Genomic DNA, 238,534 nt, shown 5'->3' on the forward strand with positions numbered 1-238,534 from the left:
TTGAATTATTTGTCTTGTTTTTGTATTTACATACATCTAGAATGTGTGTATTTTCTTCTAATATTTGTAACTATTACTAATATTTATAATTGTTTTAAATTAAAATGTATTTAAAAAATAACTCATAAATTAAAATTAAATAATTAGCTGCTATTCACAGTGTTGTTGACTGATTATTGATGTGAAAGCAAACAAGAACCATCACAGGTAACCTCTCTTTGGAATCACCTCCCACAAAATTTTGGGCATGCTCCCTCTCTCCCACTCCATATTTAGAACTTGTCTTAAAAAACAAATTTTTATTCTTTCTCTTTTGACTCAGCATGAGACTTGGCATTGTATTACTGCTAAGTGGTAGTGTGTGCGTAAGTAACTTTTCATCATCAGAATAATAACCAATGTCAAAGTCAAGACCTCGATGACTCTCTTTTTCTTGCGATTAACGGGCATCATGAATTTGAACAACAAGATAACAGTGCCGTTAAAGTTAACTGCCAGTTAAATCTACTTAACCAGTGCTTAAAGATATAACTGAGTTTTGAACAACCGGGCCCAGTTTGTTAACACTATTGTAGAACCGTTGCGTCAACGACAGCCAATCATCGACGAGAATGTACTACTAAGTCACACGCAGGGAGCAGCAAAAAGCTCACACACAGCCAAATAAAGTAAAAAAAACACACAAAAAACATACGCACACACTGTGGAGAGCAAGGAATGTATGGAAATTTAGGGGTATTCGTTGGAGCACCTCATCCACACACCCACAGCACCTCATCCACACACACACACACTCAAGTTAAAGAGTGTGCGCCAGTCACACTAGGAGCAACAATGCAGCTTTAATGGAGACTCAATGCCAATTTACAAGATTCAACAACTCACTCAGTCCGCCTGATATTGTCTGTTATGTTCCTAGTCTCTTCCTTTCTCACAAATCGTAACTGCCGCTAGTACTGCCATGAATGGTCAAACGGACTTCTATTAGGACCTCTTAGCTGTCCGACACTGTGCCTGACGTATAATACACTAACTGAGCACTAAACTATTGCCTGCATACAGTCGTCAGTAAAATCGAAGTCAGTCAGAAACAGACTGATAAGCCCGTCGGTACTGACTTGGTTAGTTCATCAGTTTTATTGAGGTGACCCATCATTCGTCAGCAAAACAGGCATCCGTCAGTGACAGACTGATGGACCTTCCGTCTGACTATCATGTTTCGCATTTGATGCTTTTGGATTTGGTTGGATTTTAGTTGTCATGTTTAATGGCCATGGAGCTATGTAATCGGATTAGAATGAATCCGAACGGCCAAAATGAAAATGCTCCATATAAACACCTCAGTCGGAATGAAAAGGCTCAATCCGAATGGAATTTCATTCAGAATAACAGGGGTGGGTTATTCCTTTTGTCTATCCGAACGAGCGTCATGTAAACAGTCTAATCGAAATGGCGAGGCTGTATGCGTATGCTCTGTTTTGACATAAATGTGTCGTTTCCATTCAAATGGCGACGCCTTGACAAGAGCTCATCTGTGAGGGGAATACTTGTTTGAAGTACAGTGGTAACTCGGAGTTTGAACATAATTCGTTCCTGTGAAATGTTCAAAGGATTGTTCAACCTCCAAAAACTTTTTTTCTCATAGGAAATAATGTAAATGCAATTAATTCGTTCCCAAGATCCAAAACCAGAAAATTCCCATTTTAATTTATTTTTATGTTTTTTTTTTTACATGTACACCTGGTACAGTATTTACACAATAAAAAATACCTCACCTTTTTGTTGTAGTGTGATGGCATCAGTGGATAAAAAATACTACGTTAATGGTGTATTTGACATTGGGTATATTGCTAGTCTACTATGGGGTCCTTGCATGCGTTCTTAATGTCAGACGTGTTGTTGAACAGCTAAGGGGGGGTGTTCTCGTGCCAGCATTTACGGAAGTAGCCAGTCACGATAATCTCCTTACTAAATCCATTATGGTTCGTAGTACTGTACGTTTTTCTTTGCTGCCACTGGAACGGCTGTCTTTCTTTGGGCTCATACTCTGACTGGAAATGAGCAGTGCTTCGTCTCAATGACTGCAAGTGAGCATTCGGCATTGCTCGGTTTCACTCTGCTACCCGCTCAAGGTACATTCGGCTTTGCTTGGGAGTTCAAACTCTGAGACCGAGGTCAAACTCTGAGGCATTTTTTACTCAGGTATTTTGGTTGAAGTCTGTTTTGTACGAGTTCCGAGACGTTCAAACTCCGAGGTTCCACTGTACTTGCAACTTGTTTTTTTTTTATCAAGATGTTGCTTTAATAAAAGTGTTAAAACTATAACCACTGTGCTAAATGAGGAATTAACTCATCTTAATCAATGTCCGTAAACAGGTGACCACAGATCTTCAATCAAAATTATTTCAATCAGAATGAAAAAAAGTCTCCATGTAGCCTAAACATGGCCTTTGTCTGTCTCGTCAAGTTTTATTTTGTGTCCACCAGTCCTTGTCATGCCGGTCCATTGTGGTATCTACTCAGCTCCCTCAGCCACATGTGTCTTGTCCAGGTGTCTCGTTTCGTTAGCATTTGTATTTAGTTCCCTGCTTCCTTTCAGCCCTTGCTGATTCACTGTCTATGTCATGTCCTTGGTTTGTCTTGTCCCCCTTGTGTGTTTGCGATCTCCAATCTTGTTTTGAATTTGGTTTGTGTTGTCTTGATACCTTGTTTGCCTTTTTGTTTTTGTCTAATTAAATACATTTTTTGAGCATACCTGCTTCTTCCTGATTCCCTGCATGCGCTTGGGCCCTCAACCCTGTACTGAAACCTGACAATGACAACTGATGAAATGCCGACCTCTGGAAAGTAACAATAATACAAATAATAGAACGCACAGATGCGCGCACTCTGACTCGAACCTGTAACAAAGTCCATCTTCAAGCTATTCCTTGAGCATGATTAAGCAAGTTGTCCCCCTACATGCGCAAAACTCTTCTACCTGCCACCTCTACCTCCTCCTCCCACCTCTCTGACCTGCGTCAGGAACAACATGATTTATCACACCAATATCCCCTTCAGCACTTTCCTGATTGCTTTGATTCCTGTATTGACATTTCCTACTTCCCCACCTGCATGCATTTTTCATGTTTACCCTGGGAATCCACAGATAATAGTCATAAAAACACTCCATATTTCATTCTGTATGTTAGAAGTGTACGTTTAACAATGTTTACTTTCGAACGGAGTTTTGTCGGAGTGTTTGCGTGTGACGTGCGAAGCTCACTCGATGATGTTGCTAAGCGTGCCCTCGCACAAAATAGGCCCACCCATGGATTGGATGATGGAGCCTTAAGCATAGTGCGTGATCTGCATTTAAGGAGGGGTTGCCCTAAAATACCTGTTATCAGAATTCCAATTGTGTATACATATTTGACAACCTCGACACTGTCCCTTCTCCCTCGTCGCCCTTCCTCCTCCTCCTCCCTCTCTCTGCTGCCCTGCCACCACCCCTTGTCCTTCTTGTCGTCTCCTCCCCCCGTCCCGTCCCCCTCCCCTGTCCGCCTTCCTCCCCCTCTCCTGGAACGGGGGCTCCATCTATGGCCCGGGTCTCGGGGCTCCGGGGGCCGAGCGGGTGGGTGGGGGTGTTGTGCCTGCCACGCTCCGGTGAGCCTCCTGGCACCTCGGGCGGGCCCCAGTATCCGGGGGGCAAGCCCTATCGCCCCGCCGGGCTGGTCCCATATGTCCACCGGTGGGGGGTTGGGTGGGGGTTTGGTGGGCGGGTGCAATTCCTGCCCCCGCCCGGTTGGGAATAGGCCCAACATGTGTGCGTATGTTTTTTGTTGTTGTTTTTTTACTTTATTTGGCTGTGTGTGAGCTTTGTGCTTCTGCCTGCGTGTGACTGGCCCTCACTGCACTAGTTTTGCACAATACACTTTATTAATAGACACATAGGGCACATAACACACACTTTGAGGGGGTGGGGTAGGGCAGAGACACCGTCTTCGCCCTACAACTCCCCTCCAATTTGAATGCACCCCACAACTGGTGTGGGAGGAGGGGGGGGTGACGGGCTGGGGAGCCATCGGTTGGGGCAGACCACAGTATTAAGCAGTGCTGCGGTCCCCCACCACGCCCTCCCTATTTTTTTTTAAATGCACCACATACACTCACTGACACGTCTGGGAAGGAGGTTATCATTTCCCTCTGCTCCATCTCGCCTGCTCCCAATCTCAATGCAACACACACACACTTGTATATACACTGGGTGGGGTCACATCCACGATGAAGGGGTAGAGTTCGCCAGTCGGCGAGCTGGCAAACTCAGTGACAGGGTTAGCTTTCACTAAGTATGCTGGTGTGACAACCAGGGCCTTTCCCCGCTGGGCCTGGGGTCCAGGGGTGCCGCCCATCTCCCGGTGCTCCCATCTCCCCTTCCTCCCCCAGTGTTCCGTCCACCACGCGGCTGGTGGGGTGGGCGTGGGTGCCCTCGCCGCTCCGCTGTCCGGCCCCTCTCCGGCACAATGCCTGGGTACGGGGGGTCCCCGGGGTTTGGGGGGGTGTTGGCTGTTTTGCTGGGGGAGGGGGGTGTCTGGTGGTGGCTGGGACTGGGTTGTGGTGGGTGGCGGGAAGGGTCGGTGAGGGTTGGGGGGCGGGTGGTTGGGGTGGTTCTGTGGGCCAGTGGGGTGCCTGGCGGGCCGTGTTGGGGTGGGGGTCGCTCCTGGCTCCTGGGTTTATTCTTTGGACGGTGGCCCCTGCGGGACCCAGGGGTTGTGCCTTGGCGCTGACGTGGCCTGGGGAGCCCTGGGGGGTTGTGCTTGCTCTGTCCTGGCCGGGGTCGATGTTTCCCCTCTTTGGTGGAGGTTTTCATGCATGCCAGATCCAGCACACACCAGCATCTATCGAAATTCAAACACAATCTGCTTCTTCCTCTGGTCATTGAATCAGTGGAGGCTGATGTCTGTGAATCTCACTCTGCTTCATCTATCCTTCCTTCCTTTCCTCCGTCTTTCCTTTGGTCTCTCGAGGTCTCCCTAATTTGCTGGAATTTAGATGTTTCTGGGGTTGGTGAAACATTTTGGTTGGTAACCGGTGGGTAGTAGTTGATGTCTGGTCGGTGCTGGATTTCACTTTCCTTTCTTTTCTTTGATCCTTCCTCGGGTCTCCTGACAACCTCACGACTCTGGGTTGAGCTGTATTCTGAAGTATTCGGTTCAGGGGAACGGTATGGGTTTTTTAATAGGTTTTAGGTGAATTAATGAGTACACACTCACACGCACTCACACACGCACACACACACACACACACACACACACACTCGCACATGCACACACTCACGCACTTACAAAAAAAGAAAAAAAAGATAGAGAGCAATGATGATGACATGTCGAATCGGTAAGATTACTGAATGAACAATAAATACTGAGCTCTCTCAGCAAAAAAAAAAAGAAAAGAAAAAAAAGACTTTTGATTAATGGACAAATTAATCTCTACTGAGACTGTGACTATTGCGTGCAGTGCTTACACTGAGAAGAGTTCTATGTGAAGCTTGAGTAACAGTTGCGGGTTTGTTTGACTCGGGCAGAAGACAGCTGTTGTGCGCATGCGCCAACCTTGCAAAGCATTATGGGTTATGTAGTTAATTACATTCAATAGTGATTATTTTGGTATCAGCCTTGTAATAAAAAAATAGATTTTAATTGAAATCAAATGAAACAACATAATTATTTATTATTATATTATTTCAACAATAAGGGTTAGGTTGTATACAGTGCATGTATTTGTATAATGATACATGTGATATTAGCATTATATCGTTGTGATATTATTTGTATCTGTTTTGTTCCAGGTTTAAGACCTGTGGTCTTATTTTCAATAAACAAACAAAGACAAAACACGAGTCATAACAATGTGTGTGTCATGCTGAGCCTTTTCGGAGCGCTAAACTAAAAATATCCAAACACTTGGGCAAATGTGTCTGCTTGCACTGTTGTTCAAGCTCAACATTTTAATTGTTTTTATTTTATGATTTGGTGCCAGCATTTGCACATCATTTTATGTTTTTGTCTGTCTGATGACATTGTTTTTAAAAATGAATCAGACTTCATGTTTAAGCAATTACTCAGTATTTGAGTATTCTTTTCAGAGAATACTTTTACTTGTACTTGAGTGATTTTTTTATGACTACTTTTTATTTTTACTTGAGTAGTATTATTTTGAAGTAGCGCTACTCTTGAGTGCAATTTTTGGCTACTCTACCCACCTGTTGTCGTTATCATTACATCCTTATGAAGTAGTGGAGGTAATGATGAGCATTAATTATTTTGATGCCACTCTTAATGGACATCATAAGACTGCCTCTCTTTCTGTCATTATTAGCAAAAGCCAATTATCCTTGTAGACAAAGACAAACTTTGTAGGTGGTTTGTTCTTGAGCAGTTATGTGAAGGTTGTGGCGGGTGGTGCATAGAACTCAACACACCGTTCTTTCTTGTAGGAAAAAATCTTTAACATGCCATAATCTGCACAACTCTTCTGGGCTAGGATGGGAGGATGAAAGGAAAATCCTGATCATACATATGCATGTAGTAGTGACATTGTGAACCGAAGGTTTGCTCCAAAAAATGATGACTGAATATGTTTGCCATCTGTTATCTATAGAGAGATGTGCTGAATACATGATGGCAGTGACCGTCCTGTGCACTGTCCATCTCCTTCATTTTCCCTCCTCCACTCCTCTTTTTTCTTGCCTATTTCAATTTCTTATTCTGTCAAGGAGTCTGCACTTGCTGTCTGACTAAGCTGTTAGAGTCCTTGGAGTTGACTCAGCAGTTAAGTGCATTAATTCCCGATCCTGCTCGCTAATTTGGTATTCTGTTAACAGAAAACTAAGGTGATCTCTAGCTAGTTAAAGCTGCAGAAATCCATTTGTAAACAAAACAAACAAACAAACAAAAACAGCCTAATGCACAACCAGTTACAAAGTTGATACCTTCAAAAATCTAAATGGATTACAGTTTTCTATTGAGTGCATTTAGTGTGTTAGAAGATATACTGTACATAAACAGAGGGCAAATTTGCTGAATTGAAGCTTGGTCAATGGTCACATCAGCTCTAAAATCTTAGAGACAGATTTTATGAGTGCTTGGTGAAGCAAATTTAATTTATATACTTTATTTACATGCATTCAGAGGGTCATGTTCCTGACTCCAAAATAAAAAATGCTGTGAACCTGTCAATTTGTCTCTGGTCGTATGCTACAATGTAAAGCAATGGTGGCCTTTGACTTCTGAAATGTGGTTAAAAGTGAAGCTGAAACGGAGCCAGCGAGAAAATCAAACAGGACATGGAATTCGCAGAGCTGTGGAATTGAAGGACACTTGATATTGGAGTGCAAAAGGGGACAGAGATTGACAGTCTGTTGCACACTCTGGGCAGGGTTGGAAGCTCCTCGCTGTGAGCCTTGTCGGTTGTTTTCTGAGCACCCCTGCTGCCATTTAAGTGTGATTGAGGGGTTATTTCTGACTGCATAGCCTGTTGGGAGCTGTGGTGCTCTGACTCTTGGCGTAATGACTCCTTGCTGAGTGTAAACTGATGATAGATTGTTGGGGGAAACCACAAATTAGTCACTCCACCTACACATTCCTTGTTTTCCTCAGGGGAGAGGAGGAGAGGGAAGACGGGACAGAAAACGGTCAAATTTCATTATATCCATTCATTGGAGCTCCTAAAATATAAGTGGGAAACAACCAGTGAGTGACAATTGTTTTCAATTAGATAAAGAAGCTGCAATTGAGTCACGATGGATGGATGGATAGGAAAACTGATTCAGTTTTTGTTTCATATTCCCAACCACTGCAAACTTATTGAAATGCAGGATATCACTTGTAATACACCTTGATTGTTCATTAAATTGAAAATCGTGCAACCTTTTAATATAGTGAGCAAATATGTTTAGGCTGTTAGTTGTGGCTATAATCTAGTAGATTTCAAAGAACTAGTAGGACTTATCAAACATTTCATGCATGTTCTTTCAAAAAACATAAAAGGATCCTCACTGAGGTTGAAATATATAGATTGGCTTCCAAACAGAATTTTTGACAGGTTTCGAGGAAATTCTGGTCCACCATCCGGCGCTCCAGTGCACTATTAACACTGTGTACAGGGGTGTAGCCAGAAATTTTTCATTGCAGTGGCCAGGGTGAAACCATGACTCATATAGGGGTGGCCATAAGTTCATACCTGAAATGTCTAAATAAGTGGTTATACAGTCATACCGTTTGCATGCCGACCTTGGACTTTTTGTTATGTCACAGATGAGATTGAGTCGAGTTCCTGTGATAAATCAAGTCAAGAAACTAGCAATGCTGTCCACTAGCATCTGGTCTTCATAAAGATAGAAGACCAGCAAGGTCCAACAATGATATTCCATCCATCCATCCATCCATCCATCCATCTTCTACCGCTTATCTACAGCTTTAGGAGGGATGCCCAGACTTCCCTCTCCCCAGCCACTTCAACCAGCTCCTCCGGCGGGATCCCAAGTTGTTCCCGGGCCAGCCGAGAGACATAGTCTCTCAAGCGTGTCCTGGGTCGCCCCCGGGGCCTCCCGCCGGTTGAATATGTCCGAAACACCTCTCCAGGGAGGCATCCAGGAGGCATCCGAACCAGATGCCCGAGCCACGTCAACTGGTTCCTCTCAACGCGAAGGAGTAGCGGCTCGACCCTGAGTCCCTTCCGGATGACCGAGCTTCTCTCCCTATCTCTAAGGGAGAGGCCGGACACCCTAAGGAGAAAACTCATTTCGGCCGCTTGTATCTGGAGAGCCCGGAGATATCTTGTTCTTTCGGTCAAGACCCACAGCTCGTGACCATAGGTGAGGGTAGGAACATAGATCGATTGGTAAATCGAGAGCTACGCCTTTCGGCTACAATGATATTATTAGCCCATTTTTAGCTTTTGTCTCATCTTCTCTAGCATGCTGACACTGAGGGTTTCATCTCATCTCTTGCCCTGTGCTATAATCACTGCTCTTTATGATCGCTTTGCCCTCCATGCCCTTTCAAGATGTGCCATGTAATGAGGGCTCTGGAGGAATGTCTGAGTGGCCTATTTAGCTATTCAGAAAAGATCATTGCGCACATCCTGCAGTTTCGACTTAGATGCTGTGCCAATACCTCTTAGCTTGGCACAGTGATTATCCTGCTCACAAGGTCACACAATGGATGGAGAAAAATGGTCAAAATAGTTAGTCAATGCAGGCTGGTTGGGTTCTTTGTCCACAGTCATGCACGTCCTATTAGATGACATAAAAAATATATAGTGTTAGTAAAAAAACTCAGTTTGATTCAGTTGTACAGGTTATAGGTCACTTTAATGGTGGAAAATGTTTTCAAATGATCTTGGTCATTTTATATATTTAAAAAAAAAAAAAGTATTTGAGCAGAGGTGTGTAAACTTTGTTTTATATCCACTGCATATTTATTCTGCTGTATAGACATACCGTATATATAAAAATGTGGCTTTGTATATATGAATGCTACTGAACTCCAGGGACTAAATGCAAAAATGGATATCACGTCCTCACAGTACAAAAAAGAAAAAAAAAGAAAAGCTTAGAGTCGCACTGCCATCTTTCAGTGATAGAGCCATTGTGCTCAGATGTGATTGGGAATAGAGCCACGGTATATGGGACCCATATGACTCCAATGGGGACCCAGCAGCCTGCAGAGCAATTTCCGTGAGATTGGGTGCTAAAATTTGATTTACAATATACTCAGGTGAAAGGACTGCATTTGCAATAAATTAGAGTGATCCTTCAAGCTTTATTTGTGTTTGCTTTGTATCCGTATTGTTATTTGAGAAGGAAGGTGCAGAGTTTTCTTCAAAACAACGCTTTGTAAATCCACTTCAATATGTTTTTAAATGGAAAGAACAAGCTCAGGGGCAATATGACTCACATTAATTATTACTTTATTTGTCCCATGGTACAAAGAAGAGTAATTTTCTCTCTCTCACCATTGTTAAGTTTGCAGTCCACCCACAGGAATGCAATACCAATGTAAACGCTTCCTCCGACGGCATTAATTATTTCCCGTCTGTGGGTGGTGAGGTCATCGTGTGAAATATAGCACCTCAATAGTTTGAGTAATTTATCTGATGGATTTTCACAGACAGACAGACATATTGCTGGCTAGACAAAGAGGAAACTCACCTGCATTTATAGTATATTGTTCTCTATCTGGCATACATCTCCAAAGAGACTTGTCATTAATTTATCTATTTGAGTTGAGTTGTGTGAGTTTACAATGGACCATTATGACTTTTAGCAAATAGTTTGAATTGTGATTCACCTCACTATATTCCCTCCAGCCGGCTGTCTTCTAACCCCAACGCTTACAGTCAGCTCTAGTCACACTTGGCTCACTTCCTTGTCAGAGAGCCTCAAGTAAAATTGGTCCTGAGGGTTATAATTTTATGAAGTGAGTGAGGAGATGTGTCTCCCTTCAACTAACCTGATTATAGACTATCTATTTGCCTGTGTGAGTGCACACTGTAATCTGAAAGAACACCTGGGCTACTAGGTGATGCAAAATAGAAGGCATGCCAAAGTACTTGGCAAAACCCCCAAAATGAACTAAGGTGGACAATTCCTCTCTGTCATGACCTTGGGGAGAGGCACATGCTGCTTACTGCTCCCTAGGAAACCAAGTGAATATAGTCTTTTATTACAGCCTCACTATGAAAAATGTAGTATATGTTAATCCTTCTGGGACCAGGAAGAGGAAAGCCGGTTTCCAAAGGAGCCAAACAATGTTGTTTGGGGGAAAAAGGGAGCATGAAAGACACACACAAGTAAAGGAAATTGGTTCTGCCTGGACAGAGGAGAGCAGTTAAAGGAGAAAGAGACATAGGGAGAAAGACAGAAAGGTGACAGGCGTGTGCAGAGACAGGCAGACGGGCAGAGCCAACAGAGGAAAGAGAGAGATGGAGCCAGTACACCCAGATGGAAAGACAAGGGCACATTCACGTTGCAGCTGAAAGCCTTCAGAATTTGTCAATGTGACACAAAGAGCAGGATGACATCTATTTGTTTCTGCAACAGCGGCCCTGCTCCAGGTGCATGCTACAGACATTCAAATTAACAGTGTTGTGATGGCAGTACTGTACGTATCCAAAAGTGTGACTACAGCATTTGACCAATAAAATCATTTTGATTACAACAAAGTCACATCCACATGTCATAGCTAGCAGATGGCTGGAGATTGCTCATCGGGGGTTTGCTGAAAATGGCAATGTAGCGGATAGGCAGGCGATTGCTAATGTTCAAATAATGGGGCTAACTATCTGTGTTATGAATGAAATAAAGAGCTGACTTAGTCCTTTATTGTGTAATTCATGTAAGCCCTGGGACATTCTGTGGAAGCTGATGTACACATGAACGGACCTGGGCTACTTATCTTGAATCCATGAACAAGAAAAGTGAGCAATGCACTTTAGGAACTTACACAGAATTTTTTACTCTAAACAGAGTCAGTCTATTTGGTCCCACTCTAAACAGTAAAATTTACACTTGGAAGAGAGTTGAATATTAGTACATTTTACTCAAAGTATTTTTTTACGGTGTATGAGAGAATTGGCCTATCCAATGACAAAAACCTAGTTTTTTTTTACTCTTCAGCAAATTCTAAGGACATTTTAGAAGGAAATTTTTGGAGTACATTTTACTAGTTCATTTTTTTAAAGTTACACAAGGGTTGAGGAACAAGCTCACAACCTTCAGCTTGGCAGACTGCCACTCTACCACCTGAGCTATGCCACTGCTACTGTCTGCTCGTATCCAAAAAGAGACCAAAAATGACTTTTAGGATTCCAGCTGATGAGTGATATACTAACACACAGTAGGACTAGATTGGCCCAGGGACTAGATCGGTCTCCCAAACTGAAGTGGTGGGTTTGTTCCTCAACCTTTGAGTGACTTTAAAAAAAAATAAAAATAAAAGAAAGCTGTAAAATTTAGTTAAAATCTCTCCTTGCAAAATTTACTTAAAAATTTAACATATTTTGTCATGGGATAGGCAAATTTTCTCGTACACAGTAAAAATATTTCGAGGAAAATTTACTCTGAATATTTTACTCTCTTGTAAATGTAAATTTTACTCTGTTTAGTGGGACAGTGGGACCAAATATACTCTGTTTAGAGAAAAAAAATACTCTACAAAATGTACTGTGTACATTTGTCTTACATCCATTTTTTTATGTCACTTATGCTGTTTGGGGTAATGGAGGAACTGGAAATCATCCAAGTAAAACTGCGAGCAGACACAGAAATATACTGTTCTGGTGGCTCTACTCTTGTCTGGGCTGAGCATAGGAAAGTATAGACTCTGTGAATCAGTTTTAGAGGTTCCAGAAATTCAAGGACAGTGTTACATTACATTCTGGTGTTGATGGTTTTGCTTATTTGGTGCATGATCGAGACATTGCCCAGTGACCTTAGAACAAAAACTCCTAGGGTATTGATTAGATCGTTTTGTGTCCAACAATTGGCAACAAAGAACATCTCAAACAGATGTAACAAGTCCAGGTCCAGAAAGTAAAAACCCTTCCACAGTTTGGCCTTAGCCACAGGCGCTTCTACTCAACTGGCAGGTAAATGAACCAGATGCTTGTTTTCCTGCCGGTTGAGTAGAATACCTGTGGCTAAAGCCAAATGTGGCATGGTTTTTACTTTCTGGGCCTGGATTTTATGCCTCAACAAGGATAACAAAAAATAAACTAAAGTCTCTTAGGATGATTCCCCAAAATCTGTCAATGTATTTTAGAAGTTCGTGTTAGCGGTATGAAAAATTGATAGATTAGTGACAATGTGACACTCAAAACAGTGTCCAAACAAATCAGACCAAGATGAAGAAGGACATTCACAAGCTTATTTTATTTGCAGCAATTCACTTTTCATCTAGAGTGTATTTACGTGACACTGAGCGTGACACCGTATATTCCAACATTTATGGACAGAGCTGAGTGAGGTGTGACGCCACACACAAAAGGCGGATGAATGCAAAGCCTGTGTTCCAGTCATATCAGTCACCTCACACTGTCGCCATCTATTGAGTAGGTAGAGTGAGAGGCGTCTGGGCTGCACCGGCAGCTGTGGGACCATCTGCTTTTCACCTCAGTGCCCAGGCCATACGATCCCGGTCTGCTATCTGCATGCCTCATCCCTGCCTAAACTGATCAGCATGCACATTGATGCATTCTGTCCGCCTGCCAGGAAGAGAGTAGAAAAGTCTATAATCTATGACTGCCATGAGGACTTTAAGGAGCCCAGTTGTTACCTCCCATTTCATATAAACGCTCTCACCTCAGTCGCTTCCCCACAGTCGTAATGCTGGAGCTGTCAGTGGGCAGAGAGTTACGACCTTAGCACGGAGAGGGCATTTTGTCATAGAGATGAAAAGTGGATAAAAAGAATGTGGGCAGCGGAGGACTATAAACTTGCTTTATTGCGTTGCAGCGAGGTGCTTTCACAGAGCACATGCTTTTAATTAATCATACCATACCACAATCTGCGCTATGGATGGATGAATGGAGATAGATAGATAGATAGATAGATAGATAGATAGATAGATAGATAGATAGATAGATAGATAGATAGATAGATAGATAGATAGATCGGTAGGTAGGTAGGTAGGTGGGTTGGGTGGTTTATTGGATGGATGGATGGATACTAATACACTAGTTTTAAATGTAGTTTTACTGAATATAGCCAAACATTTTGTAAATGTTATCAAATTGATTTGATGAACTCGTATGATTCAATTATCGTTTTAAGAAACTAACAGATGATTGATTTTCTTTTTGTTAGATAGATAGATAGATAGATAGATAGATAAAACCTTTTTGGCAACATAAGATATGCTTATAAGCTTGTATTTTTCATGAAAATGTTGGTTGAATTTTACATTGTAAACCTCATGGAAATTTGACTTTGTTACAGAATATGATCACTATACAGTAATACAGCACTTAAAACCTTTCTGATCCCGGGACGGTGTTGCTTTTAATTTTTCTAAAACTTGATGCATGTCTTTTAGACACACATCTATGAGATCTTTCACCCGACACAGCAGCTCTGTACCCACTCATTTCCAGACTATTCTTCATACCTACAATACTGCTTGCTTAACTAGTTACCTATGTCCTTATTTTGTCTGTGACTAATGTTGCTCTCCTGAATAGTCTTTCCTCCACCCTTCTTCGCATATGTCTCATCACCCACTCATGCATCTTCTGCTATCCAGCCTGCTCTGCACCCATGAACCTGCCTGCATTGTGCCGCTGTTTTGCAGTCCTGCCCACTCACTCATCTGGCTGTCTGCCTTCCATCTCCTCCAGTCATCCTTCCATTTTACCATTTGTGCGAACAATGAAACTTCTTTTTTCCTGCGGCTTCAATGTGGCTATTGGATTTCGTTCCTCAAATGAAAATGTTTTGTGAACTGGAAGTAAAAAGGTGTTGATATTTGCTTTTGACAGTAAAATGAGGAAAGCATTGTGGGCACATTGTGGCTTTTCAAAGTGGATAGAAATGAGAAAGCCAATATGGAGGCCTTTTCTTACAAACAGCAACAGGAACAATTGGCAAGGCATACAAACATATTCTGTATTTTAAATGTATAGAGGAAGCGAGTCTTGAATCCTAAGTTTCGGCGCTGGAGCAGATACGATTGGGGGAATTTGTTTGGCAAAAACCGTGGGGGATTGGGGGATGATTAAGTGCTTTAAATGTTATCACTCAAAACGCAACATGCACGTTTACCATATTTTCCGGACATACATAAGTCGCACAGGAGTATAAGTCGCATTAAGTATATATAGTATATTATAGTATAAGTCTAGCGTGTACTCTTTTGACTGTCTGTGAAATTATATAGGTCTACCACCCGTATATTTTTTCATTTATAAGTTGCTCTGGAGTATAAGTCGCAGGAACAGCTAACCTATGAAAAAAAAGTGTAACTTAGGCTACAGTCCGGAAAATATTGTACATACACACACAATACAATATGAGTTTCATTATCCGGGTTTACATGGAAACTATTTAGTCGTTCAATCATTCCGAATGAAAATCTCTGGTCACTTGTTTACATGTGACGTGATCCATTCCAATCTGCCATTTATATGCTCCCCTCCTTTAATCGGATCATCCCCGCGTCGCGAGAGGCACGGACATAGATCACGTTCTTTATCAAGAGGGAGTTTATTCGTCATTTAGCACAGTAGTTGTGACAGTGTTGAAGCAACATCTTGATAAAAACAAGTTTAAAGTACTTAACAACAAATTCTCCCGTCGCAGACAAGCTCTGGGGAAACGCCGCCATTTTAGTAGGTGGAAACGATGACATCATGAAGCATTTACATCAAGACAGAGCATGCGCATGCCGGACGCAGCCTTGCTATTCCAAATAAAGTGTATACATGACGCTCGTTCGGATTGATGAAAGGAATGTGATTCCAAATTAAGTTCCATTCGGATTCAGTCTTTTCATTCCGATTGAGGTGTTTATATGGAGCATTTTCATTCCGTTTAGCCGTTCGGATTAATTCTAATCGGAATACATGGCTACATGTAAAACAGGCTAATGATAATGGTCATTCAGTCATTTAGCTAGTCAGAAGTATTGTCTGACCACCTGTAGCAATTATGAGCTAGAAAAAAATAAATGTTGTCTAACTCCTAACAACATAAACAGTGACCTACGGTTAATGTCGCAAAAATGAGGCCAGATAATGAAAATGTCTGATACTGAGTGGTTGAAGTTAAAAAATGTGCCGCATTACCTTGTTTTTGCAAAGTAGGTATGCAATCACTCCGTATGACTGGAAGACTGAGAAGTCATACTCAAATACGCAGATTGCCCCTTAATCTAGAAGATGTGGGAAGGATGGAGTGGATCAAACCATTTTTTAAACCAAAGCAAGGATATTGTTTCCAGCACTGTTTTGTATATGGTTTTAACTAGGTATTGGCGAGTACTGATAACAGGCCGATACCAGGCCTTATTTCAAGGCATTGGTACTTGCAACAGCAGCTGATACCAGGATCGGCTGACCTCTTGTGGCCATCACAACCTGGAAATTAGAAATTAGAAGAACAGAAAATTGCCATTAAATTCATGGAAAATGCTATAAAAAACACAATATTGGGATATACAGGTATTTCTTTAAAATATGTAATTTCTTTACATTTCTTTAAAATGATCTGCCATTGGGTTTTTTTTGGGGGGGATAAATGTATCAAAAGTACTAGTGGTAATTGGTACTAGGTATCGGTGACTACTCAAGAGTTGAGTATTCGTACCGGTATCGATCTGAAAAAAGTTGTAGTTTAACATTTCTATAGCTTGTTAAAAAACAACAACAACATACAGAAAAAACTTCCAGATCTCTCAAATGTTTGGGGTGCTTGGATTTACTTTAGGAGTGCTTCATCACCACCCAAAAATGGCATAGACACACCATTGAGGGGAGGGCCCTTCCACTTTCACAAGACACCTTGTAAAAAATAGATTACTGGTTTTGCAAACTGGAATGACCGTCACTCTCAGATGTGTTAGTCCTTGATGGTGGCTTATGTATAATGCATCTAACAGCACAATGGGAAGAGGAGTCCCCTGCCCATCAATGTTTTATTTATTTTTCAACATTTGATTCCCTCTGACCCTCTGATCAATTTGTGACATGCTCTTTTCGAGACACAGACCCAAAATAACAAAGATAAATGAACTTCATTTCAACGTCAGAAGCTCATGTTCGTACGAAACATAACAGCAGTGCAGCAAAAGCGTTTTAAACAAATTACAGTTAGCCGTTGATTGGGTGCATATGAGTCTCTGTCAGCATAGACAGAGGCTTTAAAACTGCCGGGGGTTTCTTTCAAGACAGCCGGGTGCCCAGGGGGTAAAATCTTTGAAATTAATCCTAAAACAGGATATTTTCTCTTTCTTGCTCCCTCACTCTCTGTCTCATGCACACACACACACACGCACGCACACACACACACACGGGCAAAAGCAAAAATGAGATACAGTCCAAGCCACAGCAAATTAAGGATCTAGGAAAGAGATGCAACTCTGGATGGCACAAGTTTCTGTAAGAATTTCATGGTTTCCAGCCATTGCATATGGGGAGGAGGTTGACATATTTGGGTCTGATGTTGCCTCATCTTTGGGACAGATTATTTACCTCTGTCATGTCCTCAGGTCAAGGCATGATGATAGTCTTCAACATCATTAAAACCAAAATTCAGGGTGACGCATCTTCTTCTTACTATGCTCAATTACTATGCTCATTTATTATGTTTTAATAAAGGTTTTAGATAATGTATCTATTACTGGGTTTGAGCTACTAAGTAATACTTTTAGTGAGACCGTAAATGGATAGATGGAGTAGTCATCTATTTAGCTCTACTGTGTTTTAATAAAGCTTTTAGCAAATTTAGAACCATAACTATGTTTCAATAATATTGTTGCCAAGAAGAAGAAAAACAATTGCCAAAGAATAATGTTGCTGTTGGCAAAGAGTTTACACTAGTGTATTCTTGCACAGTGTGAGGACTGCCTCCTTTGTTAACCTAAATTATTTTTAATAATACCTTTTATTGGGAAGCACTTTGTGTTACAAGGACTAGTGGGCCAATGAAATGGCCAGTGTTAATGTACTGGGGGGAAAACGCTGACAGCTGATTGGTCGAAATATGTTTTGGTGGCGGTCAGCTGGTACCCCTGCAGAGTCCATCACAGTTCATTCCTAACAGAATTAGCTTCACACATTATTAGTGCAGTTAACATGCATACAGAAGATTTACATTTTCCCATTTGGCATTAGCAGAATTAGAAAAAAAAATGACTGCCAGATTATTGTGCAGGATATATTCCACATGGCATCACATAGCTTGAAATAAATGTGCATTTACTTACCGCGGCTGCAGATTTTCCAGGTCCTGGCAATTTTCCATCGGAGTGTGTGCAGATAAACTGTCTTAAGGGTGGTATTAGTCACGGTAATAACATATTTTTTATTCCATCAGATGGCCACGAGAGTCAGACACTTTCACAAACCAAGGCAGGAGCACGGGCCATCTATTTTTAATAAGCTCATGTCCAGATTGGGCATGAAGAAGGGCTAAACATCTAATCTTAGTGTGTCCTTACTTCCACATGATCCACAGATGAAAATAGTATGAAGTCAACATTGAGCATGCTGGTGTGTTTTGTTCTTCCTCTTTAGATTCATTTAAGCCTTTTGCCTACACAGATCTGCACAATAATGTGCATGATGCCTTGGAAAATAGAGCTGCATCAGTTTACCTTGCATGAACCTTAAAAATTGCGAGTCAATGAGTCATAATAATAAAATAATTTCTCATCTGCATGGATCAGCACACTTGACCCATTTAATATATTCTGCACTGCAAAAATATATAATCTAAAAACAAATTTAAAAAATATATTATTATATACAGTATATTCTGCACAACAACACAACATTCACTCCCCTCAAGCAGGTAAATAAGTGATCTAGCATGAAGCACTTTAAAGCAGTAACAATAGCCAGCTGGCTTTTAAGGTTTTGTCAGCACGAGTTCACATGTACCCTTTCAAATAAAGGCTCACTTGCTTTGCCGCTGGCTACACCTGCCAGTATACTTTTTTGTCAAGGCAGCATAGAAATATACATAAATGGGGATTGACAATGAATGAAACAAAGCAAAATGACAAGTTAACCTGAAGGCATGCTGTGAAACGTCTGGAGCATATGATTTCACATTAAACAGGTTACTTAATGTGCATGGTGGCTTGGTGGACAAGTGGTTAGTACAGCTGTCTCACCTTCCAGAAAGTAAAAAACCTGCCTCAGTCTGGCTTTAGCCACAGGTGTTTTACTCAACCAGCATTTAAACAAGCTTGTGGGAATGAGGGAAACCGCTTCCATTGGCCGTAGTCGGCTGCGTTCAATCCCACAAAGGCACGAAACGGTCTATTTTATCTGCGCTAGTCAACCAAAATAACAAAAGAACGAAAACCCCACTCATGTACACAGTTAAGACTTTACGCAAGACTTACATTGGGCACAAAAATATAGCCTGATGTCTTTGGAAACTTTGACATATTGTAATACACAAATAAAACTTCCACTGGTGACAATAAAAATTATATGTCCGTGATTATAAACATAATTGTGGGAATTGTTGAACTATTTACACATAAATGTTAAAGACTCAGTGTGTAGTCCATAGTGCCATCTAGTGGTCAAAGAATAACATTAGAAGCACGCAGGAGCACACACACTACGGTGGCTCAGACAGACCACTTTTCGCAAACCTAACAACAATTCCTATTTTGCTTGAGCAAACGAGCATCTTGACGAGCGACAGCGACTTAGCAGCCATTGTGAAGACCGGCGAGCGCCGCCGAAAGACCAAGCGAGACAGAATTAGCCGGAGCAGCTAGCAAGAGTGATTCGGAGCCATAGGCTGGAGTGGCTAACGAGAGCGGCTAGCGGGAGGAGCTAATAAATAAAAAGCTAGTAAAAGCTTGCAAGAGCAAAGCAGAAAGTGACAAGCGACGGTCCTGAATCACGGGAGTTAGTGACGACCACCTGCAGGCGCCAGCTGTGGCAGGTAAGCCGCGGTCGACCCATTGGGTCCAACACTCGATGCAATACCACCCGGGCTAACTACATTCGCAAAGTTGTCCTTTGGGCATCCGTAGCAGGAAGATGGTGCCGAAACATGGCAGCTCTAGTAAGGTGATATTACAGCCATGCAATAGGCCTATAATTAGGGATTATTAGAGCTACAATTAGGCTACATAAAAAGTAAATACGTTCATACGATACAACATTTTTTTGCATACTATTGAAATAAACAGTAGTTTTTAAAAATAAATGAATTATTAGTTCAGCACTGTGCCTTTAAAGTTATTCCTTTATATTCAGCTAGAATCAACAATGTATCACAGTTTACAAACGATATTGGAAAAATTGTATGTTGAGACTAGACAATTTAATTTCAAACAATTTATTAATGGAAGCGCAGTATAGGTTTAGTTCAAGTTGTGTTACTGGCATCATTTGTCTTACTCATGTACTAAGAAAGTTCAAGATGTTGAACACCGCACATGAATGGGCTTGCATGACAAACCAAATTCTGTAAAATGTCAATGTAAAAAATAAATATCTGACATTTAGCCTTAAGTCCTTAATCGCCAAGCTTAAATGTAAAGGACACAACAAGATCGATGTTCTTCTCATGCATTACTGGTTTCAAATCATTAGGGGGGGGAAAAATCTTTGCAACCAGCAACAGATCCTTCTTGTAAATGTATTCATGTATGTTAGTTACAGAAAAACATTCCTGGCAGCCATCGATCCAGAGTCTCAGGGCCCAGGGGCAGAAATGCTTTTATTGTATTTCACCTAAACGGTCCTTTCATCTTCCAAACGCTATCGACAGCAGAGAAGCAGAGAGAAAAGGCAGTGGAGAGAAAAACACAAACACTTATTCACGTTTAACTATTTTCCTTACCACACTGAAATGTACAGACGGGCTTTATGTTTACAGATAGCCTACCACTGGCTCACAACTCATTCAGAATAGATAAATAGCACTGTAATTCAGCCTTATGAATACAAGTAGAAGAAACATTTTGATTTCGCACTGTATATCAACGCGTGTTGGTATCAGAGGTGAACTCACTTGAATAAAAGTGCTCTTTGTTCCCAAGATCTCATAAAAGGGCTGTATGGGGCAATACTTAAAGACAAATGCTCCAAAACTGATGGGATGATACAGGAAGCAGAGAGGGCCACTTTAGATTCTGGTGTTCACAAAGGGGTTTACATTTCCTTTACTAATCGAGTGAGATGACTTAAAAGTAAAGAAAGAAATCCATGTGATAAACGATAAAGAAAAAAAGTGACTAAAACTTGGGCTAAAACCTCATTGAGTATTCATTGACTAAAATTAGACTAAATCCTTTTTTTAAATTTTAGTTTTCTTTGACTAAAACTGGACTAAAACTAACACATATAGAGATGACTAAATGTGACTGACTAATAAGTACTTGTGCCCTATTTTCGTGCCCAACGCTAATCCAGCAAAGTGTGATCAGATTTTGCTCATGGGTGGAGTTGTCTTTTTTTTTTTTTTTTGTTGACATGGGAAAGGAAAAATATCCGTATGCGCTGTTGTGGGAGTGAACATAGCTGACACAATCCCAGGCGATCGAAGCAGCTTCTTGCATTTGCTTTAAATTCAACAGAGGCGAGGTGCTCGCTACATGGAAGAAACAGTCTGCCTGCGCTTAGATCAAACCAACCAATATTGCGTTACATCGATGTGCTTTTAGATCGCCTAGGGCATAGGTGTCAAACTCCGGTCCTGGAGGGCCACAGTTGTGCAGGTTTTTATTATTATTTTTTTTATTTTATTTTTTATTTTTAAATTTCTTCTTTTCCAGGAGAGCTCAGTATTGTTCATTCGATTTGACATCATCATTGCTCTCCTTTTTAAAAAAAAAAAATGTTTTTTTTTCTTTTCTTTTTTTTTTTTAAATATATATACATATATATACATATACACACACAACCTAACTAACCCTAACCCTAACCCAGTGTAGATTGAAAATGTTTATGTGGTGAGTCAGTTGTTGTTAAGTCACCTAGTAAACACAAGTTTGGAGATAAAGGTATCCTACAGTCCAAAATAGCGGAAAGTTTTTCTAAGACTTTAGTCCAGAAATACATAACCGGAGTACATAACCATAAAGCATGACCATAAGTGTCTGTAGTGTTTTGTAAACATTGGAGACAAATGTCGGAGTCTGAGAGTCCCATTTTCTTCATCATATATTGAGTAATGTATGTTCTGTGAATAATTTTATATTGGATAAGTTGTAAATTTGTGTGTTTTGTCATTTTAAATGTGTTTTCACAAACTTGAATCCAAAAGTCAGATTCCGGTGCTATAGACAAGTCTGTCTCCCATTTCGAGATGGGTAAAGACATTTTATCAGTATATGAAAGTAACATATATTTTTGAAAGTTTTTTTGTTGTTGTCGGAGAAAGCTTGTTAATGTCTTTAGCTAAAACAGCCGGTTGGAGCGTACCCCGAAGTGTTGGAATTTTTTTCTTTATCATATTTTTAACTTGTAGATAATGTAAAAAATTTCCATTTTTTTATATTGTATTTTTGGAGCAAGGATGTATATGATATAAACATTTATCTGAGAAGAGATGGTGGAGATGTGTAATTCCTTTCTGCTCCCACACACCTCAATAAAACGGTTGGTTGTTAGTAGTTCTGCAGGTTTTGGATGTTTCCGTTCTCCAACACAGCTGATATATGATCAGCTCATCAGCAAGCTCTGCATAAGCCTCCTGATTGGATTCAGCTTGTGTTGGAAGAGGGAAACCTCCAAAACCTGCATGACTGCGGCCCGTTTGGCACATATGGTCTAAGGTTTAGTCTACTTTCTGTCACTAAATTGTCGGGTGTGCTGGTTGCGCATAATAGAAAATGCCCAGCAACCCGTGCCAAATTCCCAAACACTTAAACTTGACTTGCCCTGATACAAAAATGAAGACGCACTCTTTATGTCAAATGCCTGTCTATGAAAATACATAAACGAAAACTAAAATGGCTGCCAAAAAACACACTATAGATCAAGGAATACCGTGTCAGCATCCATTCATTCACTGAATGGCTTACCCTCATCATTCACAAAAATCTCTCTTGGTAAACAAATGGTTTGATTGCCTTCTTATGGTCGCATGATCCCAAAACAGGCTATCATAGGCTGAATTTAAATGCGACAGAGGCCATTGTGAGAAAATAACGATATGCATATTTTCTCTTTATGTAACAAAAATTTAACATGGGTCCACATCAGACATTAACTTGGACCAAGGCCTGCCATTCGAGTGTAGCCGCTGTTGACAAACTACCATTCATGGTAACATGCATACTGAGACAAGGGTTATTGTAACCTTCACTCTAACCCCTGAGATTCAAAGCCAAGATTCTGAACCCAACCTTTGAACTGTGAGAAAGACACGCTAACCACTAACCACCATGCTCCCTATGCTTGATACAGTTGCAGCATCTATCATGAACTTAAAAGGCGGGCCATGCCAGTGCCAACACGGTTACAGTAAAAGATTCGGTGCGCTTCTGCAACCTGCATGAAAGTTAATTTGCATTAGTGAGTCGAACTACAGAAGTTGTGAGAATCTTTTGTAAAAACACAAAGATAACACATCCAAATATATCCTGGCAACGTGTTACCAAATATGCAGGACCTATTTATGTCAGTGAGCATCAGTGCATCCCACAGACTAACAGAGCTGCTTTGACTCCTCCACAAAGGCGGGCATGCTACACACTTCACATACATGAAGGCGGACTTAGTGGTTAGAGGCCATCATCCTCATCTTACCCGTATTATAGTATAGGGCTACATCGCTCCCTTAATAGGATGTCTACTTCCGAGGGCAAATAATCTCATTTGTAAAGACCAACTTAAATGACCCTACAAAGAAACAAGGCCCAGACATCCACTGAGTGTCTTTTGTGGTCTTTGCTTTTGTTCTACTTAGTATAGATAAATATGGCTGTCTGGGAAATTCACAGTGGAAGCAGACGCTGGGCTGTGTTTCCCGACGCTAACTGCTGCTGGCATCTTGGCGACTTGGCTTGACTCCTCCCATCCTGGCATCTCCAAAAAGGATCCAGGTGATCAAAATGGAAATTCAGGATACTTCAGAAGCAGACTCCGGCTGTTAGTTTTTCTACCGCTTACTCTGCCACTCTCTGACCTACAATGTTTCAGAGGACTTAGTGTCTGTCTTTCAGTACATTCTTCTCCTAAATTTGACTTTTTCTTCGAACTTTTTGTCAACTGTCAAGAGAAGCACTTTTAATGCTTATCAGAGTACAGTACATCAATAGTGGGGTTTTCAGCCAATTGTTTCAAATGTTTTAAGCAAATTTACTGAAAATGCGCAAAACAGATATGTGACTTATGCCCGTTTCCATCTGTTCTTTTGTGAATATTGAGAGGGGACTCCTCTGCTGTAGGTGGCGGTATACACCATAGAGATGTAATCCAGCAGTAATTAAAAAGAAGAAGAACAAGAAACGACTGCGCCGTTGATGTCGTATGAGTCTGCTTTTGTAATTCTTGATAAACCATAGCGTTTCTTTGCTGTCTAAAATTGCACTAATATTAACTTTTTTAATTAATTCAGAAAATATTTCTGTTTCGTAGTCCCCCCAAACATACTTTATCGTCCCACATTGCTTTGGCACTAAAAACGTACGTGTGACGTAATATCCGGTCAAAACCTGCGATGTGTATCTGGTCTTGTCAGCGTTTATTTGCAAAACCTGCTTCCATAGTCGCATTTTCCTTTTTTCAATACGCTTTAAAATCCACCCCGTCCAAGCGTAAAAGCTATTTTTGCGAATTTTGGGCCCTTTTTCGAATTTCTAGCGTTTCCATTCTGTTTTATTTTCGCATTTCTTGAAAATTCAAATACAAATCGGTGGACGCAAACTCAATTATTGACAACTGTAAATGATTCATAGGGATTAAATGACCAATTCAGGGACATGGGCTGCATTTGGAATAAATATTCCTCAACAGGAAATACTCAAATTTAATTGTTGTTAAATTAAATTCCATTGCATTCAATATTTTACAGATGTGTTACATTGCAGCCACATACCAACAACTTCCATTTCCAGTTTTACGGTCATCATCAAACAGTTTTCCTCTTTGCCATCACTGGTATCACAACACAGTGGTGCCATCTCTCTCTCTCTCTCTCTCTCTCTCTCTCTCTCTCTCTCTCTCTCTCTCTCTCTCTCTCTCTCTCTCTCACACACACACACACACACACACACGCACACAATACTAGTGGAGGATGGAGTGGATGTGTGGTTGTTGGGTCTGATATTACAGATCCCCTTAGTTACCGACCGTGCACCAAGGAAAAAGGGAGGCAGAAGCTGTTGCTTGTTTGGTTTATGCAACCGCGGCTGGGAGAGGAGAGGAGACGCGAGACCTTAACTCACGCTCGGCTCCGTCCGACTCTCTCTCCTCCCCCGGCCACCTCGTCGCTTTTATTACAGTTAAGTTTCAGTTTCGTTTCATACAAAACATGGTTAAGTTTCTGTTTTCATACGTCATGGAAAAATACAAAACATTTGAGAAAGTTGAGCGGCGTCTCTAAACAACAGTTGATAATATAAAAACATAAAAATATATACAGGATATTCTTTAAAATACACATAATGTTAAGACTACTGTTTTAAGCAACTTCACAGTGGTGTTAAATGCTCACTGAGTCTTCCGTCTCATAGGGCATCTTCCATGTCAGTGGTCAACTGTGAAGTGCGTATATTTCTGCAAAAGTTTGTTAGCACCCTATAGGATTGTATGACTTAAGCAATTTAAATTTGGACGTTTCATTGTATGGCAAGTCATTAATTTGCCACTTGAAATGACTCATACTTCATTATGTACACCTACTCAATCCAAAGAGCCTACACTAAAAGAATATCAATAATGCTAATGCTAAAGCTTCATGACAACTTTTGTTTGACACTTTTGTTGTTTTTAGTGGAGCACAACTATACTGCCTAATGTAGTTTTGAGACGTGTTGGATTTCATGAGATCTAATATTTATTCACACATCCACTTGCCTACCAGCTGTTTATCAATTCATGCTTTTGCAAAAGGCCAGATATGAAAATCTTTACCCCCTTTGATATATGAAGCCTAAACACTTTGGAGAGAACAAAGCAGCCATAGACCGCTTACTGCTTAGTACAATAAATTCGCCCCCTGCGTTTGAAAAGGTCATTAATGACGGACTTGGACCCCTCTGGTTGAAACGCCGATATCTTTTCATAGGTCAAACAGGCCTAAAATGGTTCCTGCAGTGCTTTTCTGTCAAACCCCAGACTCTGTCACTTTCGTAACTATGCCAAACAAAGCGAATCACGTCACCATCCATTTATTTTGATATTAAAGACCTGATGCCCGTGAACACTAAAGAGCAGGCGAAAAGGTTAAATTATATGCAAAGTGAGTTGAGAATGGGGCACACTTTGTTCTACAAAGCTGTAGCCGTTCTAATGTGAACAATATAACTCTCCCTATTAGATAAGTGGCAGGAAAAATAGATGTTTGTTTAGGTTTCACAGGATGAGGATTTTTGGGCCGATCGCCGATCAGGGGGAGTTTACAAAAACGATAAGCGATCCAATCACAAGATTGAGAAATATGTCTATTTAATAACTTGTTTATTCACTGTATATTTATATATTTTTATATGTTTTTAAAAAAGCTTTCCACCATCAGGATTTTTGGGGTCAATGAACGAGTCTGAAGAAAACAATACTCGATCACAAGATAAAGAACAATATATACTTAAACATGTATAGTTACTATATAGTCAACCCCTGTGATAGTGAAAATCCACGTATTATATAATTGACACTCATTGAAATGCACAAGAATATCTTCAAAAAAAGGCTGATAAACATTAAATATAACATTTAATGTTAACATTTAATTAGGTGGCCAGGGTTTTTGCTCAAACTAATGCTAAATACTATTGCTCTCTTGGTTCATCAGCTGTAAACAAGACCATACGCTTATTTACCATCTACGCCAACTTCCTGGCTCCACATTCTGCTCCTGCTGCCTATTCCTCTTAGGCTCGTATTGGAAGCGGGCTGTGTTACATTTTGTGTCCAATTTTCATCTGCACATGACTTATGTGTATCTACGCAAACTGTATTGAATTTCTAAGTAATTGCGTCGCGAGAATAGCTAGTTACTTTCGGTATGACCACATTTTATCCCGTATCCTCGTTTAGCAAAGGTTTATTATTGCTTCTGTATTTCCGTGATAGTTCAAACAACATGCCTGCCTGCTGGATCTGTAGTTGGCTGAATGAGCGTTGCAATTAAGTTTAACATAACTTACGCCTAGTCATGAAAGCTATTTTGAATGGAAGAGATGTTAAATTAACCCCTTCAGACCAGCATTTTTTTTCTTTTTTCTTTTTTTTTACTGATTTTGACTGCTTTCTATGGAAGCATATTGCATTCACTTTCTGACAAATTTTTTGGGGGAGCTTTGTTTTTTTAATTTTTTTTTCTGTTTTTTTTTTGAGTAATTTTTCCCTGTTTTATAAAATAATGTTTTTTCATTTTTTTTCTTTCTTTCTGTTTTTCCTGAATATTTATATAAGGGGATTTCCCTCAGAGATTAGAGAACAAACCACAATACAGTATACACATTCATTCCTTTATTGAGAGCCAGTAAGTAAACATGACCATCTTATTGCATAGGTATGCTGGAAAGTGTCCGCTTCCGCAAAAAAAAAAAAAAAAAAAAACTCCGAAAAATAGAACACCAGATCTATTTTTCGGATAAAAAAAAAAAAATCTATTTTTTGGAATAATTTTTTTCCAGTTTTTTTAAATATTTTTCCCCCCTGTTTTACTGAATAATTTTTGAAAGGAAAAAATTCAGTAATACAGAAAAAAATATTCAGAAAAACAGAAAATAAAAAAAAATACTCAAAAACACAAAGCTCCCCCCCAAAAATTAGTCAGAAAAACAGGAGTTTTTTTTTTTTCAAGTGAATGCAATATGCCTCCGTAGCTTTCCCACATAAGAACAACCTGGAAAATTTGGGGGCGGGGGGTTTATCTCATATTTTTATTTGTTATAGTGGACGCCAGGATAGTATAGCTAGTGTAAAGTGTTATAAATTTACCAAGCTTATATGTAAAATTTTTAACAAGAACATCATGCAATGCACTGCAATCATCTATCACATATATAACATTGCAGCACAGAACGAGTCCGGAATGTAGGAGGTTGTGTTTGCTGTAATGTCCAATTTTTCGATCAAGAATGTAATTGATCAGTTGCATAAGTTATGACATTACCGTCAATCACTGATTTTACATAAAGTGCCAAATATTGTCCAATTGCGATCCAGTTGATCAGATCGCTGTAACGCTTGGTTTTATTCAATAAAAGAGACTGAATTCATACAGAAAAGTTCTGATTGAATGATTCACTCAGATTTGATTCTTACAGAAATACAAACTTTAAAAAAAAGCCTAGTAATGCAAGGACAAGGGGGAGAAAACTCAACAGCAGGTGAGAACATTTTTAGGAGGGTACAAGTGTAATTATTGTTAATGACGTTTTGGCCTGCTTCATTTGCTGTAGTCATCTCTGCCCAAACACATCCTTATAACATAAAATCCTAAAGCAGTTTAAATGGTTTGATGGCTTTATTGAATTCTTAGGGTGATTTATAAGTTCATTTATATCTGCATCAGCTTTCTCATAAATGTTACAACTATTCACTATTGGTCACAGTTGTGGTTCCTGATGCTGCTAGTGATTTAAGAGATGCTGCAGTGAGGGGGGCTTTATGCATAAAGAGTTGCATTTGCATTCAGATAATGTGCTTCATAATATGCTTTTTATGTGCCAATGATGTTTATAAATATGTTAAGAACTGATTGGTGGCCGGGCAGTTTCAGGAACATCAGATCAAGAACATAAAATCAATTATTAAGAAAAAAAAGAAGAAGGTGAGAGTGATTTATGTAGGAGCAGCTTGAAGAGGTGGAGGGCCAGGAAAAGGCTAAGTATATCAAATCCAGAGAAGAATGAGACAAAGACAGCTGTAGGGGGTGAGTTCAAGGATGGGAGAAATCCGCATTTCAATTACATGAAAGCAATTGTTTTTATCTCGAGTGCAGGTTAATGAACCTAATTAGTCTTTGCAGCATGAACCCTCTGGCATGTCAGCTAATCGCTAGAAGCTTTAGATAGTGCCAGTCAATTTTAGCTTACTAGAGTGCAGGAGAAAACAAACACAGTCTTATCGGTCCAGCAAGCATCACGTTTGGGGTTTATATCAACAGTAGGACATCTTTTGACCGACCTAGCGTGGCACATTTGTATCTAACAACAAGCTTTGGCCTCCTTTGCAACATCCAACTACAAACTTCCTATTGACCATCTTACTATATATTGGTGTATACTCCATACATTAAAACAAAAATAAATTATGTTTTTAAACAATAAAAATATCTGAACTGTATTCAATCCTTTCCAATGAAACAAGCAAAACAAAAAAATAGGTAGCGCATACATTACACAATAATAATAATAATAATAATAATAATAATAATAATGCATAAGATGTATTCCTAGAACTAAGCCCTGGCTTAAAGGGGAAATCAAGTTTAAAAAAATATTCCATACAATACGTTCAATGTGACCCCACTAGTATAAACATAGCATTCTGATTAATTTTGTATTTGTTGGATAGAAAATCAGTTTTTATCCATCTCAGGGGGCGGCCATTTTGCCACTTGCTGTCGATGACAAATTACATCACAGTGCATAAAGGCTCATCTTAGCAAACCCAGAAAACAGAGCCGTGTTTGGTTGTTTTACTGTGATGTCATTTTCAGTCAACAGATAGTGGCAAGATGGCCACCCCCTGAGATAGACATGCTGCTTAATTCGTGTTTTTTGTTGTCAATGTTAAACTCAATACTTTCTATTCATCATCTTTTATACTTTTTAAATAAATATCTTTACAATTTTGTGGACTTGTGGGTTCATCGGATTTTTATCAATCAAAAATACACATGTTGCCAATTCATTTTTCTCGCAGGGTGAAAAACATTGGAGTTTGCAATCTAAATATGACAGTTGAGATTTTATTAGCAGTTGTTTACATCTAGATATATTTTAACGTGAGCTAAGGTATGTGAGCATTACCGGTTTGTCTTGTTGCTTAATATGAATATTCAAACAATAAATAGGAGGGCTTAGTGCACAGTCTAGCATTCGGTATTCCAAAAAAAATGCAGACAGTAAAATAAATAGTATCCAGTATATACCAACAATATTTAGAAACACATCAAACCTCTCTAGGCATTTGAGAGTCTAAAGAGAAAATGGAAAAAGTGCTTGTTTTAACAAGTGAAGATTTCACGGCACTTTTAAGGATTGTAGCTGCATGCCATACAGTAAACCCTGTCAATCACAGAGAGTCAAATTCACACCTAAGGGCAATTTCAAGTCTGTAAGCAAGTATATGTTTTTCAGGGCCAACTACTGGGTTGAATAATCCTTTGCAAAGCACTGCAGTGATGACACATAATAACTCATTGTGAATACACACTGAAAGACAGAAGTCATCATTGACCTTACCTGAATTGTGCATATTGACATGGCTTATTACATTAACAGAGACAAATGCGGATTCAGAATAAGAAGTGAAGCTGAACTAATAGCAGGTTTTGTCTATTAAAATAATCAATTAAATGTAAAAAATTCTAAAGGTATTGTAGTTTAAATCAAAAACTGTAGGAGTTTGTGTCTGTCCCCAACTCTGGGAGAGTCAAGACTGGGTGCTGAACCTTCATTTGTAAGTATAGGTCATTTGAAATAGCACCCCCCCCCCCCCCCACACACACCTTTTTTTACATAAAAAAAATTCTAAAAAGCTACACTGAAAATTCATGAATAAAACGTTCTCCAATCTCCATGCACCTAAACATACTTGAATGAATATGGTAACTGATATAGGCATAAAATATTGAATGCTTAATCTTAAAAGAAAGCAATACATAAATCAAACACACCTAGCGATTTGGAAGTTGCCAGAAAAGGTCACACCCTTACAAACAACGACAAAAGCCAAGGAAAAAGGTTGTATTTTGACCTCATCTGTCCACAGAACTTTTTTTTTCCAAAATGCATCAGGCTTGTCTGTATGTTCAATTGCAAATTCAAACACTCATTTTCGTGGTAAGGACGCAGATGATGTTTTTGTCTGGTGACTCTTCTAGGAAGACCGTATTGCTGCAAGTATCTCTTTATAGTGGAATAGTGTAGCACAACTCCAGTGTCTGCCAGATCTTTCCGGAGGGATTGTGCAGTCAAATGTGGATTTTGACTTGCTTGTCTCGCAATCCTGCAAGCTTTGCTGTCTGATATTTTTCTTGGACTTCCTGGTCTTGCTTTAATTTCCACTGTTCCCGATGACCCCATTTGTTAGTTACATTACGAGAAGACGATATTGGCATCTGAAAACAACTTTGCTATCTTCTTATAGCCTTGTCCTGCTTTATGAAAGTCAATTATTTTCAGTTTCAGACTTCAGTTGTTCATGTAGGCTTTTCCTGGCAAAGTCCGATGAGTCTGCGCATTTAAAACCTTTGAGATTGACATCGCCTGGTCTTTCCAGACATTGACTGTGACTAATCAATGCCATTATTAGGTCTCAGCTTTCAAAAGGGGGTGGTGCATGCAAAAAACAACAACAAAAAACAAACAAAAAAACTGCAGGGTGCCCAAACTTTTGCAGATGCCATTTTTTTTTTTTTTTTGTTATTTTAAAAGTGTAAATGGAAATAAAATGCAACTTTTTTGACGCTCTAAGAATGTCTCATCTATAATTTGATGACGTTGTTTATGCACAAGAATACAATTATTTTCTACCTCTGGTGCCCAAAATTTCGTTCCCCGCTGTAAATGTTTGTTCCTCTGTCTATGCCAGTGAAGTATAGTCTAAATAAATATTCTTCCATTAGATGGCTGAAGGTGCAATCAACCTTTGTTTAACCTGTTGCCCTTCATACAAGTCACTTCCTGTGATCATATCAGATAGTTGAGTTCCATAAAACACGGCCAGATTTGTCCATTTGAGAGTAAATTGAAAGTCATTAGTATTTCTTCTTTTTGTTGCATTTTTGTTTGGTGGTGTGGCGTAAGGTTTTCTCCAAAGTAAAATTGATGCCTTCGCTCAATAAATGAAACACTTCTATTGATTGAACATCCTTCATGGTTATAAATGGACATCAGTGTGGTCCCCTGCTTGTTAATCAATAGTTAGAACCACATAAGATTTATCCATCAGAAATCCATTAGAAGAATTACTTCTTTCAGTAATTCTTTGATATTTTATAATTTATAGCAAACATCAAGTTTTGCAGTTTTGTTCACAAATGCCTTTTATGCTCTGCACTCCGCCTTGCCTTATCCCTCCACACCACCCCCAACGAATGTGACATTTACTGTTGATGCTTTAAATTCAGTTTTGCGGTTCAGTGGCTTGTCATAAAGAGTCTTTCAAAATTTCACAAAAAGATGAGTCACTTCATCAATAAAAGACAAACATTTACAAGCCAATTTATTGTTGCCATTTTACAGTACATCACTGATGGCCTAGTGTCCCACCCGCGTGACTTCCAACAGAGATTTTACCATCTACTCAATTGCTTTGGTCAGTAAATATCCTTTATGAAAATGGTCTAACATACAGCTAGAAAAATATGAATTTTTCAAAGTTTTGTTTCATCCATAACTAACATTTCTAGCCACTAAAACTGATAAAAAAGTACAGCAAAGGAAACTGTACAGTCAAGAGGGAGAAATTTGATTCTAAAAATAGGTCAGACGTGAACTAATATGCTCCAGTATGCTGGTCTTGTGGGTGTAAGGCTGTCAATATGCTGTAGGTATAAATTCATCAACTAGTAACAGGAATGATCATTGCCCAGCAGCCAGCGTCCAGGACTGGGTTAGCCAACAGCAAACTGGGAAGAAAAAAAAGGGGGCGAAAAACAGTATGTGGTAAGACCTTAACTCCTATTGCTCATTAATAATTTAAATGATTTACTCAGTTAGAACCAACTTGCTCAGAAATGTTTGGTCCCAAAAAAACACTAAGGGAGAGGAAGTCTTTTAGAAATAAGCACTTTAACAGTGTATATTAATCATCTGATATAAAACTAAAAATGTTTACGTCCTCACTTTCCCAACGACGCAAGTGCAATAAAATCTCATATAGCCAAAATAAATGACTGGATGAAAACAGATTGTGGACATTTGCAAATAATAATGAGTGTACTATTGATGAATGTTGGCATGAATACATATTTTAAATTTTAATTCAAAAGTGTGTTTTTGTCATTTCTATTCGGCCAGACACACATACACAGCATAATATATTCTGCATCGCATTTTATCACATAGCAACAAGAAAAGCAAATCTAACTGTGACATTTGTGTGCTGCAGACATCATTAATGGCAGATGGAACACAAAACTGGCTTATTATTCTTGGACAGCACAACTGCTATGTGACAGGGGAGCGCACCATCACATACCAAAGCTAAACATCCTCATCAAACTCTTGTTTGTGTGAGCGCTTGCTATCACCAAGAGGGATTTGGGATCCTTAATTAAGTCTTCAGTGTCAGGAGGGGAACGTCCATGTTACTCCTCTGACATTTTAGTGCCAATGATAGGGGAAAGCAAAAGTGCACAAATTCCATTAAATTCCATTAAGTGAGCAGTGTGCAGGGTGAACGGAAAAGAATATGGGGCACCCCGGGGAGTCTTGAAGTAGTATTTCTTTGGCCTATAACATCCTCTTAGTGGGAAATTGAATCAGTTTCGCTACTTCATTCCCGGCTCAGTGGTGTCTCTTTTTAGCATAATATAATAAAATACAATACATGTGTAACATAATATAATATCAGTGTTGGACAAAGTGTTGTACATTAAAGGTGCCTTGTGCAGTTCAAAAAGTTTATTCTAAAGCTTTGTCTACATCATGGATGCTCCACCAATGCTTTTTTTTTTTAACTCCGACAGCGCCTATTAGCTTGTATCTTCCCTTGATTGTGGAGTGTTCGGGGCGAACATGCTACAGTTTCTTGGGGGAGGGGAAGAGTGGAGTGGTGGAGGGTGACGTCATGCTTGTCCCCGTGGACATTTAGTGGTAGCGCACGAAAAGATTGGGATGGAAACTGAAAAAAAAAGTTAAAAAAAGATGCTGGCTTCGAGCACAGCCGAAACTTCAGCATAGACTCCAAGAAAAAAGAAAGAAAGAAGAGTTTATTCAAGCGCACGTACTTGCACGCACACCATACACAAGCTTGACACAGAGCTTGCAGTTATGCTTTGGGCCAGAGAGTGGCAGTCTTGAGTAAAAAAGTGACAAACTCCGCAAGGCTCCTTTAAATGAAGAGTAATGTAGCATAAGCTAAGCAGCAAAATGACAAAAGTAACTTAAATACAGCAACGTAAACTAAATAGTAGAGCTGTCAAACAATGACATTTTTTGATCAGATTAGTCACGTTTTAGAATTTTGATTAATCACGATTAATCGCTTAATAAAAAAGGCTTTTTTATCAATGTTTTTCCCGCCAAATCTGAAGAGCACCAGGTTATGTGTTAATTATTTTGGCATTTAATGGGCGTCTTCAACATTTCTTGAACCACTGCACACGCCCATCCTCCTCTTTTTCTAATCAGTTAATTGCTTGCATAATTAAAAATGGGAAAAAAAAAAGATTAATATATATATATCTTTGTTCATGCCAATATTTTGACATGAACGCAAACATTTATTAAAAGCTTTACTTTAATGCATGTAATTATGTTTATTGCACAACCTGTGCTACCTTAAACGTAACCATCCACTGTCACGCTAAAGGATAATCTTTGGTCAAAATTAATCGTGGGATTAATCTGCATTAATTCATGATTAATGCGATTTTTGTGTTTAATTAATTAGTTAACACTTTAACCTTGACAGCACTACTAAATGGTAATTTCCTCTAACTTGAATTGTCATATCAATTATATTTCTAAGGGAATGGATGGAGCTCCATTTTACTGAACAAAAAGTGGGAGGTTACAATCAGAGTTAAGCACGGATTTAAAAATATCTTAGGGAAATATATTGTGATGCTTTTTACATTAGGATTCCCATCATTAAAATAAAAATAAAAATCACATCACTCTATTGGAAACTTCAATCTTAAGACATACCTGGTGTGGGAGATGGGACGGCCACCATCTTGGGATTCAGGAAGGAGAAGAAGTGCATTCTTAACTCTATGTATTTAGAATCTGTGGTGGTTTTTACTATCTGTTGGATTGAGGTCGCTGAGGTGGTGAGTCATAAGGAGAGCCAGATGATGGATTCCTCCATAGTCAAGTATTTTGGGCACATCCCACTGCAATGATGCTACGAGCACAACACAGCACTTTTGGCTGATCTGGGAACACCAAAGGATCCCCCAAAAGACAATGGGACACTCTGCATAGTTTGCCATTTGTTGGCCAATAAAGATGATTCAGATTCTGACAAGCGTATGAAGATGGACGTATGCATGAATGGATGAATTCGTAGTTATACAAGGAGGGTAATGTTGATACAAGTTGCTATATTAAAATGAAAAGAAATAAATTGTGTGCAATGCTCCAGCAAACATATAAAAGTGAGCATAAATCTATCTTTTCATATTGATTTGACATGGAAAAGATCAGGCTTGACTTTAAATAAAATGGGTTTGCTGCTCAGTGCCCTAAATTTTCCAGGGCCTGGACAGGTTAATACCACATTTACTGTGTGAAATATAATGCAATAAGATGTGGCTATTAAAATGGCGGCAGTTCTTTTTGATCCGAGCTCTTTGCAGTGCAGAGCTGTCATTTGAGAGGTATGAGTTTTTTATTAGCTTACTGCAGATTTTGAGTAAATGATAAATGAATCTTATAGGTGCATATACATGAGTACTGCACAAATAGATTGTTTGTACTGCATACCATCAGCACTACCTACAGTAAATAAAAAATAAAAGAACACACTGTCGCCATGATCCCTCATGTGAACATTTCAAATGTAAATGCATGCTAAAAATGCTGCGTATTATGTCATTCATGTGTCCAGTTGACAGCCAAGTCCCTGATATGCAGATCTCTGCTGTTACTGGAGATGCAACATCAAGTAGAAGAAGGATAAAGCCTGGATGGAAAGCCACTGCGTTGTCCAGCTCAGGGTCACCTCTGTTGCGCCAGCTGACAGCAGATGAATCTCTGAACTTTCTAACAAGAGGCGCTTCTGATCTCTTTCAGCCTGCTGCTGATGACAGTGACCTTTATTTCCCCTTTCACCATTGTAACCAATCGTCACGTTCCTTGAAAAGGCTTTCAAACTGTGAAAGCGCTGCTTGCTGAATAGAGCACTACTGAAACCAAATGGTGAGGAACAAGGAAAGGATACATTTTATTGAAGATTTGCAAAGTCCCAGGTTGTACATTTTGTACAATTTTATTCCTTTAACCTTTTTAAAATGAATTTTCAGTAGCACGTTGAAACACATAATATCGATTTCTGTTCATATGAGGAATGGGCAGATTAATTTAAGGCGCATGGATGTGTCTTATAGGAAAATAAATAAAAAGTGAATGATTTTTTTCTACAGATTAATTGGATAAAATACACAATTAAAATGGTGGTTTTGAGACTTTGCCTCAGCATGAAATGGACTGAGGCATTCATTTGACAGATGAACATGTCAATAAAGCACAGCAACAGTACTTTACATTTTGTAGCTAGCGTAGTAGGAAGGGGAATAAATTGATTTGGAAGTGACCTTTAATGTTGCACTACGTTATCAATAATCCCTTAATTATACAGACCACATGTTAAGTAAATATAATATTATTCCTTGAGAAGCCTTGCCTATAGGCACTGATTACTTATACAGAATAGTATTCAACAGAATAATATTCAACAGGTATGCACAGGTGAAATGCAATGTAAACAAAGTGCCATAAATTCACGTGAATTACACGCACATGCATAATATCCCGCAACAGCCATCACAGCCTTACTCAAAGTAACGTTAGGTAGGCCTACTCTGTCTTATAAGCGACAAATACATCAATGTTGGCGAGCAAGACTCATGTACATTTTGTACAAGTGAAGCTGCAAGTTTCTGAGGACGCTGGCGCACAAGAGGCAAGTGAGGAGGGGCATACTACAAACTACATTTGTGTCGGCTAAAAGAGCCACTTGAAAAAAGAAGCCACGGGAGCCACATATCGTTTGGGCATCTAAAATGAGGTTATGATTTTCCTTTCCTTTTTTCTTTTTAATTTTGCTGCATACACTGTTCAAACAGGTGGCCCGTTCGAAGCGATATGTAAGCGCATCCGCCATATTGGATGTGACAATTGTATTTGCCATTAAATGTCAGCAAATAATTAGTTAGATAGAGTTAGAATGGGATAATATAATCAAAGGTAATGTTTCTTTATTAATCCAATGAGTTGATGATCTTGATGATAAATCTCAGAGGAGAAACCTAACGAGGCATCTTTACAAATAGCTTTACTTTGCCTCATCCAATATGGATGTTGCTGTCCACTTTATGTGTATGCACTGTAAATGCTGTCTATGATAATACTGTCAGCGGGCATCATTCAATGGATGGATGTACGGCAGTGCTATGTGAATTTATCCAAATATATGGGGCAAGTTAATACTGTCTGTAGGGTAATCATAATAATTGGGCCCACCCATGCACTTCATGTACCCCTGAGCTCTGGTGACAGGTCTGTATAATAACAAAAACACATACAAAAACAAACATTATTCACAGGCTTTTCAATATATGGAAGAAAAATACAGGGTGTGCCCAAAAAATTGATTCTCATAAGAATCACGATTCTCATTTAGTACGATTCAGAATCGATTTTAAATCAATTTTATTTTTATTTCTGTGTGCCTTTATTTGGAGCGCTGTTCATGTTGTACCCGGTTTGGCCACTGAGGGGCAGTGTGGTTCCACGCGGTCTAATACACTCTTAATTTGTAGTCACATTAGAAAGTAGAAGGAAAAAGCCACGATCAAGTTATTCCAATAAAAGTTGGAGGGAGGGGGGGTCAGTGTGGAGCCGTTCTTTTGAGTGATAAAAGTGCCGCGAGTAGCGCGCTAATTAGCATTAGCGAGTCAGACTGGAGTAGATCATTACAATTCCTTGCACATCTATAGTTTGAAGCAAAATTCATTGTCAATCAAATCATTTTGAATAAAAAAATCGAACCGCTGGCCCAAAAATCAGAATCGAATCGAATCGAATCGAATCGCAGGCCCAAAAATTTAATCGTGAGACATTCAAAGATTCCCGCCCCTACTGGTACTGGTATTAAATCAAACGAGGAGTTAGTTTTGACCTCTTAGAACCATGTTATCTTGCCAAGAGATTATAGAAACATCTGTGAACAAACTATGACTTTCCTCATTGTTCTGAAGTATTATATATTATTATTATTATTATTATATTATTATATAGTAAGTCATTCAAACAAATCCTTTTTGGTAACGAAAAGCTTGTAGCAGCAGTCAAGCGCTAGGTAGAGTCAAGTTCATTCTAGATCAGGGGTCTCAAACTTGCAGGCCGAGGCATATTTGCGGCTCACAGGATGATATTTTTTAACCTCCTACTTTTTTGCCATCTGATTGCCCTGGGTGTCTTGTCTTAAGGATTTTGTTTGTTTGTTTTAGTTTGATTGTGTTTTAATCACTTATAAATTAATATAGCTCAGGCTAATCACAGCTTTTGGTGAAATGTAATTCTGAGGTAGAAGTAGAAGAAAAAATATCCCGTCACCCAAGCTCAGTCAAGAGAAAGTCTGGTGACAAGAACAGTTAATTTCAAGAAAAACCAGGAGCTGGAATGTTTTTGTTTTGTTTTTGGGGGGGTACGTGGACTATGTCTTGAATGCACAGAAAGCGTTGTGGTGCTCAAAAAATCTGACATCTTGATGACTCAACCAGATATGCTAAGGAGTACGCAAAGTAGCAAAGAGAGAGAGAACCGAATCACCGGACTTGTTCACGTTCTGAAACGTCTGAACCGTTAATGCTCTTAACAGTAAATAAACATTGAAAAGATTAGTTTAACTTTTTTTTGTACACTTGAACCTTTTTGTGAAATATTTGTACAGCCAAGATCCATCCAGACTCTATTTCAATGGCTCCAACATAAATTGAGTTTGAGACCCCTGTTCTATGGCCTTCAGCATTAATTCTTACAAGATCCAACCTGTGCATTTGTGTCGATGATGAGTGTATGTAAACTTCTGACCACATCTATATTTCACCTTGGTACTGCATATGTTTTGTTGTGATAACACAAGCAAAGGAGAACATCCCTTAGAGCAGTGGTCCCCAACCACCGGGCCGCGGACCTGTACCGGGCCGTGGGCACCTTGACACATGTCAAGATGCTAATTATCTCAGTCGCGTTTTGTTACCCTTGTTATGGTAGTGGACTTGCGTTTGTTGTCGTAGCCTTTTATTAATCAGCCGACGAAACAGCCAATCAAACCCCCCAACCCCAACCCACTGGGTTGCCGGTCCGCCAAAGTTGTGGACATGTATGAACCGGTCCGTGGTGATAAAAAGGTTGGGGACCACTGCCTTAGAGTACGGTCAACATGGATTTCTGGGATTAACATTTCTGCAACCTAAATTTAATTAATTAGAATTCCTGCAATGCACCTTTTTCCATTTTCTTCCGTTTTTTGTATCGTTTGTCTAATTCTCCGAAAACTGTAGCTACGGTCTCTCTTATAATCCTTTTAAAGCTAATGCACTCTGGTTCTGTGGCTTGCTTTGATAGATGAGTCAGGAGACGGGATTTCGCAGGAGATTGGAGCTGATTACTGCCATGTTCTCTCCATTTACACAGAGCCTAGTTAATTGACTCCTGACCAGTGATGCATTGAACACACACACATATTTGCTGTAAACCGCCGCGTGACCTCAGTCAGAGCTATAATAATGGAAGAGCAACTCTTGTTCAAACAAACAGTTTGTTTCTACCCCTGATATGTACTACAGGGAATGGAAGAAAAAGATAGGAGGAAGCACAGAGACGGCGTCTGAAGTTGATGTTTTCTTCGGGGTCTGGTTAAAATAAACATTTCAGGGAATTCTTGCTACCATTCCACTTTTTCCCAGGCATTCATGAATGCAGAGACCTACCATTTCCCCCACTAAAGTTATGCTGACAACCTAGATGAGGAAGAGATTTACAACCACAGCAGTAAAAAAATGTATGTTATGACGAGTTCAAAGATTTCCCACTTTCAACATTGCGCAGTCACCTAAAATGTTTGAAGCAGGGCATTAGATTTCACTCATAAATGTTTTAGAATCCAGCAATATTTATACTCATGTACTTTTATGGCGAATCTATATTAGAACCATTAGGCGTACATTAGTGATTGAAGTATATTTGACCTAATCCCGGTCCTCATCGAGAAGTCAATGGCCTGCATTAAGCCGGCCTAAACAAAATCTATGGCCCAGCGATATTTTTGCACAAGTCATTTGAGTACTACTTTGTGGACCCGCTCTGTCCACCTCCAGCTAATTGGCACATTTATAACTTGAACATGATCCCTCCGTGACTCTTGAAGCTCAGGGACCCAATCGATGCAGGCAGAGCGAGAAGACACACAAAAGAGTTAGAAACAGAAAACAACATTAGGATCAAATGTTATCATACAGTAAACAGACTAACTGAATACAGTACGCATCAATACGATTGTCCTAGAGAGTAGTTAAGAATTTGATTGATTGATTTATGGTCTGAGCATGCAAAAATTGGCTGTACGAATTTTGCACCTGCTAAACAGGCAAAATTACTCAAAGGTGCAAAGTACTGGTAGAAGTCAAGTAGATGCAAAATGTAAGTAAATGTAACTTATTAAATGTGACTTATTACACCCGAGATAAATTGCCAGGACTGATTTAGCATCTTTAAATACCATGTCTGACATGCAAGGATTCAAAATTTTATTTATTTATTATTTATTTTAGAGCTGTCAAATGATTACATTTTTTAATCAGTTTAATCACATCTTATAGAATTTTGATTAATCACTATTAATAGCTTAATTTAAAAGTTTTTTTTATGAATTTTTTTGCACGCCAAATTTAAAGAGCACCAGGTTATGTGTTAATTTTTTAGACATTTAATGTTATGAGGACGTCTTCAAAACATTTTTATACATTGCGCATGGTCGTCCTCCTCTTTTTCTAATCAGTTAGTGACTTGCATAATTTAAAATGGAAAAAAATTACCCCAAAATTTTGACCAGAACAAATATTCAGAATGTCATATGCAAACATTTATTAAATTATTTACTTTAATGCATGTAGTTATGTTTATTGCTCAAACACAACCTGTGCGACCTTTAACGTAACCATCCGCTGTCAGCTAAAGGATAATTTGCGGTCAAAATTAATAGTGTGATTAATCTGTGTTAATACATGATTAATGCAATTTTTTTGTGATTAATTAATTAAACTCTTTAACTTTGACAGCACTAACTTATTTAGATTTTTTAATCAGGTCCAATGTGTACTAATTTTGCTTTTTTTTTATTTTGATAGTTAAGTGGCTTGTAATAGAAAAATGCAGCATCTCTGTCATTTTCATTAACGCTAATCCTCCTGTAGCTGTTTGTAAAACTGGTTAAACAACTTGTCTTTTTAGGTTAACAGTTCCCAATGGTTTAAGGGTTTTGGTGTTGTTTGATCTCGTATTGGTGTTTGGCAATGTATTCCATTGCATGCACCGATTCACACATATCAATTACTAGAGTAAAAGTGCCATGGATGTTTTCATTGTCTTTTGTGAGCACTTTTGTTACTTTCCTGTTGAAGTAAAATTCACAGCAGCTCTGCCCCTGGTTGTCACGATAACATGAAGCAATACTAGCATTGGCAGTTGGCACAACACGCAGTGTCTCATTTACTTGAAAACATATCTAGAAAGGAGACATTTGAAAAAAAAAGGCAAACTAGTACAAAGTAAAATTAAGTATCAATATACACACAAATAAAAAAAGAGTTTTGTCTCTGATTTTACGAAAAAGAAAGCTGATCCACTCTATAGTAGCTGCTTTGATAATTTTGCTTGTTGTGTTTGCGAGATAAACTGCAACACATGGAAGACTGCCGTTCTCCACCCCCTTTGTCACCAAGTCAAGTCGTACTTTGCTCTTTAGGTGAAGTGAATGGAGACAAGAGCTCTTCCCTGCACCCTGTGGCCATTGTGTTTATCTCTCCAACAGGTAAGCAATATCTTGCATGTTCCCATCACTTCTAAGCATCGATGGAAAAGTAAGCATTGCATCATTTCATCATGGTTGTCAATTTGTATCTGTTTCCGTTTTGCAGCAATTAGCATTCTAATATAGCTAAGTTTAATCATTATTCACAAACCTGTTGAAAACACTGTCAAAAAAAGGGATTGTTGCAACATGGCCCTGGCTGATCTCTTATACTCTGCTGCCACTTGCTGGCCATTTTTGTAATAACTACCAATGCTTCAAGCGACCTCTTCATGTCAGAAGCTGTGTCAAAGCCTTCTGTATGGTCTAGCATTAAAAACATAAAAAAAACATATACATATGTTTTGGGGAGTGAAGGTCAAAGTATTAAACAGTAGTATTTTAACAGCTGACTTTTTAAACTCAATTTTGTAGCCACTGTTATATGGGACCTTGACTGAAAGCCAAACCCTCTTTTGAAACCTTTCTTTAAACCCTGACTGATTGAAAACATGAGGTCACAAATTCTGACAGCTGAATTTTTTTACTCAAATTTGTCACAATTAACAAAATCCTGACCCTGCGTGGAAGCCAAGCCCCCTTTTGAAGACAGGGTTTCAAAGTAAGGTTTCAAAGGAGGGTTTGCCGTACCCAGGTTAAGTGTTTGATTCTGCTACTGCAAATGGTTGGCCAGTGTGTGGTGGAATGTGGACAGCTTTAGGTGCTCTTTCTCTTCCTGTCGGGTCTGCCTCAATAAGTTAGCCCCTGCATGAATGTTAATGGAGCCTGGTGAAGAGCATAGCCCGGGTGCCAGTGAATAGCTTTTTGCTCGGCCCTTCGACAGCAGAGCTCCCCTAATGGGTTCGGCCTGACTAGATTCAATCATGTCCCTTGATACCTTGTGAAGAGGATGTAAATTGTCAATCAGAACCCTCTCTCCGCTTGTCATGCTTGCCCCTGTTTTTCTGCTGTTTTCATTTCATCCCTTATGATCGTTCTTGCGCAATTCAACTTGCTTATACTTTAAATTTTCTCATCTAATATACATATACATCCCCTGTTACATTACATGTATAATAATTTGGCATGTGCACACTATTCCCTGTATAGTGCACTAGTATGTCCAAATGTCTAACAGAAAAAATGTTGTGCACTCAAAATTACTTTGAAAAGTAGTGAACATCGATGGCCACTCAACCAGTTGCTTTACGCCAAAATTAATTGGGAATATGGGGGGCAGCGAGCGACAGCACATGCACGAGAATCAAAGTGATACATCATTAACTATACGCTACAGAAAAAAATAATTTGCTTCAGTTCGAAAATATGGACAAAGGAAATAAAATAGTTTAAAAACATTTTCATCCACAATAAATAGTCGGAGATTTATACGTTGGTGCGTCATGACAGGTACGTCATGCGTCATGACAGGTACGGTGGTCACGTGGTAGGCGAGGAGGAGCAAGTCAAACCGAATTGTCAAACAACATAACGGCACTATATATTAGGCAACTATATAGCGTGGGACTATATAGTGAATGAGTGGTTAGGGGATAAGGGTGGACGTTCGGACACAGCCATGGACAGAGGGTTGTGCAAATGCAAAATTTAATCCTTCGTTATATGTAGTGATTCTGTGCGAGTTTTGTCTATTAATGTTTACACATGATGCATCTTTTCACCTTTTTATCGATTAAAATAAATCATCTACACGACTTTTCCACAGTTTTTCCAAATTGATTATTTGGCAGCTCCTTGAGGGTGCATGGGAGTTCGCCCAACCAGTCCACATGTGCTTTGTGGACTTGGAGAAGGCGTTTGACCGTGTCCCTCGAGGAGTCCTGTGGGAGGTGCTTCGGGAGTACGGGGTACCGAGCCCCCTGATACGGGCTGTTTGGTCCCTGTACGACAGAGTTTGGTCCGGCAGTAAGTCGAATTTGTTTCCAGTGAGGGTTGGACTCCGCCAAGGTTGCCCTTTGTCACCGATTTTGTTCATAACTTTTATAGACAGAATTTCTAGGCGCAGCCAAGGCGTTAACGGAGTCCGGTTTGGTGGCATTCAACACTGCATCTCTGCTTTTTGCAGATGATGTGGTGCTGTTGGCTTCTTCAAGCCGTGATCTCCAACTCTCACTGGAGCGGTTCGCAGCCGAGTGTGAAGCGGTTGGGATGAAAATCAGCACCTCCAAATCCGAGACCATGGTCCTCTGTCGGAAAAGGGTGGAGTGCCCTCTCCGGGTCGGGGATGAGATCCTGCCCCAAGTGGAGGAGTTTAAGTATCTTAGGGTCTTGTTCACGAGTAAGGTTAGGTTGGAGAGGGAGATCAAAGTCTGGGCTTCCCTGCTAAAGCTGCTGTCCCCGCAAACCGACCCCGAATAAGCGGTAGATGATGGATGGATGGATATTTTTTGGCAGAAACAGCCGGGATAATATATTGTGACTGAAGGTTAATATATTTACTTGATTGCCTCATATTGCAATCATATCTCAAATACTTAATTAGAGTGTGAATGCTAAATCCACCCTGTGGGCAACAGGTGTAACCAGCTTCATTTGGGAAACACTTTATCCTGAGTGGATTTATTAGCATTTGCAATTCATGATGCAAAACACAGCAGAGAGGCATGCCTGGCTCTTCATGCAACCACAAGGTCTAAAAAACATACTAAGTGCAAAATCACTGCTTAGATTCAAGCTGCATTACCTCTGCCAAGGAGATAAGTTTAGAACAGGTTTCACTGTGGGGTGTGTTGCCTATGTCATCAGAAACACTCAACAATGTGATTAACAAACCCCCCCAATAATAATAACAATAATTAAAATAATAATAATAAAACAGAGTCAAAAGTTAGCACACAAAGGTTAAAGAACAAATACTATCATGAAAATCATATATTGGTCTGGCAATGACTCAATACTATAAATACTAAATTGGTGATTTAAATACTGCCCTGCGATTGGCTGGCAACCAGTTCAGCGTGTACCCCGCCTACTGCCCGAAGCCAGCTGGGATAGCCCCCCGCGACTCTTGTGAGGACAAGCGGTTAAGAAAATGGATGGATGGATGGATGATTTAAATACTTTGCAGATGCAATATTATGCTTATTCCCTCCAGGACATCTGAATATGTTTTAAGAACACAGACTGTACCCAAAAGCACAGACTTTGGGAAGTTGGGATAAAGGTATGACTATACCAAGTAATTTATTTAAAAAAAAAAAGTGCAGCCCTAGCAAGCAAACACTGTAATTTCTTAGTTATTTTCATTTAAATATGTATATTTCGCTGAGCCTTTGTTTTATTTGGCTAGTGTTTTAACAAAGTGTGATATATTTTTAACACGTCTTTAACAATAATGTATGTTAATTGTATTTTTCTGATGAATGGAGTGTTCCTCACCAAAGAGAAGACATTACTGGCTCAACTGATACATACAATTAGTGGCGATAAATTGCAAAGCTATTTTGATACTCCATAAATAATTTATTTTAAAGGGCAACAAGCCTTCCCCAGGTGCAAGTTCCATTGTAGGAGTGGGTGATGCATGGGGCCCCAGTGAAGAGAACACCGCCATGGGGAAAGGAAAGAGGCCACAGTAAATAACCACTACATCGTCAAGGGGAATGGAGTGAAGAGGAGAAAATCCTTGTGATTACGCCACTTCATGTTAATTTTTCATTGTTTTCTGCTATTCACCTGTGCTCTTTCTCCTCCTCTCTATGACTCTATCCTTTTTCTTTCTTGCTTTTTCAATTCAGTTTCTTTCATTCTTGCTTGCCTGGCGGGTGATCGCTGAAAGGAGAGTGGACTCGGATGCTTTCCTTGCAGTGCTTCCTTGTGAGATTTTTAAGAGATTTTGTTTTGCAGGAGTGACTTCTCCAAAAAAGTCAACTTGACGCATCCTGCCATGACCTCAGTGAAACTTCAATAAATAAATGTTCAATTTAATTAATGTTTTTTAGAGATGAGGAGACTCTTTTTCCCCCCTCAGTCGCCACATTGTTAAATTTAGGTTTGCATTCCATATGCCCTGGCGTGAGAAATTAAAGTAAAGCATGAGAAAGGACAGACAATCACGAGTTTTGACAGCTCTGGTTTTCCTTTTGTTGTAAAGTCCCTCATTTACTGCTTCATTAATTCAAGCGAGTACTTTTGTTTACTGGACATCAGGCACTTTGTTGACAGCTAAGGGTCATTCCATTTGGTGTGTCATTTTAAGTCAGGTAGGTTATTGAACAGCTAAGGGTCCTAAAAACTGTTGGCGGCGGTCGGCAGTAACTACCGTGTGCACATATACAGTAAACAGTAACATAAACAATATCAAGCTGACTGATAGCTTAAAGCTGCATTATTCCTTCTGCTGTGTCCAACCATGCTCTTTTGACTTGATTGCTCGTGTAGCTGACAAGATGAGGTTCTCCAATGTAATAATCAATAACAGGTTGAATACTAACACATCTGTTCGTCATTCATCAGTAAAATGTCGGAATGACATTTTAATGAATGACTTGTTGACGGATGCCCACTTTGAATGACAGAAACATTGACGGATGTCCATTTTGCTTAGGAATGACGAATGACAAATTATAATTACAGTGCAGTTCATCTTGACATATTGACAGATTGACGATGACGGAAGGGGTACCGTCTGTAGATGATTGACGAATAACGGATGCTCAGAAATCATTGATGTGCCCACCTCTGGCCATTTTTGTAATAACTACCAATGCTTCAAGCGACCTCTTCATGTCAGAAGCTGTGTCAAAGCCTTCTGTATGCTCTAGCATTAAAAACATAAAAAAACGTATACGTATGTTTTGGGGAGTGAAGGACAAAGTATTAAAAACGTATTTATACGTTTTGGGGTTTAAATGAGTTGAATGGATGTATTGACCCATCAAAATTCAGCTGTCCGAATAGGTGACCTAAGGTTTAAAATGTGTCAGGGTTTCAAAGTAAAATTCCAAAGGAGGGTTTGACTTCCATAGAGTGTCACTTTTTTTTAACAGTTGTTACAAAATTGAGTCGAAAAATTCCGCTGTCAGAATGTGTGACCTTGCGTTTTAAAGAAGTCAGGGTTTCAAAGTAAGTTTCAACGGAGGGTCAAAAAATGTTGACAATGGTTTGAAGTCAGTGAAACCTTACTTTGAAACCATGACTTTTTTTTAAACCAGTAGTCAAACATTTTAACAGCGGACTTTTTAAACTCACTTTTGTAGCCACTGTTAAAAATTGGGACCTTGACTGGAAGCCTACCCCTCCTTTCAAACCTTACTTTGAAATCTAGACTCATTTAAAACCTGAGGTCACACATTCTGACAGTGGAATTCTGAAACTCACTTTTGTAACAAACTGTTAAAAAAATCATGACCCTGAATAGAAGCTAAGCCCTCCTTTGAAATATTACTTTGAAATCTAGACTCATTTAAAACCTGAGGTCACACATTCTGACAGCTGAATTTTGAAACTCACTTTTGTAACAAACTGTTAAAAAAAATCATGACCCTGAATAGAAGCTAAGCCCTCCTTTGAAACCTTACCTTTAAACGACGACTTCTTTAAAACCAGTGGTCAAACATTTAAACAGCTGACTTTAAACTCAATTTGTAGCCAATGTAAAAAATTTGGACCTCGACTGGAAGCCTAAACCTCCCTTGAAAACTTACTTTGAAATCTAGACTCATTTAAAACCTGAGGTCACACATTCTGACAGCTGAATTTTGAAACTCACTTTTGTAACAAACTGTTAAAAAAAAATCATGACCCTGAATAGAAGCTAAGCCCTCCTTTGAAATATTACTTTGAAATCTAGACTCATTTAAAACCTGAGGTCACTCTGGGGTAACAGAACATAAAATTAATCTATATGCCGATGATATTTTACTTTATTTAGAAAACCCGGCGGTTTCGTTAGGGGAAGTATTTAACTTAATAACTAAATTCTCACAGTTATCAGATTATTCTATTAACTGGACAAAATCAACACTTCTACCTATTACAGAAAATTCATGGAACCCTGCAAGCCAGGACCCACACTACTCATTTTCTATAGGTAATTTAAAATATTTAGGCATAAAAATCTCACCTAAATTAACTGATTTAATTCATTTAAACTTTTCTCCACTTCTGGATAACATTCATAGTGACTTGGAACGCTGGAATAATCTTCCTATTTCTTTAATAGGACGAATAGCCACCGTTAAAATGAAGGTTTTACCTAAAATAAACTATTTTTTCTCAATGATTCCATTTAAACCTACGGCTAACTGGTTCCAGTTGTTGGACTCAGCCGTTACAAAATTTTACTGGAATAAAAAAAAAGCAAAGATTAGTCTATCTACTCTTCAGAAAAGTAAATCCAAAGGTGGTCTAGAGGCACCAAATTTTATGTACTACTATATAGCTAACCAGCTACAATATATCGTTCTATGGGCGCAACCCAACAGAGATACTAACTGTTGGCTGGAACTAGAACAAAAGGATTGTAATAACCTCAGACTTCTATATTTACTCTTTATTACAACATCAATTAAGCGACATAATTGTTTTAAAAACCCAATGATTTCTGCCACCCTGACTGCTTGGTGGAAGGCATTAGAAATTACAAAAGCCCAAGTGGAGCCCTGTGGGCTTTCTCCCCTATGGCATAACCCTGACTTTCGAATTAAAAAACAATCGTTTTATTTAGGTGTGTGGGAGCAGAAAGGAATTACACAGCTCCACCATCTCTTCTCAGATAACATGTTTATATCATATACATCCTTGCTCCAAAAATACAAAATAACAAACTGAAATTTTTTACATTATCTGCAAGTTAAAAATATGATAAAGAAACAAATTCCAACACTTCAGGGTACACTCCAACCGCCTGGTTTAACTGAAGATATTACCAAGCTTTCTCCGACAACAACAAAAAAACTTTCAAAAATATATAAGTTACTTTCATATATGGATAAAATGTCTTTACCCATCTCGAAATGGGAGACAGACTTGTCTATAGCTCCGGAATCTGACTTTTGGATTCAAGTTTGTGAAAATGCATTTAAAATGACAAAACACACAAATTTACAACTTATCCAATATAAAATTATCCATAGAACATACATTACTCAATATATGATGAAGAAAATGGGACTCTCCGACTCCGACATTTGTCCCCAGTGTCTACAAAACACTACAGACACTTATTTTCATGCTTTATGGTTATGCACTCCGGTTATGTATTTCTGGACTAAAGTCTTAGAAAAACTTTCCGCTATCTTGGACTATAGGATACCTTTATCTCCAAACTTGTGTTTGCTAGGTGACCTAACAACAACTGACTTACCACACAAACAATTTCAATCTACACTTGTAGCCCTTACTATCGCAAAAAAAACAATTCTTGTTAACTGGAAAAATAAACAAACTCTGAATATCGACCAATGGTCTAACCTCCTCATAAATCACATTTTAATGGAAAAAATATCGGCCTCAAATAAAAAACAAATATCAAAAGTCATAGAAATATGGTCTACGTACAGTATATAGAATATTTTAACCTAATTTTGGTTATTTAATTCTGCCTGTTAGCGAGAGCCACCACATCGTGATAACTTACATTGATGTCTCTGCATTTGACAGTTTGTAACTAATGGTTGTATTTTTATAGTCAGGAACCCAGTTGCTGCCAACAGGATCGAGCAGATTCACCTCCAATGGGCACTAAGGGCTAATGTTCGGATTCACTGCATGCCAGGGGACTAACTCTACAGGTGCTGTCCCCCCCTGGCTGGGCGTGGGCGGGTCTGCCCCTCTGTTGGCTGCTGGGTGGCGGCTGCGTCTTGGTCGTTCCCTGGGTCTCGTGGGGGTGCTGTGTTGCGGGGCTCTCCCTGGTGTTCGGGGCGGCGCCGCCCCGGCGCGGTCCGTCGCTCTGGGCCCGGCGACGCGGGTCGGGGCCTGTGGGCCGCCGGGGTGCCCCGTGGTTCCCTCTCCCCTCCCCCTTCCTCCCCCTTGCTTCCTCTCCCTCTTCACCTCTCCCCGCCCGTCCTCCGCCTCCCTGTCCCTTCTCCCTCGTCGCCCTTCCTCCTCCTCTCCCCCTCTCTCTGCGGCCCTGCCGCTGCCTCCTGCCCTTCCTGTCGTCTCCTTCCCCCGTCCCCTCCCCCTCCCCTAGGCCGGGGGTTCCATCCGTGGCCCGGGTCTCGGCGCTCCGGGGGCCGGGAGAGTGGGCGGGATCGGTGTTCTGCCCGCCCCGCTCCGGTGGACCTCTGGGCACTTCGGGCGGGCCCCGGTATCCGGGGGGCGAGCCCCGCCGGGGTCCCGGTTTTGTACAATACATTTTAGGGCACATAACACACTTTGGGGGGGAGTGGGGTAGGGTGGAGACACCGTCTCCGCCCTGCAGCTCCCCTCCAATTTTAATGCACCACACAACTGGGGGGGGGGCATCGGTTGGGGCGGGCCGCAGCATGGAGCAGTGCTGCGGTCACCTGGCGAACTCAGTAACAAGGTTAGTTTTTCACTTAGATCGTTGGGGTGACGACCGGGGCCTCTCCCCGCTGGGCCTGGGGTTCGGGGATGCCGCCCGTCCTCCGGTGCCCCCATCTCCCCTTCTGCCCCTGGTGTTCCGTCCCTCCGCGTGGTGGGGTGGGCGCGGGTGCCCTCTCCGCTCCGCTGCCCGGCCCCTCTTCGGCGCAGATGCCTGGGTGCGGTGTGTCCCCGGGGTCTGGGGGTCGGGGGGTGTCTGGGGATTTGGGGACCTGGGGGCGTTTGGGGCTGGGTTGGGGTGGATGGCGGGGGTGTGAGGGGGCGGGGGGGTCGTGGGGGGAGTGGGGGTTGTGGGCCGGTGGGGTGCCTGGTGGGCCTGCAGTGCCCCGTCCTGCTGCGTTGGGTTGGGGGCGCGGGCCGCATTGGGGTGGGGGGCGCTCCTGCTCCTGGGTTTGCTCTCCGGCCGGTGGCCCCTACGGGGCCCGGGGGTCGTCCTTTGGCGCTGCCGCGGCCTGGGGGGCTCTGAGGTGTTGCGCTTGGTCTGTCCTGGCGGGGGTCGACGGCTCCCCTCTTTGGTGGAAATTTTCATGCATGCCAGATCCACCATACCAGCATCTATCGAAACTCAGACACAATTTGTTTCTCCCTCAGGTCATTGATTCGGTGGAGGCGGGTGTCTGTGGATCTCACTCTGCTTCGTCTGTCCTTTCTACCTTTCCTCAGTTTCTCCTTCAGGCCCTTGAGGTCTCCCTGATTTGTTGGAATTTAGATGTCTCTGGGGTTGGTGAAGGACTCTGGTTAGTGGCCCGGTGGGTGGTGTCTGGTCGGTGCTGGGCTTCGCTTTTCTTTCTTTTCTTTGGTCCCTCTTCGGGTCTCCTGGCGGCCCCACGACTCTGGCTGGATTTTGAAGTGTTCGGTTTAGGTGAACAGTATGGAAATTCTTATTTTTTTTTGCACGCACACACACACACATACCAAAAAAATAAAAAAATAATAATAATAATAAAAAAAAGGGAGAACAATGATGATGACATGTCAAATGATCAATACTGAGCTCTCCCCAAAAAAATAAAAAAAATAAAAATAAAAAAATAAAACCTGAGGTGACACATTCTGACAGCTGAATTTTGAAACTCACTTTTGTAACAAACTGTTAAAAAAAATCATGACCCTGAATAGAAGCTAAGCCCTCCTTTGAAACCTTACCTTTAAACGACGACTTCTTTAAAACCAGTGGTCAAACATTTTAACAGCTGACTTTTTAAACCCAATTTTGTAGCCACTGTTATATGGGACCTTGACTGAAAGCCAAACCCTCTTTTGAAACCTTTCTTTGAACCCTGACTGATTGAAAACATGAGGTCACAAATTCTGACAGCTGAATTTTTCTACTCAAATTTGTCACAATTAACAAAATCCTGACCCTGGTGGAAGCCAAGCCCCCTTTTGAAGACAGGGTTTCAAAGTAAGGTTTCAAAGGAGGGTTTGCCATACCCAGGTTAAGTGTTTGATTCTGCTACAGCAAATGGTTGGCCAGTGTGTGGTGGAATGTGGACAGCTTTAGGTACTGCTATTTTGCAGGTTTTCTTCCTATTTTCTCTCTATTAAATCAGAAAAAACATTAGGGGAAATTTGTATTACAAAAAACAAGACTGTGACGATTAGAGCTCGTCTCCCCCAAAATGGGTGCGATCGGAAATATGCTTTGAGCACGCTGCTTCACTCAGTCAGTACATTCAGAAACTCAGAATGTTGTTCAAATGTGCCATTTGGTTAGTCAGAATGCCCCATAAAAAAAATAATTTAAAAAAACGGAGCTGTAAGAATAAACGTACATAAGTTATCCCATATTTACTCTTATAGTATTGCAAAGCATGAGTCATGCTCTTGCAGCTGCAGAACAGGAACTGTGCCCTTATTACAAGATAAGGACCGAAACAAATAAAAGCAGAGGGCTCGGGTGTGTACGCCTCAGAAGGGATCAAAGATTGTAACTGAGCACACTGTCCGTTCTCCTCGCGAGTACAAGAATCTAAGTCTCTATTTTTTATTAAATTAACCTGACAGGAGCCCAGTGCAGACAGTATAAGGAAAGTGAACTGCCTCCTACAGTACACAAAAAAATGTCCGCTTAATAACAGTTCTGGCTTAATTTAACCAGAATCCAGAGTTGCTTTGTAGCCAAAAGTATAATTCTGAAGTATGTTATAAATCTTTGTTGTGGAAACTGAAATCGAGTTGTCATGACTACCATTCGTATACTTCTGCTCTTCCGGAGGAAGGAGAGGGAGATAGAGAAGCAGAAGAGGAAGATGTAATGACTGATTTTGTTTCGGTGGACTTACAAGTTGAATAGAGCAAGTCATCCCTACAGCTCTGTTGGTAAATTGTATGAAAATGCAAATGAACGCTTCTTCAATGTTTTCTCTCACCTTTGCTGCATCATCACCATCATCAGAGTTAAAACTGAGAAACAAACTTCTGTGGCTTGTGTGAAAGGTAAATTTTGTTCCTTTATCTTAGTAGGATTCGCTTACACAGGTCAGTTATACAGAAAATGGTGGTCCAAATCCTTGTCCTCAACTCCTCATCCCATTCCAGCACAGCAAGGTAGACAAAGGTTTAATGCCCACCTACAGTTTGAAATCATCTCTCCAACTCGTTCTTGCTTTTTCTGCTTTTCTTTGAGTGATGGAGCGGCTTCTGGAGCCGCTGTGGAAAGCGGCAAGCAAGGTCAAAGGTGACGGAACAGAATAATCCCTTTATGAAATATTCCTCCTCTGCTGAAATAAGGCTGGCGTAAGGAAGGTCAGCATGTATTGGCTCTGTCTCTCAACAGCCTCAGCCCAAGATTGTAATGCTCTATTCTCTCACTTGCTTACCCTGAGAAGCACACAGCTGCCGTATCATACTGGACTTGCCCATATAGCTTAAATGAGAGAGAAGGCAGGATTAAAGTCTGAACATGGGTGCTTGTAAGCATGCCGGACCTGTTTCTTCTTCTCAAGACATAATCATATGGTTTCATCGCATACCTATAAATGTCAGGTGTTCCTTACTATATTCTGCAACTGTATATGGAGGAGTTCAATGTGTCTTAAGTACATTATATGTGACTCATGTGTTAGTCATCAGTCATGCTTCTCTCCTTAGCTCGGGGGTGGATCAAGCTTGTACTGCTTCAAGAACACAAAATCCAGGATTGGGCGTACCGGTGTGATGTGATCAGGATATAAAAAAATATTTAACTTTCATCTACAACTGTTGATTTGAGCCGATCGTCTGCATTCAAACTAGCCCGTCAAACAAGATTTTCCGAAGCTTAGTGGATAAGTGGACACAATTTTGCTCAAAAGGCTACCATTGCTTGTAATTGGGAAAGGTTTTTTTGTTGGCCATTCAGGCAAGTTGTCACAGTCATGAAAATAGAGCTGGTAGTCCTCTGTCAATTTTATCTATCTATGTTGTGTTGTTTGCTTTATTTTTCTTGGCAGGACTTTTGTCTTTTCTGGCCGATGTTGCTGTTATCATATATATAAATCTTGATGGACTCTTTTCTCAAGTATTCGTCCTATGAAATCAATTAGAATTTTCTCTTCATTTACTGTATGTTGTGAAACATTGACATTTGGCATTCTTGTGCCGACTGCAAGATGACAGCAACAGCCATTTTTTAATGATTTGTAAAGTGAAATATTGGTGGGTTTTTCTCACCTGGTTTTCAATGCACCTTTAATTGCTTGCATTGGGACTGTTGCTCTCAGCAAGTCCCCTGTCTCATCAGTTGAATATTAGTATATTGAGAAAATAATTTTCACAGGTGGTCTCTTTGGGAAGGGGCCCAACCCCCCTGTCCCTGTTCCAATTAGAATAAGAAGGAAAGGACATTTTCATTGGTCGCGTAGTTTTGTTGTTGCCAGCATCTCTTGGCGTAGAGTCAGTTTGTAGCAATTTGCATCTCTGTCTCAACCAGAAAAAAAACAACAACCCTGCCGAGATGAGAATTACTGACCTTCTTCAAGCACGAAAGCCAAACAAATTATGTGTAGGGTTTCCTATCAAATAATGTGTTGGAAGCGTGGGTAAACACAGCTCCAAGTCTCTCCATGTCATATTTGAAGCTTTAGCATAGATTCCTGTAAAATTTAATGGCAGGTAATCGGTATGTCCCTACTATTTATTGACAAGTAGGGGTGCACCGCTAACAATTTTCTGGCCGATCACCGATCCCTGATCTTTAAAAAGCTTGACCTGCCCATCACATTTTTGTCCATCTAAATATTTTTTCACAACGTTCCAATTTTGTTTTATTGTAAAACATTGAACAATACCAGTGAAACAATACAGACGGGCTCTTTTAACTGCAATAGTTCTCTCAAATCAAAATGAAAAGCCTACTAGTTATCTCACAGCAGAAGAGGGCACTGCTTGACTTTTTCGGACCGCTGCGGAGGGGAGATGAGATCGGTGGAAAAGATCGGTTTTGTTTTAAGAGCTCGGCGGATCAACGATCCCCCCAAAAAAGGAAATTGACACTGATCCTGATCTTGGCTGACCGATTGGTGTACTCCTGTTGAAAAAGTATTGTTTTTGCTGGTGTTTGTGTGAGAAGGCTGGACAGGAGAAGTTGCTGTCAAACACTTTGTCACTAATCTATCTATCTACCAATTCTGGACAATATTTGTGAATCAAGTGAAAAACAATGCTTTAATATTAAACACTGCTCATCAATGAAGAAAAGCTTTGTAGAGTTAGTATCAGATGCAATCATAGCCACACCTTATAAAAGAAAACAGCTCTGTCGGTTGGAAATTATTAGTATGTTGTTCCTGGGAATGAGCTCCAAAAGCCTTTTGGAGTTGGCCAATGATCGGTCATCGGTGGTTAAGCAGTGGCACAGTCTGAGGTGACAGCTGTTTGGAAATGATGGATGTCTGTGGAAGGAAACTATGAAAAGGGGCAGCGTTTCACGGGGACATCACTGAACCATAACCAAACCGATCATGCTGAACAACGCGTTACATACAGCAGTACGTTCTCCACGGGCTCTCTAGAACCTTTCATGTCTGTCACACGTGCTCAGGGTGAATCTGCTCTCATCTGTGAAAAGCACAGGGAGCCAGTGGAGGACCTGTCAATTCTGGTTGTCTGTGGCAAATGCCGGGCAGTGAGCACAGGCAGGCCACCCTCGTGTCTAGTAGTAGTTTCTGATTGTTTGGTCAGAGAAATCCACACCATTATTTTGTAGGCTTCTGGTAGTGCCCATCCTGTTCCTTATTGCACAAAGGAGCAGAAACCGGCCCTGCTGACGGGTTAAGGACCTTCTATGGCTATTTCCAACTCTCATAGAGTAACCACCTGTCTTTTGGAATCTCCTACATGCTCTTGAGACTGTGCTGGGAGATACAGCAAACCTTGCGGCAATAGCAACCCTTGATGTGCCATCCTGGAGCAGTTGGACTGCCTGTGAAACTTCTGTCGGATCCAGGTACCGTTGAGGAGAGAAAAATGTTGCGGCCTCCACCTATGAAACCATTCCTGTTTTGGAGGTTGTCTTGTTGTTGTTGCCCCTTTAGTACACCTGTTGTTGATTTCATGAACACAAAAGCATCTGCAACTAATTACCAACCCTCTCTGTTACTTAACTCACCAGATTAATATACGAGTGCTGCTATACTCAGATTAGAAAGTGTGCCTTTAATTTTTTTCAGCAGGATATTAAAGTTATATTCAAGGATCTTCTCGAAAAGTAGAAGCCAAACATCTGTTTGTCACACTTTTTTTTTTTAAATGCGCATGCGGAAGACCATCCTATCAGCTCTCCTGCTCGTCCGAGGGAAACACCTATCAAATATTGATCTTCTTTATCATCATCTTCTTTAGTGTCTGCAGCCGGCCTCACTTCATAGACGGATGCCCTCTTGCGGCCATTTTCAAAGTATGAAGTGATATCGGTGGAGCTACAACGATGAATGGCTGAGTTCAAAGCTCAGCAGCTACATGCTACGAAGACTCGAAGTGCGCATGCGCAGCTAGAAACGAGCACCCACGACATTATTAAGGCAAATTGAATGACAGGATTGAGAACCAATCGTTAAGATGATCCACCCGGAAGACGCAGCGACAAAAGATCCTTGAATACACCTTTAACTAAATTGCATTGATTTAGGTGTAACATGTAAATGCACTGCTTTAGTGAGCTTTGTGTTATTTACATTGTTCCAAGCTGAGAAACATAAATGACTCATGTTTTAAGAAGACATTATTAAGCATTGGCAAGCACAAGCAAGGCTTGAAATAACTTTTTTTTGTTTGTTTGTTTTGAGGTGCACTTTTGTTAATCAACAAATTCATTTTAGGAGCAACTGTATAATTTTGATGAACAATTTGCTACATCTTAATGTTGGAGGCCGGAAGGAAGGGTTTCATTAAACAATACAAACATGACAATATTGTATGAGGGGCGTCATACTCTGAAGTACTCACTGACCACCTTGTGTGATGTACTGTACTTGTCACCATGGCAATAAACAAGACACTGGATGTGGAATCATAGATGTTATGCTTCTGGTGGTAAATAGATCTAATAACTGTAATTTATGGTGTACAGCAGAGGTCCCCAACCGTGGTCCTCAGGGACCGGTATCCAGCCTGTTTTCCATGCCTCTCACAGCCAACACAGGTGATTCATATCATCAGCTAATCAGCAATCTCTAGAGAAGGCTGATAACGATCTCCACCTGTGTTGGCTGTGGGAGACATGGAAAACAGGCTGGATACCGGTCCCTGAGGACCAGGGTTGGGGACCTCTGGTGTACAGTATATAGGTATAAAACATCCATCCATCCATCCATTATCTGTACCTCTAGTCCTCACGAGGGTCACGGGCGTGGTTGAACCTATCCCAGCTGTCTTCGGGCAGTAGGCGGGGTACACCCAGAAGTGGTTGCAACTTGCCAGCCAATCATAGGGCACACACACAAACGAAGAATCATTCACACTCGCAATCACATCTAGGGAGAATTTCCTATTCGATCTCACAATCTGTCCGCCACCGTGCCGCCCTTTATAAAACATATTATTATTGTTATTATTATTATTATTATTGTTATTATTATTATTACGATACGATACGATACGATACGATACGATATACTTTTATTTTCCCCGTGGGGAACTTTTTCCTGGACTCCGTCCAGTTGCAGCTTACAGTAAAGAGAAACAACAGAATAGGAAGAGATAAAATAAATAAGAAGTGCAGCAATAAGTAGAAGACTTCACAGAAATATTGTTGTTGTTATTATTATTATTGTTATTATTATTCTAATTATCATCTTCATATATCATATATTATCATCATATATCATACAAAGTAGCTGGAAACATGAAGTAATTAGTTTTATTTTTCATATGATTTTTTCTCCTATGTAATCGATCATAGTGATGTGCTTTCAGGATGAAAAACATTCACAAGTGCATGTGATTGACATTCTGGAAATACATGGTATAACTTGTCTGTTATACGTACATACATTTAAATTATTATGAAAAAATATATAGAGCCTGCAGCTGAGTAAAGGCTATTAGTACTTTCATAGGTAATCAAATTATGTTTAAGTACAGCCAAACTGCATGTAAACAGCAAATGGGGAGTCGAGTCATATGACTTGGACTCGAATCAACTGAAGTCACTGATTTTATGACTTGCATCAAAAAGTTCTGAAAGGCTCGACTTGAGTTTGATTTATGCATGACAAGTCAGGCTTCATAAATTTAAATATGTATTTTTTTATTTTAAATATACTGTGCCCTTGGTTGTTTTTTGTGCGCTCAGTACACCTTGACAACCCCGACCACTAGTAGGCTATGCTATGTGACGAAACCTGAGGCTGCCTTGTTGAGCAAATTGTTGTGCTTGTTGAGGGCGCTCCAAAGATAAATACATTTGAACTCAGGGATAATCTTTTTGATGAAAAAGACAATAGCAACATGCACGGCTTGAAACTCAAAGGTAAGAGACACAATATGAGGTTTACCTACATTTGTCTGTCGCAGGTCGGCTAGCTGTGTGAACTTTGAAGCTTCAATCTTAGTTACCTAGCCAGGTTCGCTACCTAGGTTAGCTTGATTGTTTAGCTCACTAATAGCTGGTCAAATATGAACTAAATTCCTTGTCAGTTAGGCATTTAATTGAGAAGACAACACGGTAAAGTGATAGATTAGCTGCATGTTCCGCCAACTGTGCTCAGTTGAAGAATGGGTGACTTTAAACAAAATATTCTATCTTCTAGGACTAGGTTGTCAGAAGTAGATTTGTCAAATATTTTCAGTGTTCCGCAAAATAATAATAATAAGAAAAAATGGCCCGTGTTTTCAATACTTTGGGAGGAAAGTGAGACTATTGAAAAAAGTATAAAGGTAGTCATTCTGTCTCTGGTTAACAGGCAACATGTCTATATGCAGGAGAAATGCGTTGTGGGAAGGCATACATTTATACTGTACAAACAATGGTTGCTCTCACAATGTGCACCACACACATACACATTCACATAGAAAAGATGTGATGTGTGTGTGTGTTTTTTTTTTCCTTCAGCAGAAAGTCACTGAGGGATGCTCATATGCTCTTTCTGGCAGATGCAATTGGGACTGGCCGTAAAACACAAATCCACACTCATCACTGCAAAAACTGGTAGAATGAGCATAGCCAGCTGCTAATGGACCGTTTGCTGATTGCAAAGCTCTGATGAGGCACTCTGCCGCCTATTAAAAGTCCCGTGCTTGGAACATATTTCACTCTCAAGCCTCAAATGCTGGAGGGTGATGACGGGAAGGACATATTCACTCACCCTCTTTCCACACCCTCTTAGACATTTTTTTGCGCGTGGATACACTCAAACATGTTATAATGAGCTGACGGCTAAACTTGCACGTCCCCTGTCATTGCGGATGGGAGGCTCGGATGTAAAGAATGTGGGGTTAATAAAGCATGCTTCATTTGCTGATGAAGATATGATGCAGAAGTGGGCAGTCTTACTTTAAGGCATTCAATTCAACTCCCTCTCAACTCTCTCTCTCTCTCTCTCTCTCTCTCTCTCTCTCTCTGTCCCTCTCTCTCTTCCCAGCTGGGCTACATTGTAATACACACATGCTCACTCACACAAGCGCTCTGCCTTTCTGATACAGACTCTCTACTTAGTGGCTTGGAGAGAGGACTGAGGCTCACAGCTTCTCAATGAGGGGACGCAGCCAAGAGAATACAGAGCAGTCATTTCTCGGGAGCCTTCCGCTGCATGCGTGACAAGGAGTGTGAGGGTGGGGGTGGACGAAAGAAGCTCCCAGTCATCACAACATAGGAGTTCTACTTACGGAGAGGCAAGGAAACGGCTGAGGCAGAGGAGAGGAGAGGAAAAGAGATCTCCACGTGTGAAGCTGATACAGCAGTGACATGATGAGCCACTGCTTCCTCCATCCAGTGGGTGACACAGTCCTGAGGCTGCGCTGGCTTTGGTGACTCTTTTGTCTTTCTGAGGAATTCAAAGGAAGTGAGCAGTGCAGATCCAGAGGACGGACTATCCAGAAACTAAAAGAACAGCCTTTGCAAATCTGGAATTGCAGGCACAAATCCCAGCTTTCTACAACATGGATGAATTCAAAGAGGAGTGAGTCTGCTGGGGAGTCAGCCATTCCAACTGAGCCTTGGTCCTCCTGAACTTACTAGTCAGGTGAGGTCGCATTGGAGGGGCATCTCTGGTTTTGGGGATGGGAGAGTGGGGTGGAATTTAGTAGCTGGAACTTTGTGAAGCTGCTCTTGATGTGACTGCAGGAAATCAAATAGATGATTATAGAATTGGGTTTCAACCCTGATATAATATGTGTTTTAAAATGCAAAAAAGTTTACCACGCAATAGTTGAGTGGGTCACTGCTGTTGTGCGGATAACATAAATCTACCCACACATGAGTGTGCGTATGTCCATGCAGGTCCAAAATCTCACCCTGGAATGATGAAAACAAAAACTGCACTGGTCAAGGTGAGGCACTAACAGCTTAAAAAAAAAAGTCTTGAAAGAGAGGGTCGGCTCTGTTCTTTTAGAAAAAGCTTGCGTTTCTCCCTGACCATTATAAAATTAGGGATATTTTTTGGGTTTATGGTCATGGATGGCTCATTAGAGCTTCAGTTAGTCTGTGTTCCGCTGCACATGTAGAGCAGAGCGTCGTTACTGCCGTTACCCCATAGCCTTTTGGATAAAAGAAATATAAAATCAGCGATGACTTAATCAACAGAAGGGTCTTGTTTAATGTCTAATGATCAACATGACAGGTCATTCTTGAACCATGTTTTTAAATGAGACGTGAACCAGTGTTTAAGGAATAAAACAATTCAGCTGGTCATTTTTTTGGGTAAGTTATGTTAATGATCATAAACTTTATTCACCTATCAAACTGTTTCAATATTAAACCATTCATTCTCAGATACTGGTCAAAGGGGTTTAACTGTTTGTATAAACGTTGGTTCAACATTCATCAACAAATAAGGTCAGATATCCTGTTATTATATTGCACTTGGAACATTTTCTTTGATTCTGTTCATGTTAAATTCTAAAAAGCTTTGGTGATGTTCAAAATAGATCTGGAGAGTATTAATAGTTAGGTATTATTATATGGTTACGTTAAATACATTTTGGTAAAAAGTGTCATCTAATATTTGTTACCATTTGTTATTCAAGACATTAGATGAGTAGTATATCCAGAGAAATTGAATAAAAATGACTGGTTTGCTCTTTTTTTTCTTGATGGTTGTCGTAATCATGTAGTTAATAGCCTTAGTCAACCACAATCTAGTTTTAAAGAAAGTGTGCACAGACCCATTGTATTCTATTCAATGGAAACACAAACTAATAAGACTTGGAACGGACAGTATCTCTTTTAAATTAGAGGTCAGCCGTGTCTCCCTACGTCAAGGCAATGACAGAAGATATCAGCAGTGGCTTTAAAAAAAAAAAATCCTTTGGTGTTACTCAGATGACATGTATTTTATCGATGAAATCGAGTATGTGAAAAAAATCATGCTTGGTTTTATGGACAAAGTCAAAGCTTAAATAGTGGGCAAATGTGACTGTGCCCCAAAGACCTACTTGTCCGGGTTTGAAAGTTATTGCTCAACAAAATACGGAAATACATTTGTTTATTTTATTAAAACTACCTTCCTGAGTTGTATTTGGCGCCAAACACACTCAAAATGTACAGGAAATATGTGTAACAAAAATAATAATACAGAAGTCAATTCTATCTGTTTGCTTTGACTTTTCTCTGGATGGTTTGGATTTTGTCCCCGATACTACACTTCCTTCCCATGATACAAAAACACACATCTTAATTGAAGACTCTAAATTGCCCATATGCAGGATAAATGTTTGACATTGACCAGTCCAAGGTGTACCAAAAGTCAGCAAAGATCACCCACACTCCTGAACAGGATAAAATTGACAAAATAAAGAATAAAATTAATGTCTAGGATTAATACTGCATTTTAGTTATGTAATATATATATATATATATGTATGTGTGGCATTTAACAGAGATATTGCTTTCAATGATGTCCACTGTGAGTCCAATTGAGGTGAGAAATTGCTTGGATTAGCTGACAACCAGTCCACAGTGTTCCCCACCTTTGGCCCATGTAAAGTGGAATAGGCTAATTAAGGAAAATGAAAAAGAAAATTGACGGATGGATAAACAGGAAGTTGAATTTAAATAAATGTATTTCAATAAATACATAACAATTGAAACCTAAACAGTGTCGTTGTTCCTTATGACAATAGGCAATAGTGCATTCATGCCTTGTTGATGTTGTAGAAGTTTTAAAGAAGTTTGTAGTTGTCACTCTCAGTCTTCATCAGAGATTTGGGCATGAAGTTGCCTCCCCTCCCAAGTGGCATGGATTTTGAGGGCATTATAAAAGTCCTGCTGCTTCCTGCTGAAGTTGCAAATTGTCTCCTTTACCTTGCTAGAATTTTGGACATTGTTGTCATGGTAGCTGGCTTTGTCTCTCTGCAAGTCAGCTCACTGTCAAAACAAGGCCAAACATGGGGTTTAAAATCAGTTAAGTTGAAAGTGATGCTGATACACCAAACACTCATACTGTACGTAGCGAGGAAAACTGCTGCAGTTGCTACCCTGTTATGGTTTTGTGTTTTTATCGCTATTATTAACAGTGCTCCTTGAAAGTCACATTGTTTCAATCAATCAATAAATTAATCAACTTTATTCAGCAGTCTGTTAAAAAAAAAAAAAAACATACACAAGAAACAATAAAATGATTTTTGTAAAACAAAGGTCCAGTGAAGGAAGTTGGTGGCTTTGATGAAGTAGTCTTTGTTCAGTTTTATTTGTTGTTAATTATAACAAAAACTGATGTAAAACCATTATGCTTATTGGAATGACTTAAGTAACATTCATCCATACTTATGAACAACCACTTCCAGTTACTTACTATATACTGTATAGCAAAGGTCCATCCTACAATATAACCCACAATAAATATACTGTAAATCATTCAACAAACAGCCAAGAATAAACATGAGTTGTAATGTATATTATACGTGAATAAGCAACTTCACCGACGTTCGCGTCAACAAAACAGTAGTTATACTGCATGTAAGCTATTAAAAATTCATGCCTTATGAGTAAAGCACAACAGCCCTCGTACTTTTGAACATCCCTGCGCAGGGTGGTGTGGGATGGGAGCAAAACATTGATATTTTGCTTTATTACCTTGCAGTTATTTGTTGATTACACAGGATATATATATATATATATATATATATATATATATATATATATATATATATATATATAACAAATACAACAAATACATTATAGCCTCACTTATTAGCTACGCTGATGGACTTCTGTGTTAAGTGAAAGTGACACTTGCCTCCTTTAATTTTTCCATATGTGGCCCTTGGGGGAAAAAAAAAAGTTTAGACATGCCTGATTTAAATGAAGAAGCTAACCTTATTTTTAGACGAACTCATCTAAACATGTCTATGAAATTTCATTACCGTACATATTTAAAAATAAATAAATAAAAACTTTCATATGAATTTCTCACAGGGTTTTTTTTAACCGGAATTAATATCAAACATATAAATGTGATTTATATTTAGTTATTCTTTCCACGTACAAAATAACCTTGTAAATATCATGTGCAATTCAGGCCTCTTGCATTTTCATTCTGCACACGTTCAAATACTGAATAAGCATCTCCCATATCGCTTTATCATATTTATTTTATCTAATTTCGTTTCGGTGGCTTTATTTTCACAAGTCTTGGGACTTACGGGGCTAACTTAGGACCTTGTGTATCGTAATGCCATATAGGTGCAAATGTGTGATAGTATGACAATAAAATGCCTTGAATTATAAGTTATCAATTTTACACTTCCACAAGAGAGTTTTATTTTGAAAACCTAATGAAAATACATTTATGTGCACATGACTTTAAATGAGTCCATGTTACTGAGGTCATAGTGATGGGTTCACTTGCTGTTTAGATAAACAAAAGGAGAACAATTTGGCAACCCAGTTTAGATTAGCAGCAGGTACAACTTTTGTTTACCAATAGCCTGTTACTACGACAATGTTAACTGGTTATTTGCATTTGAGTTGACCGCTATTTAGATGTCACTGTTGCCAATAGACAATGATGACCACTGAAGTTGAAGAGTGATTGGCGAGACTTGAACCGTTAATGGAAACCTAAAAGTCAATTTTGACTATTTAGGTAAAAAAAAAGAAGTCATTTTACTGGTTTTGTTAATGCTATACTTGTTTTAATTAGGGTATCAAAGGAAGGAATGTCCCTCACTTTTGACCTTTCCGTGTGAAGTTTGCATGTTATTTTCTCTGACCACTATGTTTGCGTCCCATGTTATATTTATGTAAGGTTAATTGAAGACTCTTTAGTTAACTATAAGTGTTAATGTGTGTGTGAATGATTAACTATCAATACAGTACACCTCTTGTCTGGCCGCGGCGTTATCTTGGACAGTCTCACTCTCTAGTCCACCAGTGATCCTTAACAGAGTAAACGTCTGGCAATGGGTGGATAATTGAATTATATCCTGTATCTACTGCTTGAAAGACCAATGATAGCTTTATAACAAAATAGCATGAACCTTACACAAAGCGTCTCCCCATTAGCCAAGAAATCACAATTTCATCGACTTGAACAAAAATTGCGAGGTTGTGTTATGACAAAAACGGCAATTTCCACTGAAATAGCAAATTGCTTTTTTGTGAAAAAAAAAAAACTGGGGCAGTTTGGCAGAGGCTATATTCCTGGACCTAAGTAAAATTTAAAACAATAAAATAAAAAAACACAACTTTGAGCTGGTCAATCATAACTTTTGCCCAAACTACAAAATTGTGATATCTCTAAAGAGACCATATGTTATTTTACGTCATTTCTTCAGGCCCAGGTTCAGTGTGGTAGCCCCTTCAGACCTGCATTTTTTCTACTGGGCAAAATTTCTTTTTTTTGTTGTTGTTGTTTTTGCTGATTTTGACTCTTCCCACATAAGAACAACTTGGAATTCTTTTTTGGGGGTTATCTCTTGTTTTTAGTTGTTATAGTGGACGCCAGGATAATACGGCTGTAACGTGTTGTAAACATTCCAAGCTTATACGCAACAATTTTAACATGAACATCATGTAAATCAACTTGCGATTGTGATTGGTTAGTTAAGATCCAATCATAAATCAGAAATGTTGACATCATCCAAATTATGCGTTTTATTGGTTTAGACATGGATATGTCATGTCCACTGCAACTATCTATGGGTCTGAAGGGGTTAACATTGCTCAAGTTAAAGCTCCCTCTTTAAATATAAAAATGAGTAGGGCTCAATACTCGGACCTTTGCTGTTCAGTCTCTTTATAAATGACTTGCCTTCAATCTGTGCTGAAGTCTGGTGCCAGCTGTATGAGGATGATGCAGTTTTCTATGCACCCGCGCAGCAGGCTGTTGATGCTCTACGTATATCTTTGGTCAAGGTCAGGCAGTGGCTCATCAGTAATCAGTTGGTTCTTAGTCTTTCAAAAATTGTGTTAATGTGTTTCTCTTAAAAAAAAAAAAAAGACAAAGATAATTTAGAACAACATTTTCATAAACATTCACAAAATAAAAAATAAAAAGAACTCTAACGGAATGTAGATATGTTGGATTGGTACTTGACCACCAACTTAAAATCCTTACTCATAGAAAGGAAATCTCAAAATCAATACAAAGGAATCTAAACTGCTTAAAATTAATTAGACATTACCCAGCCAGGCTGCCCTACTGTACTGTGATATTTTCTTACATCTCCTACTGCATGACACTTTGGGCTCAAGCAACTTTCAGTGCCACCAAATAAATCAATTTGTTCCATGTACAGTCAAACTTTAAACGTAATTGATTAAACAACAACAACAACAAACCATTTGGCACCACCAATGCCACAAGTATAACCTCCTAAGCTTTGACAGTTTTAGAGAATTATGCTTTCTCAAATTAATCTACAAGCATATAAATAACATAGCACCTGAGCCACTCAATCAATTATTGACAGACAAAACATCAAAACCAAAAGTTCCGCAAACCAAAACGGTAAAATCCCCTTCTGAAGCACAACTTTCGGACAGTTATCCTTCTCTTACAAGAATTGTAAACTCTGAATCACACTGCCATGAAAAATAAAGTCCATCCTGGATTCTAAGACGTTTACTCCCAAAAATAAAACTTGGCTCAAGAAAAAACAAAACTGTACTCACCTGTAAATAGGATGACTTTTTTGAGGCATTACTGAATTTGATGGTATGTTTTATGTTTTTAAAAATATTTATATTTTAAAATTGATGTATGCTTTATATTGTCCAGTAACGTCACAACTTAATGTAGGTTATATGTCATATACTGTAAATGTAATATTAAGTTATTGATTATGAATTTAATGGTTATTTGGGCCTTTTTTTTTTTTAAATTGATGTCTATTTCACATTTTGTATTGTACTGTACTGCAATGTTGTGAGAGGAGAACCCAACTGGGGACTGGAGTTGAAAATAATTAGTATTAGCATTAGCTATAACCTCTGTATGCATCACATCAGCTGCAAGTTTGTAACTTTGTTTGACTGTATTGTCCCTGTCAAATAAATATTCATTATTCTTATTCTTATTTTTATTCTTATTCTTATTTTTATTCTTATTCTTATTCTTATTCTTATTCTTATTCTTATTCTTATTCTTATTCTTATTCTTATTCTTATTCTTATTCTTATTATTAAGACATCATCTTCATTATTAGTTATCATTAGCAAGTAAGTCAATGGACTCTCATTCAAAGACTGCTACAAAAGCAACTTAACTCACTGTCTTGTCTCCCAATCTGTGCTGCCCTGCAGAATGTCCTGGTTTTTGGCCATGTGGGTCAGCCTCAGCTTCTTGTTGCTGTGCCAGGCGACACTCTACCAGACCATCCAGCAGCACCATGTGGCCCGACCTGGTCGCACTGACATTCTCACCCTGGGTAAGTGTACAGCTTTGTCCGCTTTGAGCTTTACAGCACAGTGTTGGGATGTGAGGTGTGACTTCTCCACCGGGGCCACACTTCTCAGCTTTGGCTGTGTAAAAGCAGCAGCTGCAATATGTCAGGATGATTTGCCACAGTTGTATACTGTAACATGATGATTCACCATGCTTGCAGCCATACACAATACACAGAGAGGAATGGGTGACTAATTGTGCCTTTAATTTGCTTCAGATGTACTCATACTCGCGTGTTCACAGGATACACACTTTGCCGCTTCTACACTCCATCCAACATTGTGATAGTTGGCAAGAACATGATTTGGGGTGAGAAATTGGTGACAACTGCACCCCGAGTCTTATTGGCAAATGACTACAACAAGCTAGAGGCAAAAGCCGCCATTAATGTGCCGGTAGCCAAGGGAGCTTTGATCTCTGCGCTTTGGATGGAAATGACAATTATGTTTCCCTCTTTTGTAATGAAAACCTTTGGCAATTAAGCCAGACGCCTTCTGCACTGCAGGGGCAACCGAGGAGGGAAGCAGCCTAGGCAGATTTAATTCTCTGATTATGAAAAAGCTTACTAGCGGTGGTAATGGTGTAAGAGGGAGTGTTACGGGTAAGGGGAGCTTTTTTAGTCGAAAGCAAAAAGGCTTTCTTTAAGCCTCTAACAATGAGCGTTCCATCCCTTGCTGAACCGTCAGACATTAGCGGGGATTCTCTCCAGAAGCCAAGCGGCTGTTCAACAGACGCTATCTTCTACTTAGTTCTCCCGGTGCTATGCATTGCATTTGAAGCACAGGGAAAAAGAAGAAACAAAAAGCCAAATCAAATTCCTGTTTTAGAATGCTGGTGACTTTCAAGCAGCATGTCAGAAAACTGAATTACAGTAGTTCTACTACGAAACAGCTGACAAGTAAAAATCCAAACTATGATAGGAAGCTCTCCAGCTATCCTGCTGCTGTTAATTGGAACAAGAGGTTGACGGATGAGCGACAGAGAGATAGAAATGAATTTTTAAAGGATAGCTTTCCCTCCCGGCATTTTTTTCTTCATTTTTTTTTTGGACTGGTGGCAATTCGGGTTTGGTGCCAAAAATGTACAAGTAGCCTCAGTAAGTGTCTTTTGAATAATGCAGTGGGGTCCTAGAGGAAAACAGTGGGAAAAAAATAGCCTTCCTCCCTAACCTCGGTATGGATCTGGAAGAGTCATCCAGAATGGTTTCGTCTCAGAGCATTCTGGAAGTTTCCTTGTCAGACTCACTAACTGCATTCAAATGTGAAGATGTGTACTGCACACTCTTCGCACATTAATGCAGAATTTTCCTACTGACAGTCTTGTGTGGTTTGACATTTTCATGGATCACCCGAGGATATCAAAGCTTTGTTCAGGACATATTTTCATCTTTTTAAATATCAAATTTGTTGTATATGTCACTAGGCTGATTTCAGCTGTAGGAGCTAATACTAAATAATAGCACCAGAAGGCGCATTCACTCAGACACACATCAGTTTATCTTTTGTTTAAGGAAAAACTTTCTAATTAGCACTGTTTGCTGGGCAATCTATTGGTTTGATATTTCACTCTCCTAATCTGCTGGCTTCTGTGGGATGATGGTCAATCACAACTGGGCGCTTAGCCTTTGCCTTTTTTTAACTGCTGCTGGGCAGTGTGGCAACCACACACTTTACTGTATCATGTTTTTCTTCTGTAAAGGATTAATCTGACATCAATCTTACTCAGCCGTTGAGTGCCACTAACCAGAACTGCTTTCTCAAAATTGAAATGCTATGATGAATATTTGAATTAGAATTGATTTTATAATTTGAGAGTGTCTCCAGTTTCACGGAGGCCACTACCCTCAGATATAAATAGATGTGGCTTTGTGGCAAATACAAATGCCTTCTTGTAAAAGCCATTGTCCCTTATACATTGACACTTTGTCTTTTAAAATCAAATAACGTATTTCTGTTCAAACATCGGGATCATTGCCTTCTTGATATCCACTCACGAGACACTTGATCAGGTATAATTGAGTGAGATCCAACACACGAGATGTAAAATAAGCACTTTCATTTGTAATAAAAGAATACGAAGTCAAAAAAGTTCATGTAATGAGATGCCAAATAAAAAAAAATCTGAATTTTTTATTCAATTTATTATTTATTTATTTCAATCAAACTTGGTGTACTGAATGTTGTTGATACTGATGGCACAACACTAAATCTCAAATTTTAGGTCAATCAGAGCAGGGGTTTGGGAGCTATGGCCCTCCAAATGTTGACATTTTTGGCAAAAAGGGGCGTGACCTGTTTTCTTTGAACCCTTATAACTCAGGAACTACTTGGTCAATCTTCATAAAACAGATCTTGTTGGAAAGGAGATTGGTGCATATATTTGTAGTGTTTGACCTTTTGTTTTTGTGGATCATGTGACTTAACAATTTTCATGAAATGTAATCTTTCACATGTTCTCTAAAACATATGTTTCAGAGTACAGTGAGATATTAGGATTCAAAAGAATGTGGCCACACACCTTTTTGCTGAAAATGTCAAAAATTTAGATTCAGGGTTGTGCCATCACTATGACCAAGGCCACCAAGTTTCATTAAAATCAAAATCTGCTCGGTTAAACCCACCAGGTGATTTGGCATGAATGTACCCAATGACATTTATGCATCACAAACTATCCCCCACAGACAAATAAACAAACAATGATAGAAGAGTAAGGATGTGTGATTATCTGCGTCAAGGTCATGATGAGCTAGAAGTACATCTTGTCTTGTCCTGTTGAATAATGTTTGCGAAATCACCCTATGCAAAAAAAATAAAAAACACTGCTGACATTGCATACCACATAAATGATTTCAAAATCTTTTTTTTCTTGCTATCCCAAATGTTTCCATGACAAATGGGTGCACTGAGGCAGAGATTGAGTAACCAATCGCTTGACTGCTTTGTCACCTGCTCAGGAAGCAGAGCAGCGCTCTCGCTGGCGAGCCTCTAACCTCCCTCACGTCCTGCTTGCGCACCTAAAGATTGATGGCGGCCTGATTCTGTGCAGCCAATTCTGCTCGCTCAAGAAATAATCCACTTCATTGACAGATGGGCTGAATGTGACATGACACACACAAGCTGGGCTGACACTTTATACACCTGCTAGAGTAACATGTACAAGTGCTCACCGCCGAGAAACACTGGAGAAACCAGGCCATGTTAGACAGCACATAGTATAAAATTCTATTACAACCCAGTGAGTGCAGCCAAGTCACATTGCGCAACTGTCAGTGCTGCCAGGACAGATTTTTGCTGTCAAATCTTAACATCATTCACTCTGTGTCATGTACGAAGTGTGATACAACATTGTCATTATGCTGTGTAAAAATGAACTAGACTTATTGTTAAGCTAAATAATTCACTGTTCATCAATACCCAGTGGGGCAGTCTGAAGATAACAGCATTTTAGCTAGTGTTTTATTTTATTATGAAGCTGACAGAGCCGTTTACGAGAGCCTCAGATCTAATAGATGAGTGTTATTCCTGGTCCAGGTGCAGCTGTAAAACTGGCCCGTAACTCTTTTGAAGCAGCATGGTGCGGATGTTGTGTTAACCATCGTTTTGCTCACTCTAAAATTGTAGGCCCTGTTTCTACTGTTATTACACAACGTACCTGCTGTTGACGTGAAAGAAAGTGATAATGATAAAATGACATCAGTTTTGACTGGCAGCTACTGGCCTGCTAATGGCCTGCTAATGCTAAGGTGAAATATCAAAGAGGTAGGCTTATGACATAAGCTATACAAGTCTAATTATGGACAATGCATTTTTTCATTGCATTATACATGTGTGCTTGTTATTCATGGAATTTTATGGTAACTTTTTGCAACATGTCTTCAAGAAGGACAAGTCACATTAAAACCCTTGTACGAAAAACAAAACAAAACAAAAAAACTCTCGCAGTACTGGAGCCAAGGGTTGGCTATTCTCTTCAATGTGATAAGTAATTTATGATTATTATTTTTACTTTCAGACCTATCGATACATATATAATTTTTATATGTGTGTTTATTTTTGATGTCTTCTATGGACAATGAAAGCAATAGTGTGCAATGAATGTACATTAAATGCATATGTGTGTGCATGTGACTGTTACTGCAAGTTCGGTCACTTGGCAAAGACACATGTCAGCTAAAGCAAAACTAAAAAGTTGTTCTCTAGTGCCACCTGGTAAATTATGGCTTTTTAAGACTCCCAACTCACATTTTTCATTTTCTACCTTTAGTTGAGGCCCTACTAAAGAAATAAATTGGGTAATCGGACTCAAACATTGGATAAATACTACAAGTGTACTATAAATGCCTATGATAATATTATTAATAAAAAGCAAAAAAGCCAAGAGTTGGACAAATACTGCACGAGTCAAGGGTTTTAAAGAGAACGAGACCTGTCTTGTTGACCTCTCAGAGAAAATGAAGCAAATGAATTTCGTAGCCAAAACACATCAAGCACATCATCATATGCAAATGGTGTGATTGGATGAACTCCGCTTCAAGCCTTTTCACAAACTGTCCAAAGATTGTAAAACTGCACTAAGGCTGTACATATCCATTAAACTTTAGGTTTTTATTTTGAGATCTAAGGGTTGCATCTTTCGGCAGAAAGAAACAAGATGCAGCGTGTGAAACCTTGAGCTTTTTTTAGGGCAGCTGTGTTTTGGCAAATGAGGGCGGATATGAAGTGATTCTCTTACATTTTGTGATAATATTTTGAAGTGCAAAGAAATCTTTTTCAACTTGGAGCTCATTTCCATAGTTGAAGCAGACTCATCATTACAATTGCTGTGAGTTAGCAGACGAAACGCACACGTACAGGAGCTTTTTTCTACATCATCTGAATTGGTAATCTTGCAGCCTTTCCTGTGGAGGTGTTGGAGCTCCTATGAAATTCATTCATCCACACAAGAACATATTTCCACATGAGCTGTCCGAGCTTTTGTTAAGCCATTAAATCAGCTTAATTTCCATCCTCATTATAGTGACTAATTAGTGTGGGAAATTTATGGCTAAACAAAATTCTATTAAATTTCAACACTTGAATAGATGCTGTGGTAGTCATATTTTTATGACGTTGGTGAAAATAAAATGATCTGAGCTCATGGGGAACGCATACATGACACAACATCAATTTTCCACCACACTATACAAAATTCAGTGTTGAGATGTAACCAGATGTGCTCAGAAAAAGACATTTGGTAGCTTTTTTAATAGGTGCTTTCATGTTTGACAAAATTAACTATCAACATTTTAGGAATATTTATCTCTGTTAAGAGGTAGATCATATAATAACATCTGTATACAGCAGTGGGGGATTAGAGTCACATGACTTAACTCAAGTCAGTTGCCAGTATTGGGACTTCAGACTTGCTTGGCTAATAGTTTGAAGGACTCCCAATCCCTAAGAGTGTGTATTTATAATTATAATTGTATCAAAAAATCAATTTTGATTTAAAAGATGCCAGTGCATTGAATCAAACTGAATCGAATCATCAAAATATATCGAGATACTTATTGAACCGCCTTTTATTAGAGAGAGATATTTTTGAAAGACATTTGCAGTACTGACAACTTCATTAGTACGTATGTAAACTGAGACGTAGAAAATCAAATCATTTCGTAAATAATCCTACGGAATCCAACCAAATTGAATCATTGCAACCATTTTTAATAAATCATATTGCACGCCATATACTGAGCTATGTATCTAATCATCTTCTATTGGAGAGATGCACACCCCTAATAATTTCATATACGGTATACCTGTGGCTGGAATAGCAAACTTTGTGCTCAAAATATAAGCGAGTGGCGTAATACCACGCCGGTTACATTCAAGTGAATAGGAGCGAGCACTGTCTTTCAATATATCCCCTTTTTTCTTGTCTTCATTCTCATCCTTGTTGGCTTTCTGTAGCAACCTGCATCGTCCTTGCCTGATTCCATCTTTTTATGGATAAAAAAAAAGTGGTGGCCCTTTTACTGTAATTTAACACAGACTAATGGTGGCCCATGACGAGAACTAAAACAAACAAACAATGAATCCCATTTCATATTCTTCTTTTGAATGTTTCACAGAAGCATTTATCACAACACCCAACAGGATGCTTAAACATTAGAATGACTAAGGATAACAGTGTTTGTTATGGTGCCTATGGGCTGTTGTCAAGTGCAATGTCAAGCTTCTAAGGTTTTAGAGAGTCTCTTAGTGATTCAAGAGTCATTTAACTCTGCTCGGTTGGATCAGGCCCTTGAATTAACAGATATGTAAAAGATTATTCACTGACTTTTCTCTATTTCATTCACTTCAATTTTGGTTAATTGACATTAGCAGCCTGGAGAAGAATGTGTATTGTTACATTTTACGATAGCGATAAAATGTTTGTAAAATTTTGATTAGCCTCTTCAGCCACATGTGGAAGGTATTTAGGAGTATTGTAAAAGTCAACCAAAAATAATAAACAGTTGAATGAACCTCTCTGCCATCGTTCATCAAAACTGCACACTATTATCTGGGTAAAAGCAGAATTGTTGAAACAACCACCTCATTGTTTTGAATGATGACAGAACTCGCATCTTGAGCTATCAAGGACTGCTTCCTCAAAAGAGCAGCGACACTTGCCATTTTTCAGCTCCCTCACGTGTATGCCTTTGAGTCTTTTGCAGTCCTACAGTAGAATCTACCTCCACACTAGAGCAGTCTTGCTTTGCAAACGAAGGACTTAGGTAGAGGGCTAATCAGCACCTGTGATCTTTCGCTTTTACACACATACAGTGCCCTATGTGGTAATGAAAGCAGCCTTTCAAGACAAAACTAGGCAATAACTACCGGATCATTCAGGTGCCAAACAGCACTCTCTCTTTGCGCCCGGCCTCCTCACCCCGCAACCTCCCTCCATCTCCTCACCGCTATCAGCCCCTCAGACGATTTGTCATGGATCAGATGAGACAATTTGTCATGGATTAGTGCACTTAAATGTCTATGTGATAGTGGAAGCAGTCACTGGAAAAGCTCAGGAATCCTATTACACTGCGTTTTATGGCCAGAAAGACGGCAGGAGGAGTAGAGGTTGAATTGGCACTTTTCTGAGCCCGTCCGTGTACCATTTCTCTCCTCTTCCCTGCGCGCATCATCAGGCATGATCAAAGACATAAGCTCCATTGATAGCTCTAAATTTGGAATCAAGACCAAACAATGTATTTCATAGTGTACACATTTTATGACAGGTGTCAATGGTGAGTCAGGGCTAATAACAGTAATGCAGTATTAAAATGAGATTTTTGTTTCCGAAGCTCCTCACACCAACATAACATTAATTACTAGCATCATCTTAGTGACAAGTTCAGTTTTTTGGGGGGGTGACATCACTCTCACTTCAGTTTTTTGTTTTGTTTTTGAAAAATGAGGCTTAAGGAGCGCTCTATAAATATTTAACTTTCTATTTTAGGAGGTTCTGTTTGGGTGTTTTTCTCCATAATGTTACTTCTATTCCAAACCCTTTCACCTCATCTAATTGTCATACAGTGTCATAGATCATTACCATCTTTATTTATACAATAACATATTCAGGTTGTCTCTCACCTCTATGTCCCTCAAGCCCTTTAGAACTCTCCTTTTTAAAGCAAAATAGCTGGCTTATGTTAATCGAGTAAGGGAATGTTCTACCAGGTAATTGTGATGCAGCAGTGCTATGCAATGGCATCATTTATATCCACTCTAGAGGGAAAAATGGGCCTCATTGACTGTTTTGTTTCTAGCCGACTCGTTTTCTTTTTATTTACTCCGTGGCAGTCAAATTAGGTTGTTTTGACTGTCTTTCTTATCTACGTCTAAATCTTTTCATGTTGTTTCCTTGCAATCTCTCCTGATAGTGTTACAGAGTAACAAATAAACTTGTTTGTAGTGACAGTTATAGAAAACTGCCAGGCAGTGGATTTCTAGGCGAGTATTTCGTTTGTGATGGGTCTCTTTGATATACACGATGTCTCCACTTATGTACAATTTGTGCAGTCATGTGTTCTCATTATATTCAAATTTAGCAGCATATAATCAATTTGTTGCCAAGGTGACTTTGGTCCATGTGAACCCTTTATTTGCACACTGGTGGGGCAAAAATTGATTATTGGTTTAGGAATTATGGAAACACACATTCTCTCGCGTGCATACATCTCCACTTGTCCAATGAGTGATTGAAAGTCTGGCTAAATTCTCCACCCGGGGTGCTCTGTCAGGATTGACTTAGGTTTGTTTGTCTTGTCTGATCTGCTTGGATGAATATGTGTGCCTGCTGTGCTGAGGTAGGCACATATTGTCTTCTAGAGACATCACAGCTTTAAAAAGACGCAGACACGGGAGATGGACACGGCCAAGTACCTGGACACATAGACACTATAGCGGTTTTACATGCTGGTATTACATGTGCCAGTCACTTGTATAGTCCTTGGACACAATGGTGACAGACTGTGGAAAATGTGGGAGGACAATTAGTATCCAACAGCTCTGCAATGTGTCTTCATTTGCTTCGGTATCTGCAGCACATGTCAGCTTCACTGAGCATGGCTCAATGCCCTCATACCTTCCCGCTCTGCGCCTGTTGGCCAGGAGAAGAGAATGAAGAATGAGATGGCATCTGCATGTGACTGTCTGTAGCGTAATGACCCAAAGGAGCTTTCTCTCTCGTGCACACTATCTCTCTCCCTATCTCCTCCATGCATTTTGACCTTCACAAACTTCATCTTACAAGGATTTGACAGTATACACTACTTTCTAAGATAATCATCATAATCATAATAAAAACATTTATTTTCGTTATGTATAAGATAAGCAAAGTACGCAAAAATTATTACACTGGGGAACAGAATTTGTGTTGAGTTAAGTCTGACAGCTGTTTTTGACAAATTTTTGGGTGCGGAATCCAAAACAGGTCTCAGTTTTTCTCTATCATGTTTCGTTTTATAGCTATAGGATCCCCGTTTCTAAAAATAAATAAATAAATCCAGCCATTATCCAAACCGCTTTTCCTATAAATAATTAAATAATTAAATACATGTGTATGTATGTAAATAAAGCAAGCTTTGAAAACAAAAAAACTAACAAAAAAAAACAAAATCAAACTTACAATGGTACACGGTTACATGATTAAGAGAAAAGCCAACACTTCGACTAGTAATTCTTACTATGCTACCTTTTTGTGTGCAGATATTGATAGTACTGACACTTCTCGCCACACTGTCTCAACAATTGTGACTGCACAAACAAGTTTCCATGTAGCTGTAGATGACTCCAATTGTAATCATCTCAGTCATACTACAGCTGTTGAAGTGAAACTTTGCTTATCTTGAAGGTAAGCTGTGGAGAAAAATCTTGCTAGAAATTAATCTGACTGCAATTTTTGAAGCAGCATGTCAATTGTAGTTATAATAAGCGTAAAAACAACTCAACATTTTACCCCCAAATTATTCCCCTGTGTTATTTAGTCTTCCAAGAAATGCATGAATGTATGAAGAATCTATGCATTTTCTCATTTCCTTTGGATAAAAGGTTTAAAGTAGTTTCAGTAATTTCCAGGCTTATGCAACAAAAAGAGCTGCTATTAAGTCTGTGCATTGAGTGTGAATAGGGATGATCACTTTCTCTATGAAACCTGTTTATTTGATTCCCTGAATTGCCTGAACGGTGAATGCGTACAAAACATTATTAATATTGAGAGCTGATAGTGTTGAATAGCTTCCCCTTTGCAGTTTTTTTATTATGAGATATTTTCCATTTTTGGATGGATGTCTGAGGTGTCAATGGCATGCATGCATGTTAAATGGTGTTGGAATTGGAGTGTTAAAAAGCTGGACCTCAGATTTTATCGAAATATTCTTTTCTGCTTAGATGGATTTTACATCAGTCTGTCACATCAATATTATGCTCATGACCAATGAAAAAGAACAAGATTGGTCCCAAATAAAAGGCACCGTTTATTTAAAACTGCCTCTTTCACAGTCAATGTTCAAGCATAACATTTGGTTGATTCCAAGTTGTACAACTTTCACACGATTTGCAGCTTATTACCGATTGTATGACTACTAGATGAATTTCTGCTGTCGTGAATCCTGGTTGGTTGCGGTAGTGGTTAGATTTTGAAAATGTGAGCCTCTGAAACCTCACTGCTTTGCATCAAATGGACAAACAGTAGGCCTGTGTGCATTAATATTGCATCATGAGGACTCATTAGACTCACAGTCAAGACTGGAGCTGATCAATGTTTAAACTGAGTGTCAGCAATTTTAGAAAATTAACATTATGCTTTGATGACTGATTGACAATAATGGTATATTTTTAGTACTACCCCAAGTTTAATTGATGTATGCAGGTCAAAAGAGAGTGAGTAAACTCACCATTAAACTATGTGAAATACAGTATTTAGTCTTGCTTCCATGACACGAGCAGATTTTGTTGAAACATGGTAAATTGTTAACTGTCATAAAAAAAATGGAAAGAAACACAATTTATTTATAATATGGACGTCTCTTCATTTGCTTTGATAATCGGCAACAGTTACTTGCGCTACTAATTCCTACATGACTGAAGAGCTTAAAGTGTGAGTCTCTGTGACTTTAGGTAATGATGACCAATAGAATTTAAAAACATTAGCTCCAATTCTATCTGTAGAACGGTTAGCACTTTTGCCTCACACTCGAGTGGTTCTGGTTTAGAATCTTGGATTAGTCTCTCCTGTGTAGACTGCATGTTCTCTCCACGTTTGCGTGGGTTTTCTACAGGGACTCCGGCTTTCTTCTACCTCCCAAAACATGCTTGTTAGGTTAAACTAAGTCTCTAAATTGTCAGTAGGTTTGAATGATTAGTAAGCATTTGTAATGTTTTTTTTTTCTAGGGGTCACTAACATGGTTCCCAGATAATGTCTTAAACTAAGTTAATATAATAATTTATTATTAACTCATTCACTGCTATTGACGGCTATAGATGTTATACTATTTCTATTAGTTTCACATTTTTTTCCACTTTTGTTAACGAGTATAAAAACCTAGAAAAAAATGTATTGTACATTTAGAACACAACAGATTAATCTTGAGTTTAAATAATTAAGTAACTAAATAAAAAAGAAAATATTTTTTAATTGTAATTAATCGCATGACTTCAATAGTTAACTCATGACTAATCACATTTTATATCTGTTCTGAATGTACAATACATTTTTTTCTAGGTTTTCATACACTTGTTAACAAAAGTGGAAAAAAATATGAAACTAATAGAAATAGTTCAAATGAATTTTGACGTCTATAGCCGTCAATGGCAGTGAATGAGTTAATAATATAATTACAGTTAATTTGTGCATTTTTTTATTACAGAAGTGTGCATCACACTGGTAGCCCTTTGCATGAATACATACTCGATACTCAGGTAAATAAAAAGGTTGGTGACCACTGGTACTGTATACAGGTATGTACCATGTGTGATTGACTGGTGTGCATATGCAGACAATACAGACAATGGATGAATGGATATTTCAAAAATTGTTCACTGAATGCCCATTGAACACCAATTTTATTTTCCTTCTTGTTTCACTGTGCTAATCATGTATATTATATCTGAAGCAAGGTACTCTCCTTCCATCAGGGTCAACAAGTCAAGTTTTACTTTGGGCAGATGCCAAATAATAATAGTAGCCGTGTTTCACATACTATGTACGGTATATGAGTGGTGCTTTTCCCCACTCAACATCACAGCTTGTATGGCAGACAGTGAGCTGCCAGAACGACATAAAGCCGCTTCTGTCTTAGCACTAATATTAGCTTCAGCCGCCTGCATTACTCATTCACAACTTCAGTCACTTAAGCTTCACATATACTGGCTCACTTCTTACACATGACAGAGCTTGATCATGGCAGATCTTGGTGAATGTTTCCCCCCCTAAGCTTTTATTATGAAGTTTGTCTTGTATGGTAAATCTCACCCTATCAAGGTAAATCCTTGGAAACCGGCATGTTGTTCCTGCAATGTTATTATAGTTGAAGATTATTCGCTTGAGTGGGCAGTTGTTTTCTGCAGCAAATATGATTTGTCACCCACACCTACATCTAGGACAGGATTAAGGAGGTACATCTTTAAAGACCTTTATGGTTGCTTCACTGCTGTTATGTGGTCAGTGCAAAGGTTAACAAAAAAAAAAAATAACGCTGAAAATATTAGGGAGGGAAAGTATGATTGTCCATATTGCTGAAGTTAACTTACAAACTGCCAAAAACACTTTAATAAGTTGAATGAGCTTGTGCACTGTCTATTAGGTGTTGAGTAAGACAACAATGTGTTTTTGAAAGGCATTTAAACAGAAAGCATAGACACACATTAGAACAACTACTTAGAAGCATACTAGAAAGAAGTCAAAGAACATTGGATTGGCTCGGGTTGGAGAGGTAATCTGAACCAGGGTAGCGCTGTCTCAGTGATATGAAATTTGGCTACGTCATGTATTTGGGTAGACATTTCAATTTTGAATTCATAATCTTTTGGCTTTGACCTTAACAAAAGTTTTAGGCGGCACAATTACAGACAAGAAACATCTAAATGAATGAATCACAGTTGACCTCACTCCATTGGCCATTGTTTTAGATATAATTCTAAATTGTTTGGGTTCTTGTGCTGAACTTAATCTTTGAATAAGGATAAATAGCATGCAGTGGACAATTACAGTGCAATCCAATTACTTTGTAGAATTTAGAATCAATAAGAGCACTAAGATGATGATGATGATATGGCTAGATGAATCTACAGTACTGTATAACCAGAAGTGTAGTTTTTGTTATCAGTCTATCAGGGTATTATTGTAGGTTTTAATGTATGTTGTATAGACACTGCCTGTAAAAGCTATTCATAGTAGATGGGTCTTGAGATTGCCACGGGCAAGGATGAGATGGTCAGCCTTGTACAAGTAAGGCCACTACCGACTGAAATGAGAGCTTTCAGGAATGGCAGCCTCACGTTCAATTTAAAGGACCAAAGAGCATCCAATGCTTATCAAAATAATCCACTATCAATCTTTCTAGCATCATTCACCTCTATCTGCTACTTACATTATGATGCAATGTTCTAATCTATCCATACATGCACTAATCCAGTTCAGGATAATTGGGATGCTAGTTCTTATCCCACCTGATTGTGGGTAAAAGGCAAACACTGGATTTGTTGCCACTTAATCACAGGACACATGGAGACAGACAACCATTCACACTTCCAGCCACTAAAGAACCATCAATTCCATGCAGCTGTGTGTAGCACCCGTCTTGTAATGTGACAGAGTGTAAAACTTTGGTTTGTTACTGGTATAATTTTCATATACAGTATCCGTACTTTACTTTGGTATCTATTTTTTTCAAAAACAAGATAACTATAATATTCAGCAATGTACAGTAAGGGGCATAACAAACTTGCAGATCAAACTGTCATTTTCAGAAGATTAGGAAAGCACCTGAAATCAACCAAGCATCACATCAGCCTTAAATCAATAGCGAGAGATTTTCTTGAACTTGAGAAGGTTAACGCTCGGTCAACACCAGTGGAGAGTGAAGCAAACCTCTGAGTGTTTCTCAACCCAGAGGTGTGATGTGCCAATGTTGGTGGTATTGGTTTAATTGAAGGGTGAACGCTACCCCCTCGTAAGGTCTTACAAGCTTTCTCGAACAAGCCTTGTCATCCTAAGGTGAATTGGTAGAAGATGAGCACAGATCTCATAAGTCCCCAGATGCAGTCAAGACTGTGTTTGCCAGGGAACTGGAATTCGATTTCTTGTATATGGTATTGAAGTAGTAAAAAAAGAGCCATTTTCATGAGCAAAGGGGGCCTTAAAACAGGAATATGACTGCCATCATCTACATTGGAGTAAACAAATCAACACCAGTGGTGGAAATTGGACTGTAACTTAAGAAATTTGTTGACAACACAATACACACATACACACACGCACAAATGCAATAATGCACTAATACCCCCCCGAACTGGATGTGACTGTTACACATTCCTCACACAAGGACTACAGAGCTAAGCATCAGCTTTAGCATATCTCACCATATGCAGTTCCCAATAACATTGGGTGGACGCATATAGTATACGATACCTTCGCTACTGACAATATTTTGTCTGGACCTGATTTGTACACATGAGGGCAAACAAAACATCATTAAGTCATTAAGCAATATGAAGTGTACAATAGAGTGGTAATACTGATCAACAACAGTTGATAATGAGGACATGGGGTATAGTAAAATAACTGACGGATGGATTGTTATGGCCAGGTTCTGGTGATGTTCATTTGTAAACATGAAATGCATACCGGTATGTCTTAATGTACAGAAACGTCCCATAATGGAAAGTCGAGTTTCAGTATTTCGTTCACAAATTTCCTCACCAACTCTGAGGTCTGTAGACTAGGGACAATTAGTGTGAATTCTTTTAAATCCAGGATAAAAATTATGCTTTATTTCCTCCATAACCTATGATTGAGGTATTTTAAAAGATTTTGAAATGAAAAATGTTTTTCTTGCACTGTATTTTCTTATAGTAGGCCTACGTCTAGTAAGCTACCTTTTATTTCTGTATTTTGTTTTAAATTGTCTTTAGTTTTTTTTGTTGGGCGTTTATTTATATAAAGCACCTTGTATATGGAATTTGCTATATAAATAAAGTTGCTCACATGTACAACATGTCGCGCTAACTGAATTGAGTCACACAATATGACCGAATGAGCAAGGGCAAGGGAATTTGTTTTTACTGTGAAGGAAGGAGAAAAGTGTTCTACCAGTGAGAAAAATTGTCCCATCAATCTCTTGTCCCTCGGCAACGACTAGACTGGTATCGATCATCATTTAGGTTCCATCTTTACCTAAGCTGGATGCTTGTTGCTTTCCTACATTATTCTCCTCTGGAAAATGTTATTCTTCATGAATGTGTTAATATACCTTCAAGATAAAGTAATTGGGAAAGATTTATCTATAATGATAGAGAAAAGCAAAAAATTGTGCGAGTGAGTCAGCCATTTATCTCCTGCCGGAACTCAGACTCGGCAGATGGAGGCCATTTAAGACTCTTTTTATTGTCGTGCCAATGTGAACATAAAATATATTTTATTAATTTTCCCCTTTATGTGCAGTCATCATAGAACCTGAACAACATACCATTAGTGACACAGAGCAGCTAGGGTAGCTTTTCAGTGCCAAGGAAGCAAGTGGGGGTTGTTCAATGCCTCATTGTGTTTAATAATTAATTTCGCCTTTTTCTAAACTGTATCTCTCCTACCTATTTTGAATGATGTGATAATTATCCATCTACTTGCTGGAAACCAGTCCAGGGTTTACTCCACCTCTCGGATGGATAGTATGGTCAACGATATGATATATGTAAACAAGAATGAAGCCTAAGCATCATATATGATCATTTATGGTAGCTCTTGAAAACATTGTGTGTAAAACAAAAGCCATTGTAGATGCTTAATGTCCTGTTTCCCTGCCGTAAGGATCTGCCAGTGAGTGACCTGAAACCAAAGAATGTGCTTCGTCAAGTTTTACTGAATGCAAAAGTGGGTTGCACACAAGTCCACTTTATTTAAAGGGACAGCAATGTGAAAAATCTACTTTTTGGAGCTTTTAGCCATGTTAAAATGCTAATTCTTTACCAAAAACATCACCGAATCCCCTGTGGACTAAACACACGCCCACTTTCTCTGAGACCTCCATACTCGCAGGATAGTGATAAAAGTAGTCACCCATCTAGTCGGGATGATACCACCTCTGCATCATTTTGGGCCAGGAAAAACCCTGTAGTATACACAGAAAGTTCTAGGGCTATACCACCATCTTGCGTAGCCTACATATTTTGGGTAAGATAATGCTAAGAATAGTGCTTTAAACCGCTCTCATTTTATTTTTAGTGTAATTGTCTTGGCTTCTTTCAATGCCTGTGTCTTGTCACAGGGTGGACATATTTTGCAGCTCCCATTCAGCTCTTTATCTCGTCATACTCACGAATCCATTTTTAAAAGGTTAGACATTAATGGCAAGAATTCCCTCCTTCTCGTCCTCCCACTTCTCAGATAGGAGATTACACATTTCTCCCCAAGCAACAGACACAGACTAATCCATGGTGTGCGATATCGAGCCCATACTTGCACAGAGGCTGACAGCTCTGCTGGGCCAGCTTTTTGATATTGGGTATTTAAGAGACCACAGTAAAATTCGAGCTTTACTGAGACACTAAACACATTGCTACCAATGGATGTGCCGCGTCAGGCTACTGGAGATCAAAACCAAGTTGCAATAAAAGCTTGGACGATTTCCAGTGCCTCTGAATTAATTTAAGTATGTATACAGTATGTTCTGGATATCCATTCATCCATCCATTATATTTCTAATTAATTATTGTTATTATTAAATATATTATTATTATAATAGTGATTAGTTTAAACTTCATATTCCCCTAAATGTTTTTCTTTTTACTGTTTAATTACCTGTATTTAAAACCTCTACTAAAAGTATTACTACTGATCATTTCAATGTTCGTACTCATTTGAGATTTCAAAATTTCACACTTTTCCCAGACCCTAATATACAAACTTCTTTTGCGTATGATGATAGCCTCCATGAAGTTCATTAATCCCGTTGTACGCCTTCAAGGGCATCAACCCATTTTTACCATGGTCACTTGCCATCGAAAATAATTAAGGCAACTCATTTGATACGTTTTGCAGTCAAAATTGAAAGTTTTACTCAAGCAATTTATTTTTTTCGTCCCACACCCGAGTTCTGATAAGTGCAAATTGTATGTGGTGCCACCTGGGCAAGTCTCTTACTTCATAGCCACTGGTTCTACAATGGTTAGCACATCAGTGTCTACAATTGACCTGAAACCACTGGATCCATACAGTGACAAAACCAACTGACAGTCATCAATAGGTTTAGCTATGTTCTTCTTCGGTTGTATATTCCACTGGTTTTGGTGCCCTGTTTGGTCCTACTTCAGTGAACTATTGTAAGACAAAGCAGCCACAGCAGTATGTACCTCCATCTTAGCTACCTGCTCCCATTGGCTGTCAGTCACAAAGCTAACTTTGCCGTTAGATATGTGATTGGATGTGTGAGTTGTGGGTTGGAAATGTGCGCGTGTGTATAAGCGAGTAGGAGAAGTTTAGTCAAGCGGACTACTAGTTTGATGTTTTTTTTGTGTGTGATTACGGCCAACAGTAGCCAGTCGTGCTACAATACAGTAAATATTATACAAGCAATACTTTAGACAGTATTTGACTTTTAACTTTTTTTTATGCCACATTACAGCAAATCTTGAATGTGGTGATAGACTGCAAAAAAAATAAAAGTATGTTAATTCACGAATGCTAAACCGCAACTGTGCACGTGTCCAATGCAATCTCTTTGACACCGAAATCCAAGACTTTGCATAATGCCAGCTTTGTTCATTTTATGCAGAACTAAGCAAAACCAGTGTTATTCCAAAATCTGGTGCATGTCTTGTCACACAATCGCATTGATGTTTGTATATTAGCTTTCTTCTATGTCACTGTTGATTAATCACTGTGACCATCTTTGCCACTTCAGTGCTGGATATCTATATTCATACATGCTGTATGAATGTACATAACATTCACTGAGGAACAGCCTTCAAGAAACTCCATGACTGGAAGTGGCTTGACTGTATTTTTGCTCAGATCCTCCATTTAAACTAGTGTTTAGGTCCAAATCCAATTAGTCAAGCCTTAATGGACTTTACACAGTTTCTCCATAGGGTCCTCGATTGATGACTGATCCAATGAAGCATGACTAAACACATGCCAACATACATATAGCACATGCTCGTGCTCAATTAAGTAATTGCTGCAGTATTGATTAACATGTAGAAACAACAGATTCCGTTTTGATTTTTTTTTAAATTAGTTCCAGAAAACTTACAACTAAGCCCGGAAATAATCATACCATATCCAAATGTTGATTCCATTCCAAGAATGAGTGTATTTTGGTTGTGAATTAAACAATAAAGTGTGGTAAGACTAAAATGTATAGTTTGTACCATTCGAAAGGATTATGGTGATTGTGTAAGGGGTGCCTGCAGTTTTATCTTTCTGTAACATTTTCAGTTGCCTAAGGTAGCTGGCTATGAGAAATGTATAATGGAGATGTGAGAGATGTTTTTATTTTTCAGTCCATTAATTTCCTTGTACTTGTCTGCATTTGATTACGCAGGTTAAAGAGCAATAAAAACATAAGATAATGGATCCTTACACAGCGGCAGTGTCAACTTGAGCCTTACCTCCCAGTTAGTGGATTTTTATAAAATGCTATTTGTTGTGTTTGATTAAACATGGCAAAACCTTGAATCTGAAGTGGAATTTTTTTCCCCAACTCTCTTGTCCTTACAGTATTTAACTTAAACTGCCGTTCAGTTTGTCTGCATTATATCCAGCTGTCAAATTACCACTCCCCTGACTTTTTCCCCACACACTACAACTCATTACTTAGCACAATTTGGCAAAAAGACCAACACAGGTGGCAGACTGTCTCATTTGATCGCTTTTGTGTCCCTCTCTGTATTTTAAATGGAAGTGAGAAGTGGGAGAGAATTAACCCATCTGTGGCAAAATTATTCATCAGTCCTTCCTCAAGGTTGATAACACTGCCATCCGTCTGAGCGAACAATCTCGTGGCTTCTTCTGCAGCAATGCCACTGTCGAATATGCAGATTTTTTTTTTTTGTAGCTATTTTGGATTTTTGTACCGTTCTTCCTTTGAGCTTCTTCTGTGATGGGGAAGGTTATAGTTCCTTTTAAAATGATTTCATAAGCGCCGCATGAGTGTGATGTAAACATGTTAGCTAAAATGGAGCTTTTAGCCTTCATTGTTTTTGCAATGTTGTTCATTCGTAAAAACCTAAACCCCATTTTACCTTCGGATAATTGTGGTAATTTGAGCGCTTCTAACCTTGTTTCGAGAACTTCCACTAATTTAGGACGTGAAACAGTGGACGATTTATTGTTTTATTATTTGTTAAAATTATTAAGCAATATACAGTACTTCCACAGAGTAATATATTATTACACGGGCACATATTACTGTCTCTGAGATAACTCACTACTGAGATTTAACAAGTAAGATAGTATGAAAAGTTAATTAGGAATGAAGTTAGTTAGAGCCAAAAGTAGTGGTGTAACTCTTATCACTGAAAGGTTACATATTCTTTGTTAAAATGGGCCAGTCGTGAGTTCAGGACAGCCTATTGTAGTTGTAGAGAAGTGAGGTAGCCTGTCTTCCATCTTGGAACATGGGAATCCTCTATTGCCTGCACCATTGCATGCGTGTCTCCTGACCTTACCTCATGCTTCACTTGGCAGGAGCACTTTCAGGCCTCTCTCCCATCCATTGCCATACTCTATCTCCAGCGCTGACATAACAGAGAGGATCGACTTTTCATGATTTTTTAATTTCCTCCTACATCTCGCCACTCAGAAGCCGAGGTGAAGTGTTTTGTGCGATTGCTGTTTTTCCAGACTATACATCTCGTTTTAATAAGGATATCATTTTCCCACTGGTGTCATACCGGGGTGCTTTCATTTTGTCACCTTTGCCTTGCACTTTTCCTGTTGTGTCTTCCTTTCCCCAGGGTACAAGTGTGTTATTTAAGTCTTCCATGTGATAGCATCTCTCAGGGCAAACAGGCAGATACTGTATCTGGTGTGAAAAGCAGAAAAGCTTTGAATTGAAGATTAGTTACTGTGTGTGACACAAAGATACTCAGGCTCAGGCCACTCCAATATACATGAATTGATTGAGCTAAGCAAATCTTTATCGGAAACATAAATCATTGTCTTCTTTTAAAGCCTGTGGGGTTCTTTGTTAGAGAACAAAATTATACTGCTGTTGTATTGAATGAAGGAGACATATTATGCCCCCCACACACGTACAACTGCAACTACTGTGGCTTCCACTTGGCATTATTAGGGGACAAAAAAATAAGTGCCCAGAAAGCCAATAAAAGTTTGTGTGCACTGTATATGGCACATGGAAACATCATCAAACAGAAATACCACCGTTGTTGACAACTTGACAAGCAATCAAGTACATTAGCTAACGCAAATCTGTCAATCCATCAAAACTCAATGCAGCTCTGTTTATTTTTGGCTTTGACATGATAGCAGGATGGTATGGTAGTCCGTGGGTCCTGTGGCTTTATCGTGTTTTGTTTCGTGACACGGTAAAGGGGTGAGAGTCAACCATTTATGAAAATATTGGAAAAGCTTTACTACTGTGGATTTTCACACGCTGGAAATCTTCAGGGACAGTCAACAACAAGGCATGGGCTTTTTTTTTTTTTTTTGGGGGGGGGGGGGTGACATGGGCTCGTTTTTTTTTTTTTTTTTGATTTTTTTTAGAATTTGCACATTCCGGGGGCAGTCAGGCAGAAATTGCACACGTTTTTTTACTTGAGCTTATGCAATAATTTAAATTACAGGTGGCTAGTTCAGACATGAACATGAGCTGTGAGAGCTAGAGTTCCACCCTGTTATATTCGCATGTACTGCAGTAATAATTATGCAAGTATTTAACAATATTTACTTACTTTTTATAATGTCTTATGTGCCTCTTATTCCATGTTTTTTTTAATGAATAATAATAAAATGAGAATTGTTAGGTAGAACTAAATATTGAAAAATGTAAAGATAAAAAAATCTGCAAATTTACTGGTCACACATATGTGATTATCTTAAATTTGAGGGACAAAATGCCAACATTCAGGGTCTTGAGTAGTGCTGTCACTATTGAATATTTTTAGAATTGATTACTCTATCAATTATTCAATCGATTAATTGACTAATCGGATTCATTTTAATTTTGCATCAACACGTATTACAAAAGCATTCCCCACCCCCCGATTACTGTTTATTAACCAGTGATTGGTGTTTTTTTTGTTCCAGACTTTGTGTTTATATAGTGATAAAAAAAAAGGGGGGGGGGGGGTTGATGTTTTACTGTGTTACTGGTTTGGTCATTGTTTTCCAAAGTAAAAACAGATGTTTGCAAATGTCTTATTTTGATTTAACACAGAAGATAATCGGTCTTCTTTTATGATGGGCTACAGAAATGAGTGAACAATTACTATTGATATGCTGAAATCAGAAGATTTAGACAACTTTAAATTAAAAATGGCTCCAAACGAATACTTTTCTTGTTTGAAGTTATGCAACAGATTAATTAGCAGACCGGTACTCGCTAATGTGCAACATATGCGCATGATAAATAAAAGTATGTTCTTTAGAAGTTTCACAAAACTTAAAAACGGAAACTTTTTACCCCATGGCCCACGGCGTATGGTGGGAAGGCACTCCAGAGACACAGCTGTTTATATAAAGCCGGTAGGTAGGTAAGTAGGTAGGTAGTTAGCTGGCGAGCAAGGTAGGTAGGCAGGGAGGTCGTCGGTACAAAACGTGTACCACAGGCTTTTTACTACTCTGGGTCTCTTGTGTAGTTAGGATCAAAAGCGTTCATCAGATCAGAAAGAAAGCCAAAGAAGGCCTGGACTCACACCGTAAAGGTCACAGTTGCCTCCATTATTCATCAAGTCAACCATACCTAAGCTGGCAAGTGTTGGGAAAGAAAAGATACAGTGATAAAGAGATTGCTTTAAAAAAAGTGTCTCCTCTTTCTTTACACAGTGAGCCTTGAAAAAAGTAGTAGAAAAAGCAAATGTGCTATCGTATAACAGAAGGCTTTCAGGAGACTAAAGATCATAATCAAACAAATGAATGGACAGCAACAAGAAAAAAGACATAAAGCTGCATGTCTTTCTCTTGTGTGACCTGACTTTTGTGTTTAAAAGACTCCTTTTGGAGAAGGCTGTCACTGCTTTTAACAATGCCACTCTTCATATGGTACATGCTGTCATTAACAGACTATTGATGGCTTTAATAGCGACTGGCTTGTACAAACATCATTAGCCAGCATCAACTATGTTGCCAAGTGGAATTAAATGACATCTCCAAAAATCTGCCATTTGTCAACTGCTCTGGCAATGGTGCCGAACCTTGCACATAAGTGGTATGCCGGTATGCATATGTACTGGAAATTGAAAATTACACTATGTTACTGCTTATGTACATCAAGCATTTTGCTTTGTTGTTCATAGAGTTCAACGGGGCTTGAGTTTTGTCGTCTCTTTGGCGAACAACTTCTTCAAATCAGCAAATATACTAAATGCAACGAATGGAATCACTTCATGAAGGGATTTTGCTCCTTTCTCAGTTCAGTTGAACCCAGCTGCGCACATCTGCCGGCACCTCCCATGCTACTGCAACACGCAGTGCAGAGACAGAAGCTGGGCGCGGCGCGCTTGGTGGGTCTGACTGCATAGCGGCTATGTCAAAATATATGTATGTGAAAGTTGTCCGTGTTGCAAAAAAAATTGGGCACAGGAGTGCTGCCCAGTTGAAGTCCACAACATTTAACACTTAATTGTGTTAAATATCAATTTAGTGTCTTCTTATAATGCTGTCAATTGTATTGTTTAAATAAGTCGCCATTTGAGTTGTATGTTATATTATGAGGAAATTAAAATACAAACATAACATTTAGAATCAGTCACAATATATATAGCATCATTAATATTGCATCACATTTGATCAACATAAAAAAACTGACACTTTTGGCTTCAATATTTTAAAAGTCTGCCGACATTATGAGCACAAACCACAATTGCGGCTTAGCAGATGATGATTGTACATGGGTACCAATACTTCAATGACTTCACAGTAAAACTTATGATGCACTTACCCTTTACTCCGATGAAGTGTGGTGGACAGGTGAAGCCTTTGCAAATGCAAAGAGGCAGAATGTCTGGGACGTGAGTTTCTTCACATTGACACCAAGCTGTCATGCAATGCTATACTCAGCAGCCAGTACATACATTCATATGAGACCTCCCTGGTTATGATCACACTTGCCCCTTGATTTTTGGGCATAACATGAAAAGCCAAAGAAAAAGCAAAAAGCTTGTGGAGTTAATCCTTTAAGACTCAAGAGTTGCTAAAGTCTTGTACAATATGGTCACGTTTGGCGATTGTTCAAACGCCCAGGTGTCTAAAAATGGGTGTGTACTGCCCAGTCAAGAAAGAGTGACATAGATTTGATATGGTCAGTCCCAAAACGTTTGAGGTAGACTCAATTCTATTATACATTCAGGGGTAGAATGACTGATGAGTTTGTAATTTAGTAGTCAAGACCACAACAACCGAGACCAAGATATTATCGAGACTAGATAGTATAGAGACTGAGACAAGACCAGGGGCCTCATTTATTAAAGAGTGCATAGAACAGGCTCCAAATTGGTACGTACGACAGAAATTTAGTGTGTGCATAAGTAAAAAATAAAATCATTAATTATTATTGATAAACGTGCGGACACCTGTTGTATGCACACCAGCAAGTAATGTGTGTTGATAACTAGATAAATCCCGCATGTTTTAAACTACCACGCTCGAGTATGTCTGGCCTCATTTGCAATGAGATACGCCTCCAATTGACCATATATGGTCACAGCAGTCCTTTAAAAAAAAATCCAAAGTCATGGCAAAGATGACATTTGAGGTACTTGTCTGAGAAGTGGAAACAATGAAATAATACTGTCAAAAAAAACACATCCTACTGCCCACAGACGAGAATTAACTATAAGGATGAGCAAGTTATTTGGAAACCGCGGGATCGCACAGTGTGTAGGGCACTATCGTCCGTGTGTGTGTGCGCGGGTGTGGTTGGATAGGGTAGTCAGAGCTGTGCGTAACTTAATACGTCGTCACGCACAAGTCCAAATCGATAAATCCCACATTTTGCATGTGAATGTTCGTATACGCAAGCTTTTCGCACACTTCTGTTTGTTCGCACGCTTGATAAATGAGGACTTTTGTAGGTCGAAGACCGAGACGAGACCAAGACTGTATACTGTGGGTGTCCAAGCTCGGTCCTGGAGGACCGGTATCCTGCAGGTTTTGGATGTTTCCCTGCTCCAACGCACCTGTTCCAATCAACAGAATTGTTATCAGCCTTATACAGTACAGAGCTTGCTGATGAGCTTCAGCTGTGTTGGAGAAGAGAAACATCCAAAACCTGCAGGACCACAGGCACTCAGGACCGAGTTTGGACACTGCTTTATACCGAAGAAAATTCATCCATCCATCTATTCTCCAAACCGTTTAGTACAGTAGAATGAGTAGTATCTTTTTTTGGTTATGTTTTACAACAAAAACAAATTCTGTTATATTTGAAAGAGTCAAATGAAACAAATCTGCATTCTGCGTTTCTCACTAATGGATGAATAAATGAATGCAATTTATTTCGAACAGTCATAAAAGAAAACAAAAGTACAACACACAGGTCAGTCATAAAAAAGAAACATACAGACCGAAAATTCATAGGCTGAAGCTCACGCTTATTTTCGCCTACCCTTTTAACAAAATCAGACCACACAAAACCATTAACTAGAATATCACACATAAATAATAATAAAATGAACAAAAGCAAGATTCAAACATCAACTTACATGCTCATATATCGGAGGTCGTGTCTATATTGTTTTATCTTAAACATATTCTCTATATGACTAGGGAGCTGTTTATAATACAATTATACATTATAAGTGCAATTTTATAATTAACCAAGTCATCAAATTTAAAAGCTCTTAACTTAATAAATAACCCATTTGATGGTTCTCTACTATTTGACTTCCTTATAGTTTTTTTTTTGTAGAATAAATATTGACCTTGTATGTGTGGGATATGCATTCCCCTATATTTCCAAGCAATATGTTATATAAGGCAAAACCAAAGAATAATACAAAATATACAAAGCACGATGATTCAAAAGATCCTTCAACTTATATAATATGGCAATTGATTTTGCCACCTTTGATTTAACATAATCTATATGCATTTTCCATTTCAATTTGTGATACAAAATAACACCTAAAAATTTCACATCAAAATTTCAATTTCCACTTCCCCTATTCTCAATTTAACAGTTGATTCTATTTTCCGATTACCAAATATCATAAATTTTGTTTTACTTGTATTTAAAGATAACTTATTCAGGTCAAACCATTTTTAACCAATTTCATTCCACATTCAAGGGTCCCAGAACAGAAAAAAGTTGTCGTCAGCAAAAAGAATGCAATTAACTAATTTAGATATAAAACATACATCATTCAAATACAAAATAAATAATTTTGCCCCAAGGATTGACCCTTGTGGAACTCCACATGTTACATTTAAAGACACAGAATCATTTTGATCACAAGATACATATTGTCATCTATCACTCAAATAAGAACATAACCAGGAATAAGCTACTCTTCTGACATCATATTTATACAACTTTTGCAATAATAAACCATTATCTAAAGCTTTTTATTAGATCAATAAAAACCCCATTGAATATAATTTATTGTCTATTGCAATGGTTACTTAATCCATGAAGTAATCACATTACTTTTTTTCCCCTGGAGTAATCACATTACTAATGCCCTGGTCTCAACTGGTCTTGATAAATAAAAAAATAAATAAAAAAAGCTCCCAGTTCGCCCTGTTCAAGACAAGTCAAGTAAAAATGCCTTTGATGCCGAGACGAGACCGATACCCCTAATAAGTGGTCTTAAGACCAAGACCGGTCTTGAGAACTACTACACTCAATGTAGGACCCTATAAAAATCTTTTGTACATTTGACTGTTGACCTACACACTTTGTGAAACTTCCTTAAGTCCAAACATTTTCTAATGGGAAAACTTGCGAGAGATTGTACTGTACTTTTATGAACGGAACTTTACCACACAAGTACCTCGTCTTTTCTAAGATTGCTGATGTATCTGAAATCAAAGGTTTGATTGAGTCCTAACCATCAGAGAAAAAAATATATTGCTATCGATTTTAAATGAAAGATGTGATTCAAGATGCGGCAGGTAGATGAGTTGAAGGTCATCGGCAGTCGTATTCAGTAATGGCTTCGTGGGATGCCACACATTGACTTTCCATTTTTGGTGAGTTTCTTCTTTTGCTATTGTCAAGCACTTATATGTAGTATACTGTGGAGAAATGCTTGAAGTAAAATGTAATGTAAATGCCGTGGGAAAGTATTCTACATTCATTTTCCACAAAATCTAAATAGTTGGTATTGTTGCAGATCCTCCTCAGACGCTATTCCTAAGGGAATGTTTGGCATGTCTGATTTGATCGATTTATTATTTCAAAGCATGTTGAGGCTTTACCATTAGCTAGCAACGCGCTCTCAAATCAGTGACCCACAGCAATCCGGGCTCTCTAGAAATCCTGTTGTCGTTGCTGCTTAGGGAAATATTTCAGCGAAGCATGCGAGGGGAGATCTATAGCTCAACACATATTACTTTCTTCTCCCTAACCTCCTCTGCTGTATTCTGTCAACACACCACCTCCGCAGAACAATGAGAATATTCTGTGATCCCCTGTTGTGCAACGAGAGCTCACTCCCCCACTCAACTTTTTTATTCTTATTTTATTATTTTTTATAACACCGTACTGTATCAGCAGAATTACTGCGCCGCTTCTTCGCTGCTGCAACAGCCTTGCTAGAGTGTGTCAAGCCTACAGGGGTTTGCGGCTTTGATCTAATGCACAATACCCAGTGTGTGAGGGAGGAAATCACGCATATGTGCTCACACATCCATACGCAAATGAGAACAAGGCTCGCATGCACCAACAAATGCTCACACACACCTTATCGCACGAGCCCCCCAACTCACTCACACACACACACACACACACACACACACACACACACACACACACATTCCCTTGGATTATAGCTCAAGGCTTTCTGCGGGTTGATCAGGAGATGTGACCTATCTAAGGTCTACAGTCATAGAGGGAGCAAGGAGCCGACTGCGTCTGAGTTAGAGGAAACCAATGCTCCTCTTATAGACAGAGGAGTAATTATGCTTAAGGGAGGAGCCATTGAGGGGGGAAAGCCAATGAGGGTGAAGAAGACTACGCCGGTGGGGATTGATGTCAGATTTCCCAGTGTGTTACCAATTAAAATTCATCCAGAAGGATTCTAACGTGAGCTTTCTGCATATGTGTGTGTGGCTGAGCATACAGTTTGCGCCTTATGGCGCAGGGTGAGGGTGCGGTTGCCTATATGCATATATCCAGTGCCGCATGAATTTATTCTGTGCTGTGGTCATGTGGTCACGGTGCACACTCATAGTGAGTGAGCACGTGACTGTTTACAAAATCCACTCCGACACTTGTTGGTGGTCTTCACGCTATGCAATATTAATGCTGCTTTTACTTAATGATTCATACTTTTCACTCCATAACGGGGTATTTGGTTTGTTTTAAGCATGGAAAGTGCAAGAATGTGAGTAAATCATATTCATGAAGAAATATTCTCATAGGGAAACGTGTTTTTGCACCCACACCATGAACTGAGCTGATGTTTGGCCTGCATGACTGCAGTGACAGCACCTCAAGTAAGCAACGAGCAAATGGTTTATTTACTACAATAAAGGCTCCATTATTAGCTGAGAAGTTTGGAGAACTCAAATGTACTCTCTTTCTCTCCCTCCACCTCCACTCATTAAGATATGGCAAGGGCTCCAGCTAATTTGGGCCAATCAAACAGAAACAGACTCATTTATCACAAAGTTCCAATCACACCACCGGGGAGCGTGTGGAGAGAAAATAAGCTTGTTACACTCCTTTGTTTGTTTCTCTCAGCCCTACAAACTCTACCTCACATCTGTATTTGATCCAGAACAAATATTATACAATACAAAATCTATCATCTACAATGGAAACATTTACCTCTGGTATATCCAGCATACAATAATGCTTGTCATGAGGTCACATCACTCAGATGTAATTGTAGAAAAAAAACAGTTCTTAAATGCAGTCAATGTTATAATGACATTTTGTTTTTACAGTCATAGTTAAGTTAAGTTTAAGCAGAACTTAACCATTGTAATATTCATACTTAAAAAAAAGAATAACTGCACTTACTTTAATGACAAACAAGGATGTAGCCTATATTTTTTTGTCTCTTTTTCCAAATTAACTGCCAGTGTCCCAGATGCATTGCAAAATGTTAAAATTGTTTCAGTCAATTGTAAAATTGTAAAATCAGCACACCTTTTCGTCAAAACATGACAAAAAAAAGCACAAGAGAGGCCATGTTTTATCCAAATGACCCAATCAAAGTATTTTGTTGGGAAAAACAACTCAATTCCAGACAAAAATCAAATCTGTGAAAGAGATAGATTGAATGGAACAAAAAAACAAAAACAAACATTTGTTCAATCAGCTATGTAGCTACCATTCATCGACTCAGCATTGCATGGTTGCAAAATATGCTGATGTTATGATATGAAAGTTAAATATTAACAATTTAGTGTGACATTTCATTAGGGATGTTCGATGTGTTTTTTCCAGACCAATACCAGCACGAGTACTCAACTCTTGAGTAGTCACCAATACCAATACAAAGCACTGATACCACTAATACTTTGGATACATGAAATGTCACTATCGATCTATCCATCTATCTATCTATCTATCTATCTATCTATCTATCTATCTATCTATCTATCTATCTATCTATCTATCTATCTATCTATCTATCTATCTATCTATCTATCTATCTATCTATCTATCTCTCTCTCTCTCTCTATCTATCTATCCATCCTTTACCAATTTTCAATTGTTCTAATTTCTAGTTCCTGATCGTAAAATGGCCACAAGCGGGCCAGTATCAGCCACCGTCGCGAGTACTGATACCTTGAAATAAGGGTGTGTATAGGTATATATTCACCCATCCCTACATTTAAGTCATATTTCTACATTTTGGACAGATTCAGAATTTTACATTATGGTAGCACTCAGCTCATTGTTTTTCCTGCAAACATTTCATAAACCAGGGTTTAGTCATTCCTCAATCACACCCCTGAAATGTACACCCTTTGTTGCTCAGTATGACTTTTGTAGTTAATAATATTATTCATGTTTCTCATAACCACAATTCTATTCTCATAATATTTTGACTATTTTCTTCCGTTCTTGGAGCATTGCGTTTAAGCAGTGCAGTTCAGCACTTGTTTGTAAATCACTTTTCTTTTGAGCTCTCCTCCTTATTATCCTCTGGTCCTTCAAGTGAACAGTAGATATAACAAATGGGTTATTAACTACACCCACAGTCCCTATAATCATCTACTCGAATCAGACACAATATGTTGTTAGGCATGCAATCATTTCCCGTCTTCTTCCTCCAAGTGATGTATTCCAGCCAGCAGCAAACACCTCCACGTCCTCTTCATCTCGCCATTCACTGTTGTGGGAGATATTATGATGAGTGGAGACATGTGCTCAAGGCCACCCAGGCCTTTTTCATCTGGGGCCTGCCACCACCCCTCACTGCCAGCAGCCTTGTAAGCAGCCGCTATGACCACCACAGGCTACCTCTTTTCCCAACTCTGACGTCACCATCTGTAGCTGCAATGAGGCATGTGCAGGTAGAGCCAGTGTGTTGATTAAATTGATTTGAAAGATGACACTAGGGTTGCACCACCAGATGCGACTTGTCTTCCACCGCGACATTACGTGTCTGCCGCAGCCTACGCAGTCATCGGTGGATTCTTGTCTGAGCTTTGTCTCTTTATACAGTTGCCTCAGGGTGTCCAGGACAAGCTGCTGCTCAGACTGTAAATGCCCTCACTACTATTCTTGTCACTGCATACATGTCAGTTTCGTATATATAAAGAATAGACTGCAGAGAATAATAGCAAGCACTTGCTTTCGATTAGGTTGACATATGTTGGTTAAGAATTTTGGTTTCAGTTACTGTACTGTATCAAGAGGGACTCTGAATAGTTCCATCTCCCAATGACCACCCTCACCACCAAGTACTTAGTCTAAACTGATGTTCCACCCCATGTTTAAGAAATCATAGTGGTGAGAAGAGGTTAGAAACAGGGAAAAGTGTAAGGTTAATAGCCAGGGGTGGTTTTGTGATGCTGCTCTATAGAGAGACAGCCCTCCATCTCACTTATCTCCTGTTTGCTCAATTTCCTCTGTGTACATCAGTGCACCTGGGGTCTGGCTGCAGCATCCCAATACTCCTCAGCCACAGACCTCGTAAGATAATAGGCAATCCCGCTCCCCACACTCCCAAATCAGGGCCAAAAGACGTTGTACTTTGTTTAAGATTTCCAGTGAAGGAACCTGTGTCCCTGAGGCAGCAAGCCATTACAAAAGCAGACATATCACATTCAGCTAAAAGCTCGTGGAAAGAGAAGAGTCCTCTCTGGCCTGAGATGGAGGCTGTATCAATTTAATCTCCCCCTTCCATGTTTTTCTTTTCTTTTCTGGGTGTCCATAAAGTCTCTTTACAATATATATATATATATATATATATATATATATATATATATATATATATATATATATATATATATATTCCAAAGACAGTTGATGTGATATCTTAACCAGATTTGTTTCGTTTTAATCATTATTTATTAAAGTTGTTATTTACATTAACATAATTTTTTAGCCAAAAGGCCCAATGAAAAAAAATAACTCTGGGTTTTTAAAAAGTTAAGATCGGATATTCCGTGGGCATAAAAATAAGTCTGTCATTGAAAATATTGAACTATGAAGAAGAAGACAATGAGAAGTCTCTAGCAAATTATTTAATGGCTGTGGCCAAGGAAAAAAATACAACGAAAAACAGTAAAGTCTGTATCCAATTTAGGGATGAACGTTTGCGACGCTAGAGAATGTTGATTTTACGACAAGGTTCGTTCAAGGTCACAGCGTATCCTAAACATTCTCAAAACAGTCTTAATGGTCTTTATTCAAAATTTCCTTGCGACAAGAAATACCATTAAGTAGGGGTGTTACATATCATACCCGTGTATTTTTGGGATGATAACAATTCTGAAATATCGCAAAAGTGGCACAGTAGGGATGTGATGACACAATCCGTAACATCATACGTCATGGTGTCCATTTGGCCGCACACATGTCGTTCGCTGCTGTATGAAAAAAATGTCGGAGCGTGAGCAGACACTTCTTTCACTTCTTCGGCAAAGTGGGAGGAAGCTAACAGGAAAACTGTTACCGTTAAATTCAAGAGGATGAGCAGGCTAAAGACACAAGTATAACATGAAAACAGCTTGTGTTGCTCGGCATAAAAGCGAACAAAGTTTCAACCGAGCATTTGCTAGAGCTTGTTATTAGACGCACTCCTTATGACCAAAAAAACAGATAGTAGTTCGATAATACTGAAGCGCTCGCGTATTGTTTGACCACAATAAAACATCCGCTGTGGTTATTTTACCGTGACTAGCAACCCGCCACCTAGTTGATGTGACTTTGTGATGCTAACCGGCCGCTAAACTAAGTGCTCTCGATCAGACGGCGTGCACGTTGCGATCGTGCAATGGCCTAAACATGAACATTTGCGTTATTCATAACTGCTTGTAAATGTCTACAAACGCAAGGCCAAGAATTTTTCACTCCTATGATTGACCAATCAGATACATTCGCGGCAAAATAATGCTCGCAGGAGAGTTGCCGGTTATGGCAAAAATAACCACTCCCTAATCAATCGCACGTAAAAAGCATCTTGGCTATTGTATCATTGGTGACGTTTTTTTTTTGTCTCTACAACACGAGGATCAACCACAAAGGAGAACATAATGGACTTTCTGGACTCATGCAATTTGCCACTGACTTCTGAAGGGTTGTGTTTTCTTTGTATTTGCTAAGTAAAGCTTTATGTGCTTTCAGCAGTTATGTTACACTTAGACCTTGCAAGGAAAACACTACCCGGCCTGTTTTTATTTCCATTTCATTACATTACGGTTGCTATATTTGCATTTGGTTTACATTTCAATTGTTAAAAAAGGTGACTTAAATATTGTACTGCAAAAAAAGTGTTGTTATCTCAAATCACCAATCATAAATATATTATTCAGTAATTATTACCCATATCGTCAACAATATTGTCACCGCAAATTTCCTTAAAATACCGTGATATAATTTTTAAGCAATATCACCCACCCTTACCATTAAGTTTGTGTTAGTGTTTAGGAAACCAACCAACTTCTTGGGTAGACCAATGTCTATAGTTTCAATTACAGACTACTACCTTGAAAAATACGCATTTATTTTGGTGCTTCGTGGTATTGGGTATATGGTCACATTTTATCCACTTTTTTCTACATTAAAAAAAGTTTTTGCATGTCAGGCTTGTTGGCTAGTTTTCAGTTATGTACTTTGTGCAGGCTGAACTGTGTTTTACAGTGCTCAAGGGTATCTTGGCTTTGCTGCGGCAATGTCTGGCTGAGCAGACTGACCGTTATGGGCTACAGTAACATCCCAAGGGTACGCTCTTTCTGGTCAAAGAGGAAAAGAACCGCAGGTGAATCGTTAGGAAACTCAAACCCTTAAAACCCAAGCACAAATCGATCAGCAGAGCTGCTTGTAAGGAGCACGCAAACCAAACAGGCTTCGACTTCCCGATTGCCATACTATCAACATTTCATGATGATGTGACGGGAGCGGCAGCACGTTGGGAAAACCACTTGTGTCGTGTCTGTCATGGTCGAGACATGCGATCTTTTAAGACTCCTCAGAGATTAAGACAAATACTGTACATGGTTCCCATGCACACACACATAGGATGCAATCAATACAGCCAAGGCCAGAAAATCCTACTTTGGCTCAAAATGTAAATTTGATTTCATCCTTTGGTCATGCTGAAGCTGCACATTAAATTTCACAGAAACTTTTTTTTTTTTTTTTTACTGCAGGCCTACTAGTTTTTGACTGTACCAGTGATCTATATTCTAGAGTTAAAGTTTTGATTTAGAGATTTGACTGGGGATTGGGGGACAATTGATGCAACTCGTGAAAGGTGCCGCTGTCATTTAAGGCAACCTTTGATTCAGTATATGGTAGGGCATATTAATTAAAAAAAAAAAAAAAAGGTGCTGAAACTGTGTATTCACACGTAAAAATAACTTGCAGAACATTTCTTACAGAAGATCAGACACTTTTTCCAAATACTACAAGTCATACTCTCCTAATAAGTGAATCTAGTTTTAACTCATTCCATACAAGTCAAGCATCCTCTTTCTGTACTGTCAAATCATTGCTAACCGACAAGACTTAACCCAATTTTTCCAGAAGGGTGACAGCAGACTTTTATCTTGTAAAAACCACACTTGTAAGGGAGGGGATCAGGCAAGTGGTTTCTATTTAATAGGCCCCTCTCCAGCTAATGCCCTTAAATGATAGATTAAACAAGGAGGCTCTTGGTGGTGAGAAGATCGGAGAGCTCGTGAAAGAAATTAGCATCAGGGGAGGGAGATATAAAGATAGTCTCACACCCAAGAATTCTGAATAATCACAGTTTAGACAATAAAATGTTTCACAATGTTAGTTATGTTGCTTCACAACATGTTGGCTTAACGGAATATTCAGTGATCCCTAGCTCCATCTAGTGGTGAACTAATAATTCATTTATTTTAAAAAACAACTTCAACCAGCTTCATCTATTCTTCCTTCCTTTCCTCAGTCTTTCCTTTGGTTTCTTGAGGTCTCCCTAATTTGTTGGAATTTTCTGGAAGTTTCTGGGGTTGGTGAAAGATTCTGGTTGCTAACCCGGTGGGTAGTAGGTGATGTCTGGTCGGTGCTGGATTTCACTTTCCTTTCTTTTCTTTGATCCTTCCTCGGGTCTCCTGACAACTTCACAACTCTAGCTGGATTCTTAGGTTTGGTTTAGGTGAACGGTATGGGATTTTTAATAGGTTTTAGGTGAATTAATGAGTACACACTCACACACATGCACACACACACACACACACACACACACACCAGCGCATGCACATACTCATGCACATACAAAAACAAAAGAAAAAGACAAAAAAAAAGAGAGAGCAATGATGATGACATGTCGAATCGGTAAGATTACCGAATGAACAATACTGAGCTCTAAGGAAAAAATGAATACATAAATAAATAAATAGAAAATAAAAACCAACTGTTTTAAAAATATGTTGTATCGCATGAACACATTGTTTTAATATATATAATCGTAGGTGTGGTAATCACTAATTATATTACATGGCTGTAGTCTCACCTTACTAGAGCTGCCATGTTTGGCCGCCATCTACGGATACCTAAAGGACAACTTAGCGAATGTAGTTAACACAGGTAGTATTGCATCGAGTGGCGGACCCAATGGGTCGACCGCAGCTTACCTTCCACAGCTGTGGACTGCAGGTGGTCGTTACTAACTCCCGTGATTCGGGCCCATCGCTTGCCACTTTCTGCTTTGCTGTCGCAAGCTTTTACTAGCTTTTTATTAGCTCCTCCCATTAGCCACTCTTGTCAGCCACTCCAGCCTATGATCCAGACTAACTCCCGCTAGCCACTCTTGTTAGCTGATCCGGCTAATTATGGCTAGCTCATTCTTTCGCCGCTGCTCGCCAAGATGCTCATTTGCTCACGCAAAATAAGAATTGGTGGCAGGCTTGCGCAATCTGGTCTCCCCGAGCCGCCGTACTGTGCGTGCTCCTGCATGCTTCTAATACTATTCTTTGATAGGGATAACTGAATGTCCCTTTAATGTGATAATAATAATGCATCGGATTTATATAGCGCTTTTCTATCTAATCAGATACTCAAAGACACTTTACAATAGATTATTTATGCACTTACACATCAACACTGTGGTGTCGGTAAGCTACTTAAGTAGCCACAGCTGCCCTGGGGCAGACTGACAGAAGCGAGGCTGCCAGTGTGCGCTTACGGCCCCGCAGACCAGCACCAAACATTCGCACCTTCAGGCGGCAATGTGTGTGTGAAGTGCCTTGCCCAAGGATACAACGACACATGACTTGGGGAGAGCGGGGATTGAACAGCCGACCTTCTGGTTACTGAACAACCGTCTCTACACCCTGAGCCACTACCGCCACATTTATATTGATCAACGAATGCTTGTGGGCTGAACCAACAACACGAGTTGGAAAGATAGCTGAAGTATTTTATAGTATAGTGGATGCCACTCTTTACAAGTAGTTTCAAGCACTACCTCTGTTTCACATTTGTCTCGTGAGAGCAGTCATTACGAAGGACTTGATTGGAGGTTGTAAGTTTGACACAATCAAACCTGGGATCATAAAGAAACAGATGGCACTAGGCTACATGTTCCTTCCACTCGTCTTAACTACCAGGACATTAAACACAACCACACTGCTATACTCACATTACCATGATTCAACATGAGAATTGTTCAATGTCAAAAGAAAGTCAAGAATGGGTTTTAGCGTTATTAGACTGTCTGGCGCTATTGTGTAAAGTGTCACAAAATTGCTGCTTTTTTCCACCGTTGTGCCTTTAATTTCACTTGCAAGATGGTGCAGCTCTTGTATCATCTTGGAGTTAAGCAAGTTAACTTTTCCTGCCAAAGAGAAGCACTTAACATTGACGTGCTCATGCCGAGGTATTTACCGCTTCATTTACCACCAAGTGGACATGCTGGGCGCTCTCTCTAGTGATTCTCCTCATGTGTCATCCCATTCACACATGCATATTCATGCTACATACTTACGCATGCTGTCTTTCTGACTGAAAAAATCGCAAATAAAAAAATTACAATCTAGTCATGTGGCTTCCTAACACTTGTTCTCATTTGGTTGTGGAAGCTGTCTGTCTACTCCCAGCTCATTAAACTCGATCCTGTCTCTTGCATCACAATACAATACGTTGTCCAAAACCTGAGCGAATGAGCATGTAATTACAACAGATTATTGTCACATTATAGTTATTTACAGTTACTGCATTTGATCCCCCACCTCCTTACCGTCATAGATATTGTTTGTGATGTTTCGTGAAGCTCGTCTCCTCTGCTCTCCTCCACAACAGCTTGATGATTACTTATTTAGATTCCTATTTCCTCCAACGCCCAGCTACTGTGCCTGAATGTCACAATGTATTAGGAAGTCTAATAGCCACAATCATGATCCTCCCACTCTAAAAAGTCACACACAGAAGGCAAAGATAACTCTGTGGCTCGTCCAAGTCTTTTCTTCATGTGCTCAACCTGGGTAGGCATGTGCTCAGTCAAGCCAAGCGACCATAACGCTAATATTTGGAACTGTGCCTCAGAGTTCAGACTGCCGCTTGTGTGATATTTTTAAACGTGTGCAGTTTGTTTTAACGGTCAAGCCATGGAAGTGTAATTAGGCAGTCGCTGGAAAATCATTAGGTTTTTCAAAGCCCCCTTTGCTCTGAAGGAAATCATCTCATAAGAAAGGACTCCATTAAATGTATAGCGTATGAATAATGCACTAGAAAAAGCTAATGTTTTTAAAGAACATAATGCAAAATCTGAGAAACTCTATAGAGTTCACAATAGATGGCTTTAGTGTCTCGATAGACTTGTGTTTGCTGTCAAGTGTTGTATTGATCAAAATCTAAAAGAGGTGATCAAAGGAAAATAAACAGTAAGGATGTTTAGTATCACTTTTTCCAGATCGATACCAGTACAAGTATTTAACTCTTGAGTAATCGCTGATACCGAGCCAAATAACATTGAAAGATAAGTTTATAGAAAAAAATATAAATCTCAATATAAAATTTTTCCTTAAAATTGCATGAAATTAATGCCAATTTTCTATATGTGTATTTTTACATTTTTTCATAAAATACATTATTTGAGTACAGAACATAATCGTAAAATGGTCACAAGAGAGTAGCGGCCAATGTCACGAGTACCGATACCTTGAATAGGAAGGCCAGATGTCCAGATTTAGGCCGAACAGTCCTACTTTTCAGTTATGTGTCCTACGTCCTGTACAATCCTAAGCCGGCAGCTGGTTTGTCCGCCTTTTAAAGAAAATGAGCCGCGGTTTATTTTTATGTGACCCAACATCAGCCCACGCTTCGTTTGTCACAACTGGTCTGTGATTGGCTGGCAATGAGTGGCTTCAGTTAGAAATCTCGTATAATATTGGTTCAATAAATGTAAACAAATCTCCACGTGTGACTTTTTGACTATGTGTCATTTCCTCGCCGCCTTCTTTGACAGCAGCAAAAAGGCAGCGCTAGCAAAAATGCCAAAACGCCCGACATCTTTTAATAATGAATGGGTAAAAGAGCACAATTTCCTGGCCAAAAGCAGTTGAGACTGGTTTCACGGTTTCTGCACACTTTGCCAGTGTGATGTGACGTGTGGAGCAGTCATTGCAAAGCAGTCAGAACGTCACACGGGGACGGCGAAGCTTAATGCAAGAGGCGAGCAGCAGGTGCGTCATCATTGAAGACATTTTTCCCTTGTTATTTGTTTTTCAAAATAAGCTATGTTTTGTGGTACGTTGCACTTTTACAGAAGCATGCCACTGTTTAGTGGTTTAAACCATTAAAGGGAGAAGAGCACTGGAGCACTCCCGGCTTTAATGGTAGAAGCGCAGTCACGCACTCCCAGCCTTAATGGGTTAAAAACATTTTATTTATATTTTTTACCATTTAGTTACACAAACATGATCTATAAACCATGCAAAACTTTATTGTTGATGAAAATACACCGCAAGTCTGATGTACAGGGTTCCCTCGCTTTCCGCTAAGGTTAGGTTCCAAAAAATACTCGCAATAAATGAAATCTGCAAAGTAGTTATAGCTTTAGGTTTTTCATTTATTATATATGTTTTAAGGCTCTAAAACCCCTCACCACACAGTTTATACACTTTTGTCATTGAGGCATTTACATTTTCTCACATTTCTCTCTTGTTTAAACATTCTCTCTATTCAAACTTCCATAAATGTTACGTAGTAAACAAACACACATATAAAACAGCGAAACAACGAGGCCATGAAAAGTGAACTGCGTTATAGCGAGGGAACACATTCATTTTTTCAAAATATGTTCTCATTTTTGACCTTATGGAAGTGGCCACCCTAACCTTGAAATAATGCCTGGTAACAATGATATTACAGTCAGACATGCAATCATTCATTTAGTTAAGTTTTAGGGGCGGCGTGGCTCAGTGGTTGAGTGGTTGTCTCCCATCCGTAAGGTTGTGGATTCGATCCTCACTCTTGGTGACCATGTCGAAGTGTCCTTGAGCAAGACACTGAACCCCGATTTGCTCCCAGTGGACCTGGCAGCGCCTTGCATGCAGCAGTCGACCACTGGTGTGTGACAATGAGTGTGTGTGTGTGTGTGAATGGGTGAATGTAAGGCTTTATTGTAAAGCGCTTTGGGTACCATATGGTGTAGTTAAAGCAGTCCATTTACCATTTAAACATACAAGTTCTAGAGAAATCATGCATGAGTCTGGTAGCATAGAAAAAATATTGATCATCAGGATATAGTAAAGAGCAAATCAAGGTATTTCTGTTTAAAGTAAGCGTTGCATAATGACGAATCAGGCTGCTATGATCACATATTTCCTAATCTTTAAATATTCAGTTGACTTAATTCCTCATCTTAATGAGCAATGTGTAAAATAAAAGGCCCATAAATCCCAGAATGCTCAAACGTTGCTCATCCTCTTCTTCACATTCAGTCATGATGTGAATCCACAGGAGATTTGCAGACACTACACCAGTTTAACTGTGTGCATCTGTGCAGGCCTTTTCATTTTACACTGTAATTTAATGATTCACTGCACATAGAAATAGCAGGAGTGCTATTGAGATGAACAATATGTCTTCACAAATATATTGCTTGCTGTGGAAGATCTGCATTGAAAAGAAACTTGCCGGCACATATGATTCAGAGATGATAGATTACGTATTCAGCATCTCAAGGACTGTGCAGTAATTAGAAAATGCGACCCGATCAAACCGCCTGCACAACATCTGTTTTTCAAACTTTACGGAACATATCCACTTATTCGAATTGAGTGGTGGTATCACAATGGAAGTCTGCACTTGATGGCGTTAATTGTTATGAAAGCGCACCCTTGAGCTTTGGAAAACGACCTCGCCAATACCATCAAGATCCATGACTAACTTTGTCAAAGCTCACAGCAGTGCAAGGTCCAGTGAGGAACATTAGATTGTCGTTTCTATTTTTCCAACCTGACCCTGGATGTCATTTAATTGTTATTTTCTCTATTAGTTGTTTACCGAGAAAAATAAAGTTGTGATTGCTGGCTTGCCGCTTGCAGTTTCCCCGTTGAAAGACAGTGAACACTGCTGCAATAGCTCAATACAATCGCCCTGTATAGCAGTAGGTCCGTACAGTGAAAACACAATCAAGTGATAAAGACAGTACCTATATATGGTCCAGACTCTAATTCTAGAACCATATTATTACATTTTTTTCTTGTTAAAAACGTTGAAATAAAAACAATTCTTATTAACACAAATTGGGGTTAGGGTTTTTGTGTTCTGAACAAATAAAAAACAGGTCAAGCTTCAGGACATTTAGTTTGTCAAAAGCATTGCCTTTGCTGTTGTCTTGGTGTGGCCAGCCTGGCTGACGTCCGCTCAGATGTCAGGTCAGTGGATGATAATTGAAGCCAAATCTGTCACAACTTCTGTAAGTTTGAGGTGGCTCAGGGGCTTTAACCCCAGTGAACTGTAATCATTGCGACCTTTTGAGCCAGCCTTTGCAAGAAATGAAGCACTGCACTCAGAGCAAAGGAAAGAGTGGTCAGAGGCCGAATGGCGGCTGGGGAATGGGTCAGTGATTACAGTAAGAGGCCCGGTCCTTCATCGATCCCTTGCCTCAGGGTGGGGCGGCCGAACGACTGAAGCCCTCACCAACACTGAGAGCCAAAAATGGAGCTGATTCAAGGAAACAGGAAGCGATAGAGGGCAAGGAGAGGCCAGGGACACATAGAGAAGCAGAGGCACGCACTATGAAGTGTTTCTAAACACGAAAAGGAAGAACCATGTCAGGGAGGGTTTTGTACAGACAAAATGTGTGAAGGGAACCTATTGCGAACACCCCTGGAGGAATGTTCTCTTCTTGGTCCACTGGGAAGCAAAATAAATACACATTACAATTGTTATTGTTTCTTCATGTATGAGTACATCCACTTCACTGCTTAACACACATATGTACATAATTTAGATGTATATAATTTAACATAACATAATGTTCACTATTGTGGTTTTAGTTTGTACATGTGTATAAGTGTTCTGTATCATGAGACCACTGCTTAAAAATGACATACCTGTTAATTAACTACACTCTAAAAAATTATTGGGTCAAACAATAATCCAAATTGGGTAAAAAAGGGACTGGCCCAACTTTTTGGGTTAAATAACTCAATATGTTACACTCGGAAAACAGTTGTTAACCAAATTGGGTCAAAAGGGTACCCTGTAGGTTACACTCAAAAAATGGTAAAAATAAATAAATAAAACTAACCGAATTCTGTCAAAAAGGGATCAACCCAACTTTTTGGGTTAAGTCACCCAATATGTTACAGTCTATAAACAGTTGGATCAAAAATAAACCAAATTGCATCAAAAAGGGACACAGTTAAATAACCAAATAGCCTATGTTGCACATCTATCCATCCATTTTCCTTTTTCCTCACTAGTGGTAATAAACAAATTAAAAATAATAATAATAATAAAAAAAATAGATTAAAAAAAAACACAATTAGGGTAAAATGGACAGGACCGACTCAACCCTAAATAACAACAACAATAATAATAATAACCCCCAAAATTGGGTCAAGTGAATAACCCACAAAATAACCCAATTTTTAGGGTTATTCAACCCAGAAAGTTGGGTCAGTCTCTTTTTTAAAAGAAATGTGAAACCTTTTTCCAGCTCAATTTTGTCGGCAAAGATTCACTCAGAAGGGAGACTTTCAAAAAATGTTTTGTGTGTCACTCATTTGACCCAATTTTTGGGGTTAAACTAATTACCCAAACATTCCCTTTTTGATGCTGTTTTAATAATGTAAAGGTTCATTAGGAACAGCTCACAGTATAGTGCAGATGCGGTAACCACATGCACCACCTTAAGCCACGTAATGTAAATATAGCTTAAAGTGAACACAATGAATTTTTTTTTCTTTTTGGCACTGTTATTTTCCTTTTACGAGCCCTCTTCATTGTTGTCCCTCACAGTCATTTTACCCCCACCGAGCTAATTAGAGGTAGACTCCCCAACAGAGAGTATAGACTGTAATTTATCCAAACACGCACATGCTGTGCACCCACACACCACCTGCACTTGCAGAGGTTATAATCAGGCTTGTCTGCACTGTCACTTGGTTTGATGCATAAAGATATCATATTTGCGGATTCATGACTATTGTTCATAGAAAAACATATTTTTATAGATGGCTGTAAAACATTTAAAATGGCCTTCTTGTGACATATTTGAATTACTTTAATATTGAGGTCATATAATGTTATATGTGGTGTTCTATACATAAACACTGGCAAAAAAAATCCTGTTCGAGCTCAGTGTCGTGGCATCGCCTGAAAGTGCTTAGCATTGAATCAGACTGCTCTGATTATCATCAATACATTGCTCACAGCCTTTGGTGGCAAGCAGTGACGTGTCAGGCGCAAATGATCCGGTTCTGAGAGTCTTTGACATGAGCTGGCTCCTGATTGGGAGCTGATTTTGATTTATTTTTTTAAATAAAGCAGATTCATTATAATGCATAAATTAGTAATTCATTTTCACATAATTCGGTGATAAAATAATTGAAGCAACCAAAAGAATTGTGAGGCATTTTTTGAAAGGAAGAAAAGTGATCCCCATCACTAGTGGCATGGGATTTGGAGGTTACAATGATATTATTCTCTGTGCACCCACAACAATGTCGACCAAGCAACAGAATCTTTCAGCATTCACACACAGTTTAGTTTGCATAGCAAGTTATCAGTCATGCAGTGAAATCAACACAAATTCAATGTGTGCATGTTGGCTGAATTTCCTCCATTATGAATACCAGTTTGTAGATGTGCTGTTTTTTGTGTTTTTTTTTCCAATTGTTCCCCGGCTAATGCTTTAAATGTTCAGGATTCACTGAGATACCAAATAGTGGGCACTAATTTGTGTGTTCACTTACTGCAAAATGAGTCAAATAAATTCCTTGATTTTTTTTTAGGGCATTTCAACAATGTTTTCACAAACGTCACACGGAAAACTTCTCACCAATGCTCCCTTTTGCCTGCTCCATGCATGGCACTGCTGTGCATTCTGGTTTGCGCCTGCCTTTCAGTCACCGTATTTAAAGAAGCAACATCAGCCATCGCAATTTGTTTCGGGCTTGAAAAATCACATGGCGCATGCTAAATGATTTCATTTGCATAAACTTCTCCTGGCAATGTTTCACATATGGCAGATGCAATCCTGTGACGCCCGGTCAGTAGATCAGCTTCCACATCTGTTTGTGTAAGTACAAGTCTGCGCCGGTTTTTACATGCGCAAACCGTTACTCACTCAGGTCGGGGAGACTGGAACTTGCAGCAAATGCCCTGCTCCTAGCAAGGCTCACTTTACCATCACCCCAAAACAGCAAATTGAAGTATCGCATACTTTGGGACACATTTTTATTCATTTGTCATCCTGAGTATCTCTGTTTAATTCAGTGTTTCTCTTCAGGTCACAGAAGCAAATCCTGAAATTGTAAATTGCCATGGTTGTCTAAACATATTGCCAATGTTTCATCCCACTGCACACGCAAACAGCACAAGTCTGAAGCATAGCCACCTTCGATCCAATGCCCATAGGGATGCTAAATTTAGGCTGCACTTTCCATATTCCTTTTCATCGACACTAAGGCCATTGCTATCGTGAAACTGTTTTTCTGTCAGTGGTGCTTATTCAGGGCCACGTCAGCTGAAGGCACTGTGGAGGCAATGTGGAACTGGACCAAGAAAATTTAATATTATGCAATGTAATCCGAACAACTGATGGAAGTTGAAAAACAAGTTTACTATGTAAGTGAATTCGAATTTCAAATGTAAAACCCACACGTCCTGATCAGACTAAATGTCTGAACAATTTTTACACACCATACGAGTCGGCTGTCCACTGTTGTTTGTGAGTGAAGGGATATTCTAACTTACAATGCATGAATAATTCATGTCCGGCTTGCAAAAATGCATTCAACACATTATGTATTCATCTTTGGCGAATGAAGACAAACTCTCGCCAAACTGCTTGAGGCAGTGAAAAGTGTTGTCTGCACGCAGCCAGGAAAGTACAGAACATTAAAAGGAAAAGTACTCTAAGGGCCTGCTGCTGACAGAGGGTGTTCTTAAAACATATTAGAACCTGAAGTTAAATGGCAAGCAGGGTTTAATATTATTCATTATTTTCATAGAGACACAATCTCCAGAGGATAATGCTTTAAAGCGACTGCCATCAGTATTTACACCATCACCTTGTGTAAACTTGATAGGAGGCCAAGAAGTTCGCTGATGAAATGTGGTGCGAGAAAAACTGAACGCAGGTTTATTGTGTTCATATTACCTCCACTTTATTCAGTCAACAGTTAATGTGGTCAACACATTATTGAACCGCACACATCCGAGATTTAAATGATGCAGATGCTAACGGTAATTTAGGGGGGATTTGTATTTGATATCTTGTGGATGTGGGACATTATAGTGCTCAGGATGTATCCTGGCATTTCTCCAGTGACCAGTCTGACTTACAGATATACTGATATTTTACCATTAATAATTATTAGTAGTTAAGGAGGCCGATAACATTATAATATTCGGAGCCGATGTTCATTTTCATTAAAAAGTAAAAGATTGCTGTTAAAAAAAACAAAAACAAAAAAACAATGCCACCACTCTTAACTTTGTTGATTTTTTTAAGCATATGGTGGAGAGCTTTTAAGATTTGTGAAATATTTTTATTTCTAACCTTAGTCAAAACTCATCTGTTTTAAATTTCTAACAGAAAGTTCATGGACCTCCCCTGGTAAATAAAAACTTAAACAAGTAGATAGCTCCCTATTGTTTTCTACAGTGATCTAAACTTTCTGAATATCTGAAATATTACATTTTTTAACTTATCTTTTCATTTCTAACAATGAAAGAAGGTGCAGAGAGCTCCAAGGGTCAGCAGAATCTCTTATAAAGTTAACTGACAATTTAAATAAATAGTTTCCTAAAGTTAACACAGTTTGAAATTGATCTATTATTGGCCGTATGATTCTTCAAAAAGGCTGATGCAATTATTTGTCAAAGTGCTGAATAATTGACCCGGCCGATAATTGGTCTATCCCTATTCTGACTTCCTCAATTTCAAAGAACAAGGTACCCCGACTCCTGTAATTGTTCCCTGGATTCCACTAACCCTCTCAAATATGTGTTTGTGTGTATTCAAATTTGTTTTCATTACATCATGGGAACATAAATCTACTTCCACTGTGACTCTCTCTTGCGGTCTGAGGACTGAAAACCGTGTACTCACAATGGGAACAATTTTAAGTTAATCAAACAAATATTCTGAACATGTCTGTGCGGTGTGGGTTCCGCCCTTCTGCATAGAAACATCTTCCAAAAGTAGCTGATTACCAGTGTTGATAAGGACACCTTGGCGGACCGTTTTGAAAACACCAGACATTCAAAGTCAAATTTCACCGGAGGTCCACTGTGTATGCCAGCAGAGGTAAGAACCCATTTTAAAGACATATTTTCAAATATAGCACTAGCTTCCTAAGGTCGAGCTATTTATTTTCCCATTTCAGAAGAAAGACACTTCCATGCAAAATTTAAATGACCATGTAGTTGGTCGTGCCGTCCCCCAAAAAATGCACAAAATGACTGTACATCAAATCAGATTATTGCTTTTATTACTCCAATCCTTATGCAAAGATTTCTCCGCACGTGGAATGCGCACATAAGGACCAAAGTGATGTCGCCAAACCATTTAGCTTTTCCAAGCGGTCTTTGGAGTCTATAAAAGTGGCTCGATCACATTCATAATAGGAGAAATTTTGAACACATCACCAGGGTCATGGAGTCAGGAGACGGTGAAATAGTACAATTTAAGAAATCAGTTAAAAATGGGCCCGGGAACTGGGACGTGACTTCAAGCACTGTGCCTACTTTCAGTGCCTTTTTACAAGGAAGGTCTTGTGGCGACATGCGTGCACTTAAACCAGGCTCAGACCACCAAAGCCAGGCAAGAAGCTGGTTAAGTCAATGTGAACATAGATTGGGCAAAGTTACAGCCGTGCCCTTATCATCATTCTTAGCAAGAGACACCACTGATCCCAGCACTGATGTGGACTTGGCGCTCTCTGAAGCAGAGAAAAAGCTGTGCAGACACTTCCCAAGGATTATCACTGGGGGAAAGCGTGGCTGTCTTGTTCGAGTTCTCCTGACACTCAAAGTGTTGTGTGCATTATAGTTCCATGTCCATGTGTTGTTCTTGAAAACTACCAATATCTCTTCTCAAGACCATGATGACACATACTCGAGGTTCAGATTTCCTCTGTGCTCATGCAACGTTTCACCTGCAGCCACCAGGCTTGTGTAAGCATGCAGCTACAGTACATTGTCGACTGTGTTAATATTAGGGACACTAGAATAAACTAACAGGCCAAATTCCTTGGGAATGACATACGTTTGACAACTAGCAGGACAGTTGACTGAGCCTCATTTGCAGCGTGTTTAAAGGATGGAGGCTCCTCGGCTATGGTAAATGCTACAGCCAGGATCGGAAGAGGTAATAACCGTGGAACCCTCTGAGAATGGCAAGCAGTGAAAACGCACCAGTTGTTAATCGCCTCTTTCATTTTAGCAGCAAAGCATGACTGTGAGAAGTGTTTAACAGCCGAACCAAAAGCTCTTATGGCCCGGCACTAGATAAATGTTAAATTCTACGTTTACAACCACATTATGGCCAGGAAAAAAAAAATGCAATTAGAATAGTGTGAAACAATGTCAATAAAATTTTTATTCAATGTAAATTCCATGAGTAGTATTCTTCTGTTAGTAACTGTGTGTTCCGGGCTGTCAGAATGAGCTTATCTGGTGATAATTTGTTCCAAACAGGTCAAAGCACTGTTGAAATGTATCCCTCAATGTGTGGGGAAAAATTTTCACTGCTACACCCATTGTCCATGGAATGCCAGGGTAAACCATTTTTACTGAGGGGGCTTGACTGGGGATGGTAAGTTTTGGTCAGATGAGCACATTTAACCAGCAACAGTTGTCTATTGTAAAAATATTTAGTTATTAATGTTTGGGTATTCCTCTCTATTACTTTTCATCTATAGTTGAAAATAAAGCAGAAATAAGGATGTTACTAGATTTGCACAATAAAGACAAATAAATAAATAATAACTGCCTTTATTTTATATTACACATATAAAAATGCATTTAGGTTAAGTGACGTCTTATTTCAAATAAAAATAAGTAGAACATTTATACTTCTTTGTGAAATCCAGACAGACTAACATTTACATATAAAAATAAGTCAGAAAAGCTTTCTTTATTTGATTTCTTGTGAAAACCAGACAGACTAATATTTACATATAAAAATAAGTCAGAAAGGCTGTCTTTATTTTATTTATTTATTAAAAACTGAATCCATAAACATTCCTTTAAAAATGCACTTCCAATAAAGTATTTGCAAAACCAGTTGTCATTTTTATGTTAAGTGGTGGTATTGGCATCTGCTGAAAGTAATTAATAAAATTACTTGTAATCTATCTTAGTTACTTTTAAAATCAAGTAATCTTTTTTTATTTCTATTTTTTTTAAATCAAGTAATAAATACTGACTTTACTGTAGATAAAGAATGCACATCATTTCAGCAAACCAGTATACTAACTATAACTCCCATTAGCTGGAAGCATGCACGGCAGTTAAGCAGGAATTTTTGTCTTTGTTTTAGGTACCCCGTGTTTACCACCCTTATCGCTAGAATGATGTAGGGGTGTTTTTTTATTCTCTGTGATTTGTGAGGTATCTAATTCAATGTCCGCATTTTTAATTACAAGTCTTCATTCACTAACGAATACAAGATAGCGCAAAACAAATTTTACCAAGATGGAGAAGAGCATTTATGTTTGTGTTCAAGGAGTTGATGGCTTCTTTTTTCATCTGTTTATCTGCATCTCTGTTGGGGCGTGTGCAAGTTCCTTCTGTGTGTTTTTGGAAGTGTTTGTGCTTCCGAACTGCCAAAGTAAGGAAGCAGGCGGCTCGTCGTGTCAAGGGCTGTGGGGATGTTCAAACCTCAGCCAGGGTGTGTGAAATACAGATGTTAGAGTGGCTTGACTGTTTCCCTGTTGTTGCCAATGTTCTATGAAGAGGAGATGAACGGCCTTGGGGTTTTGACGTGACGAAGGCAAAACAGAATGATAAATGGTCCCACCAGCTTTCATCCCGCCCAACGCCCCCATTTCTCCCCGTTGCCAATGCTCAACCCAGCCCTAGATAGCTTGAAAAAACAATAGTTTACAAAATAATACAGAGGCAGCTACACAATGAGCAGAGAGATACAAGTCCCTGCCCTCATGTCTTACCAGATGCCATATTGGAAAACAGGCCATGAATTATTAAGGTTAACCACCGTTACGCATTATTTTTCTTTTCTCCTTTTTTTCTTTTTTACAGTGGTATGCCTATACAATTTTCACAACACACTGGTGTCCATCAGGGGTGCATGTTTTGCCCATGCCATTTCTCCATATCTCTGAGACTTCTAGGCTACAGCTTATAAAAAAAAGTCTGACGCATTTCTGTTGCAGTTTGTAAACACAACATTCCAAACTGACGCTCCTCATAGTCTATTTGTTTAGCTCCGCCTATCGCCTGGTGTAAATATGTTAATACATTTCACCATTGTTAGCATGTGGCTAAATTAGCAAGCTAACACTCAGTGTTTGGCACTTACCAACTTCCAACAGTAAGCAGGTCAACTCCGCGTCACTCTTCAGCCCAAGCCTTTCCTTCAGTGCTCGGAAGTATCTTGCCCCAGGTCACGACGACGCATGACTTGGAGAAAGCGGAATTCGAACCGCAGACCCTCCGGTTATGAAACGATCAGCTCTACCTCTTGAGCCACAGGCACCACATATATGCAAAGAAGTAACCAGCATAAAATAAATGCACAAATGTATTTAAGAAACACAATAAACAAGATGGGAGGGAAAGGGTTCAAATTGGAAAATTGCACCTTTATTTTAGATTTGACGGCAAGTTTTTGAATGCAAGCATTTCAGTTTAGTTTTTCAGATGACATTGGAAACGGCAGGGGTCCTTTTTGCTTCGGCGGACTCCTTGTCACCTGTCGGGGCTGCCGTTATCCGCAATGTTATCGTCCGTCGTGTAGCCCATTTAGCGGTGTATGTCGTGTGCTGTAGGCTCACTGTTGATTTTTATTGGTTAATCACTTCTTCGCCTGCACGGCTACAATGACTTGCTGCCAGTGGAGCAATGCAGCACTATGGGTGAATGTCACATGCATGACGAAATATGTACAAAAACAGCCGGGGGGAAAGTAGCAACTTAAACACAATTAGATAAGTAGTAGAGTAAAAAGTACAAGCACTCTCAAATGTAGGGAAGTAAAAAGTAGCGCTTCATAAATTTACTCAAAGTACACATAAAAAATACTAGTACAAAGTACAGAAACAAAGTAGTTTTACTTTGTTCTATTCCACCACTGGCTGGATCTCTGAAGTGCCTGTCTGAACTTTCTTAACCTAGTAATTCTTTTGTGAGCTGCCCATTTCCAAAAATGTGTCTGGAAGCAAGCAAACCATTTTTTTTATGTGACACAACTCTACCAACAAAAGAGCCCAAATTCCTTAAAGCTCACAGTTTAATAGTGAGTAAAATGTACCGTAATATGTGTTTATAATGTGTCTCATTTAAATGAAGACAAAACTAACCTTGTCATCGACTGTCTGTAAGCAGGACTTCCTGACGACAGCAAGGCAATCCTGTTGCCAATGATAGTTTATTTCAACTCACAACGCTATCAAAGGTCAAGCCATTCTCTGACTGTAACAGAGTGATTCATGCCTTCATATCAGCACAATGGTTACAGAGGGTCTCGACAATAGGTAATAGTCTTTATTCAGGCAGTCTGCTTTCTTGTCTTATCTTTCTTTTGGCTTCTGATGTGACAGCTCTCAGATCTTTTAACAGCATGGACATTTAAAAAAGATAAGATCTGCAAATCAGATACATTTTAGTTGTCCTGAGGCCCAGATTAAAACAAAGAGGCTCTTAGCTTTCTCTATTACTGATGTCAACTGTGAAACATCCTTTCCCTCCATTAGAAGACCTCACATACGGTGGACTTATAGAAAACTGTATACTGTAAAACCAGCCATGTTTTTCTTCTTTTTTGTATGCCTTGGTTGTCCTCCTGTGTGTCCTTACACAGTAAATTCTGTAGAGTAAATTTGACTCTATTTAGAGTGGGACAAAATAGATTCAGCTTTAGAGTAATATTTACACTTAGAATAGAGTAAAAAAAGACCGTCTGTCTTCTAAGTTGGAGGATGTGAGTTTGTTTCTCAACACTTGAGTGACTTTTATTTTATTATTTTTTTCAATTCTTTTTTTTACGTGTTTAAGTGTGAATATTATTCTAAAACTATTTGGTCCCACTCTAAAAAGAGTCAAATTAAATCTACATAATTTACTGTGAAGAAGATCTATTTTTATTTAATTTCAATAGATATTAATTTTATTTTAAACTGTGCACCACATTGGTTTAAGTCTTTTTTTAAATGTATGTATGACATAATAGTGTAGGTTGTAGGTTGTATTCCGACTTCATAGTGTTTATTCTGAACAAGGAAATTGTTCACATTTGCAATACTTTTATAAAATGCTGACACGAGGCACTGTAGCAACAACAATTCTTGGAATGGCACTCAGTAGAGCAGTATAAGGCACCCATTTTAATAAGAAAAATCTCAAAGCACATGACCAAACAAAAGTCTCACAAAAAGTGTAAATACTGAAATAATGTTTCAATTCACTCAAAAAAATCTGTTTCATTGATTTATTTAAACAAACAGAATCAAATTGTTTCCATTTAAAATGTACTGTCCTTGACTGTATCATAATTGTACCCTGTTGATGCATTATTATTATTGTTATTATTATTATTATTATTATTTATCAAGATACGTACCGCATTTCTTGGAATAACGAAAACCCCTCGTTTATAGAGAAGAAAAGAACAACTGAAAATATGAGTAAAACACTGACAATCGCCTCAAAATGTTTAGCATGTGCCAACATTTGTTTTTACATTTTAATGTGTTAATCGGGCCGCTCAACAATCTGTACAAAGGTTGCCTCCTGGCTAATTTAAGACATGGCCTACAAGAGGGCACAGTTAGGTGATGGTCTGATGGTCTTGATGTCTATGCGCTAATGAATCCACAGAGACCACTGTCAGGGCAGTTGCTAATGTTGTTAATGAATCCATGCATTTCTTCACACTGCCAAGTCACCATCACCCTCCTAAACAGAGAGTAAAAGACATGCCCCCCTCCCTTGCTTTATGAGTAACATTAATGTCTCATGATGTCAGTCAGCTTTCATTAGCATTTAACAGTTGACTGTGTTGCATTCCCAAATCACTCCCCTTTATATGATCTGCCTGTGTAAAAATGGAGTGCAGTTCTAGTTCCATCTTTAACCTAACAGGCAGCAAGGCACAAGCAACTAAGTGTGTAGGAAACACACTGCTTATAAATAGTACAACATAAAAACATGTTAAATCACTGTCTTAGGCTAAACATTTTGAACAAAAGAGTAAATGGCTTGGCGAGATCGAGATTTTTTTTAAATTTGACTTTTATCTCGTTTTGGAAAAGAGTGCTTCAACTGGTGATGGGTGAGCGTTATGCATCATTATATAAAAGTCAGTGTCCGTCAGTAGTTATTTTCATCAGTCGTGGTTGCATTCTTGACGGAGTAGGAGGAGGAAGGGGGTGCGATCTATTATGTCATAGCAGGCCAGTGGAAAAGCATTATGCAGGATTCACTAATTGTTTTTTAAAGTGCTCTATAAATAAAGCTGCATTAAGATGAGTAATGTTTCCTAGTAAACATATTGACAAATAAAGTAAGTAAAATATTAAAACGCTGAACTTTTTTGTGTGTGTGTTTAATAGATGGCATCATGTGATATATCATGAATTCTTTCATTTGGTTCCATGCTGTTTTCTTGGTGGTTAAGTCAAGGAGATGAATAGAAGTGTATGCAATTTTTTAACACATTTCATAATTTCCAGCTAATACAGTATGTATTATGAGCTGCCTGAGGTGTTTTTCATTTTCTGCAAATTTTCTATTTCTACATGTCAATATTTGTATGTGGAGCTTGGGAGTTACTGTAAATTGTCACTGATTTCACGGCAAAAAGGACATTAGAAAATTTAAGAAAAAAATTTAGTAAATAAGAAAATGATTACTTCAAATGAACAAAATCATCTGACAGTAAAATTTTACATAAATTTACCTGAAAGATTTTTAAAAATAAGAAAATAATACTTGGCCCATATCAACCACAGAGGTCTTAAAATAGTATTTTTAGGTTAAAAACAAGTCATATTGACTTTTTTCAAGCTTTAATAAATAGAACTAGTTTCTTAAAATACATAAGCATTTATTTACGTTGGACCAACTTAGCCTGATTTTCAAGCAGGGAGGTAACAGGTCCCACATTTATTGAGATTGAACCCACAACCTCGCAGTCTGAGGGTAGACACTCTACCACTCGACCTACTGAGCTGGAGGAAAAAATGAGCTTAGTAAATATAGCGAACCGAACTCGTTTAATGCCAAGACTACTTGATCAAATAAAAATAATTAAGTAATAAGTATCTTAAAATAAGCAAAATGAATTTGTCTGGCAATTCCATTTTGAGTAAAAAAAGCAAAATACGCAAATTTGGGTTAAATTTAAGAAATTATATCTTATTTAAAGGGATAGTTCGGGTTTTTGGACATGAATCTGTATGGCATCCTCACCTAAAGTAGTGTGCAATCAGCACTGACTTACCGCTGATAGCATCCTGTGACACGAGAGCTGGTCCGGTTTTGGTCGAGACAAATGTAGTCCGACAAGTTGGCTGGGGTCACAGAAATAAAGCGTTTTTCCTCTTCTAAAAACAATTTGTGTTCATAAGAGTGATAAATTTGCATCACAAAACTGCACATTAGAAAAAAGTCAGACTCCATTACCGCCGGGCTCTATTTTTCTGTTCGTATCATTGCGCGGCACACTGCATCCAGCTGAGATGAACGGGAAACTAAAACTGTTTACTACTCAAAAATAGACTGTACCGCTACCTAAAAATAGCAATATTCATTCAGTGTTGAAGTTTATCTCTAGTAAGAAATCATCACAGCCTTCATTCATGACCCGAACAATGATACACAGAAAGAGACAGTTAGCAGGTGTGTGTCTATGAAAGGGCTTTTACACAGTTTTTCACTGTCTCCCTGTCACTGATTATTCCGCTGACGTTTCGAGTGTGCTGAGGCACATGGAGCTGACTGGCACTCTGCAGGAAGAATGCTCACTTTCTTCCTCTCCGCTGAGTGTTAATGGATTTTCTTCACACAGAGATTAAAGAGTTGGACAACACTGTCAGTTCCACACCTCATTTAAGGTATTCATTTGCACCTTAGGCAGCATAGCCTACGATGAAACTTGAAGGGCTGTTTTGAGGGGCAGGTTGCCTTCGAGAGCAAAGCAGCATTTCCATCCATTAGGCATCGCCTTCCTATGATATTGCAAGCTAGTTTTACATTATGTATTGTGAGCCAAGTGGTCTTGTTGCCACTAAAAGAACAACCAGTGGGTCTCTAACTAAAAGGCTTTTTCCCCCCACTGGTTTGCTTTTTTTTTGAAGTTCTATTTTAATCTTTCATCTCTTCACTTTACTAGTTCATCATTACTTCAACTAATCCTGTTGGCCATGCATAGACTGAAGCAGAAGCATGTCTGCAGTGTCTTGAAGCTCAGATTATCATCAGCAGTCGCATCATTTTGGTTTGCTTTCATCCATTGCATCAAGCTTGTTAGCAGGCCTGAATAATTATTCTAAAATATCCCATCCTAAAACTATGGCATTAAAGATGAAGTCTAAACATGACATTCTGATTAATATTGTGTTTGTGAAATATGAATTTAGCAGCAAAATCCAATTTTTTTTTATAGCCATCTTGGGATGGTCATTTTGGCACGTGCTGTTCACTGAAAAAAGCATCATCAGCGCTCAGGGCTCAGGTAAGAAATACACGCCTCACCTGTTTTGTTTTGCTTTTAGCTTGGTCCTGTGACGTTCACAAGCTGGGCCGTGATTGGTTGTTACGTGAGCCTTGGGCAACTGTGATGTCATTTTTAGTCGACAGCAAATGGCAAAATGGCCGCTTCTTGAAATGGATAAAAATGGGTGGATTTTGCTGCTTAACTCATTCCACAAACACATTTTTAATCAGAATAACGTGTTTAAACTAGTGGGACTCCATAGAACATGTTACAGGTAGTCCTCAACTTACGAACACGCTCAGTTCCAAGAGGCTGTTCGTAAGTTGAATTACATTAAAATATATATTTTTTAAATTAAAAACAAATAGGAAACATATTAAATGAAATTAAATTATATACAGCATATGCGGTATAGACATATCTATGTCTATACATAAATTACATTTCAAAATGAAAACAAAGTGGGATGATATCATTGCAGTCTTTTGGACTGAGAAGTATACAACACAGCCAGCTTCCTTTACCGGCCGGTAACTCGATTAATAAAATGCATGATCATTTCGACGAGCAAAGAAATTAGCATACGTTTCTGGTGAATGGATACATTGGTTTACAGCTGTGGAACTGTCAACTAATATAGCATTTAGCAGCCACCACTAGTACAGATCACCAGATTGACTAACGATCTTAAAAGGAGAAGGAGGAGGAGCGCTTCCGCTTCTTCGCTCGAAGCAATGGTGGGGAGTCACCTCAGTGATCAAACACACGTGGGACGTAGCATTAGCCTTTGCTTTATCAGCCATGCTAAATAAAGTTTACTTGCATGGAAACATGCAAATTACAGTGCAAGTGCATTGAGCGCTGACTGGGCGAGAGAGAAAAAGAGACAAAGGACAGAGAAAGAGAGAGATGAGTTGCTAGTATGGCGCGGTGCTGCTCGGCGTTTTTGTGGCGGAAAGGAGAACTACAGTACAGTACCGTAATGTATGATGCGGCAATCACTTAAAAATATGAACTTACGAGCACAAGCCGACATTTTATGGCATTTATCAGTCAACGTTTGTTCATAATTTGAATGTTTGTAAGCTGGATGTTCACAACTAGAGGACTACCCGTAATGTGAAGAAAATTTTTGGGTTAATTTCCACTTTCTGCTTAGAATGCAGTACAGCCATCCTATATTTCGAAATGGTGGATTTTAGGATACTTGAACAAAACTAGCCGGGGGGAAAGAAATACATTGTTTCAAGCTGCTGCTGAAGAAGTATTTTCTCTGGCTCAGAGGAAAAGAACCACACACAGTTTGAATCAAGGACTCGGGGAAATGTGGTTCACCACAGAGTATAAATATTCAGTCAACATGAATCCTCCATTGGGATCTGGTTGGACTATCAATATGATGGATTAGTCTTTGCCAACTGGGGATAAATAATCACTCAAAGCTATAATTAAAGCAATAATTACATTAGTCCCATGGTGAAGTGCACAACATTGTACAAGTGCTGAAGCAAATAAACAACTGACTTGAAGGACATGTACAGAGTAAACATCTACATAGGCCATCTGTATTGACATTGTTCAACCTCTTTCCATTAGGTGTACGTGGCGCCAGGTTAAATATAGATTAACCCAAAGTCCTGTCTGTGTTCTATCAATCCTGACTCAAATTCCTACAGCCTCTTAGAGTAAATTCCTTTGGTAGATGTTTGGAATATGCATATCCCCACTCGACCTTGTGTCACACATCCACTGGCTCCCGTTCATGGTGTGTTTATCAGCTCATTGAAGTAAGCGTCATCCAGAGACACGAGCACATTCAGCACTTTAATAAGGTCTTTATGGGTGAGAGAGCTGACTTGACTGTGACTCTCCAGCTGGGAGCACAGCACTTTGAAACTCTGTGTGAGCATGTGTGTTTGTGTTTGCTAACAGGTTCACGATGTAGCCTGTAGCAAGTGAGACTAGCAGGGCTCAAGTAATTCATTTATCACCAAGTGACAGCTTAAGCTGTGGGGCAGAGGCTTGCCAGCCATTGATAAACGGATAGGATTGATTTATGCAGAAGTCCAGCGCCTGTATGTAGTCAGATTTTTATTTATTTATTTTTTTTAATCTTTGCTGACATGTACATATTTCATATACAATGGATACCTGGTTGTTCAATTGTGGCCTGAAGCTATGCTTTTATTTATATTCTTGAGGTCTTTGGGGAGTTTCTCAAGTTGTTTCTTAGTGAGGAGATCCATCAAGCTGGCAGAGGAAAAACAGCAGAGGAGCAGAAGTCAATTGGGAGCACAGTGCACATCAGAGGAAACAATAGTTCCTGAATTATTGAGTCCTTCCTGTGCCATCAGCCATTTGCCCCGGGCTTAATGGGTCTCTAAAAGGTAGTGTGAGACAGGCCAAATAGTCTTCTTTTTCTTTTTTTAAAGATAAAAAATAAAACAAAAACAACCTTTCCTTTTTTTTTTTTAAGACAGCAGCCACTAGCTCTACTCTGAAAGCTTGTTAAAGGAGACACAATATTATGCTTTTATTGCTTTATTTACATTTACATTTTAGGTGTAGAATAGATCCTTATTTAGATGAGTAACGCTTGACTTGCCATTTGCTATTCATTGGTGAATAATCCGTATTCTCCCTTGAGTGAAACAGTGTTTTACAACATGTGTATATGCCTCTCAAAACCACAATTGGTCTGATCCGCATGACTGATGGTCAAAACGCTCCTAGCGGCATCAACCGCCATCATCTTACACACTTAGCCTATTCAATTGTAAACACAAGTAATAGACACATAGGTGATCCTCAAATGGACGCTTGCTTGCCTTTACTTGAAAAAAATACACCTCTTGTTTTCAGTATAAGTATCAAAATAAGAACAAACCCTGAGCAAAGCCATTATCCAGGTAGCAACAGCCGCCTTAATTCATTTGAATGGGAGTTTGCTGACGTAATGGGCAAGAAAAATGCCATTTTCTATCACCAAATTTTGTGCCAATTCTGATCGGCATAATCCTCGGCATGTCAGGTTTCATGACCTTCTGTGGTTGGCCTCTCCTAATGTGGCGTAAGCACACTGAGCACAACAAAATGTGGCTGGCCAAGTAAGTAAAAGTTGGCCAGATGTTTACCGTCCAGGTTAGGGACCGTTTATAAATTGCATTTCCAGGGTGACCGATGTAAATAACTTGAGTCCCACATACGTCAATCTGTAACAGGCAACTTGCGGACGGTCTCTAACTCTAAATGCGTCCTCCTTATCGGCCACAGTTTTATCTTCACTTTCGGCCGTGGGACGCAATAAATCCTCGAGAGTTTTTTGTAGTCAGTCGCAGGCATGATATTCTATTTGTGTTTACAGCACCCCAAGTCATGATGATTAATTGACTGTCCAAAATTGGCTGCTACTGTACGTAGCCCTTAAACGTACTATAAAATCATAATCGCTTGACATAAATTGACAACAACAATGATTTATTTGGAAACAACTTAGCTGTGAATGATGTTTTCATTGTATGTACAGTATGTTTGGATAGCCTGCATGCCGTCACTCACTGGAAAGACGTTTATTTAGTTCTGTCTCACTCACATTTACGATCATAGCGCAGGAGACGGAGCGACCTGTCAATCAACTAGAGTGGCATTGGCACCCACGCTTTAGCAATAAAGTCCTCAGCATGACACGCCCTAATCATTCTCTGATAGACACATCAGTTGTCATGCCTTGAATTAACGAGCCTAACTAAGACAGTGATTGCAGGCCAGCCAGTTAGAGGGTGGGTCATGGCCACTGATCTTTATATTACCGGATAGCCGATAGCAGAGCTCTGGCAAAGCCGATCCAGTAATATATACAAATCATGTCAGGTCATGGCTGAATGGTGCGCAAAAACTGCAGTGGGTGGTACAAAACTGTGAGTATACCAAAACTGACTGAATAAGAAGTGGGTATACGCCGTATACCCGCGTATACCCTGAACCATTCCATTGGCCATTCCAATTGACAGAGATTTGAAATCTTAAGAAATAACTTTCTCACGTACGTTAACTTCTTATGAAAACCGTACTTGAGTGAGTTCACAAGACCTTACTCTGAATTTTACACATTAAGATACAGTTCTTGTCTTGCCAGTTGTGGTGAGTTCTTTGCCAGTTTTGGCATGTTACTTTGTGTTTGTGTCAGGTTCAAGCAACCTAGAACATTTAAAAATACACAGACACAAGGATAAGAAGACAAGTCTTTTAGGTTTCTTACTCGCGAGGAGAGCAGAGAGGTGTCCATTCACAGACTCCTCAAACTACTCTGGCCACTCTCTGTCTCCCGCTCTTTTTATTTTGGGGTGGTTTCTGAATCACATGAGTGCGTTGTACCTCTAAATGGGTGGGGAAACACATGAAACACTGCATTGCCTCCAAATAGCACATTTGTCTGATTGTTTGTAAGTGTATGCAAGTATAAGCATGTTTTTATCTGTCAACTGTCATCGAAAATGTCATCATCCTCCTTGTGATTGGGCGCAGTTCCTGTTTCCTTGCTGTCCCAGGCTGTGTGACTCATCAAAAACACAGTCAACACAATCTAGTGACCTTTGAGCCATTTGATTAGTAGGCTCATCCAAAATTCACATTAGTAGCAAATATATGATAACTTATATACACTTTTATTGTAACAGTTTGTATTTTTTGACTTTTTAATTTAGTATTTCTGATTTTAGTCAGTTATTTGTTTTGTTTTGGGGGAAATAAATACCTAAATGTTAGCTTTTAACTCTTTCACTGCCACTGACGTTTAAAGACGACAAGTAAAAACCTACGCTTCACTGCCAATGACGTCAAAAGACGTCATCCAATGATTTTTTTTTTTTTTTGAAACGGGTAGAGGAAACCCTTCCGCATGTCTGGTGAAAGTTTCTAGTCTGTCTGTTGTGCCTAATGACTATTTTTGGCCCCTAGAGGGCAGCGATGACTCTCTTTTGACAAGATCGGGTGGGCGTCAGTAGAGGCGGAGCTAGAGCATCGAGCAGGAGATGAGAATGGAAGACAAAGGAAAAATGGCGGCCGGTCGCGAGAAGCTCACGCCCGAGACGTTTTTTTCAAAGACCAAAAGCATCGCTGAAAAAGCACATTGTTGACGACGATGATCATCATCGATGATGAAGATGAGGGTGGTGACTCCGTGGTTGAGAAGCATTGACACGGCAGTAGAAGACGTTAGATGGCGCTAGATGGAGGAGGGAACGGGCAATGGCGAGCGTTTGCAAGCAGCTCTACACTTACAAGACGAAAGGCATCGACCAACGCTAAAATAGTACATTGATGACGACGATGATCATCCTCGATGATGATGAAGGTGAATCCGAGCTTGACGGCGAAATTGGAACCGCTGACGCGGCGGCTATGACGGTGTCGTAACGCGGAACACAACCGAGCACGCACAGGCGGACGTTCGATCGGACGACGGAGAGTGCCCCGAGTCCAATGCATATTCATCGGAGGAAGTGTGTACAGTCTGCTACTTGCTTTTTATTCCCCGGAAAAAAAGGCCGTCAAGAAAGTGTAACGTTTGCACGCAAAACGGACCAATGTGAAAGTGAAAGTAAACTGTTGTGCGAGTCCTGGCGTCTCCTTGCACGCAGGAGAGCGTTACAAAAGGAAAAACTGTATTTGAAACATCCACATAATTGTAAGTAGTACCACAGTTGCACACATTTGTAAATAGTTTGCGAAATTGTTTTGTCAAATTGTTACACTGTTGAATGGAAATAAACGTATTTTGCAATCAAAAAACACTTTTTCATTGTTGGTGAAAGCGTTTTACAGAAGTAAAGCACTATTTAGGTGTTTGTGGCATCATTCATGGACAAAAAGAAGTGTACAATTCACTAGAGTGCATTAAATAACATCGTTTCACAAAAAGCTCTTTTTCTCCGTTTTTTGTTTCAAAAGAGAGAATTTCGGTGAAAGTAACCATTTTCTATTGTTGATTACTGAAGAACGGAATAAGGTAGAAACAAACTTTTTTTTCTGATGAAAGCTGAGAGTCCAATCTTTCATTTGGTAGTATGTGTGTTTCCATAGTCCAAACACAACATTTTCTGTGGACCTTGAAAGATCACTCAAAATGCTTAAATCGGCTGGCAGTGGGGACAACCCGTTTCTGAAAACGTCTGGCAGTGAAAGAATTAATAATTTATTTATTGTCCAATCATCTTTCAGCTTTTATCTGTTACCATGTCAATGCAATCTGCCCAGGGCCTTCATAATCAGGAGTGCTGGGCCATGAAAACTACAGAATTGTATTGCTAACTTTCCAGGGGGGGGGGGAAAGTTCGATATTGAATTATGTGATGAATTAAATTTTTAACATATGTTATAACTTATTACATAAAAACGTAATGTTTGATTCTTGCATTTGGCAAAACAAAGAAATTTGTCCTGGTTCAGGTCACTGTTGGAGCCTTATGTAAATATGTGTGCCTTCTTTTTCAAACTTAAATCCTTTACAAAACTAGACCTTATTTTCCATAGTTTTATAGATAAGCAGCATAGTTGCTATTTGCATAGCTAGTAACTTGTGAAGACACAAAATGGACTCCACAAGTGACCTGAACTGGAATTCAAAGTTATTGCGTTTGAGTGAGCATCACTGTGGTCACTGGCAATATGACAAATGTCCAATAACGATGCCCAATTGCATCTCTGCAAAATCTCCTCAATCATATTGCGATAACACTCACATGCACCTCTGCCTTGTCATGGAAGTGGCAGGCTGTGCACCGCAAATGTCTTCTCTGCACACCACAATGTCACTTGACACACACTTACACAAGGCTGCAAGTGTGTTCTCCCAGTGTTGGTTTGGGTGTGAATGCTGTCAGGTCATTCAAATCAACACATGGAAAAGCCAAACACATTATCTGTCCCCGTTTCTGCCAGCATATTAGCAACTCTAATCTAATTCTAAATCTAATTCAGTCAGCCAGTAATGCTTCATGGTCTTGCATGCAATGTCCTCAAATGGAGAGTGGATCGAGAACCGAGCAACTCATTTTAAAATCTGCATTTATTGTGTAAACCAGTGGAACACACAAATCTAAAAATGGCAAAGCAAGAGTGGTCTGGATAACTTTTGACCAAGGTTTAAGTCACTCACACTGAACTGAACTGCACTCAGAACTTCAATCAACACTCCTGACTCAAAAATGTAGATAATAATAATCAATAATAATAATAATAGCAATCCCATTGCTATTACATAAAGTCCAAAATAATTGCAAATTGAGCACCACAGCAAGGCAGAGGAGCTCAAATATTCAGAGGCTCTCGGAGAAGGGATGCTTTTCCTTCACATAAAGCGCAGTCAGTAGAGGTAGCCTTTGCACCTGTAGTGATGCCAGCTGGATGCCTTTTAAGCTGTTCCAGTCACGTCCAGCTTTGAGGAGGCTTTGCTTGAAGGACTGGATAGCCAGTTACATTAAGCAACCTTAATTAAGATTTGGACTGTGTTGTTGGGGACTCCTCAGTCCATTGATCTGATTGCTTTAACGCTGTTGAATACAGTTTGTGCTTTCAAACCACTTAACAAGAGGTTGTTGCATCTTCAACACTAAGACAGTTAACTGCATTTTATCACATACTGTCCAAAGACTGCAGACTCTTAAATTGGCATCATAACTAGATTTAGAATGTACCAACCCATTACAGTCTATGTCTGGAGTAGCTTTGATTGCACCAAGAAATAAATGCAACTTTTGTGAATTATTATTATTTTTTAAACGTAGGGTTAGGGTAACCTCACTAGCTTTAAAATATGTCATTTTATTTTGGTATACAACTGATGATTGGTTGCTGCTGAATTTCCTCCCGAGAGTAATAGGAAGTCAGGTCTTAGCCCTGCATACGTTTACTTAGCCACTTCAAAGACACAACCTGCCAGCGCCAATAAATACACATCAAGCAATTAGACATCAAAAGCTGCAATGCAACTTCTGTGTATGCATCCCAAGGCTGACGGGAGTTCCATCACTTTAACATTTCAATCTATCACAAGTCATTTTTTGCCTTGAGAATTTTCACCAAGGAAGAAACATTTGTCACCATGAATGGGAAAACATCAATCTTAATGGCTAAAAAGTAGTGATAGACCGATTGTTTTTTTGTTTTTTTACAGTGCCGATGTCGATTTTTAGTACCCAAGGAGGCCGGTAACCAATATTTGGAGCTGATATTAATTTACAGCAACAGAGAAAATATTAGCGTAAAAATAATTAGCGTCAAAATTAAAAAAGAATGATCATAAATTTGTTAAAATGTCATCATTATGTTTTTTAAAACTTTCAAAATTTTCTACATGTTCAAGTTTTTTTTCATTTAATTTGAAACATATAGAGAACAGTTTTAAAATTCTAACAAAAAGCTCCAGAGTCATCAGCATGTGTTAAGCTAAATAAAACAAATTATCAAGTAAATAGCTCCCTCAAGTTTTTTACAGTGAATAGAGTTTTCCAAATTTCAACATAATTAAAATGTTAAACTTTTATGTATTTAGGTTTTAAATTTTTAGCAAAAAATAAAAGTGCAGGGAGTTCCCAGTGTCAGCATCAGCTCTTCTAAAGTTGAGTAATCTTTTAAATAAACACATAAATAAAAAAAATCCCTGAAGTCAACCCAGTTTAAAATCAATCTCTTAAATTGGTATCTCACTGAGCAATAAATGCTTGGGAACAAAGTTTTCGTCATGGTTCGTAAAAGTTTTCAAAAGATGTTTGCAGACAGTGAAAATTGTCTGAACATTTTGCAACATTTTACAAACTCTGATGAAAACCCCAAATTCACTATGTTTGCCAGCATTTGCCACTCAAATAGATAAGATTCCCTTTGGGAAAAAAGAAAAGAAAAGGTAAATGCTGATATTCGTCGAAATGCCAAATATTGGCACCAATAATAAGCCCGGCCGATAATCGGTCTATCCCTACTAAAAAAGTAGCAAAGTTCGACATAAACATGATTTCTACACAATCTCTCTCTCTCTCACACACACACACACAAGTCAAAAACAATACCAAGAAGTCAATGGGAAAAGTAATGTTACATATCAAAAACCAGAGGCAACACCTTCAATGCTGACTGAGATGTGGAATCTAGCATTGTTTTCTGTTCAGAATATTAAATACACTGTCAGTGCTAGAGTCTTGAGTATGACATTACAACGTTTACATAATTATTTTACAATACTTGGTTATATCCAATCCCGGTCATTATATTCCCAGACTGTCATATAATTGGTTTTGGGAATAAATCCAAAGTTTATTTCTCAGGAATAAAAGGACCAACCAACTTCTATAGTGGTCATTAGAGGAAGAATGACCTCAATCATTTAACAATATCAATTGGTTGTGATTTGACTAAGATATACAGTAATTATTTTAAGTTCCACTAATTATAGATAGGGATTGTCTAAAGATGACATTATCATGTCTGGTTTGCTATATAAATTTGTTGTGGATTTACGAGTAAATTCCACTTATGACCTATATGAGACCTCTCGGGCTTCACAGTTTGTCTTAAATTGATATAATTGGTTCTGCCCGACTGAAGCCATACTTATATTTATTATTTATCATAAATGCTGTGGGGTAACCGAACTAGTGCGTGGCTAGTTAGAAGTTCTATGTTCAAGACAGTCTTGCTCTAACCTCTTATGGTGGGGTTTGCATGTTTTGCCAGGTTTTGTTTATTTTTTCTGGCACTCCATTTTCCTCCCGCAATCCAAAAACATTCATGTTAGGGTAACTGAGGGCTCTAAACTACCCATAGGCATAAATTTGTGTGGGTGGGTGGTTGTCAATACTTGCCCTGTGATTGATTAGTGACCTGTTAATGGTGTGCTCCAGCTCTAGGCTCTAGCTTACCGCTGACCCATGAACAAGTAGAAAATGGTTGGATGGTTCTTAAGCTCTGCAGAAAAACTTCTCCTTAAAGTGTTGATTGTATTTTTGTCTTCTGCGTCATTTTACAACAAATGAGTTTGCGGCAAACCTGTTTGGTGAAATTGACAATAGAAAAGTATGACTTTTACTAATAGTTTTTGTCCCGCTTGCAGTGCACTGAAGCTTTTCGAGCAGCTCATTGTGGCCTAATACCTTAGCGAGGCACTTTGCTTTTAATTTTTCATTTCACAACACTTGGCAACACATTTCATCATTTTAGTCTCTGTGTCGGTTTCTGAAACACTAACACCTCCCTGATAAATAATTGATGAACCACTGATATCAAACCATTAGTCCTACACATATTTTCACAAAGAGCTTTGGTTCCTAAATCTAAAGCTACCAAAATCATACTCCTTTTATTTTATTTTATTGCATTTAGTATTTATGGAACAGAAAATGCTTTGTGAAAGACCATCCCCTTTGCTTGAGAGAGAGAGAGAGAGAGAGAAAAAAAACTTCATTGGAACATCCCCTGTGCAAGACCTGTTTTCCGCATCATTTAACTGTGAATGTGTCTATTTCAACTTAACTCAGAGCCATTAGTGATGATCTGCTTGCTCAATTTTTTTACTATGCCAGCATTACATACACATGAATAACCTCCGTTTTCAAGACTCAAGATCATCCAGGGCCTAAACAATTACAAGGGACCACGTTCTTCTGAGCATGTCACATTACATTTATACTGACAGGAAGGAAGGAGGGAAGTGCGGAGACGCAAATGCTGTAGGGATTAATGTTAAGCTCGGGAGCCCATTTCTTCAAGGCATTAGCTGCCTGGTGGAGCGCGGGAGGGCCTGACAAGGAACTATGACACGGCACGTTGAGCCATTTGGAGGGTTTACAACTGAATACATAGACATTTCATCAGACCGGCGCTGTGTGGATGGAAATGCCATCTTGACACATGCCCACCTCACAGACAAAAGTTAAATACATGGGAGTTTGCGCAAGGGGCAAGGAGGAGGAGGATCTTAGGCCTTGCTCTGGTCCTCCACCAAATGTTCCGTTTCCCTCATGCTTACGAAATATTCAAGAACATGTAAAAGCACATTTGGGGGAAATATCAATTTTTTTGTTTGCATTTATGTTACATAAAATAATTATATTTTATATAAGTTGAAGGGAAAGCACTGAAGAAACATGTTCACATTATATTTCTTTGCGTAAAGTTTTCAAAGTTCATTTGAGCAGTTTTTGCATAATCCTACAGACACACACAACCAAAAATATTACCTTCTTGGCAGAGCTAACAAAGTATGTCATCTTTAATAACCACGAGAAGGCATATCCTCATCAGGGCCCTGGGACACCAAGCACAGCGCTTGATAAATGATACAGCAATGAATAAATTTACCCACACAGATCTGTGTATGTAAATAAGTTTGTCCTAAAATATTGGTCTAGTTGAAGCAACGGAATTCTGAAAACAGGCCAGAGGATTTCAGAATGGTGCTCTCGCTGTGTGACCTTTGAGTGACTAGAACACGTGCAGACAGCAGAGTGGAGTCTGATGAATAGGTTTGGTCTTTTCCCAGCTGGGAGAGCAGATGCTGAGGAGAGAAACAGAACACACTTTTCTAGCCTCCCGCTCTCACTTTTTCCTGCCTACTTTTAATTTCATGTTAGAAGTGTTAAGGAGGGGGTGGGGTTGGTGGCTGGAGTTTTGAAGGGGTCTGCGGCCCAGGAGATGACACATTATTAACTCTCTTGGCGTTAATCTTAATGGTTCATGCTGGAGGACTGTACGCAATCCATTTTAATGCAATTAGCTCTTGCCAGGAAGATGACTTATTCAATAGGGGCATAATTGCATCCTCAAGTTTTTTTTCCGTTTTTTTTTTTATACTGTGTTCATTCTTGAGAAGTAATTACTTTCATACGTGGTTAAACACATTGCACCACTGACACATAGAATATGCGGGCACCGAGGCGATACTGCAGTTCCAGACGTACACAGTCCAATGGAATTAAGTTGACAAGCAATACATCACAGAACTTTACCTGATTATTCAAAGTAAAAGTTTTAGTGCCCAGCTTCATGTCTCATCAGGCCTGGTTGATATTTACACACAATCAAAACACAGACAAAACAGACCCGGCGGGTCGTGTTGTTGCCTTCAAATGTGTAACTAAAGTTGAATTTGTGCCCATCAACAAAACCGTGTAGCTGCTTTGAGGATAACAGTTGGGTTACTATACTTTAGATGCATGAAATCATATCTTGTCCAAAGTGCTTCCCCAATCCTTATAATTCACTTTTTGTTTTTAAACATGCAGTATATAGAGTATACTTAAGTATACCTAAGTTTATTTTTCGAGTGTACTTATTCTTGTTCTAAAAATAAACTTTAAGTAAACTCCTTGGGACTAAAATGGCCCATTTTAATACACTTAAAAGTATTCTTAAGTATATTATAAAGTATATTAATAAGTATACTTAAGCATACTTTCAAGTATACTTTGTAGTATATGTAAGTACACTATTAGGTATACTTAAATATACTTAAAAGTATACTTTGTGGTAGCCTATACTTATTTCCACAATTTAGTTTATATCAAAAATCCCATTGATGAATTGACAGGGATCAAACCAACAAACTCTGGTTCCAAAGGTAGCAATCTTAACCTCTATCCAGTCACATGGTGTTTAGGGCATAAATAAATGTAACTTATAATTCCGTTACTCGCAGTGAGGGCCTTCTAAGTATATACTACAGTATGTAATCTTTTAGTATATGTTTCAGTATACTTACAAGTACACTTAACATTTGCTTGTTCTAGTATGTATGGGTATATGTCACGGAGGAAGCAGAACTTCCGCTTTTTCCGGTTTTCACACATCAGCTTTGTTTCCGTTTCCTGTTTGTGACACGTGGGTCACGTCCCAGTTCTTGCGCTTCCGCCTTTGTGTTCCTCGGTTGCGCGTTTCCGTTGAGGGGTGGGGCAGCGAGTGTTGGAACGCAGCCATCAGTGGCCGGAAACGACGCTGATGTGTGAAACCCTCCTAATAGTATACCCTCCTAATTTTGAGTATATTTCAAGCATTCTTATATACATATATATATATATATATATATATATATATATATATATATATATATATATAAAATATAATATACTTCTTTTTGGTAAGGGTTCCCTTTGTGCTATGACGGTGTCACAGGCCAACAGCGGAATAACGCGTTGTTACACTGCCTAATTGGGCTTTATTGACTGATTGCTTAACAGTTTAATACGATGCAAATTAGCCAGCTAAACACTCTCATATACATGAAAACATTTGATGTTGCGTGTGTCACACAACGCTGTGCACCTGTACATACATTCGGCACACACACTCGCCAGTCGTCACAAAATTTAGTTTCAACATTTGTAGTGTAGTTGATTAAATAGAAGTCTACTATGGAGAGCCCAATGAGGCCCGTGATTAATGAGTGATGTCTGTGTAAAGTAAAGTCCTGTGCAATGCAACAAGAACAGACACATAAGCCCCATCAGCTACCGCCGGGGAGATCGTTCCTTTGCTCTAAAGTCTATAAATAATGAAGATGAAAGTAAACTAGGACTTGAAAAATTGTAGTGAGGCACTGAGCAGCCCATGGTCCCCCATCAGGACAAGCGAGAGGAAAGAGTTCTGGTCCACCCACAATATGTCCCAAGTCTCCAGTTAGGCTCGGCGACTGGAATGATCAGCTGTTATGCAACTTTTCCCCCTTTTTTTCATGCTTTTATGTTCTAATACTGAGTGCAAGGAGAATGTGAGCACTTTATTGCTATTTTTAAATCCAGTGGCATTTTCCTGGCAAGTTAATCGTATCCAACTCAACTCAGATGCCCTGTTTTCTTTTCTTTTTTTGCCTACTACAACCCCAATTTGCTGACATGGTTGTGAGAGGTCAGGCCATTCGTGGCCCCAAGAGTACCCATGTGCCCTTCATGATGGCTCCTTGCCATGTCCTGCTGCCATGACTGGCAGCTGCATGTCCAGATGTATCTATGTCCTCAAACCTCCACTGTCAGCTGACCAGCAACATTTTCGAAAAAAAAAAAAAAAAAACTTAACCTGTTTTTATGCAGTTTCCTGAGACTATTTATTGGACATGCTGACCATTGAAAATGTGAAAAATAGACATGAGTACACAAGCTTGAAACTCCCTTGACAGTGGATGTCAAAGCTGTCGTGGAAGGCCTGCAGGTGGAGGTCATTGATGAAGGGACTTGCACATCGAAACCCCAAAGCATGACCTTGAGTTTGCCATAACTGATATGGTACTATCTAAAGCTATTATTTTGTCGATATATGATCAAAATTATACTTCCCTAACAAATTTGTTATTTAATTGAATGTAGTGCTGAACCCTTTTGTTTTTATTGCAAGAATAACTGAAAATGAAACCATTAATTTATTTCCTAGTCATCTCCCAAGGATTTTGGTTCCAACCTGAGCTCATTACCAGGACGATGTGTCCTTGAGCAAGATACTCCCAATTGTTCCTGATGCTGCATCATCAGTAGGTGAATGAGGACAGTAATATAATGTTTTGAGTACCTTGAAGGTAGAGAAGTGCAGAGCAATTCAAATGAAAGCCTAAAGTATTATTTGATATGTTTAACCACTCATCGGAATGGCTGCTGTTCAAATACAACAGTCTGTCTCATTATTTGAAAAGCTGCCATTGCATCTCACACTGAAAACGGGTGCAAGAAATTTAGCATAAGGAGAAGAATGTTAATGACCATCACTGTGAATCCACATAATAAGTCTCACTGCAACCCACATTGCCAGAGAAAACTGAAGGCGAGCCAGAATTGGTGGTAATATTGTCCACCTTCAGTCATACAGGGCTATGTCTTGTGATGCACACATCCCGCCAGCTCATTTATAAATGATCCTCCAGTATGATACAGCCCTAGGAAAAAAAGAGAGAAACATGTCGCTGTCTAAGTGAATTTCCCTGACACGGTGTTAATGTAGAGCAGACTGGACCTAACAGTGGAGGGACTTTGGTGTTGAGCTCCACTCTTCTACCTTCAGGCTGCAAGCCATGGTAAAGTCTTACCGTGACATCCTTTTCATTGACTCGGTGCTGCAATATTTACCATTTCATTTCAGCACTCAGTGCAAAATACCCATTTTGACATTTTGACACTTGAATAGTGTTTCTTAAAGAGCATGACGTTTTATTGTGTTTGAAATTCTCGACAGTCACTGTGTTGGAGGAACATCCATAAAGATAATTATGAATGAATGCAGAAGTTAAGTTATTAATGAAGTTTTAGATAGAGCAGACTTTGACTACGACTGAACAATTTGTACATAGTGGCTATTGTAAATATATATTAACAGATCCAGAATAGAAAACAACAGCATATGATTAAGATGGAGCAGCCATGTATACGTGTTCCGCTGTTAATGGAAACATGAATAAATAAATAAATAAATATGTGAGATTATAAAAAATTTAAGAGTTCTAGTTTTTGTTAATGATTCATGTCATTCATGTACAGTGGTCGCAATCAGGATTACATAGTAATTGATTACTGAAATTAAAGGAGAAGCAGGAGCCATGTCTGCTGTCTTCCGTATTCATTTTTCTCAACAATACATTTTTAATATCTGGATCCACCTCTCCAAGCACGGTTATAATATTTTGGGAATTTTCATTGTAGTTATATTGTTTATTTTGTTCTGAGTTTTGTTATTTAACCCCTTCAGACCTGCATTTTTTCTGCGGTGCATTATTTATTTATTTATTTATTTTACTGATTTTGACTCTTGTCCCACCATATGGGGGAAAATGTTGGGGGGTTATCTCATGTTTTTATTTGTTACAGTGGACTCCAGGATAGTATGGCTGTAAAGTGTAAATTTACCACATTTCTATGTAACATTTTTAATATGAACATCATGCAAATCAACTTGTGATTGTGATTGGGTAGCTAGGATCCAATCATGTCCACTGCAATCATCTATGGGTCCGAAAGGGTTAAATGTAGTAAGTTTTAATTACAGTAGTTTTGAGACTGGTTTGTTAGTTTTTAATTGGGTTAGTTTTCTCGAAAATCCATTGTTTTAGTTTAGTTTTTATTTGTTTTAGTATTAGTAGTAATTCTATAGTTAAATTATGTCTAAAACTATCCATCCATCCATTTTCTTAATCGCTTGTCCTCACAAGGGCGGGGGGCGCTGGAGCCTACCAGCTGGCTTCGGGCAGTAGGCGGCGTACGATAGTATATATTCACTTTCCATGCCTTGTTTGCCTAAGTTGCTAACTTCTGTAGTGGATTTGTAGCATGAATTACTGTTGGGACCAGAAATTGCCCTGAACAAACTATTTTAGTGTTATCTTATTGTGTACTCCTGCACACAAACAAACAGACAAATCCAGAAATTAAAACATCACCTCAACTTTGTACTTATATAAGGAAACAACTGAACTCTAGAATCAGTAATGGGGTGGAGGACTAATTTGATTACCTGTAGTCCTGACTAGTTTGATGTAAAGCAAGGATGGATTCCAAGCACTGAGCACAGATCACAATACTAGCAATTCTACATTCCACTGCATTTCTACAGCCTACAAGCTGTGAGTTTCTGTTGAGCTTGGTCCTCTATTCATTTTTGACAAGCTGATGCACCCCAAGCGAGAGGTAGCGCATTAACCTTGCCGCCCATCCTCGTGCAGCATCTGCCGCGGGGCATCCTCCATCAAGGCTGCCCTTTCACCAGGGGTTTGACAGGTTCGCTGTTATACCTGGGCCTAGCAAGCCGCTGCCGAAGATTGAAAAGGTGTGAAACCCGGTGTCTCAGTGAACTGCAATAGGCCTCCATGCTGCTGTGCTACTTGCTGCCAGCCCACCAGCTGACCGTTTGAGCTGACAGCTCTCTGGCCCAAAGCACAAAGCTGGAGGAGGGCTGACAGCATCTTGTTTAAAATAGGACCGCAACCAAATCTATTTCTGAGCCACCTACAACGTCTATTATGTGTTCGAAGACATAAATGTCTACTTAAATTTGGAAGGTGACGTCAAACTGTGCGGAACCACTATGATTTTTTTTTTAACCACAATTTTAAGACATATTGCAGATATTGTCTGTAGGCAGGAGTTGGCTGGTGTGTCCAGTAACAGTCCGTTCTACGATACAACTGGTAGGACCTAGTTAGAAATAATTAGGGAACTGTAAAAAAAATGTCGAGTTAGATATATTTTATGCAGATTAAAACTAAACTTGGCATGCTGATTCCAAAATTGTTAGTTTTTTTTCTAGCATTCCAAGTTTACTAACTCAACACTTGGCAAATGTTTACCAAACCAAATGTCTGAATGACATTTCATGTTTAAAATGTCCTTGCGACAAGAAAAAACATTAAACATGTGAGTAAACATCTGGCGAATGTTTAGCGAACGTTCATCAAGCAAAATGTTTGAATTGTTTTTCATGTTCAAAATTTCCTTGTGATGAGAAAAAACATTAAAACTGTTGGTGAACGTCTGCCGAACTTTGCGATATTGAAGGAGAAAAAACTAAAATAAATGAATCTCGACAACAAAGATATTTTCAGGAAATGAACTGCTTTGACTTTTCATTGAAGACCCCTCGTATCGTGCTCTCGGGCAACCATGAGAGTTTGGCTATGCTCAGTCAACAGTTTCCTGCGCCATGCTGGTCCCTCTATCAGACGTCCACAACAAACAGAAAAACAAAGGCCCACACTCTACAGCTTGGCGGGTTCGACTGTGCTGTCTCTTCGGCTGCAAAGTGCTAAAAAGCTGCAAGATGGATTTCATTGTTTAAGCTGTCTGTGTTGTGCTCGAGTATTGTGATTTGTTTTCCATTCTGCAGAATGCTGTAACTATATGATGTGATAATTGCATGCCGTCACAGACAATAATAGCTGTGAAGAGGGTTAGAGAAGAATTACATTTTCCCACACATTTGAGTTCACTGTGGCCTTCCATTCATGAGAGTATGTTTTGTTCCTTCAGTTTTCACACTTGCGTCTCTTAGGAGTCTGTGTGCATTGGCACAGTAAGATTGTCTGTAAACGGACTGCCAGCCTTGCTTGGTAGGAGATGGAGGAGCTGTTATTCTGGCGCTGGCCTGAATACAAGCTTGTCTGAGAAACAATAACGCTGGGAAGCAATGACCGAATAGAAATGGTAGGTAGCCAGCATGAAAGGGATGGATTGAATATGGATAGAGGGGCTTCTGGGGAGACCTTGTGAGGAGGGAAAGATCTGCAGAGGCAAAAACACACCTACCAGCAAAGTAACAACACAAGCAGACGGTCCATTAACGCTTGGAAAGTGCTAAGGGCAGAACTACATATCTAACAAAATTCTTGCCTTTAGCTTATTTAAGGTTAGGGTTATAGTTTTTATTTTATTTAATTTTTTTAATGCCCCCTATGGACAATAATAGCGGTATTATGCTAATAGCAAGACTAACTATGCTGTATATATATATAAAATAAAAGACTAATTTTAATATTTCATATGACATATTTAGAGGCTTGAATAAGTCCATAAGTCATAACAATAGAATTTTTTCTGCATGCCCAGTTTTCACACAATGGCAGTTTTCCAAATAGCACAAAACTCTTGTAATTTTGCCAAAATCCGGCATTTCCTTTGAAGTGAGATAACTTAGTCATTTATGAATATTTTTTTCACTTTCAACCACTCAAAATGTTCAGTGGCATCAGACCTATCTACACATATATAATTTTTATTTTTATTTACTTTTTTAATGCCCCCTATGGACAACAATAGCATTATTATGCTAATAGCAAGACTAACTATGGTGTATATATATATATATATATATATATATATATATATATATATATATATATATATATATATATATAATAAAATAATAATTTATATATTTCATATGACATAGTTAGAGGCTCAAACAAGTCCATAAGTCATAACAATAGAATTTTTTTATGCATGCATTTTGTATTCATTTATTAGCCTTTGGCGCCACCTAGTGGATTTTTGTGTTAACACTCTAAACACACAAATTCCTCTATTTTCATGTTTATGACTCGTCAAAGAAGCGATTGCATCAGTAATCACGGAAAATGCACTATAACGCATCAGGTTTACAGCACATCAAAAACTGTGATTTATAATGGGAGTCAATGAGCCAAAATCGGGCATTATTACAACAATTTCGTGTGAATCTCTCCCTCCTGTTTGGTAATAATTATAAATTACAGCATGGCGCCAATTTGAACTTCTATATTTTTAAACAATCCTGGTAAAATGTCAGGTCCCTAGTGTATTTTTTTCCAAATGCTTTTTCTTTGATGAAAAACAGAAAAACTGAAAAAAAGCCAGAAAATGGACAAATAACGCCCAGGGGTTAAGGAAACATTTAGACAAATTTGACACTGAAGTGTGCAAAACATACACAGCTGTAACAAAGTGCACTGGTCAGATTTCCTTATTAAACATTTAATGTACTGTATTTTGACCACATTTAATGGTCTATGCTTTTGCTGTAGTTTTGAGTTACCATGGATGTTTTATCTAGTTATCCGTGCACTGCCATGACCTATTTCCAAATTGGGACACATGGGAGAAAATAAACCACGTAATATAAAAGCCAGCTTTGAGATATTAGCCTTTATCAGAGCACACAGCATTTAAAAATGGAAAATTGTCACAAAATGAATGATACAAAATGTATCATAAAATCCCCAGCCTTAATTACAAAGCATTGAAAGGATGTCACATGTCTGGAGTTTCACAGCTATTGCGTTTCTTTTCTAGTCCGCATCCTGGTTCATGCAACAAGGTCACAACAAATATTTACATAAAAGAAATTGGGATATTTGTATGATGAAAACATTGGCTTTAAATGCTAATATGTGAGTATCTGAAATTCATCTAAAAAGAGGGTCCTGCAAAAACCCTCTGAGATACTGTGTTAAACACGTGACCAAAAGAACTGCACCAAAGCGTAAAATGAACTTGAGTAAAATATACCAAAGGGTGGCAGTGTGAAAGCCTGTGTTAAATCTGTTCAAAAAAACGCTGCTAGAATTGTCGGGTATGTGCATGCATAATGATCCCCATGAACAGTGTAGTTTACGTTACACTGATCTGTGAGGAAGTGCTTCAAAATAAATGAGCAACAAACCCTGCTTTTTTTTTTTTTTATTAATCTCACTTCGTTTCAAAGGTTAATTGAAACTCTTGACCCAGAAATACATTACACATTCTTTTCATTCAAGAAAAAAACACATTAGTCTCACTTCTAGCAAAGTGAAAAATGACCAACGTATGACAGATATGACGGAGTAACATTTAGTTATATTTTCCTCTCAAAAGATACAAAGCATTCTTGTTTATCGCTCATTGAATTATTGAATTAACAGATTTTTCTGGAACCGGGTGTATGTTTCTTATTTTTGACCAAACTTTCCCTGAATTGCGCCCGAGTTTTCCTTTCCATCGATCAGCATCTTGGCGTGACAGCAGGAAATCACATCATATTACTAGCCGTTCGCTAATGTTGTTAGCGGATATTGTTCTGAGGTGAGGTGTGGACTCGTTTAATATGATTAGGCCTTAGGATGAATTTGTCCTGTTATTTGGAGACGGTTAACTGATGACAATGATTGACCTGAACCACAAGTCTTTTGGGCATTTATTGATGTTGCACAAGTGTTTTTCCTTTAATGACTAGATTTGGATGATTGTGAGGTTTGTGGCTAGAGGGAAACCTCTAGTTCGACTCAACAGTGTTAACTGGATTTTGATGTTTACAGGTAGGTTATGCAGTGAAGCACTGTTGAGGTCACTGTGGAAAAGAAATGTCTGAAAGGAGAGTGGAGGCAGAATGTTGGGGTTGTGATACATTTCAGTTTTAGCAAAGCAGCAGTGTGTAAATGTATGTGAGTCATTGTTTTGCAGTCTATCAATCAGTCAAGGCTCCCAACTGTTTCCTGTTAAATTGAGGGCCCTCAGGCTATTTTGGCAGAAAACAGAAAGTATGAAAAATAAAACGGAGTGCAAAGAAGTTGAGTCACACCTGATTACTATTAAGTGGTCTGGAACACAGCCTCCATAGTTGATTGGTGCGTTCAAAAATAGCTTATGTAATAACGCATTTTAAGTGGTCATTGGAAAGTTCACTTGTGATTCATATTTCAAAGGAACATACTCACAAACAACCCCTGGCTGGTGAACAGTGGTGACAGGACAGAAGCATTTAGAACAAGGCAATGTATCAAAAGTTGTAGACTTCCTAACATCTAATTATTCATCATTTATACTGTTAATGTGCACACAAAAAAACATTGTCCAACTTAATACACAGGCTTTTGTGACGACTATCATCGATCATGACAATGTTTTTGAGTTGAGTGAATATTTTTGCATTACTTATGAGTTCATGTATGCCTAATGATATTTGATTAAGATGCACGGAATATTTTTTTGTCATTTTGATTATGCAAAAATATTTCTTCTAAAATAATCATCTGCGTCATTCCAAGTTGTCTATTAAACTGACATGTATGGAACACAGAAAACAACTTTTTTCATTATCATTTTGAAGGGTATTTGAATGCTGTAAGTTTTTTTTATAAGTAGCATCAGTTTAGTAATGATATCTTATTGGTCTGTTAAACTCAGCGTACCTTTTTGCATACGTGTGTCTGAGTGATAATAATATGACTTCATGCCTGGCCTTTAATCTCCATCACGTAGGAGACAAAGGCATTTGGTCCCCACCGCAGGGGATGCTCAGGCACTCAATAGAGCCAATTAGAGCCGGAAGCATTTTGTGATTCATGCAACATTTGACACATCCCGGTGGACGTCCTCTTCCCATCCGCTCTGTCTTCCCTCTCCCTCTTCTCGGGTTACGCTACTTTTCTTTCAATCATCTCGTCTGTGTGTGTGTGTGTGTGTGTGTGTGTGTGTGCATGACTCTTATCATCATAGTAGAATGCAGCATTTCCAGGGCACGTGCACATAAAGGGGCAGTGATAGTCTGGCTGTCAGTGTTTTGTTATGTTTGTTTTTACTAGGGCTGGGTATCGATTACAATTTCCTCAATCGATTCAAATTCGATTCACAGGAGTTCAGTTGATTTGATTTTGATTTTTTTTTTCGCTTGAATTCAATTCGCTTCCATCCAATATTGATTAATTATGGAACATCAAGTCTTCTTAAATATCTATATCAGGGATGTGATTTTTCCGCTAATTCGCGGAATTCCGCTTTTTTTACCCCCCCCCCCAAAAAAAAAAATAAAAAATAAAAAAAAATATATATATATATATATATATATTTTTTTTTTTTTAGTAGTTCATTGTGTATGCACATGACTCCGACAGATAACATCTTCTGCTATAACAAAGACATTTGTGGTATGCTCTAATATGAGTTACTTTTCATTTGGTCATGATACAATTATTTGTTCATGAAATTTGAACTCTTCAACATTATTTATGTGTTAACTTAGTAATCACATTAGTTAGATATGATGATATTCTCAGTGATAGTTTTTAAAAGCAAAGACAGTCCAATGTTTTTGAATGTGACTGATTTTGAGTTGACTAAAACTGCCATTTTATATGGGATATATATACTATATGTATAATATACATTGAAAATTTATGCTGTTGTTTTGTCTATTTCTTTGTCATGTGAGTGCATTGAAAGTACTTAAAAACACGGAAAACCCATGAGCTCCGGGGGGCTTCGCCCCCCATGTCCCCCCACCAGGGCACTGCCCTGGACCTAGCTGGGTGCCAGCGGCCCCCAGACCCCCGGCTAAATTTTCAGATAATTTCACTTTGGTCAAATCACATCCCTGCTATATATAAGGACATGATAAAAATTCCACAAACATGAAATTCCAAATTACATTTTGCAGAGGCAGTAACTGGTTAAATGATTAAGTTTATTAATAAAAGTAACACGTGTTATAATCACTTAAGTGTTACACAAACATCAGCAAGGATGAGATGAAAGTATTTTCAGAATTCTAATTCAATAATTGTAAATATAAATTAAAAAGATTCTTAATTGTCTTAAAGTGCAATAAGTCAGGTCTTTCATAAATGTAGTAAAATACATTTTAATTTATGTAAAAGGTAAATGGACTGCTTTTTATATAGCACTTTTAAGTACACAATATGGTGCCCAAAGTGATTGAAGCCTCACATTCACCCATTCACACATACACTCATACGCCAGTGATTGGCTGCTGCTGCCATTTCCACTAGGAGCAAATCGGGGTTCAGTGTACTGCTCAAGGACACTTCGACATGGTCACCAGGGCTGAGGATCAAACCTACAACCTCACGGATGGGAGACAACCACTCTACCACTGAGACATGCCACCCCATTACACAGTAATCAGTGAACAGTAAATTTTAATAAAACAGTAAGACACAAAAACATTCTGCGTTTAAAATTTGATTTTCTTATGAATTTATGTGAAAAGGGGACATTGAAATAATCGATTCATGATTTTATGAATTGAATGATTTCAGGCTTGAAAAGGAAAATTTATTTGATATTGGTTATTCGACTTTTTTTTTTTAACCCAGTCCTACTTTTTATCGGGCTGGTCAGCACATCCGTTTCACACTGCAGAAGACGTGAGATCGAGTTCAGTTTTCAGCCTTCCTGGGTGGAGTTTGCATGTTCTCCTTGTGCCTGCGTGGATTTTGTCCGGGTTTTCTCCCACATTCCGAAAAACATGCATGGCAGGCTAATTGAACGCTCTCAATTGTCCCTAGGTGTGATTGTGAGTGTGAATGGTCCCCTGCGATTGGCTGGCAACCAGTTCAGGGTGTACCCCGCTTACTGCCCGAAGCCAGCTGGGATTGGCTCCAGCACCCCTGCGACCCGTGTGAGAATAAGCGGTTCAGGAAATGGATAGATGGATGGATGGATAGTTTTTACCGTTTGGGATTTGGTTGTGTTTGTGCACAATTTTAGCTTGTTGTCTTGGAGACATTTTCAGTTTCTGATGGCGTCACACCATCTGATTTAAGTCCACAAATTATGATTTGATTATTAATGTACCATGACTACTTGAATGGATGACCTAATTACCACCCATTCATACAAAGCTCTATTCCTTTCACTTTTGTGTCATTATCTTTTGTCTCTCTCTGCTACTATTTTTTCTCTCTCCGAGTCCATTGAGCATACTTGAGTCTTCAGTGCTCTTGGGGCAGCTATTACTCGGTCTGTTCATAGTACGTCTTTTGAATGAAACATTCATAACACAGGTATGTGGTCTAAAAACAACAACTGCTGCTGCTTCCAAGAGGATGTCATCAATCACAAATCTGTTGAAGACAAGCATGAGATAAAAGGAAGCAAACCAGTCTAGCTTGTTTGTGTTCTACAAACAACACTATTCGAATTTGCATGGCACTCTTATGTCTTTGTGGAACTATTATGTCATTCTTTATGATGTTTTGTACCAATACCCAGCCACTTTCAGAATGTGTTGGTTGTCTAAAATGCCACTGAATCCTTGTTTCTAAACAACCACTGTCCTTAAAAGCCTGAACCATAAGGTAAAGGTAAATTCCACTGATTGTCACACCCAACTAAGTCGGGGCGAAATTCGTTCTCCACATTTGACCCATCCCCTGAGGGAGCGGTGAGCAGCAATGATTGCGCTCGGGAATCACATGGTGATCTAACCCCCCAATTCCAACCCTTTTATACTGAGTGTCAAGCAGGGAGGCAATGGGTCCCATTTTTATAGTCTATGGTATGACCCGGCCAGGGATTGAACCCACAACCTCCCAGTCTCAGGGAGGACACTCTACCACAAGGCCACTGAGTTGGGATGTGAGAGAAAATTCTGATTCCTTGTAAATAGAGTATTTATTGGTCCATTTAGACAAACAAACAAACAAAAATTTGAAAATCAACTTCCACTTAGGACTTTTGATTTGTGTCATATTTGATACATCCGGTCACAATGCTTTAAATGCGTTCATTTATAACTGTGGAAAATATAATAATAAACAGACATATCAAACATATTAGTATTTCCAAAAATCAGACAGAACATTTCCCACTATTAATAAGCATACGCGTATCTCCTTTCTCAATTGAGGCGATCTTGCAAGGTCACTGGGTGATACTGCCCTCTAATGGATTATCCGTGCAATTTATGTCAGATCATATACATAAGGGTTTTAATGGGGGGTGGGGGTGGGGGGATATTATAGTCATGAAACAGAGGGCTCGAAATGACTTCAGGGGGTTACTTTTGATATTGTAGCATCTTGTTACACTGAATGGTAGCAGACAATAAACTCCCAGCATAGTAAACTGATGTTGCTTTTGTTATTATCATTATGCTTGCTATCGTCTTGTATGCAGGAGGAATATCCTGGTTCTGATTCTGTGGTAATCAAATGAAAATAAACTTTAAGTTGTTAAAGAATAATCTGCTCAAATGTAATATAATCAACCATTCACAGACTCCCTCTATAGTGCTGTACAGTTTATAATTCCTTCCTTCCTTCCTTCCTATAATGTTCAACACTTGTCTTTTATGGAGTCAGACCTCGACTTCTCACTTTGATTATATCAAATAGCGCGTTTCAATTTGCAGTCTAACAGAGATTTCACCAGACACCGACAGTACATCTTCAAAAGAAGCCACTGACATGTAACACCGCCCAGTGTAGGCGCACACCTTAGTGGAGGGGCGAACATCTTAATGCATTCGAGTCTTCAACAGCAGCCAAAACTCACTAACTTCTCTATGCCCTCCCACCTATCTGTCAAATTAGAAATATCAGTCAGACCGTCTCATATTCAAAGATGACTTTCATGTACTGTCAGGCTATCTGAGGACAACCTGGTGAGAAAACACCCACAGGATATACCAGCAAAATATTATGTGCTTATGTGCATCTGCTGAATTTCACATAGATATTTATTCATGTATTTAGTTACTTAGTTAGTTAGTTAAATGTGTGACAAATGAAGAGAAAACGTTTAGCCACAGAGAGCATGTGTTAAGCTTTACAATGATTTACCACAAAAACCTCACTGGCTTTATCGTTTACATGTGAGTTGATTGTTTACTGTGACCACTTAAATATGTTGACTTGTCTCAAGTTAAAATATGTTTCTTCTGTCCATCATACTGTTCGACATTCTGTCAGTTTAGTATCTTAGGAGTCAAAAAAAAATAAATCAATTAAAGACTGCAGCAATATTGGCCAGACGGTCAGGTTGTACGTTTAAGACACACAATGACAGAGCAGGGTGGAAACATGACCCCGTGCGCGCGCGGTGCACGTGTTGGCTGATGCAATCTAGTGCAAAACTTTAGTCAGACTTGAGAATGATAAAATACTTACTGTTTTAGCTGTGTCCATTCACCTTTTATGCACACCTGTAGTGTATTAAACTCCTTATGGGAGATCATTACAATGCATGCCATAAAATTAATCAGAAGTAAAACTACACTGGTATACTTGTTGATACACACATGAACACAATTATTGTAAAAGGAAAGTAAGTAAATTAATGAAAACTAACCAATGGCAATAAGACATTGATTTTGAATTGGGGTTCAATGGAATTTTACTAAAAAAAAACAACAACAACTCAGAAACAGGCCTGGAAAAAAAGTGATGGAACCATTAACTTGAAATTGAGGAAATCACTGCAATCAAATAAATTATGCAATTTAAGCAGTTCATAATTGTTAAATGATTTTCAGCACATCATAACATAATCAACATTGCACATCAGAAGCCATAAAATAACTTTAGGTTGTGATCTCGATTTGCATCTTTACAAATACAAAGTGACCGGCAATGAATCGCACAGGAACAACAAAATGTTAACAGTAAATGTGTACTAGCTTGTGGCATAATGATCATCCTGAAAGTGTGGGGTCCTGGGTTCAACTACTACAATTTCTTGGGGTCCTGGAAGCCCAGGCTTTCTTGATGCTTGCTGTCAGCTCTTTGTTTTTGGGTCTGGTGGTCTTCATTTTCCTCTTGATAGCATTGTATTACAAGAGGAAAACAATGGCTACGACACAGTACGATCAAGAGGAAAACGAGAGCCACCAGACCCCAAAACAAAGAGCTGACAGCAAGCATCAAGAAAGCCAGGACCCCCAGACAATGCCACGGTCATCGAGGCAGTATGCATGGTGATTTTCTTCACGTTATTCGAATTTTTTGACATCCTGTTTTCATGGGTTTTATGAGCTGGAAGCCCAAATAATGTAAACATAAACAAATAAATACTTGAAATCACTTAAGTTGTGAGCCTTGAATCTATAACCTATAAAAGTTTGACTTTTTGAATGGAACTACGGAAATTATTCAACTTTTTGAGGATATTCAATTTTTTTGACAAGCATCTATACCATGGGTGGGCAAACTTTTTGACTTGCGGGCCACAATGGGTTTGAAATTTTGACAGATGGGCCGGACCAGGAGCATTTGGACCTCATAGCACAGTAAAAACACACCGATAAATGTACAACCCAATTTACTTATAGTGTGCACTTAGGACTGCGTTTTTCAAATGTGCAAAATCCACATATTTAAAACAGCTTTTCCAATAGCTTCATTTTTATTGTTTTAGCTCAACTTTTGCTGTGTTTTTATGCTTTGTAAAGTGACCTTGGGTGTTCTGAAAGGTGCTGTTTTTAAATGAAATGTATTATTATTATTATTATGATTATTATAAAATAGCCCTAATCCAGGTAGTACGTTTGCCTCAATGAATATGCAAGATGCGGCATTTACACACTATTTGGCAAAGTGGGAGGAGAAATGTAAATAGATTATAATAGCACATACACTGTGATCTGTCAAACCTGGTGACTGCATCTATTATTAATAGATTTCAATTCAAGGCATAAAGTTAAAGAATTTTTTTCCATTGGCCCACCCATTTTTAACCCGGGCCCACAGTACGTGTGACACATGCGGCGCTGAGGACAAAGCGCGTACATCCAATCCGTCTCTGACCACTTTTCCATCTCCGTGGGGGACGCATAGCACACGGTGTTTGTGCAGCAGCTCAAAAAGAAGCCAAAAGCCAACGAGGAAACGCTCATAGAAGTGCTCGACGCACGCCCCGGGGATGTATTCACCAATATCAACAGTCTCCTGCATGCGCGCTCCTCACCTCACCCATGACAACATGTAGAAAGACTATCTTCAGCTGTCAAAAGGATCAAAACATGCAACAGTGCCACAATGTTGACTGATAGACTGAACTCTTTGTCCCTGCTTTCTTTCAAAAAAGAATTGACCGATTCTCTGGACTATCAGGACATTATTGCTGTGTTCAACACAAAACCGTGCCGTCTCCTGCTGTAAATGTCCAAATCCAGGAAGAATTATATTTTTTGAATCAGTTATCTTGAGTTTAGCTTACTGCCATTCTCCCGTTTATTTTAATAAATTGCAAACGTTGTTATGAATGTACCCTGCATATCTTTCTGTCCCCTTTCTGTGCGTAAACGAGCTTATCAGTGAGACCCCGACCAAGTGATCATATTTTCCAGGTGTGTAGAAGTTATATAGTCTAGTATAGTCTTTGGTGTGACCCGGCCGGGAATTGAACCCAGGACCTCCCAGTCTCAGGGCAGACACTCTAACCACTCGTCCACTGAGCTGGGATGTGAGAGAAAATTCTGATTCCTGATTTTTTTCTAGCCTTATGGGATAAGTTCGGCGGGCCGGATTGAAACGCATAACGGGCCGTATTTGGCCCGCGGGCCGGGGTTTGCCCATGCCTGATCTATACTCTGAGGGTTATGGCTAGGTTTAGGCTGGTAATGCCGATAGCAACCTATGTTTGTTGGCAAAACGAAATGAAAACTTTGTGAAAAGACACAAAAGTGGTGAAGCGAGGCAGGGAACAAGCTCAGGGCATGACTCGGTCCGGCGATTGACCAATCAGAGACGTTCACAACCAAATTAGCGCTAGCAGGGGAGTTGCCGGTCACAGCAAAATATCAGCTGGTTTACAAATAATTACGGTCATTATTTTGAAGTAAATAAAGTGGCTTGTATCACTTTCAAATATCATCAGATCAGATTTGAATTTGAAGTAGGGATGGGCGTGTACTGATGCCAGGTATTGGTATTGGGCAGATATCTGTCCTTTTTTTTAAGGTATCGGCAGCCGATCCTGCCCATTAAGATGCAATTTATGTAGGTATGTGAAAATAGAAAAACATAATAATAATAATAATAATAAAAAAATTTAAGAAAAATGATCTTTCAAATAATCTATCATTGTTTTTGTATGTATCAAAAATACTAGTGATATCAATATCATCTGTATTGGTGACTACTGAGTAAACTGAGTATTCATACTGGTATCGGTCTGAAAAAGTCATATTAAACATCCCTATTTTGTGACATTGCAGTAGACCTTTTTCATCTATGAATAAGCCAGATTGCAGCGATTTCCACTTTTATTCGGCATGAGTCAAATGTTTAGGTTGAGCTGTCTTGAGTTTGAAATCAAATGGTCCAAAACCAGGGTGGCATCTCCGCCAATAGATCAGCCGCTGCTGTAATGCTGTTTTCAACCCTTATTTTTTTTCCTCACTCTGATTGAGACTGGCAAAGTTGGAGAACTGACAAGGCCTGCTGAGAAATCGCTGTGCCGTTTCCTCCCTTGGGTCGTCTGCAGGAAAGCTGCATTGATGCGTCTTCCAAAAAAGACAGCAACTTCGATTTACCGGACGGCATGTACAGTGCTGTAAGTTGAGTCTCTCGCTGACATGATTTGTACTAGTCTAATCGTATTCATTATTAAGTTCAAATAAGTGAAGTCTTTCAAAAAGTGAAGGGGACATGTCCCCAGCGTAACAGACGCCTGTGCCTACTGCTGCCAAAAACAGGTTCATTTCTCACTGAGATGAAGGGACAGACATGTCTTTCAACCTGAATATGCTCTTCCATGCTGAGAACAAGGCACACTTTGAGTATTCAAGAGTTAGAGAGAGAGTGACTAAACATACCGAGCAAAAGTGAGCGAGGGAGCGGCCTGCTTTGTGAGCCATTTGATCACACACTGTGCTGTGAGACGGCGCCGATGCTTGGGCTCAGCGTTGCCAACTGCTCAGAGGAAAGCGTCCTGTCGAGTGCTAGTGTATTGGCTGCCACTCTGAGATGATTTGAGGTGACACAAAATGAGAATTTTTGCATAATGCGCTAATGCTCATAATTCTCAAACTTTTCTTAACTTCCATGTTAAGCTCTGCAGTTCAAGCCTTTCAACAATAGTGATGCCGCGACACTCAACTGTCCGACTGAGCTGGGGTGGAAAGTGCAATCTATCACAGTTTAAATCTGATGAGACTTCAATTGGACATTTTAATAGAAAATCTGTTACAACACAGCAGCAGATCTCCCATAGTGAAAATTATGTTTTGAATAATCACCTACACAACAACTGTCTGGCTGTGTTGTGACCCTGTTTTCTCTATACTGAGTATCTGTCTATCAGTCCTAATTCTGGGGCCATTTTGTATATAAGGAAAACAGAATAATGTTTGCTAATTGTCCCGTTGAAATAAGATTCCACATCCTAACCAGGGTCAAAAACACACAACCTTCGATACGCACTCTTAAAAAAAAAAAAAGCCGACAAAAAACAACTTTGAAAAGGTTAGAGAGGGTTCCGTCTGCCCATCTCCAAGATGTCCTTCTTCAAGGTGAGCTCCCCTGCACCATCATAATTAAGTGTTTGCTGCGGTATAATTAAACGGCGACCTTTGAACTCAAATGAGACCTCAGATGCATATTAAGATGGATGGTTTGGATATATTCTTCAAGTTCAGACACACACACACTCACACACACACGATGGGACAGCCTTTTAATCATCACCATTCCTAAGTCATTAAAGACCAGTCTCCTCCATCACCTTTCGATTTCTACAGCCCATAAGTTCAGAGATTATCTAATTTATTTTTAATTAATTATTAGATAGCACCATAAAGGTGGTAATAATGAGGAGGAGGCCAAACTGCTCTTCAGGGGCTAATTCAGGGGCCTTTGTGAGGGTTTGTGAAGTTTTTGGATGACGATGTTCTCTTAATTTTCTTCCCCAATATAAAAACAAGCTTATGGCAACATCTGGACAAGCAAAAATGTTCAGGTGCTCCAGTCAACTCCCACAGAATTATGTAGCTGAAGATTCAACATTTTCTAGGTGAGAATATGACTGATGGATGAAGAAAAATTATCACAGGATATTTTTAACAAAGACACACACACACATCACCACACACAAAATGAAATACAGCACGTAGTTAAAGTCACTTCTTAGCTGCCCTTTAAATGCGCTCATGATACAATAAATTAATGTAGGGAACACTTCCATAGTTAATGTCACACGTCCAATTAATTTGCTCGACAGTAATCCTGTCTTTTCTTTTACTATTATAAATTACCACCCAATGCCAGCTGATGGATCAAACGTGGGAGAACATTGTGAACAGCCTTTACATTTTCAATAAGTGGAATAATCAGGGATGGCATTTAGACTCATGTCCAATTAAAGTACGTGTGTTTTTTAAATGTGTTAAATTATTTCACATGCATTTCTTTTTCTTGTATGTGGCTTTCTTGACATTTAGGAAACCAGAGTCAAAATATAATAATAGCAATAATAATAATAATAATAATAATAATAATAATAATAATAATAATAACTTACAGTTCATGGTGTTGACAACAAATGTACATTCGGTAAACATGGACAGCGGCCAAACTTGGTTCTGTGTCGTGGCAATATGATTGTACAACTACACTAAGTGCAATTTCTGCAGAAATTGCATGGGAATGCTGAAAGCTGAATGCTAATAGGTCGCATATGACTAACTTGAGGACTCCCTTCCCGTAATTTTGAGGAAGAACATCATTTCAACATTTTGTGTCACCCCATTTTTATGATCGAGTTAGCCTATTTCTTCCCCCCAGTGTACTCCAACTCTTGCCCAAAAACTGAGATGGCCTGTAGCACACCCACAAGCCTAATGAGGACAAGTGGTATAGAAAATGCCCATCCATCATCTACCGCTTATCCAGGGTCGGGTCGCGGGGGCAGCAGCTTTAGCAGGAAAGCCCAGACTTCCCTCTCCCCAGCCACTTCAACCAGCTCCTCCAGTGGGATCCCAAGGCGTACCCAGGATAGCCGAGAGACATAGCCGAGCCACCTTAACTGGTTCCTCTCAACGCGGAGGAGTAGCGGCTCGACACTGAGTTCCTCACGGGTGACCGAGCTTTTCACCCTATCTCTAAGAGAGAGCCCAGCTACCCTGCGGAGGAAACTCATTCTGGCCGCTTTTATCCGGGATCTTGTTCTTTCGGTCACGAGGTATAGAAAATGGATGGATAAAAATAATAATACTAATCAGAAGAAGAAAAAGATTTGTTCTAATCTGGGGTTTACACATTTTTGAGCTAATCAAAGCTCTGTCTAATAAATTACTAAGTTTATTGCTTTCTAGTTCATTTATCTTGAAAGAAGGCCTCATTCTTAAAGAGAAAAAACAAACACCTCTTAATCTTGTTCGCAACAGAGGGCAGAGCAAAGGCGATCAATAGCATTATCTCACTTATCTTTGTCTCATTGTGTGATGCATATAGTTGAGAGAAGGAGAACATGGAAAAAGCTCAGTGCATAACTCAACACCAAATGTAGCTTATAAAGAGATGCAGGGGATTGCGGTGAAGTCCCCATTAACTTTAGCAAGAAATTCAGTACAGACGCTCCCCTACTTACGAACATTCGAGTTACGAACAACGGTACATACGAACAGGTCTGCGCGTGTGTCGGAAAATGTCCGGAAAGAGATGCTGTAAGTTAGATTTTGTATTGTGCGCCTTTTTCCGAGTGTAGTGCTTCTTTCCGCCGCTAATACCGACGCTTGGCGCTGTGAGAGCTCACCCAGCATCCACCTTCCTCTTCCTCTTCCTCTAATTGTTATCATTAAATATCTCGTGCATCCATTATTCAACATGGAAAGCGCTGCCGAAGAAACGTTTTCTGCCAGCCACGGGTGGTTTTCTCGTTTCAAGAAGAGGGCTAATCTCCACCATGTGTCCGTGTCCGGAGAGGCAGAATCTGCGGACAAAGAGGCTGCCGAGCGATTCCCTCAAGTGTTGAAGGAGATCATTGAGGAGGGTGGCTATTCGGCTAAGCAGATCTTCAATGTCGACGAAACGGGTCTTTTTTGGAAGAAAATGCCAGACAAGACCTACATTAGCCGTGAGGAGAAGACGATGCCCGGATATAAAGCGGCTAAAGACCGCCTAACCTTAATGCTTGGGGCGAATGCTGAAGGGAGCTACAAGCTGAAGCCGCTGCTAGTCTACCGGGCAGCCAACCCTCGAGCCCTGAAGAACGTGACGAAAAGCTCTCTCCCCGTTATATGGATGTCAAACACGAAGGCGAATCCTCCAAGGAAGATACTCATCAACCCTCATCTTCTTCTCCTCGACCCTCAACTTCTTCCTAAGTGTTCTTCCATTAAGTGTCTCTCGCTCTCTCTCTAACATACAGTACTGTACGTATTCTCTCCATTTTAGTAAAAGTTTTTTTCAGTACAAACCAATGCAGTTTACTTGTACAAGCCTTAAACATACTTATATAAACCTTCAATATACTTATATAGGCTTTAAACATAAATTATAATACAAAATATAGCGCTGAAGCAAAATATAGCGCTGAAGCAACTTACGAACAAATTCACCTTACGAACGATCGCTCGGAACGTAACTCGTTCGTAAGTAGGGGAGCGCCTGTAGAATGTTTTGATATTGACAGGATTTGCGACTGATGTGTGTATCCTCACAGCTCATACTTACTTTACTGACTGTACAGGAAATACTTTAGTGACATATTATGTTTCATTTTATGTCTCCTGCCTCAGTCCACCACTGTATAGAGTGTCTCCTGTGCACCCCAGATAAATCACTTCCAGCCAGCTTATTACAAGAAATGAAGGAATTCATCATGGTGACAGTTGCCTTGATCTTAATGATTCATTAATACTGAGAAAACAGTGCTTTGATCATGAAAATGTCAGTGGTGTTTCTTGCCACCCACTGTTCTAACTCGCTGAAAAAACATGGGGCCTATTTTGGTAGATTGGCGCCTGTGTGTTTGGTGTAAAAATTGGTGCATTTTCATTTTTGTAGTTAGTTTAAGCCCGTATCCCGTAGGGATGTAACGGTAATGGCAATATCGCAATATTAAAAATGCCACAATATTGTCGTTGTCATGTCATGAAATTAAAAGCAGCACATCTGTTAAAAAATGATAGGTTGTGCAGTTCTAGCACCCTCTATTGGTGCCTGAGTTACCTCATTCACTGCCAGCCCAGTAAAAATGTATCTTTTGACGCCTATAACCGTCAATGGCAGCAAATGTAGTCAAGTCACGTAATAAACTTTTATATAGGAATGTTTTGGCTTTGGTTTTTGGCTTTATCATTCTCATAAATCAATCATACCAGCAAATATTGCAACATCTCTATTAAAAAATCTAGTTTTTTTTTGTTTGTTTTTTTACAATATCGTGAGTTTTTATACAGTTTCTTGAGCTTTTTTTTTTTTTATCACCAACCTCCTCACAATATTGTAATAATTAGAAGAAGTACATATTGTGATATTTATCGTGTTGTGACGTTTTGGATTCTGTTACATCCCTAGTAGGATCCCACTGAGCGGTGAAGGTTTGTGAGTGTTTGCCAAGGTAGCAAAGTTCTCATCAGTTTGTTAATGGTCGAAAGCATTCACTAACAGTTTTAACAGCTTTTCTTATCGCAAGGAAAAAAAACTGTTTGCGAACATAAAAACTGTTGGTGAACTTTTGCCGAATGTCTTTGCAACCTTGAACAAACCCAGACGGAAAATCAACATTCTCTACCCTCCAAAAACTCGCAAACATTTTCCGCTCAGTGGAATTTGGTAGACCATTCTATACCTAGATAGAGGTTCCGACCTATTCTATTGTACGCCCCTGGAGCATCTGGCAATTTGGTGACCAAATGTAGATTACATTTTAGACTACCTAAGAGCAGGTCTAACTAGTGGTTCAGGTGACATAATAATGGATTTTGGTCAGATTCTGAGGTCCAGACGTGTGTGATGCATGTCATGGCCTCACGCCTCCAGACTTGAGTCGGTTATCATCTACTGTATAGTACTATGCAAGAATCAACTCACCTTACAAAGTTGATTACCTCTGTAATTACAATATACTTTTGGTGAGTTTATCTACATGCTAAAAAAAAAACAAAGATGGCATAACACAAGAATGACTTGACTTTACTAGCTTTGTGAGTTTTGAACATAAGACGGATTGAGACAAAGTCATAGATTGATGTTAGTTTACAAGTACATGCTCACATGCCCCTCCCCCCTCCACCACCACTACCCCTAAAATATTAATAATTTCTACTTTGAATGGGCTAGCTGGATGGTTGGTTGATAGCCACCCTGGCCCAATAAGGCCCAACAGGGAGGTGGCAGAGTGTTAATTTGTGCTTGAATGCTGGGAAGTGAGACAGAAGGTCTTTTTAGTTTGCCTGAAGGTGTTAACATGAACTCTGCAAAATATGTGAAATTTAAGCTGACCCTTTCTTGCCATGGAAGAAAGGGAGAAAAATTCACCACCATCATCATAGTTTTTTTTTTTTTATGAGTAAAAAGCAAGTAAACTATTTGGTAAAATGAATAAAAACTGCATACTCATATTAATTTTGAACACAAAGTAATACAACCAGTAATAAAACAAACAATGTTTGTATTCAGAATGGGTAGAGAGAGAGACAATATACTGTAACCCCATGTGATTTCATTGTTTGCAAATTAGCCATTTTATTAGTCTATATTTTGCAGGGCTCAGCATCTGTACTTTCACATTACACAACTTTTAGTTTTTACTTTTTAGTTGCTGTTTTTTTTCACGGGTTTTGATGCAAGACGTTACAATTGTTTGTAACAAATCCTCTCCTATGCCAGCAAACAGCATGGGCAATCCCCATGCTGTGTTGTTTGCCTCTGAAAAGAGAATTATTAAATACAAACACATTCTCTCGGCAAGGGTATACGGAAGGCCTTGGAAAGGTCAACGTGAGTCTCATTCTTTGTAAAAAAAAAAAAAGGAGGAGAAGTGTTTTTTCCTCTGATGTATTGTAATGGAAGAAACGTTTTGTCAAGCTCAATGATGGGCAAGCTGTTTGATCTGTCTTTTATATTAACCTCCTGTTGCCCTGAGTTGTTTCATCCTTTTTACCTTTGCCTCTTATTAGGCTACAACTGAAGAGTTTTCATTATTTAACTTTGTTTGGTTTTTAAAAATTTAAAACTTCAAGATCGATCAGAAACATAAAAGGGTGAACTACAATTCCGTTTTAAAAACATAAATTTGTTGTTGATAAGATTAACTGTGTTGTTGCAACTTGAATCTTATAGCATCTGGGCTCGCTACAGCGAGCCACTCGTATAATTTGTTTGGCACAGTTTTTACAGCGGAGGCCACCCAGCAGCAGCATGTACTACCACACTACCAGCCGTGCCACTTGTCAGATAACCATTTTTCTGTAGAACATACTGGAGTAGCTTGAGATGTGTTTTTTTTTTCAGTAGCTACATTCATTTGGAATGTCTGTTGGAAGAAATGCTGAAATATTATAGAAAGTTAAGATTTGATGAAAGATTCCACTGATAATAAACTTATACATTGTATTTACTGGAAGCCTTTTTGGACAAAAAACTATTACTTAGTCACTTTAATAACTGGATATAACTCACAAGTAGACATGAAATAAAAATAAAATGATGATGCGCATATAGTGGGGGGCAACTCTGCCTAGCATGACGATGCCTTCTCCCTGCCACAAACGCTACTGGCATCAACAGTCTTCCACATATTGCGACAAGTTTACACAAGCTTTCTATAGATGTTGTTTGCGTCACTCAAACTGTGCGTGGCAATTAGCGCTGGTGTTAGTGAATATGACACAGTCTATCAGAATGCTAAATTTCTCCAATTTCTCTGCCAAATATATGCATATTACCTTAGTTAAAAAGGCACAAATATCACCTGCGCAATGAGACGATCTGCTTGGCAGGGCGGTTAGTGACGCATTTGACCACCTGCGCGTGCTTTGTGAATTAGACAGCAGTTTGTACAGGCATTGAAGTCCACACTTGCAAATATTACATGTGGTGTGCCACAAAGGTCACTTATGGGTTTCCAATATTTTGAATTATGTGTTTTTTTCTGATGATACAAGTGTTTTCCGTACCTGGAAGGCCCTTCAGCAGTTAAATATATGATTTTTGGTCATGTAAATAAAAATCTGCCAACATTGCCTGAAGTAATGATTGAGAGAGTTAAGTTAGAAAGTTTATAGCATATATTTTCTGAAGGAATTATTGATCACAACTTGAGCTAGAAATGTCAATGTCAGGTCCAAACTTGAACGCAAAGTGGGAATTTTAGAGTAAAACTTATGTTTGGTTATAAATCACTATCTACTTTATTTTGTACTCTTGAATTGCCATATTTGACTTGTTGTGCTGAAGTTTGAACGACATGTATGCAGCATGCAAAAACAAGCCATAGGAATAGTGCACAATGCGGGATACTAGAAACACACCAATGCATTGGTCTTTAAATCTAGAGTATTTGCTTCCACAATATATTGAAAAAATGTTTGGTGATAGAGAGGGCGACTATAACATTAAGGATTAAAGGAAATTTTAAGCAACTATGACTTTGTACCATATTGAAAGCAGGTGCAGATCAGTTTACAGAGTGAAAATATGAAATCATTATTTAGTAGATAATAAAAAAATATCAGTGCTGGCCATTTAAAAACAAAGATCAAGAATGAAATAGTTTAAACTTATGGATCATTATAAAGTTTGATATTGTTGGTTTCTGTAAGAGATAAAAGTACAATATGTACATAATTGAGTTGATATTGGATTCAGATGTTCAGGTATGATTGAAATTGTATGCATGATTGAAGGCAAAATTTGCATGTTTGGGTACATTTTTTATATCAATAAGGATTAGGGATTATTTGACTGAATTGGAGAATAAGGAAATAAGGGTGTGGCGATTATAAGCAATGCTTCTGACGTTTTTGATTGTTTGATTTGTGAAATATGCTGACTGAAATAAATGTATCTATAAACCTAGTATTTAGACGGCCTATTTTTGCTCCATTTTTACCGGATAGCTCTGCGCAAAGGCCACTCAAACCTTTAGTGGATTTGGCCTACAGTAATCCAAAGGAATTATAGTATATCAAAAAGCTTTATTTCAAATCTTTTTTCCCCGATGAAGACTCGAGAATAAAGACGCTAGATGAATTTCCACATTATTCCCACATCAATAGAAAGTCTCTGCACTGTAGATCCTACCGCACACTTGGTCTCACCCTGTTTATTTGCTCAATCTGAGGCCTCAAGCTGATGCAAACCAAGGGCCAAACAATCAGTTTGTGCCAAGTGCCACTTAGGATATCAACTAACGAGTCCAAGAAGGCCACATGCCAAACCTGAAGGTGATTCACTTAGTTAAACCCAAAAGCAAAATAAGCAGGCAGATTTAGGGACATTTCTGCGTTGAAATGGGATGGCGTCTAACACGTATAACGACTCTTGACAGATGATGAGCACCTTTTAAGCACTTTTAAACAGACTGCCACTATATAATAATCAGAGCATAACTCCTATGAATTGTTCTTCAGTGTGAAAATGGGAGTCAACCGAGTCATACCTTAGATAAGGATGTCAAATGAAACTACTTGGGATTTTCTCATATGATTAGCCATCTGTTGCTGAGCCTTGAGTGCGGCTCTGATTTGATGTGTGAGTGAGAAGCAGCTTGCAATACAATCATAACAATTTATTCTGCTTAGAATACATACAGTAGGTGTTTGGGTAATAGAGTGAACATTAATGTACAAATTACTCCATTATGGAGTTAATAAAAAAAAAAAGTGTCAAAACAACTAATGGAATTCTGCCACCATTTAGGAGCACCGCAATGTGCTGTATAACAACTACTTGCTATAAGTGCCAAGATTTTAACCACAGCCACTGCACTGTGAGGCAGACATGCTAACTCACTAGTCCATCATGCTGCCTTTATATTTATATTTGAAAACACATTTCAGCTGACATTTGGGTGTAATCATCAAATTTAGTAGCCCAAAGAGTGAAATGTTCTGTATAAAGGTTATGCATTTAACTCTAAAATGCTTTTCTTGGGCACTTCTGGCAAAGCTGGCATTCAATGAAGATACGGCTCCATTGTCAATGAATTCCAGCTTTGTTAGAAGTGATCCAGGAAGAATTTTGCATGGTCAGACGATTTTTATAAACACCTCTGCTATGGGTTTCTGTAAAGAGAGATAGAACAACAGAACAAGACCAGAAAACATTCAAGACAAGTATTGGAGTGAAAGATGGCGTTGCACTTGGTGTGCATGTGTGTGTACATGACAGACGCGGAGAAGACGTGATCAGTCTTTAAACAAGAAGCTTCATCAGAGTGAGGAATGAGCTGACAAGGAGGATCTTTCTTTGACCTGCCTTGGAGAACGATGGATGGATGGATGGACGGATGGGTGGGCAGGTGGCTGGGATGGATGAAGGGAAGCAGGGCAAAAATGGAAGACCCTACGTTCTTCATTGCCTGTCTAGACAGCCTGTCTGATTGTCACGGGACAATCACTTATCTCCCAATCACGATTTGGAGCAGCAAGAGCACACTGGCATTGACCAGTGAAATGAGACCACAAAAAAAAAAACATTCAGAGACTGCTGCTTTTGGCACTTCATTGACTCAAGTCTGTATCTCTTTCCAAATTCATATGCTGTTTGGAGGTGATGCTTTGCATTTGCAGTGCAATCACTGGAGGAAAAGTAGAACATTATGCTAGGTTTGAAAATTGAATATAAATGTTGATGATGAAATATTAACCAAATCAATAAGAGATTGAGGTGGGATTTTACTTGGATGTTCTTGCGCTCCCCTTTTTGTCTGTCTCACGGCAAATTCTGTGCTGCATTAGCATTCACACTGAGTTATGTCCCACTTTGACGTGCAGCCGTATGATTTCACAGTCCACCCTGGTGGCATTGATTACATTTACGAGTATGTAGGGGCAAGACCGATGAGAAGAGCCAGCTTCTTATTTATATGTAACTTCAGGGTTTTTCAGTTGAACTACATTAATACAAACACTGTCAGTATTATTTCTGATGCACAGTAAAACTTGGAGTGTTAAAATGCAAGGGTTACAGTTTTGGGAGTTGTAGAAATATATATATATATATATATATATATATATATATATATATATATATATATATATATTATCACCTAGTGTTAGACTGACTGCAGAGATTTAATTAAGCTTTGCCTTCGCACCTGCACTTCTCCAGTTTGGAAGAGACAAGTCAGCGCCATTTTCCTCCTCCTCCTAACTTATCACTGGGAAACACTGACATTCAAACAAAAATGAATTTGATCACATGAAGTAATTTTTACTCTCAGAAGAGACTGCACAGCAAAAAATAACATTTGGTATTTTCAAGTCTGTCTGCATTAATTCAACACATTAGCTAATATTTACATTTTGTAGTGTTAATGAAAGCAACTTGTTTTGACTGTTAACAAATACAATACTAGATTTTGTAAGATTTTAGCACGATACACTAGGTTAGTGTAAAATCAACACTGACTAATGTGTTAAATTCAGTCAACACTGACTAATGTGTTAAATTCAGAGTTGTTTTAAGTCAGAGTTGTTTTAACTCCATCTCCGTGTAAAAACAAAAACAAATCAACAGTATTATTTTAATATATTTAGTGTAGACACAAGTGTTAAATTTAACTCTGTAGATGTTGAAATAACACTGCCGATTTTGCTGTGTAGGTTCATACCCAATAAGCCATTATGTCATACATTTGTCTAAACATTGTATAAGCAGCTACATTTTGGGCCTTTGAGTTTCAATATAAGGATGAAAATAACCACCACACCTTTGAAATTTTTACTTTGCTAAAGCAACACCCAAAGCTCTTGAAGTGAAAATTCTTCAACACACAGAATGAACTTCGGTAACCAGAACTATGACAACTCAACAAAGACAGCAAAGTGTGAGTGGAGAGGAAACATTATTGTCTTTGCCATGTCTGTTGGGATGTGAGCTGGATTCTTGCTGATGATACAGTCATCAATCATCTCTTGAATGAATCCTCTCGCCCTTTCTTGCGGTGCAGGCAATGGAGCAGATTCATTTTTCTCTGTTGTGGCCTCAATTGAAAGAGATGAGACAGAGACTCTAATGTTACCATATCAAGATATTATCTCCACGCTTAAAAGCTTATCAAGCAGACATTAATAATAGTGAGTGACTGCTTTGTATTTTGATGGATATCACTGTGAGTCAATTTTTTTTTTTCATACTTTGCTCCAATCTTTGTGATATAACCCATTCACAGGCTGTAACACTGCGAGCCAACTCGGCCCCAGCTCATCTCTATTATAGTCGTTTGTCATAGCCATGGTTTTTCCCCACAGGTAGAGAAATTGTTTAAAAAAAAAAAAAAACATTTCAGCACACTGTGACATACGATATCAAAATAGATTATCATTGTCTCCTGTCAACTAGCTCACGGTTAATCTGGTGTACATTGCTACACTGTGCTATATGCTCAATAGTCTTCATTTCAGATCCCAAATGGACTGCGGAAGTCTATGGAAAATGTATATGGATTCCAGTCTAAAGAATAATTGCCACCATCTAACAAAATGATTACAATCTATGTTAGGATTGTCACCACTATTGGTGCAGAATTTCTCTCCGTCTGGATTTTGCTTGTATTTACACAATATTTTTCTTCTTGTAAATTTATTAATTTTATAGAATTTAAAATTTTTTATCAAAATGTGTTCCATTTGTAGGTTTGCTGGTCTTCGCAAAGGATTTCTTATCATTGCCTTGTGATTATACGTTATTTATATTGTAACATATTGCAACTTGTCCCTACATGCATGTCTAACCACCTTGTATGGATTGATATCCTTTGTGGTTTATAGTGATCAACTATTGCTGCAAAAAGAGTTTTGGTTAGTTTTTGTGTGTGCTGATACTGAATATTTTCTGTTAAAGGAATAAAAAAATATTGATCGACTAAGATTAGTTTATCCCAGATGAATGCTGCCCAGAAAATTGAAAGTAGTTGTATATTTCTCTTTTGAGTGAACTAAAGAGATGTTTATGTGTGTTCATACGTATTTTTATGATTTTGCCTTGTTGTATAATTGGACAATGAAGTAGATTTTGCCTTTAAAGGTGCATGGTGCCGTTTAAAAAGGTAATATTAAAGCTTTTTCTACATCATGCATGCTCCACCAATGTCCAGATGAGTAGCAAGAGCCCTGATTGTTTTACTCTGACTGCACCTATCAGCTTTTATCTTCCCCAAATAATAATAATAATAATAATAATAATAGTGTGCGGACCCTGCGCACTCCACAGTTTCTTTGGGGAGGGGCAGAGTTTTTCTTACCTCATTTTAAGTCATGTCTTTCTTTGTCAACTGTGGCTGTCGCTTTAAGATCGTGCATGTACTCGCACGTGCACCATGAACAAGCCTGACACAGATGCTGCAGTTGTGCTTTGAGCCAGAGGTGGCAGTTGCGGGTAAAAAAGTGACAAACTGCACAAAGATCCTTTAACTCAAAGTTTTGTTTATTGGCTTTGATATAGTTGCAGACAGCGAAGTCCTGCGGCCGGACTTCGTTCATCTCAACAAGTGCCAGATGTTTGCTCAAGCAGAGCTAAAAAGTCTTGTACGAAGAAATTCGGTATAGGCGCGATCAGTTGGGTGGAAATCCTGAATGGCTGGCTTAAAGTTGCATTTGCATACAGTAAATATGCAGATTAAAAAATGTCACTCCAGAGACCCAAATATTTGTGTACAAGCACAATTTAATTTTAGGGATGGGCAAATACCAATACCCGTATCGGCCACATCCGCTCTTGTGGCCTTTTTACAATCAGGAGCTAGAACTTAGAGGAATAAAACATCGTCAATAAGTTCATGCAATTTTAAAGAGAGTGTGTTGAATTTATAGTGCCATCTAGTGGTGAGATATTACAATGCAACATCCTTCGAAGTGCGTGCATTTTGAAGCACACACACTGCGGTGCCTCGTGAATTTTTTTTCCTTTGGGTGTCCAGAGCAGAAAGATGGTGGTGAAAGATGTCACCCTCCTGTAAGGCGCAGTGTGACCTATGTAATATAAATAGCTTTAATTATAATACTAGACCTACAATTATCTGAAAAATATATTATTATCTTTTTTTTTAAGAGTAATATGCTGATGTGAAAGAGCTTCTTTTTTTCTTTTTTTTGCATATTATTGAAATTAATACTGGGCTTTAAAAATGAATGAACATTGAAAAATCTAAAAATTCTACACACTGTCCCTTTAAGGAAAAAAAGCTATATTGGAATATATAGGGCTTTCGATGAACCGTTATAAATATTGAGGAGGGGGGCGGGGGGCGGGGGGATTTTATGTATCAAGTACGAGAGGAATCTGTTCTTGGTATCAGTGATTATTCAAGAGTTGAGCACTTGTACAGGTATGGGTTTAAAAAAATAGTGGCATCAAACATCCCTATTTAATTTTGCTTGCAAAAAGATTTTAACAACCTCACATTCTTCAACATTGTTGTGAGTGCACCCAGTTTAAAGAGGTATTCCACAAACCTAGAATATTATATGAATTAAATGAATAAATCAAGAAATACATAAACCATATGCCCTTTGAACCATGGAAGAAGTTGATACGGAAACATGATTCAAGTTAATAATCAATAGTCGATGGTATCCTTCACCGAGAAGATATTACATCTATTCATGATGGTTTCATGGGCCTCATTTCCCCTCAGTCAGCACTCTCCTGTCCTTGCCACATCTGAGAGCAAGGTCAGCCTCTAAATGTCACATTTGACAGGACCACTTCTCCGTGTTTAGCACACAAAATGTTTCTTGCTTTTTCTCTCTCCCTTAGACTGATCATCTTGTGGAAGTGAGTCTTCAGTAAAGTGATCGATACCGTATCAGCTCATGAATGCATCATCTAAAAGCCAATATCCATGTTAATAAGATGGCAAGTGAGCAGGGTGGAAAAAGAGAAAAGATGCAGTGGAAGGTGCAACGTTTGCAAGAACTGTCAGCTTTTTGCAGAGTCTTGACACATTTGCGCAATACACGGTTGAGCAGAGACCAAACGGAGTGCAGTGCCGCGCCGCTGAACTTGTAAAATTAGGTGTGGACACGGATAATTGAGGGGCAAGTAGACAATTGATGATATGGAAATAATTTAGAACTGGGGTAGATTGGAACAAAGAGGTGAGCAGGAGGAATCTGGTAGGCAGAGACTATCAGAGAGGTGAGACTGGAGATGAGCCAAGATCTGGATTGAGGAAGCAACAAACAGGCGGAAGCCAAATGGCAAATTGAAAATGTGGCTTGATTAAGTATGAAGAGGCTACAATCGAGAACGGTTGTGGCAGATTTGTGGACAACTTGATTATGGTGATGAGGTGCAAATGGAGCAAATGCGGCTCTGCGCACCTGTCCCCATTTGTTCAGACACTCCCACCGAGAGAGAGAGAGAGAGCTACTGGACCGTGGAGAGTTTCGTAGGGTGAGGATATCGAGGCCGTATGTAGTACAGTACTGTCTTCCGACACTTGTCATGCAAGTGAAATATTTTTCTAATCATTGAAATTCGGCAGGGTTGTTAACAGCAGTCTTGTTTGTGATGTGTTACAGACAGTAATCTATACATTTAAACGTGAACTTGTTTTTAAAATTGGATAAACAGGGAAGTGCAAGCAGTTTGATCACTGTTCCGATCAAAACCTGTTCATTGATTGACAGCGACGGATACACACTACACTACATTCTCTATACCGATACAGTAAACGTGATAAGAAGTGTCCCATTTACAGTTATTTCGGACAGTAGTCAACTAATTGGCAAATATCTTATCATTAAAGCTAATATTATTGTGTTTATTAATAACTAGTTTCCAGGGTTGGGAGGGTTACTTTTAAAATGTATTCTGTTAAGTTATAAGTTACCTGCTAAAAAATGTAGTTAGTAACGTAATCCAAGTACCATAATTTTATAGTAATGTAACTACTACTTTGGATTACTTTTGGACTACTCCAATACCAAGTATGCTCAGAAAGTCAAAATAAAATTAAATATCACCACAATTTATATTTCTATACAGTGCACCCCTGCTATTTGCAGGTGATAGCGACCCGGGCAGCCTACCAATAGCCAAAATCTTTGTATAATTGCCAAACATTTAAATGCATGTACAGGATAGATAGATAGATAGATAGATAGATAGATAGATAGATAGATAGATAGATAGATAGATAGATAGATATCCAATGAATAGGGAGAAAAGGGACAAATTATGTTTTTGAAAGCATATTACTCATGGTAGCTCATTTTACCCACACGCACGCATGCACTAATAATGCTCTGAAGATGACCATGAGTGACATTAACTGCAAAATTAATTTTTATCCCAGTTACGAGTTTAGCCATATTGTGTATGGTGAATTGTTGGGAGGGATATTTGTTCTGAAGATGTAACTCACATTATGTTGTAGCGGCAGCTAGCAAGAAGCTCAGCGTAGCATGCCGTAGGATCGACTCTCACCTGATACTTTTTCTTTGTTAAAGATAAATCGGTCCTTCAACAAGCCCAATATGTTCCAAACCGTGAACACCGGTCGCACCTTGCTTCCTCCTTTCATCCGTGAACCCTTTTAAACAAGCCGCGTGCAAGACACGACGTCAACGAGTCTCTCTCTCTTGCTCTCTCTCTTTCTCGCTCGCTTTGATCGTAGGAATTATAATCCCTCGAAATAATCCCAATTTTTAATAAATGCACCTGTAATCTGATTACATGTTTTTTGTCCTGTACTGCAACAGAATACAGACACATTTTTTGGGGTAATCTGATTATGTAATGGCGGTACATGTATTCCGCTACTCCCCAAGCCTGCTAGTTTCACTACATTGTGCACCTTGGTTAAAAGGTGTGTGGCATTTTTTTGAAAACTGATCATTATTTGTGTTAGGATGTTTGAAATTTGTTTGCACAGTATTAGGGATAGACCGATTATTGGCTAGGCCGGTTATCGGTGCTGATACTCAGCATTTAGACGAATATTGGCATCTACCTTTTGAAAAAGTCTTGACTGATGATATATCAGTTTAAAACTGTGTTCAATTTTCGCTTAACTTTATAAGCGATGCTGATGACCCTGGGAACTTCTGTTTCTGCTCAAATCAAAACTGAGATAGGCCAAGTGAAAATGTAACATTTCTGATATTTGTGAAATTTTGAAAAACTTTCTTTATTGTAAAAAAAACAACAACAACAAAAAGCAATGGTGAGTTATTTACTTGAATTTCCATTTAACTTTTTAAAACAAGGCTTTTTGTTAGAATTGTATTTTTAATCTCTAAAATTAAAAAAACAAAAAAAATCTCATTTTGAAAATCTGAATAGTTGTTCAATAAAGATAGATGATAGGCATTGTATTTAGTAATGTTTTTACGCCAATATTTTCCCTTTTTTACCAATTGAATATTGGTTATTCAAATTATTGTTACTGAATGAGGCCTGATGTAAATTTAATGATATTTACAGTATAGAATTCAGCCGTGCCCCGATTTGCTTTACTGTACGGTACATATGGCACACTATGTGTTCAGCAAAGTGTAATCATCTTCCATATACAGCAATTCCGCATACATTTTTAATGTGGTATATAATCTGTAATGTTAGTTGTCAGCCAATGCATTATTCATAATACAGTACATGCTGTCTGGTGTGTCATCCACCTAGTCTGACCCTAAATATGTTACTTTCGAGGCGATGTAAAATCCATAATTTGTCGTCACCCTCATTTCAATGTCAATATTTATTTGTAGTTGCTTTTTTTTATTACAAAATATTCCAGTCATGTCGGTTTTTATTTTTACAGCTGAGTATTCCAAATTTACAGTGGATTGCACGGTGGACTTTACAACCTCCCCTGTTGCTAGAAACTTTGATTTGGAAAAGGAAATACCCCCCAAGACATGGGCTCATAAATGTCTGATAACACCAAAGTCTGCATCACAGCAAACCATCAAACACGTTGTTACAACTTTATTTGCAGCCCCTCTAAAAAACTTTCCGCACTTTCATTTTGCCTCGTTCACTTTTTGGTGGAGGTGAAATAAAGAATCAAGCGTTGCATTAGAGCAATTGTGCCCGCTAAAATGTTTTCTAATATGCCCATTTCTAAAGGGTACTCACAGGTGTCATTCATCTGGGCAGTTTGGGTTATTTCAAATGGACAATTTAGTTGCTGATTTCGCCATCCAGCTCTTTTTTACAGTGCGCAGTGACCTGTGTCATATGGAGGCTGGATCGAGTTTAGGCCATGCTAACCCAACTATAGGGTGCAGTAAAGCATAAAGAGGCAAGAGGGTGTGGAGGCACCCGCATACACTTGGCATACAGATGTTTGTGTGCATAACAGAGCAGCGGTTTTTAACCTGGGTTTGATCGAACCTCAGTGGTGTGGTGGGTCAGCCGAGTCAGTGCTTAGCGTATCTGTGCTGCAAGAAATTTGGTGCGCTCAGTAGTTGACTTGTGGCTGTTAGGGTTAGGTCGTCGTGTGGTTTCAATATTATTGTAATCCCTTCATACTAAATAGTTCGCAGTGTTAATTTTGACAATACATTTTTATTTAATTATAGCCTTTTGACTAAAATTAATTAAAGTTGTGGTCATAATTGAGTCATCTGATTGTATTTTAATAGAAGTGCTGTCAAAGTTAAAGCTTTAACTAATTAATTAATCACAAAAAATGATCGCAGTAATTACGTATTGACGCTAATTATTCACGCTATTAATTCTGACCACAGATGATCCTTTAACTTGACAGCGGATGGTTACATTAACGGTAGCACGGGTTGTGTTTGTGCAATAAACATAACTACATGCACTACTTTAAAGCATTTCACAAATGTTTACGTATGACATTCTGAATATTTGTTTATGTCAAACTACTGTTTTTTTTCCATTTTAAATTGTGCAATTAATTTACTGATCAGAAAAAGAGGAGGATGAGAGTGTGCAGTGGATACAAAAAGAAGACATTCTCATAGCATTACATGTCAAAGAATTAGCACATAGCAGATGCTCTTCAAAGTTGGTGTCCTACAAATGTTCATAAAAATCCTTTTTAGTTAAATGATTAATCGTGATTAATCAAAATTCTGAGAAATGATTAATCTGATTAAAAAATGTTTGACAGCTCTAATTTTCATTTTAATCCCATTTTAGTCGACGAAATAAAGAGTTTTAGTTGACTAAATTGACAATTTAGTTGAGGTTTTCTTTCAGCATAAATGTAAACTTTTATACAGAAATTTCATAACATCTATTTGTTACTGTAGTTTAACACGCATATTTAACTCACCAGTGTCTTTATTTCAACGTTGTTCCAATGAAACATGTTGAATGGACAAAAATATGTCGTCGTAAAACTTTTCACCTAAATTAAAAAAGGGCATAAAAAAATGTATTAATTAATTAACATTAATCTTATAGCTGCAAAATAAATGGAAATATGTTTGAACATTAAATAAAAGTGCAGGGAACAGTTTCTCAGTGGTTCTTTTCTCCCACCCGAGTTTCATTCCTTCTTCTGATTGGATTTTGTGTTGTTTTCGTTTTTGTTTAAATCACTGACGAAATTGTCAGTCAATTTAGTTATTGTCATCGTCTCAATGAATGGCTTCTATTTTAGTTTTCGTTTCAGTCGATGAAATTATCACTGGCATGTCGAGGTAAAAAAGTGGTCGCACGGATACGTGTAATATGAATTCAAATGTATAACGGAACGTATGGTGTTCCACAGGGTTCAATTCTGGGGCCTCTGATGTTTTCATTGCATCTGCTGACCCTTGGTTCCATCTTAAGAAAATGGGGTGGTTGTTTTAAAGTGCTGTATAAATATTGAGTTGAGGTGAGCTGGAGTGAGCGTCCTAACTGCATGATTTGCAATGCCAAGTTGAGCAATTCTAGTCCAGCTCAACTAGCTACCTACTGCAATAGAGCATACAAACTCCAAGAAAGAGGATTGAAATGAAATGCGACATTTTCCGATCCATTTTTGTGACATTGTGCATTAAAATCAGTACAATTACATTTCTGGCCCAGCACGCCACTATTTCTGGCTTCACCCTCCTGTTACAGCAATCAGACATGAGCAGTGCAAGTGACAGCACACCATGCTTTGCTCTCTTTACTGAAGCTTTATCTTGAGCCGCCATTTAATATGCAACATAATATCACTGCCATGCTCATACAAGAATATCTACACACCTGAAGACCATCGAAGTAGGTTACATCCTGCATATATTAACTATAATCACCACCTTTTTCTATTCATATGTGTGGGGTAGCTTCAGAGAACTTTTAATGTGTTTTCTCCAAAGTAGCTATTTGTTTTCTCTACTTTTCTGAATAACCACAATGTAATGAAAGCTAGAATTGACATTTCAACTATAAGTAGCCTCCTCCATCCCTCACTCACAAGGCGTGATCTTGGCAGTGGGTCCACTTGCCATGGGCCTGAATGAGTAAGTCCATGACACAGAGTGTTATATATGCCAGGGTAATACAGAGGCCTTTTTAATCCGCTTTGTCACGCTGTTCCCTCCGGACCGGGGTAATTTCATGGTGCTGAACTGGTATTGATAGAGCTTTGGTAAATGAGGCACGCTGCAATCGTTAACTTTAATAACCATAAAGATGTGAGCAATGGAGTCAAACAGGCCCGCAAGAGGAAGCCCGTACAGGTGATTAAGAATCGACCTGGGCTGTGGCCAGCATGGTCTTGCATCTCTTATTCATACTAATCCAATTATCTGTAAAAGACACTTCCAGTCTTACTGCTGCCTAATCATTTGCTTATTCACTAAACTAGAGGTAATTTTGATGTCTCCATAGAACAAAAAAAAGACAACAACATTTTTAAAGCATGTTCACTGTTTTGTTAGATTTCACTAGATCAGTAGTCCTGTAAGTCAAGTGGCACTCTGGAAGATCTCTTTGCTGCCCTCCCTCTTCGCTCACTTGGGTTTGCAGTTCCTACGAGTATTACTTTTTGCTGTGAAGTCCATTCGTTTTGTGTGGGTGATGCTGCTGTGCTTCAGGTAAACAGTCGGCACCCGCAGATGCCAATAGGGCACCAAAATGTGGCGAATGAGGCAAAATCCACTCCATCACATGAGAGCTCAGTTCAGCATGCATCAAATAATTTGTTTAGTTTTGTAAATGGTTTGTTCTTGCTTTTTACTAAATGTATATATTTTTTAAAAGAGCAGCCACAAAATGGGGTGCTAAGTGATGGTTATTGGTTGCTTATTTTTACACAAAAATGCATCATCGACATGACTCAACTTTCAATTGTGAATTTGGGATTTTTTTTTCTGCTATCAACACTAATATATCGCTTAACAGTTTGACATTTAATAAAGGATCACTTTTGTTTCCATTGTTGGTTTCCAATTCCAGATACACTGGAGGTGTCCCAGAATAGATATTGTTTGACCTCACAAGTTCCACTGTATTCAACTACTGTAAAATTCCATGAATAACATGCACCTGTTTATATTACCCTGTTTATATTACTGACCAAATTATCCTTTAAAATAAACGTTTTTCCCCCCTCTGTACCGTACCGTGTATAATATGGTCATCAAACATACCAATAAATTGTCATTTTCATTTTATTAAGCAATTTTTTTTAAAAATGTTTTAACTTTACTTTAAAATTATTTTAACTCACTTTGTAACTGCTTTAAAATTATGTACTTCTACTTACAGTATGTGAAGCATATTGAGTTATGTTGTGTATAAAATGTGCTCTAAATCAGTGATTCTACCTTTTTTGCACTCCTTGGAACTGCCCAGTGTAATAGTAAACACCTAAACATTTTATTTATTTATATATTTTTGTTTTTGCAATTTAAAAAAAAATAATATTCACAGGATTTTACTGTTATTTTGAATGTCAATCATTAAACGACTCTTTGGCTTGTATAAAGTACTTGTGGAGATAAATACCCTCCTCCTTAAATGTCTGAATTCATGCCATTATGATCATTATTTGGAAATCACAATAAATTCCTTATCCTACAGCAGGGGTGTCAAACTCATTTAAATTCAGTTTTTACCTAAATTTGTTCTTTAATGGGCCAGACCAGTTTGTCTGTGGCCTAATACGTTAGAAAATAACGACAGGTCAAAATATTTCCTGTGTTTTTTTTTTTTTTGTTTGGGGGTGGGGGTTAGCAACAACAATTATTTTTGAGTGAAAAAATGCAATGTGTGTTCTGCCCTCACGGGCCAGATTGGATCCCTGACGGGCCCGTGGGCCATATGTTTGGCACCTTGCCCTACAGTGTTAGCAAACAAAAAACATCTAAGGTATGGATCATTTCTTCCTCATATTAATTTTTGTAGTTTTAGTGTGATGCACCAGTAGTTATAAATTAAAGTCATTGGTTGATGTAATTTGAGTCTCTTTCTACTATGTCTAGAATACTATTAGCATAAACCGAAATAGCAGTAGTTTGCCATGTACACAGAAATATGCCATATACATTCTGTCACGTCCTCCCTTTCGCATAATTACTGAAGAGATGAGCGTCAAACATCATAGAAGCGCAGATAAATTAGAATTATCCAGTGTGGTCTATTTCTACTCCTCCCAGGGATTTATCTTCCTACACGATCCATTTGAACGGGTGCTGTTAGGCAAGTAGGCATCCCTAAATGAGGATTGTGTAATTCCTGATAAAATATACATTCGTATTAGCTGCCAAGAGGAGGAACATGAAAAGTTGTTTTCTGGCACTGCCTTCAAGGTCCTCATTTGGAATACACTCAACAATGCTTTGTAGCATGTTTAAACATTATCCTAAGTAATCGGGGGGAGGGCTCTTGAAGTTCCAACTAAGTAATGAAAAGATAAATTTGTATGCGCATCATAAAACATATATGCAGTGGGACAGCTGGCACAAAGCCAATCTAATCCATTTTTCTCATTGTATCTTTTTATTTATTCAAAATGAACCAGGGCAAACAACGTGTTTTATATCTTTTTAGGACAGATTGTAATCAGATTTGTTTTCAAAATGCAATTTACAGCCCAAATGTCAGAGCAAAGAAAATGAAGTCGTACAATAACTTTCTCTGGTCCATATTTCCGAGCATCTTTATATTCTTTCTTTTTGGAGCCATGGCTTGTCAGTACATCCTTTTCAGCACTCGTTTCCTGTGCAGCACCCACTCTGCCCCTGATGCAAACTTTACACCCATTAACGATAACCATGTTATGCCTGTTATGGCTTCACGATAAATAATTAGGATAGCAGCATGGAGGGGGTGGTGGAGAGTGCACTCAGTAGGGTCTGGCGATTTTTATTTTAGCTTGGTTTTCATCAACCGTTATGTCCTCTTGAATATACAAGAATTAGTACAGACCTAATTTAGTTTAAAACCTGGACGATGAGGTTGCTTAAACTGCTGCCCCCGTGACCCGACCCTGGATACTGTATGCGGTGGGAGATGAATGGATGGTTAAACTTTCCTCGTAAGCAATACAATTCACACATTTTATATAATAAGAATAGCATGTCATATAAAAGGGAATACACATACTGCAAAGTACACTGTAAATATGGTCTCGCCATCATATGGTAATTAACAGTAATGCATCCACATTGGCAAAAATTTTTACTTTTGCAGCCAGGTTAATAACATTTTAATTTTTTACACATTTCAACTCTTTACAATTACAGTGGGGAATATGTATGAATTTAATGTAATTATTGCAACTGAGCTCGTTTTACATATGATAAAAACCCCAATTCCAATGAAGTTGGACACGCACATAAATAAAACCATATTATGATGGCTTGTAAATCATTTTCAACCTATAGTCAATTTTCCAAATATTCACTCATTTTGAATTTGATGTATTATATATATATATATATATAATGACTGAGACCATGATCCAGATGTGTGTGGCATTACAAAGCCTACTCAGGCAAAACACAACCTTGATGGTTGAAGCAGCTCCACTTGAGTGAATAGCAATTAAGTAGTAAAAAATTAGTTCTTCGGGGTCTGTAGTTTTCTTCACTGCTTTGTTTATTCCCTTGGCCATAGAGTATGCTAATATTTTGATAACTGAGCGATAAAGCTGTGAGGAAGTGAAGATGGTAGAAAAATGCGAGCTCATGAGCTCTTGGCCACAGAACACATTGTTGATTCTGAAGCCAATTATTATAACTGTACTTTTTTTTTTTTTTTTTACAGCGCTTTGAAAAATGTATATGCAAGGAGATCAGAATACAATGATTGCTTGCTTATTAACATTCTTTGTCACTTTGTACTTGTACCCATTCTACCATATAGTAGGTGTTTGAGATGTGATAATTTAATGTGCATCTTCCATTGTCTGTTATTCTGCATATTATTTGTATTTTGTCGTTCTTGAAATTTAAATTTAAGATGATGTATTAGAGGTAAAATGTTTAGTCATTTACATTGCCAGTTCATTCCAATGAGAATGTGCTCTAAATTGATTTGTCAAATGTCAATTGCCCTTGAAGTACAAGCAACTTGAAACAGATAAGAGAATTTGGTGGTTTTGGCTTCAAATCACAACATTCCTGTGAGTTATATTTAAAATCAACAAAGGCAAGTAATAATAAGAAAAATGGTGTTTGTGACCTTTACTATGCAACAGTTCCCCCCTTTTGCAATTGTAGCAATTTATAGCAATCTTCTTGACTTTACATATATGCAGGTAACGACCACAGCTGGTCACTTCCGTTAATCCTCCATTTCCGTCGATGACGATGTCCACCTTTCACCTTTCATCATGTGATGTTCACAAGCTGAGCCCTCGGGTACTGAGATGTCATTTTCAGTCAACTGCAAATGGCAGTACAGGACAAAATGGCTGCCCCCTGAGATGGATCAAATCAGTTGGATTATTCTACTTGATTTGTATTCCACAAATGCAATGTTAATCAGAATGGTATGTTTAGTCTTGTGAGGGTGCATAGAACATTTTGGACTTGACTTCCCCCTTAAACGATGATACTGGCGTGTTGCTTTTTCCATGTCACCTCTTTCTGCTCCAAATGTTTAAATTTGAGCATTTATGACATGATGGATTGCTCTTCTTCTCCCACATCCACCCCCAAGATTTACAACCTTTTCTCATTAACATCTTTTAATTGGCTGTTGGACTAAGTTGAAAACAATGAGGCATTGATCTCTTTAAACATAATCACCTCATCCAGTCATTCAATGGTTGCTGTCACTGTGGGCCACTGAGAGAAAAATGACCCCATCGATGCCCTTCACTTCCCCTCAGTAAAGTCTGGAGTGCACAGCCACCCACTCCATCTTAGCAGGTTGGTTTAACCCCTTTTTACTGTCTCGCAGGCTCAAAGGACAGCATCCATCTCACAGAACACACTTTTGCGGTGACAGCATAAATGGCGTAAAGTTACCACTGATCAGTGAGCAACAGAATAAAAAAATATCTCAAACAAAATGCCCCGTTGTTCAAATAAATGGCAGACCTTTCACTGCAAACTTTGTTTGAGGGGCCATTTTACTCTGCTATACAGTTACCACGTTCCATATTTGGAGTAAGAACCTTTCCTCAAGACATGATTAGACGTGATTAGCAGATCTGTCTCACACTCAAAGTCGGCAGGTTTGGCTCATGCAATTGTGTTTGGAGTTTGAAAGTCTTTCCCATGATTGTGTGCATTTCCTGTCGGTAAAATGACAAAGAAAAATTATTTATATATATCACTGTAAAAACAGACAAACACATAATCAAGTTGTAACAACTTTTAATCATAAATTATTGACATTTACAGCAAAAATGTTAGTTAGTTACAATAAGGCTGTTTGCTCCAAAACAATTTGATGCTTTCATTTAATGCTATTCATTTATGTCTTATGTCTGCACCAGTCAGCAAGACAAATTCCTAGCACTGTAATGTGAAACTTATTCACTTACATGGCAATAAAACAGATTCTGATTCTGATTGATGAGTTGTTCAAGGAGCAAAAAAAGAATTGTTGACCAACTTAAAAAAAATTGCTTTAAGTGGTAACACACGATTGAATCCAAAATCAATATATTAAGTTAAATGAACGTTAAACTTAATATATTCATTTTGGATTAACATTAAACATAAGACATTCACTTTGGATTAATTTAATTCAAACGTGTGTTACCACTTAAAGCGATTTTTTAAAAGTTAGTCAACAATTAAATTTGTAATCTTAAACTGGTTCAACAATTCTCTTTTTAGAGTATAGTATAGTATAAAAATAATAGAAAGTCACCACCATACCACAATGCAAAATACAGTATATATACAGAAGACAAATATAATGTAATCAATAGGCCGACCAAAAGTTGGAAGACATGTAAAGGCAGAAGCTTCAATTAGATCTCATTAAATTGTACAGAATGAAGTGGCTGCTGAGAGTAAATACAAACATTTCCCAAAACAACAAAGTGAACTCAGTAAAATCTTAAAGTTTAGTAGCCAGCCTAAAATTAAAAAAAAAAATGTGTGTGTGTGTGCGGAGTTTTGAAATTAATTAAAATAATATTTATTTATTTCAATGCTTGTTCATATCTCCAATTTGTTTTCTATGAGTTACATGGAATTCTGAAAAGCTTCCCAGTGTAGTGTTTATTTTCTGCTCAGATATGTTATTATATCAATTTAATCAAGAGAAAAGACATTTTAATGAACAAGAAATGTCCTAGTATGACATTTGCAGATCAGGCTGTGTCACAGACGACAACAGAGCTAATTTAAAGAGAATTTAATTGATGGGGGAATAAGGGATGTCTGTTTGTCCGTTGTCTGCACGTGTGTGTGTTAGTAATCAGAAAAGCCTCCCTGGAAAGTTACTGACAAGATGTGAGCTTTTGCAGTGCCTGTGATGCAATGTAAACTGCTTATTTACTCAGCTTTGACTGGAAAGCAAGTGCGCAGGTCAGAGGGCCACCAGTAAAATATTCAACAAGCCAACACATGGTGGGGTTTGGGGCTTTAACACACTCAAGTGAGTTCCCCCCTCCTACTTTTAGAGTTTGTGTTGTTCCTTGTACTGCCCAGAAATCCCTAACAAGTGTTGAGAGAGGTGCATTAATAGTGCATGACACAGCAGTCCAGCGGGACTGCAAATGTTTGCCTCTTAATCCAAGATTCAGTGGCCTTTGGTCTGATCACAGCAGACATTGATGGAAATGGGAGAAGAAAACTCAGCCAACTTGTGTACCGTAATCTGCTTGAAGGGTAGTTCTGTAGTTCATTTCAAACATTCGAAGAACCAATTTCAGCCACAGAAGCACACACTGGTTGTTGTCTGGATCTTTTCACCGCAAGAGTGTGCCCCGTAGAACTCGCTGAGTAAGTAAAAGATCCAAACACTATGCTATCTGCCATTTGGCCGCCTTCCCCCGTCTGCGCATACTCCAGTCGGTAGATCTGAGAGGATACATGTAACATCCTGTTATTCTTGGCTCTTTTCTTCTGCGTCCCGGGATGGGTTCCACTATAATTGTTGGATGCAGGTGTCTGTTGCAGTGCCTGTCAAGAAAAGATAAAGAGTTTTTCTGGGGGCGCAAGGAAAGGGGAGTGCAGTGATGGAGGGCCTCTCTCCTGCAGCTCCGCTGGCTGCATTAGCCCGTCGCTTTATAATTGTGTGAAGGGAGCACTTGCAATGGCTCCCTCATTACTCACTGGCATGGTTGCTACCTAGCAGGCAGACACACCTCGTCCTCTAGCACTCTCTCCCTGTCTCACTTATTCCAGGATGTCCCTCACCTCCATCAGTCCCTCCCATGGGCAATCCCCCTTATTGTTTTTTTGACCCTGGACCCCCATTGGCAGATATCACCTTTTCTTCTCAAAATATTTTTTTGACATCCTCCTTTATCAGCCAGCATACTATTGTACTGCCTTTACGTTGAGTAATGCCGCCCAGGCCTTGGAGTTAATATTTGGGTGGGGGATTACCCAGGGTGACCAGACGTCCTGTTTCAGTCCAATCCAAATCCAATTTATTTCTATAGCACATTTTATAAATAAGCATTTCCAAAGTGCTGCACATTGAGATTCGCACACTATCAAAAACATTAGATCTAGTAAAACCAACTATTAAAAAAAAAACTGTCAATAAAATACTATATTTGATAATCAAGTGCAGAATGTGACAGATGATACGAGCGTGTTTCCCATCGCCTGATTTTTGGACCAGACATGCTTTGCAGTTTTGTATTCAATAATTGAGGCATGTTTTTTCCCCCCACACACACAAAGCACATGAAGCATTATTGTGTATTTCTTGTCCATTTGTCCACAGAGGGAGGTACGTGTGAGGTGATTGCGGCCCACAGATGCTGTAACAAGAATCGCATCGAGGAACGCTCTCAGACCGTCAAGTGCTCCTGTTTACCAGGCAAAGTGGCAGGGACAACACGCAACAAACCCTCCTGTGTGGATGGTAAGGAAATACCCCTGACTGATTTACCCACGTCTTTTATAAATGACAAAAGTGTTTGACAAGTAGATCTCTTTATGGATGGCTTGGAATTTCTCACTTGATTGCAACGCTGCATAAAATGGCAGGTAGTCAGGCAGAATGAATACCAGATTAAATGTACTGTAAGTTTGTTGCTATGGTGGGTAGAATACTCAAATAATGCGATTAAGCACTTGCCCAGTACATACGTTTTTTTTATGTCTTATGCTAATAATACAAATTCATACAACCATTAGGCAGGAAGAGGTTATGTGCGTGTAGGCATCAAGTGCTTAATCCAGAGTTTGTGAACACCTGAGCAAGGAGCATGTTGCAGATCACATTGCCCACGGCGGATCAGGCTGATGGAAATGAATAACTAATAAACAGGTCAGGGAAGCTCCAGGCTAGTGCACCTGAATTACCTCAGCTGAGGAAAACAATCAGGCAGAGGCATCTTTGCGGGGAAGAAAAGCAGGCAGGAAGTCACGAACCTATTCAGACAGAACTCTAACGCCCTCCTTCCGCCACAATATGGTTCCCCAATCTCAATCTTTTGACCTTAACCCCAGCAGGATGTCAAAGTGTTCACCCTTTGTGGAAAAAAATGATGCGTAAAAAAAAAAAAAGAGTCCTCATTAAAAGACCTGTTACATGAGCGGCCAGACAGGCTCACTCCATGGACTCCACAGGGCTGGTTAGCCATCTGACACTTAAGATGATCAAGGAATATGAATTAACCATGAGACAAGGCTAACACATTGACGAAAATCTGAGTTCTTAGTCCTTGAGACGTTCTGATCTTTAGATGGAAACACTTGATGGAAAGACTTAGTTTTTGTCATATGTTGCAAATCTAAATTCACTTTAATATTTGATTGAACAAATATCATGCAGTGTGGCAGTATGATAGCAGACAGCCTTTAATGTCCCTGTCGCACAATTAGTGAAAAAACATGGATTTTGTTTTCCTTACCTGACAACAACCTCACTTGAAAAGACAGCAACTGAATGGCTGAAGACAATTGATCATAACTGTGTAAAATGCAGTAAGCGATCCCACTCTGTACGTCTTTGACATTCAGTGGAAGATGATGAAAACAGCACAGTACTTATTTTGTCATTTCACTCTCATGGGCACAAGCATACTGCGTGAAAACTCTTCACAGATTCAGGCAAGTAAACAAACTCAAGTGCAACTTGTGCCAGATGCACATCACAGCACTTTACTCTGAGTAAAAATGTTATCGTCACAATGAGATTTTTTCATGACAATCTAAAAAAATGACTCAGTGCTTATGATCATTGCTATGCTCACTGAACACGGGAATTTGTGACGACAGTACTGTATATCTTGCGGCGTGTGACATTTTTTTCTCTGCGTCATGAAGAAAGTTTCCAATAGAAGTTGGGTACAATCAGGCAAATCAAAGAGTACCTTACAAAGATTCAGGCACAGAAGTAGACGCTATTGTTAACACTTAATGCCTCAGTGGGTTTGGGTCCCCCAGCCAGAAATCTTCAGTCAGTGAATCGATTAACAAGCACTTAAAGTTGGAGTAGTGATAAAAATGAAAAAGACAAGCCAGTGAACAGCAACGCAGCAGTATTGACCACAAATGTGCCACAAATAGGATGACCTTGACTCCGGATTAAGGCAATTTCTTAATTTAGGTCACTCACATTCAACTGGGATCATTTTCACCAACTTTATTTGGTGCTAAAACCACATGAGATGTAGTCATTAGTCACACTTCGCAAAAACACCATTGAGCAGTTTTGATCTGTGTTGTCAGACTTGGTGGAATAAATGGACTGTCCCAGATAGAATTTTCTCTACGTGTCCCAGTTGTTGTTAATATTCCATCTAGAATGAGCAATGATTCTGCAACAAGGTTGATCTTATCTCCTCGCTAGTGGCCACCCACTGCCACTGTTGCCATACACAGGTTACATGCCCACACACATTAGCAATCTTAGACAAATGAATTGTTATTATATAAAAATAATCTGTTTTCAGGGGGGCATTTGTTGTGGAAACACAGGCAGAGCCTAAAGGAAAGTGTTTGTCATTATATTTAGCTAAATGTGTAGTCTCTGTGATGGTCTGTTCATTATCAGTTATTAACATCTAAATCCAACATCAAAGCGCATGGTGATCATAGATCCAATTGTTGTGTGAGTTGTTTGCACCCAAGCATCATAAACTCATTTCCCGAATGCTAAAAATCAAGCAGGAAGTTATTCAAGCTGCTGACCGTTTAATTAATTTGCTGGGTGTCAGATCATTTCTTGTCTCCAGAGGTCACTCATGTCACGATGATGACAGCACTGCTGGTTTATCTCAGGTAACCAAAAAGTCAATTTTGGTGGTTTAACATAATTTGAATTGCACAGGTATATAGCCATTTTTACATATTTTTTATTTTAACAAACGTCCTAATCAGATACGAACCCATGACCATTGATTTCATTAAGTTCATGCGACTTTAAAGAAAAATGCTATATTGGGATAGACAGACCCGTCACCAGAGTTCAGGCTTAAGGGGGGCACATGAAATGCATGGGGGGGCAATTATTATGAATACCCTACAGACAGCATTAACTTGCCCCATCTATTTGGATAAATCCACGTAGCACTGACGTGCATCCATCCATTGAATGGTGCCCGCTGACCAGTATTATCATAGACAGCATTTACAGTACAAATAAAGTAAAGTAAAAAAAAAAATTGTACTGTAAATGTAAAAATAGATAATAAGAAGAAGAAGAAGACAGTTCAAAAAACACGCATCAGAATTGAAATGTTGAAGCTCATAGGTGATGTCCTAAACACAAAAAGCAATGATGCAACAATGAGTCATCATTTTGAAGTTTCTCATAAATTTTCTATTCTACATCATTAATATATGCTCGCATGGCAACAATTCCATCCATTCTGCTGGTTTGTGAACATTTTATGTGGTTAATCAAACAGCATCATCGTCCTCAGGTTCTGTCTTTGACAATTTTCTCTGTGGCAGCATCTCTCAGCATTTCTTCGGGAGTTACAATTTCTTGTTTCAGTTGCTATTGAAGCTTTTTGGCTGAAGATACAGAGATGTGACGACAGCGTGTGTGGGGAGGCGTCACGCTCAGTAGGGGTCTGCTGTCAGATTATCCCTGTAGCGGGAATTGATTATTAGCTTTGACAGGGAGAACTATGTCCTAGTTATGTCACAGCCAACGAGGCTCTTAGTGAAGAACATCCCTTTTAACAAGTCAAACGCTCATATCTCTGCAGCCTCGCTCATCACCACACTTATCCCAGTCTATGTCTAACTCAAGCCCCCGGCCATAGTTTGGACACCGCCAAAAAGGTGAAAATTGCACACTCTCACACACACACATTAATCTCGACCACAGGCTGGCGGATGTCCTTACAACACACATACGCCCGACTCATGTTGTCATGTAGCTGCTGTAGCAGTAAACTCGCAACAAGAGGCGCATGCAGATGCCCGCTCATCGCTGATCACTGATGGGGAATGAACCCTTCTGTTCTGCCGCGGGTGCATATAGCCGAGCATGACAGGTTGTCATGGTACATTTAAGATACATCCAGGGGGGGAGACGCACACGGATGGTAAATGGAAATGCTACAAATGTTCCATTGCTGGTCAAGCAGATGGTGAAATGTTTGCTTGCAGTAAAGTAAAATGTGCAGGACCAGCTCCAAAATTATTTTCTTAGTTTAGGGTGCACTGTAATCATTTCATTTGCATAAAAGTCGAACTTATGTTAATTTTGAAAATTCTAAAGTAATGAAATAGTAGCGGTAAGAAAAGAACTAAAGATATGAATATTCACATATGGATTGGACAGAATGAGCCCCTTATGAGGTTTAAGCGCTAGCATTAACGCTCTTCTTCTTCTGATGCTCACTCAGGCAAACTCTGGAAAAGTGGAGCAAACATTGAATACTTCTGGGTGTGAAACGATGCTTGTACTTTTTGGGGAGTTAGGGATAACCACTATGAGCTCATGTGATCTGATTTGAGAAACACACAAACAAGGCAAATCCTTGTGCTGGAGTTGACGTGATGAAGGAATAAAAACAATTGACTTGCCCAAAAAAAAAAAAAAAACGTCAATTTGTTATTTGCAATCTCCTCAATCTTCCATGGAAATGTTATCATCGAGGAGTCGAGCAAATCATCTGAGCAGAGAGAAGGGGCAAAAAAAATAGGCATCATTCGATGGAGACATCTGCATCATCTTCATAACTGTCACAATTAGAGACAGACTGGGAACAAAATTCGACCCAGGAAAATATTTGTCTTAATCCGATTCGACGACGGGGGTACTACATCCAGCGAATACTATTCGTAGGTCAGCGCCGAGGGAAGGGAATGCGCATGGCGGCCTGTGACATACGCAATTAATATTTATCAGAATGGTTTCGATAAGTTCGGCAAACTCCTGAAATGCCCGATGTCCAGTCCGCCCATGACTGTCATTGCATTGTAACAACCGCACAACTGATGACATCGTTCCCACAGCTGTCATTGGTTGTTACTACTGTACAGCATGACATTACATGACATAAAGAAGCCATACTTATGTGTATGAGAACATCCAGCTTTACATGACCAGGATTTTTTTCATCTGATCACAGATTGGCGATCAAGGAATTCGAAGAAAACGATAACAAATCACTGATTTGATTAGAAGATGGAGCAACATTTCTATTAACTCATTCACTGCCATTGACGGCTATAGACGTCAAATATTCATTTTAACTATTTCTATTAGTTTAATTTTTTTTTTCCATTTTTGGTAACAAGAGTATGAAAACCTAGAATTTTTATTGTACATTTAGAACAGATATAAAATGTGTGATTAATCATGAGTTAACTCGTGAAGTCATGCAATTAATTACGATTAAAAAATTGAATCGCCTAATTCTTAGTAATCCCTTCTTTTCTTTAATCGCGCAAGGCGATTAAATTTTGTAATTGTAATTAATCGCATGACTTCAATAGTTAACTCACGATTAATCATAAATTTTATATATGTTCTAAATGTACAATAAAAACATTCTATGTTTTCATACTCTTGTTAACAAAAGTGGAAAAAAATTTAAACCAATAGAAATAGTTCAAATGAATTTTTGACGTCAATAGCCGTCAATGGCAGTGAATGAGTTAAGAAAAACCTTACAATCTATAGTCGACCGCCGCCATTTACGGGGGATAGAGACTGGCGAAAATCAATGTGTAATTGACGTCAATGGAATTGCAGGGAAAAAATCTTCAAAAAATGCTGATAAACATTAAATATAACATGTAATGTCTTAATTCAGGAGACAATCAATGATGTCATTAATTGATCGGGAAAATTAAGACATTACTGCTGTTTTCTGATTTTGCATGAAATGCTAAATATCGTCTGATCCCGATCCAGCCAATCAGATCGGTATAAAGTCTAATGAACATACTGTACATGATGAAGCTGAAGTACATGTTGCCTTTGACTTATTTTGACTTCCTTTCGGCAGTGAAAGCAAATTACTTCTTACCCATAAGCACAGGTTACATCACTGGCTTTTTAAAAAAAATATATATATATATATTATTTTGTATGTGGGTGACCATGTGTATGTGCGTGCGTGTGTGCGTGCGTATGAGTGTGTATTCATTAGTTCACCTAAAACCTATTAAAAAATCCCATACCATTCACCTAAACCGAACACTTCCAGCTAGTCATGAGGCCGAGGAAGGACCAAAGAAAAGAAAGGAAAGTGAAATCCAGCAACGACCAGACACCACCCACCACCCACCACCCACCGGGCCACCAACCAGAGTCCTTCACCAACCCCAGAAACATCTAAATTTCACCACATCACTGGCTTTAATACTGGCTTGTGCACATTTAAATGTAAATTAATCCCTATTGATTAAAAAAAGATAGAGAGATGAAAAGAAAAAAGCATCTTAAATCTTAATTTTTCATCAATTCATTTAAAAGAAGTCAACCATACTCTCAGCGACGTGCCAAGTTAAAAGACATTAACTATTCATTAAACCCATGGTCACGAATTCCCATTTTGACACAGACAGAAATCAATTCTCCTCGTCACACATCACGATGTTCAAACATTCTGCTACCTGGCAGGGAGGAATGTGTGACAGACTTCTATCCATCACAGATCTCTTACCATTGAACTGACAGATGCGCTTGTAAAAGGTTCACATCTATTCATGTTTATCAATTCAAGACCCATACTCACTTGTTTGTCCAACAAAACCGCCTACAACGAACATCTTGAATCTTGTTTGATTTACTTGTTTGTATTTTTCTTATCTGTATTTGTAGCCCATGTATCATGTTTGTACACTACTTTGTCCAGATGTATCAATGCCTGATCCTGCCAGATTCAGACAACTGAAGTCATTTAAGAGATTATTTTTGATTCCAGCTTTCACAGTCATCCTACAAGCAGCCACTGAAACAGAGAAGAGTGGTGGCAGATTGGCAGAGAGTGATGAACAGAAAAAGCATACATTTGAAGACAATCAAATACAATGGGAAAAAAAATGATTGTGAAACAAGACAAATACAATTAAAGAACAAGATATATTGCAAAATGCCAAATCACTTTAAGTGTGTATACTTATCTGGAGACCATTCCAATCTTGTAACATTTTCATTAAATGTCAGTATATTTAATTAGATAACCAATTCAATTGAAAATTGCAAACACAAATTCATAATAAAATTACTAATTGGCCATCAAAATGTCTCACTTTTGTGACTAAATGCCATCTTGTTGCCAGCGATGCTTTGACATGCTGATTAGGTATACTCTCTTCTAATCCACAATAATAGGAGCCTGATTTCAATTAAAATACTTCATAAAATATTATTGAGTTGGCAAGGCAATGTTGGACTTTAGACTGCCTTGTCCTGGCAGCTAGCAAAACTGTATTAATTGGGAGTGTACATGTTATAAATTTGGTGCTTTTATGAACAAAGAAAAAAACATTGCAATGATGTTCAGATAATTTTTACTCCAAATGTTGCTTGTACATTCATTCAACAAACTGCTGGTGTCTTTCCAACACCTTGTACTTCTAATAGTCACTTTTCAGGTGACCCCAAAACCATTAACATTGCATCATCAAAGACAGCAAGCTATTTTCAACGCTTAAGATTGGCCAATAATTTGTAAATTGACCAACGGTATAGTTTTAGGAAAAAAAAGTTAAATTTAGCAAATTGTGATTTATGAGGTTTCGACCCAAGGCCAGCAAAATATAATACTGAAATGAATATACTCAACTCAACTTAATTTATAAAGCACACAAAACAAGCATTGCTGTATACAAAGTGCTGTACATGCAGTAAAAGAAAAGTAAAACAAGAACAAAACAAACATTGTAAGTAAGTATACAAGTAAATAAAATCTACATTAATAAATGAATAACAAGAAGTAGGTAAGTGAATAAATAAATAAATAAATAAATAAACATCAAATTCATAACACAAAAGGGAGATTGCCTAAAATTGAGCGGAAGGTCGTTCCAAAGGGAGGGACCAGCAACTGCAAAGGCTCGATCCCCTCTAAGCCTCCACTTTGTCCTCGGTATCTCCAATTGTGTCTGGTTTGTGTAGAAGTGAAGGAGCTCACCGAGGTAAGGTTGGGCAAAACCATTTAGTGATTTAAAAACAAATAAAAGAATCTTAAAATGGACTGGGCAGCCATTGAAGACAGGCCAGGATAGGGGTTATTTGCTCCCTCTTACTGGCACCAGTTAGGAGACGAGCAGCAGCATTTTGGACCAGCTGGAGACGCTTGAGGGAGGACTGGTTGATTCCAAGATAAAGTGCATTACAGTAATCCAGCAGAGATGTAACGAAGGCATAGATTACCGTTTTTAAGTGCTTCTTAGATAGAAGAGTCTTTACCTTAGCCAGCTGCCTAAAATTAAAAAAGCTGGATTTGACAACAGCAGCAATTTTTGCGGTCCAGTTTAAACTCCCTGTCCATCTTAACACCCAAGTTTGAGACTGTTGGCTTAAGATAGTGTGCCAAAGGACCAAGTCAGCAGGATGAGAAGGTCCACTGGGACCAAAGACCATAATTTCTATTTTCTTCTCATCGAAGTTCAAGACATTTAAAGCCATCCAGGCTTTGATTTCCTTCAGGCATGACAAAAGTGGCCTCAATGAGAAAGCGTCCTTTTTACTAATCAGGACGTAGATCTGACTGTCATCCGCACAGCAATGAAAAAAAATCCCATGTTTTCTTATGATGGAGCCCAAGGGCAGTAAGTATAATGAGAACAGTAGGGGACCCAAAATAGAACCTTGTGGAACACCATTTGACAGTGGGGCAGTGCGGGACTCGGAGCACCCAAGGATAATACAGAACATTCTGTCAGCCGAATACGATCTAAGCCACTTAAGAGCACTACTACTAATGCCCACCTGGTGCTGTAAACGACCCAACAGAATACTGTGGTCCAGAATCTAACAGAACGAGACATACAGTTCATAGTCTCCAGTGTCATTTGCCACGAGGATGTCATTAAAAACTCATGTGTCGTCTTAAAACCTGACTGGAAAACCTTCAAGATGTTATTTCCGTCCAAGAAAGTGTTTACTTGTATGTGTACCACTTTTTCCAAATTTTTTGAAATGGAAGGCGACTTAGAAATGGGCTTAAAATTTGACAGCACGCATTGATCTAGTCCGGGTTTCTTCAACAGTAGTTGCACCACAGCATGTTTAAATTGTTTGGGGACTACGCCAGAAGATAGGCTACTGTTGATAATACTATCTTACTTGGGAGAACCTCTTTGAAGAAATGAGGGGGAACAGAATCATGTGGGGAGCCGGATGGCTTAATCTGGCGAACGGCATCTTGTAAAGAGCTCAATGAAATGGCTTCAAATGAATTTAGCACCACCAAGCAAGGGACCTGAACGCTGGGGTCAGAGGTGATGTTGGTGGTGTTGAGAGCTCTAGCTTTGGCAATCTTATCAATGAAAAACTGAAGGAAACTATTGCACATTTCAGGGGGATAGTTTGTGCAGGTAGGCTGAGATTGAGTACTGAATCGACAGTTTTGAATAGTACATGTGGATTGTGTAAGATTTGACTGATGTTCCTTTTTTGCCTCTTTTACGGTGTTCTGATAACAGTGCCAACAGTCTTTCAAAATTTGATAGGAGACTCGCAAGTCTTTTTTTTTTTTACCTTCGTCCAGCTTTGCGGCATTCCCGTTTGGCTGCACGTGTTTTTGAATTGAACCAAGGCTCGGGTCTGACTTTTGACCGCACGGTTTTGAATGACTGCTAAAATCTTAAGTGCATTGATCTAAATGCATTTTTTTGTTTTTTTAAAGCCATATTGTCTGTGTGGGTGAGCGTATGAGAGTGTTGAGGCTTACTTGCTCCATGGGCGTCATGGCAACAGTCTGCCTTGTGTCAACAAAAAAAATAATGAGGTTACTAGAAATATACAGTATATATATATATATATATATATATATATATATATATATATATATATATATATATATATATATATATATATATATATATATATATTTTTTTTAAAGGCCTTTTCATTAGCCTGGATTTAAACTGTAGGCCTAAGAGCTCAATTCCAATTTATTGCTAGATGTTTTGTTTGTTTGTCTATCTGTCTGTTCGTTTGTTTCTTTGTTTGTTTCCACTGTACCTGTAAATGCTGTTTTATGTGCATTCAGCTGTCAACAGCATTTCTACAACCACATCCACGTTAACAAGTCAAGTGAGACTGTGTTAATATGTGTGTACCAAATTATATCTAGATATTCGTTTTTCTTGTTGCAAACAATGTAATTTCGTTAAATTGTACTTTCTAAATATATTTTAATTATTTTGTTGCCTGTTTGACATTTTGCCAGATTTCGAAGGTGTTTTGGTGTCTGATTTCCTTTATGTACTCTTTGATACACGTCGGCAAAATTAACATTTACTCGCTAATTAATGAGAGGAGTGAGATGAAAAAGTTGAGGCATCATCCTGTCATATTCCTGACATACTGTTGTACATGAGAATATAAGAACTCCGACATTGCATCTGGTTAGTTGTGTCCTCAGTGTGACCTACTAGGACCACTGAACCTCTTAAAAGGGAAACTGAACAAAAGGTTAGCTAAGATGCACGCCATTCCAAAGATTCATTTTCATGTCTACTCCTGGAGTAAAACACAACACAGGAAAGGATCTTTCCTTCTCACCTTGAAGTAAACATTTGGAGATCTCGAGGATTCCTGGATGAGTGAATCTTTTCAGGAGGAACAAAGACCAAATTGATAGTGTTCATAGGAGAGGGAACATTGTGAGTAAGAGTATTGCAACAGCTCTGGTGTTTTGGATGAGTCATCAATATTTGGCACCAGTATTTTGTTCTCTGTGGTCCACTGGCCATCAGCTGGAACAGAGAACAGCTGTCTCAGGAAGAGGAAGATAACACATTAAAGTTTAGAGGAACTTTCAAATCGTTCCTTGAAGTTTTCTGCCAGACTCCAAATCCTTCAGCGTTGGATATTCTTGCGTGTGGTGCTTTTCACATGCTCCCGCAGATGTGGAAAATGCAACTTTCTACCATGAATGTCTCTCTCCAGAATGTGCAGCTTTATCTGGAAAGCTTTGTATCAGCAGCCATGTGTTTTTTTGCCTTGTCGTTGCATATTTTGGTCATTTATTGATGGGACGTGATGCTGCACAAAAAAAAAAAAAATCTCCCATCACCTTCTTACTACTTTTTTTTCTCTGCTGATTAGACAAGTTGATACACGTTCACATATCTTTGCTCAGCCAGTGAACATCATTATGCAGCAAAAGAGCCTTATGTTCAGGTGACATTTCCGCAGATCCAAACTCACTTGAACTAAGTTAACAAGTTTTGTCACTACTATCCATCACGTCTCGCATTTCTCCACGTAGTTCATTATGCAGCAGTTTTGTGTATGATGCAGTGACATGTCAGCATTTCAGGGCTGACAGCGGAACGCCTGCACACCAGGCCCGTACTCTGTCCCACCATCCATGGAGCTTTGTCCATCACAATTTACACTTTTTTTTGTGTCAAATCCAAGCCCTTCTTCCTTGAAAAACAGTTCCAACTCATTAAAGATAATTTACCGGGTTGTGCACCCCAGTAGAGGAAACAAACAAAGTAGCTCTTCCCTAAATGTCTTCCAATTAAAAAAAAAAAAAACGTGCAATTTAAAGCACACACTTTTTAATCAACCTGACATCAGTGAATGGCCTCTTCCCTTTAGTAATTGAGTCCATGAAGTTCTCCTGTGCCAATGTTGATTTATACATAGTAGAAACGGGCTACTCGTATCATGTTGACGTTCGCTATTCTGTGTTGATGCTGTTCCGATTTTTGTAGGGTAATTGGCATTGAAGCTAGCGTTAGTAGCGTTGAAATGCCACTTTAGATTCTTACCTTTGCTGACAGCAACAGTCTGTGTGCATATTGAGCACTGTTTTGCATTGGCGAGGTCCAGTAAAAACAAAACTCTTCTGTCCACCTACACTTGAACTGACGGTTGTCCAGGTCAACCTTGCACTTCTTGGCAAATTTATTGATACTCACTGATAACACGCGAGTGGGCAATTTACAAACCTTTAATAGAGACCCAAATCGAAACTATTTGTTTACAAAATATTGTTGAAATAAGTATTTTCATCAAAATAAGGGTTTATATGCAAATATATACACAATACATAACAAAATATTAGACTCAAACAAAGACTTATGTTATATACAAAGATTTATGTTGCCATGGCAAGGTGAAGTGAAATAATTTTTACTAAATTCGGCTGATTCTGCTTTCCTTGCCAATCAAAGCCGGCGACGAGTCTTCACAGAGATCTTATTGCAGTCCGTTTTAAGCAACCACCGTGAACAACACATGCGAGACAGGCGGCGCATGTGTCTATCAGTCATCAGTGACATGGGCGTCCGTCAATGACAGACTGAGAGGACCGTCGGTACTTGACTCGATTAGTTGACGATTACACAGATTGATGAAAACCCACTCGTTGCTTAGTCCGTCCGTTTTTTGTCATTCTTCAGCAAAACGGACATTTGTCATTGACGGACTGATGGACAGTCTGTCAGTACTGATGGAATGCCTACCTCTGGTAATGCGGTATTCCGCTTTGCTAAGGCAGTCGGCTAGTTGATGACTGATAGTCGAAAACTAAGGGCATGCGAAAGAGGAATATGGGTCAAGTGTACGTTGTGGGATGAGGTCAAAATAGAGTTGAATACTGAACATTTTTTTTTTAACCTTATGATAGGTAATAGCAGATATGGGAGTAAGTCGTCACTTTGCAAGTCACAAGTAAGTATCAAGTCTTTGCCCTCAAGTCCCGAGTCAAGACTGACAAGTCTCAAGCAATTCACAAGTCCTACACTTTGAGTTTCAAGTCCTTTCGAGTCATTTTAACAACATCATAGATGATATTACAGTATTTGGGGTGAGCATCAAAGTAGGAGTCAGGGACTTAGGGAGTTAACCCAGAGTGGTGCAACAGATTTCTGTGTTTGCAATGTGTTACCAGTGAGTTGACAGTCTCATTAACTACGCAGCTAGCAACAATAATTAGTACTAACATTAGCTTACTTACCGATGTTGAACGAAGTTTGAAGTTATTGCCTCTCCGTCAGTGATGTAATCTTGGACATAGTGCAATTAATTTTTTGTTGACCACCTCATAGTTTTTGTACCCAAACAACTAGTGGTGCAACTGATCACAAAAGTCACGGATCGGATTGTTTAAAGAAAACTACAATAAAAAACTAAATTAAATCAGATAAATAGAACTTTGTCTTAATTTATTTTATAAAATGCTTTTGCCCATTACATTTTTAAATATATATATAAACTCAAAATGTCTCATATGGCTTTAGGAACATAACTTTAAGTGCAATATAAGGCAAGATGCATAATTATTTTATACATGGTCCATGTATAAAATAACAAGGTGAAGGTATCCTGCCTTATGTTATATTGCACTTGTAGTGCACTTGAAGTTGTGTTCCTAAAATCCAAATGGCCATGTGAGACATTTTGAATGTTTTTTGTTTTTTTTTGTTTTTTAAAGCTAGTGCTTTATAAAATAATTATAAATTAAGGCAAAGTTCTATGTATTTATTTTGAATAATGAAAAATAGATCTAAGTTGAATTCAAGGCACATTCCTGTCGTTTAAACAGGGAGAGTGGATTACAGTAGTAGCATAGGTCCACAATAAAAAGAGCAAGCAAGCCAAACAACAGCTGTCAAACTACTGTTGCTAGCCAGGCACTTCATGCTAAGCCACGAACGCCGGAGACTTGTACCGTATCGTGCAATGGCGGCGTAATTAACTTGCCGTTTCTTCGCGTCCTAAATTCGCTATTTAATATACTTTTGGGGTGCCATTATGATAATGGTAGGAGAAAATATGTCATTTCAATAAAAAACGTCGATAATGCAAGCCAATATGTCAAAGGGAAGTAGTCAAGCTGGCGTTCACGCCACCATGCAGGCAGACTTCAAAGTAAAATCCACCAATTGGTGTCAATGTATTATTTGGTCAGCTTTATTTTGAAGTTTGCTTTAGCGTAGGCGTGGTGTGTTTGCGCCTTTGCGGCTTCTCTGACATGTCTGAATGACGGTGTCAGTACCAGATGTGATCGGGCTACAAGATCGTATCGGGGTCGCCTAACAAACACGTTACGTTACAGGATTGGCCGGAAATTATCCAGTTGACGTCAAACATTGGAAAGAAAATATCAAAGATGGAATTTAAACAAAATCTACGGACTGAAATTGTAAAAACACAAGTAAACCTAAGAATATAAACGCAAAATACATTGAATAAATAATAAAATAGATTGAATAAATGATAAATACACAAAATAGTTGCCTGAGATGTAACAAATATTGTCAGTTCAGACTGTTAATTGTTCCTATTATCATTAAGATGTTTTTGTGATGTATTGTGATAGTGAACAGCTAAAAAATAAACGAAACCGAAGTGAATTGCGCATTTCGTGCAGTAGTGACGTCACCGGCAAGCGCGAAGGCGCTTCTATTTTATTCTTCAATCTTAAAGTATCCTGCTTTTATATTCTTAGGTTTATTACAATTTGTACAATTTTAGTCCATACATTTTGTTATTTCAATCACATCTTTAATAATTTATTTCCAATGTTTTACTGTCTTTTTTTTCATATAACTTTATTGAACAATTGGAAACAGACAATTTCTAGCCAATCCTGTAGCATGACGTCATCTGTAGGTGACCCCGATACAATCATCTGGTACCGACAACAGCGCTGTCAGCCCAGCTCGCACACACACGCGCAAACCTAGAGGAACTTACTCGTTAAAATACATTTGAATCTTTTTGTTTTGGTGGAAGAAGCAAGTCTTTTCAAGAGAAAAGGCTCAAGTCCGAGTGAAGTCACAAGTCATTGTTGGTCAAGTCCAAGTCGAGTTGCAAGTCTTTTAACATTTTTTCAAGTCGAGTCTTAAGTCGTCAAATTCATGACTCGAGTCTGACTCGAGTCCAAGTCACATGACTCGAGTCCACACCTCTGGGTAATAGTATCACTGAGTCAACACTTAACTAATATGGAAAATGGGAAATTCAAACTACTTATACATATGGGTTTAAGCAGTTGCACATCTATCATTACATTATATACGCTTTACATAGCAATTAATAAAACTTCAGTTAAGTTTCATGAAACCTATCCAATGATCAAGTTTTCACTTAGAGTCTTTCTATTTTAGAAGCTCAGCTTAGGCATATTCATCATTCGCTTCCTTGCTTTGTCTCTTTTTCATCAGAAGCAAATGATGTTTGCAGCTGCTATATTTATTTTCAATTTCAAGTCAAATTAGCATTCACATTGTTAAATAGAAATGTCCTAAAGTTGCCCGTGTGTGTGTTCTCTCCTGGGAACAGTGGCATCATTTACTGCATCAGTATCACTTGATGCTATGATGAAAGACTTTTCCACACGCTCTCTTCACAGTGGGTTTTTTCCTAACAAGGACGTATTCCATATGGTGGGTTTTGTGCCTGCTAAACAGCTGAAATGTTGTTTGCTGTCAAATGTATATTTATTCCAAGAATTGACACGGTGAGAAAAACAAGCTAGAGGGACACATTGGATGATGGTGCAACATGTGCTAATTAGTGAGTAACGTAAGAATCCATGGGGAAATCCAAAGGTCTGATTCACATCTGCTTTGCCGAAAATCTTGTTTAAACGTTCAAATATCCTCCAGCCAGCATGTTAACAGTTTGCTGTGTTAAACTGTACTTTTACATTGAGATTGCTCACAGCATATTTGCTCATATTCCACTGCTGAATGGTGACCTACAGGCTAAGCAACATCAGACAGTTAACAACTTAATGGTTTTTATTTGTGATTTTAGGGTTACCCATAACTTTGTACGTTAGAGTGACATGCACACAGCAAGTCCCCAAGTGCATCCTTGTGAAAGGAATATGAGAACAATTTTTTTTTGTCAAATAGCTGGAGGATGAATTGAGTTGATGTTAAACGAACATAATTAGATGTTCTTCAAAATGAGCTTGCCCACCTCAGAATTACACGACAAAATGATTCATTCAGATTGGTATGAAGTTAGATGGAATGTGATCATTAGCCCAACTTTACTTACAAGTACTTTTGTGCTAAAAAATTATGCTATAGGAATTTTCTACAATTGCGAATGTGGGGCAGTAACTGTTTGTTGTACTAATTAATTTTTTCAAGTTCATAAAGAATTCTTTTTTATTAAGTTTACTTCATTAAAAATATTTTACATTTGCCATTTTAAATTCTATCTACAAATGTAACCTGCATTCTTTAGTGTCTCTGTAATAAAACTAACCTACCCTTTTCTATATTTGCTTACCTTCCCCAGCATCCATTGTAATTGGCAAATGGTGGTGTGAGATGGAACCGTGTCTGGAGGGAGAAGAGTGCAAGACTCTGCCTGACAATTCCGGATGGATGTGCTCCTCCGGGAATAAAATCAAGACCACAAGGGTGAGACCTCAACAAACGTACCCCGGAAAATATGTAAATTTATAGCTCACAGATGTGTGCTACACATCTGAACAGACATTTAATCAACAAAAAAAACATATACACATACACATAAGTCCAAACATATGTATATGGTAAAATGTCCATTTGAAAATAATTTTTATTTGTTCAATTAGATTTTTTTTAATTTCAAAATGAAACAAGAGAATTCCAAAAGACTGCAAAACATTTGTGTTGATGTCAAATCGCATCCAATATTTTTTTTAATATCATGAAACTCACCAACATCTATGGGACAGTAAATGAATTTTAATTCAAAAATAAAATGGCCTGATGAATAAATGTAAATGAAATACGGATTTTTACAATAAAAAATTCAGTGTGGCGCTGATCTAGATCAGGGATGGGCAACTAAAATGCTGAAGGGGGCCACAGTTTTCACACTTTATATTCTAGATGTGGACAAAATATGTGCATATGTGCAAAATACGTGCTGCAAATACAACAAAAAAAATCAAAATAATGTAAATCTTCACGAACATGTACTTTACAGCAAAAAGGCATACATTAACCAAACAAAAATGTAATTTAAACACATGAATCATTTGAAATGTATAAATATGTGTTTATTAAATAGTTGTGACTAACACAGACCATCTGTCAATAACTTGCAAAGGATGAAACAAAAATATTTTTGAAAGAATGCTGAGAAACAAGCAAATTTGTGACCTTAAGTTAAACAAGGTGGACTGTTCAACGTATCCGAGTTCCATAGTGGCAATAAAAACAATCATAAAGTGGCCAGTAAGACGAGGCAGCCTCTCGGGCCGCACTCCTCACTCAGATAAAGTTAACAGCCACTCTTTCTTACTGCTGCCCTTTGGCTAGCTCAGCCACCGCTGAGCGCCGCATACAAAAATCATGAAGGGAGTTAAGTCCACCAAGCCGGCAGTCCAGCACATCGTGACAGGTTGATCACCCAATTTGTATTCGTTTAACCAACTCACCACCCACCTGAACACCATCAGCGTCTTTTTTTAATGCTTGGTGACACTGACTTTGAATAGAAGTAGGGTCTAATTTGACGGTAGGGGGGCAGCCAGTGAAGGTTACACCACAAGGGGCTTCCCAAGGTTGTCCTGCGGATGTATTCAACAGCCCGTAGACTTTCACCAGGCCAGCAAAAGCATAAAATCTTCAGAAAGGAATTGACCAAATGGGGTCTTTACAGCATGTGAAGGTAGGTGCAGTGCTTTGTTCCCTCCAAAGAATGCATCTTAATTTTGGCCTTTGCAACAAGAAAAAAAAATAGAACTGAAATTTACATGACATTACCTATTGATCACAATACAACATATAATCATATTATTTGGTGATTTTACATATAGAGTATCTCACAGTGAGTACACTTATCACATTTCTGGAGATCTTTAGATGGGACAACACTTGTCTTTGTATTCCTCACCTTGGCTTGACACGATCTGAACCAAATAAATGTATCTTGGTCATGGCTCCAGTAAGTCTATGTCTTTAGTCTGCTTGTCTTCGGCAAACTATTTGCGGGATTTCTTGTGCATTACCTTTAGAAGTGCCCCCATCTGGGATGACAACCATGTAAACCAATTTGATGTCACACCCCCCACCCTTCAACCTCTGCAGTAATGCTAGCAACACTCATATACTTTCTAAAGACAACCTCTGGATGTGACGCTGAGAATGTGCACTCAACTTCTTTGGATGACCAAGGCCAGGTTTTGCTTCAGCTTAATTTTCTTGTGTTGGCAATCTTCCTATAACCTAGGCCCGTGGTGCTCAAACCCGGTCCTCGAGTACCCCTATCCAGCCTGTTTTCAATGTCTCCCTCAGCCAGCACAGCTGATGATCTTTATCAGGTTTCATGCAGAGCTTGCTGATTAGCTGATCGTTTGAAGAGACATGAAAAACAGGCAGGATAGAGGTACTCGAGGACCGCGGTTGAGAACCGGTGACCTAGGCTAGTGTTTCTCAACCCTGGTCCTTGGGGCCCTTCTTCTCCCTATTCTAATGCGGCTGATTCCAATGACATATCATCATCAGCAAGCTCACGGAGCTAACGATTCTCAGTTGCGTTGAAATAGGAAGACATGGAACACAGGCTGGATAGTGTGCCCCGAGGACCAGGTTGAGAAACACAGACCTAGGCCATCTACGCGATATATAGAGCTTTGTCATGAGGTGCCATGTTGAACTTTCAGTCACCAGTACGAGAGAGTGTGAGATCTGTAAAACCAAATTTAACATACTTGCTCTCTATTCACACCTTGTAACACTAACGAGTGACATGACACTGGTTGGGTAAAATGTCCAACTGTACTTAATTTGGACTTTTTCACTTAGGGGTGTACTCACTATTGTTGCCAGGGGTTTAACGGTTATTAACGGCTATATTTTGAGTTATTTTGATGGAAAATTAAATTAGCAGTGTTATATAAGCTGTGCACTGACTACTTTTTATTGTGTCAAAGTGTAATTTCTTCAATGTCGTCCTATTAAAAGATATAAAGAAATAGCTGCAGAAATGTAAGGAGTGTATTCACTTTTGTGCGATAGTTTATTACTCAAAATTCTGTGAGTGAAATGGCTCAATGATATTTTCCAATTGGTAAGACTTTATTTATCCAATCCACATATGTCCTTTTCTCTTGACCCTCTCTTTGCAGAACACCCAGCCATACTCCCCTTTTTAGCTTCTGGAAGCAAAATGCAGAGGAAACGTCAACCGAAATTGAGCTGCATTCTTGCTTCTGTAAAGGTTAGTCTTTCTCAAGCTGTTCTTTGTTTTTCTCAAAGCTGTTTTTTTTCTCCCCATCGCCCTCACGTTAGCATCGTCAGGCAGTAGAAGTGGGACCGAGTCATGCTCAATGACGTCTCATTAACCCAAATACTCTGCGCAAAATAATCAAGTGTGTTTACACGCTGCGCATGATTAGGCAGGCGTGACGCAAATGCAAAATGTGCCACCACCCGCAGTAAACATTTATCAGTGAGCACCAGTAGCGCATTTAAGGAAGGTATATACATTTCCATGCAGGTGTATGGATGCTTGTCTGTAAAACACAAGGTGCACCAGTGCTACCCTCTGTTGTGCCTCTGTTGAGTGCGTAATACGATGGCTCATTTCTTTCTCTTTGTTCCACGTCCTGATCTTGTTTTTGGCAACTGTGCAGGTCTGCTAACAGTTCCTTGCACCGCTCTGCCAATCCTATTTGGTACTAATCTGTGACATGCTACTTACTGTTCTCTGTGTGTACTCCCAGTTGTGAGTATACGCTCCTGTTTGATGTGTTCGATAACAAGAGTGAATTCTGTGTTTGTTGTGCACGGATGCTCGCATGTGTACTCAAGAACCCCAGGCAAGCCTATTTTATTTCGCTTTTTTGGCTCTTGTTAAAGGCCACTTGATATAGCGATCCTCTTACATGGGTTTCGTTGGAGCTGCTATCAGCACACTCCATAGGCCACGGTCTCCATGAAAGGCCTTTTATCCTGCACTCTGCTCCCTTCTTTGATCCAAATTCCTCATTCAATCTCCTTCGGAAACCAAACGGCATCATTTGTGTTCGTTCCGTCATAAGCTCGAAAGCCAACAATACAGCATTTGTTTCTTTTCAAAACAACACTGACCAGCCTCACTGAAGCACTGTGATGAAGGCACACACACACACACGTCTGCAGTCATTTTATAGAAATTGGCATGGACACTTTAGAAGTCGTGCAAAGCCAGTGCCTGACGTCCACCTTTCTTCTTCTTTTTCTTTATGTCTTTCAGAGAGCGAGTCCTTCATTGTCTGTTCTGTAGCAGCAGACAGACAAGGCAGACAGACCCTTTTGTTTGTGGAAGTCACAGTGACAGTGAAAGGCTGCGGAGCACCTTTTAAAACGCTTGCCCCGCATAGATCCGCATTATCCGCTCCAGTGGCTAAATAGATCTGTCAATTTCTTGTGCTCCCAAACAATTATACATCTTAAGAGAGACTTAATTAAATAGGTTGTAATACAAATGTGTTTTTTTTTCTCCTACACCATCTTTTACCTTGCAAGAATGTGGTGAATGATTGAACAGTCGATTGATGCCAACAGAATATAGTCAGGGATGCCACACATACTGCACACAGTACTTTTTTTTTTTTTTACAGTCATGATTCACATAATGCAAAAGGCTTGTTAGAAAAGAGTGCTGCACCTTGTGTTAGTTTCAGGTCATTTGTGATCTTAATGTTGTTTACTTGCTTGTTTACGCTGAATGTGGTAACCTCACAGTTTGAAGGTTCACAACCCTTGTTGTCAGTGGCCTTTTTGTATCTCTTTTGAAATGATGATGCACCAACCACTTACTTGTTGCAGGCAGTTTTTACATTGATGATCACACATCCCGACACCCAAATCCTCTGAGATCTTATGACTTATTTTTTTTGTCCCATACAGAGGTGGGTAATAATGAGTTTACTTGAGTAATTTTTGGGAAAAAATTTACTTCTAAGAGTAGTTTTACTACACAATACTTTTTACTTTTACTTGAGTAGATGTGTGAAAAAGAAGCGCTACTCTTACTCTGCTACATTGGGCTACACTAGACTCGTTACCCGCCGCCCAATTCATACATACGTATTTTCACGTAAGTGCTCGCTTGACTGGCTGTGTAGGAGCATTTCCGCGGACACCAGTGAAGTGACGTTCACGAACGAATCGAGTCTTTTGAACGGCTCTTCAATGTGAGCGCCGTTCAACCCCCTAATCCCCCCGCCATACTTTTATTATTATTACTTTTATTTGAGTAATATTATTTTGAAGCAACGCTACTCATACTTGAGTTAAATGTTGGGCTACTCTACCCACCTCTGGTCCCATATTTCTGCACAGTCGACTGTATCATCAATGGCTGTTTTTTTTTACCCATTGTTGATGCAATATTTGATGTTGATGTGCAGTGGAACTGGTATGGCACATCCATTTGGACATATTAAGGAACTTGCCAAGCAACATGAAGACATCTCCAACTTTAGGTTTAGGATTGGGTGACCAGATGTCCTGGCTTAAACGGGACAGTCCGGTTTTTGAGCCTTGTGTCGCGAGGCTGTTTTTTTTGTGTGTGTTTTTTGTTAGTCCAGTTAACTGCATGCACATATGGGATTTTTGCATACACAAACAGGGGGTGGGATGAACAGAGAGATTGTTAGATTAGGCTTCTTAATGATTTGATAGGTGACTGTTGCTGTGACCTGTCCTGGCTTGGTGTCTTCCTATCTATCTTCACTCTGGCACACTTATCCAGTTGAAACTAGTCAAGACCATCAGGTCACATATTTTCATATGAGTTAAGCTGAGGCGCCCCCCGTGTGGGTGGGCGGCCAAGAGTATAAGAGTAGAGACTATTTTGAATAGTTTAGACCTTCCGCATTCAGCAGATAAGGCTTCACTGCTGTGCACTCGATCTATCTGGCATCCAGTAAATAGTTAACTGAGAATATGCAGTCTCCTAGTTGTTATTATTAGCATAGCGATCATTCAAAATAAAAGAACCGGTGAAAGTTCCCATCAGAACTTTACAACGCCAATTGTTCCTTTAGCCTAATGCTCGATTACATTTAGCATTAGCACAAGTAATAACACAACCACTAGTAGGTATGCGATAAAAAGCAACATTTGGTTTACTCATTTTCTGTCTGCGCAACCGACCGCAAAGCAAGATATGACCATTTTATGAGATAATCAATTAGATAAAGGACTTTGCGCTGTATGAGATTCAATGGTTACAATACAGGCAAGTGTCTCTTTTGCCGTCCAGTGTCCCCGAGGGGGCGTTCCAATGAGGGCTGTGACATCACTTGCAAAAGGTCAATACATGAAGAATTTTGGTTGGAAATATTAAACACATTTAATATTTTAAGATTGTCGACCCCGACCAGTCAATCTGACACAATTTTGGGGACAAATCCACTCCTAACACACTTCAGACATAAGGGTAATCTACTAAGACAATTTTACGAGACTTAAGATAGTCACGTCACATGTTTATTGTCCTTGGATGGTAAGTGGCAAAATTGAGACAAAAACAGCCCGATTGGCTTTCTTTGTGTATCGGACCTTAGTAAATCAGATCATATATATATATGCTTAAAATTAACAAATATCAATATGTACGAGTTAAGTTTACTCTTCAACTAGTCAAATATTCATTGCTTTCCTTTTCGATTAAAACAAGGATATTTATTTAAAGGACCAGACGGCACATATTGATGCAATACAGCATTCAGTGATGAAATGCACCCCAGCTGTAAGACCTTCCAGCAGACTTATGACCAGATTGTATCATTTTTAAAAACGGGTCAGCAAACACACTCCATAGTTGGTTAAAAGTGGCCATGCTTCAATTATAAAGAGACAAAAGATCATTTTTACATTCTGGTTCAATGTCAAATTCATTCAAATGCGAGTGAATTATTTGTTTGCACCCCCCCATTATCAATGTTACAGAAAATGCTATTAAAGTGAACTCAATCAACATTGTTGCACTGTGTTTTCAGAGGGTGCTATTGGCAGCTAGCCTGATTGTTTTGTCAGTGGCGGAAAGGGTACGGCAATGCTTGCAAAAAAAATCTTTAGCTTAATTGTTCTTGTCTCCTTTCCTTTAACGAGCTGAAGTCGGAGTAAATTGCAATTTAATGCGGCCACTCAATTAGAATTCATACAGCTATGCGCTTACGCCGCCTGGAAAGGATGGAATATGTCGGAAATTCACCCACTACATGGATCATTTTAAGAGGCAAAGGACACAAAGATACAAAGGACACCTTTGTCACACACACCACCCACATGCTTGTAGGTTGAAGTGACAGTGCATTTGCATATAACTCTTTTAGGCTAACAAATCTCTGGTGGATCATATCTGAGCTAGCGAGTGGGCTGTAATGTCCAACCCCTTACAACTTCTGTTCTGATAGAGGTCATTTCCCACTCTATGCAAATCAAATCAAACGTTGATCACACAAATCCACAAGACTGCTTTATTAAAGGGTCATCATGGAGATAAACACATAAAAGTCATTTAAATGATCAAAATGTGACATTTCAAAGTGTACTGTAAGTAAGGTGTGTGTTAGGGTATTGGTTACCAGCAGAAGCATTGAATAGTTTGCTTCTAAGTCATTACAAAATATGCAGTACCTCCCAAAAGTGAGTACACTCCTCACATTTCGGCAGATTAGTAGTCAGTGTACATCTTATATAACTGTAAATCTCAAAATGACTAATAATACAGCCATTAATTGCTAGACCCCTGGCAAGAAGAGTAGGGAGAAAGGCTCTTCTGAAGATGATACAAAGAAAGCCTGCGAGCAGTTTGCTGAAGACAAGACAAAGGATTACTGGGGCAATGTCCTGAGGTCTGATGAGACCAAGATAAACTTAATTGGTTCAGATGGTGTCAATTTAAGCGTGTGTGGCAACCTCCTGGTGAGGAGTAAAAAGACAAGTGTGTCTTGCCTGCAGTCAAGCAAGGTGGTGGGAGTGTCATGGTCTGGGGCTGTACAGTATGAGTGCTGCCGACATTGAGGGGCTACAGTTTGTTGAAGGAACCATGAATGCCAACATCTACTATGGCATAAAGCAGTGCATAATCCCCACCTTCTGGAACTGAGCCGCAAGGCAATATTATATATATATAAATATATATATATATATATATATATATATATATATATATATATATATATATATATATATATATATATGATAATGACCTCAAACACACCTCCAAGATGAGCACTGCCTTGCTAAAGAAGCTGAGGGTAAAAGTCATCAACTGGCTAAGCATGGTGTTCAACATCTCTGGCACATCTTAAAAACAAAAGGTGGAGGAGCGTCAGGTCTCGAATAGCCGCAAACTATGTGAGGTCGTCATGGAGGAGTGGAAATAGTTTCCAGTTGCAACCTGTGAATCTCTAGTCAACTCCTTGCAAAAGAGAAATAAAGCAGTGCTGGAAAATAAATGTGGCCACACAAAATGTCACTTAGGGCTGTACTCACTTTTATTGTCAAGAGTTTAGCTATTAAATGGCATTATTTTGAGGGAACAATACATTGTTACATAAGTAGTACAATGCATTTACACAAATAAGCAATAATACGCGGACTACTTTTCATTGTAATAAAGTGTTATTTCTTCAGTAATGTTCCATGAAAAGAAGTGTGATGGTTGTACTCACTTTTGTAACATACTGTAAATGTAATGAAAAACAATAGATGTGAACACGACAAGAGATATTGTATGTAGACCACTAAAATAGCTATTTAGAATCACAATGTCAAAAACTGAAAATAAATTCTCCTTAACAGAGGCCTGCATGCCACCAAAATACTTGAGCTTGGAATAAGCTGTTATTTTAAGTTAAAAGTAAAGCACAGAGGAACAGCCGCAGTGCAACTCTTTCAAAAGGCTTTATGCACGGAAGCGCACATCATTCCTTTGGGCTTGGAGATGCATCACACGATGTTTTAACAAAAATCAAGTTGAAAGACAGTTTGTCAAAGCATAAATAACTGAAACCACTCAATGGAATTGCTCGTGTCCCTTGACTAATTTCCAGAAGTTCAACATTTACCACTCAACACTTTCAGTGTGTTTGTTTGAAAATGTGTTTCATGAAATTGAAATTGTAACTTTGTAGCATTGTAGGATTTAAACTATCGCCTACATCAAACTCTCATGCCTTAGTAAGTAAGCAAAGCCAAAGCAATGGTGGAAGGTAATGATATTACCATTTTCCATTGTATGAACAACATTGGAACGTTGAGTATATAAGTAGATAATACATTCCTTTGATTGTTGCTTTGAGCAGTTTGAATGGTGTTTTTTTCAAAAGACACTGATATGGCTGAGTGAGGTTATGAAAATGGATCAACTGTTATAAAAACAATATATGATAGAAACCTTATTTTTAAACATCATTTTATCTGACTATGTCTATGCCACATTAATTGCATTAAGTAACACTACTGGCAATAAAGAGAGAAAAAAATATTATCGTCCTGTCTATCCATCCAAGTGGGGGAAAAAACAAACTTTTCAAACGCCATGCTTACATCTTATCGTGACTTTGAATTCAACAGCTTTAATAAGTGTGGCTCTGGGTGTGATAGCGCTCAATGTATCACAGATGTCACCTTTCACAATCATGTACACACACCTGGCAAAGCCTGCTCAAAATGTCACTGCTGTATTGTTGTCTTTTGGGGATCATGAGATTTATAATTGGCTCTGTTTGCAGGGCCCTCCAGGTGTGTTCATAATAGAAAGTGTTAAGTACTAATGTCTGCTTCTCATGGTTACAAGAATATGTTAAAATAATCAAATGCATCCAAATTACTACTCTTACAAGTATGACCATGGTATTTTACAGATGCTGGAACGTCTCAGACTCCATACCAGGAGTACTGGTCTCATTTTGTAAAAAATAAAATAAAAAATAAAATAGGGGGGGGAGTCCAAAGTCATTTTACCAGGTTGGAAAAAGTCTTAGCTAGGATTGGCTGGTTTATTATGGTGCAGGTTAGTGTAGGGTTGAGCAAAACTAAACCAATCTGAGGTACTGTATAGTTTGTACATAAATTCTAAACAGCATGGAGTCGCATGCAGGTTCTACTTTATGTACGCACTTCTGAATGGAAGCAGCCGTGCATTTCCCTCCAGTTTCCTGGATTGTTTCCTTTTGTCTAAGCTGTCTGTTTTTAGTAACAGCAGGATCCAGGAGGTGAGGCAGGGCTCTACAAAGCACTAAACAGTTCAAAAGACTCCCGTTGTTTGTGAGGCACACAAATCGAGCAATTCCTCAAGGTGTAATCCATGTACACTTTTGTCTTTTTTGTTCTATCTAAGCACATGTGTGATTTTTTTTTTCTTTCTTCTCTTTTCCTCCCATGTGTTACAGATTCATCCCAGGACCTAACAACGAGCTCCCATCGCAGGACTCGGCGCCAGCCTTTTCCCCTCATCTACCCTTTCTCTTCCTGACGACTGGTGTAAAACTATTACATCCAAGGCTGGTGACTGGATTACCTGGGACCACAGAAAGGATATCCACCTAGATAAAACAGCTTTGCTCGCGTTGTGCCAAGGATTTCAAAGCGCACTAATCCTCTGTTTGATCAAGGAGCCCCATGTTGGTGAATCTCCTCATCCACACAGCTGTGGCCAGCTTGCCACCAACTCTCTCCCAGTTCCTTCTCACTCTGTGCGCCGCACATCAACTCAAGCAGCTCAGTCGGGGTCATTTTGAGGTTGTTTGAACATTATGTGAAGACTTTCACCCCGCCTGTGGAAAAGGTAAAGCCGCTGAGACGCTCACATGGACCTGAGCATGGAACTAAAAGCACAAAGGCGGGAAATTACCTTGATATCATTTTCTTTCTGCGTGGATAGCTGCCTTTGTGTTTAACTTGCTTACAAGGCGGCTTTGTAGGACTACCTAGGAGTGAGAACGAATTAGCAGCCTATGCGGAGTTAATCAAGAAATTTCTTTTTTTGTGGCTCAAAGGTCTGCCCTTATGGCCTCACCTTTGTGGTCAATTATGAACATTTGATTTGACTTCTTGACCTTAAAGGCATGTATTCTACAGCGCTAGTTTTCTTTGTATGTAAGAACACGTGTGCGTGTGTATATAATTATATAAATAAAAGACATATACGACAGCAGATCCAGCAAACTGAAAACTATATTTAAGACTCTGTTAGGAGCTTAAGCCCCACTGTGGTATATTGTTTTGTTTTTCCCTTCCACTGCTTTAATTGTACTGGAAAAGGTGCAATGATAACTGTAAAAATAACTGTTACTGGTCATGTTGCAGTGTTGCTGGTCAAACCAGAACATGCTGGTAAAGATGAGGAAAACAATGTATAGGACTGCCTCACTAACCAACATTGTCTGAGGTTTCTACTCAAACTGGCAACTATTGCAGGAAAAAAAAAATGTACCTGATTTTCATTTTTCGGTTATTTTAACCACTGGTAAACCCTAACCGCAGGTGAAATTCTTAACCCGGCGTTAGCTAACCGACCATTAAATATGCCTTGTTCAAAACATGGTTAATCACATTGTTAGTTAACGGCACTGTTAAAGTTAACCGTGTTCTTAATGCACCAATTTATCCCACAATTACTCATTTTGTTTACTTCTGGATTTGCTAAAAACAATTTTAAAAAATGGATAACCAAATTTTATCAAGCACAAAAAAGGAGCAGGAATCGAGGAAAATGTAATTCAGTCCATGGTTAAAACTAGCTAGCTAGCTAACTAGCTAACTGGACAGTGCTGTCAGAAAGAGATTCCAATGAAGTCAAGGGAGTAGCACCAAGAATATTGACGGAGGTAAAGGAGACCAACATGACTTGAAGGCCAAGAAACGTTGAAGACCGGGGAAAGACCGCCGCCACCAGAAACCAGTCATGCTACAAACCGCACCATAGACTTTATGTGTGACTTGGCAACTTTCAATGGTGTCCCAGATTCTAGTGGCCTTGAGACAGATTCTAAGTAGCAGTATAAGTCACAAAAATAGCCAAATTACAGATGAAATTTAGACACAAATTTTAGATAATGCACCTACAAAATGTAACGCAGTATAACCACATGCTTACTGTTAAAAACTTTCCAGCGTTCTTCAGGTGTGTTAACTTTAACATCAACCTAACAGCCGGTTAAAGTTAAATGAGTCTTGAACAACAAGATAACGGTAAAGTTAACGGTCGGTTGAATCTACTTAACCAGTGGTTAAAAAATTACCGAGTTTTGAACAACTGGTCACTGCAGGATATCCTATCTTAATTGGAACATTGTGTCTCTTGCTATTGAAAGTGGTCTTAAGTAATCTGTGAACGTTTGCTGTGTAGATGTACTTTTCACACAGGCTGTGACAATTCAGGTGAAATATTGGGAACGATTGACAACCGCTGAGAGAAATGCTGTTATCCCCTAGTAGAGATACGAGTACATTACAGGAGAGCCTCATGAGAAATAAAAATGGTTTTCTATACTGATTTGCAGTTCCGTTCCTGCAGTGATGTGAGAGGAAAATGACTACTTGAATATGTTGTAATATCTTGTCCTTTATATGATGTATTAACATTGTAAAGAGGCGTTTTGCTTGAGTGAATAAGCAATCAACAACAACACATGGCCAATATGGTACGTGGCTTCAAGGCTAACAAACATGTAGAAAACACACAAACAATTCAGTGATGCTTCAGTTCTGTTATTCCCCTGCTATTCGGTTGGATTTGTCAGGATAGCACATTCAATTCATTCAGGCAATTAGAATAAATATTTCCAATACCATGCCAGGCCAACTACAAGATGACTTCATCATCAAGCTCTTCTCTGTTCATTTGAGAGGTTTTTCTGCCAGCGGATGCACGACTTCTGCGCATTCATCACTGCAGAATGCGTCAAGTTTCATGGAGCGCAGAACCTCACTAAACTGTTTTAAAAAGCTATGAAAAAGACAAATGTGACAGATTATGAGTGAATACTCAAAAAGTTGGCATAGCTTTTTCTCCAGATGATGACCTGTTTACTCTTTGTAGTATCGTATAAAAAGATTAATTTGGCCATTGGGCCTCACTAAGGCCATTTCGCCAGTGTCTTGCTGTGAGGATTATGCAAATATTTGGTGCCTGTGTCGAAAATCAAGGAATTCTCTTTCCCTTGTACAATTTTAAGTGAATTTTCACTTTAAGGCTTTTTTCAATGTCTTCCTTTAGACACTTTTTAGTTCAATGCACAAAAGATGGAGTCTTGCTGTGGAGGGAGGCCCTGCTCCATTTTTGGCAGTAATGCAGCATGAATAGATAACAGTAGATGGTCCTCCTCCATCCACACTTAAGTGCAATCTCAAAAGTGAGGCATCCATCAAGGCCCGATGACCTCCTGGGGAGACACAGAGGCAGCTGTGTCCTCATCTCTCTGGATGGCTAATCAACGACTGACAGCAAGGGTAACCCTTTTAGCACGTAAATCCCAAACTGTGTTGATAGTTATGATGCGAACTTCCAAGGACGTCTCAAGTGAATGTTGTCCCATGCAGATATTAAATGCTTGGTTTGCTTCAAGAGCTTTTACTGCCTCCCTACCCTTTGACTGTACTTCCTGTCTGGATCTTATTATCTCGTTCGAACTTTGTAACTATTTCACGTAACTGCAATTTAGGCAAGCACATTATTGGAAATGTTGTGTTGTATAATTATAGTCATTATGATCAGAAGTCAAAGTGACTTTAAAAAGAATATTTGCAGGACCTGGCCTGTCTCTGTAAATTACTGCTAATGTGCTTTCACTAGTAGCAGTTTACATAATTACTGGAAACCCTTTTGACATGTAAATTAATAACAGCTGCAATTGGCTGGCAACCAGTCCCAGGTGTACCCCGTTTCTCACCCGAAATCAGCCAGGATTGACTCTTGCTCACCCATGGCCATAATGAAGATAAGTGGTATAAAAATGGATGAGAATTAATAACAGTCTTGTGTTGAAGTTGATTGCCACACTAGAAAGGAATTGACTGTATAATTTACAGGAAATAACTGGGTAAAAAGGTCCCAGCTAATTCTTGTAAAATCTCAGTAAATTACTGTAGTTTTTTTTTTTGTACAAACATTTACTGTACATAAATTAAAGCTACGTACTGTATTTACAGCAATTCACTGTAATCTAGTTTACAACAGTTTCTTGTATTCTACGTAATTTACAGGAATTTACTGGCAACTAAAGTTATTAACATAATACAGTATGTCGTTGTAACATCCATCCATCCATTTTCTTAAACACTTATTCCTCAAAAAGGTCACTGGAGCCTATCCCAGCTGGCTTTGGGCAGTAGACGGGGTACACCCTGAACAGGCTGCCAGCCAATTGCAGGACGGAGATGAACAACCATCTACACTCACAATCACACCGAGGAACAACTTAAGTGCTCAATTAACCGCCCGTGTATGTCTTGTAATGTGGGAGGAGACCCGAGCACTCGGAGAAAACCCACACAGGCACGGGGATCGAGAACATGCAAACTCCACCCCGGAAGGCCAAAGCCCAGACTCGATCTCACGCCCTCAGCACTGTGAGGTGGACGTGCTAACCGGTTACCACCTTGCCGGTTAACACCCTTGATGTAAAATCATTCCTCGTTCTGCAGCCGAGTGCATGAATGAATGTTAGCTGTAATGTTGCCTGTTTATCGGAGAAATGCGCTAAATTATTACTCTTGTCCTTGCTCCGGTGACAATGCAGGCTCCGCTATTTGCTTCTTCTCCTATAGATACCTGCCAAAATCCAACAATCTTTACAGTATTTACCTGTAATCCACATATATACATGCCAAAACATAGTTGCTGTAAAATATAGTGTTTTACCGCTAATTATACAGCAAATTACTGTACTTTGTTTTTACCCATAATGCACGTCGTTTTACCCATACTGCATTGCTGTATACAGTTAAATACTGTAAAATTATAAAACAAGAAAATGCTGTATTTTTTTTACAGTAGATTTTACATACATTTGCTCCAGTGCACCGTTGTAAACGCCAGAAGTGTTATACTTTATTAGTACACACTTTAAACCTTTTTGAAACTTGTTCCAGGCAAACTTCCCAAATCTAAAAAAGAAAAAGAAAAGAAAACAGACACAATCTGGCTCATGCATAATATAACTTACTCTTGTGATGTGTAATATCTCATGCCCATCAAACATCAATATGGTACCCTTTAAAGCAAATTATTTCCAAGTCTGTGCCTGCTAAAAAGTACTGAAACAAACTGTAAAGTATAGCTGCACTTCAATTTTTCACTTTGTTTTAGCTCATTATTTTAAATGTGGGGAACTGAGAGCCTCGTGATATTTCACCCATCCCCAATTAAAGAGTGTCCCCACACAGCCAAATGATTGCTTGACATGACAGAAAATACAAAGTTGGTTTTAGAAAAACTGTGAGATTGGAAAACATAGGACATCAAACTAGTTGTGTTGGAAGCATCGCAACAAAAGATGAATAAACTATTTACAAAGTTATTAAGTGGAAGGCTAGTTTCCTTTTCACAAGCTGTTTTGGGTCTTAAAATGTATTTTAATACACTGCTAAGTAAAATGAAATGAAAACATGATTATCACAATGTAACTCAGTCACACATTAATAGAATCAACCAATCTAGTTCAATATGGCAGCTATAATGACTCAAAATGGTCAACTAACAAGGAACAAGGAATGGTATCAGAATTTGTACCCAGAAATAATTTCCCCCTCATATAAGAAAATCCTTTCTGCACGATTCTTGACTGTTTGTGCATTTTCTCATGGTCTTGAGACAGTATCACCCGCCCACAAAAGTTGCAAGCAAGATGGCAAATCTAGATGTATTATGTTCTCTTTGTTTATTTACTCGCAGTGTAATGCTCATGTGACAAAGGAGTCACAGCCATAACACCATGGAGCATTTAACATTCATGTACTGTGTCTTCATTATACGTTGTTACCCTTTCATATTGCACTTAGCACATGCTGAGACCTGCTGAGAGAAATGATGACGTGGCCAAATGAAGACTGTTTGCTGTGGTCAAAGCTCCTTCAAGACTGCTAACTCTGGTTGGAAAGGACGGTGCATCCCTTTAATGGCTGGACTGACCGCAAAAATCTGTTTTACCTGCGCCCAGCCCGTTAGATTAACTCCTGTCTGGCTCCGCAGGTGCTCCCTCTAAGAAGATTTTATGAAACGTCAAACCAGATGCCCTCTAATGGTAGTTCACACCATCTGAGGTAGCAAATCCTGGTCCAGATAGTAAAAACCCCGCCACAGTTTGGCTTTAGCTGCAGGTGCTTCTATTCAATTGGCTGCCGGGTACCTCGTTTACCTGCCAGTTGAGTAGAAGTAGCTATGACTAAAGCCAAACTGAAGCAGGGTTTTTACTTTCTGAACCAGGATTTTCCACATCTGCACTTTGTTACCTGGCTTCCTCTCATTAAAGGAAATAAACGAGGGACTACTGTACGGTGATACTGTTCATTGCCACTAGGTAACAATATACAGTAAGTCTGGCAACACTTTCCTCTTCATTGTGTTTCAGGCTCTTCAACCTGAGTATGTTTATTTTACTTTTATTATACAATGATGGGGTATTCCCCCACGCTTGTTATAACAACTAAGTATCAGCAACAGCTTATTATGAAACAAAGTTTTTCACTTTATATTATTTCCTATGGGAAACTGTACTGGAAGTAATTTAAAAAAAAGTTTGAAAATTCGAGATTGAAGTTTGACTGAATTGATGGAATTAAAACCTCAACCAACAACAGTTAAACTGAATTCCAACGCATTACAAAATCTAAATCCATATCTGTAATGTTACTGGGAATAGCTTGAAATGTTGAGGAGTACGAAAGAAACTGAGGTAGACTGTACTTTTTTGTCTGTGTGGAGGTCAGAACATGTCGTTAGGCCCTTGCATGAAAAGTCCACATAGCAAGCTGCCCTTCAGGCAGATTTCTGCAGACAGAAAACTCTTGTGTCAGTCCAAACCAGCCCACACACCAAGTACAGTGAATTTATTGTCAAGTTGAAAGTTTTGACAAAGTACAGAAAGAAATAACCTTGCCTACGCACTCAACTGCAAGTTTTTCTCATAGTACTGGAGTTTTGCCAATGGAAAAGCAACAATACGAGGTAAGTTGAGCTTTACCAAGTCACTGAGGTACTGTGGGGTAGAGGACAGTGGCCCAAAACTTTAACCTACATTGTCTGTGTACCTGTAATCTGTGTGTGTATGACAACAACAAGCCATGAGGTTCAATGATTCCAGCCTCAACCACTCAACTCTATTTTTCTTTTCGAGGCTCATAAATATTGTATTTGGACCTAGACGAGACAGAGCTGTACTACAGAGTCAAGTCAATCTCATATGGATTCAACACTGTTGCTTGATCAAGACAGGCGAAATATAAATACCACGCCGGACCTCTCCACAGTGCCAAGAACACTCACAGGTGTCCTGGACTGAATCTGCTTAAAGGCTGCCAAAGTGACATTTCATATGGATTACCATAATCTGCTTCACAGGTGCTAATATACAATTACGTCTGAGTAACAAATCAATATGGAGTAGCAACAAGCACAGCAACACACAGAAGGGCAGATAAACTCCTTTATCTCAGTAGGCAGCGCAGTCACCCCTACTGCGAGAATGTAATGTCAACATGAGCACAGAGCAGAAACCAATTTAGATGTTATTCCCACGACAGCACAAGGGTATGACTGTCCAAAGCTTTGCTGTTTTGTATTACCTTCCTCGCCTTGTTTTTCCTAAAGCTGTTATCCCAAATAAGATGGTGTCTTTCTCAAGATGCTGGCCATTGATCTACATTGGAAGTAAAAGACTTCTGCCTGACCCATCAACACTATTTATTTATTTGTCGTGACACACTCGACCGGCAGATGACACAAAAGGTCAAAGACTTGTTGGTTATGATGCATGGCCGGGACTTTGTTTAAAAGGCACTTCAAATTAACAAAGTCATTACGACTTTGGCAGCCATTCAATATACAGGCATAAATTTTGATCTTTCGTGCTGAAACGGAAATGAGCAGGGTGCCCTTTTTCAAGCTATTTTCATTCGCCAGAAATGCTTTTGATTTTGAAGAAGTTGTTTTCCAGTGTTGGGAATAACGCAGTTTAAACTAATGGTAACTCCGTTTTTTAAATTCTTTTTTATAAATATAACCAATTCGTTTAACAATAACTATTTATTTATTACTTTACGAGTCGACTACTGTGTAACACAGTCCACAAAAAGGCTGCTGGTTCGTGAGGACTTCGTTGTCATTAACAGATCACATACTTCCGACTTTTATTTAAGTCCGTGTACCAGACATGATCTGATCTGATCGGCCTACAAAACGGCAAGATTGCATCTGGAAAAGTCGTGCCTTCCGATGACGTGACAATAAGACAGCTCCAATTGAACAACATTAAACATTTATTTTCGTACAAAGTTACATTTTTATGATTGTTTTAAATGTATGTATTAATGTTTCTTAATGAAAAGGGAGGTGGGGGGCTGTACTCAGGGTCTTATTACATCACTTTTGCTTGTCGGTACTAGGCGTGTGACGATATATCGATATTGTGATAAATCGTGATACTTTGTCTCCCGATAGATTATTGATACGCCTACGCAAGTATCGCGATATTTGTAGTTTATATACAGCCACTATAAAGGCTCCATTGTTCATTACTTATTGAGCAATTACTTGGCAGGCCGCTAGGGGGAGCACATCATGAGAGTGCCGGGGAAATGTACGGAAGTCTTCAGGCGAAGAAGACCCATGAGCTTACTTTTACTTGTGTAAGACATTTATTATCTGTCCAGCAACTGACTCAGTTTTGCACACGTAACATTTTAAAACATATTTTATGGTTCGACTTTTTGAAGCACACAATTTCTAAGGAATAATAATATTGATTTAATTGGATTTAATATTTAAGTTATTTTATTTATTTACTTTTGCAATGCTACACAAAAAATCGTCACAGTTTATAAAATGAAACAATTCTCTATGTAACTGACTGACATGTTGCATGACAATAGTGTTTGAGAAAGACACAAATTTGTTCACAGAAAGAGGTCTCTGTTAAGAAGACATTTGTATTTGTTTAGAAAAAATACACTAAAGTACTCGCTGTGAAGAAGAGCAGTTTTAATATTTTGTTTCGGTGATGGTGCAAAAAGAAACAATTTTCTCATTGGAAAAAAAACATAAATTCATGTCTTGAGCAGTTTTATCGTAGATTATCGTGGATTTATTACCTGACCAATGTAGCGATAATCGCGGTATCTTCATATCATGAGATAATCGTTATTGTGAGCCTTCGGTTGGGTTGTTGTTCCCATTATTTTTTTTCCATGGAAAACAGCTTTCTTCTGATTGGTTGGTTCCCATTATGTGGGTGCCCTGTTTCTATCGCAGGGTGTTCTGATAAACGTCACCCGTGTCGTTACCCACGCACATTGCAAAAATCAGAACAACAACAAGGGAAGAGGAAATCTTGGGCGGTTGCTGTTTTTCTGTTTTTTCTGTTTGTGTTCATGGCGTGGATGGATGGTTTGAGTGAGAGGAGACGCTGTCTAGATGAAACATTCGAAAAGGCTAAAAAATGTAAATAAAATAGGCAAAGACTTTTAGGAGAGTTCTTTTGGTGGAAGAGTCCTTAGTCGAGATGAATGCATGTCATCGTCGCAATGGATACAAACAGAAGGTATTTTTATAGCATTTAAAAAGTTCAGCCAATCAGCGCCGGAGCACGACCGGGAAGTTTTCAGGGCCAACGGCATACCTATCCTCAAGTAGGACCTCCATTCGGCCCCTTATAAGTCTCTGTAAGTGGCCCTGTGGGGGAGGATCCTGTAGCGGGGACACGCACATACAGGGCTGCCCCCGTAAATTTAGCCCGAAGTTCCTGCGATGGAAACGGGGCTCATGTCTCTTCATTGTGTTGGCTCTGTTATAATTCAGCAGGCCATCAGGGGAATTGTAGCTAGCCACGGTGCACTCCGTTGCTGCCGCGTTTTCCCTGGAGAAATTTTTTTCTCAGTTTTCTTTCCCCCTATTCTCTCCATGTTAATGCCGTGCCACCTCGTGCCCACCCAGCGAGCCCTTTGAGGCGGATTGACCAGCGCAAAGCCTCTCAGCTGTACACTTAAAAAAATAAAAATCTATCTCCATGGTGACGCCACAGGCTCGCTCAGAGCACTCTGAGGCTGACTGACCAATGTGTATGTTTCACTTAGTCTAACACAAACCATGTCAGACTCATTTTGTCCTACTGTATGTTATGCATAACAGTGGAGAATAGGGATTTTGATGGCATAGGACCTTTAATGTGACATCTACATGCCTGTAACATCAATTAAATTAAGCCCGCCGTGAGCTAGCATTAAGTAAATAATTATCAGTGTACTCTGTGGCTTTCTTTACACACCAATTCGGAAAATCTGTTAGTCATTTTAACATTGTGTTGTGTAGAGTGAGATGTACGTTGGAATACCCTCCATGGCTTTCCTTCCTGTTTGGCTGTGTGTGCACATTCCTAATTTCCTACATACTACGATTGAAACGTTATTTGCCCTTGGATAGTAGACTGATGATTTTCTGTCCTCTGTCATGGTGAAATGTTTCAAACTCACGTGACACAAATTGAGAGTCGTTGTCAAACACCAGCTCCTTGGGGTCACCTTCTCTGCTAAAGACTGCAGATAAAAACTGGACAGTCCTTGAGGTGACATGTGGAAGAAAGGTTAGCCCTGGCCACTTGCTGAGGTAATCAATAAATGTGATCAACAAACAACAGTCTTTTGGTGTCTTATCAAAGGGCTCAACCACATTGACAGCTACATTTTCCCATGCTCCTTCAGGGAATGTTACAATGAAGTAATGTGGGTGGCGAAACGAAAAAGCTCAAACTATAATTTAAAAAAATGTCGTTAACGAAATAAAATAAAAACGAACCGTTTATGGCATAAATACAAATAACACTCAAGGTTCGCATTCTATTACAAAATGCAGCCACATTGAACAACTGCGTTTGAATAACACAATGCAGTACACATGAAAGCGTTCATTGTGCTGGATATTAAGTGAATGTGAAAGAAATGTATTTGAAAGGTTCTCCAGGTGAGAAATTGTGATGCTTTTATACAACATGCTGCAGGCTCGTGCAGGGAATAGGTCCCATGCTCTCATTTCACATATCACTGCTAGTGCATTTTTCTCAAGCGCTCAGAGCAAAACTATTTAAAGTCGCTCACCATGTGAAAACCTTAGTAAATGAATGTCTAGACTGTGTCATCGATTAAACTGCACATAGCTTCTTCTATGATTCATAAGCGGGGTGTGTGCACTCAGCCAAAAATAAAAAATAAAACATCTCGTTTTAATTTCAGCACCTGAAGAATTGCTTTGGCCATGCAAGTAGAATATAATGTATACAGCATATGCTATATAATGGATGAGTCATTCAGTGTTGGCGATGGCCCTGATGAGTGATCAAAGAGATGGAAACATACAGAGTAATGGCATCGGATGTCAAAATGCAGTGTGCTAAAAAAAAAACACACACAAACACTTGTATTGGTTTTTATGCAGGCTTTGTTATTTATTCATTCAACCGAAATTCTTTACTTTGCTTCACTGTTATGTATAATTTATTATTAAAAGAATTGTGCTTTGCAGCCATATACTATAATTCACAATAATTCACACATACATTATATTATACCTACGGTAAGGAAATGTTAGAAGCTATTGTGTGTGTTTTGAATGTGGGAGGAAACTGGAGTTACCAGAGGCCTGCTGCCTACTATAAATGTAAAGCCTTTTTTAAATCGGTGAACAAATTACTAATGTGAATAAAATGTAGTAAGAAACTTACTCCCATTCCTTTCTGTTAGAATTGTGAATGTCCCTGATAAGGGTTAAACCACCTCCGAGCATCACCTTGAGCCAAACCTAAAATCCAATCAGTTGACAAGCTTACCTGAAAGCCCGCTACCCACCTCTGGCTTTATTGCGTTTATCACACTTGATGAGACTAAATGAAATCCATTTAAACACCCCCGGTTGCACAAATAATTTGTGTAGCCAAGTTGAAAGAGTTGGGAGTCAAAGGCTGCATAATTAGACAGGACGATTCTGAAACCTCATACAAGATGTAATTAAGGAAATTAATAAGGTGTCAGCCCCCTTTCACACGGTGCCCCTACTGATGATTAATCACAGCCTGGGCTAATTTGATTTGTGGCAAGGAAAGGGATGACTTGCTAAGTCAGTTAGGAGAGCCCAAACTCGACAGCATATGACATTAATAAAACATGAAGAGTGGTGGTCCGGAGGAACCAACATCCACTTGGAATCCATACCAAGCCATCCGATGAAAGACGTCTCTGGGTAGATTCACTTGTGACTTGCTTCAAGGAGAGGAATGCAGTATACGGTGTTGACAAGAGTCTTAAACACTTCCGCGAATCCTAATACAGTATCTGTATCCCACATCCTATTCCATCATGGTTCGATATAAATGATCACCCAGTGGACCCGCATACTTTATGAACGTCAGTTCGGCATGTTTCTCTCAGCATTATCAAAATACAGCATATGCAGTATATCGTATGCAACTATACTTATACTTTATACCCTTTTTTGGACCATGAGGCACACTTACAAAATCCTTTATTTTTCTCAAAAATCAACCGTGTTCCTTGTAATCCGTAGAGCCGTATTACAGTAGCCGTAATGTGTAAAACGCAAAAACACAACATCACATTAAAGATAAAGATAACACGCTAATGACTCCATAAAATATGTTATTTACTTGTTATACTTGTGTGAACAATAAGCATTTTTCAAGCATTTGGACTTTTTATCATCTTTCACATATCATGTCAGTTATTTTATTTTTTGTCGTGAACTTGGGATAAAACAAATCACACATTCGATTATTCATTTTCATTTCCTAGGCAGCTTCAGTAAATGTGTTATGTGAACTTTATTCCTGTGATGCACACCACGCCGCATTTGGTCATGAAATAATTATAGAATATGAAAAGGTTAGGGACATTCCCGTATTGATTGGACATGATGATGTGCAATATAAGAGAAAAAATGGATGAGGGACAAGAGATCAAGCTACAATTTTTTTTTAAAGGCACCAAAGAAAACCTGGCTGAACTCAACTCACACCTTACTCTTCATGGTAGCAATAAAATAGATGGATTAGATAAATAGAAGGATGGATAGATAGATAGATAGATAGATAGATAGATAGATAGATAGATAGATAGATAGATAGATAGATAGATAGATAGATAGATACTGTAGATAGATAGTTAGATAGATAGATAGATAGATAGATAGATAGATAGATAGATAGATAGATAGATAGATAGATAGATAGATAGATAGATAGATAGATATCCGATGAAGAGAGAGAAAAGGGACAAATTGTGCTTTTAAAAGCACAATTCCCATGGTCATTTCACCCACACGCACACTTGAACAAGATGTTGCATCTCAGGGGGTACATGGAAACCTTTAATAATTTATTTCCCAGTCCAGTTCAATAATCTGTGGCACAGTCACACCAATATCACAACAGCGTGTGTGTCAACTCAGGTGCTACATTACAGTTTAGGGCCTAGTATTTCTAACATAATCCACCAAAACTAAACCTGGTGGATTAGATTAAAACCAGATCAGATCCAAAATTGGGTATTTTAAACCATATTTAATCTTGAAAATTCAAATCAAAATTTGGAAATCCAATCTTGCCTTTAATCCAGATTTGAGCCTGTGTTGAGTATTTCATAATTTCAGTCCCCAATCTGGATCAGTTTAATTCTGAAAAATAGCAATAAATTAATCTCACTTTGGGGTAGGATTAGACTGTGATCCCGTGTATTAGTTTCACATATACTCATCAATAAATAAGCATCTCTTGCAAATTAATTAATTAATTTAAAAAAATTAACAGCAGCATAACATAAAGAGAAACCTTCCAAAAAAAGAGGATTAAAAAAAACAAAATATTCTTAACAATATATTGTATGTGCCCCGAAAATCATGATCCGTTTTTCAGAAAAACGGGATTTGGAAATCTGGACCAGTTTAATCTGGATTTAAATTTCTGAAATACTGAGCTCGGATGACTGATGAAAAGAAAGTAAAACTGCTAGTAGGCCTGAACATTATTCTTTTTTAGTGTCTTGTTTCTAATATTTAAAGTTGAAAGGCCTGTCTAAAGAGGACTATATATGACTTATTACTAGGGGTGTGCTAAAAAATCGATTCTCATAAGAATCGCGATTCTCATTTAGTACGATTCAGAATCTATTTTAAATGTCCAAAAATCTATTTTATTTAAATTATTTTATACTGTCTTGCCTTGTGTGTGCCTTTATTTGGAGCAATTTGTACCCAATTTGGCCACTTAGGGGCAGTGTGGTTCCACGCGGTCTAATACACTGTTAAGTTGTAGCCACATTAGAGAGTAGAAGGAAAAAGTCACGATCAAGTCATGCCAATAAAAGTTTTTGCAATCTTTTGAGTTTCCTTGCACATCTATAGATTGAAGCAAAAACATTGTCAATCAAATCATTTTGAATCAAAAATCTTACTTAATCGAATCGCAGACCCAAAAATCGGAATTGAGTCGAATCGTGAAACAGTCAAAGATTCCCACCCCTACTTATTACTTATTTATAACATTTATTTAATTTTTAATTTGGTTAAAAAGAAAACACTGCCTACGAATTTAATGTTAAAATTAAGAAGACAAAATAAAAACATTTTCATTTAATTATCAGTTGTGTTGTGTTCTACTTTCGGAGAATCATCAGCAGGTAAGAGTGAGGGGGTATTCGTGGTATGACAAAAAGGTTTGGGGGCACACAAGAAAAAAGTTTTGGGAATCCTAGTGTAAGCAGTGCATGTGAATGTGTGTATGTAAATGTGCATAATACTGTGTGGGTTGTTGATGTGAAATTTGTATATGTTGAGAGTGTAACAAAAAAAATGTAATTACAAATCGGTTTTAATGTTAGAGATGACGTGAGTGCATCTAAAATTATTTCAATCCATTTCTACGTTTTTTATGTGACTGACCTCTGTATGCACCAATCATTTTGGTGACTCAACGAAAGGATGCAAGTGGGATGCAAATCTAATGCTCAGCTACCTGCTATGCTTCTCTCAGTATTACGTAGCAATGTGCTCGGTGCAAAGAAGACCCCGGACACTATAGAGAATGCTCATACATACATATTCTTAATAAGTGTGGCAATACAAAAAGATGTATTGTTTCTCTTTCTTCACTTCGCAGAGCATTGAGTGCATAGCACATTTTACCAAAGGGAAGTCATGATTTTATCTTATTTTTTATAGCAGGATTAAGAAGTCATCTTACAATTAATTTGTTCTGTGGCCTGAAGTACGATATTTTTACTGGATCCTATTATCGGACTAACCTCTTCATGCAGTAGTAGCAGGCCTGTCGGGCCTTGAGTCTGTTATTCTTGTCATGTAACACCTAAAGGTAGTCAAAGGTCAGATGGTAGCAAAACAGAAGGGCCACAGATGGCGCTGCAGCAACTGGCCCTGCTCGGCCCTGAGCCCTGTCACAATAAACACGTAAGTAGGCCCAATCACGCCAGCAACTCGTCCCCTGGAGGGTCACATCAGCTTCTTCATGTGCACCGGGACATGCAGGGCCACACACATAGTCCTGAATGCACCCTTACATGCAAGTCACACAAGCGTGCAGATTTCTCAAGGAGATGTGCGAGGGAAGGGCCACTTAAATTCCACATTCAAGATCTCCATCCATCAGTAGGTCATGAGCAACTGAAGCCTATTCCAACTTACTTCTGCTCATGTTGGAACTAGTTTTTCTACCACAAAAATTCTAACAAAAATTCACACTCGCATTCATACTGATGGACAGTTAAGAGCACACACATGAGAAGGTAGAACACTTGCCAAAGGTCTAACCAACATGCTAAAATCAACTTTGTTCTGTATTATTGTTAATGTATTACGAAAAAAACATAGTTCCCTTTTGCAATGAATTGCTATGCATGTAGATATGGTACATAATGTTATAAGTAGTTTTTTTGTTACTAAAATTTTGCACGCAATTGTAAGTGGCCATCAAAATTACATCTTTACATTTTTAAAATGATAACATTCATTTTGTGCACCAATTGCCAGTTTATATTAGCCGTTCCTCATCAGGACTCAGGACATCAGGAAAAGTAGGAAGTACAATAATATTAGAGAAAGACCTCGCTAATGCTAAATGCTATCTACAGTGCTAAACAAATGAACCTATAGTAATAATATATATATATATTAGGGCTGGAACGTTTTTTAAAAAAAAACGTTAAAGCCGATCAGTTTAATAGTTTCGGTTCAGTCTGTCCACGCTCCGTTCGGTCCCTTCACGCAACTCTTTTTTTTATCCCAACTCTCAACGAAGGGCAGTAAGGCTCAGTTCACACTTCACTTTCTGTAAGCAGAAGACCTCACTTAGCTTCACTTCAACGGCACACAATGTAGGCAAGTCATTATGCACAATCACGATGTCACATCAAAACTAAAATGACCACATAACAGCAAACTAGTATTACTAATAACTAATAAAACAACTAAAGCACTACCTAAAGAAATAATTAACACATAACATGCACTTTAAACACCGCAAAGCATGCTGGGAGCGCCTTGGCGTCCATGGTTACGGCGCGTGTCATATCATTTCTAGCGACGGGACAGCCAATTATATTGCAGAAGAGCAGGTAAAGACTTCTCGTGTTTCATGATGACTGCTTTATTGATCCAAAGCATGCTTTCTAGAACATAAAACGGACCTCGGAATTACAACCGGCTGGAAATCGCTATGTTCATGACTGTGGTGTTTAGTTTCAAAGGGAAGCTTAGTTTAACACGAGGATAATCAAGGCTTGCATATAACAAGCAGCGAGCCGACAATCCGCCCCGTCCCCGATGCGCATAACGACGGACTTTCCGATTTCCGACGTCGGATTGGGGTATCGAGACTTGAGAGGCAAATGTTGACCGCATCGCAAATCCCATCAAGATAAAGGTTAAAGCACATCTTGTCCATTTCATTTGAAATCCAGTGTGGTGGTGTTAAAGAACGTGAATGGAGAGATAACTAAAAGATTCCGTAGCTACTGAAGAGGGTCTTCTGCCCAGATTTAGTCATAACTGTTTTAATTTTCTTATTTCCTCAGTAGAGCTTTGTTCTGCGGACGTATCTTTGTGAGTGTTATCGCAATTTCTGCCAGGTGCAGTCATGACCGAAAAACCTCCTCTATTCCTCAAATGGGCGTTTGTTTTGTGTCTGAATAGTGTCCTTGAATGTTATCGTGTAGGTGCGGTCAACTCCGGTTGAACTGTTTACTGGAAACTGTGTAGTACCGCCCTTCAAGATAGTATAAGAATATTGTAAATCCTCTGTAATCTTCACACTTGTGAGAAGCTACAGCCATTGTCTGTAACTCACTTGTGCCCGGAATATTCTGTAGAAATAAAAGCTTTGAAGGAACTGTTCATCGATCTCCAGCCTGTATTCAGATAACCAACCTTCTCACCCGAAAGAAAACGAACACGCGGAGGAAAAGATCTATTCCACAACACTACTTATATCATGAGTTATATCATTCACACATCATGTACTGAGAGTAATAATACATGAGATAATCATTACTTTATCCATATTAGATATGAATTATGACACATCTTTGTCTTATGTCCATCAAATAAGACTTATTTAGTAATTTCATTTAATAATAGCATAATTGTGATTTGATCTGAGAATAATTCTAAGATCAGGACCCAGTGTTTTCCAACCTGTGGAGCCAAGGCACTTATTTTTGCATAAGAAAAACCTCACCCTAAACCAGAAAAAAAAAAGTTTGCATACTGAAATAATTATCTTAACTCAATTTAGTCTTCGTGTGAAATCTGGTCTTGTATCGTTGAACACAAAGCTGATATATTTGCAGGTAACCATGATTAGTCTGTTGTATGAATTCCCCACAACCATGTCTGGACATGCTCCTGATGATACACTTGGTCTCCTGGGGGATCTCCTTCCTCCGTCAGATCGTGATCACCACTTTTTAAAGTGGCTGCCTTGCTGATGACAGGTGAAAATGATTCTCCATTATTATTGCTTCCAAACTGGCCAGGTTGTTAATCCGTGTAACTGACTTGGAGTTATTTGAGGATGTTATCAAGGCAGCCCCAAGGTACTATAACAACTGATTTAAAACATACATTCTTTTTAATTGGGGTCCCAAACACAGTGGCAAAACCGACCGGAAAGCAGACCATTGACCTTCAGGAAAGAAATTCTCAAAGCTTGTTTTCTTGTAATAATAATAATAAAAACAACAACAACAACACAAAACAAGTTAGGTTATTTGGATGATCGCCATCCTTGTTAAGTTTGCAGCAGATTTTGTGCAACATGAGACCTGAACATCTCAACAAAAAAATACATAAATTTTGCATTCTAAAATGAATGCTAAATTTTTCTTCATGAGATGTACCCACCGGAAAATACAATGCAGCAAACAGGCTCAACAGCAGCCAAAACATCTGTTGCAGACAAATCATTTTGACAGGTTCCTTACCAAAGTGATGCTTTTAGAGTGATTACACGGCTGTAAAAGCAGTGGTCCAGCTTGAAATGAGTGATACATCATTCCGGCTGACAAACTGACATGGAGCGAGGCCCAGAATCGCTTTTTGAACTTTTGTCTGGACCGCATCCTTCAAGTGCATTCATCATTAGCGCAGGGCTTTAGCTGTAAACAGGCCATATCATTAGCAAGTCTAATTGGGTCCAAGGTCTCACTTCACACAAACGCTTCAGCACATACACAAGGGCATACTTACAAACAAGAACACACTGTTTTCAGTGCCACTAATGGGGTGGTAAAGAGATAGCATTCACCACACCACATAACCATTTATTTATTGCAGTTTATACTTCATGTTTTATGTTTGCAACTTGTGAAAAATGGTTTAAATGTGGGGAAGTTTGAACAAAAGGTCAAAATGGATATAAATTGTCAGTTTGTTTAACCGGTGATTCTCAGTGTGGTAAAAGTGCCGCAGGGCTCCCTCTAGTGGTATGTGAAAGAATTACTGAATATTTAGAATGCGAAATATGAAGGTCCTATATAAATAAAGTTTGATTTGAATATAGTTAAATACACTAGTATACAGACTGTTGAAATAGTTTTTTAATCCAATACAGCACTTTTTTTCCATTTTGTTTTTCAAGTGATATGATTTGAATACAGTTTTGTTTTCAGAGTTTATTTTTCAAGCACAAGACAATTACATTCAAATGTCAATGACTCCTAGATGTCTGGAGCAAGTGAGGATTTCAACAGTAGAGCTTTGTGGGAGATTTCTGTTGAAACACATTTGAGTATGGTTTGTGAAAGGAAGAGGTGAAAGGTGTGTGTGAAAGAATTTCTGTAGAGCTTTCCAGTAGTTTCTATAAGAGCAATTCACAAGCACTTATAAGAGCATTTCGCTAGTGTGTGTAAGTGGCATTTCAGTTCAATCGGGAGCCCTTCTGGTTACGTTTAAAACACACCTCTTAGTAGAAGTAGTTGAGCGCACTAATGTCTGAAGAAAATAGCAGTAGCGTTACTTCACAATACACTGGCGTCAGCTGAGGCCATCAGAACCTTATCAAATGTGACAACAATTGGACAGCAGCCAATTCATTTAACAATAGAAAGCCCAGGCGTTTCTTATTGCTGCTAACCATGTCCTGAGGACATCCAAAACACTGTGGTTTAACTCCGTGGACAAACTAAATAGTGGCACACTGTCACCAAATATCTCTTAGCTTGTACACCAAATCGACAGGTATGCTTATAACTCCTCATGTGTGTGTACAGTTTATACCCTCATTTAGCTATTTTATCTAATCCATTGGAAATGAATGCCTCCTCTCTGAGCACCACCTTATTGTGGTGAAGAGGAGAGTCAATCAGGAAGTCCAATCTAAGGCTGCTTTATGTTCACACTGCAGCTGAATTCTGATTGTTTTTTTTGCCCATATGCAACACATACCCTATCAGATTTTTTTCATGAACTGTGAACAGTACAACTCTTTTTTTTTTTTTTTAATCCGACCTCGGCCTGTTTCGTATGTGAACGCTCATACATACGCATCCGACCCATAGGTCATCAAAAGCCCGATATACCGTCTGCACGGGGGGGGCTTTGAAGGGAGATTACTGACATTTGTCTGTGAATCAGCAAAGCTGTTTTGAGTAACAGTGCTAACTTCATATTTGTCTTTCATTTTATCACACTTGAAACATGAAGCATAAAGTTGACATTTGTGGCATCAGCCTGGTTTATCACACACGGCAATGACGACACGTCATCTTCCGTAAACGTCTGAATGAAATGAGGCGATCGAGAAGTGTTGCCTCATTTCCCCAAAATAATTCTACCTCTTCCAACCTCACTACTTTGGCGAAATGAGATTTAAAAAAAAAAAAAAAAAAAAAAGAGAGCCCCTTACACGCGGGACTATATTTACTTTGGTAAACATTGCCGCGTGACGTCGTTTTTTTGTGTGCACGTCACTCGACGTGTGCTATTTGCGCATGCGTGTCACATCATGAGGGTGTTGCGTTCACATTAGAAGTCACTTTTTTTTTTGTAATGTAAAAGATCGGATTTAGCACACAAAAAAATCTGAATTGGGCATCACACCCTGCAGTGTTAATGTAGCCTCAAGATTCAGGAAGAGCTGTGTGGTTTTCATCATACAATTATAACCTGTGAAAAAGACTAACTAACTATCTCTGTGTGTTTTTTTTCTTGTTTTTGATTTAATTGTATTTCTTTGTATTTACTTTGGTGGCTGTATCTGATTTTCTAAATGAATAAGAGTGCAAATTGCTCACAGTATAAGTAAAATAACCATCTGTCTATTTGTCGGACGACAGTATCTTTTCAGTGATGTGTCCTACGTCCTGTGCAATCCGAAAATGGACGCTGGTTGGTCCGTCTTTTAAAGAAAATGAGCCGTGATTGATTTTATGTGACACATCAGCCCCAACCCCGTTTGTCACAACTGGTCTGTATTGGCCAAGAGTGGCTTCAGTTAAAAATCTCGTATATCATTGGTTCAATAAATGTAAACAAATCTCCACGTGTGGCTTTTTGACTATACGTCATTTCCTCGCCGCCTTCTTTGACAGCAGCAAAAAGGCAGCGCTAGCAAAAATGCCAAAACGGCAGGCATCTTTTAATATTGAACGGCCCAAAAAGCATAATTTCCTGGCTAAAAGCAGTCAAGGCTGGTTTCACGGTTTCGGCACGCTTTGTCAGTGTGATGTGGACGTGGGCAGTCAGAACGTCACGTGGGGACGGCAAAGCTTAATGCAAAAAACTTTTTCCTTGATATTTGTTTTTCAAAATAAGTTATGTTTTGTGGTACTTTGCACTTTTACAGAAGCATGTCACTGCTTAGTGGTTTAACCCAATAATGTCTCAAGTGCATGGCAAAACATGCCTCTAAAACCTATGGTCACCCCCAAAAAGCTGAACTTTTCCTGGAAATTCAACATTATTACAAAAAAATGATATCTCAGCTCCTGAAGCAGATAGAAACATAATTCCAAAAACATGTCAGAGCTTACACCTGTGGCGTTCACACAAACATACGTTTATTATTATAAACCTTCAATATATGTTTTTTCAACAAACAAATGATGCATCTGCCTGTACATAACTCTGTATATATTTACCTTCAACACTGGAGCGCAGTAGTGCATAAACATGATCTACAAACAATGCAAAACTTTATTGTTGATGAAAATACACCGCGAGTCTGATATACAGTGTTCCCTCGTTTTCCCCTGGGGTTAGGTTCTGAAAAATACTCGCAATAAATGAAACCCGCAAAGTAGTTATAGCTTTATGTTTTATATTTATTATATATTTTTTAATTCTCTAAAACCCCTCACCACAGAGTTTATACTAACCCTAACCCTAACCCATTTACATTTTCTCACATTTCTCTCTTGTTGAAACATTTTCAATGTTCAAACCTTCATACATTTTATATAATAGGTACATAACTGTAAAAAAAAAATGCATGCAAAATTGCACTAAAAAAATCTGTGAACCGCGTTATAGCAATTTTTAAAAATATGTCCCCTTTTTTGACCTTATGGAAGTGGCCATCCTAGTCACACAACAGCAAAAGTGCCCTCAGTTGTTTGTATTTCGTCAAAATAGCTTACTTTTTTTTTTTTTTTAAATGATGCTCATTTGTGGTCATTTTATTGACAAGAGGAACTAACATGGATGAAGCAGCAGGTTGGAGCACGGCACTTTGATGTCTATTAGCGGGATTCCCGAACATCTCAGCGTGACGCTCTCACACCCCAGCAGCAGTGCTTACTCTCTTCACAGGAAGTGTGATCTATCAGTTCGAGCAGGTGGCGAAAGTGAAAACAGCCAGCGGCTCAGACAGGACTTGGCTGCATTACATCTCGGACTTCATCAGAGGGGAAGGCCTGCGAAATGAGCTGAGGCACGGCTGATGAGCAGCGTCTTGTGCTGATAAGTGCTGACAGCCTGTTGACATGACTGCTGTGACAGTTAAAGTAGTGGCCAGAGACTCTCAAAGAAAGAAAGACTGGGTGACTACTGGCGAAGAATAATGAACTGAAGGTGATTAAGGCATAAAGTCTAAAGACGCATTATTGAAGAGATTCACATCAAACAACTTACCGTGAATAAGCAGGGATGGTGCGAATCATGGCAGCATGGTGAACGAATGATCCGCATGACTAACTCACAGTTCTGAAGCTCTGGGCTTGAATCTCGATTTTCATTTCCCCAGGTCTTAAAAACTGATGTAACAAAGGCACTTTTATAAAACCCTAACCCGGATGCGTCAGCAATAAGTAACTACAGGCCTACAGGCCCATATCAAATCTTCCATTTTGGGGGAAAATCATTGAAAGGGTTGTTTTTCAACAGATTCACAGTTTTGTGATGCGAAACAATCTCTTTAATGTTTTTCAGTCTGTATTTTAACCACACCAGATCATTGAGACTGCACTTATTAAAGTCTTAATGGCATGCATTTGAGTAATGACACCGTCAAAACCATCATTATGATATTACTAGATATCAGTAGTGGGGTTTCCATCCACCCATTTTTATTTGAATTTTCAAGAAATGCGAAAATAAACTGAATCGGCACGCTGGAAATTCAAAAAAGGGCCCAGCATTTGCAAAAACGTTTTTACGCTTTTGGCTATGGAAACAGGTTTTGCGAATAAAGCTGACAAGACCGGATACACGTCCCACGTTTTGAACAGATATTACGTCACACGTACGTTTGTACTCACAAAGCAATGGCAGACGATAAAGTAAGGTATGTTTAGAGGGATGATGAAACAGAAATCTTTTTGGATTTAAAGAAGCAAATATTAACACAATTTTAGATGGAAAACAGCAAAGAAACACTACGGTTTATTGAGAATTACAAAAGCAAACTCATACGATGTCATTGCACGGCGCAGTCACTTCTTTTTCTTCTTTTAAATTACTGGTGGATCACATCTCTATGGTGTATACTGCCACCTACAGCGGCGGAGTCCCCTCTGAATATTCACAAAAGAAGAATAGATGGAAACGGGCATACGTCGCATGTCCGTTTTGCGCATTTCTTAAAAAAATTGAAACAATCTAAAGCAATATGTTAAATTGGTTCAAATCTTACTTGCAAGATAGGGACTACTTGGTAATCATCAGTCTGAGCAAACAAATATCACATTCAGGGTTCCACAAGGGTCCATTCTTGAACCATTTCTATTTTAGATCTACATGTGGTCCCTTGCTCAGATTATGGAGCACAACAACATCTCTTGTCATAATTATGCAGATGATGTGCAACATGTCAGTGTCATCACATGACAATAGTCCCTTACCTTCCAATAAGGAAGTGCATTGTTCAAATGAATGGACTACACAGACAAGGCAGAAGTGATTGTTTTTGGCCCCAAAAATGAAAGGTCTAAGATCAGTGCTCACCTTGACACCATGTCATTGAAATATTTAAGCCAAGCCAGAAATCTTGGTGTAATTATGAACTCAGAACTGAATTTGAACAGCCACTTAAAAGCTATAACTAAATCTGCCTATTCCCAACTGAAACACATTAAGCGTTTTCTATCTCATCAAGACACAGAAAAATTACTAGTATGATTACTGTAATGGTGTCTTTAAAGGTCTTAAAAATCAATCAGGCAGCTGCAGCTGACAGATATTGAATCGGAAATACGTCAACCGTGGGGGAGCTTGACACGGGCTCACAACATGCTTGGGTCCCCCACAAAGACAAAAACATTTCCCCCTTCAAATCGACGCCCCTGAGTGTGGCCTGTGGCGACCAGTCCAGTGTGTTCCCAGCCTCTCACCTAAAGTGAGCTGCAAAAGGCTCCAGTTCACCTACAACCCTAATGAAGACTCACGATAGAGAAAACGGCTGGATGATATTCAATAACCTGCAATGGACTTGCTTAAATCAATAAGGAACAAGTGAAAGAAGCGCTGACTGGGGAAAATGTTTATGTAATATATTTGGAGTAGAAAACATAATCAATATGCCCTTTTTAAGAGGCAGGAAGAGTAAAACACGCTCTGGAGCTTGACAGTGCCCCAACTTCTTCTATCTGACACATTTATTGTTCTCTCTACTTTTTTCCCTGTCTCATGTAATAGACAATATGTCATGCAATGGATATAATTGTAATAATGCAATTTGGTTTGGAGGCGGATTGAGAGAGCAATCGGAGTCAACCCCAGCGAAGTGACAGGCTAATGATTTAGCATGGCCACTGGCTATTGTGAGAAGCGGGCGCTTTCAACGCTACTGAGCTAATTTCCTCTGATGATGGTCTTTGCGCGTTGTCCCCCGTGTCAGCACAAACGAGCGCCCGGCCACGAGGCGGACAAGCAGATGATGTAACCCACCCACCCAATGCCACACAAACACATGTCTCTTGTCGGGGAAAGGCCACCCACTATTCTCTCTTACTTCAGGCACAAGATGAAGCCCAAGTCCAGAAAAGGCCTCATGTGTTCAGAAACATAAGCTCAGTAGGGAACCGAAGAATGTTGTTCAGGGAAAGCCTTTTCATAGCCAGCTCCGTCAGCTAATTGCAAGGTGACACACAAGAACACAAATGAATCGCAATTGTCGTGAGGAGCGAGTGAAGAACTTTTGTGAAGTAGAATTTTTTTCTGCAACCATATATGCAATATGCAGGTGACATGTTTGTGATGTCTCCCTAAAGCTACATTTGCATATGAATAGAGCACAGTTCAAACACTTGCACAACAATAACAAAATAACAAGACTGTCACCATTGCAGAGAATTGCCACAACTTGATATCAAATCCTCTTGATGATTTATACATTATTCTGTAATTCTCGTGTGTCCTTAAAACAATTGGCCAAGTGTACTTTGTGGTTTGGTTACTGCGGCTTCACTCTATTGCGGGGTTTTCATTTATGAACATAACTTCACCTATTGCGGGTTTACATTGCTATTTTGTGGGCCTTCTGCTATTTTTCTTTCATTTTGGTCTCACACCTAGTGATTTTCACAGTGTCAGACTAAAAACTGAAACTCTTAAAGAAGTTTTAGAGTTGTACCAGCATTTCATTTAGTGTGAGGTGGTAATCGCCGCTGCTTTAGGTCAGTCTAGTCCTAGTCTTAGCCTTAAAGTTACAAACGTCCCCCCCACCCCAAAAAAATCTTGACAATAATATATTCTATGCAGCCTCACTACGTAGTCTAAATATGGTATTTTGGTTAATCCAGCCGATCAGAAGGCGGCCATTTTGCCACTTGCTATCGAGTGAAAATGACATCACAGTTGCTCAGGTCTCAGGTAACACCCAATCACAGTTCAGCTTCAGAAAACAGGTGAGCTGTGATTGGTTGTTCCCTGAGCCATGAGCAACTGTGATGTCATCTTAACCCGTGGGCAGTATTTTATTTTGAAATGGCTTGGTCAAAACCAACAAAAAGCCCAAAAATGGTCACAATAACACCTAGGGGTTAAGTTGACAGCGAGTGGCAAAATGGCCGCCCCCTGAGATGGATAAAAACGGCTGGAATTTGCTGCATAACTCATATTTTACAAATTTTATATTAATCAGAATGTCTGTTTAGACTAGTGAGGTCACATATAATTAGGGATGGGCGAGTACCGGTACCAGGTATCGGTATCGGACTGATACCAAGATACATTTCACATTATCGTTACTCGCAACGGATATCGATACTGGTATCGGCCTAAAATAGCAGAGATTACCACCTCACACTGAATGATCGAGATGACGGGAGCGCGCTGAGGTGCCAGTAAAACTCTAAAACTTCCTTAAGACTTTCTGTTTTTAGTTGGAGACTGTGAAAATCGTTAGATGTGAGCCCAACATTAGTCAGACCATTTTTTGAGGGGAAATTTATTTGACAAAAACCGAGACCATGAACATTAATGCTCATCGCCCTTAAAATCCCCGTTCCCTTATGGTGGCTGCAAATTGATGTCATTGCATCACTCAGACTGTTCACAAACTCATAACATTGTTCAAATGTGCTTGTTCAGTTATTCACAGTGCCCCAAAAAAGAGAATGAGTGCTGAGCCCAGTGCGTCAGGCAGTACAAGGAAAATAAATAGTTGTAGCACAAGCTTCTGGTTAGGCTACATTCAGAAATGTGTGCAGACGACGGGGATGAAACGTGCACTTAATAACTATGTTAAAGTTTTTTTTTCGTTTTAGTTTAAAATGGCTTACTGGTACTTTAACCAGAAGTCATGGTGGGTAAATGTGCCTTATGGTGCAGGAAATCTTGTTGTGGAAGACAAAAGCTATTTCCCATGACTACCTTTCATCTTCTTCTTCTTGAAAATTTGTTTTAATTTGAGATGCAACATGTCATTTGTAAGGGGGTCCCACACAATAAATGCAACAAAGCAATCCATAACGACACACCAGACAGAAATGAATAAATAAAAATGAATAAATACATAAATAAAATTTAATTAATAAACAAATAAAATACAACTACACTTAAGAGAACAATTCTTCTTCTTCATTATCTTTGTCTTCTTCGTTGTCATCTAAATGAAGATGAAAAAGCGCTTCAACCGCATTTTGCATTTTAAGGGTTAAATGTATTATGTGTAACTGTAAACTGAACAGTGGAAACCGTGGGGTGGGAGTCACATTTTAGCCTTTGAAAAGACACAACCAATAATTATCACTATGGGATACATTAGTATTGATTGACAATGTAGGACTGAAATGGACTCCTACTGTTCACCGAATTGTGACGATTTGCAGCCCTGGTTCACTCTCATGAGCAAAAGTAGAAAGACAGTTACACAGGAAATGCCACACGTGAGCATGGAATCATCATGACTGGTCAAAGTGGGGCCTTAAAAAAAAAAGTTGGGCCAGAAAAAACATTCTTCCTCCACCCTCACTCACTCCCGCTCATCCTGAATCGATGTCCCAAAATCCCCCAAAGCCAGATCCTCTTACAGCCTATTAATTATTCAGGCTGCCTCTTTTGTACAACCATTCCTGTTTACAAGTGCTGCCTGGCCAATTGTAACTGTTAGCGTGCCTGCTGAGCCTCCATCACAACACGTTGATTACAGAGCGATTTAGCTTTATTCTACCATCCTGCGCCTCCTCCACACCGCTCACATCTTGTCTGATGGGGGATCTGTCATGCTGGCGTGAAGGCCACCGCAGGGGCCGACGGATGACAATAGAGCGGAATAAGAGAGGCCAAAAAAGGCCTGTGGAGCTTGTTGCCTGGGCGGAGGTCTGACAACATTTGGGCTGGGAAAGCAGATGTGCAACCATGCTTTGGATGCCTGCTTGGCATCCAAAGCAGACGAATAACATTCATCCATTTGTTTTCTATTTCTTATTGTTTAATATTGAGCGTAAGCTTCATGGTATCGATCTGTATTCATTGAAATGTTTTACCTGCTTCCAATGCCCATATTGTTTGGTATAAATGTTAAAACTCACTTCCTGTTCATAAGGCAGTGCTGTCCAAACGAGAAATGTTCCTATTTTTGTTGTTAATAGTTTCTTGGCATATCTAGACAAGCTCTTTAGGGCAAATGAATAATAGTAATAGTCAGATATGTCGCACCCATGGGGGGTTTTGCTATCGTAAACACTCTATCCCCGCCCCCACACACACTTTATAGGGCCGCTAAAAGATAGACGGCGGCCATAGTTTGGACACCATTGCCCTTAGGTTAACTGCAGGGTATTTATGTTACATAATGACGCAAAGTATACCCCATTTGATGTGTCTTTATGTGTCAAACCACTGGATGCAGGCTTGTCAATAAAAATAATTAGACAAATATTCTAGTTAATGCAGAGGAAGGTTGTAGTTAATTAAAACAAATGAAACTAATAAAAATTAAAATTGAAAGAACATTTTTGTTAATTAAATTTTAAAGAATGAAAATGCTTTTTTTTTTATTTAAATGAAAACACACTGAAATGACATCTTAGATTTATATAACTAATCAAAGCTGTAAATATAACAAACTGTCCTAAGTTTGTGTCTTATTCAAGTAATATCATGAGCTTTCAGGGTTCCCTTTAAATGTATTTATTTCCATATTGCTGTATGTTGTCCAGAAGAAGGAGGGTCAAACGTTGTTTGAGAATTGTAGTTTACTTTACTACACAAAAGGCTTCTTAGTAATGTTTCCTCTTTTTTTACCTTTCATATATATATATATATATATATATATATATATATATATATATATATATATATATATATATATATATATATATATATATATATATATATATATATTTCATGCAACAAATACTCTACACAGTGTATTAAAAAAAATAACAAAGCATTTTGCAAAAACTATAAAATCCTAACAAACATAAACATTAAGCTAACTGGATAAAAAAAAAAACTATAGTCAAAATGAAAGCAAACCTAACCTAACGAACAATCTCAAACTATTATAACCCTGATGCAGAGTCATCAAATTAGACACCTGCTTAAAAATAAGCGCAAGGCTGGACTGGCTATCCGGCATACAGCCTTTGGGGCAGATGCCCGGTGGGCTGGTGTCTTTTGGGGCCGATGCAATGCTATTCAATTATTTGCCTGCATTGTACCCCAAGAGACAAGAGGGAACAGCCCATTAATCCATTTATATAATTATGTATTTTTATAAAGAGCAAACTGAATCAATCTACATCAGGTGGTAGAATACGTGATAGCCAGGGGTGCTCAGGACTGTCTTTACATGTAGAATAGAACGTTTGATTCGTGTAGTCAATGTCAATTATATTCATTATCTTCACACCATAGTAAACAAACCACATGGCTGCCATTGTTTATCATACCATCCAGTCATGGTTTCATGAAATAAAATGCATATACAGCCAGAATCTTGCGCAACACATTCATAATACAAGCAGGAACAAACCTAAGTAAAAAGCAGCATTTCATTGTGCTTTTTAGATAATTGGAAAGAATGAGCCATTAATCGCAGTATGCAAAACAGTGTTGGCTCTGACTTGTAACTCAAAACGCCAGGGCCATTTTTTTTTTTTTTGGTGCTAGTCCAGCTCTGAAAAAGCGTAGAATGATCAGCACACATTGCTCCCTCTAGCCGTGTGTCCACATGCACGAGAGACACAAAGAGCAAGTGATATAGCTACAAGCAATTTGTCATATTGTTGCGAGAATATATGTAATCTTCTGCACCACACACATTCTGTACCATCTACTCCAAGACGGAGTGCATGTGCATTGTAATGCAATATCTCTGCTTCTATGCATTCAGCATTCAGGTTTTTGTGTGATGCAAAACAGGTATACGCATTTGTCTGAATTGCCAACCTGCCTTCACAACACACACACACACACACACACAAATACACACAAGGTACATTTGGGATATATAGCGTAGGAGCCCAACTCAAACAACGATAAGAGCTTGTTAATATGCATCGGTGTAGCTGGCGTATTCTCCACACAAACGCACGTGCGCTGCAGGGCTCCTCTTTATCAGGACCGTTCACATTGGCACTGACACAGGCATTGCCAAGACTGCCAGGCTATGGCCATGTTAATGGAGCCAGTTAGTATAACAAAGACTGCGGTCAATAGAGCCTCCAGTGGCTAATTGCTTGGGAGAGATAAGTGAGTTTGACGACACAGCAAGGAAGGGCTCAGTGAGAGGAAGCTGGTAAGAGGAAGATGTTAATGAATCCCTTTTCTCTCCGCCATCAATATCAGCATTTCGCAGGCCTCCTGCAAAATTAATATTAACGACACTTCTGATTGTTTTCTCTACTTTTTTTCTGCGCTTGGTTTCATAGAATTTTAATAGGCTTTGTTGGGGTGTTTTGTCACATTCGGTACAGTGTGAGAGTGTGCCTAATGTAATTAATCCTCACACCTTCACCTGACGACGAGTAGATTCGCATGGCCGCTATTCCGTGCCACGAGCTGCACTTGAACGCTGAATGAAGTGGCTGACTGGATGATGCTCTTGAGTGAGTTGAATGATGATAAACGCTGTGAATACAATTAAATGTGGTTTCGATGATGGGTTTTTCTGAGCCTTAGTGTGTTCCCGTCTCATTCACTCCCAGCCATTTTCACCGAAGCAATCCCCTCCGCTCCCGGCTGTTTTACTGGATTTTGACTGATTTTGCACGGCCCACAGATTATTGTGTTCTATTGCTATAAAAAATATGGAACCTACCAAAAAAAGAGATTAGAGTCTCTTCTTTCATCGGGGAAAAAAGTATATTTCTATCTGTTTCAGTTTTGCATCAATTAGCATTAGAATATAGCAAAGTTTCAGAACTGTTAATAAATCAGATTGTTTCCCAGCTTGCCCTGGTTGATCTCTTATACTCTGCTGCCATCTGCTGGCCGTCTCTGTAATCACTACCATTGCTTCACCCATTCACTGCCGTTCAGAGGCTGCACCAAAGCCGTCTGTATGCTCTAGCATAAAAAAAAAAAAACATTAAAAAACGTATCAACACGTCTTTGGGACACTTAAAACATTAAAAATAGAACATATTTATAAATTTTTGGGAGCAAATTAGTTACTGGTGGCACAAATTTGCTTAGTATAATGTATGTATAATAAGATGGGCAACCAGACATTCTGATTATATCCGCTCTCTAGTTGTCTTCGACTACCCTAACAAAAGTATTAGGACACTGGGCCGTTTCACCTAGCAGTAGTAAAAATGGAGAGAAAGAAAACAATATCAAATTGGTCTCTCCTTTGCTGAACTTTCAACTAGATGATTGAGTGTGTTACTGTAATTTTTTTGCACATTCATCCAGAAGAACATTTGCGTCAGTCAGAGGTCACTTGTAAGACAATCTGTTCTCATTTGTCACAAACTTTATGGATCGGGTAGAGGTCAGGCTTTTTAACTTCTTTGATGCCAATTCTGAATCTTGCTGTAGATAGAAAAAAAATAGGTTAGCCACATCATGCGCTACACCTCTATGAACAAGGTGGAATTCAACAGCTTGGTGATGAAGTGCTGCCTATACAAGTGAAAATGCAATTGAAACAAAAGCTATACTTGGCATTTAAGACAAAACCAACCCTTAAGTGATTATTTATCCTTTGTGTATTTTGATGGAAAAACAACTCATTTGAGCAGACCATCAAAACTTTTTCATTCTTTAATTGAAACGTTCTTCAAGATTGCCCTTCATATAGTGTGAGTTACAGTCTGTTAATGTCATTGAATTGTTGCATGTTGACTCTTCGGGCTCAAAGATGACCACTTTCATCGAGGAGAAGCATTATCTGGATACAAATTGGAGGAACGTGTGGTAATAGAATCCCAGAGGCTTTAAGTGTGACAATGCAAGTGCTCTCTAAGTAGGCTTCGTTTACAAATAACAACTTACTTGGCATAATCCTCTGCTGCTCTTTCTTTCAAACAAAACCTCTGCGTGGCTTTGATTTTGTTGACGTTGTTGCCCATTTTTACGTATCCATTCTCATTAGTATTTTATTCCGCAGTTATTTTTACGATGCTGTGTGTTTGCATCTGTGGTTTCAGGCGCCTGGCTCACACCGTTGAGCCAAACCTTGAAGATGAAAGCTGTTTGTTTTGAATAAATAAGGCATTTTTCACAATGTCTGCAAACACATTTTAAACGGTGATTCCATTTTAAATAGTTGGTCCCAAAATGTGTTTAATAAGTTAAAAAGTGGTTCCATGTTTCAGCAGCAAGGTTATTTAAGTTCAAGAAAAGTAACTAAATAAAACTAAAATTGAAAAAAAAACATTTCCATTAGCAAAATAAATAAAAAAATTAACATGCTTTTTAAAAAAAAAAAAAAAACGAAAACTAAATGAAACTACATCTTACGTTTACAAAACGAACTATAGTTATAGCAAAAATGCCTTTAATTTTCGTCTTCCGCAATTAATTTATTACATGAGAATTAGGGGGTTGATTTTAAATATATTTATTTCTGTACTACAGCTCGGCCTTTATCCAGAAGTTCAGTCATATGGGAGTTATGGTCCTTTTACTGTGTCACATAGAAGCAACGACATCTGGCGACAATTTAAAGTCTGTAGACTGTTCAACATTACAAGAGTTTGATTGCTTATAAAATAATGTTTGTTGAATTTTTACTATGCAATAGCCATCGTGAATTTAAAAAAATCGTACACACAAGATTTAAAAAAAGGAAATATTTTTGTAAATAAAATGAATAACAGCTAATAAATCCAATCTGAAATCTAATTAAAGCTAGCTAAATTAAAAAAAAAACACACAAAACAAAATAACACTAACGAGAATGAAAAATCCCAAACATTTATAACCCAGATAAGCAGTACATGTCTATAGTTGCAATTTCTAAAATTTACATCCTATCAAGGGTGACTACACTAATATCATATACCATGAGTTCGATTTATGAATGCTGTGTTTTTCTTTCCCACAAAAGTGTCAAAACGATGAAGGGATCTGCATCTCTGCTGCAGTCCTAGCAATTCTGCACAAATGTTCTAAACGTATGTATGGTGAAGATTTTCTTGACCTTCGGGTCGATTGCTAAAATCGTTGTCTGACACGATATGTCTTTAAAACCTGAAGCCGAGGTTGCATCGCCATACACGAGCCAACGGGGAGCAGTGCAAATTGTTCTCAAATATTGATTTTGCTGCAGAGAGTGTGTAGGACGAAGGGAACGAGGCGCCAGGCTCATCCACTGAGCATCAAACCTCTGGGGGAGAGTAACAGAGAAGAAAAGTGAGAGAAGAAGACAGAGGAATAGAAAGAATGGGGCGGAAACAGAGTCCTCGTAGGCTATAGTTTGATCTTAATCATTTAGCTTTTCATCCGTTGTTGAGAAGTTATTACGACGGCATATTAGGGTCACTAGTGAAAAAACAAAAACAAGATGAGATTTAAAGCGACAGCGTGTAGAAGTATGTGCCATCTAGTGGTAAACTAATAGAATGCAACTACCTTAGTTTGGAGTGCGTCCATTATGAACAGCGCCTAAAAAAGTGACCACACTTGGCAAGTCTTCCACCAATTCAAAAAGTTCTTCTCTTTCGGGTATGTAATATAATTAGTCATTATTTATAGACCTACGATTATATATAATTTAAAAAAAATTGTATGCTGATGTGTTGCATGTTATTGAAATTAATAGTGTTTTTTTTTTTTCATGAATGAACATCGAAAAATTCTACACACTGCCTCTTAAAACTTTAAAGTTTTTAAATTTAGAAAATCTCAGAAAAGATGATATTTAAAGTTTCCATGATGAGATTTAAAGTCATCATGATGAGATTTGAAGTCGTCATGACGAGATGTAAAGTCATATTGACAAGATTTAGTCATTGTAGTGAGATTTCAAGTTATCGTGACGATATTTGAAGCCATCATGATGAGATCTGAAGTCGCCATGATGAGATTTGAAGTTGCCATGATGAGATTTAAAGTCATCATGAAGAGATCTGAAGTCGTCATGACGAGATTTAAAGTCATATTGACAGGAATTAGTCATTGTGGTGAGATTTAAAGTTATCGTGACGATATTTGAAGCCATCATGATGAGATTTGAAGTCATCATGATGAGATCTGAAGTCGCCATGATGAGATTTAAAGTCAGTGTGACGAGATTTGAAGTCTCCCTGATGAGGTTTGATGTCGCCCTGATGAGATTTGGTCATTATGATGAGATTGCCATGATGAGATTGCCATGATAAGATTTAAAGTCATCATGATTGGATATGAAGTCATCAAGACGAGATTAAGTCGTCACAACGATTTAACGTCGTCTTGACGAGATTTATGAACATGATAACATTTGTCTTTGCGATGACAGTTGACAAGAGAATCCATGTTGAGAGGCCATGTTGAGCTCGGTCACGTCGGTGTCACAACCAAGCTATGCGCGATCGTA

The 238,534-nt window shown here is 38.9% G+C and overlaps 1 protein-coding gene across 2 annotated transcripts; it reads left to right on the forward strand.

Moving 5' to 3' along the window:
- The first annotated feature begins 59,656 nt into the window (after positions 1–59,656).
- On the forward strand, positions 59,657–206,391 carry tafa1b (TAFA chemokine like family member 1b). Of its 2 annotated transcripts, XM_077574446.1 has the most exons (6): positions 59,657–60,230; positions 66,953–67,077; positions 178,054–178,194; positions 194,197–194,321; positions 197,021–197,112; positions 204,287–206,391. In XM_077574446.1, exons 2-5 carry the CDS (start codon positions 66,954–66,956, stop codon positions 197,045–197,047), a joined length of 417 nt encoding a protein of 138 aa, XP_077430572.1. In that variant the 5' UTR covers positions 59,657–60,230; position 66,953; the 3' UTR covers positions 197,048–197,112; positions 204,287–206,391. The 2 variants fall into 2 exon arrangements, with proteins under 2 accessions (XP_077430572.1, XP_077430573.1); XM_077574447.1 differs by lacking the exon at positions 197,021–197,112.
- Positions 206,392–238,534: the final 32,143 nt, after the last annotated feature.

Source organism: Vanacampus margaritifer, chromosome 8 (assembly GCF_051991255.1).
Source record: "Vanacampus margaritifer isolate UIUO_Vmar chromosome 8, RoL_Vmar_1.0, whole genome shotgun sequence".
In the NCBI taxonomy this organism is placed as follows: Eukaryota; Metazoa; Chordata; class Actinopteri; order Syngnathiformes; family Syngnathidae; genus Vanacampus; species Vanacampus margaritifer.

What these genes read in the sequence shown, in the direction of transcription:
- tafa1b (XM_077574446.1), top strand. Translation starts at nt 66,954, where the DNA reads ATGTCCTGGTTTTTGGCCATGTGGGTCAGCCTCAGCTTCTTGTTGCTG. An exon ending in CACTGACATTCTCACCCTGG is followed by an intron (nt 67,078 to 178,053) that starts GTAAGTGTACAG and finishes ATTTGTCCACAG; the next exon opens with AGGGAGGTACGTGTGAGGTG. An exon ending in CAAACCCTCCTGTGTGGATG is followed by an intron (nt 178,195 to 194,196) that starts GTAAGGAAATAC and finishes TACCTTCCCCAG; the next exon opens with CATCCATTGTAATTGGCAAA.